The 288,358-nt window shown below is 40.9% G+C and overlaps 2 protein-coding genes and 3 long non-coding RNA genes across 11 annotated transcripts; 4 read left to right on the top strand and 1 right to left on the bottom strand.

Annotated features, from left to right (window-relative positions):
• The first annotated feature begins 8,108 nt into the window (after positions 1–8,108).
• Positions 8,109–37,005, top strand: TSNAX (translin associated factor X). Of its 4 annotated transcripts, none has more exons than XM_013200430.3 (6): positions 8,109–8,262; positions 16,211–16,318; positions 18,927–19,041; positions 20,628–20,758; positions 33,900–34,027; positions 35,188–37,005. In XM_013200430.3, the coding sequence occupies exons 1-6, from the start codon at positions 8,136–8,138 to the stop codon at positions 35,560–35,562; spliced, it is 984 nt and encodes a 327-aa protein (XP_013055884.2). In that variant the 5' UTR covers positions 8,109–8,135; the 3' UTR covers positions 35,563–37,005. The 4 variants fall into 4 exon arrangements, with proteins under 4 accessions (XP_013055884.2, XP_047903212.1, XP_013055892.1 ...); XM_048047255.2 differs by lacking the exon at positions 8,109–8,262 and adding an exon at positions 15,193–15,302; XM_013200438.3 differs by lacking the exon at positions 8,109–8,262 and adding an exon at positions 15,466–15,720.
• A 19,082-nt stretch (positions 37,006–56,087) lies between these two features.
• DISC1 (DISC1 scaffold protein) lies at positions 56,088–259,121 on the top strand. Of its 4 annotated transcripts, none has more exons than XR_007157968.2 (14): positions 56,088–56,242; positions 74,924–75,912; positions 79,431–79,500; positions 117,239–117,386; positions 120,824–120,953; positions 124,841–125,076; positions 140,200–140,254; positions 144,717–144,819; positions 157,213–157,401; positions 212,398–212,458; positions 232,806–233,049; positions 238,004–238,079; positions 239,723–239,767; positions 249,449–249,539. XR_007157968.2 is itself a non-coding variant. In XM_066994050.1 (14 exons), exons 1-14 carry the CDS (start codon positions 56,170–56,172, stop codon positions 256,546–256,548), a joined length of 2,610 nt encoding a protein of 869 aa, XP_066850151.1. In that variant the 5' UTR covers positions 56,088–56,169; the 3' UTR covers positions 256,549–259,121. The 4 variants fall into 4 exon arrangements, 3 of the variants coding, with proteins under 3 accessions (XP_066850151.1, XP_047903191.2, XP_047903200.2); XM_066994050.1 differs by lacking the exon at positions 238,004–238,079 and adding an exon at positions 256,393–259,121 and having other exon boundaries at positions 249,449–249,559; XM_048047234.2 differs by lacking the exon at positions 238,004–238,079 and adding an exon at positions 256,402–259,121 and having other exon boundaries at positions 249,449–249,580.
• On the top strand, positions 58,522–74,908 carry LOC136790405 (uncharacterized). The gene is made up of 6 exons (XR_010830289.1): positions 58,522–64,703; positions 65,428–65,543; positions 67,062–67,113; positions 68,357–68,501; positions 68,831–69,014; positions 69,377–74,908. It is a non-coding gene; the product is annotated as an uncharacterized lncRNA (long non-coding RNA).
• A 12,728-nt stretch (positions 259,122–271,849) lies between the features above and the next one.
• On the top strand, positions 271,850–282,023 carry LOC136790406 (uncharacterized). Its single transcript, XR_010830290.1, has 3 exons — positions 271,850–271,930; positions 273,427–273,533; positions 280,277–282,023. It is a non-coding gene; the product is annotated as an uncharacterized lncRNA (long non-coding RNA).
• On the bottom strand, positions 271,929–282,085 carry LOC106048539 (uncharacterized). Its single transcript, XR_001214219.3, has 3 exons — positions 282,015–282,085; positions 281,830–281,893; positions 271,929–272,045 (listed from the first exon to the last, which is right to left on the bottom strand). It is a non-coding gene; the product is annotated as an uncharacterized lncRNA (long non-coding RNA).
• Between the last annotated feature and the right edge of the window lie 6,273 nt (positions 282,086–288,358).

The following is a 288,358-nucleotide window of genomic DNA, read 5'->3' as shown; positions in this document are numbered from 1 at the left end:
TCATGAAATCAGGTGCTCGAGGTGCTGGCTGAAAAGAGGGGCCTGTGTGAGCAGGAAGCACGGTTCGTACATGAGAAGGTCTGGTGTACAGCGCCTTCAGTTTGCACATCCCAGGAAAAATGAAAAAACAGTAAATAAAACTGTGCTTGTTTTGGCTCGGGTGCCTGGAGATTGTGATGAGCTAGTAGGATTTAGTGTAATTCACTTATTTCTCTTTTATGAGCTGTGAAGTTCAGGCTGATTTTCTCTAACTCATGACTTTCTCATTCTTCAGAGGCCTGAGCCCTGATCCCTTTTTAAGCCTTGACATCCACGCTATTTTTAGTCTCACAGACTATTTTCGGACAGCATCTACAAGACATGGTCTTTTTTCTGGCTAGCTCCACAAGCCAAACTGTGTTAAGCTCTCCTCGTCTCATACCTTGGTTGCTGCAGCATCCTTCCTCTGGCTGTGAGAGGCACGCACGTGCCTCTTCCTTGACATTTTCTCACCGGGCTGCTCTTTCCCCCGACACCCTTATCTCAGGAGGAGAAGCTCTCAGCCCGCGTATGTTGTGATGAACGTATGCAAGCAGGTTGACTTTTAGCACGCCCAGAGCAGGCCGGGTGGTTTTGCTGCCCTGCAGGTTGCTGCAGGAAGGAGCACGGCCCTCGGGGCTCCGTGTGAAGGAGCCGTGGGCTATTGAATTGCTGACGGGGGGGGGCTGTTTGTCACCAGCACCACCTTTCCCTGTCCCGTGTCCCGTGGCTGTCCCGGGGAGGATGCGCACCGCTCCCACGAGGGAGCAGGGAGCCCTGGGGAAAGGCGGCCGCAGGGTGCCAGAAGAGCCTGCCAGCCCTCATTAAACTCCTCCAGCCTGCAGCCTAATTGCTGTGAGCTCCAAGTCGCCTCAGGAAGCAGGTCGTCCGGGGGAGGCTCGGGGCCAAATGACCTGATTCTCACTGGTGTAATCCATGACTGGCTGCGCAGAAGCAATCTGCATGTTCAGGTAGCTCCGAGCCCTTCTTCCCTGACAGCGGCTGCCTGGAGCCTGCAGAGACCCCTTCTTCTCCGGCGCTCCTGTATCTGCTGTGATGCTGTGCGACTTACCTTGGGGCTTATTTTAAGCAACAGTACAGCACCGATCTGTAGTTTTTATAAAGTACATCTTGTATGTATAGAAATACCATAAAGCTGCTCTCAGCAAGCACAGATTGAGTTTCCCCTAATCTTAAGCCATCAAACACAACTAACTGCTTGCCTTTGCTTCCCCAAACCTTCAGAGCCCATCTCCATTCTCTCACTGGCAAAACAGAAGGTGAAGTCTCACCTTTGAGGAGACATTGACACGAATCCCTGTGCCACCTTTGATTTTATCCCTGCAACATCATGCTGTCTGGCACACTGACTTCTCAGGAGATGCTCACAGTGAGCATCCTCTTCCAAAACTTCTTTAGGCTGTCCGCAGCCAAATTGATGTTGGCATTGCCCCTTGGGCTGGCCAGGCAGTGACAACAGTGACAGTGCTATAACAATACGTACCACAGTGGTGATGTATTGCTAAATGGGTGTGATACCAAGCAGTATCACATACAGAATATCACTCAATTTCTCTGCATGCTATTAACAGGATTAGCTCAGATCTTAGAAATTAAAATAGAAATACATGGGCTCTGGCTTCATGCAGCTGGCTATACACGGAGCTTATGAAATAGAGATTCCAAGCCTGGTAGAAATAGTGAAAAAATATATGAGACTTTTTGTGCCTAATGTTTTATTGACATCACACAGAATTTGCCTTGCAGACTAACCTAGGGTGTCAATCTACTATATTTTTTTTAAGATAGTAGTTTATTTCTTCCCCAGAACATGTTCTAATGTGTTGTCTAGTGTTGTACAAAATATAGCAATCGTTTAGATGTTTTATCTTGCTTGTGGTAGAAAATGGTACTGTTGTGACAATGCAGAAGTGGTCATCCCCACCTATTATGCAGACAGCATAAAGACATTTTATAATAGAACAGCAACTCCCAAATAAGAACTGAAAGAAATTTAACAGCGTAAGTCACCTCTATCATCCAAAGCAGGGCTTTTGCCAGTATAAACTAGTTTGGTTACAAAACATCACAGTTCTTACTGCAATTATTATACTAGGAAAACTAGTAGATCCAGACTGCCTACAAAAACATGACTGCAGCAGCCACCGATATCCTGAGGACTTGTTGTGCCAAAGCCAGTGCAGTTGTAACTCCTGATTTCATTGAAAGTTATTCCAAGAATGAGTTTGTCCCACAAGACTGGAATCCCTTTCAAAACGAGAGCGTAAAATGCGCTGCAAGTAAAATCGCACATTCTGGGAAATATGTAAAAAGTAGAACTTTTTTTTTTTCTTGTACAGTTGGGGGAGGGGTTGCAGGATGAAAATGAGTCATTTATGAACTGTAGGAATTCTGCCACTCTACCCAGTACCTAGCCTCCCACGAGCGCGCTACCCTCAGTATTATTTTGCAGCTCCAGGTGGCCTCTTTTTTCCTCCGAGATAATGCAGCCGGGCCTTCCAGCCAATAAAACAGCTAAACAGAACTTTTTTTAGCTTGATAAATATATCTGCTGTGAAGGTATTGCGCAGTGTATGTGGATCCAAATGGGGCTGAGGTGTGGGCTAGGCACTGAGCAGCTCAGGACTTAGACAGTCACATGCTCGGCAGGAGGAACTCGCTCCCTCCGAGCACGTAAGCAGTGGAAACTTACAGCACGTAGGGCACAGCAGCTCTAATCCCTCTCAGCTACACAAGTTCCCAGCCCCGTGCTTTGGTTTCCACAAGTGCTCAGGTGGCCTCGCGAGGGGCGTGCAAGGTGACCTGCCAGTGGACAGGCTGGTGGCATGCTGGGCGCCCAGCCTTGTGCTCAGCCCCACCAGTGCCCTCTTTGTGGGTCTTAGCTATGGGTGGATCTGCTCTGCTGTGGGTCTGCTCTGCTGTGCTGTGGGTTTGCTAAGCCTAGTAGAAAAGTGAAAACGCTGTCTTCATTTCACAAGGAAGAATGGAGCTTCTTCTGGGCACTGAGATGCCAAGGCACAGGGATTGTTACCACGAGTCAAGTTTGGCTCTCACTGTTGGTGAAGGAAGCAGCTGAAAAACGATGATGGCTTTGCTGCAGATTGTAGCTACACCAGAGCTTGGGAAGCAGGCTGGGTAGCAATGCTGCAAGAGAGACACTGGGATGGGAGGGTAGCAGCTACTGTCCCTGCTCCCACCCCTCCTCCGATCGGGGACAGCATCCCCGATGTGCCAAGGTCTTCTTCCAGCTCCCTGCTTCCCCTCAGCCATTTGTGTTTTCCCATGAGTGGCGTGAGCCAGCCCCAGCCCTGACCTTTTATCCTTGGAGTGCCAAAAGTCAGCCAGAGTAGGAAGTGAAGCGCAGAGCCCCCGCTGCGGCAGGACTCGACCTGTGTGCATGGGTTAAGCTCCTTTGCCTGCTTTTCTACAACACTGCAAGGGTTATGCGTTTCGGAATCTGCCCTATGCACACATTAGTCATTTGTCAAAAGCCTGCCAGATACTCATTTTCCTTCTTTATCTGTTGCACCAAACTGCTGTTTAGCTTAACTTGGCATTTGGAAAAGTCTTGTCACCCAAATCACATTAGCAGAAGGTGAAAGTAAGCACAGAGGAAACAAGGACAACTGCATTTATTCCATGTGGGCAGATTACTTGTTCTTTTCCGGTGGAACAACTGTGAATGTTTTTCTTAGTAAAAACAAAAGAAAAGAAAACCCAAAACCCTCTGGCTAACTACCAGCTTCAGCTGTACCAGCTCTGCCCAGCTGTGTGCGTGCAGCTGAATGATGCCCCACGGAGAGGACATGTTCCTATTACTTGGCTCTTTGGGATTAACTGTCCCTTTCATCAAGTTGCCTTGGACTAAAGTTGCTGCTGATCAGGTAATGCAAATCTTCCTGAGAAAGACTCTTAGGCTATTGATTACAAAAGATAGCCATTTCAACAGGCATTACACAACACAATTCAACCCCTAGATGTTGCAGGCAGTTGCTCTAATAGTTAGGAACTGTTTATTGATCACAGCCAGATATGAAAACGTGCATCCTTTACCCTAAGTGATGCTGAATATCTAGTGCAGCGAGATGAAAGTCGTTGTTTATGCCAGTTGGGGATGGAGCTCTGACAGAACGTGGGAGGACGTACATTATCTAACATCCTACCTAGCACGTAACAGCCAAGAACGACAGGCAGGAGGAGAACATGCAGTGCTTCTGCTTGTGAAATGCAGTGCCTGAGAAGCAGAAGGGCATGGACTTGCTCCCACCTCATGTCGGGTGTCTAAATGAAGCATCAGCGTCAGGAGCACGGGCATCCTGGGTGCTCTCTGAGAGAGCGCTGCAGTTCAGACATGAGGAGGGATAAGTTGCTTTCTACAGGCACCCCCCTCCCTCTCTATCGCAGCAGAAGAGCAGCCTCCAGGGACAAGTCCAGCTGCAGAGAGGGAGGCAGAGGGAAGATACAGAGGGGACGAGGGACACCCTGAATGCTGAGCTCAGGATTCCTCTGGGGTAGAGCCGCAGCCAGCAGAAGTCAGCATGCAGAGGAGATCCTGTTGTCTCCAGCCCAGAGGTGCATTCGGGAGGAAGGTTGTGCTGGGACAGTCCCCGTGAGATAAGAACCTCCCGTGATGCCAACCCCGAAGCTATGTTGATTAACACTGGGACGAAAATAGCCCTCGGAGATTTTACGCTAGCGAAAGGTCAGTCAGACTAGGACATCAGGACTAACATCTAAAGGAGTGTGATAAATAGCACCTTTTCTCCCTGCGTGCTGGACTTCTGCTCTAAAAATAGACTTCTGAACTATTTATTGGCACAATTGTGTGTCCCCTCTGCCCAGAAACAGGTTTACCTCTGAGTGCCGTCACCATATATATGGGTATCAGAATGTTTTGAGGAGGCCCAGGCTCAGGCCAGGATTGTACTCTGCTGACAGAGAATTTAAAATACAGCCCTGCCCTACATCCCCTTGCTCTCGGTCTGTCCCTTGTGAATGCTCCCTGTGAAGACCCACCAGGTCTCAAAGCCCACTGAGGGCCCCAGGCCCAGGGCCTCCTCCACACCAACAAAGCTTACATCCAAGCAAGCCGCAGACAAACAAATTCAGCACAACTCCTTGAAGCAAAGGTGTGCTTTTACTTTCCCGGCAGTGGCTGCTCTCAGCGGGGCGGGGGAATGCCCTGCAGCTGCCCACTCCTTCCACTGACCGCAGAAAGCGGCAGCCAAGGAGCAGGGAGAGCGAAGGGGGTGGCTTCAGAGAGGCTTTGGAGATGCTCCAGCTGCTGCAAGGCCAGAACTGTGCTGAAGGAAAACAGCGGGCGGTTCAGTAACCTGGTGTGGCTGTCAGTGCCAAGGTGACAAGGGGCGTTTTGCTGTGGTCATCCTCAAGCCTGAGGGGAGCCAGCTCCATGTTGAAGCGGTGGAGGTGGAAGAGCACACCTCTGCTAGCACAGGGACAAAGCCAGCCCTCAGGAGGTGACCGATGCCTTCGGAGGTCTGAGGTCCTCCGGCTGTGTGGGCACAATTGGCAGCGCTCACAGTCCTGTGACAGGAGCCATGCTCCCCCCTGCCCCTTCTTCCAAGCACAGGCTTTGGGGTTCGTAAATATGGAAGAGTGCTCTGTGATGTGTATTAGCACCTGGCTGCCCACCATGGCCAATGTATTATTTTTAAAGTATCCAGGTGTGGAAAAGACTGTACATTAAACTGATCAAAATACACGTTCCTTTCTCATGGTGGTGACTGGCCCACCACGAATGTGTAGCCACAGCACCTATAACCTGTAGTAGTTGTACTCCTCCCCCTCTTCCTCTCCCTGTGTGTCTGCCTGCATTTTCCTGGCAAAAGCACTAGGTGTGGTTCAGCCAGACCTGCTGCTTGCTGTGTCCCCAAAACCCTTGTGCCACTGCAGCTGGGGGCGAGGCGTGCTGCGGCCCGGTTGTTCCCTCCTGCTTGGCGGAGGACACACCTGGGCTGGAGAAATGAGCCATTTAACTACTGCCGAAGATCAAAATGAAGAGCGGCTTTGGAAAACTGGCAAGTGTTAAGCAATGCCCGGGGCAGCAGGAGAAACAGAGGAGAGTTTTGTGTTTTGCACGGCATTGTGAGAAAAGGGAGCGACCTTCCTCGAGGGCTGGGAGACAGCGGTTCAAAGATTTGCCTCATCGTCTGTGCAACCAGTGAGGCACCTGCTTGTGTAAGATCAAAGTCCAGGAACGCCTCACCTCACTGGGACACCATCTGTGGCCGCTCTGAGGACAGGAGCAGGAGACAGAGGTGGGAGTGGAGCCCTCCAGCCTCTGAGCCCAGTGGCCCTCAGTCACTTCAGGCAACCATGAGGTACAGGTGCCTCAGGAACTAGCTGCGCCTCATACTGAGGATCGGTAACATTTTTGTGCTGCTGTCTTCCTGTGTGCGAAACCTGTTTCTTCATGCCTTGGATAACTAGGAACTTTCCTCACATTTCAGGACTCTGTCTGTTGATGGCCAGTTTGTACTCAGGTGTTTTGTGTCAGACCGTCCTTCAAGTTGAATAGTCTGTCATTTCCCTCCCTGCCTCCCCAAGGTATTTATGAAGAGAAATCATAAGCTCTCTCTTCCTTTGCTTTCCTGAAATTCTTCCAGCTTCTCACAAGTATCTCACTGGAAGTATCTCCAGTGCCTGTTTTTTTTTAAATGGCAGTCTTACTCTGCAAGCTCACAGTCATCATGCTATCATCAGGTTATCTTCTGGATTCGAATTCAGCTCTTCAGTCATTTCAAGTCCTGTTTGTTGCACAAATTCTTGTTCTTAGTTCTCTCACATATGAGTTTTACTACAGCATTTCACTCTATTTGCATAACTTCAGCACTCAGGGATCTCTCCCTGTGATAGCCATAACTTCTTGAGTACTGGCAACACCCTCCAACTTTCTGCTGTTGACAGATTTCATCACACATCAGTCAGGTTTCACAAGACTCCTAGTTGATTTAGTTATTTATTTTTATTTATTTATTTTTATTTTGTTGTATCTAAATCATGAGTAAAAATATTAAAATCCCTAAGACTGCTCTTAGTGGAACCCCCTGATTCCAGCACGGGACCTTTCCAACATTACTTATCTTTTTCCCTTCAGGCAGTTCCTCACCACTTCATGATTTGCCTACTAACCTCCAGCTTCTCCAGTTTGCTTTTTAATTAGGTAAGTAGTGGCACTGAATCAAATGCTTTACTGAATCCCAATAGGTGAGATCTACTATGCTTCCTTTGCCAAAGAGATTGGCTTATCACATCTAAGAAAGATTGCTTAGTTTGGCATCATCTGGTTTTGAAAGACCCATCTTGCATCTTATCCTGTTTCCCAGCTACTCGTAACATGCAATTTGTAATTACTCATTCCTCTGAATTTGTTGTAAAGGTCTCAATATGCAGTTGGCAGGTATCTTGTGAGGACGTGTTCCGTACGTTCATAAATCAGATACAGAATTTTTGTGTGACAGATCTAAATAATATGCTGTGCCTTCTTGTGCTTTCATTAGCTTTTAACATGGTCTATTTTTAATGCTTTATTTATCAGTTAGGTGAGTTCTTGCCCCTGAAGGTGTAAGTGGATTCACTGACCTTATTCAGGACCTTCTGTACAGGCTTTATATGTCCTTTATGTGCGTATTTTATACTTTAGTTCCCAGGTTGTGCACTGTGTGAATGCCTTATGCCCTCAGGCTCTGGGAAGAACAGGTTGTAAAATTTGCAAAGAGTTTCTTGGCTGACTGTCGAGTATAAAAGTAGTGTTTGAAGGAGGGGAGCAAAATGGCCAGGGTAGAAAGAATATTTTTCCTTCAAGTCACGCAGGTTCTTTGAGAGCTGCGGTGCTGCAGTGTCAGGGGAACATAAGAGTTAGTTTTCCTCAGAGGGATGCTCTCCCTGCCAAGCCAGCAGTAGATGTTTGGGTGAAGCTTCAACAGGGAAGCACTTTTATAGTCCCTGTGCTGGATGGGGAATCCCCCACCAGTGACCAAGACAGAATAGTGACCTTCATCTCCTGATTCATTTCCCTTTTCATTCTGCCATCTTTTTCTTTTTTAGGGAACTCTTCTTATTTCTGAACTACAGTGATGTTCTTCACAGAGATCTTCACAATCTTCCAAACATCTCTCCTTTATTCCCCAGCAAGCAACATGCTACATGGCAGTGAACCTGTATCCCTGAGGATTTGCACATTGCAAGGGCAGAATTTATCAGGTGAGAAGAACAATTATTGTGTAATGTTCAGTTTTCCAGCTTAGCAAAGATAAGGTTTTCTTCAGTCCTCACGCTGTCTCCCACTAGTATTTTTAGGATCGTCTCCACAGCCAGCTCCGCGTTACAGGAGGTTCTGCAGTAAGCTTATTTCTAGCTTTCATCCTGCATCAGGCCTCTGCGGTTCATGGGTCTAACATCCAGTGGTCTCTCTACCAGGCAGTTGATAAAAAGTATTTCATCCAGCATGGGGGGAGAGATTCCCTGCGGTTAAGAATCTAACTTAACAGCCCTAGTGGGGCTCAGCCCAAGATAAGAGAAGGGATGCGGATGAGGCCATCCTAGTGATTGTGTTTGCACTTTTGCAAGTGATCCTGGTGTTGGAGGGTGTGTGCCCCAGTCATGTGAGCAAACAGCAAAGGAAACATCTATTTGCAAGGGTGAAGGGGAGGTCAGAGACATGAGCATTGCAGTTATTTGCTAAACGGGGCCTCGCAGTGTTCTCTCCACACTAGGACAGAGGCACAAATCTGGAAAGCTGGGAAAGGACATCTGTGGCCCTGTGGATTTAGAAATAAACTAAAACAATCTCTGCCTGTTAAATGCTGTCTCAAACTTCCTGAAAACAGGCTAAATTTTCACTGCCGTGGCTATTTATGGGACTGTTAAAGCATAATAATTTGTGCTTTGAAGGATGCTTGTACCTAAGATATTGCAGTCATATACCCAGTCTAATCCACCTCTTGCACTGCCAGGTACACAAGGCAGATGTGTGTCATCACCAACCAGTTCTATCCCAGACCAGTCCTTCAAAGGTGTTCACGTTGCTGACTTGCAGTTTTGCTGCTTTAGTCATTACCGTGTTTCCTGGCCTTCCTCAGGGTCACTGTCTTTTCTTTCCTCTTCATGTTGCAACAGGGCTTGTTTAAGGACCTGGCTATCTGGCACTCTCAAAACATGGCCAAGGTCAATCTGTTTTCTCCACTGTACTGTTTGTACAGCTGTGGGTAATCATACAGGCTCTGAAATCTCTGCATTCCTTAAGCTCTCTGGCTGCTTTATGATCACTGTCCCCCGCAGGCATCCCCACGGCAAGCACTTTGGTTTCTGGGGTCTTCCAAGACTTCAACTCGTACAGGTGTATATGTAATGTATTTTTAATGACGGTGGCTCAAAAGTGCTTACAGGGAAGCTTTGCATTGGTGCTGATGACTTCCATATGGGCTTGTGACAGAACCCCTGCTCCTGATGCCTGGTAATATGGGAAGCATAACCAATGCTATTTTATAAAGCAAAAAGCAATTATCTACATATGGGCTGATCACATATCGCCTGCCTTCCTTCCCCCTTTTCAGCACCGTGAAAAGCACATTTGCCCACCAGTGCCGTGAAAGCTCCTGGCGCAGAGTGACCAGGATGGTCTAACCCCCATCATGAAGTATGGAACAGAAACAGCACATGAGATATTGCCCGTAAAATCAAAGTGTCTGCAAGTCCCAAGCAGGACTTGGATGAGAACTGCAGTTGGATGGCAAAGCCTGTGATCCCCCCGTGGTCAGAGGGACCTCTGCTGTTGCCTGCTTTCTTGGGGGACTGAGTGAGTGACCTGTGTGCTTTTATGTGCATTCTGAGTCTAGATCATAAGTATTGCTTCACGTGCTGATTATTAAGAATTCAACCTGATCTGCAGAGGGTCCAGGTGATGAAAAAAAACTAGGTAAAAATAAAGCTACACTGAGTGCTAAAAATTCTAGGTAACAATAAGCTACGCTGATCGCTAAAAATTCCATGTGATACTAAAGCTCTAATTATAGCCATAACTCGGTGGTGTCCTCATTCTACCCAGGATCCCTAAAGAACCTGCCTGTCCCCATAGTGTCGGGTGACAGGGAAGTGTTATTTTTATGGAAACAGAGGAAAGATTCCACACGTTTCAATCTCATACCCTTAGAGCAGTGAACAGAGATATGTATGTCGTGTATACGTATCCTGAAAAGCCCCCTGCTCCAAGATCACTCAGTGTTGTGTATTACCCTTACACAGCTCACAGTGAAGTTAGAAACTATTAACGAAGGCATTTAGCATTAGAAAGATGTTAGGATTCTTGTTTCACTTATTGCAGTTTTCTAAAGAAATGCTGATTCTCCAGGATTTGTTGATATAAATAGATTTTCCTGGAGGACAGGAAAATGAAAACTTCATGCTGTCATTTTGGAGATGAGGCTGTAAATGCACATATCATACCTTTGTTAGTTTCCTGTTTGTGGCCTTTGCACTGTGACAGAACAACAAGGTGTTCAGTCTTGTAATGAACACAATTTCATTATAATTCCAGTTATCCGGTTGGAGCTGACCACATGGCACAGTGGCCAGGGAAAACAGGGAGAAATTTTGGAGACGTGGTCAAGAAACAGGCTGTGACCAGGTCACAGCATTGGCGTGTGTATGGTAGCTTCAGTAAGGAGGTTTTCAGCCTTACCATCCTCAGGATTTTCGGTGTCATCACCCATGACATGAAGTTACATTCTGAGACTAATACTTCTTGACCAAGTCCTCTCCAGCTCATTTTCAATTGAGTGCTACTGTACTTCATCTGTTTGCCTTTAATTTTTTGTCTCGATGCAGCTCTGTATGGAAAGAGAAGGCACTGAGGCCCAACATAAAGATTCTAGTTTCTGCACCTGGACCAACACATCCCTCAGAGTATGAGAAGGCTCATAAGCCCTCTATGGCACAGAGGCTGCAGATAAAGTCTGCTAGTGCGATACCAAGACATTGTTCCTAGAGCATCTGGGTACAAAAAGGCAGAGCTCTGTATTACCATTTGAACGATGAGGTGAAACCTGGCCAGCACTGGTCACCATGACCCTATGGAGCAGAAGAGACTTAGATGAAAGTAGTGGCTAGGTGCAGGAAGAAATAAGGTTGTATGGGAAGATAGATGGAAGACCACCAGCACACTGAGGAACAAAGGTGTGCACACAAGACTTCTTTAGTGCAAACTCCATTAGCATAAAAATTCTCTGGCCCCAGCTGCGAATAAATCATCCAGAAGAAGTCCAATACACATAGCTGGTGCAGATGCAGCTACTTTTTTGCTGCAAGGCAACCAGATTTACTTCAGTGTAAACATATCAAGTATCTCATCATCTAACCTAATAAAAAGCAACAGATGATTCTTCATCTCTGCCTTGGGGAACAGGTCTACTAAGTGGAGTGGTGAATCAGATATGGAGAAAAGAGCCTGACAATGTCCATGAAGGCCCCTGAGACCAGCAGTACCAGCAGAGTGCATGCTCAGGGGGTACTTGTTAATACCCAGTTTTCTCCCAAAATTGCCATAGCCACTACAAATGCACCAGCCACTAATGTGAGTGCTGCAGAAGCCGGAGGGTTTTGCACTGCATGTGTAGGAGGGATGGGTATTTCGTTTGTTTCTTTATCCCGCAGAACAAGGGAAGCTTCTTGTTGGGGTTTGGAGTCTGTCACTGGGAGTGGTTAATATGAGGCGTGCACAGTAACTTATGGGAAGAAGGTTCCCCTAACCTGTCATTTCTTGTGTGGGTGTGTTTTGCCCTGCAGCAACCTTAACTGCTTTTTAACAGAATATTTTGGTGGGAATTGTTAGGAAAGCATTTCTCTAACTACCTGAGCCTCACTGTGCTTTTTAGCCCTACCTATACCGCAGCATAAAATAGAGCATAAAATATTCTGTACATTGGGAATTCTCAAGACCTGATAGTCATCTCAGTGGTACCCAATTTAGACGGAATTATTTCTGATTTACATTGGCGTGAAAGAGGGTTTTCCATATGTAATGTAATATTTTGCCTCTCTCAGATGTAGACACAAACACCATTCTCAGTCTCCTTCATATGGAGGGTTAACTGCAGGTGGACCAGATTAGCTCTTTTGCTAAGAACCATTACCTCAAACCTCCAGCACTGGAGAGAACCAAGAGAATGAAGGAGAATATGCATTTGGCACTGCTTATCTGAGGGGTACTGAGGATATTGAAAAGCATCTGAAGCTCCTCAAGATGGGTAAGGCTCAGATCAGAGACTGTCACATGATGCTGTGGGGACAGACAGGTTCTTTTAGGGTTGCTGGTTAGAATGGGGACTGGCCACAGGGCTATGGCTATAATTAGAGCTCTATTATCACAGAAAAAAATTAGCAAACAGCATAGCTTATTGTTATCGAGAACCTTTAGCAGGCAGGGTAATTTCTTATTACACAGAATTTTTAGTAAATTAGCATAGTTTCCTTATCCAGAATGTTTAGTCACCTAGGCTTTTCAGTCACTGGGGCCCTCTGCAGTTTGGGTCAAATTCTTAATAATCAACACATGATACAATAATCATGATCTAGACTTGGCATACACCTAAAAGCACATCAGTCACTCAGTCCTCAGAGGAAGGCGATGACGGTGGAGGCATCCCCAGCCAGCAGGGGAAGACGGGTTTTGTCAGCCAGCAGCAGTTCTGGTCCAAGTCCCACACTGGACTTTCAGCTGCTTGATTTTTTGGGCAGTATCTGGTGTGCTGTTAGGCTTCCCTGTCCCATAACGTCTGTATCACATCCTGCTGACCTAGCGCCTGGGCTTTCACAAGGCTGGTGGGCAACCTTCCTTGTCACAATGCTGACAGGAGGCTTTCCTGTTCTACAACGCGTGTCTCCACATCCTGGTGACAACACGGGTGGGCAAATGTTCTTGTCACAATTCCAAAAAGGCAGGGAAAGAAGGGGAGTGGTCTATGTGATCACCATGCTAACAGATAACAGCCAGTCACCTCATAAAATCCTGTTGGTTATGCTAGCCATATTACTGAGTGTGAGGAACATGGGGTACCTAGGTCATAGAGACCTATGTATATGCCAAATAGCATGCAGATTCTGCTGTGATGTGATTGGATTTGCTGTTTTTGATGAGGACTGTATCTTCAGACTTTCTTGCTTAGGTGACCTCCACTTTGTGACTCCCAGAGCTGAAGGCAACTGTTTTGTTTTTCTTTTGTTTGCACTCCTACTCCATCAGCATCTTCTCCTAGACTACAACAAACCTGTGCTTTAGCCCACACATTTTTTGTGTCCTGTCACTGTGGTAGAAAAGCCCAGAGTCTCAATGAGTTGTCAATTCCCCTGCCTAACTGAAGCAGCTAGAGATGTGAAGGATCGTATCGCTTCAGTTGTAATTTGCAGGGAGCTCATGCACAGAAAGGGGAACGGGAGAGATGGGGGAGAAAGGTTAGTCTCTGCGCTTCACTTTTACTGCATTAAGGGTGTTGGTGTTGATGTAGATGCAGGATAAAGATAGTCTCACCTCGAATTCCTCCAAAGCAATTCTTTCATGTGGCTGCCTCAGTAGAATGAAATCTTTATGAAATCGCCAGCACACCCACCCAGACATAAGCCAGGCACTAACTGTTCATGTTTAGAAACAAACTTTCCCCATAGGTACATTATTCATAGCCCGTCACTTGCCAGTTTTCCCTTGGAAGACATAAACTAAACATTAGGATGAAAGGCAATGCACAGTCGGGTCTCTCTCTCTGTTTACCAGCTGGATGGTGCAGCAGACCTGTAGGATCTCTCAGCCCTCTCTGTCACACACATCTACACGTCAGCTGCCTCTGCGGTGCATTCCCAAAATCTGCTGCTCCGCTCACAGGCTGCACGGTGCTCTATTAGCACTCGGCAGGGTCCTGCGGCTTCCAAGAGAATTCCCAAATCCAACCGAGTGAGAAGCATTTGCTGTTTTCAAACATTATTCCAGGAAAAGAGGAAATCATCCTCCCGATCCATCCTGCCAAAAGACTGTGGGCATCTCTGTTGCCTAAGAGACATAACAGGTTGTTGTTATAACAACTGCAGAGCAGCTGACCTCCCGCTTCCTTTCGTCAGCCAGCTGCAAACATCCTCGGTCATGTAACAGTCTCAGACCGAACATCTGACCCCAGTTTATGCAATTCCCCTGTGACAGTTTCGTAAGCTTTTTGTCACTTCACTCGATTGTTTGTCAAAAGCGCTCACGGTTGGATCGCCCAATGTGAATGTTTCAGTATGACAGAGAGCGTTATGGCTAAGCCCTCCATCTCCAAGGCAACCCCACAGCCTTGCTCTAAGGGTACACCATGTCACGAGCTAAAAACAAAAGGATATGTGGAGATAATTCCAGCTTGGACTGTCCGTAGTGTTACTGCTTTAGCAGTGACTTAAAGAGACATCCTCCGGCTGGTTATTTAATTGGGGGCGGGGGGGGGGGGCATCACGAGGACAGCATTTCTCTCTAAAGCTATGCAGACCCTCAGCTGGCTGTGTTTGCCCTGGACAGCGTCCAGCTGAGCTGGTATCAGGTTCGGGCTTCCCTAGAGGAGGACAGATTCATTCTCCTTCAGTTTGGGCATCATTTCCAGGTGGCCCCTGCTGACAGTACTGCGGCAGAGCAAGTGCCTCACTGCAGGATATCGGGTGGCAGTGGTGGTAGTGCAGCTCCCTGCCCAGAGCAGCACACCTCAGGGGTAAAGTGAATGAAGAAGTTCCTGGTTTTTATTTTTTTATTTTATTTTTTTCCCATATGAAATCTGTTATTGACCTTGAATGTGGAGCACAGCCATATGCAGCCCTTGTGCGACCTCTCAGCGTAACCCTAAGTGTCTGGGAAAACCTTGTTGGTTTGTCCTGAGGTATTTCACTGCTTTTTTTTTTTCTTTTCTTCTTCTTTTTTTTTTTTTTTCTTCCCTACCCTAACTCCTCACTCCTTTCTATCCTCTTATCATTTACTCCCCCAGCACGTCGCTCCGGGGCAGGCCGCGCCCCGCCGTGAGGGCACGCCGGGCGCTGCTGCCTCAGGAGTTCCCCCCCCCCCGGCACTACAACTCCCATCATGCCCCGGGAGCTTTTCGATCAGGCACTGGCGGGGACGCCTCTCCGCGGGGCCTTCGGGGCGGCGCGGCGGGGTCCTCGCGGGGCGTTAGGGCGGGCGGCCGGGGGACGCGGCCTGCGCGGCGGTGGCGGCGGGGCCGGGATGAGCGGCAAGGAGGGTAACGGGTTACTTTGTGTACTGTCGAGTAGCTTCCTCTTGGTTTCCTTTCAAGGAAACGAGGATAACTCCACGTATTCAAAACGGTGTGGTGGCATGCAGGAGTTGGTCAGATTTTGGCCTCTGCTGGGAGCACAGGTTACAGCTGTCACGGTTACAGCGAGGGAGGGAGGGTTAAAATGTGAAGGAGTGACCAAAGGAGGAAACAGCACAAAGCTCCTGTCAGTAGTAACGGGCAGTCCCCTAGAGGCGGGTTGTTAGTGAGGGGTTGAAAGGGGACACTGAGGCAGGAGCATGTAAGGCCAGTCAAAGAGAACAGCTGTAGCTGGGTGGAAAGAGAAGAAACTTCTAAATGGGCAGAGCGTAAGGACCTAAAATGCTACACCACAGGAGATAAGAGCCTGGATATCTGGATAATGGTAGTCTACTTCATATATTCCTTCAGTACCTTGCTGCTTATTGAGGACCATTAACATAAATTACAGTCAGTTATTGTACAATAAATTACTGCTACCTATAGTGATTTTAATGATTTTTGTTAAGTTCAGTATGTAAAATACCTTTTTTTAAGAAAAAAACAAAGGTGTGTAATCCTGTAGGCCCTTGTTCACTGCAAGAATTTCCACGCAGCTGTTCCCTTACAGAAAGGAAACATAAAAGGCCATGAACACTGTATGAAGAAAGGAGTTGGGATCCTAGTGTGCTCATCCATTGAAATTGGTAGGAGTTTTCCTAGTTTTCACTAGGAATGTGCTGGAACAAGTAGCATGATAATGTGAAGATGACATCGGCTGTCAATAGGGGTTACCTCATTCTATCTGTGAAATATGGATAGAATCATCGATGATCTGAGGTTATTTATGTTCTGCCAAAACTATTTTAATTCTTTTCTTTTTCTTCTGTTAATAGGATCGGGTGGGTTCAGAAAACGAAAGCATGACAATTTCCAACATGGTCAAAGAAAGGAGGAAAAAGAGAATGTTAATCCATCTTCACCTTTGATGACATCTTTTAAATGTAAGTAAGAATTTGGAAAGCCAGTTAATAAAAATGTGTGTTGTGGAGTTTGCTAAGAATTGCCTATTTAGTGTTGGAATAAGCCAACTTTCTTGGTGTGGGGGGTGGAGATTTGAAACTAGTTGGACTCCTGCTTCATTCATTTAGAGCTTGGTCTTTTGGTTTCTGTGCAATTAAGTCTCAAGAGCAGGATCTGGCATGGCTGCACCTGACTCATGACTTGCTCCCTTTTTCATCTTACCTCCTGTTCCCACTGCGCACCCTGCTTGTGCAGAACCTGATGCTAAGTAAACTGCAGAAGTGTTCAGGCAGACAAAAGGTGCCCAGGCACTTTGGCAGAGAAATGTAAGACCTGCACAGGTGTGAAATCTCAGCCATAGTGACAAGAGGATGTGGCTGCCTGTGGGGAGGCCAAGAAGGCTCTTAACTGTTGCCTCTAGCTCTGGTGAACAGGTGGCTAAGCTGTCAAATGTAAATCTGGATGCGTTGTTCTGTGAGTTGTGAGCTGTTTATACATGCACTTTTGAAGAATGTCAGTTTAACAAAATCAGGTAGATCTTTATGTAGACACTTATTTCACTTTGAGTGCCTTTTTAAAACTAGCTTATATTTCAGTTTCTTTAAATAAGCAAGTGTAAACTTCCCTCAAACCAAATTGTTTTCAGAGGATTTAAATCAGATTTAATTTTCTGTAAATTTAGTTTAACTTTCTCATTAAACAAGCCCTGGCAAGGGAAAGGTGGTCTTTAGAAATGAGAAGCCTCAACAGATGAAGGAAGGAGATGTAACACAGGGAACAGATTAAATCTCAGTGCAGAATTTTCCTTGTCTCCCCTATTTTCTTTTATGATGCTAGGGAGTGTGAAGAAGTAAGAGCTGGGTGACTGTTATAGATGGTCCCTTCAACACCATGTAATTTCCTTGCTGTCTCTAAACAGATGTTTCTTATTTTTTTTCCCTGTATAAGTCAGCGTGGTGGATGATAAACTTTGACTGAATTTTTATCTTGAATAACATACATACATTTGCACTCTAAATTGAGTACAGTGCTTTCAACTTTAATTTTTCACCCTCACATGTATCAGTTTTTCTTGAAGTTGCTATTAATTTGAATTCAAAACAACGCTGATTTTCCTCCTCTCCCATGAGATCCTGTCAGTGGTGTTTGGTTTTATTTCACAATAGAGTAAGGGACGCAGTTTATCCTGACTTTTCAAAGATCTGCTTTTTTCTTCTAGTGCTTATAAGCCCTGTAGTGATGGAGTATTTCTTCTTGATGATAATTCAGTGGTGGACTTAACTCAGAATTTGGTGGAGACACACCAATTAGGCATGTGAAAAATTTAAAGATCGGTAGGAACATTTATGGCTTCTCCTAGTGTTCCAGAGGAAGATGGGGGAGAGAAACAAACAACAACAAAAAAAGAGAATCCATTTTTTTGTCAAGGCAATGAGAAGTACAGGTTTTCAGCTTCATCTAAACTTGCTTGTCTGTGAACTGCTACATTTTTCTAAAGGATAGTCACTTATTAGACCCTTAAAAAAAAAAAAAAGTAACCTCAGTGTATTTTCTACTATCTTCTTGCACAGATACTTTAACACCTCAGACAGTTATGCAGGATACGTTTAAATTCTTTTAAGTATCTATTAACAGTTTATTTAGTGGAATAATAGCCTATAAAATGTTAATGTTATATGTGAAACATAATCATTCATAGTTTTCACTAAGAAAAGTAGATATGCATACTCTCTTTCCTCTTTGTCTTCATTCTAGTTAGGCAGAGAGAATTTACAGCAGTAAGTTAGAAATCTTACTTTAGATAATCTTGCTTTGCTACTTCTAGTTCTTAAAGATGTTAAAATACTTGGCTATTGGCCAAGTCTAGTGTTGAAATAAAACATAACCTTTTCTTTTTAGTATTCTGTGCATTTTTTACAGTGTATGTGCTTTTGTGTGCGTGTTCTTGGTTTTTAGAAAATGAGTCTTGTTTACTAATGATTTTTTTTCTGAATTTTCTTCCTATATTTGAGTGAATATCTAAGTCAGTTTTCTCAACAGCACTATTGCAGAGTAGATGTTACTAGTTAAAACAAGCATTTTAACTTATAATGCTTTGGGCTACTTAAAGCATCATCACAGTTGGTGCGTATTTAAACCTGACTTATTAAACAGATGTAGTATTACTGTTGAATTTTGCTATTCAAAACTGAAGTTTGATAGCCATGTATTTGTCAAAAGATACAGGTCCATCCCTCAAAGAGACTTTGAAGAGCCAGAAATCAGAGCTAGGTTCCTGCGTGCTTGTGAGCGTTCTGTTCGGCACATTCCTGCATGATGGGACTTGCTGTGTTTTGTTCAGAAATGATTTTGTGCCTTTGCTGTGTGGTGAGCCGCGCGAGACGTGCAGGCAGCTGTCGCGCAGCAGCTCCAGCAGGCAGGGGGCAATGGTGGTCTCCACAGCACCACCCACGCTGGGAAAAGGCACCCCAGAGAAAAGGCTGGTGGGGCTGAGGCCCGCAGCAGTTACTGGGGCACAGGATCTCTGCTTTTGCCCTACACTGCATGCTGTGCTAACTGTGCTTGTTTTTGTAATCATTGACTCTGCAGCATTTCAGCTGGAGCTTGACACCAGGCATGATAAATACGAACGGCTTGTGAAGCTCAGTCGTGATATAACTATCGAAAGCAAAAGAACGATATTTCTGCTCCACAGGTTTACCAGGTGAGTCACGCTGAGAGCGAAGGTGTTCACAGAAACCTTGAAGCTGCCTTGTAGTGTTCTCTGTATTTGTGATGAATAGCTGCAGCGTTTCCTTGAGAAAGACTTAATTAATTTCCCATAAACATCCTTTAGGGTGGATATGAGGTAACGAACACACACTTCAGCTAGAGAATTAATAGATGCTGCTTCAGGTTTTGTAGTTGGTTTTACTGAAGTATTAAACAGGATCAAAGTAGCAGAGTGTAGCAGCAGATGAGAGCTTTCCAGCTTCCAGCAAGCTGGGAGAAAAGAGCGTGCACCCTCCCTTCAGGTTAGTTGCCTCTGCTGCTACTTCCCTGTTTTGGTTTTTGCAACTCCGGCCTAGGTCATCAATGCAAAGAGGAGGCAGCCTGGGTTGTTTACTTCACTGCATCTGCAACCTAAGAGGCTCGTGTGTGAGGTTTTGAGCTTCTATATATTTTGTGTCCTCGTGAACCTTCAAGCAATTGTTGAAAGCCACTGAGAAAATAGAAAACAGGAAAATGTGAAGCTTTGCATAGCCCGTTGTATAGAATGTTTACTTGTCCTACGTGTAACTGCTATCACAGATCTCCCTGTTCCTTCTCCTGGATTTTTTTTTCTTTCTTACCAGCACACTTCTGCTGTAGTAGCAGCTATTTATAGGTACTGTAGTAGTAACAGTTATAAATAGGGATTAGGAAGTTGCTCCCTTTTTAACTTGGTCTTCTGCGAAGAGTTGTTATGATAATTCTAGTAACTGCTACAGCCTTGATTGTAAATAGCCCCACTGCAGGGGCCAGGTATGCTGGGAACTGGTACAAAAAGAACAACAAAATTCCCCTTTACTCTGAATTTTAGATACCTGTTTAAGATGTTTGTGTTTTGAGGAGAGTGGAAGCTTCCCATGCTGTTATTTTTATTTCCCACTCCTTCGCTTTTAGCCATTAATGTGGCTTTACTTTCAGAAATCTGTTTGCTTTTAAACGTTTCCTTGAAACCAGTCTATATGTAGTCCCCAAATAGACTGCAAAGCTAATAAACCACATAGATTATTTGGGGTTTGGGGAGAGGTGATTTAAAAGGAAATCAGATAAACTAAACTTACATGCCAAGTATATACTGTTTGTAAATCAGATATTTCAGTTGTTTCATAATAACGTAGGTCATAATTACTTTCTAAAACTTCATATGTATGTCAGGTGTGCTCTGTAATATATTACAAAATGGTGATGTTTTTTAGAGAGGTTAATGAACTTCTGCAAATGCTGCTCATTTTCTGGAATACTTTTTTGAAGCTTTTGCAAGTGTTTCTTATTGTTCTCTCTTCAGCAAGTGTTACAGTTATTATCTGGAATAAATATTATACTACCGGATCTAGGTTTGGCTGGTCAATTATTTTCACAGTAATGATCTGCAAAATCTTTCTTCTGGAATCTACAATAGGTGTTAAACTGTTTCTTATTCCACTTCATTTTTTTTCTTGAAGTCATTGAATATGTATTAGTAAATGAAAATCTGTAACTTCTTTTTAACTGTTTGGTCATATTCTGAAAGCTACTCTTTCAGTTTCTGCTTTATGATTGCAGTGCTCCCAATGGGGAAGAAATACTAAATGAATCTGAAGTCAAGTTAGATGCTGTCAGACGAAAGATTAAGCAGGTTGCACAAGAACTGATTGGAGAAGACATGTATCAGTTCCACAGAGCTATATCTCCAGGTAAATCATTTTAAAATAGAAAAACTATTGTATTTTGTACTGAACTCAGATTTTTACCTAACAGTGGTTGCTCTTCATGCAGCAGGTTTGAATTTAGCATGTATCTGTAGTTACAAATCAGGACTCAGATTCATCTTTGCAGTTAGCTCTGGTACTGGGGAGGCTATTGTCCTACAGTCCTGTTAGTATTGTGGTTAAACAAGAATTCGTTCCAACTGGAAAACTTTGGACCTTGACCTAAACTAAAGCTGGGAGCAGTTCTAACAAATGTACTGGCTGCTCCTTGGTGAGGAGTATGTGCAACATGCTCATTTACCTGAGCTGAAAAGGTTATAACTTGGAGGGGGTGGGGTGTGCGTGTGTGTGACTAACCTGCGAAATTACTCCACTGTGAATTGATAAAGTTAATAACTTAAAATCCCTAACTAGCGTTTTTTCTTCTGAAGACTTGGAATGCGCTTCTGTCAAGGTGCTACAAGCATTAAATCATTTTATGCTGTCTTTACTAACATCCTTGAGATATTAAGTATCAGTGCTTTCATCACTTTTGCTGACAAATGACGTTTCTTTGCTACTGAATCTGATTCTCACCTAAAATTCTTTTGCCTTGTTTGTGGCAACATATGAGTAAAATCTGTAACTGCTTTTTGATGTCTTGGTCACACTATAAAGCTGTCTTGCATTTACCTATCTTATTGTAGACATACTGGAATCCTGTATATCTTTTCCTGTTCAGGCAAGGCTTCTTCAGTTGAGGAGAACTGAAGATTTTCCCAGATTTAATTGTTTAAAAATAATTTACTTCTATAATCCAGAGGAAATACATCTATGGAGGGAAGTATTTTACAAGACAAATACTGCACAAGTTAACTTTTACTTATCTATGTGAACTTAAATTTGTGTAAGAGTGAGTCAGCTCTTAAGTGAACAGTTTGGCACTTCTGAAACTGAACGAGTTTGCCGTGCTAGTTTTCTATGACTCTAATTCAATTCCACAGCCACTTGTGGTACAGTGGGTTGTTCGGACTAAATATGAGTAGTTACTCTTAAAAGAGCCACTTACAACCTGTGTGAATCTTGCTGCTACTTATTGCTTAGTACTTTAATGAGGCAATGAAAAAGAAGAGATGATTGAAAGCTCTGACAGTACAAGTGACCTCAAAGGGTTAATAATGCTAGTGCAGGTGCTTGGATTTTCATTTTAAGTTCTGTTTATAAAAGCAGAGAATCCTTTCATTCGGTTTTATGAACACAATTTTTTGAAATCTTTAAGACCTGTAAACTTTGTCTGAAAAACAAGTAAAGATCGCAGCCCCGTGACTCACGTAGTATTCTTGGCTATCTGTATAATGGCAGCATTTGAGGTGTGCTGCCTCACAAATCTGTGTGAGACCTCACAGTACGAGCTATCAGCCTTGCCATGTGGGCAGAATTATTACAGGGTAACCAGTTACCATGCTCAGTTGCTTCACGAGAGTTTTATTTTCTTAGGATGGGGCTTCCCATGGGTAAATTCAGAGATATACCCACCTCTATTTTTACTGAGGGGAAGCTTTCCTGGAATTAGCTGGAATTAATCTCAGTGTAGTAGGGATGCCTAAAGAGCAGACATGGAAACTTTTCCTTTGTTAACTTATACGTATACCCATGTCCTATAATGTAAGGGAACAAACCTTACTTGAGGTTTCTACTTCTAGATTTCTCCTCTGATTGAAAACAAAATTGGTTTTAGTTATTAAAAAATACGTCCTTGCCAACTTGAAAAGTTAGTTTTATATGAAAGGTATGTAAACTTAAGCCAGAAATAACAACTTGGAAAAAAAAAAAAAGAAGAAATTACCAAGAAATTTCTGTTCCAGTTTGCTTTGTTTAGTAAATACTCATTTACAGTTAGCTACACTAATTTTCCTTCATAATTGATTTCTGACTTACATAAAGATATCTGTTAATATCAAAATAGAATGGAATAAGCTCTTCACAAAACAACTGAAAATATTCTATCAGGCACAAATCAGCATTTCTAAAACTTTTCACCAATGTTTTAAATATGAGCTCTTAATATGTCTCTTAAAATGATAAAGATATATCTGACCACTGTAGAATGGGCCAAATTATGATAGATCTCTAGTAGAGGAAGTTAGCAGCCTGCTGCATGTGTATAATGTCTCAGTGCCTCCATGGCTGCAAAGCTTTCATATGTTCAGTACAACCCCAACACTTGCATACGCCTTGCAGAGGAGTGAGATTGTCATTGGAATAAAGAATTTTCTTTTTACAGTCTTAAGACATCTACAGATAATGAATCTGACTGAGTTCTCTAGGTTTAAAAAAAAAAGGGGGGGGGGGAGGAAAAGAGGTGTTGGTATACTAAATAACAAGGTGGAGTAGAAGTAGGCTTTGCTGTCCATCTCTTCTTTTGATTAGGTGTGCAATCAAATGCCTGAACTTCACAATTTTGTGGTCTGATATAAAAATCGTAAATATGCAGCCCTGCATTGCATTTCTCCAGCCACTGTAGGTTGTTATTGATTGGAGTGAGATTGCTTGGAGTTAGAAATGGCAATAGCTGTACTTTCACCTTTCTCCTCTGTTTAGGTAACGTGAGTTAGTGGCCAGTCTGTGGAATCTCCTCAGATGTGTAATACTGCCTGGCTCAGAGGTCTCCCAGTTGTTTCTGCAATTAGGTGGTTCTTGCCTCATTAAGACTATATAAAATCTGACTGAAATATAGTGGCCTTCATTCAATTTCTGTAAGTCATCCACAGTGTCGCCTTAATTTCTAGCTCTCCTACATGATGATCCAGTGTGAGGTATGATATGTTGGCTGGTGTCCATCATGCATGCTTTATAAGGGAACATGTTAAAATATGTGTGTGTGCCACTGAGAAGACAGGGAATGCTTTTAGGCATCGTATAAATGAGCTCATGTGTATGACAGGTATGCAATACAATCTTTTAGCCTGAGCTTTGCTCTCACCTTGTTTGTTGAATCCTCCACTCTTCAGTTAGTCGTATGGAAGGAAGAAAAAAGGGATGTGCAGGCTTAAAGACTTGTAGATCTTGACAGAGCTGATGCTAGGATCAAGGAGGTGACAGAGATGTGAAGATGCTTGCTGTCAGGATTATGAAGCTGAGATAGAAAACCTAGAGACATGATGAATGAAGGGACAGTTAGATAAAGAAAAACAGTGAGAGGGAATGCTTAATCCCCGTGCCCCCTGCTGTTTGTGAAGAACTGTAACTGGGAAGGCAAACAATGATAAGAATTAAGAATGCTGCTTTTGGTTTTGTTTTTAAGTCTAATGTTTTAATTGTTGCTTTGCTTTTTTCACAGTGGAAACAGTTTGCATGCCTTTCTGAATACAAAGCTAGGAAAGGTGCTAGATCTTTTGTCTTCATGCATTTCCTAGAGCTGTAAATCTTGGCTTTCACCTAGTTTTCTATTCTGATTTTGTGTTTTAAAGAAATTCTGGAGAACTAGTTAAAAGTTAAACTGTTTTTTCTTCAAAAAAGAATAAAGAAACGCCTACGTCCCATATCTCAAAAGCAGCATGTCCAATTAACCTCAAACTTCCTAAAAATATTCTCCTTTGTCTTGAAACCAAACATGAAACATCCTCCTGTTCCCCACCCTACATCTCTCAGAAAGAGTAAAAGGGATCAAAACTGGGCTTATAATGAAAACTGCTGTAGCAGCCTTAACTGGGGAGTCATAACTGTCTGCATAATAAAGCTGCCTAATACATATTTTATTCAGTATAATAACTGTTAGCCTATAAATAGAACAGTGCTATGAGTATAATGCTTGGGAATATTGTTTGCCACTTGTAATTGTTGAATGCTTTTTTTGGGGTTACTCCAAGCAGTTGTTCTTTTGACTTGAAGATAAAACAATTCTGGCAGAGCACTAAAGGAGTTCCATGCTTTCCCTCATTAAGAATAGTGCTAATGGCACGCAGGACGTTTCCCCAAAGGACACTTGCATGAGCTCAAACACTGAGTATAGCACTAATTGAACAACAACAAAAACTGATGACTGTTTTCTACACGTTTCTTAACAGTACAGATTGTCCCAGGGGATGATTAAACAAGCAAACAAAGAGATACTGAAATAATGAAGTCTTTTTTTAATGCGGAGCTCTTCATTTGTTCTGGTAGAAATGTTCGGCTTTGTTGATATTTTTAAAGCTTTACTATTTGTAATATAGAATTCCTGCTCCTTTGCCCCACTTTGCAGTGTATACCTTATATATCCTGTGAGGAAGCGTGTACTGTTGCTTTAAAATTCTTGTGAGGTGCTGTGCAAGAGAAGGGCTGAGAATGTTTTTTATGAATTCATGAAGCGAAGGGAGGAAACTTTTCAGGATTATATATATAAACTCTAAAATATTCACGTAAAATATCAGTCGTAGACAGGAAAAAAAAGTATAAGCCTTGAAGACAAGAAAGAGTATGCCCTCTGACATTTTAGGGTTTATGCAACTGTTCTAAGTACGATCGAAATTTGTTCTGTACAAATGCAAAGCTTGCCTAAAGCAGAGGGGAGCCAAGAGTTGGTGTGTGGGGTCGAGTGGGGCATCTTTCTAATGTGGTTTGTTAAACAAAGGCTCTAGCTGAAGCTTTACTCATTTATTTGTCCCATAACAATATAGGACAGTGTGTGTGAGAATAATAAGGCTGTTGAGGTGTTAAACTGTTTTCTGTATGGCAGTTTGACTGAGAAAGCTCTTAGGAGTGATAGTTTAAGCTGCACGTTGCTGTTTATACAATGAGATCATTAGATTCTGCTAGGAGCAAGCATAGGTGTGGTGTTATCTTCACAGCTGGAAGCGATGCATAAAACCTGGTTTGGAATGAGGAACCCGTATTTCTTTTGGGCCTTCCTCACTAAGGCAGCGTAGGGTGGTGATAACGTGTAAGGAGAACGTTGCCGGCCGACCTTGCTGTTTGCTGTGTGTCTGTGCTAGCAGGAATGGTGAATGGGGTGGTTTGCACAGAGCAGCTCATTAGCTCTTTATCATGTCTGCACTTGCTCCGAATAGGATTAGATGATGAGGCTGTAAAATGTCAGCACCTTGTCAAAGCTATTGCTCCGTGACTGCTTCTGCCCATGATGGTGCGGGAAATTCTGTGTAAAAGTTCAGCATTGACGCAGTCTAGCTCATAATTTATCTCGTGCAGGCACTATTGGTGTTCTGAGAGAATGATACAATGTCACTTATTTTTGTCTCCTGTCTTGTCCCATCTAGAGTCACTTCAGGGGTCTAATCATACAGCGACAAATCGTGTTGTTGGATTGGACAAAGTCAGTTTAGTCTGCATGGATGAAAAGGAAATACTTTAGTTGTGCTAGAGGACCATATTTTAATTTCATTATGCAGTACTGCCAGACATGATGCTGTAAGAAATAATATGGAGATGGGCGAGGTCTGTCCAAGTAGGCCAGATTTAGATGTCCTAATCACTTGTTTAAGTACTATTGTTCTTTTGGTATTGTAAAAAGGATTATGGTTAGAGCACAAACTAAACGAACTATCCACATAATGATTTTTGTATTACCTGATCTTTTGTTCTTAACTTTTTTCACTCACAGGATAGAAAGACCATCTTGTACTTGAGCTATGCTAGCTACCTTTTTCTATATATGTATTTCTAAAATAAAACCAAGGTTAAGAACAATTCTGCATATCAGAAACAGTAGAAGACTTTTTTGCTCTTAAACTTTAAAAACTGTGGTAAAATGGGTGACGTACAAAGGAAAAGCTTTTTACTGCATGAAGAAGGGTGTCGTGGATTGGAAACGTCTCACCCAGGAAAAAAAATTAAATACACCTAAAACATGAAAGGAAAGCTATCCATGAAGGAAGCAATCAGCTTTCTGCAAGATGGTGGGAAAACATAATAACACAGGAACAGGATGTAGCTGAAGAATTAAAGTTCATCTCTTTGCTGTTGTGGGTGAGAGGTAAAATGCCAGAAATGGAAACAAAGTTTCCTGATTATACTGAAAAATTAACGGAATTTGCAGTGAAGAAGCCAATATTTATCACATAATTTTGTTAATTCCTCTGTTTGCTTTCTTTCTTTATCCATTTCTTTGATGTTCTTGAGCTGCCAAGTGTGCCAACAAACTGTCAAACTGATTTTCTTCACCCTGCAAGTTGCTTATTTGAAATATCTTCAGATTGTTGCGTTTTACTGCCCTTTGTTTATTTCTGTCTCATGCCTTCTTTCTAGGTTCTTCCAAGGAAAGTAAACACTCAGCAATTGCAGAGCCTCTCACTTTTTATGTTCTGCTGCAGGATTTGTATGTCTGTTCACAAGAACTTAAACCTGGGAAAATGAATGTGGGTTGAGACATGACCGAACACAGCATGCTCTGTGTGAGCACTGGTCCCTGAAGGAGCTGTTGGGTTCAGCATGATCCTTAAATTCAGCAGTGGTCATTGAGGGCAGCATAAGAGCAGCTATATACAATCTCCTAAAGTTGTGTGCTGTGGATTGGGTCGGGTTGTCATTTCCTAGTTCTAACATAAGATCTAACTGTCCTGAAGTTCTGCAGCACTATTACAGGAAATACTGCTGTTGTTTACATGACAGTCTGAAACCAGTGACATTGTCCTTTAATTTAGTTTCATAGTTAGCAAATGGAGGAGTCCTTGCGCTCTGACTCAGGAGTTTTTTTAGACCCTCCAGCTGTTAACATCAGTCATTCACAGACCAGAGCTCTCCAGCCTCTACAGGAACTGAGTGCTGGTGGAGAATTAGAGAAGATTAGAGAAAAATGTATGCTCCTTTTTATGCTTACAATCACCCAGGAGAATGTGTCATAGAGAAGCTCCATGACAGGAAACGGCTAGTAGAGCACATCATGATTAGGTTTTTGTTTTACAGTCACGTGGTGAGAAGTAGGGGTTGGTGGGTCATGATGTGCCTTTTTTGTCATCTCTGCTGATCTGTATTTATGACAATATGTGGCTACCATTAGTAATTCTGATCAGGTTAGGTTAGTCGGGACTTTCACACAGAAAAAGCCTCATCTTGAGGAGGACTTTTCACTGGCTTTGAACTGAGAAAGCTGTGTTGTGTTAGGTGCTCTTTGATCGTCCAGCATACTGGCTGACTCAGAGCTTCCTTTCTTTGGTACCTGAACAGTTGCCCTCAAGGCTGTTACTAGTGTAAAATTTGCCATCTAACTGAATGACTTGAAAACTGGATATCAGTTCTCAGAGGAACCGGAGGTAGTCAAAGATCAGGAAGACTACTTGTCACAGGAATTTATATATATTTAAGAACTCATGTAGAGCATTGGCTCATCTCCAGAATTTTTCACTTTTTCTTTTTTTTGAAAAAAAAAAAAAGAAACCAACCAAAAAAACCCTCGAGAACAAAACATTCTGTTAAAAAGTAACCATGGTATATCCCTTGGTTCTTAAGTAGAATCAAAATAAAAGGTTGTGAACTTTTCATCCACAATGAGTCATCTACAAGAAAACTAGCATTTATCATATGTACACATGTTTCTAATAACAATAACAAAAAAGACTCAAATTGTTCTCTGCAATGTGAGAATAAAATATTCTCTGCAGGGTATTTGTGCCTGTTTGAGAAATGATTTAACTCTCAGAGGCATCCGTGCCTATTTAACAGTGAGCCTGTATTTGTTTATTCAGTTACTGGGAAAAAAGACGAATCTTGGTTTTTCCTTTTCCCTAACTTTGGTGTGTATTCAACTTTAAGCAAAGTACAAACAGCCCTAACACTGAAGCATCTGAAATGCAGCACTTCAATGCATGCGGATAGAAGGGAACAGAGCCTCGGGGTAGTTATGGATGTGTCAAGTAGCAACTGACTAATCAATAAAACATTGGGGTTAGTGAGAGAAATTTGCATCAAGTTAGTTATTGATTTAAAAGTAAACCAGTTTAGACAGATCACTGCCAGATTTAATATACATTCTTATTTTAGTTACGTTCTATCAGTAATTTAAGGTAATACAGAATATATTTCTCTGTCAAACTTTCCCATCTCTGTTTGCACTGATTGCCAAGGTGATTTCAAAACTGAATTGTTACAATGGAGCAGTTTGTTTTTGCCAATATGGTTTTAACTGTGTTTTTCTCTTTCCCAGATCCTTTTAAAATTCAAGGACTCTGCATAGGTCTACCTGTCATAGTGACTCAGGTTTTGAAGTATTACTCAGTGAATAGAAATAGCAGAGTTGTTATTTAAGTTTGTAACCTTTTATGGACATTTGCTCTTGTGCTTTTATTTGTATTTGCTATTTATTCCCATTGTATAAAATCTGTTCCTGAGTGGAATTAAAATTCTTCTAAGCCTTTTTCACAACAGGATGTCTATGTTGTGAGTCTCTCAGAGGATAGCTGGCTTCATACTCTTCTGTATGCTGTTATAAAATTAACCTTTGACTTCACACTCACGATCAACTAAGCAGCTGTTGGATTGTTTCACAGCCGCAGTTTTAGTTTAATTACTTCAGTTTTTACCACTTGTGTGTGGAAAGAGAACTGTGAATCTGGGAATTGTTGCCAAAGCTGCAGACAAATTAAAATGACTGAGGTGTTAATTGTCAGCTTCATCTTAATAGAGTGCTAACTTTAAAGCATAACGATTTAATTCGTATATTAATACTTTAAAATTTATTGCTTGTACTTATTTCAGTTGATATACTTGGTTAATTAATTACTTATTTTACCAGTTCTCCTATTCATTGATCAACAGGCTTGTAGCAGTGGGTTCTTTAAATCTACCATCTTCCCCATGGTCTGCAGAGTTGAGTAATAAAGGCTTCAGCTTAACTTTTTTTTCTCAGTTTGGGATTTCCACAAGAATGTGACTCCTTTTTTCCCTTTTTTTTTCTTTCATTTTTAAGAGAGGGTAACCTAGCATCTTAAATGTGATAAGGTAGAGTTGTGACTGTTTTGATTTTGGAATGAATTTGCAATTGGTAATTTCATGTGACTCTCCTCGTAAATAATGTACCTCACCCATCATATTGTGATGCCAGAAGAAAATAGTTGTAACTAACTATATATTTTCCTACCGTCTTTCTGGTGGCTGCTTTTGGCCTGTGATTCGTGATTAGTGCATGGTTTAGTGGAGGAGCAGGGGAAGGTAACACAGGCTGTCATGTACTTGTTTCCTATCCCTCAACAGAGACTGCAAGTTTGGGTAAAAATAAGTAGAGAAAGAGGAAAGCAAAGGGTTGAAAGGAGAGAAGGAGAATAGCTTAAGAAATACAGAGATGAAGGTCATTCAGGAAGCTAACAGTGTTGACATTGTTGACTTCAAGAACTGAGAGGCATGAAATCCATTTTAACCCACTTTTAACTGTTGAACTGATGTTTAAATGAGAATCACAGGATGGTTGAGGTTGGAAGGGACCTCCAGAGATCATCTAGTCCAACCCCCCTGCTCAAGCAGGGTCACCTAGAGCACGTTACACAGGATGGCATCCTAGCGGGTTTTGAATATCTCCAAAGAAGGAGACTCTACAACCTCTCTGGGCAGCCTGTTCCAGTGTTCTGTCACCCGAACTCAAAAGAAGTTCTTCCTCATGTGGCGATGAAACCTCCTGTGGTTCAATTTATGCCCATTACCACTTGTCCTATCGCTGGCCACCACTGAGAAGAGTTTGGCCCCATCCACTTCACATTGTCCCCTCAGGTATTTTGATTAGTCTTTCCTCATAGGACAGATGCTCCAATCCCTTAATCATCTCGAGGAAGAAACAAGTAAATCAAATGGTAGGAGGAAACTCTCACCTCTTGTTTGATCTGTCATTCAAAGTTAAAATTTCAGTACATACAGGCACATATATCTCAGGTAGAATTAGATTCCCTTACCTGACTCCTCCAGTTAAGGAATTCTTTACCCATTTTTAAAGTAGAGCTATCTTTTCCTACCCCTTACACATTAATTTGACTCTTGCATTGAGTGCTCCAATGACTTAGGTTTTTGAAAGAATCCTGATTTCTTGCTAGTACAATACTGAGTTTCTTAGAGAAACTGCTTAACTAATATTTCCCAGAGTTTGTATATGCAGAGAAGAGTAAATATCTTTGATATCAGATGATTCAGATGGAAAAAAAATTGCACAAATTTTCAGGCACAAAACCTCCTCCGTTATAAATAGGTGCTCAGAGGATACCTCAATGTAACGTCCCTATTCTTACGTAGAAAATACATTTTGAAAATATGGAAGAGATACTGTGTGTCTGTAGCTTATCACTAGTACAAGCTGTTCGTGTAAATGTAGTAAAATAATAAAATATTTAAGTGCTACCTTACATTTGTAATATTAAGAAATGCTAGTGGAAATAATACAACACTTTTAATTGAGATTTTTTGTGTGCATGCTAGAAAAAAATTGCATAAAAGTAGCCTTACAAATTATTCTATTACTGGCAACTCAGTCTGTAAAGAAGCCAACTTTGGAATAAATCCAAAACGAGCACAAGGGGAAGGTATTGTTGGATGGTGTAGTGAAATGGGATGGGGTTTTTCACCTTGGGGATTATTTGCTGAAATTAGCGGATGTCCTTCCGTTAAGCTAAAACATACCATGTTTAAACATCCTTCTACCTGCACATGAAAACACCTTATTTCAAGGTCTGGGGTCATTAGGAAGTTATGTTGTAGCTATGTCTGGAAGAAGGGCTTAAAATACTAATATTTTTTTCAGGGAAGTTGTTACCAGTCTGTTTGTAATGGTAACAATGTCAAATAAAGTTTTGTAAGGCTTGCTTATAAATCCTGGGAGGGAGGTAGAGCTGCTAATTGTGAAAGGTGAAAGCAAATGACAAACCATAATGCGTGCGTAACTTCTGTGTGGTGGCCTTAAACAGGAGTGAGGAGAATAGTGGATCAAGGCAGATTGGATGGGAAGAGAGAAGGCAGAAAATGCAGGTATATGTATGTCTACATAAATATATAAGAAATGAAATGAAATGAAAAGAAGGAGCCAAACACCCTGGGAAAAGACTAAATATGTGTGGAGGAGTTAAAGTGGAATGAGTGAAAGATGGGAGTTAACATTGCTCGAGAACATATATCGAAAAGTTTGATTTGATCTCTTTGAGAACTTGGGTAAATGCAAAGTTGGTTCTTCATAGCTGATAATCATCTCCACGGATGGCAGAGAGATTCTCACAGATGTTGTCATGTTAAGTGCTGCAGTGTCTGGTGGCTTATAGTTTATCCACAGGAAAAGCCAAAATGTCATAATGAATTACTGGTCATGTTATATCAGCAGGGTAAGTCAGGAGAAGAATGGGTGATGAATCTACCTCTCTGCAACTTCTGAAGTTATTAATCTGAGAATAATTGATACTGAATAGTTTTTCTCCAGTATTCTTCTATGAATTGTGCCCGGAGTGCCTTACTTGAATTCAGCTGCATTTATTTGCCCTTACAGCTCCATGTGTACAACAAATGGTTGTAGTAGGATGTTCTCATTTGAGAACATTGAGTGTGGCTCTGGTTGGTTGTTCTGCTTTTCCCACTGCTGCTGTATAGAAGCAAGGGGCGTATACTGAATTGCATCCACTCACCTTGCAAATACATATTTAAAAAGAGAAAATGCAGGTCATTCAACATACCTTTGTGATTGTAATGTGAAAGGCCTACAATCACATTTTCCCTGGAGGTCTCCTCCAGTTTTCCTGGGCATTTCCACTTTCCTCTTTTATTCGAATTGCTGTTCTCTTCTTTTTGATTTAGACTTTTACTTTAATCCCATTGAAGAACAAATTATCTGCTTTTTATTGTTATTCTAATGGAACCAGGATTCTACTTCTGGTACCCTTGCGTACCTCCAAATTTTCTCACTATACATACTGGCAAAGCTACTGTCTAAGCCTAGCCTTCTTGCAGCATGATACAGCAGTGTCACCTCTCTGCTTCTCTCAAAGTGAAACTATCCCCTTAAAATTGTTCAGAATTGTTCTTCTGCTAAGATCTGTCACGTTACAGTCTGTTCCTTTAACTTCCTCTTTTGGCTCTCTCTCTGTCCCTAGGTCAGATACACATGTATTGTTTTTGTCTTCAAAACTTTTTAGCTTCATCCTGCCATGGCTGTTTGCTCCAGGTTCATTTCTGCTTTTTTTTCCACCAACAGTGCCAACATCAATTTTCTGCCCATGAACTTTTCCCGCATGCTTCCCCCAAATCTGCCCTGTGCACAGAAGGAAAAATTGACAGAACCTGTGAAATCACTGTCTGAACATTCAAGCTCTTTTATACATCTCACCTGTGCTATAATGCATACTGAAAATCACCATCTGTCAAGTAGGTAGTGAGAGGCAGTTGTGACAGGTGGCTGCAGGTGGCATATAAAGCTGGTACAAGCTATATTTGTTATCCTATCTTTTATTTCCTTGCCAGTACACCTTTTGTTCCTCCTGCATGCCTTATTTTTAGAGTGTAAGTTCTTTTGGACAGAGCTGTTACTCATCTTGCTGAACATCACAGCCTTGTCTGGTGGTGTTTTTTTTTTTTCTTTTTTTCGGTCTGGAGTTATTTGTAACAACGTATGCTTTGTCCTGAACGTGAATTTCACCTATCATGCACGTTTTAAGGAGCTTATTCACTAATTCCTACAAAACAACTGGGAAATTAATTTTAAAACAAGTATTTACTGGTACTAATAACATGAATTAAAGGAAAATTTTATTTGTGTTTTTTTTTGTAAATCAGCTGCCGTGCCTTTGACTTACTTGCAGTCTCTCTGCACTGTGTCCTGTGTCTGTGACCTTGTGAAACAGTAATTTGCACTCTCCATCATAAAAATGCTGTATTTTACAGGCTTCGCTATGGGGAGCTGCTGTTCAGTATGTTTCTGAGAGTAACATGATGCTTTGTACTGATAGTACAGAAGGATCTGAATGAAAAGTTTGCTTGGAGTAAAAACTTGAAGATGTTTATCTGCTCTGTTTTTGGTCTGATGTTTGTACTTCAAAAGTGTGCTATGTTAAATAATGATTCAGTGTTATTTCTGGAGTGTGTTCTCTTTCTGCTAGTAACCTTTAAATAGTGTTACTTAAAAGATTTCTGAAAAAAATGAAGGATGGATCATTGCTGTAAAGTTTGAATTGTTAGCTTAATTATGCTGTTTTTGCAGGACTTCAAGAGTATGTTGAGGCAGCTTCATTTCAGTATTTTATTAAAACACGATCTTTAATTAGTGTTGAAGAGATCAATAAACAACTAATATTTACAGCGGAAGACAGGGAAGAAACAACAAACACGGTAAAAGTTTTTCTTTTCTCACGTGACAAATATCTTTCAGAAATGGTTAATGTGATGACTAGGCTCAGACACATTTTTGGCATCTGATTAAATAAGGCCAGTGACTGGTACGGTGTTAGATACACGTGAGGGCTTTGACTCACGTATTCAAACCTTATTTAGTTTAGTAGTAAACTAAATCAGTGGGATACAAGTTTATTCATTTCACATCCCCTTTATTTAGGGCAAATTGAACACCTGGTAGGGAGAACCATCCAGGATAGCAAAATACTAGGAAACTAGTACAGAAGAGGGATTTTTAATGGCCAAACACAGGGCTTTTCCTTCTTCATTCTCTTAGTAAGATATTTGCAAATAGGACAGGCTTTTAGCTTATGTTCTCTTGTTCTTACCAGTAGTGGTACAGTTATTTTCACAAACTGTGAAGTTGTTAACTTCCGCGCACACCCTGCAGACCAGATGGCTGAATTTGAGTGGATGTTAAACTGTGGGAGCAAAGGAATAGAAACAGAAATAGAAATCTCCCATCCACCACTATTTTGGAAATAAAAAGTATTGGAAACTTGGAAAGCAAACTTGTCACTTTGTGATGACTTTTCATGAAATATTTATTTAGATACTTTAATGAATTTGGTTGATATGAAATAGATCTGAGAGAACTATACCTATCAGCTTTTCTAGAAAATGTTTTGAAATTCAAGATGCTATTACAAAATGATATGACTTGTTTTTGTAACAGACTCTCTTCTTGATTCTTGATTGCTTTGGTAGCTTTGGACAGACTATTCAATGAAAATTTAAATCTATTAGGCTGAGATCTGATCAAAAAAAAAAGCAAATGCAAATAAACATGGGTACAAAGATGCATTTACTCTGCAAATAAAGGTGGTAGAAGCATGGTGTGTTTATCATGCTTGTCAGAATGGAAATCACATCTCAGATGGAAGGAATGCTTTCATACCTTACAGCATACTGGAGGGAGATTAGTAAATGATACTTCTAAAATCAGACTGTCAAGTGCCACGCAATTTCAGTCCCCAGAATGTTTGTAATTACCATTGCTTTACAGTTGCATTAGATATACTAGTGTATATTTGAACCATTTTATGCTGCTTTTTGCCTACTTGTCTTTACTGGACTTTGTTCTGATCTCTCCTCAGACTTCCAATTCCCAGGATAAGCAACCACACACTTGGAGCCTGAAGGTAACACCCGTAGATTACCTGCTGGGAGTGGCTGATCTAACTGGAGAGCTGATGCGGCTGTGCATCAGCAGTGTTGGAAATGGTGACATTGACACGCCTTTTGAACTGAGCCAGTTCTTACGTCAGATCTATGATGGTTTTACTTTTATTGGCAACACTGGACCTTATGAAGTATCGAAGAAGCTGTATACCTTGAAGCAGAGTCTGGCAAAGGTAGAGAATGCCTGCTACACGTTAAAAGTACGGGGATCTGAAATCCCAAAGCACATGCTGGCTGATGTGTTCTCCTCCAAAGCAGAATTGATTGACCAAGAGGAAGGTCTTTCTTAAAATAAGGAGACTGTCACAGCCCAGAAGGGGAGAGGACTTGCATAGAGAAAGCTTATTAGTTATGGTTTGCGGGGTTTTGACTCCCAAAGCTTTCTAGTTAGAGACATTTTAATTTTATCTATGAGAAGATTGTTTGCAATAGTAATTTGTAACCAAAAATACTTTTTATGATGTGCAAGAGAACAAATGTTTGACTTTGTCCTCTCAGCATGGAATTTCCTGTATTGCTCCATTGTATCTCCTCTCAGAATGACCAAATGTTCCACAGTGGTCTGCACCAGTGGCTATCAGTTGTGTGAGTCACCTCGAACTGGTGTGGTCACTACAATAAGTTTCCAGCAACCACAGCAGTGAAAAAAAAATGGTTAGGTACTGTTTTTTCAGCATTATCCATAGGTTTCTGCTGAGCACTGTTTTCTGAGTATTTGGTTTCTATCCCCAAATAATATCTAAAACAACACACCTATGTATGTGTAAGTTCATCCCTTGACTTGAAGCTGAGGTGGTGTCACAGGTGCCATGTAACGTAAGTTTTCTCTGATTAATGCTTTTAAGCATGAAACTGAAGCTAAGTCAACTTTTCACTAGTTGGTAGTGAAGCTAATTACACCAGGTAAATATTACCTTGCACTCATTATTCTGGGGCTCTGTTTAAATTGGGCTCTCTTTAGGTTACGCAGGTTCTTTAGATGTTTTGATATGAACTAGAAAATCCATTAAAAATTGTGGAATTTATTTATTTACATTTTCTGTAACACCTTCTAATGCAGAATCTGCCATCTTTGTAGACAAAAGCAGAATACCTGCCGAGTATGCTTAACGTGCATAATCTGGTGTTAGGGCAAGCACTTCTTGGTCAAAACAAGTGTGGTGTTGGAAGTCTGTTCTCCGTTGTTTGTGCTGACCTGAGGACCTCCAGTGGGGTTGAACTGGTATAAATGAACAAGGGCTAGCCAAGCTGTAAATATCTGTTAGCAGGAACTATATCATGTGCATGTTCCTATGGAAAGGAAATTGCAAACAGAAATAAGGCAGACATTCTGACTTCCACATTTATCTTTGAGGTGGGTATGTCACTATTGGCAAAAAATCAGGGCTTTCTGCCGGTGTCTGAAGTTATGGAAGTCTGATAATGTACGTTATGCTAAAGGAAAGCAGATAAAACAACATGATCTTTAGACTCCAGGAAATAGGCCTCCCAACTGCAATTGAAAATACTGCATGTTTTTTATTTCCACTTCCATATGCTGTGATACTGCCAATATTTTTCCCATGAGCGTGTCCTGAGTAGCTTGGATCATCTGATATATGGACAGAAATGGGTAAATACATTTCTGTCACATTTTTCCATTGTTTCCATATAAAGCAATATGTGGTGGGTTTAAAAAGGAGAGTGTTTTTCCTATTGTTTATTACTTTTTTTACAATAAATTCTGAAAAGCAGTCACTGCCTGTGTGTTGGTTCTTTTGCCTGTCAGTCCTAGTAGTAAATAAATGTGCGAGTTTCCCATTGATGCGCTTTCTAATCACAAATAACTTTTCTCTTTTTCACTAATTTTATTCAGTGAAGTCTAAAAAGTAGCTAGGTTTGAAACTTTGTGTAATCGTCTTGCATTTTATTTATTTTTTCTTTTTCTCTTTTAAATTCAAGGGATTCAAATGACAGAAGTTTATCACTGGAATAAATCTGCAATGGTACCCACGTTCTTCCCCTTGTTTTTCCTCTCTTTTTTTTTTCCTGATGGACGAGGGGAAAGAAAGGAGAGGGTTACCTATTGATAAGGAATGCTTTTTTTTTTTTAATGCATTAGTATTTCAGTTGATGCAGGTAAGAGAGAGAATAGTGCTGTCTTTTAGTGCAGCTAGATTTGCTTGAAGTAATTGCATATTAGGATGATGTGTGTGAAGTGAAAGCCTATAGTTATTAGAGGTATTGTGTGGTATTAAACAGTCCTAGCAGCTATCAAGTAAAAATTGAACATTTTCATGGCACAGTTTGAAAAGGGATGGGATGAGCGACATACTAGAGCCTCTGTAGCCATGAAATGAGCCACTGCTTTAGTCAAATAACTATTGCTTTTGTACAGTCATTCATTATTTTAAAAAGACAGATATGTGAGAAGTATTTTTTTTCTAGCAGACTTTTAAGTAGGGGTTCCTTCAGAAATTACATTTTGATTCTAACGATTCTGAAATCTAAATTTTCTGTATGCCCAGAACAAATTTTTTAATGGCAGACATGATTTCTAAACTTATTCAGGCTGCCTGTTTGTAATCAAAAGCTGTGAATAATTTCTAATAGGGAGCAAAGTGTATGTGTGGTGTATTAGAACACCAGCACAGATGGGAAATAGGTAATGGCCTGCAAACCTCCTGCTCAAGGAAATATTTTCCCCCCCCAAACAATTACACTGTAGCTATTTGAAAAATGACAGACATTTATCAGCAAAACAAGCTGCTAAACAAGCAATGGCAGTTTTCCCATTTCTTATCCCATTACTCTGTGGAGCTATTGATATGCTTGGTCTAGGGCCAGAACAAGGCTACGTCATAGCAGATGTTTCACGAGGGCAGCTCTGCGTGCTAAAAATCATCTGCTTTTTTAAAGCCTCCTTTCTCAGAAATGATTTTTCTTTGTGGGTTGACTTTTGTCCTGGCTATTAATTTGCAGTGAGGAAAATCAGCCCAACCACATTTAGCTTTCCAGAACTGCCAGTGAAGTTATGTAAGAGAAACTTCCTGTTGACAGGACACGTGTGTCTATGTAGTCCTACTTGCTTGGGTTTTCAGTGAGTTTATCCAAAATCGAAAAAATTAGACTAGACCCTCTGTAATATATAACATGTTAGGTGCCTTATGGATTTCTCTGGACCAGATTCTGGCACTGCCCTCAAAGAGTTTCTAATTTAAGAGCAGACAAAGGAGTAGCCAAGACAAACAAAAGGCAGATGGTAGAGGGAGATGAAGAGAAATGGGGAGGATGGGATTTTTACCAGAAGACTGTGTGGGATAGCAGTTTGGTTTACCACTTCCCATTCTGGAAAGGGAACTTTTCAAAGCTTCGCAAAGTCTCAAGTGTGACAGTAAAGGGTTAGTTGTGAAGGGCGAAGGCAGTACAGCAGCAAAATGGAAGGAAGTGAGGTAGAGACAAAGGGGGGAAGAGTGGCAAGGAGTGGGAGAGCGTGGAGGAAGAGCAGGATGAGCTGTGGGACAGAGGGTACATATGCAAGTAGGGTGGGACTTGGGGAGGACATGGGACAGGAAGAGAGCCCTGCAAGAATTTAGAAACAACGCTTTGAAACTGAGTGACTCGACTATAAAAGAGACTTGGAGTAGGCTGTAGGAACTGAATTTTAAATGACCACAAGGTCCCCAAAGCATCTATCTTCTTGGGTAATAAATAAGGGGAACTTGGTTTTCAGAGCTGCTGAAAGCCAACAGGTCCTGCACTGAGCAGGGGTTGCAGGCTCTCAGCGGTGCTGCCACAAATCAACCACAAGCTCTTCGTTCCCATACCACCCCATTTCCCACACGTTACCTTCACTCCTGTATCAGTAGGCACAATCCTTGATGTGTGAACTGCCAGCGTTTGCAACTGTTGGAATCAAGGTTAGGTATATCCTGTGACATAAAGGAATGTTTACGGTGACCACTGTATCCCCTTTGTATGCTGTTTGCATGTCCATTTTGCTGTCATTGCTTCATTCAACCCCGTCTGTTTCTTTCCTATGTTTACTTATCCTTTCTTAGGCTGTACAGTTATGTTGAGCCATTGCTCACGTCCATCGCATGGTTTGGTCCTTTCCGCATCTAGCTGGCATTGTGAGGTAAACCATCTCAGTGCAGGAAGAGGAGTCTGTTGGTTTCTTAGGTAGGTTGGTCTACTTGTACCTCCAAATTTGAAAACGGCGCTCTGCCTGGGAGGGGAGAGAGGTCTGGTACTCCTGCAGTCTGAAGGCCCGGAGTGCATGTCCTACAGCAGCCATGGCACCGTGTGTCAGGATGGATGGGCGGGCAGATTTCATGGTGATCTTTGCAGGTGAGCAAACCTTAGTTATTTTGAGGTTTGTGATCGTCACAAGCCAAGGCAAATTGTCTACAAACATGAAAGAAGCTTCTTTTCCAGTTCTGAGGAAGGTTGTCTTTGAGGAATATAATTTCCTACCAATTCTACCTCCCTTTACCTGACTCATTATCCCTTGGAAAGGCCTGTTGGCAGGGTGTAGCAGAAGAGGCTTGCCTATGACTTCTTCAGGAGCCAGTCGGTGCCTCCCTGAGCGCAGGCCAGAGGCGCGGTGATGGTTCCTCTCATGGCTCCTCCCTCGGGCCTGCAGCTGGCTCTGGTGTTCCTCCTGCTGCCTCCTGAGCTCCCAGCCCCCCCGCTGGATTTTGCAGGCCAGTGACAAGTGGGTTCATCCACGTTTATCCTACTGTTGTTTTCATTCAGATGTTTACTCCTCCCAAAGAAAGGGGCTGTTGTTGTGTAGGCTCTGCTCCTCCGCTGCCACATCAGGCCAGATGACCTCCTGAGTCCATCATCAGATCCTGCTCCAGAAGGGTCCTACCGCTTCCATTTAGTTCTTTCTCAAGGTCCTCTCCTGTCATGGCTTTAGGAAAAAATAGCTGACAAAACTAACCTGTGCATAAGTGGATCTGGAAATAGCCCAGGTTTTGTTGAAATGAACTTCTGCATGCTTGGGGACAGGAACCAGATAGGTGAAGGATGCCCTTGCATAGACAGCCCTTGGTGTTTCAATGTCATGGGAATGCTGTTAAGCACTGACAGATTTAGAAGTGTTGAGGGGTGTGAGGGGTTCTCTCCTCAAAGCTGGTGGTAGGTAGGTCTTCCTTTGCATACCTCACGCCTAAAGGGGAGTATGACAGACAGGAGATGCCAAAACTGTGAGGACAAATGAGTAAGATGAGGCAGTGTAAGGCCGTACAGCAAATTGGTCAGGAGCCTGGAATTAGGTTCAGCTCTTTCAGCTTCCATTCCATCTCTCACCGCTGCTAATCTGAGCTCTTGCTGCACTCCAGAGCCAGCCAGCACAAGGAGCAGCTCTTTTTTTAGTCCCCTTTTATGGGACTGAAATGCAAAGGTTGCTTACGTGCTGTTCTGTCATGTGCAAAGCACGCACAACGTCCCACAGGCAGACAACTGCGTCACAAGCACTCACGCCGAACTTCCAGCCAGCTTTAATAAACTCCTCTCGTGTGTTATTTTCTTGGTGGAACCTCTTTTCCTAGCAGTTTCCTTGCTTATCAAGCTGCCCCTGCACCTCCAGGCCCAGGCCCGGCACTTTGCCTCCTGCTCCCTGCAGCACAAAGGCGAAGCCATGGCTGGGGCCCGGCTCCGGGCCTTGGGTGCCTGCTGACATCTCGTGGTGCAAAGCATTCCCGCTTCGTTGTTCCAGACCTTTTTTCCAGCATTTTCACCTCAGCATTTACCCACAGTGACTCTTAGTTTATTAGCTATTTGGACAGGTATACTCTTCCTCTGGAAGAAATGTGGCTTTGCAGGAACAAAGAAATGATGAGCGAACAATTTACAATCTCATTTCTTAATTTTATCTACCCGTGCAGCTCATTCTACCGATTAGCAGTTACACCGATGTTCCTAAATCACCTGGGCACATTTGAGGTCCGTATCTGCATATAAAACTTCTGTCATCCATTAAATTATGAGGTAGAGTTTTCCTGAATCCTACTTTAAAACTGTGTTGTATAGGAAAGGGGGAGCTGTGGGCATTTGTGCAGAGAGACACGAGTTTGTGCCTAAATCACTAAATTGAAAGCAATGCTCATGGTAAATAACATAAAAGGTTTAAATCCAGTCTTAGCAGGGCCTGTGCTCTACAGGAACTGGTCAGGAAAAGTAGACCAGCTGCAAGATTTCAGATTATTTTAAATATATACTTAATTTTAGTTTATCTGGTCCTGCCCTGTTACTAGAAGGATGTGTTTGTGAATTATTAGAGAACGTATATTTGTTCTGCCACCTAGTGTCTAGCTCTAGAAATAACTGAAACAGGCTTTTTTTTTTTTTGAGTTACAAATTATTTTTTGTTTTCTCTTTAAGTTCTTATAAACACAATTAGTGGTGCAGTGCAGGATTCATTTTTAGGCTTAGGTAGGTCTCGGATCGTGATAAATTATACTCGGCTCCTTCTGCTATGTGGAAAACATGCTATTCTCTGGTATTCCCTAAATTATTTTGTATCCCCTCATGGGTGCATGGTGTTTTGAAGACAAGTAAATAAAAATCCATGAGAAAGTTTGACTAGACATGTACTTGCAGACTTGTGAATTATACAAATACTTTTATTTGAAGTAGTACATTAAGGAGTACTGGTGCTAATAAGGACTCATAAACTTGAGTCCTAATTCCTTAATATGTATTATAATCATGCTACCCATATAAGAAAACGCAAGTCTCTTTTAGCTGCTGAACTTCTGGTATAAAATCAAACGCTTCTGCATGTGTGAATGCAGCTGTTTACTCGCCTACGGTGACCGTGTTTGCCACAGAAACCCCTCAGGTAGACAGCACAAGTGGCTTCACAACCGTGAGACTCTGTGTCTGTAGCATGGAAGCAGGGGCTGTGCTGCACCCTGTGGATGAGCGGGGCTGGGGCTGGTTGTTCCAGCCCTGGGACACTGCTCGTTGATGTTACAGGTGAGTGGGACCTCCTCACTGTCCTGGCATGGCCCAGCAGCTCTCTCTTGCCCTGTTCTCTTCCACAAGGAGAGACCCGGCACACACCATAGCGGGGGGCATCATGAGACGACACAGCAAGCTTTGAAACAGGATAACACAACCCAAGTCATTATTTGCACTGGGCAAGACTGGTGCGCCTGGGCACGTGGCTGCAGACAGCTATTGCTGTCCAGGCACTCTCTGCAATGCAAAATTGTCCCTGTTTTATGTTATATTGTCACAGTCATATCTGAGCATCTTTGGCTAAGCTTAGCTGGGGGCCAGATACCCCATTCATGTAAACTGCTTTCTGGATTACAGCCACAGGAGGAAGGAGATGCTAGTTTGTTTTAGAGCAGTTCCTTTGCCTTTGGAAGATCACAGGTTTCAGAGGGATTTCCGTCTTTTTCCACCGCAGCTTAACAAAGGCTGAGATCTTGTACGAGCCTCTGAATTTATAGGATGAAACTCACACCATGTGTAAAGGAAGGAGAGAGCTGGAGTCCTCTGAGTCTTTTGGATAAAGTCAAGTGAAATTCCAGCTGGTGTCCTCTGTAAAAACATTTTGAAATCCCTGGCTCTGGTGGGAAACTCAGCGGCTACATCCCGTAGCTCTGCCTCAGGTCAAAGCTCTCCCCAAAGTCATCAGGATCTGTGCTCTGAACCTGATGCTGCCACTGGGCACGAGGAAAACCCCGCGACAGGCAGCTATGAGGGGTGTCCGCACCTCGGCAGCCTGTCCCTGGCTCATGGGAGGCCCTGCCTCATTGCTGATGCTGGCCTCCTCTGCTTTTGGGAATTGTGTTTTGCTGTAAAGTGTGACCACCAGGGTTTGCTGATGCAGCACCTGAAAACAGAACAGCCGGGGCACGGGGACGTTTTTGTGTTTTGGGTTTATTTCCTGGGCACTTCCCCCTGCTAGGTGCACTCACACTGAGCCTGTCCGCAGAGGTGTGGGACAGGAGGTGAGCGGTGAGGTGAGTGAGTTTGTTAATGACAGGGGACCCACCGCAGTAAAGACAACAGACGACTGAAAAAATGGAGAAGTGGATTATGAGACTGCAGGCAGGAGAGGAACCAGGCTGAGCGTAGGTAGATGTGATGTGGTACTCGTGGGGAAAAATAGCCTCGGTGTCCCCGCTTCACCACCAACATGCTGGGATTGCTTTCATGGAAATATCAACTCAGTGCTTGTCAGCAAGCAAAAAAGACAGCCAAATGTTAGGAATTAAAAGGAAAACACAGTGATAGCAAACGGGATCATGCCCAGGGACACCTCAACACAAAGCGATTTAGGCACAGCTCTATGGCACGAGTGGAACCATCCCAGCAACTCCCAGGCTTTACCCAAGATTTTCTCTCCCCACAAAACTTGGACTGCTTGAGTCAACGCGGATTTTGATGTCAATGTCCTTAAATTGTTTGTCTCTGTTTGCAACAGGCTTGTATTGATTTAGGTTAATTTGGTTACCAAAAAAGGGTTGCGCTGATTGCTCTAAATGGATTAAATTGTGATTTCTGTTAAACTGATGGCAGGCTGGTGTGTAGACAGGGCCTGGAGCTTTGTAAGCTAATGACTTGGCAGTAATACAACAAGGCTTTTTTAGACAGCTGAGACCAAGCTGTTGTTTTAAATCTAAGACCGTAAGTGTTACTATTCCGGTAAATTGTCCCCAAACAGGAAAGTTTTCCACCAAGTTGGGCTCCTGGCAAATCTCTTTACTGACTCTTACTTTTCTGACAAGAATTTGACAAGTACTCTTAATATAAATGGATTTTGGATTGAATCCAAATGTAAAACATGGGAAATTTCCATTCTTTGTCAGGGTTCTCTAATTTTTGTTCACCTTCCCAGCCTGCTAATATTTTCACATTTCTGGAAATGGAAAAAAAAGAGTTTGTTTTCATTTTTTATAACAATTCAGATGGTTTGAAAAAAAATGTAACTGATGTCACTTCCTGCCAACACCAGAGAACCTTTTTCCCAGATGAGACCTGTGAGGAGAACAGGTTCAGGAGCAGCCACTGTTTTCTTCATTCAAGAAGGAACAAGGGTGAGGTTAGTCCTTGGTCATTAAATCTTTCATGCCCCGTACCATCTCAATGGGAAGAAAACCCCATCTCTGCATAAAATGTCTCCTATCTGCCTCTGAACCAGCTGCCTGAGCTTCTGCCAAGTAAATCTGCCTTCACAGGTCTTTTCTGTACCAAAGTGCAAATCCCATTTGGCATTAGTGATTCATCTGCTTTCTTTGTTGATGTTTCTGACTCCAGGTTGGGGCTGAAATGTGAACAGCACAGGACTCCAGTCCATTGATAACTGCACGTTGGCTATCCTTGATTTGCAGGGAAGCCTACTGAGATATAGAATAAGCCTTTGCTCAGAAAATCCCAGCGCAGCATGTCAGCTGTGACCTTTTTCTGTTTTAGGCAGAGAATATTATGAAACCTCAAGAAGAAAGCCAGTGGCAAGAATGAGGGGAGACTCCATGCCTCAGAGGAAAGTTGAGGGCTGCCTTTAGGATACCAATTGCAGGCCAGGAATCTGCATTAGGAGTAAGCCTATTTATCCTCCTGGTTTGCCATCAGGTGGTATCTGAGCTCCTTCCAGACCACTTCAAAGTTGTTCTAGGCTCACACCATAAAACCCTGTCCATGAGGGATGCCGTACCCTAGAGCAGAGAATCATGAGATCACAGAACAGTTTGGGCTGGAAGGGACCTTAAGGATCACCTGGTTCCGCTCTGTGCCATGGGCAGGGACACCTCCAGCCAGACCAGGCTGCCCAAAGCCCCATCCAACCTGGCCTTGAGCACCTCCAGGGATGGGGCATCCACACCTTCTCTGGGCAGCCTGTGCCAGGGCCTCACCACCCTCACATGTGCCTCCCCTGCGCAATGAATCATAAACTCCCAGATCAGAATAGCCAGTTTTGCCATAAGGGGATACAAAGCTCACAATGAGCAAAAGAATATCCCACAAAATCCTCCTTTATACTTCTCTGAGCCTCTTCCACGGAACAATTAGTGGATGCTCTTGTTTTGAACTCCGTGACTCACTCCTGTAATTCAGCTGTGGTTTGTGATCACCCAATCGCTTAACGCAGCGCAGGGAAATAGGCAATTGTGAGAATTTCCTCTGATTCTGTGGCATGTTACACTGCAGCACCATGCGCTCGCAGGGTGGGTGTTCGCATCTCACATGTACCGGCTCACCCTTCAGGCAGTGCTTCTTCATGGCATTAGTGATCAGGAAGGTCTGTCAGAGAGAAAAAGCATTTCACTGTGTTTACAGGACTTTGCAATCAGGCTTGCACGTACACTACTTTTGTCAATGGTCTGTAGCAGTTACGCTGTGGCTTGGCTCTGGTAGACTCTTATTTCCACCCGTATATCTTCTTTGTGTGCACATCTGTGTGCGTGTGCATACTTGCAAAAGCCCCATTAAAGGTAATAGGCTCTATTAAAGTGATTATACCTGCTAATGTCTCCCACACTCCTTTCTGTTAACCATATTCAGCTTTGCCAGTTAACAGCATATTTACTGTTACGAAGTAGTAAGTGATTTTTAATCGCTTCCCATAACATACACACTTGTGTAACTTTCCAAGTACATGGTAGATACGAAGGACTCTTCAGCAATTAAAGTAAAAGTGTTTCCAGAGATTCCCAGCACCCACAGAGTGTGTTTGGAGGCTTCCCTGTGCTTACCTTGCCTTGGTCACGCTGTGATAATTTTGGCAGCAGAGCAAGGAAAACGCCCTCAATAATTTGCCAACTTTTTCATATCTTAAAGAGAACGAAACCATAAAACCGTGGTGTACCACTGGTACCGCACGTCAGAAACCTTGCCCTGTGTCCATCAAAAGATGCTGTAATGGTGGAGAGGTTATTTCACTGGCTCCCAGGGGCTAAGCTGATGCTGTGAACAGGAGCAGCAGAAGGGGCCATTGCAGGAGTTGCCTGGACGGGGTGAGCTGCTGCCTCCTTCACAGAGAGCTCCCTCCAGCCCCAGGATGGATGAGTCAGGGGCTCCTGTGGCCACAGGCAGCCGCTGCTCCTCTGGGAGAGTTTTGTGGTGAGGGCTTCTCCATGTGATGCCCAGGTTTCTTACTTGTCTGCTTTTGACTTCCCCTTGCTTGACCTTCTCTCTCAGACACTTTCTCTCGCAGTCTCTTTGCTCTTTCCCTTCTGCAGTTGCTTTTGCTCTTACCACTCTTCTTCATTTCGTTCCATTTCTCCCCTTTTTTCTCTTTTGACTTCCCTGTTTCTCTCGCTTTTCCCTCTTGCTGCCCAACCACTCACCACATTTTCCCTTGCAGATCATTTTCCAAGGGCTGAACCACAGCAGCTCTGTTTGCATGGACATTTGCATGGCCCAGAGTCATCTCCTACAGCATGGGGTGCTTGGCTGAGGAACATGATCTTCCCTGGCTCCATCTGTGGTCCTTGGGGATGGACAGGAGCCTCCAGAAGGTGCCTCAGCCCCTAAGGGTGTTGAAGGAACTCGCGAAGTCTCTGCTCTCCTGACACGGTCTGACAGTAACACAGACAAATTAGGAGTTTGCACCTGTAGAGGAGCGGCAGACTTGCTGTCAGCGCCTTGTAGTGACTTTCCCCCACCCCAAAGTCTCGTCTCTGTGCTACAGATGTGGCATTTGGCCCTACGTTCAGGACCAAATTCAGATGAGAATTTTCAGCCCTGTTCTGTTTTCGCTCTAAAAATAGGCCTAATGTAAGGAATAGGGAAATAAAAGTGAAAAGGGAAGCACAACTTTGGTTCTTACTCAGCCGCTTTAAAAGCAGGCTTCTGCACAGCTTCAGTGGCTTGCTCTTCACCAGAAGGTCTCCCAGGGGCTGGCTTCCACATTTTAAATGGAGCCATGTTTAGCCTTTTCCTTAGCAAATCACTCAGGCACTGAACTCCAAATACAGCCTTATCTCCATCCAAACATTCATTCCCAGAGAGACTTTTTCTGTTCACTGTGATCAGACCAAGAAAATACATGAGACACTGTAACAACCCTCCCAGAGTGTCTGTGCAGGCACACTGCTGTATCCCGAGGTTGCAGACAAGCTGTTCTGTGGTAAAGGTCTCTTCTGTAGGTAGGAATCTGGTCCCACCACCTGCCCGTGAGATGTTGCCAGTGGCTTTCCAAGGATTTCACCCTGAGTCTGGGTCACAGCTTTTGTTACCAGCTGGCCCAGCAACACAAAAATCTGTCAAAGTCACATCCCCCTTCCTTCCCTGTGCATCTCTGCCCTCCCATCCCATTTAAATACGAGAGGGACCACCTGGGGGCACAGAATGAGGTCCCTTGTCAGCAGGGCAGGCGCGGCTCGGTGGGACCCTTATCCCTTCTCTGCAGGTCACTGGTGGGGGGAAGTCTGGGTCCACATCCCCATGTTCCTTGGCGCGGATAGATAGCTCTTGGGAGTAATTTTGGTTAATTTTATTACTGACCGCAGGAAATGATGTGACACAGCCTCACGTGTGACCAAGGGGGCTGTTCCGGCATGGATGCACAGCTCTCCCTCTCTGCCCCCCGATTGCCATCCCGTGTGCAGCTGCCCTGGTGGCTTTGGTAATCAATTTTTTTATTAGCCTGTTAAGCAAAATGCTGGCACTGAGCCATTGGCAAGTTGTAAAGCTGGCCAAATAATTGGAATAATAATTCACTCCCATGGAAAGCGGTCCATTTAAAGGTGTTGTTTATTTCCTGAATGGAAATGAATCCCTTCTAAGGGTTTGGTTTAGATTAGTTCACTGCATGGTTTACTTGAGCCCTATTATTTTACCAGTGATACATAAATTAGGTTCATAAATACAGTGATAGAGCTGGACCTTGGCTATGCTAGGAGATAGTGCTGTGCATTAATGTATATTATAAATGCAGAGTTTGAAAACCTAACAAGCCCCGCTGGCAGACTTCCATGTATTATCTCACAATAATTGCTTCCAGCCAGTGGACATTTTTTTGTACTGCAGAAGACAGGTTATTTATATTATATATTTAGCCTAAAACTGTAATAACATCCTCTGGCAAAGGTATTATCTGATGGCGTCTGAAATGGAACCAGCTTTCCTATTTCCAGGCATTAACAAATGACAATCTTTGTGTCATCTCACGGCATTTCCTGAATTTGTGAACAAAATGCAGAGGATTTTTTAATTCATATAGTTTATTTCTTAAAAAGTAAAGATCTGTTTTCAACAAGCAGGCTTCCCAGAATTGTTACATGTGGTTTGTACCACCGACCAGAGAAATATTTCCTTTACGATTCTAATCAGGCAGAAACAACAGCATTGCTAGCAGCACTGGCTCTTGGTTTAGCCCAGCCAGAAAAATACCTGTGACCAACAAGGCACATGGAGGTCACAGAAGAGAATGTGTTTTTTCCTGTTGCCTCAGAAATGTCTGGATGCCTGCTACACCGCCCACAGCACATTCTCAGGCAAGTGCTGGAGTAGTGAGGATGTGAAGTCAGCAGTCAGGGAGACTTAACGATATTGTTTTAGGGATTTTAGGCAGAGACGAGTCTTGGTGATGGGACGGGCTCATTTCTCGACGTAGCTCTTCCATCTGCCGGTGAGGACAAGGAATAAGAAAGTGGGAGGATGGTGTGTGGGCTTCATGAAGATATCTAAGGTGCTTTCTAGGCCTTTGGTAACTTAGGAAGAGACGTCATGAATATTAAGAAATTGGTTGGCCTGGGTTGCCTGCTCCAGGTGGGTCAGCTCAACCTCTGCCCTGGGCAAAGTCATTAAAAATCATTGAACTACTGGTAAGGAACCCAGCCAGCAGTGAACCGAACTTGCCGATGTAGCCACTGCTCGCTGGCATTAATGAAAACAAGCATCTTCAGAGCTGAGGTTCAGTACTCATCTTTGGTGAGAGCACAAGTTTGGTGGGCATGGACCATTATTAACATAAGAGCTTTCTGTCAGGTATTTGAAGAAGTATCACACCACCGTCTGACTTTGTTGTTTTATAAAGAAAAGGTAGCACTACATAAAATCAATATATTCAGTGATATATTCAATCAATATATTTAGTGAGGCCTAGTGAATTGAAAAAATGCAGATATCCAAGGAGAGCTATTAAAGAATGAGAGTTACTGAAGTCTGCACGGTACAGTGTTAGACTTACTGCTATTCAACGTTTTTATCAATATCTGAGAGTAAACGCAACATTTCTGCTGAGAAACTGGATAGTGAAAACACTTGCCAGGTAGCAAATAATGATGAGAACAAGAATCACACAGAGTGGCCAGGCCTGCTCCGTAGGGAGCCCATCCAGGCAAGTGATGTCCCAGTGCAGCTCTAAGATCCCTCGATAAATTAGATACCTGAAGAGAAGGAATAGAGGCTGTACTTACAGGAAGTGAGTTTTGGAGAGTAAGCAGTGACTCTGAAACACTTTAGAAAGGTCAGAACAGAGAAGCGACTCAGTAGGAACTCCCAGTGTGGTGGAAGACAAGGTGTTGACCATCTTTGGAAACACAATTGGTGAGAAGTGGGTAGGGATCAAAAGCCCTACATGAAACCATTGCTGGAATACGTATCCCGCTGGAGTGTTCCCATTTAAAAAGAGCACTGAAGAGTTTTCTGACAGCACATCAAAGACTCACAGAAGTAATTCAAGAACTAGTAAAAAAGGCCTTTCAGCAGCAGCTGTAGAGTTCACTTTATTTAGGTGGAGGAAGAAGATATTAGTCTTCATCACCAGGAGTATAAACATGGCTATTGAGGTAAAATTCCAGCGTGGGATTTGATTGCCTAAAAGTGGTCACTTACAGCATGTTAGATGCCAGAACTGTGCCTCCCTTCTCCTCTGGGCAGAGGGAAAGATTAAATAAATGCCAATCTTGCGCCCAGGAGTCTGCTGGATATGCCACAAGCTCACAGTTAGGCACTGCCTGCGCTCCCTGTACAAAGCCCTTCAATCTTCCTCTGTCAGTGAGTTCCCTGAAAGGCAGAGCAGCAAACAAAGCCCAAACAAACAAATTGCAGTTATTGCTAACACAGTCACATTCAGTCAGAGGATAACCTGCAGGCTCTAGTGTAAGGATGGTCCCAGTACAGTCATACAGGGATCAAGTGCTTCAGGTTGGATTTCAAGCCATGCTGCCTCATCCAGCTAGAGACGAAATACGCTGGGCTTTATCACCACTCTGTAGTCCCAAACTTGTACTCCTTGCATTTCTGGCATTCAGATCCTTGTCTGGCAGGGAAGATGTGTCTTGTGTTGCTTTACATGTCTGCACTTTTAATATCATGTATTTTTGCTAAAATCGTTCAAATGCTCCTACACACATGAGGCATATTGGCACGCGAATGGGAAAAACAAAGGCATCAGGAGCTTGATGGCAAAGCTGAAATGTTTATATGCTCTTCATGGCTGGGTACGTGGGTACCTTGAGGGTACAATCCAGGATGCTCACCCTCCAGTGCCTGCTGTCCCTTCAGGCACAGCAGCTGCATTGACCAGCTGTGTGCAAGTGACAGGATCATTGCTCTGTGATACCAGAAGCTCAACTATGGGAAGTACTGATCTCCTCAGAAATCCCACCAGCATGCCCAGGCCGATTACAGGAGAGTATGTATGCAGCTACCCAGCTGTGAGCACATTTTGGATGCTCCCAGACAGTTTTAGCCAGCCACTATGCCCTGATGCTAGTACATGCTCCCACGAGAGGAACCTATGCCAGATCCCCCTCTGATCCCTTCCCCTCACCTCCTGCCCAGCTTCTGGCTCCTTCCACCTCTGCTGAGACCTTGCTGTCCTGTGCAGCTTTCAGAAACCTTTCTGCGACTGAGTGATAGTGCTGAGGCAGATACGGTGCCCAGTAAGGAGCTATTTAAAGGGGAATGTATCATCTATAAGGTCTATTAAAATGAATGCTACAGTCAAATAATAGTAAGTTCAAATCCAATTATACATTGCTATAAAACAAACCAAAACAACCAAAAAAAACCAACCAACCAAACAAAAAAAAAACAACCACATAATAATGACAGTTCAACAGAAAATAATTGTATATCCAGATATAAAAAGGTGAATACAGAAATGGTTATTTATTGGCTATACTGTACTATGGACAGAAGGTCCCTGAAATCCGTTTTTGAAGCCTAGAGGACAGCAATATGAATCCTCATTTTGCTGGCTACTGATCAGGTGCTTTTAGGGAAACTAAATCTTTTCTTGTAATAATTTAAGTTTATAGGAAGGCATTTGGTCAAAATAAACAGTCGAAGGCTTAGCTCTTTTGATTTGTATATCCACCAGATTAGGGCTTAAAAATTTTTGAATTATCTATAATACATGGCTCTTAATCCCATAAATATTTTGAACTGACTGGTAATTTGCTATCAGCCTTAGTCTTGTTTTGAAGTCTACCCTGACACCAGAAAAAATCCCATACAGTTGAGTCACTGTCTTTGGAAAAGACTCAGAAAATGATGCCAGTAAAGACAACCAGCTGCTGCTCCCTTACAGCTGTAGATGAACAATGAAAAAGAAGATTTTGGAAATTGAAATGTAATCACCTGTAACAAAAATAACATTAAAATCCTACCAGTTTCTTTTGGATTTTCATGGATTAGTTTTAAAATATTACGATTTTTTTTTTTTTAACAATATCCTGACTTTGCTGAAGTCTCCAGGAGTTCTGTGCTTTAATAACTGGGACTTTCATCTTTCGCATTAAGCACCCTGATTCTGTTTATTTATTTATTTGTTGTGAAAATGATCTTTATGCAAATCTCATCACAAAGCATGTTCCAGAGTTACTGCAAGTACCTGCAGAGTTAGCTAATGCATAATCAAATAGAAAACGTCTCATTTTGGATAGGGCATGGTAATATATCTGAGCTCAACACTGATTAAAGCTGTGCAAAAAATTATGCTTCAGATCAGTGGATGAGCTAAAAATACATATGATTTGAAGTTTATTTCAGATAAACCCAAAATGCACTTATTTTTACTGTTTTTTTGGGGGGCAGAAGAAACATGTTTGGTAGTGAACTTCAGCACTGAAAGTGAAATCAGTTCTTCTGGTTTTGGACATGAAAATGAAGCATGGCAGAAAGAGTTAGCTTTCCATGCAAAGGATGTTGCTGAGGGAAGAGGAATGGTGGTGTGCTGAGTCACGAGGGTGCATGGATGGAAAGGAAGCAGCTCGGAGGTTGTGGCTCTGGCAGGACCATGCCATGGAAAGGTACCCATCGGGTTCTGGCTTATGCAGAGGGCAGCAAACGTGCCATCTGTGAACCTAGCTTAAAAAAATCAAGATGTCTTGATCCTGAAAAATCAAAATAAATAGCTCTAAGATTTCTGATTTCTGGGCTTTTCTCATTTTTATGCTGGGCAAACATTTTTTTTTTTCCTTGGTTTGACTTGAATTTGCAAATAGAGCTGGCTTTTCTGCAGCAGCATGTTTTGGTGAATACGTTATTTACCACTGAAATAGAAAAAGGTCTCTGGTACAGCAGTGATTGGGTGGAGAATAAAAAAACAAACAAACAAACAAAAAAACCACAAAGATGAATGCAAGAAGAAGAAAAGGAGATTTTGCAGCTGAGCTATGAGACGAAACAGGGGTCATAAAGGACAGAGCTACAGGAAATCTGTTCATGATGGCAGCAGGTGCAGAGGGGAGTTCTCATACACTGATGTCGATTTGATGCGAAGGTACCATACAAAGAAGCAGCCATGTGTAGACGATGAGAACCAGAGGCTGAGACAAGGAATAGGAAACAGAGAGGGCAATTCTGAACTGGCACGAGAGCTCAGGAAGTGGTCTGGGAAGGAAAGAGGCGGCAGCACTGCACTCACTACACAGGAGTGATTGTTAAAATTTGTCAGGATTTCTAGTGCAGCATCTAATGCTGTAGTTTCATGGGCACTTTCAACTGGAGAAAGGCTTTTGGTGGAAAAAAAAAAAAAGGAGGTTTAAATCCACATCTGTTCCCAGTTTACTGTAGAGCTAAACAAATGCTCTTGCCAGCACAAAGCAGACAGTAGCAGGGGGGAAGGGAAGGAAGGCACAACTGGAGAAGGGCTAGTGGGGGGAACAGGCAGGACCATGTCTTTTGGCAGCTGTGCCTGTATATACCAGCTTAATGAAAACTTGAGATTAAGAAATAGCGAAACACTCCAACTCCCTCCACTCTAATCTAAAATAGAAGGCAGCCGTACCATACCCACTGATAAGTATGCTCTTCTGTGCAATTTCTTGCAGCACCCATCTTACTAAACACCTAAGTAGCATCTGTAAGCTCATCAGGGCTAAACTGTAGGTGGGAAGCTTCTTTTGTAAGCTCCGGATGTCTCATCCAGTCATTTGGATCAGACCTTCCCTAAAGGGTGCAATTCAAAGAGCACTAAAAACCAAAATGCTGTTCTCAGCTACTAGTATATGCTTCATAAGTGTCTACATCCTTTGCTTTTTTCTCTGGTTATGTATAAAGTGTTCTGTGGAACCTACCTGCCATCTCTCTCCAAGCCCTTTCTGACGGCCGGACATTTGAACAAGGGTGTTTGTTGGAAAGCTGCTCATTTTAAAAAATAATAGATTGCCATGTTCTCTCTATTAGACAAATACTGGTGATTATCTACCCAGCTAATGAATTACAGTCTGCTTGGTATTCTAATATGGTGAATTTTGTTTATTTAGTTATTTGTATTGATATAGGTACACACAAGTTATGGCAAAGCCACTTCAGGTGAAGTGTTGAAGTTTGGGTTAAACTTTAACTCTTGGAGAAGATTCAGAGTAGCAGCAAAAAAAAATCATTAGAAAGGGCTTCTTTCTGAGAACAGGTCATGCCATGATTTTTATGAATATTAACTTGCAGAACAGCTACTTTTTGGTAGCTTTGGACAGATTAGCTCCTCTGGAACATTTGTTGTTCTACATAGGAGCTGCTGAAGCAAGTCTGCTGACGATACTGATTTATCTGTGGTAGTGTGAACAAGGGCTGACTACAAAGAACCGCAGAAGGAACTTAACGAGGCTGAATGACTGGGGAATCAAACAACAGATGAAATTCACCGTGTATAAACTGAATTGGTACCTACTGGTAAGAACAATCTTAGCTTCTCATATTAGATGAAAAGCTATTAGATGATCACTATCACTGAGCAGGAAACTGGGGATTAGTTAAATATCAGAAAGTATCAGCTAAGTGTATGCCAAGAGTCAGAAAAACAAAACAAAACAAAACAAATGTTACAAACTTTTGGTAAAGGAACACAGAATACAACAGGAAACATGAAGATGCCACCACTGTAGAAATCCATGGCTAACCTGCACCCTTATGCACCCCCTCACCCCCAAAAAAGCAGTAATAGAAAAGGTTTAGAGGTGGGCAACAGCGACACTCCAAGATATGGAGCAGTTTCTGTACAAGGTAGGTCTGAGCAGCTTTGCACCAGGCAGTTTGGAAAAAGGATCACACGATGTGATAACACATATGAAAAGCATCAGAGGCACGGACACTTTGGGAAAAATCTGTTTCTTCAAGCGTAAAAACCTGGCAGCTGTCAAAGGAAGCTAGCCATAGCCAGGCTCAAAACAAACATCAAGAGCTGGTGCCACGTGCAGTGGGAGGAGAGCCGGGGAAGCCCTCACCGAAGGATGCTGTGGACACCAAACTGAAATGGGTTCAAAGGAGGTTGGACAAGCAACAGGGAGATGGTGAGACCCACTGCAAGTTACCGACTCAACAAAACGAACTGAGCAGAGGAAACCCCTAAGCTGGCATCGCTCAGAGGGTGGGAGAGTCCAAAGAGGAAGTGTTTTGTGTGCTTGCCTTGTTCCTTCCCTTGAGGAGCTGCCTTGGGCTCGAGTTGGAGGCAAGACTGTGCTGGCTGAGCCCTTTGTCTGCACCAGTACAGCTGTTCTCTTACAACAAATTTATCTCTGAGTGTTGGGAGCTGGGACTGATATAAGCTGACATCATCTGAATCAGCAGCAGCACGGCAAACTTGAAGAAAGAAGGATGTGTGGCTATTTTTGGCACGTGAGGCGCAGCTGCTCGTTATTTTCTCTCACAAGTCAGGAAGGGCACAGACTGGAATATGAGGTCAAATGTCCCTTAGCAAGTCCTGTGTTTCTTAATAAACGGACTGAAACCCAAGAACGCCAGTAGGCTGTCAGCTGTTAACTAAACCCAGGCGTTTTTCGTAGCAACTTTTCTGAATGCTGTGAAAACTTCTCAGTACACAAAGTGGTATTTTTAACTTATAATAGCATTTAATGTTTTTGAAAAGGCAAGAGCGTCTTGAAGACGAGGATGGAAGGGCACCTTGAAAAATGTTGATTCCATTAAAGGGTTGAGAGGTTGTGATGATATGTGACTGAAGCAGGCGTTATTTTAGCAGACTTGGTGCCAAGCCAGTCAGTGGATAGTCCTAAGTCTATATAAAGCTCATAATTATGGCTATCAAAAGAAATAGAACTGTAAGTATAGAAATACTAGTGAGAGCAAAAGATGATGCACGTGTCAACTAGGGAAGAGAAGATACTTCATAAATGATGGAGGACTGTGTTAACTAGGGCAGATAAGATAAATGACGGAGGACTGAACTATCTACAACACAAAACTGGGGAAGGGATTTTAGCAGAAATTAGGCTCGTGGGCGCTCACACCCTGCCCGAGTGGCCGAGGCCGCTCTCCCAGCGCTTTACTCAGCCCGGTCCGCCGCCTCCCTCCGTCCCCCTGCGGCCATGCCTGCAGCGACCCGCCGCGCTCGGCAGGCCCCCGGGCCCTCCCCGGCGGCCGCTGGAGGCCGGGCCGGAGGAGGGGCGGCGGGGGGCCGGGGCTCCCCGGCAGGGGAGTGGCCGTGGCCGCCGCTTTCCGCCCGGCTCGGAGCGAGGCGGGGGGGGGGCCCCGCCGGGGTCGGCATGTGGCGGCCGCAGCCCCGGCCCAGCGGCACCGACAGGCGGCGCCGCGGTGGGAGTGAGGCGGTGAGCCCAGGTGAGCGGGTGGCGAAGCCCCGGGGGGCCGGCCTGCAGCCGGCAGCTTCCCCCGCGGGGATCCGGGCCCCGGGGGGGTTTGGGGTGGGTTTTAGGGGTTCCGCGTCGGCCCCGAGCAGTGCCGGCCGGGTCGGGGTCGGGGGGGGGCTGCGTGGGGCAGGGAAGGGGTCAGGGCTGCGGCATGCGGAGCGTTCCGCTCCCGCTTCTCAGCGCCAAGCCGGTTTTGTCGATTTTTATTTATTTATTTTAAAGTTTTGATTTTTGGTCCGTTAGGCCCCAGCGATTTTAGCGTTTGTTTCGCAGGGAGGGTGAGCGCAGCGAGTGTTGCCTAGGAAGCTTTGTTATAGCGCTGAAGTAACCTTCAGTTTTTAAACTCTGAAAACTGCATAATTTCGCCTCTGCCGGCGTGGAAGAAGTTATATTGCTGTAAAGATACATATGTGTAGGTATGTGTTTGTATATATGTATTTTTAACTAACTGACTGCAAAGAGGGAAGTAACTGTACTCTCAGAAGTCAACAGTCGCGTCTGTCCTAACTCACTCTAAAGGACAAAAAAGAAACTGCCATCTTCAGAGAAGCCAACTTCATGTGTCTGCGCTTGTGTGAGTAACCGAGTGTTAAAACAGTGTGATTTCTAGCATAGGTGAGCCGCTCTTCGCCTCCTCCCGCGGAGCAGCAGCCGTCAGGAAGCTGTCAGGCTGAGCGGGGGCTGCCCACGTTACCCACGCCGGTGCTGGTGAAGGGCTGCAGCCGTGGGGAAATTCTGGAAAAATATAGCTCACCTTTCCCAGGAGAGCTCAGGAAGAAAGGCGGATCACTCTTGGGGTGTGTCAGCTGCCTTTCTGGTTTTTCGGATGTGCGGTTCTCCAAGGGCTGGTAGCCGAGCGAAACTTTCTGCAAACACGTTGGTCGTCCGTGCCAACGTTTCAGTAGAAAGCAGCTCATTCATGGTTTGGTAATCCACGCTAATCTTTGTGTACAAGTGGTTGAGTGACTTTTTGGTATGCTTCCGAATAGCGAGTTAAGAGCTCTGCAGTGAAGTGCCTGTGTTATAAAGGCTTCTCCAAAATATACTACAGACCATATACCAGCAAGCACTGCCGACAATTAAAAGCAAATTAGAGTTTTCAAAGAAATGAACAAAGTACCTTGGGATGCATTCTCTGTTTTTGTCCTTTTGCGTTTGTTCATTTACTTGCTAATTTGCAATTGGCCTTACAGTAACTCAAAAATGGGAGAAGTTCTACTGTATTAAAACTTTCATGTTGTCTAAGTGGTAAGTCCCTTAATTACGTTGTGTTGGTGTTCCCCCCTCTCATTGCTGAAGTTAAAGTTGTAGTTTCTTCTAGGAAGAGATTAACAGTGCTTTAAGGCTGAAGTTTTAGTACATTTTTTTTTTTCCATTGATAGGGTTTTTAGGCATTTAAGAAGGGATGTTTAAATTAAATATGTGGTTTAAAAAGAAAAATAGTAGAGTTTAGAGGTTTGTGGTCCCCTAAAATGCAGGGTGAGGGAATGTGAACCCCCTGATATTTTGTACATTTGAGATTAAGACTATGTCCGTTTATGCCTTTTTTTTTTCTTACTTCCCAGTGCTTATACTATGAAAGTTATAAATTTTCTCTACAGTTCTTTGAGACTGGGCAGTGAAAATAACCTGTTCTTGTACACTATACTACTGACTTATCCAGCAGCATGAAAGTGTGGTCACAGGCAAGTACTATATTGCCACTGGCTTCCTCCCTCTTTAAATTCAGATAAATCAGCCTTTGTTCTCTTGAAGTAAAATGAAGTCAAAAGTTTGGGCCTAAGTTTGGGCTAAGCTGCTGCTTCTGGAATTGTAGTGGGGTCGTGTAAGAAAAGAGGATTTATTAGCACCAGTATAAATTAATTGTAAAGAACGGAAAGACAGAAAGCACTGCAAACAATGTTTTGTACTCACTAAAGCAAAGAACCCTAAAGGTTAATTCCGACTTTGTTCGCAAATTAGGCACACTTGGTTAGGTTTTTTTTGCTCGCCATAACTTGGGCCTCCTACAGCTACTGAACTACCTGACCTTTCAAATGAGATCTACTGGAGTGTGCAGCACCTCCTGAGCGCTCATCAGGAGTTATGATTTTTTTCATTTCAGCATTTGGCTTCGTCGAGAAAACGTTCTTCCTAATTGAGCGGCAGGCAGTCTGCAGCCTTTCCTGGTTTTGGACATAATACATATTAACAACTCGTGTGAAAACAGCTTTTCACACCACCTTTGGAGTATCAGGCTTAAAGGTAAACAGAGAGGAACCTGTGGAGTTGCCATAGTGATCTCCAAGTTCATCCTTAGCATGTTGTGTCTTTTTCCAGAGAGCAGCCCTTTCATGCTGTGTCACTTAGATTAGGATTGAGCCCAGGGTATGTTGTAATACTATTCAATATTCTTGAAGGAAAACTGCTGCAAAACCCTTATGTATGAGGGATGAATGTGGCCTTTGTAAATCAGCAGTCACACGAGGAAAAACTTGGCTCTCTGGCACTGAACAAAGGCTACTGCGCCTATGTTAAGTACTGTAGTATTCTTATTTGGAGCTGTTTACTTAATTCTGGGTAATGTTAACTATTTAACACTCCATTAAAGTTATTTTTTTCTTCTTTTAGCATATAGGCTAAAAGATCCCATTAACTGCTCACCTGAAATATGATTTTGGGGAGAGACATTTATTTTCTCAGCCTCCGAGCTATTGATGCTGTGGAAGCAGAGATCAGCTATTGACATACTTTGTTAAACGCGAGTTTGCTGTATGAAAATTGAATTAGCTATTGATGTGGAGTTATTTCCCTGTTTATTGATGCTGCGAATGTAAAGTGGCTTAATGACTAATCTGAAGTCTGTAGACAGAGCCGTGAGATCATGTGCGTGCCTGAAGTATGGTTTCTTTGTTCTTTGTGATTCCTTTGGGGCACACCAAATTTGGATTCCGTCTCCCCTTTGTGTGACGTGCTGCACCTGCATACAGTACAGTACTGCAGTCTTTATTTCAGACCCTCCTTCATTTAACAGCCCTGCATCCTTCCAACATGCACGTCTCTTATTATCTCTATATGGTAAATTACTAACAGGGACCCTGTTGCCTGATGAGTATGATTGGTGGTACTTTCTATTCTTTCCCACTCCCTCTTCCCTTTCCGTCCTTTCTTGCTGTCTTACAAATGTTTGTTTGTTGCGCGACCCTGATGTCAGAGGAGATTATCTAGTTACCCTGCTCTTTTTGCCTTCTCTCAATATGTTTATTTGTAACAACACCTAGGCACACCAAGTGTGAAAACATTTAGATTTCACATCGAAAAGTCAATATTTACTGCATAAACAGTTGTGTTCTCAGAATTAGGGCTGGAAAATGCATTTTCTTAATAGTGCTTAGCTAGCTCCATTTCAAAGGTATATGCGTCACCTGCACTTCTAGATCAGATCAAATACCACGCAAGTCAGAACTGCAAGTGGAACAGTAATTTGCTAAGGAAGGTATGTGTGTATATGCTCAGATGATAAAATCTTCATGTGAAAGAACTGCATGGGAGAAGTGGATGCTTGAAACTAAGAGCAGAATTAATGTATTGTATGTAAAATTCTCTTCCACCTTCCCCTGTTCTCTGGAATGGCAGCAGAACTGGCTGCTGCTTAGAGGGGTTTAGCAGGCACTGGCTGAAAGGCTTCTTTTGCTGGGGTGAGAGGTCAGCAGAGCAGGAAAACATTACAGAGGAAAATCTCTTAGAGCAACTTGGAGGCAACCTGCAGAGTGGAAAAGTCAAGAGGTTGGTGGTGAGTATTGTAAAACTGAGTACGAATGAAAGGCTTAGTATCTATGGACAAGACAGGAAATGGGAGTTGGTGTAATTAGATCTTATGAACTGTTTTGCAAGCTGGCATAAGAAGGGGCATGTGGCATTGGTGTCGCTTTTCAACGCCTTGCTAAATTCTTTATAATATTAATGGGAAAGTAGAGTCAAATAGTAGTGATGTTTTCAATGTGCCTGTACATAATGAAGTTTGACAGGGGCTTCGTGACTTTGCTGATTGATGGGGTGAGCAGAGCAGTCCCTGGCTTAGCTCACCTAGATGGCCCCACTTTTGAATTTATTGGCAATTATGCTTTTGGGTCTGATAAGTGTGTTTTGAACACTGAAGGAAACCATTCTTAGGGTCCTTTCATTTTGTTTTTGGAAAGCTGTAAGGTTTTCAGAGAGCTTGGGAAGGGGAGCGACTTTTTATTATTATTTTTCCCTCCTAGTAAGCTTCTTCCTTGCTGCTTTAGTGGGATACTGAATTTATTTTGTTACCCATCTTAAATATGTTGGTAAGTATCCTTTCCACTGGTGTATCAGCTTAACTTTATGGATTATCACTGCTGCAGATACACAGACACCTGGAATGGTGCTGGTGGAGACCACTTGCAAAGCCAAATGGTTATAGCTGTAGGGTTATTTTTTCTTAGATTGTAGCTGTCTACTTTTTATGGTCTGGTTGTTCCCCTTCCTACACACAAATATATTACCTCACTAAAACTTCCCAAGGCTCCAAGGAATGATTATCAGTGAATCTCTTTGTGGTAAGTCCAAGCATCTCAGCCCTGTAAAGTACCTGACTTTTCATTGGGAGGGCTCAGATGATCTTATCAGGAGTGGCTTGTTTTCTCATAGGTGTTGCGAAGCATAGCTTTGGGGACAAGAGCTTTCCCTTCTCATAGGGTTTTGGCTGCGGACAGTTACTGAGGCAGTGGTGAGATTGAATTTCATGCACTGGATGGAGGTCCAGGTGCTTCCTCTTGCAGAAAGCCTGTGGAGACCCAGGTGATGTGGGAGAGGGGGCTGCTGTTCCTCAGCGTGGTTTTGCGTGTCAAACTGGTTAATAATCAACGGGTATTGCGTTTCCTTTCCCTGGGAAATCTGAACGTGGCTGTGGCAAGGCAGCTGCTGTACTGTTCACGTGTTTGTGGTCTGTCTTGTACAGCCGTGGCCATGAGAAGGGCTGCTCCAGTTAATGGGCAGTGTAAAAGGCTGTTTGTTGGCTTCCTGGGCAAATGAGGACAGGAGGGGAAATAGCGTGCTTGTTGGGTGGCCTCAGGTTGCTCTGAGGTAAGGAAAGCCCAGCTCCTGCTTTTCACGTTGTATGCAGTGAGCGCTGATTAGTTGGGTATTTGTTCTTTTAGCAGATAGGGAATTTTCCTGATTGCGCTACCAGCTCTTGTCAATGGCAGAATTTTCCATGAGATCCTATGCTCCAAGGCCAAGTTAAGAAACATTTCATATTAGCTGAGGGGTGTTCTCTGCGTGTCTTTAGTACAGTTACAATGCTGAGTTTTTCAGAAGTGTGTTTGTTATTGCTTTCTCCTGTATGTGGTAGGACTGTGGGTTCATAAGCAGTGTTACCGTTCTGGAAAGGATGATCTTCATCACCCTTTGTGAAAGGAGCTGGCATGCCCTGTTTTTGTCAATGCCTTTTGTTTATCCTATAGAGGATGGCTGAAATCTTTGCTTAGTTGTATAGGCTGTGTATATTGATGCCACTTGCTTTCTGAACTAATTTAATATTTTAAAATAACTTACCTTTATTCTAATTAGTGATAATGGTGGGTAGCAACATTTTTGCTGTGTTTCTGGTGAGCTTGGGGTGGCATTGATGCTCTTGATGAGGGCTCGAACCTTTGAACTTTTGGGTCTGCACACACTTGTTTATGGTACTGCTTTCTGTGCTGCCAGGTCTTAGTGAAGCTCTGTGCGCTTTGTCTGGGTGTCAAGTTGGAAGTCTGGCTGTAGCAAATTCAGAGTGGCTGTGGTTTTAAAAAAAACAGTATGAGTGTTCAGTGCAAGCCACGTGAGGAGTATGTGGGATTGCTGTCTGTCGTCCAGGCCTCTGCTTTGGAACAGTTGTGGACTCTGAAAATGGCCTTTAATGACTTGAAAACCATGATATAAAGTACCAGAAAAACTTTAAAAAAAAAAAAAAGGATTTAAATGCAGAGAGCAAGTAGGGAATAATAATAATGATAATAGGGAAAAAAAAGAGCAAACAGGCCAGGTAAAGACACTACAGATGACGGCTTAAGGCTGTTCTAAGGAATTTTGTGTAGCAGCCTGTGTATATGTTGTAAACACCAACACTGAGCAGTAGTGTAAGAAGAAAGAGACCAGTCCTGGAAAACCGAGAAGTAAAGGGAGGAAACCAAGGAGTAAATAAAACCAATAAATGGAGACATAGAAATATTTGGGTGTTTGTGCACTTGGTTTTATCGGTCATATACATCCATGTCATTGGCTATGGCTGCCTGGTACAGGTGCGAGGCACAGTATTCAGGTTTGCCTTCTTCCATGCCCATGTTGTAGTTAGACTTTGTGGACTCTGTAGGGTAGAGGCAGTGGTCCCTGGGTGGTTGTTCTCCTCCTTTTGCCAAGTACTTTGTGTGAGAGGCTGGTTTTGTGGCAGCTGCTCAAAGGGGGCTACTTTTTTTTTTTTTGTGTGTGTGTAATGCCCTTGGAACCATGGCAGTGATTACTTTTTTCAAAGGCAAGTGTCTTCAGACAGTTGCAGTCTAGCAGATGGCCCCCTCTTATCCGCCCCTTGGAAAGCAGACTAAGAAAAGGTATCAAAATAATTTTTAATATAGCAAACTGAATGATGCCTTGAGAGATGTGCTTTCAGATGTTTGTACAGCCAATAAAAAAGTCTTGGTAATAAACATTTTGTGAAATAACTGCAGTAGATCAAAGTGACATTTAAGTGATGCTCATGAGCATCATTTAATCACCAGCTAACTACTAAAGGTCTGCGGCTGTGGAACAATAGGAGTTTTTATGTTATGCCTTATTGTGTCTGTCTTGCTTAAGGCACTGGCTATCATTGAAGCTTGTGATTTCTCTGTGTGTGTTGAATGCTTAAAAGCTGGTTAAGAACCTATTTATTTCAAGTATTGAACTTTTAATTTTGTTTGTAGAAAGCCAGCTGCTTCCGCCTTCCAGGATGTGATGAAGCTGTTGTTTACTAACTTCCTTGTGACTCCCTTGTGAAGTAAGATCAGATGAATTGCTTTCTTTCAGAGCTGCGTGTATCGTCACTGATGATACACTTGAAATGATGTTGTCTGTATAGATAACACGATGGAATACTGCAAATCCCAAGACTTGTTCTTAAAGCTGGGGTATATCATGGGATCGTTTGGGTTGGAAGGGACTCGGCGGGTCTCTGGTCTAACTCCCTGTTCAAAGCAGGGCTGACTGAGGCCAGAGCAGATTGCTCCGAGCTTCCTCCTGGGCCCTGGAAGCCTCCAAGGGCTGAACAGCCTCTCTTGGCAGCCTGCTGCACAGCTTGACTGCACTTGGGGTGAAGTTTTCCTGCTGGTATGTAGCATCTTAGGAATATTGTTGCTAGTAGATGTGAATCAGGTGTCATTTATAACCTAGTTTTAGAGTGGCACACTTGGCATTCTTTCATTTACTTTCATTCCTATAGCATAAAATAGCTGCTGTATTTGCTGAAACTTGCTGCAAATATATCTTTAAACCCAAAGAGGGCATTGTAACCTTAAAGATGTCCTTAGTTTGGTCTTCATGATTTTCTGATACAGAAGCCCTTGCTTATGACTCAGACTTAGAGGTAATTTAAGTTTAAGATGTTTCATATGTTTTTGCTCAGTAATGCACTATGACACTTTTATTGTACAGGAATGACAATCCATGTATCTTCTCAGTATTGCTCTCAGTCTTACTGGCACCTCTTTGTTTTTGTAAGGCTGTTCATGCAGGATGTTCCTATTCACTGGGGGTTGAAGGGAGAGGATGACTTTTAGGTCGCGGAGCTCTTGCAAGTAACTTCAGAATCCTTTGAGTTGTCCTTTCCATAGTCAGTAGAGGACTTAAGGCTTCTGGCTTAAAAGTAGCCCTGTTTCACTAAGGGAGCCAGTCAGTGAACCTCTTTTTCCACTAAACTATCTTTCTGGGCTTACTTCACTCAGATACTTTATAAATATGTTTTCATGTGTCAGATTCGTGGATTAGTATAGACTTGTTAAGTTTGGAGTAAAAGATGTAGACAGGCTCAAATTGTACTATAGATAAGTTAAGGAGTCACTTAAATATGATGTTTTTTTTTTTTTTTTTTTTTTTTTACTAATTTGTGGTGAAAATTTAACTTAAACCTGAAGTTTCCAGTGAAAATTCACTGTGCAGACTTGGCATAAAATAACATTATTGTCAGGATCTGCCTCAGGGAGACCCAAGACTTCAAGGTTTGGTAGTTTTGAGAATATTCACGTTCTGTCTGAACATTGCTTTTTTCAGATCTGCAATCCTTTCGATAAAGACAGGAGTTCCAAAAGAGCAAAGCCTAAGGTGGTGTGTTTTTATAGTGGAAACATTCCCCCTCCCCAGGTCTTTCAGGAGTCCTGTGTAAGTGATCAGCCCCATCTGGGGCATGCTCTGTGACTCGGGTAAGTCAGCTAACTTCTCACGTGGTCTCTTTTAACCACAAAGTAATGCTTCAGACTATGCTGTGCCTTAGGACCGAGGTGATTAAATGTCTCTTGCCATGCTTTAACTTTCCCCGAAAGGAAGCTATGGCAGTTCTGTCAGCTACTTGTTAATAACAACAACGCTGTGTACAAAAGGGCTGTGTAACAGAAGTACCCTGCCCAAGGCTGAGAGCAGCAGGGGCAGAAATCCCCACTGTCACAATGCTAGTGCTGCCCCAAGGCCTGGCCCTCGCATCTGAAGGGGACAGGCCTCTGCGGGTTACCTTGCAGAGGACCCCGCCAAGTCCTAGAATTCGGGTTTTCTAAAGCCTGTAATAAATTTTCTTGGATTTATTGGAAATAGAGTTACGTGCACGATCTGTGTTAATTCTGGAAGACTACTTGAATGGCACTCAAAGTTGTTTTTTTCTTCCTGCCAAGCGTTTTGATACCCAATAAGATCTTTTCAGGTGTGCGTGTTTAGCACCATATGGTGCAATCAGCACTTCTTATCCCTTCTAAAATGCTAAGCTGAATTAAGAATAGATTGAACAGAAAAATTTCATTAGCTTATACAAGACAATTTTCCTTTTATATAAAAGATATCTTTCAAGGGTCAGCCTGACTTTTTTTTTTTGTTGTTTGTATTTACTTCTCATTCTTTAACTTGAAGTATTTTACTTGAGACTTTGTTTCATTACAGTATCATACAGATCCTTTGGTGCCCAAGAAACATCTGCAAGCTATCTCATGAAAGGGCACAATTTCTTTGAAGATAAATACCGTTCTTTAGCTTACTTGGATAATAAGAGCAGACAGGTAGGGTTCAATGAAAGGTAGCAGATCCTTGTAGTTAAGTAGGAATACTTAAGGAAGGAATTGCAAATAATGTGTGACAGAAAAGATTAAAAAAAAAAAGAAAGCTTCTGGCAAAAATCTACGGTTTTGTTGAATGTCGATGGTGTATGTTAATAAATGCAACCTGTATTATTGGCTAATATATGTTATCTCAGGGAGACTGTCAGAGTAAATTGTGGCAAGCAATTGTCTTGATTTCTTAGATGTGAATAGCAGCGATTTACTGTCTCAGGAAAGAAGCTCTTACAATAGTGTCTTCATTGAGAAGATCTCAAAAGGGATGAATGGAGCCAGTGTGCCTTTAACGTGGGATTTAGTTTATATACTCACACAGAATACGTGTGCTGTGAAAGAGGTAACAGGAGCCCTTAGGACTGGCTGAAGTCCTTGTGGCCAAAAGGTGTGCACCTGGGGGAAAGCAATGAAATCAGTGGACACAGCTGAAGTGGGGTTGGGCTCCTTTTAAATGGACTTGGAGAAGCCTAGAAACTTCTCAGCCATGCTGGTGGGGAGTGGGAAGTAAGAAGGCTCTTCATCTGGAAAGGAATGGGGTGGTATGGAGGAGCTGGAAGCTCATGCAGGGAGGATTTTTGGAGGTAAGTTGAGATGTGCTTGTCTGCTGTTGTGAGGGGCGTGCTCCTAGGGAGCTTGTGCATATTGGGATCGGGACAGAAGGCGGAAACTGGAAAAGACCAAAGAGGTGGTATTGAGGAGTGATGTAGGGGAAGAGTGCTTCTCTGTGGCTCTGAACGTTGCTTGGGAGCTTTGTGGAGGGTTATCGCCCTGGGCTGTATGGTGTGCAAGTGTGACCTGTGCAGTTAGGTCGGAGATACAGGTTTGGGATGGTTTCTGCTTCAACAGTCTTTTGCACTTAGTATAAGATAAATGAGAAGTTGGTTTGTGAGGACTAGTTATGGACCAAGAAGAGAAACGCAGGGGAATTTGGTGGAAAGGGAAGCTGGGTTTGATGGGAGCAGCAGAAAGGATGTACTACGTTGGTGTCGGTAGAGTAGGGTGGAGGCAAAATGAGTGAAAGAGTCTCTAGTAGAGCTGTCAGTATTGATTGTGTCTTCCCTCAACATGGGGTCTGCCACAACCGTGTCCACCAATCCTTGTTCGCTGCTAGAGGTCATGACTTCTGAATTTGCGTAAAGACAGGATTTTGGTTCTGCTGAGAATCTTTAGTCTGTGGCCATGGTGCCTAACATCTACATTTGGACTCAGTTGTGGCTTTGTGGCGTGGCTTTTGGGTACCACCAAGGAGAGGTTGCTCTCTGCTTGGCTGGGAAATGCAGGCTTAGTGCTAGAAAATGCACGTTGGAGCATGTTTGGCTAAATGAAAGAGGGTCTTGATAACAGACAGCCGTGGTGGTGTCTGAACTTGTCACTATACAGAGCTTTGACTGCTTTTCATGGTTTTGATGTGGCTTTTTTGGTGGTGTATTGCTTTTCTTATCTTCTTTTTCTCTGTGTTAACAGTTCACTTCCTTAAACGTGATCTGCTGTTGATATCGCAGGAGCAGCAACATAGGTCAGTTCTACGTTGTCAGAGGCATCCTTTTTTCTGTAATTCAATGCAGTTGCTTTATGTAGAGAAACAATACTCTTTCCTGATTTTTTTTTTTTGAGATACCTGACTTAAGGCAGAGTGACTTCTGTCTTGTCTTATTCCGAAGGAGCTGTGATTTCTCAGCTGTGTGCTACATGCCTGTGGTTAGTATTCTGTTCCAGTTTCAGCAATATTAGCTACAGTACTTCCATGGCACGTTTGTAAACTGATCTCAGAATTGCACCTGACCAATCTAGTTTTCTCCTCATACTAGAAGAAAAGGATAAAGCCACTATCTTCACCCCTGTGTTCTCAGGCTGAATAAAGCAACCTTCCAGCTTCCATTTTGTCTGCCTGCAGCCTCAGGTAAGGGCTGTAAAGGTCAAGCATATCCTTGTAGAAGCCCTCAAAAGGGATATCGCGTGCATCCTTGCCTACTGGCGTAGGTCTCTTGGGGAACCCATGCTCGTCCTGCTGGAGCACAGAGGCTGACCCCTTGCTGGCTTCTAACATCCGAAAACCAATGATGCTGAATAACCTGCTGGCCTTTAGCAAGGTCTTGCATTAACTGAAGTCATCTGTGTGGCTGTGGAGGATAGGAGAGCAGTGTTGCAGTCTGTACCTGGTGGTACACCCAGCAGAGTGGCGATTTGTCAGCTAGCGAAAGCACAATCGTTCTGCAAAGAGGAGGGAATGCTTGAGTACAGAAATCCTGTGGGAGCATATAGTCACAGGGGTTTGCTTAAAGCCCCGAGATTTTATTTTGGAAAGAACAGGGAGAGGGAACAGTGCTGTTTGTTTGTGTGCCTCCTGCTGCAGGTGGGCTCCATGTCCCCTGTGTTGCTGTTACTGCGGTCTGTGTACGTGACTCTTGCAGTATCTTGTAGTTAAGCTGCATCCTGAGCTGCTGTGCTTTCTGTCCAGCGTTGTTGCTCAGCTTTCCTGATGTCTGAAACTTCATTCTGTCTTCATTGTTGTTTAGACAGCACTGACATCACGCTGTGACAGCCTGGTTGGGGCTGTGAGGTAAACTTCCTACAGCGGACAAAGGAGGAGCATTTGTCATGGGACTTTGATATTAAATTGTAAAGTTAAAAGCATACTGACTCCTCACCCTTGGCAATATAGGAACTGCCATGTTGTTTTATTTTCATTATATGTGATCACTACTGAGCTGTTAAGAGAAAATTACTTTCTATTTCAGTAAACTCAATTCTGCTTTCAGACTGACTGTGCATCAGATGCTTAATTTGGAACCCGCTCTCTCAGTGAAATTAAAAATTCAAATCTCCAAGCTGGAGCACTGAAACTGTGCTTGAATTAGAAATTGACTGCTGTCAATGTGCTCTCACACTTCACTCTTCCCCCCGGTGAGTTTTATATTAGAGTCTTGCTGTAGATGATCTGACTGAGCAGAAGTGGTGGGAATCTGCACTGTCACTCAGTAGACAGAGTGATGAAAGAGAAGTGTGGTGTGTTAACTAGACCATTCTTGAAAAGGACTGCTAATTTCATAATTTCATACTAGTTTCATAATTACATACATGTACGGTGAAATGCTTTTATGGGATATGACTGCAAATCCAGTAAGTATTGCTGACAAATTAATTTAGGACCTAACCGAACTTCAGTTTCTTCATGTAAGCTTCACGCAAAATCCTCTCCCCCTATTTTTTGTGTCGTATTTGAATGTTTCCAGATCTTGACTGAAGGAACAAGAACGTTCTCTCCCTTTGAGACATTTGCATGGGCTGCCTCTACAGAACTTTGCACTGAAATTGTGAACAAAAGGTTTTTTTCCCCTACCCAGGAAGAAGAAGAACAACAAACCTTTAAAACAACTGCTGAGATAAGCATTGCTTCTCTGTTGCACTTCTCTTCAGGTTTGCAACTGTTGTGTCCTTCTGCCCTTTTGAAAAGTGGAGACATTAATTAATCATTTAACTATAAGTAAAAAGAGTAAAAACCAGGCTTTAAATCAGTTGGGGCTGGCCATTTGTGGGGAAGTTTGGTGCCTTCTGTTTACTGATGGTGGTGAAGTACCAGTGCTGGTACCAGCTCCTGTTCCCAGACCCTCCTGTGGCTTTGCCTGTGGTGCGTGGTTGTCCACCAGGGGTCTGCTGCAAGTATCCTGGGGCTGTACTGGGCCGAGATGTGTGAGGACTGTCTGTAGTGAGACCATGCTGAAATTTATGACAAAGGTCTCAGGCTTCCCTGGCTTTCCTTGTTTTTTCCTCCTTCTCAGGACTTCTGTAGAAGCAGCTGACCGCATAAAAGCAGAAATCTCGCTTATGAGAAGAGCAGAAATGTAATTTTTCAACACTATTGTGCTATCTAAATGGTCCTGCTTCACTGAGACAGCCAGGAGTCACCTGCCTGCTCTAGAGTGAATTTGTCCACTTGTTCTACTGACCAACAAAATGAGCTTCCTTGGAAGGCTGCAGTGGTAAAGTTAGATGGTGTAATTTACATTCGACTTGGAGGAATGCAATTTTCTATAATAGCCAAGCCTTGGATCTCAGGTTGCCAGCCATAGGGTGTTGATTAGTTATCAAATAGGCCTTCACAGTGCAACTGCGTGCTTTCACAGGCTGGGTAGTTATTACCTTTTTAAATTTAAAAAGGTCAGAAATGCATATTTCTGTGCTTTTTAGCATACGGGTGCATGGGCCTTGATTCAGCGAGGCGCTTGCTTGAGGGGAAAAAAAGCCTGCTTGTACTGTAGTCAATGCACTGCTGAATAGTGATGGATGCAGGCGTGCTTGCATGTTGAACGTGGCAATATAGAACACAATTAAGATATGTAATTAATGAAAGGGGTGTTTCTGTTATCCCCTGCTGACTAAACAGGTGATTGTTACTGTCTTTGGAAGTGTTTTGAAATTTATTAGTTTACTTGTTAATATATCTTAATTTTTTGTCTTAGAGTTGACAACGCAAAACCAGGTTTGAAACTCTTTTAAGGGGGAAAAATAATTGATGGGCATGTTGGAAGTAGTGATCAGCTAGCTAATGTGATCCTTACTCTAGAGAGGGGTGTCGCAATTTCATCAAATGGCTTAAAATGAGTTGTTGCATTAAGGAGGTAAGTGGCTCAAATATAACAACTGGATGATGTGTATTATGGGAGTGTGTCAATAAAAATACAATTATTTAAACACTGGCAAAGGCAGGACACTGACATCTAAAATGCATGAATCTTTGAAGTGTTTTTAATGAAGAATAACAACTAACAAGCATTTAATGACTTCAGAGTATATTTTGTACGTGACATCTTGGAAATTTAGCAGCTGAATAACTAAACTCAGCATGTGAGCTTAGAAATTATAGGAGCCCTTGGTGAGGAAATCATTCGTAAATGGGAACAAATATAATATAGCTCAGCCATTGCTCGTCTTTGATAGATATGCTTCATAAAATGGTAGATAAATCAAAGTATAGCTAACATTCAATAATTAAGGTGAAAAAGCTGGATGAGACCTTCCTGTTTTAATAGTTACAAAAATCTGTGTTCAAAGGTAACTATTAGAAAGCGTAAGTGCATAAAGAAGCTAAAGGTTTATTTTAAAAGAGGTTGTGTTGAGATCAGTGCCACCTTATTTTGAATATTTTGTGGTGTCTTTTGAAATTCAGCAAACAAGTCAAAAGGTAACTAGTTAGAAACCACAATATTTTACATATTTTTCTGACCAAGGAACTGAACAATCATGGCTATTGTCATGTCAGATTAATTAATCCTTGAGAAAGGTTAAGCTTGTGTGTGTCTTTATAAATAATACATACTTTCATTTCACTTACTTTGTTTGCATACAGTTTAATGCAAGTTTTTAGGGCTTCCTCAACAGAAGCAGCACTGCAGAAACTGCTTGGAGTGGTGCTTTGATATTTGGCTTTGAATATGACCCAATATTTTTTCCTCAGACACTGCAGCTGACCCACACAAATGTTCTAAAGGTGAATTTGCTATTCTAATAAAAATCAACAGTGTGTGATGTAGGTGTGTGCAGATAGTTGAGCTCTTTTTAAAACTGAATATATAACTTCTCATTTATTTTCAGGGAGACCTTAATGAGCTTGCAAGTATTCTGCATTATGGGTTTTAAAGCATGGGCAGGGAGGTAATTACTGCAGAGTTTGTATTGATCTGTAAAATCCTGGTGGACTTTATAAGCTCTTCACTTTCTTATGACTATCCATCTACAGACGGTATTAGAGCAGTTGGTCGAAAAACTGAGCGGTGACTTTTGTGGTTGAAAATGAAGATTCATTATCTAAAATAAATCAGGTAACTGTTCTGCTGTTCCTCAACTTCAGGTTGAGTACAAGTGAATGTGCTCTTCACGTCAGTGATAAATGCTCTTTGGCTTCACCTCTCCCTGTTTCATTTTACTAGTGCAACTGAGACTTGAACGGCGTTGCTGCTCATGAGTTGTTTTCAGGTGTTAGACCCTGTTAATTCTGTGTTCTGACTCTGAGCTCTTACTCATTAGGAAACACTGGCTGTGGTGAAAGGTCTGTTACAATCAAGTGGGTTCTTTCTGGGCTTTCATATCTTGGAATCAAAGCTATTTGAACATTATCTGACACTTGAATGAAAATATGATCCTAGAAGTTGCAATGTGTGATGTGTATTTTTAAAAGTTGATTTGTAATATTGCAATTGAAAGGCCTTTCTTCCATTTGTGGCTTTTTTGTCTAGGTGCATCTCATACAAACTGTAACACTACAAGGTAATATGTATATATTTTTAAATTACCTCCAGGTGCTTTTTCCAGTGCTCCAAGGTGCAATTTCAATAGTCTTGTAGGTACTTGCCATGGTCTTAGCCGTTTTTTGAGGGTCTTGAAACAAAACTGAGGGAATTATGAGAAAGATTAGACCTTTTTAACAAGTTAGCCGAATTGGTTCAATGTAGTTTCTTTGTCTGGACATTAGATACAGAAAGCAATGATTAGAAGTCTATGCAGAAGAACACACAACTAAATTTGAGATGCATGACGACAAACCAACCAAAATGATTCTAAACTTAAAAAAAAGGGGCAGAATAGAAGGGTAAACAGGGCAGAACCGCTATACCCTGAGCACTGGTAATGTCCTGCCTGGGTTTCGTGGTGGGTGAGGGCACTGTGGTGCTCTCTGGCTGTGGAGGCCAGACTCTGGCTGCGGCTGCCTCCTCCCTCCCTTTCCTTTGGGGAAGGCCGGTCCTAGGGTTGTCCGAAAAGCCCTGTGTAGACCCTAAACCTGTTTGCGTGTGGCATCCTCGGTGGCTTGGGCTGTCTCAGCAGACCTCTGCATGGCTGTAAGGCTTCAACACCTGACCTGGAAGCGCTGTGACCTAAGGAAAAGGGCTGCGCCCCAGGAATGGGAAACTTGGGGCTTTAGCCCCTTTACTAACTAAGGATCAGTAGCCCTCTCCTTGTAGCATCCCTAGAACTGCTCGTGGTTTGGACTGCCATCCTGGACTGTGTAATTTGGTCAGTGGTGTAGCCAGGTGATGGACCTGGGCTGGTGGACTCGCCAGAAGGCAGATCTGGAGCCCATAAAGGAGCTGGATGGCAAACCTCTGTCCGGAGGGTTACCTGTGCCTGTGGGGAGCAGTGCGGAAATGTGGGGTTCTCGGGTGGGCTAATTCAGGATAATGGAATTGTACCAATTTAACTCAAAGGGAATTGCATCTAGTTCACGTGATGCAAATATTTAACAATTTAAACCTTACTTACATTAGTTTAAATGTGGTGTTTAAAGAGCTGTAATTATCTGTTTGCCTTAGAAATTCATAGTAATTTACTGAGATCAATTTTAAACTGATTTTAATTAAACTGAAGAACCTTTTCTACTTTTTTTTACAGACAAAGCCTGTGACTAGCCTTTGTAAACTATGATAAAATATATCCAGTCTTAGAATGACTTTTTTCTGCATGACAGATTTCTTCTGCTGAAGGCAAATCTTGACTATTATTTTGTATATAAAATAAAATAATTAAGTTCTAAAGAACATTTTGTTCAATTTTTATTCCCTTCAAGAGTGGTTTCTGTTTGTTACAATTTCTATTAAACTACTCCCAGTAGAGCATTTCACTGTCTTTTTATAGTAGACAGGCTGATGGACTCCATGACCTTTTTTATTTCTGATTTCTGTGATTTTTTTTTTTCCCCCTCGCAAAAGAGAGCGAGAGACAGCTGGGGTATCCTAATTTATGGTGATAGGAAGCAAGATACTGAAACTTAGCTGCAGTGCCATAGTGAGATGCCAGTATTGTAATATCTGCAAAATGTTCAGATTGCTTTCGTTGAAGCTCACTTGGAGAAGATGCTGTGAATATTGGAAAAATTCACCTGAGAAGTTTCAGGTTTAAATGTTTGTATGGCATGTCGTTCTAATGAGGTGTGTATGAAGCTTCTGTTAGGAGTTAGTTGCCAAGGTGTTTAGAGTATGTGCAAGTCTGTCAATGAAAAATTGACAAAGGGTTGTGATTGGAGGTGAACATTTAATATATTGTATAGGGGAAAAAAAATCCTAGAAGTTGCCTTTCGGAAGGCCTCTGTGTCAGTGCTCAGAATAATCCTAGTACCTGGGATTCTGGCAATTGATTCTGTTTCAGTGAATAGAAGGCAGCTAATCAAGGGCATAATTCGGCTAGTCACTAGGTCCCTTTGAAGTGTGATTCTGGCAAATAAGCCAGTTCAATATGTTTTTGTGATACAAAATGGATGATGGTGCAGAGCTTGTATTCCCATTGATTGTGTGCAGGATAGAAGAATGGAATACTTTTTGACTAGCAGTAAATCCATAAGAAACTGTAAGTAGTCACCCTGTAATCTTTGTTTAACCTGTTCACTTAGCTGACTTTTTTTCAAATGACCTATTTTTTTGTATAGAAACATACAGAAAACAAAGACAAGATGCTACATTTTAATCTTCTGCTTTTAGTGTTGTTTGTTATCTTGGTTCTTTCTGTTCTACTCTGAAAGCAGCCAATCTTATCTTTTCATCTGTGTATGTAATGTATATGTGGGGAGATTGAGCTGTTGTTTAGGGGACCTCTTTAATTGACATTAATATTGCAATAATGCTACCAACCATATGCTTGTACTAGTCTTCTAGGACTGATGGTCCTGCACTCAAAACTTATATTCTTATTATTTGGACAACAGGTAGTATGGCAAATCTAAATGAAGATTTATAAAATATCTCACTAGAGTAACAGACTTGCAGCCGCAGACTGTTAAAGAGCTGCATCTATTGTAGAAGCTGGATCTGAAATGTTTGATTGTGTTAATAAAACACAAATACGAACAAGAAACTGGACGAGAACAGCAACAGATTGTGAATCTTTCTCAAGTTTTTGATGTAGGTTCGGTGCTATCCTAGATGTGCTTGTATGCCTGAAAATTGTTCTGCATCAAAGAGACTAAAGAAGTTCTGTGCTGCAACTAATGAAGTCTCTGTGATTTGAGAATGAAGCATTGCAGAGCGTTGCTACAAGCAGGGGAGACTGTGATCCGTCATACATGGGCTTGTGTCCTGATGGGAACGGTTATGTCAGTGAAGTTCACTTAAAAGCTGGTGCAGACTCTTTAGAATGCGAATGAATGCACAGAGTTCTCTGATAACACCTTTTCTCCTCTATCTGCAATATGGTCTGTGTCTTCGTTTAGTCAAAATGGAAACTGATAACTGATGAGCTGTCTGAAATTCCTGAAATAATTATTTTCAGATGCTACAATATGTTAATTCTGGAAAACTGCAGAAATGCCTTAATTACTTTTTTTCTTATCCCCCTCGCCCCAGATGGTTCGGAGCACTCAATGCCTTCAGGCTCTCTTCGTAAAAAGAAACTGGCAAAAAGACCTGGATACATGAGGCCAGAAGCTCAGCGACAGATCGAGTTTCAGTCCCTGGATGCCTGCAAGCCATTCAGCCCAGAAGAGTTCAAACATGGCAGGCAGCATTGTGAAGACTTTGAGAACTGCTGTCTCTACAGACAATACGAAAAGAACTTTGAATTCTTACGCTGCCGTTCAACTGCAAGTAGTGCTGTAGTTCCTGCTGATGGGGTAACAGTGTTGGGCAGTACTGGAAATATGCTGGGAAGCTGCAAAAATCTTTCCTGTTACAAGAATCCACAATCAGAAAACACAATGATATCAATTTACCCTGCTGAAGCAACGAGCAAAGATGTTCCTACTGTATGCTGTGCATGGGAGATGGGCCACAGCACTAAAGTGAGTGAGCCCCAAAAGATGTATGCCTTGGATCAGACAGAAGTGAATAATAACTGTGAATATCAAAACAGAGAAGTTGTTTCTCATTCTGTTGGTTCACACAATAGCTTTAGTTCAAGATTCAGCTTCATACAGCTCTCCCTGAACTCAGCCTCTGGAGTAAGTGATGCTGAAGGCAAGGCAACCATCAAGGAAGCTGAGCATGTTCTGCATGCCAGCATTGCAGGAAATCTACAGGAACTAGAAGAGACAGCAAGAACTCATGAGCACTCAGGAGCTTTGCATTGCTTCTCTAGGCCCAGTGACGATTTGAAGCATGAAAACGAGACCACAGCAAATGATAAACTACAGGATTGTGAGACCGTCTCTCTCTCAGATACAGATGCAACGTTTTCATATTCTACGGATTCCTCAGATGCAGCATCTGCTGGTTCTTCTGTCACCTCAGGCTACGAAAGTAGTTTCACTGTTAGTGACCATAACTGGGATACTTTGATGAAAAAGTATGAACCAGTGCTACTAGACTGCCAGCTTGGCAACCGGAGTACATTAAAGGTTTGTAATCTCATTTCATCTTTGATTCCTCCCCCTGGTTCCCAAAACAGCTATGTTGGTGGTGTCAAAGTATTAATCTGATGTAGGAGTTGGAATATTAACAGCTTTTGCAGCATTTTTTTCACAGAAGTGTATAGTACTTGTCTGCATGATACAAGGGAAAGAACCTGTTTTCTTCTTGGTTCTTTTAAAAGCAAAACAAACCCAACAGTGGTGTTGCAGTACTTTGTTCCTGTGACCTACTGAAACTGTGATCCTCACTTGTATTTCTAATATGCCACACGTTAATTTCTGAATTCAGCAACGGCTGCTTTCACAGGTGGCTATTTTGTGTGCAGTCTGTAGTCAAGCAAAACTTGAGGGTGGTAAGAGCTTTTTCCTTGAAGCATCATGATTTAACAACACTGGACTTTGGCTAAACTTACACATTTCCAATTAAAGATTTCTAGGGGAGAGGCACCTGTGTAAGGGTAGCCTGTAATCTAATAGACCAGTGCTCTCCCTGCATGATGATAAATGGGGGGTCCATTCCCTGCTCTAATTCAGTCTGGGAATAATGCCTTTTTTTTTTCCTTCTACCTTAGAGGAGTTTTGGGCTGTCAAGTAAGAAGCTGTCCTCCCCCTCTCCCATGTGTATATACCTGTATATACTCACATATATACCTATTATATATACAAGCAGCCTCATTCGTTATATTCTTTGTGTGAGAGGAAACCTTAGAAAGGATCAGTTATTCTCTATCGTACAATAGGATTTTTTCTGGTCTTGGGTATTTTTGGGATGTCAGGGGGAATCAGAGGGAAGCGATTCTGAGCCTAACAGATGACAAGGCAAATTTTGGCTCTGTTGTACATGTAGGGAGCTGAAATCCATCATGTCCACGCTAATAAATTTAAAGCTTTTCAAGATCCACTAAGCAGGTGATGCGGTTTTTAAGTCTCTCGCTAGTGTCCTGAGTGCTCTGGAGCAATGTCTGGGCTGTCTGTACCTTGTAGGTACAAAGGCGCACCTCAGAGAGTTCTCCTCGCAAATATCCTATGCTAACCCTAGAGTGGGAAGCCTTTCAGAAACCTAGGTTTTGTGACTCCTGAGCACAAATACACCTGCTGAGATGTGCTGTGTTGTCTTTAGGCCTGGGGAGACAATCTGCACTGGGTCAGCCTCTGGGGCGGCTCTGCACAGCCCTTCTATCTGGGCAAGGCAGTGGGTTGAGAAACATTATTTGTGCTTTTCTACCCATGTTATCTGACCTGGGCTTATAATGCCCTCTGATACTTATTTTTCATAAGGGATGCAAGTAGGACTCAAACTAGTTTCCTCCTATGTATGTTTACAGGCTTCACACGCATTGCCATGGAGCAGTTTCTTTGGCATCTTGCCTGTAATGGTACAAAAGAAACATTGCTATCTTTAATTTCTGCATTCATTAATTCATTGCATGGAGAACTGGGAATTTGTGCCTTCAGACATCTTTGACCTTGGTCCTGTGTGTTTAATTTGTAGCACCTTCCAATTGTAATAGTAAAGAGCAAGTCTCAAATTTTTCAGAAGGAAAGAGACAATTTTAGTCAAGAAAAGGAGGCAGTACCAAAGTTGTTAAAATTAAAATTATGCTTTTTTTGCACTTAAAAAAAAAAAAAAGTGGTCATCGCGTGGTACAGGTAGGTATAGGACATGCTGCTCTGAAGCAGCTCTTTGATTAGCTGGGGCTCCAAGCGTCTTCCTAGCCTGCAAACAGAAAGCACTCAATTGTCACAGTGTCAGTCAGATCAGTCAGTTAGCCCTGGGCATGCCTGCGCTGTGGTACCCAAGCAGGTTTTAAATGACCTGCCATTGTGAGTGCATGAAGGAATAAACAGTGCAAAAAGCAGCAGTGCTGTACTCTCGGTCTAGATGGTTGTTATATATCATATATATGAAAAAAGTGTCACTTGAACCATTTCTACTGCGGGCTTCTTTAGAACTCTATCAAAAGCGTGGCATAAAATACAGAAAATAATTTATGGTGAGGATCCAGAGCACCTCCCTTCAATATGTTATATGTTCCTCACCCGTCTCAGAGGAAAAAAAAATTGGCGTTTCTGTATGTGAAAAACAATAATAAATTAAAAGAACAAAACCAAACAAAACAACACCAAAAACCTTGATGGAAAGGGAATGCGTGCAATGACTTGTTTTTTTCTTTGTTTTTCCTCCAGGGGATCCTGTAGCCTATTATTAATCAAGCTTTTTTTTCTTTTTTCCTGGCTTTACCTTTTATGTCTATTTTCTGACCAATCCGCTTTCACTTACAAATTTGAAGAGATACCATTAATTTAAATGTCTTGCCTAATTTGCATGTTGATTGTGTAGTCATGATAACTAAATGTTTCTGGTAAGTTATTGACTGGCTGTACTTATTTTTCTGTGTGCAATTTACAGTTTAACTGGAGAGATTTAAATATGAAAGTGTTCCAGGGAGGAGTGAAGTCTTTTGTAGATGCAGAATGTCTCGAGTACGGATCTTCTTGCAGTGGAAAATGCTTTCCCAAACACTTTTTCAGGCTTTGGGCTATCAGTATATCTGCTGATTCTTTTTCCAGGCTTACCTTTCTCAGTGCTGCTAATGGCTTGTTGGTACAGGTCACGTGTAAACTTAAGAAAACACTTTGCAGTTTTATAACTGTAGCTGTGTTTGGCAGTGGCTGGCATGGCAATGAGGAAAGGACTGCATAACTTCAACTAAATTCTTGTAAGAGTAAAATAAAAGCTTTTAATGTCCTTTGAATGCACACCTGGCCTTCTGAAATATTTTAGTAAAAGATGAAGCTTCAGTACAAAGAAGCATTAGCTTTTGAAATAAAACTGTATCCTAACAGGAGCTTCTTTTTGGGTGTGTAAGGGCATTTTGTATGTGTTTTTTTCCTCTCCCATCTATCATTTGTAATATGAACATTTCAGAAAATGGAAACGTCAACACTTTCTAGATGAGCCTAAATTATATTTTAATGAAACTTCATTGGCAGCATGTGAACACAGTTTTCTGTGCCATATCGTGAGTACACTTGACCCAAAATATTCATACTGTATTTCTCTTTTTACATGCTGAAGAAAATGTGGTTTGCATATGGAAATCTGAATTTGTTCTGCACAAAACTTGGATAGGCAAAAAATTGTTAAATGGACTGAAGAACAGAATATTGAGTAGAATGTGATCAAAAATAGATATTATGCTGACAGAATCCTATAATAATCCTTACTTAGGATATGTTTCACCCTTGCAGTTATTCAACGATTGTACAAGCTCTTTTGCTTTTCAAGAAATACTGTTTGTTGTTCTTTGTAGGTGCTTGGACTAAAGCCATGCTTAGATCATGTGGTTCTGAATAGATCTGTCCAGTTAGCAAACGTTGGGTTTAACTCTCAAAATTGGGTGTTTCTAATGATGTAGTAGTAATACTGTAAATTTATATTATGTAAAGGTTAATAGTGTTTTTTAAATGCGACTTCTTTATAAGTATTTCTTTTCTGTATGTAGATAAAATCCTTGATCTTACGGCTTCAGAGGCTTCAGGAAAAAGCAATAGAGGAAGATGATTATGACAGAGGTGAGAGTTGCTCCCCCCTACCTCCCACTGAATCATGCTGCTTCCTCTTATTCCTCCCTCCCCCAACACCCCATCACCTCCCAATTAATTTTATTTTATATTTGCTACACTGCTGTGGTTAGGTATGGAAGATGAGTTCAATGAACTCTATTGTTCATTCTGTGGTATGGCAGGAAACAAATTAAAGAAAGAAGTAGGTCAGCAGCAGGTAGCAACAGTTTTTATTTTCTTGAGCCACATCACCATGTGGGAAGGTTGAAATGCGAATATCCACCATCTGGATCAGCTGTTTTGAAGCAGCATGACTTTAAAAAATACAGAAATGAATGAAAGCTTCGAAAGGAGAAAGGACAGGCACTGGCTGCTGACAGAGTGTGATTTGTTGCTTGCCACATTTAGTCATGACACTACAGCGGAGCTCAAACACAGAAATGAGGTCAGTAGCTACGATAAAAGTGAATGATACTGTCCTGTGGGATTAACTTGATGCCCACTGAGTTGAATCAAAACCAGATAGGGAATATGACTGGTGATACAGCAGCTGGCAAATATCTGTATTTGAATAGTGCTTTCTCATTCAAATGGATTGGCACCTCTCATAAGCTGTGTGTGTGCACGCATTAATAATTAGAGCATCTATTAACATACATCTCAGGTTTTTTCTTGATTATCTGAACACAAACTACTGTTACAGAAAACATATTTTAACAGTCTTGAAGTTCTAGGTGAAGTTCTTCCTGATAGATTTATCTTCATTTGGGAAGTACTGCAAGTGTTCCAGTAAACTGCAAGGGCGCTTCAGATGATAAAGCTTGAAAAAGATAACCCCCCCTCCCCTTTTTCTTCCCCTCACTTTTTGGGGGTTGGGGAGTAGTCAAATTTGTGGCTTGCCTGTCAGAATTAGCATTAAGCTGTGCAGTCATATCATGGTTCTGTTCCCTCTTTCATTTCCCAAACCCCAAGAAGACAGAGATGTATTTTAGCAGTGTCATGGGAGAAGGTGTGTAGCCCTTGCAGAAGGGTGGTTCTGTTGGCCTCTCAAAGCTTGGTCTACATAGAAGAAAAATCAGCCACTGTTCCAAGTCAAAGAGGAGAACCTTTAAATATGTTATAAGCTGAGCACGTTGTATCTATTCATGGGTTTCATCTCTGTCAAATTGAATAGACATTATTGATATGTTTTACAGTGTGACACTTGTTACTCTTTTTTTTTAAAAGTGCCTGTTGATTGAGTTCCCAGTTGGAGACAGCTGTGTGTGAAGTGCATGTGGTTCCCACAGATTTTAGCTGGAATTCTCTGGGTGCTCATGCACTGACCAAAAACAAAACAAAAAAATTAGTATATCAGGTGTGACACCTGCATCTGATGCCATGTGGTATTGACCACATTGGAAAATGATGACTTGTTTAACCTTGCTCAGAAAGGTCTTGCGTAGTTTTCCCGGCTGTTAGTCTGGTAAATTTCAAACAGGATCACCTTTCTGTTTACACTCACCTTGTCCATTACTCTTTCCAGTTTCTACCTTAGTTCTCAGACGGGTAGCATGGAGGGCATGTTGCAGTCTTCCATCAGCTCCCCTCAGGAAAATCGTCTGGCTGCAAACTGATCTCACGAGGTGCTGCGGACACAGTTTATATAGAACACAGCTGGATCAGGACAACGGTAGTGAGGAGCACCTGTGGGTGGGATTGCTCTTTTCTGTGCTAAGTCTGGCTCATATGGGCAGAAAGAATTTGTTGTGTTACAGGACTAAATACTGAGGCACATGAAAGACTTTGTGTTGGGCTCCTGCATCCCTTTGAAAACTGGAACTCCATCTTAATGCAGATGTTCTCAGGAAATACTGCATTCCTTTCTCGTGCGTGACCATGCATCCTTAATTTTTTCTCTTCCTAGTTTAAGTCCTTGACCTACTTTCTGTCTTACTGGTCTTTGTTCCTCTTCTGATACGACCGTCAGCCGTTTTGTGTGTGAGACTACTTTTTGTTGTTATCCTGGACTGTCTCTGAGTTTTTCTTTTGTGAAACATACGTAGGTTATCTCCAGTGAAAGACGTGTATGGAGAGGGTATGGGTGCTGCCAGAAGAATTAGAGCTACAAATTTCTTTCCACCTGTTGCAGCGGCGTGCTTTCCACCTTTGCTTTTAGAACTAAGCAGTCACTGTACTTGGAGGAGTTACCAAGTCTTGTGTGGTGTAAAGTGAAGTTTAAAAGCTTATTAAAGAGCTTACAGATTGGCCTGGTACCAATTTCTGTTTGGCTGAAATCTGTAATTAGCCTTCTTTAAAGGGATCTTTTTGCCAAATATTGCTAGCAGGGAATGGAATTGCTAAATGCACACAGCTATGATGTGCTCTGTAAACGGAAATATCAGAGGGTGGGAGAAGCCAGCACGGTGCGTGCAGAGGTCTTAGGATGTTCTTACTACTCAGAAAAAGAAAACTATTGTCCCTGTAACTTGGGGGATTTCTCTGGACATAGTGAGTCCTCTAGTAAGAAAAGAGCTGTTTTGAATAGGAGACTGGCAAACTGCTGCATTTGGGAATGCTTCAAAGGAAGGGGGAGAGCTCTAGTGTGGTGCAGATAGCTAGCTGTGAAATGCTGTGTACATGGAAGTGAGGAGAGGAGAGCAGGTGAAGGTGGGCCACACCAGTGGCTACACCTCCAAATCAGAATCTAAAATGTCAATAAATACAGTATCACTTGCAACTGTGCTGTTGCTTCAGTGGTAGTGGCTCATGTCTATCTTTACCTGTAGACAAGACTTCAGTACATTTTTTTGACTTTGACTCTTTTAAAAGCCATCCAGTCTTGCAGGAGGTTTGTTTTTTCTACAGCAGTTCAATGGGAAGGAGATATGTTATATTTCAAGGAGTTTTTAGTACTCAGAACTGGTTTCTGCTGTCTGCTCCTGCAAATTTAGCAACTTGAAGAAAGTCAAGCCATCTAAATGACATTGATGCTTCCGTGTTCTTCACTGCTTTCTGAAAGTTGTCATAGTTCCTAGTAAACTTTGAAACTGAAGTGTAGGTAAAATGGTGCCCTTAAAGAAAGGAGAAAGTGCTGTATTGTATCTTCACTTCTGGTACTAGACCCAGAAATGGCACAGAATAAGGCTAAGCTACCCCCTCCCCAAAGCCACGAACAAATACTTTGCTGCAAACAGGTCAGGAGAAAGGATACATTTGATTTTCCCCTTTGCAGAAACACAAAGCAGGTGCTTGCTGTTTGGGACTGTCAGAGAACATCTGTGTTTTCAGGTGCATGTTAATGAATAGCACTTATTTCCTGAACAGATGATGAATTTCTCCTTTTTTTTTTTTATTTTTATTTAAGGGATATTTTGAGCTACAACTCTCAGTTGTTTGGGAGAGTTATGAATCCTTGTTTAAATGCTGTAAGCCTCAGCTTATTTCTTCTAAGTTATCTGTTCCGCCCCCAGTCAATTTGCTCCATCTTCCTCCTCCTTTTGAGCTTGGGAGGAGCCCAGCAGAAATCACTTCTGCCATTACTTGTTTGTGTTCCTTCCTTCCTGAAGGCTTGCCATTGCATGGTAGGGGCTTGGTGTAGAGGAACTTCAACTGGTCATTCAAATAACCCCAGTTTAATCCTATACTTCCTGGGAGTGCTGTTTGTATGTGGGGGGTATTTGCACTCTGCATCAGGGCAGAGGTTGTTCTGCTGTCCCCTGCTCATGCTCATCTGCTAGAGGTCACCAGGTGAGCTCAGTGCTGCGAGACCTGCTGGATGCCACCAAACCCCTCTCTCATCCTTCTGTGGTGACTCTGTGCTGCCTCAAACGCAGGTATTTCTAGGCTGGGAAGTGTTTGTGTCAAATGCATATTCAGAGAGATGAATCTTCTTCTCTGTCCTCATTTAATTTTAAATAGGAAACGTTAGGGTACTTGGTGTTTTATTGCTTGCTCTGCATCTGTGGGTGATGAAATATCTGGAAGTAGCTTATTTGTTTCTGTATTTACTTGTGGTCTCCTCTTGATGGCCACATTACTGTATATTTTCAGAGCAGGTATAATACCATGGGAATATGATAACAGCATTTTGCCTTGCGTAGCATATAGTAAAAATTGGTCTGTTCTCCAAGGATCACTTGGAATGTTGTCATGGCTCATTATTCATGATGGAGCTTGACAGCTCCAAGGTTAAACATACTGCTGAATATAGGAGGCAAAAAAAACCAGCATATTTTTGTGTCTGTGGGAGTTGTGCTTGCAGTAGAAGCAAATGTATTTTGCTCAGTACGAATCTATTGCCCAAACATTTTAGAATCCTTTTCCTGTTCTTTCCTATTGTTCTTGAACTTCCCAAGTTTGCCTGGTGCAGGTGACAAATGGATTGGCAATAAAGTGTTGGGACTGAGTCTGGCTGCTGAACTGCACTACTGGCTCACATGCCCTGTTGTTTCTTCAGAAATGAGTTTTTACAGAACTACTGGGGTGGTTCTTTAAATGTATGCAGGGATGTGAGCATACAGACTCTTAGCTTGTAGGGAATGGTAACTTCCCTGCACAATCACATTTGGAGTTAGGATGCCACTTAGATCAGAGCAACTCCTCATCAGTGCAACATGGCAGATAGGTTCTGTCATAACAAGCATAAATGGTTTTATAGTCTATCCCATCTCAGCAATGAAAATTCATGCTATAGATACATTTACCATCAAGTGAGCCTTCAGTTATTTTGATTTAGGTCTTGGATCTTGATGAAGATGAGTTGGTGAGTGTTTGTGGGCTTGTGCATTACCCAGTGCAGAAACAGTCTTTGTGTTTCATTTTCTTTTTAAATAAAATAAAAGGTGGTGGACACTGGAGGGGTAGAGCTGCTGTGTTGCAGAGACCTGTTGGGAATGTTGGAGGCCATGGAGTTGAAAATTTGGGGTGGATGGGACAAATAGGGCTTTCTGTTATGCTATACTGTCAAAGTCTTTTTCTGCCACAAGTTTGTAGAAGCTTTCTGGAATCTGTGGGTTACATTGTCTTGGGTTACTTTTTTTTTAAAAAAAACTTACCAGAGTAAAGGTTTTAAGGGGATAGGAAGACAGGCTCATGCAAATTATCAAAACCTAATCTTCTTTGCATGGGTCTTGTTTATCCTGTCTTTCTCTGACTAATTCACATAACCTCCAAAAAAAGGTTTTGGGTGGTTATGGAAAGCGAGTGCTTATGTACAGTATAAATTAAACTTAATTTCCCATGCAACAAAACAGAGCAAAAGCATCACAACTCTTCCATCTTATCTGGCTTACTCTCATCAAGACACCAGTCTGAAATTAAAAAGGGAAACTTTTTTTTTCATCCATATCCGTTTATTACTTGGTGCCAGCTGAGTGTGGACTAGGACGCTGCAGTTCAAATGCTTGGTCTTGGTTTCTGCCTGCTAGCAGGAGGAACAGTTTCTTTTTATGCAGTCAAGCTTATCAAATTGTTATTGATTTTTTAATCAGAGAGTTGGAACAGGGATTGAGCTGGTCACAATTTAAAGGTCTGAAACTCCTTTGACTCTAATACTTACCTTATCTTTTATACTACCTTGGGTTTTTATACTTAACAGTGCTCATTACCATAATTTTTTACCCATTACATGTATAGGGTAGGCATGATCAGCAACTTCTAGAAATGCTTTTGATATTGACCCTCATTTTTGGCCCTGTTGTTCAGTTTGTCATGTCAGGGTGTGTCTTTTGAGGCAGAACAGGATCTTGCTGTTGGTCTGTTTACGTACGCACATTAAAAATGCCATCATACTTTCTGTATCTTTAATTCCTTAGCTAATATTGAAGAGGAAGTCGTTTTGGTAATGCGTGTCTTTGCTTTGACTCTGCAGCCTAAATATTTTTTTAGGAAGCAGTAGTATCTTATGGGATTCTACTACGTTCTCTTATTTTAATCTTGGCCAGCAGGAAGAGGTTCAGCTACATTTTGTGTTCCTGGAAGCTGCTTGAGAAAAAGAAAATTGCTGAAGTTTTGGCATACCATGTGCTTGGAAGCTTTCTCTACTCCCAGCCATCTGCTGTCTAAAACTGACACCACAGGCTACCCCTCCTATGATAGCAGGACTCTTTCTCAGTCCATGATGCAGCCAAGCTGTTCCCAGACAGCCTGGCTAGTCTTTTACAAACAAACAAGCAACAAAAAAATCAGAACAAAATAGTCAATTTTGCATAATTGACTCGTGTACTTGCTGAATTGCAGTTTGAGGCATGGAGTTCTGATGGGTGTAACTCACGAGGAGCGTTGATATGCTTTCTGGACAGTACCCACTGACTGAGTGACATGGCTCTCTTGCTACCCAGCCCATCTGCTTACTTTTCACTTGCAAAAACATGCAGCCCTTTTTTATATTCAGGACAGACTTATCTTTCCCTTGCTCTTTAGAAATATTAACTTCAAATAAGAAAATTGTCTTCCATTTGCAATGTGACCCCTGGAGGCAATATGACTATTAATTCAACCAACAACTAGAAATTGATTTTGCTGCCCTTGTCTTTCCCTTTTTAAAGGAGTGGAGGGACACCTGCTCTTTTTAATTACTGCCTGCTTAATAGATGACTGGACACGGACAGAAACTCCTAGATGGTATGGCAGCATAACTTCTGTGCAACTGGCGATTAAAAAGATGCTGAATGGCTGTAACTACTGTTTGAAAGCAAACACAAAGGACTTGCGATGCCAGTTCTCTGTGGGGAACTGACAACACTCGTTGCTGATCACTGGGCGGTGTCTGGGTGAATTTTTAAAGATGCTTTTACTGGAAATCTCTATGGACCTTCCATCACTTGCCAAACTCATCTGCAAAGTGGGATTGCCTTGAGTCAATTAACTTCTCCTTTCTCCTGAGGTTTCCCTACTGTCTTATGTGCCTAGACCCAACTGCCCATACTTGGGTATATTCATAGTTCTGTAGGTGTGTCAGCCCTCTCTGATGCTTCCTTGTGCTGCTTTTGCTGTGTGTGAGCTGTGCACATTTCTTTCTTTAGTCTGTGGAAGGTTAGGGATGGTTAAAGCAGAAAAAAAAAAAAGTACCGTTTTATGGACATCTTTAGTTTTTTTAGGATAGTGAAGTGAATCAAAATAGGATAGTGAATCAAAAAGGTGAAGGTGGAAATTTGTAGCACTCTTACATAATAACAGGCTTTGGACAAAGAGTTAAGAGACTGCAGGAGATGCTGGCAGTGAGAGTGTACAAACTGATCCCATGTAACATGAGTTGTAAGCTTCTGCTACCATCCTACCAGTCTAATGATAGTCTATTTCTGATTGGTTTTGATTTTTGTGTGAAAGGTGGGAAGTAACGGGAACATCTTCATGCTCACTGAGATTTTTATGGAATGAAAAGTAAATGAATTAAATGAGTTGGATTGGTTTGATATATGGCAAATTGAACACAAAGCAAAGCGAGGTGCTGTGGATCAGCATAACTCAGACATAATCTAGGACGAAATAGAAATAAAGATGTATATCCTTTCCAGTTAGGTCATTGCAGAATGTCCTGTCCCCCCGAGTTATTGGTGGGTGTTAATTCATGCACCCTCTGGCATTCCCAAGTCCCTCTGTCTCCCTGCTATTGGCAGCTTGCTGGAGAAATAATGTTTTGGAGAAAAGGCTTTAAATTCTAAATTGCTAAAAGCCATCCAGGGTTCATTCAATTTTGTAAGAAATTGTGTTGGTGGTAGTAAAGAACAAAACCAGCCTGGGTTTGAGTGTGCTATGGCACCACATGAAGCATCTGTTGTGTTTCACTAATGTGCCAGGGATGGTGGTGTAGAATAGAGCACATGGGATAAGTCTCAATAAAAAGGCCTGCTTATAAATAGGTGGCTCACTGTAGGTTTTTTTGTTTTATTTTTTTTCGTGGCATGCTGTACCTGAAATATTTCTGTGCTGTCCTGTTGTTCAACCCTAAAATGCTAGCCTTGTAACAGGAACAGCTGATCTAACATCTAGAAATACAATATCTAAATTGAAGACAGGTTTTTTTCAGCTTCTGTCTCTGCCTGAACAAGCTTTTGAAAGGTGTGTTGCAAGGAAGCACGAACTGAAGTGTACTGAGAAGCTGCTGTATGGAGGCATGCGAAGTGAGAACTCACAGGAGACAGAGGCTTGAATTTGACATACATAACAATATAATTTTAATACTTACTATGCAGCCTTGAATAAATGTTTTTTAATAACATTTTTGCCTAGATCTAGGATTGAAGTTGTGCAAACAGCGATGTGGGAAGTTTTTCTTCACGTTCTTCCTCCTGTGTTGTAAGGCAGTCAGGAAAGATGGGTCTGTGAGTGCAAGCACAGGTGTTGACAGAGTTAAATATGCCACTTTCTCAGAATGGCATTTTGTGGGGACATTGTGACTTTCCAGACAGTGTTTGTTACTAGGGAAATATCTTCAGGTGTCTGACCATAACCTGACAGACCAATGGACATGCCAACTTTAGGAAGAGCTTGTGTGCCTGGATGTTTGTTTTATTGTTCCAACTTTACTGGGGGGGGGGGTTGGAATTAAATGGTCTTCAAGGTCCCTTCCAACCCAAACCATTCTATGATTCTGTTCTATGATTGTGATTTATGTGGAAAAACAGTTCTAGCTTTGCATTACAAAATAGTAGAGACTATACTTTTGGAAATTCACGGTGAAAATGCAGAAGTTGCTTCTCTTTATAAAAAAAAAAAAAAAAGTCCACCTGGAACCTGTTACTTTGCAGTAAGTCATAAAAGCTAGTCAGGTTAGAAATGTACCAGGAGACAAAACAAAAGACTTACTGTGCCACATTCAAATCCTGATGTAGGTGTACAGTTCCGGTTGTCTCATCTCAGAAGGGGTGTAATCAGCTGTAAAAGGTCCAGAAGAGGACAGCAAAGATGTTCAGATAAGGAACAGCTTTGTATGGAATGATTGAGCAGGCTGGGGACTGCACAAGGGCAATTAAACACAGATACAGACTGCACGCATGTTTTTCTGGTCCAAGACCTAAGGGGGGCATGAGGTGCTCCAGGTTCCAGCCAAACCGAAGGAAATGGTTCTATGTGTCAGCTGTCCAGTGCGTGAAGATCTCTTCATTAAAGCACATTGTGGATGTGGAGTGACTGCAGGAGACTGGACTAAGCAAGAAAACAAAACAACAAAAAAGCCCCACCCCATAACATGCTCAGGAGATTGCTTGAACTGGAAAAATTCAGAAGCTTGGAAAATACTTAGGGGAACAAGGGGAACTCTCAAAAACTATCACACAAGTGCTTCCCCCCCCCCCCCCCCCCCCCCCATTTTCTTCTGACTGTCAGGGAAATTTTTTTTTTCCATGCTGTTTTGTTTTCCAGCTATTGAGGGTCTTGGATGTATTTTTTTAGATAAAGTAATTCTTCAGAATTAATACTACTTAAATTAGGAAAAAAAAATTAACATCTGTAGATGAAGAGTACATTTAGGCTGCTGTTTAAATTCTGAAGGAAGATACGGGTGAAAGAGATGGTAACACTCACTGGTGTGACTTTCATCTTTTCTTTTGATTGTAAAGGTGAAGGTCAACCCTGCAGTCTCACCAGCAGTCTGGCACTTGCAGACCTGTACATGTTTTGATATGAATTGGGGCACTGGAAAAAAGACATATGAGTAGGGGTGTGACTATCAGTCTAATTCTTAAATTTAATTTTGCTGTCTGTTTTTGGAATAATTATTTTTTCTTTTAATTCTTTTTATAAAGATTTTATACTTTAAAAGAAAAGTGGTTTAAAAACAAAGAACTTGTAAGTGAATTTTTCTCATGTTGTCACATACATATAAAAAGCTTTCATGTAATTTTTATAAAGTAAATTTTAAAGTGGTTCACTGTTTTTGTATTTCACAAATGAAATTTTCCTCTCTTCTTGCGTCGTTCTTCAGTATTTATGGTTTGAGATTTCAAAACCAAAAAAGTAAGGCAACCTCTAAATGCATATAGGCATACTCTGTTATCCACTGATACATTCCCAAAAGTATGTCACTTGGCAAAACATTTTTTTCCTATAAAAATGAATGTAATTCATAAGTTCCCTGTTATAGTATGAATTTACAGGAACAGCGTAGATGATATGGCAGATGCAAAAGGGGCATTGTCAGCTGGCAGCGGAGCTGGCCTTCTGGAATGGAGCGCTGTTCTGAGATCTCCCCTGCTTCAGCTGCGAGCCTGCATGCTCAGCCACTGCCCTTTTCTGTCCTTCACCCTTAATTAGCTTTATTTTGAATCATATTGCAAAGGTCTTTGAAAATACTACCATTCAGGAAACAACATGAGTGCTTATCCTAGAAGACTTGCTTAAGGTCTTCAGTCTCAGGTGGAGCAGCTGAGCACTTTAGTAAAGGTTATTCTTTCCAAAAAGATGGCATTTCTTTTAGCTGACCTTGCTCATGTTTCCATCTTTCACATTATATATACAGTCCCTGTGAACTTGATTTGTGTGTATTCAAGTCCCTGCATGCATTCCCCTCCCTTGCATCAGTTCTGATGGAGAAAAAATTGCTTTGCTGTCTGCTTACCCCAGTCGCTTCATATGTGAGACTGATGGCAGCTAGTGGAGCAGGACAGTAAATGATTGCTGATGGAACGCTAAGGGAGAAAAATGGCAGAGGCATTTAGGATCTTGCTGTACACCATCAAATGTGTTTGGTTTCTTCAGAATAACCTTACAAACCATTTGTCTGTGACTATGCAGTCTCATCAGCCTATATTTACAGGATATGGTACTGCACTGAGTGGGTTGATCGTGCCTTGGTTGAGCCTGGCACCAAGCAAGCTTCGGGTAGATTTAAGTTTAAATCAGTCAGTTTGAATCTGTGGCTTGTGTACAGTCCTATCCATAGCTGAGCACTGGGTGGAAATGGCAACTTATTTCCGTCTTCAAAGGATGTCTAAATTCTGGGCTGTCCCAAGTAGGCCTTAGGAAGGGAGGGAATGAAGATGGGTTGCGGGAAGTTACCAGCATGGGTGGATTTTTGTGAAAACAAAGAATTCTTCAAGGAGCTTTGTCTGCAATAAATTAGACCTACGAAAACTATAAGCTGTGTGCAAATTCATATTTGTTAGAACTAAAATATATGAGGGTGGCATTCTGTCCCCAAAACAGTATTCAAATATTTTACCAAAAAAAGTTCATTTGTTTTTTTCTCCCTTGTTTAAACCATCACCTGTTCAGTCTCGAGGGTATGGGTGACTGCTAGTGCTGTCAAATGCTGGGGTGGTGGGGGAATGATTTCTGGCTGCTGCTCTGCACTTGGCTTTTTTCAGTCTGAAGCTTGAGTGACAGCGAGAACTTTCTCAGCAGGAGTCAGATGAGATTAAATGCCTGTTTTAATGATGACTATATAGGAATTCAGTGAGAGAGGGTCCCTGCAGTATACCAGAATGCAGTAGAAAGCCAACTAGTGGGGCTTATTACTGAAAAATCCTCTTCTGTCAACTACCGTTCAAGGGGAACAAGTTCTCAATCCATAATCCCAGCAAGAGTCAAATGGGTGAACTGGAAGCAAGGAACACAAGAGCATGTTAGTAATTCTGCTGAAGTCTGGCGTTCACGGGTTTAAGTAGCTCCGGTGACTTAAAGGTGCTACACTTATCCTGACCTTCTCCTAGCGTATACAAGCAGTATATTCTGTATTCGTAGGCCAAATGTCATGCTTTTGTTGTCCAGGGACAGCAAATTCTCTATGAACTGCCCTTTAGAGGGGAAAAAAAAATAATAAAAATCTCAGTTCTTTTTAAAGCACACAGCAGTAATTAAAAACAAAGTGAAATAATACCCATAAGCACAGCACCCAAATCCATATCTTAGTGAAGGCGTGTAAGTTTGAAATATTTAAATTATGATCTTTCCTTGCTGGTAAAAAACTGTTTTGAGCAAGAACGGAAGTCACCTAAATTACCCCAGTCAAAGGCAAGCTCCAGGAGTTGGTTATGCTGCTGCCATCTAACAAAAAGAATGGAAACAGCAAGGAGTTCTGAGCGAAGGGGTTCTAGTGTCATCTGCCTCTCAGGACCTAGGAGGAGAAGACTCAAGATTTGTGAGTGTTTAAAGAAAAAAATAATATATATCTATCTTTACATTTTTTATAGTGCATAAAATGGCAAGATATTCCAGGAAAGGAAGCACTGAAGATGCTGAGAAGAAAGAATGAGGAATATTTGAATTCAAAGAAGAATTAAAGACTTAGAAGTAGTTATGTTTCAGAGAACTGTGCCTACAGAAGCACTGCTACTGGAATACCTTTCTGACAAGTCTGTTCTTGTCTGCGTTTAGATAAGTCTTCTGAGTTCTGTGCAGTTTGATAATTCTTCTTCCACTTGCTTTTTTCCCCATTCTTCTTTAGCTCCTAAGATCCATACTGAGGAATACAAAGGATCCAGGAGGACGCTGTTATTTCATTCATAGGACTCATGCATTTCTTCTTTTAGACATTTTTAAAAACAATTACGCAGTTGCAAATTAGTTTGTTACTGTTTGCAAGAGATATTTCTCTCATGCTTTCAAGATACTTTGCCTGTGCTTGTGGATAGATGTTGTATTGATTGGCCTATTCAGTCTGGATTTTTTGGTGCAGTCTTATGTGCTCAGCAAAACTACTTCATTGCTATTACTTCTCTTGGGAAAAAAAGGAGGAAGAAAGCCCTTTCCTTTTAAATTCAGCAATGAGAAGATAAGGCTGCATGTCTCTGAATGGCTCTCTAATGACTCCCCAGTGTAAACAGGCAAGAGTTACTCAGAAACAGTCTGGGTAGCAAAACAGGGGAGCTGTATTTGTCTCTTCCTTCTCTTGTGGCATACTTGCTGAATGCAAGAGAAAAATTATTCTGTGTCAGAAAAAATGTGCAACTGCGATTTTTTTTTGCACTTGTAGAGGTATCGGGGCAAATGCTGCTTTTGCTCAGATGAGGGAAAAAAGGAATTCTGTTCCCATTCCAGTCAGAGCTCAGTTATGCGATGGCTACTGGAGACACAGGGCATGTAATGGCTGGAGTTGTCTGGGGGGGATGCACAGCACTCCTGGTTCTGCTGGGCAAGCATCCCCTGAGCTGTTGCTGTAAGGAAGCAAACCTGGGCTCTGGCTCTAACAAGCCTGTGCAATGGGGAGGGTGGCAAGAGGTTTCTTTCAGCTCCATGTGTGTTCCTGTAGAGGTTGTATTGTTAGTGGTGTCAGCTGTTGTTCCCTTGCCTCCCTTGAGTGTAAGCAACAGCATCGTGTCTCCTCTCTCTCTGGAGCTAGAGGCTGAGTCTGTCGTGCCTGTTTTAATTTGTCTAGATGCCCTTTTTCATTGCTTTAACTTTATAGGTATAATTGCTTAATAGAAACTTCCTTGTGAAGTGCCTCTAATTGTCCTTCAGAATGAATGCTGTTAAGAAGAACTAATAAAGAACCAAAATGGTCGTCTACAAAATCAATTTCTATTTCAGAAGTTAGGAGAGATGGAGAATTAGTTCCTCTGAGAAGCTTACTTTCTTTGTTCATAGAAGCTTTCCCTGATTTCCCTTTCCAAAGAGGCAGCTTTTCCCTATGTTTATATCAGAAGAGCATTGAGTTCTTAGAGTTCTGCTCCAGAGTTCTGCATACTTCTGGCATTTTGTGCTTCTAGTCAAGTTACTTCTTTCCATAGCAGATGTGTCAGGTCACTGGCTTGTGTACCTGCCCCATTGCTGGAGCAGTGCACCTCAGTGCTGGAGAGTTCTTAACCAAGATGTTTTTTTTCTGCCCCCACCCCCCAGTTCCCTTCACGTAAGGCAGATCCCTGTGGAGTTAATACTTTGTCTAGCAAGACCTGAAGAGTTATTGTTTGTGTGGTTGGTGGTTCAGGTTTGTAGAATTGATGCCTATTAGTTCCAAGGCACATCTTCTTATGCTTTTTGTAAGATCTTAATTTCTTTTGCCCCAACATTACAAAGACGTACTGTATGTTGACCTTAATTTACCAAAGTGTTTTTAAAATTTATCTGCCACGTAACGCAACAGTACACATTGTTTCAACTATTTCCTATACATACCTAAAGGAAGTATTGCTGAACGTTATTTGTGGTGCAGAATATTTTGAAGTACCTTTGGGAAGGTAAAGAAAGTGTTTATACAGCCCTGGTAGGCAACCAGGAAGGCTACTTATGCCAGAGTACACTGCATAACCTTTGGAAAAATCAAGAAAGCAGCGTGAAATACTAGACTTTTATTTAATTCTCATCTGATGGCTTGACAGTTGGAGGTCTTTTTTAAAGTAGTGTGTAGTGCACAGCCTATCATCTCAGCTCCTGTGTGAGTAGGCGGAAGATACTGGGGCCAGCTAAAGGGCACCAAAAATACCTGTTGCCTCCTATGCAAAGGAGTTCAAAGCAACAGCACAAACCTACTTGCAGGAGAGAGGTCCAGAGAGGCTGGCGTTCATATCCTGCTCAGCTAAGATTAACTAGCTGCAGAAATTTCTTTTGAAGGTTAGGATGAAGGTGTAGCAATGCTTATTTCTAGGCAGAGAACATTCTCCTTGGGAGCTCAGGGTAGGTTCAAAAAGTTTAAAGAGTACTTCATCACTGCCAGCTCTTGCAATATTCGTAACTACCCTACCTCCTATCAGTGCGGAGGCCAACTGGGCCTCCAGTACCTGCTTGAAGAATATCCTGTAGATTTGGGATATGTTTAAGAGTAGCAAGATGTGCTCAGTGCCTCGTTGTTGGTTCACGGTCTTTGTGCAGGCGGTGCTCTTGCCATGTGTGTTTCTTGTATTGAGACTTGTATGGCTGCTGCCTTCCTTATCTATCGCTCAGTAACTTTGAAGCATAGGCAGCTGCTTGCTAATGAAATCTGTGTGCGTGACCATAATGAAGAAGGGAGTGTTAATTACCAGGGTAACCCCAGCGGGATGTATGGATCTGTCTGCCAGCACTGCTATCCACGTATGGATCTTCTCCTCTGGGGTCTTGCACGTGTTCGTTCAGAAATACGCTACCTGGGGGTCCCTTCTGGTGAAGGGCTACCAAGCAATTGTTTCTTTACTGCCTTCATTTTGACTGTGGGGAGTTACCAGGGCTCCTGTTCTGCAATTAAGCCCTAGTAGATGCTGTTTTAAAATGAAGATTTCCAGTCTTTCAGGCATGAGGACTGTGCATGATCAGCCTGCATGCACAGGGTGCTGTGCGGAACTTCGGTGACTGGAAGGCAAGAAGCTCACTTTCCTGTGTCTCCCGCACTTATGTTATCTGCTCCCATGGCCTTGTCTTACAATATTAGGATATCTCCTAGCAGTAACTTTCCTTTGTACTTTAGGAGTGTGCTTGGCACATGTCTTTTGTCTCCGACCCTGAGTTCCTGCATCATCTTCTCCTGTGCCCTTGTTATGCATTCATTCAGCAGGCTTCCTTAGCCTGTACTGCTGCTATTTCTGTCTGTCACCTGGTGAGCAGGGCTTGAATTTGCTCCTCACCTGCTACTTGGGGTCCCCTGGGGGTGACGGTGGATATATCAGCCTGCTGCTGCACTCCACTCCTGTGGTTGCAGCAGTCCTCTGGGCTGCAGAGCTGGTGCAAAATAGTCACTCTGTTGTCTCCAAGTAACCTGAGATCAAGGTGGAGGCATGATGACAAGGGACATCTTACTTCTCTCCTTCTCTCAATGAGTTAATTTTCAATAGAGTGGAAAGATACTGACTTTTTTCTTACCAGGTGATGTTCCCCTGCATTCCTTTACTTGCAGAAGCACCCCAGGAGCCTGAGGAACAATAGTGCATGTATGAATGGAGCTGGAGGTCAAGCCACTGAGCCACTGTGCTCTTTAATGTGGGAGGGAGCCTCACAGTGTATCTGCTTGCATCAGTTAAATTCCATTGGTTTGAATCCCTCTGTAAACTAGTGAGAAAGATTTGGGTGATGGCAGTGTATATTTCTGCATGATATTTTTCTGCTGGCTGGGGATATTTTGGGTCACATTCCGCAGGCCGTCCTCAGTACCTAATGAAGTTCGCTGTCCCTGAAGTTTTAAGCCTTTACATGTGATTGCAGGATAGGAATTTTAGCAGGAAAGTATGGTATAAAGGGCCGCGTTAAATTTACTTATTGCTGCCCAGTTTTGTTGGAAATCAAAAAACAGAACTGTACCTCTGGCTTTTTGGAAGAACAGTGGGATTTTGGTATGTGGTTTTTTTGCTTCTTTTTTTTTTTTCCTAAATGCAAACATTTACATTGTACCATATGTTTTGCTTTTTGTTTTTATCCCCAAGTGGTGGAGGATGCATTAAATATCTGCCCTCAAATGCTCTTCTAGCTTTCCTTGTCCTTTATGTTACTTCCTAGCCAAACCTCTCACCTCAGATCACATTCCTTCAGACTTCTCTGCTTTCGTGCTTTCTGCCATGCCTTTTACTGCAGCTGGGAACCTTTGCACCTTCATAATCACAGGCATCACTGTTCCTTTTTTCCTTCTTTCCTTCCTTCTCTATCAGTCCCACATAGCTGCATCCTTCCTACCTGTATTACCTCTAGGAAATTCCCAGGCTACCTCTAGTATGGGGAGCGGAGCAGCTGTACTGAGCTATCGCTGTACCTCTCACTTGACCTGGCTCCTAAAGCTTACACAGATGTCTTTGTTTCTTCCTTTCTAGCCTGCAGCCTGGAGCTAAAACTGCTGGCGTTGTGATTGCTTTCTTAGCCCCAATGTGAGTGCAGGAGTGGTGACAAGCCTGCATGTCAGGGGTTCAGCTGGAATTGCACCTTGCTGTAACATCCTTGGGTGAGCTCCATACCCAGGCCCAGTGAGAGCCTCGTGGCCAGCTGCCATACAAAACAAGATTCCAGTTCTTTCTGCCAGATTTGAGGGAATGTGTACTCTAGTTTCACAGATAGGTCTTGTCTTCAGTGAATTTAAATAAGGAAGCCAAAGTCTTGTTTACGTGTGCAGAAAAATGAAGCCAAGCTAGGAAAGGGCAAGAAGCTGTAGTGCTAGAGGGTACCTTAACATCAAATACCTTAATTCTTGCCATTGAAAAAGGAGTAATTTAAAGTCAGGTTAAGTATATGTACATAGGATGATTTGTTTGGATTTCAAAGATAGATTAGTGAAACTGGGTGAAGTCACCAAGAACATCTGAAATGAAGAAGAGACAATTTTTGCTACTTGCCAAATATTTCATTTCTAAGTTTGGGAGTTTTACGTTAATTCTCCTGCCTAGTAACAGGGGGGGAAGAAGATGAATGCAAATTAGAATGATGACAGTGCAAATTTAGCATCATCTGGGAGAACTTCTGTAGAAGTTATTTGAAAAAAAAAAAAAGACTTTTGATCATCAGTGAAGCTCAGTAACAGGGATATGCTGTAGTTGTACAGAGGGAAATATTCTATAGGAGCTTTCTGAAAGAATAATATTCTGACTCTCACTTTCTTAGAAACTTTATGCAAATACTTTTTTTCATTTTGTTGTATTCTTTTATGTATTTGACATCACCTATTGTGCCATGATTGTGGCTTCTGCTTAGCTCTCTTTAAAAATGTATTTTTGAAAAAGGGTTTGGAAACTTAGCACTATGGAATTTTATTTGAAGGTTTATTTCTTGAGACTCATCATAGCATAATTGCATTAAGTACAGGATATTGCAGCCTTGTAATTCCCGGAGACCGTTGAAGAGTTTGGTAGCATTTCCTGGTGCTTGGAGTGTGTGCAGCGTTCCAGAGACTGGCAGGCTGCCCCTGTAGGCCTTTCTCTCCATCCTTTGAAATGTTGAAACATCCACTTGTCACTGCTGCAGGCAGGATCTTGTGCTAGTTGGACCTGAGTCTGATGTAGTGTGGCAATTCTTGTCACTTCAACACTGCTTTTGATTCTTCTGCTGGTGTAAAATGTCTGTGTTGTGTTGCATGTACATTCATGCTGCTGGACTGTGCTTGGAAAGATGCAAGATAAGGTTTGTGAACTTAACTTCTCTCTCCTTTATTAAAAAACAAACAAAACCACTGCAGTTTTCTTCCCTGATTTAGGCTCTTAAACCACTCCAGTCTGCAAATGGGCTGTGCACCTGAACATCCCACAGACTTCAGAGGATGTGAGATTCTTTATGTTTAGATTATTAAATAGGGATTTTTAAGCCTTTATGTCTTCAGGTAGGAGAAAGTTGGCAAGGATAAATTTTTCTTGACATGGTAATGCACTCATTTGATGAAGTTTCTGGGTGAACATAAATAATGTTCTCCAGAAAGGAGGGGCATTTTCTATTGTGGTAATGCAGTTACAGTAAAGCATCCACATCTCAAGGGAGAGTCTTCAAACACAGTGCTTTGTTAACCTAACCTAGTACTTTGTTAGCCTAAAAGAGGCTTTAAAGTTGTGTTTCCTAACCTTCTTTACTGATCAGCTGGAAAACAGATAATGTGGAGACTAATCTTGTTTTCTTCTGGATGTGCTTTACTGCATCTGCTCGCAACCTAACGTTATGGAGCTGCCGTCAGTCATTGTGCTTGTCGCTAAAGAAACCTACAATTCCTTTATGGCTTTCTAAGGTCTTGATAGTGTTGTTATTGAGTATCTTTGAATAACTAGTTGAATTTGACACGCTTAGGAAACATGCCAGAGGGTAAAACAAACATCGCTCCCATTCTTTCGAATGGCAGCTGAAGTGGCAGTGAAGAGGTCTGTGAAGAATGTGACCTCATCCCTTGGCCTGCCTCCAGCTTCCACTTCACTGTGGAAATGAAAACCTAGGAAAGGAGCTACAAGTTCCTATACTATGCCACATCTTCCCCCCCCCACCCCCCCAAGTGAAGCAAAAATGCTTTGAAAGAGACATATGTGGCTACAGATACCTGTACTGTGCATCTTACAGTACATATCCACTGCCTGATTCGGTTGTTAATGTTGGTGATAACAAAACTTCCACTGGCCTCATTCTGGGGACATTCAGGTGGTTAATGTTTGGCATATGTCGTAGAGACAGAGTTGCATCTCTCTGATTAACTTTTTGTTTCTTTAACAAGAAGTTGTTTCTTGTTGGTTTGATTGCAGAAGAAAGGCACACAGGGTGCACGCAGGTTATATTCAGTTGGGGTTGGGGGAATCTAGTAGGACCTAGGTAACTTTGTAAGCATTGGGCATCCAGATTTGTAATCAGAGCATTGGTTGCACGCTAGGGTGAGAGAGATCCTTGGGGTCTTCTGCTTTTAAAGTCCAGTGTGTAAAATCTTTCTACCACTCTTCCCAGTAACTGCAAAATTTCTTCCAAACTCGTCTTGGTACAGGACCTGAATCCTATGCGCCAGTGTTCCTTTTAAAATCTTTCATTAATAATAGAGACTGAGAGTACACTGAGTTGCAAATGAGCCAGTTTTGGATTGATGCAGTGAGACAAGGTGAGCCTTGGCATTTTCTTTCCCCTTCTTTTCTGCTATTCTGCAACACAAGCCAGGTTTAGTCTCATGATGAGGGTCATACACCCAGCTATGTTAGTCAGGTTGTTCAGCCTTACGACTGCAGCTCCAGTGTTAAATTGATGTAAAGCTAACTTCTGTATTTGTACGTGTTAATTTTGCATGTTATGACTTATGGTGTTCCAAACCATAAGGTGATAATTTTTGGAGAAGCAGATGAGAGAGAGAATGAATTCTTGTGCAGGAACAGGAACCTATAAGAAAAGTGCAGCAGATTTTCATTTTTTTAAAAGTATTAGACTGTGATTGTATTTGATTTTGGATTTTTTAACTAGGCAAGCTGCTTCACTCTGCTTCAGACAAGTGGTCCGTAAAATGAGTATATCATCGCTCATCTTACCACAGCATTCTACATTTTAATGAGACTCTGAAGCCCTTTGAACTCCTATTTTGATTGGAGCTTCACAGTTATAAGGTGTTATAACTGAGGTATACCGGGTTTTTAATTTTCATTCTTTTACAGAAACGTTATCTTAATGTAATTTTGTGTTATATTTGCTGTACTATAGAGCCTGTAGGTCAAGCTGCTCTCATTAGAGTGTATGGGCCACAGGAAAATGACAGGAATGTTAGTGTGTCACATCTTGGAAAAAATGAAAGACTTGAACAGTTTTTTTTTTTTTTTTTAATCATGTAGATTGCAACAAAGTTATTTTCTGTACTAGCAATTATTGGATGGAGTGACCTTTACCAACTTCTGACATTGATGTAGTGGAAGGGACATTTTTCCACTTGACCTTTATTCAATGTGTCGGCTTGTCCTGTAGCACAAAATGAGTTGCAATTGACAGATTTGATGGAACACTAACTTGACAGGAGCTTATTGTTTGGAAGCAGATATGTGTTGAAATGTGAAGCCTCTAGTAAATAACATGAGAAAAGTTATTTTCATGTCCTCTGTCACTGAAGAATGTCTTGCTTAGAAATGACCACTGCCAGAATTGCAATCTGAACACCGATTAACTGAGAGTCTAGCAACACACACTTCAAAATAGTGGTATTTTACAGTCAAATCTATTGTTTCGACTCTTTCTCCTCTTGTCATTGTTCTGTAACCAGTTAGTGATATTTTTAACCTTGTTTCTTGTCTTAAAATCTCTGTCCATAAAAGTAATGAGACATAAAAGTCAGATGAACAGCTTTCAATATACCATGATATATATATATATATTTATATATATATACACCATTTCTCCTGAGAGGACCGTATATGTTGACTAGGTTGGTTATTTATATGTTAAAGAAAAATTTGTCATATAATTCTGGGAAGAGAGAAATACTCTGTGTGGGGAGGAACAGAGAGCTATGAGCATGTGTTAGGGTGAGGGTGGATATTGTGAAGAGAACTGTAAAAAGAAGGCCAAGCTGTCTCTGCCCCACTGCTCCAGCTGTGAAGTACGGGGGACAGCTTCTATTCAGACCTGTTGAAATAAAGCTTTTTGAGTTGAAATTTAAAAGCAAAGAACAAAAGCCAGTTGTTTCAGGTGTCTTCATGTAGTTCGGGTACTTGGTTGAAGGTTTGATGTTTCTTGTAAGCAGAAATAATTCCACTTTGCAAAATAGGGAAGGCGAAGTTGTAGTGGAATCCAGGATCTATTTGGGACTTTTCAAGTGATAAATTATCATGACTTTGGAAAACTACTAAGCAGCAGGACTGATAAAAGAGCAGCAAATACCATCTGTCTTATCTACATGTTTTACCACAGTTCTTCCTAAGCTGTCCAGTTGAGGTAAAGTAAAAAGGAGCTGAATGGCTGTGGGAGGGGAAAGCAGATATCTTCTATTGTATTTGCAGGAGGTATTTGCAAAAAAAAATATTTATAGAGGTTGCTGTTTAGACACATCCATTTAATCCTTGCTTGTTATTTTAAAGACAGGGCTCAAACAATATCAATAGCAGAGGATGCTGCTGGACAGAATCAAGGTGGGATGCTGGATGGCAATGTTTATTTTGCTATGGTAGAACAGCCTCTTCTGTATTTGTGGAAAACGGTTGAGGTGTTGTGGATGTACTAGAATAGTGTGAAGTTCACAACAAAATTCACTATTGTAGAAACACTATTTAATTGTAGCTCATGTGGAAGGTAAATATTAGTTATTGGGAAGCTGTATGCTAATAAACTTATTTCTTGCAGCGCTTCCATTTGTGGTTAACACATGCTACAGAAAAGAGCAGGCTTTAGTGCATTTGTTTTCCATGCTTGCAGGAGATGTTTGTGGAGCTTAGCTGCAGGGCTGAAGCAGAACCCACGCCTTCTGTGCTGCAGCTCTAGGGCCTACAGTACTACACTTGAAATATGTCCCGTCTTTTGTATGTGAGTTCATACGAAAATGGCAAATCCCATGCCCTTTCTGGAGCACATGATTTTCTGAACCCTTCAGGAGAGGATGGCAATAGCTGGCAGGTGCTCTTGCCCTTACCTCTGCAGGCCAAGCCCCATCAAACTCCGCTCCTCTTTGCCCTTCCCTCCTGGCTCTGGTTCTCACCTGGCTCTCAGGCAAGGCATCCGCCCGACTGGCAACTTGAATTTCCAGCCCGGGGAGGCTCTAATGAGCAGGTGGAGAGGCTGCTGCAGGCGATGAAATGCTGCAGGCTCAGGCTGAAAGAAGGCAGCCAGCCTGTGTTCAGAGTTTTCACATTTAGCCGTGCTAAGCAGGGAGAGCACTGAGACTGCCCTGGCATTGCTCTTCTCTGCTGGGGCAGGACATGCGAGGGCTTTTCTGTGGAGCAGAGCCCTCTGCAGCAGGAGGATGGAGGGAGCTGAGCTTCCTCGCAGCTGCTGTGCTTGAGCGGAATCCGCTGCTGCCACATGAGCTCGGCGCAGCCGGGCCTCAGGTCCTGCTTTGGGGTCTTGCTTTTGGGGTCCGTGGGACGTCCTCTTGTTCTTAACCCTGCTGCTGAACGGGGACCTAAGAGCAGGTAAAGGTCTGTGGGGCACTCGAACAGCCTTGTGGTCATCTCTCTCCACACTGATCCGCTCTGAGATCCTGTTGTGCAGCCCTGCAGGTGCTTTGTGCGTGGGGAGGGTAACTCCTGCCAGAAACACCTCCACAAGTTCTGCGCTGGGACTGGGATGGGAGGGACAGCTGCAGAGCCAGGATGAAAAGGTCATAAAAGTGAAAAATGTGTAAAAGGGAGGAAGATGGGGGCAAGGGGACAATGGTTTTTGTTGTTTTAAAAAAAAAAGGACTCCAGACTCCCTTCTTTTCAAATAGGAGAGACTGTGCTTTACCTACTTGTGAAATTACAAGATGAAGAGGTAAGACAGTCCTTTACAGGGAAGAGAGTCCTGTAAAAGAACAAGAAAGGCACTAAGTTTTACAAAAAGGTCAAGTTATGAAAGGGATAATACAGGGTTTCTTGTGCAAGAAGCACTTAATATTGTGTAATTATAGTAATCCTTTTATCTGAAGATCTCACACAGGTGTTAATTAAGCCTAATGATGCCCCCGTGGAGCAATTGTTACAGTCTACATTTTTACAGAGAGAGGACCTAGAAACTGAAAGAAATGGGGTTGCTTGAGATTGTGTAGCAGCACTGGGGAATTGGTGCTCATTAGAGAATACAGCACGACCTCAAGTTGCCTAACAGCCATGGGCAGAACCCTTCCCATGAAACTGTGGTGTATATCCCTACTGGTTTTTCTTCTTCTTCTTCTTTTCCCCCTGAAAATGCAGATACGTGTAGATGCATAAAAGGAAACTCTGGGCAAAGAGTTTCTAGATGGTGTTTCTTGATTATGCATATAAGCCTGTAACTGTTTTTTAATTTTGTTTAAAGGTATACTGGAGATTTTCAGGATCCTGTAATATTTTGGTTAGTATTCAGTGTTTTTGAGAGCCTTATGGGAAGCAGCAAAAAGGAAAACACACCCATGTGGGAGAGGTTTTGTATGGTAATGCTTTCCTTTGTTCACTTCAGCCTTTCCAGTGCAAAGCAGGCTGATAGATTGCTTTGTGAGGTTCCTATGGGGAAATCAAACAACTCGTTAACTTTTTTCTTTCTATCATACTCTTCAAGCTGCTGATAACTTCACAAGAAATACTACAAAAATCTGATGGATGGGTGAGGATAGGAAAACAGAGAATTGCCAGCTCTGCTTTGCACCCTGTCGCCCCCAGCGTACAGACTGGATCATTTTTAAATGACTGTGTTGTGGTGGAAATCCCAGTTTTTCAAAGCTTTGTTCCCGACATGAAGAACACACAGCTACCATTGAAGGAAGTGTGTTACATCTGCTTGTCTTCCATAAGATGTTGCAGTGAGATGTGCCTGTGTTACAGCTCAGTTTGAGAACGTGTTTTAGTAGAGATGTTTACTTTTCACACTGCTTTGAAACCCCCAAAATTACTACATTTTTACAGAATTTAGTGCCTGTATGGGAATGTCAGATAATATTTAATGTCTTAAAATTTGGACAACTTTAATGACTTGGACAAAGTGTGGTTGAGATACAGCCTTCAGGAAAAAGAGGGATTACAGCATTTACATTTAACATTCTATTATTTTTCCCCTTTTACAGTTGTGTGATCAAACTGCAGTTGCGTTTCACTGCCCAAAATGACTTCAGTTATTTTGTGTTCACCCCATGCATGCATTAGTACCAAAAACAATCTTGAGAAAGTGGTGTTGAAGATGGTATTTAGGAAAGGGTCAAGAGCTCAGTATATGCAAGCCAATAAACTGCATGTGAAGATCAGATAGCTAAAAAGCCTTTTTTTCCTCTGTTTTCCTATCACTGTGTCCTACTAAAATGTAACTTTATTCCAACCTTTGATAAAGTTAAGAATGTGGTTGGGGAAAGGAGGAGGTTTAATGGAGGCCTCTTTGTAAATCAGGCAGTGGATTTCTATGTCAGGCAGAAGTTCAGGAGGAACCAAATCACTGTTGGGAAAGAAAGGAGACTGAAGAAATGGATGTTAGCTGAGATGGAGGGTGTGGGAAGAGAAGAGGATGAAGGGGCAGAGAAATAGAGGAGGCAGAAACTAGGATAGGGGTGTCCCAGAGAAGAGGGAATTGGGTTGCGAAACAAAGTTCGAAAGGACAGTAAGTCACCAGTTGTTGTCAGCAACTATTCTGTATTTAAATGATATCCTTTGTCACTAAATTCAGGTTCCTTCAGCTGGTGGAAATCAGTTGAATCTGAAAACATTTAAAAATATGTAAATCGATTCTGATTTATGGCAGACAAAATAGTCTGAGAACAAATGTCAAATGTTGTAAAATCTTTTCTTTTACTGTTTTCTTTTTTTGGATATGACCTTTTCTGGATGATGTAAAACAGTGCAATTCCTGGGTTCTGGGTGCTAGAATGCTGATGGATGTTGGAAATTGGAAATGTAGCTAGACTGAATTATACTAGCGTCTTTAATAGTTTGTAAACAGTTTTTGGTTTTGCATCTGCTGATGCAGAGTGTATCAGAAAGTGTATCGGTTTAATTCTAGGTGAAGTTTTAATCCTTGAAGGGCATCAGGGATAAAGAAGGAACATTGAAACAGGAAATTAGATGCACGTATTTGAGATTGTATAGACTTTTAAAACTGAGACCTGGAATATGATAAAGCATTGACTATTATTGTGGAGAACTCATGAAGGGGAATGCATGGAGTGAGGGAGGAAAAAGAAAGATTTTGTTCAACTAAAAGCAAAATTCTGTCATCCAAGTACTCATCTATAATGAATGCACTTTTTTTCAGCTCAGTTACCACAAAGACTTCCTTTATCTACTCTCTCTTTTTGTTTCTAGAGCAAAGCTTCAAGTTTCCTTGCAGAGTTTCCCTCTGCAGTTTTCAGAGCAATCAGTTTGAGGTTGTGTCCACACATTTATATTCTCATTATAGTTAACTGTATGTAATATCCATTCTATAAGATGGAATATTTGATACCTTTTCATCAGCGTGCCTCACCATAGAAAGAGGATAATGTCTAGTTGTGTTTTGGTGATGCTGACCTGTAGCTGATAACTTCAGCAAAACTGCAAACCATTTTTTTAGATGTTACAATTGCACAATTTAATATCCACCACATCTTAAAATCTGTGCTATTTTCTTTCAAACTTCAATGTAAAGCAACTCAGCGCCTACTCACTGGTGTTCTTAGCCTAGCACTTGTGTTGCTTTGGTGTGCATTTTTACAGCACAGGTAAAACAGGTTTTTAAGAATATGAAAATAAACCTTGTGGAAAACTCCTTTTATTATCTACACTAGTTTTGTACTTCTGTCACAAAACCAAACCAACCAAACAACAACAAAAAAACCACAAACCTTTCAAACATTCAGACTGTATTTCAGGATGGTGTTCTCAGTATGTTCAGGTGAGACAATAATGAAGGATCCTTTTCTTTGTCTGACAGCTGGAACAAAGAACTTTAGATCCACAATGTGTGCCTAAATAGATCTTGGTACAAAAAATCTCAATGTAATCTGGCTGTCTCTAGTCATAAAATCCTTGTTATAAAAGCCAAGGTGTAGTCCATCAGACTTTCTTTATTTTTTGTAGAGTATTTAGAACTCACTTTGTTGAAATGACAAGTGTCACATAATATAATGCAATTCTTTGTAAAGTATTGCATTGCTTCTTTGTTAATTGGCTGGCCTATCTTCTAATTGATCAGTTGTATTTATTCAGAGGCAGTTAAGAAAGACAGGTATTGGCTTGGACATTCCTGGAGTGAGGAAAGGGATATTGTGGAACAAGATTGAATCCTCTGTTCAGATTAAAATATAGCTGACAGTCATTCATGTATGCGAACAGTGCTGCTGGGAAACCGTTACCGAAGTTCCTCCTCTACCAACTCTAATAAAAGAAGGAGTATTCTTATGGCTGTATTGCAAGCCAAGGAGTCTTGTATTCATTTCTGCTAGCATCCTGGTTTTGAGGGCTCTTTTTCAGAGCAAAATTTAATTCAGAGTAGGGATCTATGCCATTGTGCTGTATAGCCTTACCTCCTTACATTTTTTTCCATTTTTTTTTAATGCAGATTCAGCCTGGAATCAGACATACGTGTTTTTCTTTATTTCTGTACAATTTCATATGTAGTGACAGTACTGTCAGCACTGCTTACAAAATAATGTTGATACCAAATAAAGTGCACCAGCAATCAGCTTGTTTTTCCCTTTAATGTATCTTTCAATGTTATCGTATATTATTTTTACTGTAAAGTCATATTGGAAATGCAGACATCTCAGTGGTTCCACTGGAAATTGATGCTTATAAAAGAATATCAAAAGCAAACAGTCAACAGGGCATTGTTTATTTTGTACGGTGAATTGATTAAAACAGAAATGATGTCTCCAAAAAATGCCGATGCATTGAAACCCTTGTTGTGTTTGAAGGAATTTACAAATGCAGCAAATCCAAAGATAATGACTATCTGGGATAGACACTGCGTGGAATTGTACCGTTATTTTAGTGCAATTACAAAGATGAGTAAGGGCTTGTCATATGCAGAAAATTGTCCATTATTTCAGTAACTGTTAGGCATGTCAGGCACTTTTAAAAATGTAATTACTCCAGCATTTAGCAAATTATGGAAGTGGCTAGTTTATGCTGCAATGCAAAATACTTATTAAATTCTCACTATTAAAATAGTTGCTGTTAAAAACAACTATCAAAATATAGCGTTTTCCAGAAGTTTCCTATAACGGGCAGTGGAGATTTAGCTACTGGTATGATGAAAATATTGTGCACTGTTTTCATCCATACTGGCTGTCTTCTGCTTTGTCTTCTCCATTTGTCTTTTGACTATTGTTTGTTTTGTTGATTGTAGGTTTACTGGAGTAGGATTTTTTTTTTCCTGTTGTTGTCTGAGCCTTGTATGATTGGGTTTTGGCCTACATTGGAGGCTTTTTTGTGAAATGATAGTGGCAAATAATAACTACTTCGCTTGCAGGATAGTCATGTTAGAAGAGATGTGAGTTTATCCAGATCGTCATGATGTGCCTTAAACTCAGCCTAGAAATAACAGCTGTAAGGACAGGTCAGCCTACATCGCTGTCAGGTGATAACAAGTGAGAAAATGTCAGAATACTGATTTGGGTGGTTAACCTTTTAAGTTACTTGGCCAGCATTAGAAAAATGTTGCTTTTCCTATGTTTCTATGGGATGCTCACCCCCTTCCTTTCCCAGAGGCAGCTGGAGGAACCTTTCTGGTTTTGGGGCTTTTTGCTGACCTTCCAGCTGACGTTGATAGTAACTTTACCCACGCCCTCACAAAGCCCACCAAGTCCTATGGACTGTGCCCATAAATCACCTCTCTGTTTAACTCGTATTGCTAGGATATGGAGAACATGTTACAGATTTGAAAGGGAATTTGTCGCCGATGCTTCTGCTGGGGATATTATACGAAATAGGGGCACTGGACAAAACTTAGGCTGAGTCTACACTGTGCTTTCACTGGTGCCCTTCTGGAAAGAATTTTCACACACAGCATAGACTTTTCAATGTTCAAGTGTAGACTGGAGGTGGAAAACCCAGTGGAAAGGAAATTTGATGGTATGTTTTGAGGAAGCATTGGTGAAATTTTTAAGAATTGCACTTTTTGTTCAAAGCCTAAACGAACATTCTCAAATCCAATATGAATTAGAGAGGGAAAATCAATTTCTGCCAATGTGTCAAGCTTCTTTTCATAAGAAGTATAACAGCTGAAATGTGTCTGTTCTTGTATTTTTAAAGCTTTCAGACTCCCAACTCTGCTGCAGCACTGACATTCGCTATATTAAATTCTGAAATGTTCTGTATCTTTTAAGGACACAGCAATTTCCTTGGGTTGTAACTAGTGTGGACCGAGGGGGGAAAAACACTGGGAGACAGTCTGCTTGAGAAGCACTTGTAAGAAGTCCTTCAGACACTGTTCTCCATTGCTTTTATTCTAGGGACTACTTAGAATACCAGGTTTCCTTCCCTTTCCCCTCTCCTGCGTTATGCATGCCAGTCTCCTCTTGCTAGGAAAGGTGAGAGTGGAGAAATTGTGGGCAGGTAATGTAGCATGAAGCAGGGGAAGCTAGGAGCACCGAGTGTGACTTCAGGTCCTTACTGTGTGTTTTGGCCACTCTGGCGCCTCGAGTCTGGCTGGGAGTTGAGGGGGGTGACTCTCTTACGCTCTTCAGGTTAATGGGCTTTTAACTTTAAATAGCACCAGAGTCAATGGCAAACATCCATCTAGCGTATCAGTAGGGTGAAGTGGGAATTAGAAGGGTTTGTCACACATAGTATGAGTGCCAAATAACTGAGAAATACACACAGAATAAAGAATAGTGGAATGTAGCACTTTGAACAGATTTTGATCCTCCTGCTTTGGGGTGAACTTTGTCAGGGCTGCTTAAGACTCCAAAGGCTGTTCAGCAGCCAGGAGTTTGGTTTGCTCATCTGCCCCTCAAGGCCGTGCTGATACTTCGGGAGCATGCCCGGTGTGCTGAATTTCACAAAGCTGCCTTTTTGGTTGAAATGGAAAAATTAAGTGATGGGTAATCAGGATATTTTCACCTGCATTATGCTCTATCCTTTTATGAACAGAACATGGAACAGGAACATTTGGCTGTGGTACCCAGGGGTTATGGCCTTGTCTGGAGAGCTTAGCATCTGCTCACTGTCCTTTCCAGGAGCTACTTTTTCCACTGACTACTAGAAGTATTCCAAAGATCCTGGCCCAAAGAGTGTTTTAGTTAAGATTTGGTGTGTGAGCCTCTGAAGGAAATCTCCCAGTTGTCCCGTAGATCCTGTGCTTTGCATTGTAGAGCAGTCGCAGAACGCATCAATGCTTTTCTTTCAGGCGAAACAAAGATGTGTGCTCCAGGGAGTCCAGCTACTGACTGGCCTTCAGTCCATGGGACTACACTGAGCCCAGCCTGAATTAAGGCCCCCAAACTGAGGGTGTTGAGTCCTCAGTGCCAAACTGTTTTGCTTGGCCCCTGTTAGTGGCGTAGGCAGAGCTCTGGGGTGCAGCCACTGCTCCTGTCATCCCAGCAGGCTCTTCCAGTGGCTGTCCCCAGCCCCGGGCCTGTTTGGAGCCTGCCTGGCTTGGGTGTGGGGTTTGCCTCTGCACTAGGGCTGTCTTGCTGGTTTCCTTATGTAGGGGTGAATGAAAGGTAGAAAGGGTCGTGCTTTCCACCAGTGACCAGACAGCACACGGTGAGGGGCAGCAGTTCAACAACTCTCTGCATGTAGTCTAAAGCTCCCTTTTACACATATCGAGTGAGCTAGGACTTGGAAGGAATCTAGTATTTTCTACCATGCATCTGCTTAACACTTTTAAATGGTTAATTTATCCTGAAAGGAAGAGCATATGCAGACTCCAGTTGCTTGTAATGCCTTCATTTCTGATCACAGGATATGTCTTTGCACATTATATCTGGACATTAATTGGTCTGCATGTTCTCCTGCAAGTAATTTTGCAGGGGACCAATACTTGTAATTGGGCTACAGACACCTTGCTTAATAGTCTGTTTATCTAGCTGCATTTTAGTCACATTCAAGATCCCAATTAGACTCCTCACTTCCTAGCCTTTGTAGGATTGCTTTAGCTAATGTAAGTGTCTGTCCAGAAAAATGAATGGTGCAATCTGAAAATAAAAATGCCTCAATTATTGATGTATGGGGAAAGCAGAGATGGAATGTTATCTTACATTCACAGTAAAGGGGAAAAAAAAAACGCCTAATAAGATCATCAGACTTTTTAAAATTATCAGCTGGGGTGTGTGTTTATAGAATTCGTAACTACATTTTGAAATTGTCTGTCATAGGGTATTTTGGAGACCCAAAGCATACATGACCACAGAAAGGAGAAGTTTCTAGTGGATAAATGTTGATCCACTCATGACTTTCCCCTCCCTCAAAGCGGTGGTCGAGGAGTAGTGTCTTGCTCAGGAAGGCTTTCATGTGACGAGCACTGTAGGCTGAGGAAGCAGTACCGAGGTAAGGGGACGCTTTGTGCCTTGCTCCTTAGTCTGCTCCTGTGTGCAGCTGGGCACGGGATGCTGGGCGCATCTTGGGAGTTCTTCTGCTTGTACAAAATAGGTTATAAAATATTTCTGATGCTGTGTATACAAAAATTCTTAAGTCATCTAGGAAGCTTTTAAATTTTTAAGAAAGTGAATGCTGGGAAGGCTGCCTGCCTCTGGAAGTATATCTAGCAGCTATGAAAAAGACTTCAGGACTGTACTGTGTTTTTCACATGTAAACTCTGCACAAATCCTGTTTTAAGTCCCTCAGATTTTTGAGGGAAGTGAGGGAAAGAAGGTGGTTGTTTGCATAACTGTGGGGCAGGATCAAAAGGTCTTCTCTAGTTGAACTAGCTGAAGAGACGCTTTCTTAATGTCCTCCAGCAGCTCGTAGAATAACACGATTGATCATCTTACCACCTATCAGCAAAGAGCAGACATAAATAACTGTAAATATATGCATAAGTAGTAAATGAAGTTCTACCCTTACTGTGATGATCTTCTTAAATGTTTTTTAAATGATGATAAATAGTTCTGATAAAGTGAAACTGCGCTTCATGGGAATAATAATAATACAAAACCACATTAGAATATGTAAAAAGTAGGTAGGTAGCCAGATGTTCTCATATGGTCAATTAAAAATTATGGAAATCGCTTCCTTTGCTCAAAGCTATTACAAAGCATGATCCTTGGAGACCGTGCATTTCTCGGGCTGCTGTCTGTTCGGCTGAGAACAGCAGTTAGTCAGCCTCTTCCAGGCCTGCACCCCGGGCTGGCTTCAAGTAGAGTGGGATGTTTGGAGAGCACCAGGCAGTAACAGTGGGGATGGAGGCAATTTAAAGGTTGACTTTTACACAGAAGTAGGGACTTTGTCTAATGTATCCATAGGACTGCTCCAAGTCAGCAAGCTAGTAACAGAATACAGTGAAATAGAAGGCTGGTAAAGGGAATTATGCTTTATTCCATTTGCTTGCCTGTAAAGCAGTCTGTATTGAATACCTTAAAGTTCCTTCATTTTAGAACAAATGTCTATCATGCTACTTCCTCAAATGAGGGAATTGCTTTTTACACGTAAACTGTGTTAGATGACTTAGTGTCAAGTATGGGAATAGAGGAACAAAGTATTAAGTTTGTGATATGTATGTTTGAGTTCATGTGGTTTCTTTAAATGTCTCAGTTCATCAGTGAGCTCTGGAGTTCCGTGAAGGTCTTTTCTGCGTTTAAATAACATGCTTAAAAATCTAAAATGAGGGTAAAAGAAAGTGGTGTTCTTGAGCCTAATGGTTTATGAATAGCAATGGTTTTCTGTGTCTGCTTCCTGGCTAGAAAATCCTAGAGAGTATGGTGGAAAGGGGTCTCAGGAGCATGCATTTGATTTTGCTGTCCTCAGCTTTAAAAACTATGCCAGAGCTACTCCTGAGAGATGTTTGACCTGAAAACTAACACTGATAGAGATTTCCTGGCTCTCCCAAGCAGCTAGTTTTAGTGCTTTACTGTCTCTGTTTTTCCTGTTCTCCTTTGTTGCAACTCAGGTTTGTTACTGAGGACTCAAGTTCTGAGTAGGGGTGAAAAGCATTTTATTAACTCTTTCTTTGCAGCTTGCTGGCATACTGAAAGTTGCTCCCCTCAGTCTTTATCTTTGCTAGATTATAAAATCCATCTCTTTGAACTCTTTCATGTGTCATCTTTGCTAGAATTCTGATCATTTCCATTACTTCTGCTTCATCTAGTTCTATTCTGAGTTACAGCACGGAAAGCTGGACTGAGATAAACCTTATTTGCATGGCTCCCTGCTCAGCAGCTGGCAATGAGGTGCCTTGGTTTCTCCATGCACTGAAGACATCAGCCAGGTCAAACCAAGGGGGCTCCTTTCTAGGAGAGGAGACCAGAAGCTGAGTGCTGCAGTATTCAGCTCAGTGGTGGTGGAGTTTCTTGGGACGTAATCCCTAATGATGATAGGATAACCAATCTTTTAATCTGAAAGGTGACAAGCAGATACGTCCAGCAACAATACTTATAAAATACCAGTGGAACAAATGATTTAGAAATGTCTCGTAGTAGAAGCTAATTGAATTCTGTGTAGACTGGAATATATAAAGCAGGATGCAGCCAAGAATTAATGAGAGAATGAAGTGTCATGTGGGGTCCCTCATCTGTTTTCCTTCCAAAAATAGCCAGTTTCTAGGGCTGGGAAGGATGAAACGACTGGACACAAAAACATTGTGTTAGCATAATCATGTCAAAGAACAAATTGAAGTATCATAGGATGGGTTTTATCCATTTGCTCCCTTTTCAGTGCAGATTTTCCAGCTGCTTGCCCTGGATACAGAGGAGAACACCAATCTGCCTCCTCCTTCAGCAGCTGGGTTTTGGAGAGCACAGTGCGAATATAAACCTGTGTTGTTAATTCCCCATCTTTCAGTCACAGTAGTAGTACCTCTGAGTCCTGTCACATGCATCTCTCAGAATGATCCTGTCTTTTCCTGCCCTGCCATCCCAAATGCAAGTTAGTTGTTTCTTCTCCCCAGGCCATTTTTTTGTAGTTTATTTCTGCACTTGAGTCTTTATGTCTTCCTTGAAGCCTGCCATTTGGCAATGCCCTGTTATGGATGAATGCCTGGGAAGCTTTACAACAGTAAATGCTGCTGCCATACCTGCTGGGAAGGGAAAGTGTGTTCTGCCATGTGCCCAGACTCTTTGAATAGCTGTAGAGGGTTGCCATAAACCCTGTTCAGGGAACGAAGGAAGCCTAACAGTGAATGATTTGAGTAAAAGTAGGTGTTTCTGCTTGTTTTGATGGTCAGTGACCACTGACCAAATTCAGTTCTTACTTTTTCTGGTTGTAACAGTGATATTTTTGATGTTAGTGTTTGAAATGGCACTTGCAGGGCAAGCAGGCGATCAGGCCCAGTCAGCATGGGTTTACGAAAGGCAGGTCCTGCTTGACGAACCTGATCTCCTTCTATGACCAAGTGACGCGCTTGGTGGATGAGGGAAAGGCTGTGGATGTGGTTTACCTTGACCTCAGTAAGGCTTTTGACACCGTTCCCCACAACATTCTCCTCAAGAAACTGGCTGCTCAGGGCTTGGACCGGCGTACGCTTTGCTGGGTTAGAAACTGGCTGGATGGCCGGGCCCAGAGAGTTGTGGTGAATGGAGTCAAATCTGGTTGGAGGCCGGTCACTAGTGGTGTCCCCCAGGGCTCGGTACTGGGGCCGGCCCTCTTTAATATCTTTATCGATGATCTGGATGAGGGCGTCCAGTGCACCCTCAGTAAGTTTGCAGATGACACCAAGCTAAGTGCGTGTGTCGATCTGCTCGAGGGCAGGAAGGCTCTGCAGGAGGATCTGGATAGGCTGGAGCGATGGGCTGAGGTCAACTGCATGAAGTTCAACAAGGCCAAGTGCCGGGTCCTGCACCTGGGCTGCAACAACCCCAAGCAGAGCTACAGGCTGGGAGATGAGTGGCTGGAAAGCTGCCTGGCCGAGAAGGACCTGGGAGTATTGGTTGATAGTCGGCTGAATATGAGCCAGCAGTGTGCTCAGGTGGCCAAGAAGGCCAACAGCATCCTGGCCTGTATAAGAAGCAGTGTGGCCAGCAGGTCTAGGGAAGTGATTGTGCCCCTGTACTCGGCTCTGGTGAGGCTGCACCTCGAGTACTGTGTTCAGTTTTGGGCCCCTCGCTACAGGAAGGACATGGACGTGCTCGAGCGAGTCCAGAGAAGGGCGACCAAGCTGGTGAGGGGTCTGGAGAACAAGTCTTACGAGGAGCGGCTGAGGGAGCTGGGCTTGTTCAGCCTGGAGAAGAGGAGGCTCAGGGGCGACCTTATTGCTCTCTACAGTTACCTTAAAGGAGGCTGTAAAGAGGTGGGGGTTGGTCGATGATCTTGAGGTCTCTTCCAACCTAGAAATCTGTGAAATCTGTGAAATTCCACATGAGATGCAAATGCTGATGCATTTTTCTGGTCAAAACGTGGGCTTGGGATTCTCATCTGTGTCCTCATCCTGTCGAGTTGCTGATGAATGGGAGTTTCAGAGATGTCCGAAGAAGGAATGGTCCTGCCTGCTCCTTATCATCCAAGATCACCTGGCCTTTATTTCAATATTACACACACAGAACAGCTCCAGATATATATTGCTTCTGACCTGAAACCAATAAATCTGTATAATGCTGCTCTGTGAGAGAGATCCTGGTTTGATTTGTCAATAACTTGGGTGTTTCCTTACTGCTCTTTTTTTAAAACAAAATAAAACAAAAAAAACTGTAAGAGGCTGCTAATACATGCTTATCCAAAACTTTTCTCTCCTGCTAATAATAACCATTGCCTACTGTTGTCTGCTGTCAGTTGCTTGGCTGCCTCATCTGCTATGATGGTGTGCCCTAGGGAAAGAAAGCTAACTCAAGGCATTTCCACAAGGTTCAGGACTATTTCCAGTTAGTTGTTCTAATTTCTGGTTTGCATAATATGGTTGGGGTAGTGCCTAACGAGCTATCTAAACCAGCATTGCTATGTCAGAACACGTGTACGCCTCCTTGCCACCCTTTAGGCCTTGTTTAGATCTTTTTCTATAACTATAGCTTTCTATAGAGAACATGTTTTATGTTCACTTTTCTCCTCCCATAAATCCTATTTGAAAAAGCAAATAGCAAGAGTGGGTGAGCAGAAAGGGAGAAAGCTGATGTACTCCATGCTGTAGTGATGGGGCTTGGAACGCTTTGCCAAAGTGCCAAACTTTGATCCCATCAAGCATGGGTACCGCTGATGCCTTTCTGACTTGGAGAGATTCTTTTGGGTAATCTGTGTATAGTCTTCATCAGGGTTTGTAGGCCTGTTATGCTTTTAGTTCAAGCTACAGCTGGCTGAGTGTTTGGATTAGGCTTCTTTAATCCTGAACTGACCAGAGCAAACCTGAAAGAGACGCATTCAGCAGTGTCCTGCCTGGCTGTCTCTTATTCTCAATTCAGGGGTACAGTGAAGGAAAACAGATGAGGACCTTGGTAGAACTGCTGTTTCTGTCCACTGCAGTATTAATAGGATCCTGAGCACGTGAGATGGCTCTGCTGATAGCCCCAGCGGTGTTTGTGTTTTACAGTCTGCGTGCGAGTTACTGCAGCACTGCGGTTCTGCTGGCAGCTCTGGTCTGTCCTCACTGAAACTTCAGCTAGCCCTCGAGTTGCTGCCCTGAGCTTTGTTGCTGTTCAGCATCAGAATTAACTGTCAGAGGAAATGGCAGACAGAGGAAAGGAGGACTGCTGTGTGTCTGCTCTTAGTGGGCCCTGAGCCCATGTTTGGACTGGCTGTGCCTGCCCACCGCTGCGATGAGGTGCTCACAGGAGAGCTCCAGTCTCAAGGGAGCAATAGGTGCAGTAGGAACCACGGTGATTCATCATCATTTTTGAGGGTGCTCATCTACCATACACTTAAAAACTGCAAGAGATTTAATGATTGATTGTGGCCTTTGCTGCCCTTTGCACCTATGGCTGAGAGTACTGGGAGGGGTTTGCACAGTCTAACACACTGCTATTAAACGGGGGAAAAAACTAACAACTTGGAGCATGTGAGATCTATGGCTATATTGATATCCATACTGATATGAAATGTCTTGAAGTATCGTTATTGCCAGATACGTAACTGTTTTCTTAGAGCGGTTGTGGATAACCGTAGCTGGTCTCAGATTTTCCCAGTGAGTCTGGCCTTAGCTGAGTTGTTCCATCCCAGGCTGCCATCTCTACCCTGTAAAGTCCCGGGAATGGCCCCGTGTTGCCAAAGACTTGACCGACTTTTTCTGAGGACGAAGACTTAACTCATTGTCTATCTTCCTTTGGTGGCTTTTTCCCTGTACAAACTTGTGCATGGTAGGGGAGTGTGCCTGGGTAGGACTTCTTGCAAAGCTTCTGTGTGGGTGAGCTTTATTTTTGATGCACATGGTTTTGATCCTTGGAAAGAGTCAAGCTTCAAGTTCTAGTTCCTGATCAACTTTATATGAAATATTGCAAGGAAGATGGACAATACAGCTATCTTATTTGCTCTCTAAAGTACTTTAAAAAAAGATTAAAAAATCTCATTCATCTTTTCACAGTCCTTAAGCCTGCTATATTTTGGTGGTTTATGTTGTGTGGTTTCCCTGTGGAGATAGGGATGGGAGGAATCTGTTCAGCTGTGGCCCCTGAGAAGTACATTGCAGACCTGGTTTACCTCCAGTGCTGAAGAGGGTTTTCTCCTCTGCAGGACAAGTATACACACATGTACAGAAAGGTTGTGGGGGCAAGGCCTGGACCCTGCAGTAACTTTTGTGCTTGCAATTTCATCTAGAGCCTTCTGGCAGCATTTTTACCCTAATAATAATAATAGCATGAGTTTAACTACTTGGAACAGTCTGCAGGCCTAGGGAGATCTAGCCTCATTAGCACAGTCTGTGTCTTTATTTCCACCTCATCACCACAGAAGCAGAAGGGAGATCAATACTAATGATAGATTATTGTAAAAATGGATCATTTCACTAAAACAGCAAATGTAAACCACCTCTCTTCTTAAAACCCCTTTGAGGATAAAGAAAGAAAATAAGCAGTAAAATGCATGCACAGATGGATGTTATTCTGATAGTAACATGTACTGAAAATGCTCGAAGGGAAGGAATGCTAATCACACAAGATTGCAGACAGCAAGGTCACAAGGAAAGTACTGGATTGTAAAGGTTTTCCATTTGTGGAGTAACTCAAAACTCTCTGATTTGACTAATGTATCATCAAAGGTGTTCTGGCTTGGACCAGCCAGGCTTATTATCTGTTCTGTGTGTGATTTTTTTTGCCTAGTATGTGTGCGCCATAGGAATAGAGGATAAACATACCAGAAATAACTATCTGTATTTGGAACCATATTTCTTTGGTTTCTACACAGAGGAAGAAGACAAAGTAAAGACTAAATTAAATAGAGAAGTGTTTGCTCTAAGTCTGTAGAGCTACAGGAGAGTCAGAGCACTCTATTTAAGATTGTTTTAAAACTGGAGCAGTGAAAAGTGGAAGTTTTCAGAAAATTCAGTTCAGAGCTGTTACTCTGGGAAAAGAGCATGGTTGATAACTTTGAGCCTTACTAGATTAAAACTCTGTGAAAGTGCTGGAAAGCCTGCAATTTTATCCTTGTCATAGAATAAAGTTGCTGAGCATCCTGGTTATCTGATATTGTTCGTTGTAGTCTCAGCAATTCGTCCCAGAGCAAAACAGACTGAAGTATTTTATCAAAAGGTAAAGGACCATTTGTGATGTGGATTTTAGTTCTTGTTGACCAACCTTTATTCTTCTTCAGTTAAAACAGAACCTTTTTTTCTCTGTTCAATAACTTTTTTTTTTTTTTTGTAATTTAATGTCTAGCTGATAAATTTAGACGGAAACTAGAAGAACTGGAGAAAGAAAAAAAATCTTTAAAATTCCAGCTCCCTTCAAGACATCCTTCAATTAGCAATTTTTTGGATAGGTTTGTTACCCAAGTTCAAGCAATGTTGCGCTGGGCTGCAGATCGGTAAGTTTGATGCCTCCTTACAATGCGAAATGACATTTATGTTTTTCTTAAAGTATGGAATACAGTTTGTGAAGAATTTTAATACAGGTTTTTAAGGACCTTCTAGCATATCAATATGGAGCACATTTATGAAAACTTGCCCTCCCCCTTTTTTCCCACAGTTCTTTCAGAATTGCCCTTAAAAAGATTGATTATGATGAAATGGTGAAGCAAATTGAACTTTCCTGATTGATGTTGAGTAAGAATGGGATTGAATCCTGACCCAGCAGCTTAGGTGTATGACAGCAAGGCAGCTTGAGCAAAGGTTCCCCATGGAGTTAATTCTGACGCTCCTTTTCACTCAATGCAAGGACATTTAAATATAAAGTAAAAACAGATTCTTCTTTGAGATGCATAGATCTTTAGGAGCTTCCTTTTATGCATCACTTTTTAGGTGGCAGTAATGTGCTCTACACTGTACAAAGTCACAAAAATAACTTCTCAGTCTTCTCTTGAAGGGAGAACAACTTCAAAGACTGGTGGAATGTGAGATGCCTTGGATGACCCAAGGGAGACAGTTAGTTTAGGAAGAAAAAGTTGCCTCTATTCCTGGGTCTTTCTTCAGCTATGCTACTGGTTACTGTTGTTAAAAGTAAGAGGATTATTCATAGGTGTTGGAAGCTATTCTCAAATACTGTAGCACAAATGAAAGAAGAAAACCCTTTTGTATTCTGGCAGCTTGTATATATGAAGGTCGCAGTGTGCCAGAAAATAAATTGTGGTGTATTTTTTGATATACACGAAAATTAGATAAAATCAGTACAAGTAATAGGGTTTATTGAGAAATTATCTGTTGGATTTTACGCGTATTTTTAGCCTATACTTACAAAATTTAGTAATGAGACATGTTTAAAACTAACTTCATTCCCTATTTTCTCTTGCCTTCTGAGGCTCTAAGAAGCTGTTTTACCATTCCTTAAAGATTAGTGCATTTTATTATTAAAATATGCTCTCTCTATGCATTAGTTTGTAATGTTTTTGGCTTTAGAGCTGGTGATGTTTTCAGTGTCACAGGAATTGATTCACTAAAGCTTCCTTGAAATATGTAGTCTGGTTATTTTTATATAAAATATATGTATTATATTTATATATAAATATATATTACAAATAATGTATACGTTTATGAAAGTTTTCCTGCTCTCCTGATGATTTTATCTGTAACTCTTCTCTTTGCACAGGTGTGAGAGCAGTGCCATTCTTCAGGGTCAGATGAATATCCTCTTACTCCTCACTTTTCTGTCTTGCACACGCTCTTTTCTTTGAGCTTGAGTTTGACTGTTGTTGTTGTGCACCTTTTATTTTTCTTGCTTGATCCATATAGCCTTTCACACCACTTGTCTGTAGTCTGGCTCCTTTGTTAATGGGAGTGAGCATACCCTTTGTCTTCAGTATTCAGGGGGTTGTATTAGTTTAATTTTTTTTGTTCAACAGTATTTTTATATAGTACAGCTGGACCACTTCTTCAATGAAAATTCGTAGACTTTCATTTTGAATCAGAACAAAACAATGATGTCCAAAGTGTCCTTTTTCAACTCAAAAATGAAACAGATGAGTCAGACTAGCCCCAGAAGACCAGAACATTGCAGTTTTACTGTAATCAAGCCAGTCTCATCTTCTTGCAAATGAAGAACTTTTTAAATTAAGTGTGTATGGCAAGTTATTTGTTTAATATATGAGACTGACGTTCACGCCCTGATTTTGTTTTACATGATTAAATTATGAGATGAATTTTTAGGTAAATGCACTCAGCATTGGCATGGGAGATTGTGGGCATATGGTAGGAGCCAAGTCTGGTTATGTATAGGTTAGGAACAGTACCATGTTCGTGTGGTAACACAGGTTCAGTGAGATCAGGGAGATTTTGTTTCTGTTTCCTCAATACCAAGTAGGCAGACGTATATGGGATTTCCAAGGAGTTCTCAGAATAATGTTTATTTGTTGTAGAATATTTCCTAGATTTTGATCAGCTGCTTAGAAATTTCTGTTGCATGCAGTTTGCAGAAAAATGCAGCTTTTTTTTTTTTTTAAAAAAAGAAAAAACTCTGTGTATTTGCTTAAGATGTAATCATTCTGGTGGTGGAGTGTTATGAATCTGAAGGTAACATGTAGCATTCTTACCTCTTTAATCTTTAAAATTGCTTTGGAGAATCTGGGAAAATGTGGTTGGTTGAAGCCCCAGTAATCTATAATGGAAGGCACAGATACACAGATGTCCTAGCACCTCACACATGGGTGCTTGATTTACTGTGTTGTTGCAGAAATGAAGATGCACAATCGTTACATGAATTTTGTTTAAGTAATAATGCCATTTATTTTAAAAATTTTTTTTTTGCCTTTTTTTAGTACATTTTGGCACACAGACAGGGAGTAAAGCACTCAGAGAGGGAGTAAAGCATGTATTCTGATGATCCTGCAGAAGAGACATGAATCTTATGTTCTACATTGTTAAACAGCTGTGCATGGAGATTGTAATTGTGTGATTAATCACGCTTACACCGCCTGTGATGCATGTTTTTTGTGTGGCATTAATGTGTTTGTTTTGTAAGATTACAGTGGGAAATCATGCTTCAAAAATGTCCTTCATTTGAGACAAAATTTTATTTATTTATTTTAAACAAGCTACTAAAATACATCTGTACCCTTTATGTGGAAATGTACGTACTTGTCTCTGGAGATGGACATGGAAGTGGAAGTGCAATTGGCCTTACAAGTGTGCATGCCTTTATGCAGAAACATACATGACAAAATAGGTTTGCGTTGTTTGCAGGTGCATTTTGAGAGGCTGATTATAAACTTGACACTTAATGTAACGCGCTGATTATCTTGGGGTCCAATCATGCAAAGATTTACAGCTGAGAGTTGTACCGACCACTGTGAGGAATCCCACTGACTGCGATTTTGAAAGAGCTCGCTGTGCTGGGGAGAAATAAGATTTGGCATTGTGGAGCAAACGCTCCAGATGATCTCTAGCGTGGGTTCCAAAAGCTGACAGAAGCTGCAAAAAAATGGCTTTGGCAAGTTTCTAAACTTCTGTCTGAAAGAGATTTCTCTCTGTATTGATAGAAATTACATGCCTTAGTTTTGTCTATTTCAAGGCGGTGAATGATAAATTTCTGAAAAATGAAGTGGCTGGGGGAAGCCTGAAGCTATACAAGTTTTCCTTTTTCCTTCTTCTGCGTGTTGTAAAAACAGTGTAAATGTTTGATATAATAAAGGAAGATATGCCAAGGGAAATGTCTTGCTCACTAACTGTGTATATGTTTAAGATGTAATCATTCTGGTGGCGGAGTGTTATGAATCTGAAGGTAACATGCAGCATTCTTACCTCTTTAATCTGGAAGCAGTCAATACCCAGTGAGAACACTAATTCTTAGCTTTTGTCTTTACCTCCTGCAAAGGGTTAGAAACGAAGAAATCCAGCTTTGGCATGAAAGCGAACATAAACTTTTGAGATCCACTTACAAGGAGAGGATACAGGTTTCGGCCACAAAACGAAAGCAGCTCTTTCAAGAAAAGAAATGGCTACAGGTAACAAAACTGCCAAGTTGTCTGTAAGAACCAGTGCTGTGTGGGAAAAAGCTTGTAAGCTGTCGCACAGAATTAAATAAACTTATTGTAATAGTGACTTTGTTCTGTGCAGCGATTAGAGCCTTGGCTGTAGTCCAGTTGATAATCTAAGTGATGATTGGAGATGGCAGCCGCAGGAGCTGTGTTAATCTCATTAAAGAAAAGCAGAGCTGGAAGGCTCAGTGGCTTGTGTGTATGCTTTAACTTTCCTCATTATCTTTTTTTAAGTGTGCTCTTTATGTTCTAATTTGCCATTTTTAATTTTCATTGATCTTCAGAAGTTCTTATTTGAAAAGAAAGAATTTTGACAGGAGCAATCTTTGACCCATTTCTGGTTAGATTTGATTATCAATATGTGATTTACCAGCTTTTGTTCCTGGAAGATGATCGATACCTTTCATTAAGATGTAGCAGCCATCATGGAGCAGTTGGCATTTGCCAGCATAACTTTACACTGACACGTGGTGCCACAACGTGGTAGTGTTGGCAAATGGAATGTTTTAAGATGGCTTCCGTCCAATTTTAAGTCTGCAAGCATTTTAAGCATAGTTTAGCTCTGTTTTTCTCTGTCCTTTCAAAAACCTCAATTTACTGTCTAGTACAAGTCTTTGCTCCATCTCCTTTTAAATCTTAGTGATAACACTCAGCAGTGTGACAGCTTTATTTCTGTGCTCTTTTCTTGAAATCTCATTATTTTTAATACTTTTTTTCCTTTAGTGATCTAATAGTTTAATAATGTGTGTGTATACACACAAATACGTATATATAAGAAGAAAGAAATGGTGAAAAACATCTTAGATGGCCATTGCAAAGTCATACTCAGGAAACTTACTTTTCCATCCTAGTCATCACCTTTGCATTGTTTGGATTTGTTTCATCGACATGTAGGAGCACATATAGTCTAGTTTAATGTTATCAGTGTCCAGAAAACTAGTTTCGGTAATCTCGATACCCAGTCAACTGCGTCGAACTATTCAAATGAAGACTGCTGTACTTAAGACTTTATGCCAAGTAATGCTTTTATGCTTACTGCAGGTGAATTTTTATTTCTGTATAGTGACACTGGGGACAAATTAGCCACAGCCTTTACAGGCACACTATTTTTGATCAAAATGTTTGCGATTTGTAAGTTCTGGAAGAGGCTGACCTGTAATGATTGGTGGCTTCCAGCATCTATTAAGGTTTTAATCTGTCCTAAAGTCTCACATATCTGAAATTATTATTATTTTTTTTTCTTAGCCCTATTTTCCCTTTCTTTCTACCCTCTGTCCTGCTGGTTCTGCATTTATATCCAGGGCTTTGAGACAGCTTGTGATGGTATTCAAATTTGCCTAGTAATGTTTCTATTGCAGTCTCTACTTTGTGGACAACACAAGCCCGTAAGTGAAGTTTGATGTTCACAATTAGTAGCGGTTAGCAGTCATGTTAGAAAGCCCAGTTTTAAACTCAAATGCAAAAAGTAAAACTCTAGCTTATGTTTAGTGAGCTAAATATCATCTGTTGCTCCATGCTGAGGCTTTGTCCTTTTTATCCATTTCTGGAGGCTGCCCTAAGAGCACTTTAAAGGTTCCTTGGCATTTCTGGAAACGAAAGAGAGAAAATTCCAGTTTACTGGCTAAAATTTCCATTCTCTCAAGAGTAAATGTGAACTGTTCCCAAGCAGAATAGCTTTTTCTTTGTGAATGCAGATTGTATGCTTCCGCTATCTAAGTTGTAAAAATATTTCAGTACTAAAAGTGTGTTTGTAAAACCAAATTCTGTTCATCTCCTTTTCTGTTCCCCTGTAGGTTGCTTATTGCAGTGATTGCAATTACGACATTTTCAAAGAATATGAAGGTCTTTGTATTAAGTAGGGCTTATTAAGATTTTGGCAGTATTCCCAATCTAGTAATACAGAGACAGAATTGTCCTTTGTGCACACTAAAAGCCTGATTTGAGACTCAAAGAAACAACACTGATGTTTTTGGCCTGCTGACCTTTCTGTCCTTGACAAATGCCCGTGGGTTGAAACATGGGCCACTCTTTTTTTTTCTAGTAGCGAAATGTAAATAATAAAAAAAAGGTGGAAAATAATTGATGTATGTACTGCACAGCACTAATGTAACTTTTTTTTTTGTGCCGTTTCAACCTTTTCATGTACAAGGGACTGTTTCTTGTTTCAAGTAATACTCATGGAGAGTCAGGGAGCTTTTTATAGTGCAACAAAGCAGAAAGTATGTTTGTTTATAAGGTGAGCATTACTGAACTAAACTTCACTTAAATTACATTGGAAACGTTTGAAGAATGTTAAGGTTTCAAAGTGAAGCACTCAAAAAGACAAAAAAAGAAAAAGTCAAAAATCAGTTACCTGCGCATGGTATGTATGTTTTATGAAAGTCTTGAGTCTTTAATTATAAAAGCATGCTGTTTTTTTCTGGATCTCTCATACGTTGCTGAAGGAGTACTTGTTGAGATATTCAAAATAGCATTTTATCTTCATTAGTTGATATTCAGCCCCAAAATCTTTTTACTGTACACTGCTCAAACCCTCTTTTGGATGCAGATTTATTAACTGGTCAATTGGCTCTTTTTACACTATTAATCAACATGACATCTGAGTGATTCAAAACCACTTAGTTTTTTCTGTGCCACTGTCTTTGGTTGAAGAGAGTTTCCAATTGCTATTTTACAGATAGAGAATCAAGTAGTGAATTATCATTAAAAGCTACGCGGTAATTTTTAATGTCAGTTTTGTAATGCCTAGTTACTTACCTGAAAGAGGTCCTTTTTTCCCTTTTATTTTTTTCTCCTTTTTTTTTTTTTTTTAACTGGACTGAATACGGTCATGTGAAATTATGAGCTTTGATTTCTGTTGAGAGTCTATAGATAGTACTTCAGAGACCCCTCTTTTAGGTTGTGTGGAAAACGGTGAACGCTCAATCTGTGACTGTGTGTGCAGATAATAGGCTAAATGGATTGCAAAGTTTTACAAAGACTGTATGAAATGTAGGAATAGAACCAAATTCTCCAGTATGACATTCAGCAACTTAGATCACGAGTAGTTTGATTTTTATTTTATTTTTTTTAATTCCTTTTCAAATTCTGGGACAAATGAGCCAAAAACGATATATTAAATAATTTTATTAACTCAGCAACCCAAATTCATTCATGAAGTGCTCATTCCTTGGGTGCAAGCCATCTGTTGGGTTTCCAAGGAGAAATTAGAATGTGCTTTTGCAGGAAACATCACTATCATAAAATGTGGTGGTTGAACTTCTGGCAGGATTAGTGGAACTGAGGTGAAGCTTTGGTCATTTAAGTTGGGAGGAGGGATTTTGTGTTTCCAATTAAAAGTAAATAATAATAAAAAGGACTAGATAGTGGTTCACCACTTGGGTCCTGTGCCAGATGTTGAATGGGAAGCCTGGAGGAACCATTGCAGGGATACCCTGCAGCAGGATTTGTAGGTGGTTGTTCACCTTAGCTGTCAGTCTGACACAAGATTCTGTGGTTATGGCTGAACCGAGCTCTTTTTTTTTTAAAAAAAAAAAAAAAAAACCAACAAAGTTTTTAACTTAGGAAATAATGGTGTATTTTAAAGGCAAAAGGTGCCTGTTGCAGTTGATTTTGGCAGAGGAACTTAACATATGGTGTTGAAATGCAGGTGGGGAGTTTCAGACTGTAGAAATGCTAGTTTCTAAACACAACAGATGTAAGAATTTTTGCATGTCAACAAAAGGCTGTCTTCTCATCTAGCATTGTGCTAAATTGGACAACTTTAATTCATGATGCTTCTAAGATATTCTTCTAGGGACCCACCAATGTCCTTAATGTTGTTCATAGTAAACTGAGGTTTCTGTTCCATGCAGAAGGAAATTGAAGACCTCCGAGCAAGACTGGCTGTATTGGAAGCAAAAGATCAACAGCTAAGAAGAGAAATTGAGGAGCAAGATAGGCTTATTCAGTCACAGGACTGTGAACTGACTGCTTTACTTGGCTGTGTTTCTTTGAGAGAACTACAGGAAATAAGCAAGGCTGTGGATGACACGTTAGCATCCTCCTATCAAATTCCATTCAGTTTGGATCTTCCGGGGACGATAAAGAGGTATTTAAATATAAATATGTTTTCAGTGATGTAAAGGGTCTTGTACCTTCCCAGTGTGGTGTTGAGTTGGCTGCCAGTTGTTTTCTTGGTAGTTGTGCCAGCTAATTAGCTGGGTTCAGACACTTGAAAATTTCTAAGAACAGATATTGAAGTTCTAATACTCGTAAACTTCCATAGGAAGGAAGACATTGCAGTGATTTGAAAATCTTGTGCTTCGTATTTTTTTATGGTAGAGAGACCTACAGAAAGTATTTGAATCCATCAATTGTTAATACCTATCATCAATTTAAACTATTTCCATTAACTGTTGGAATTTTTTTCCCTGGTTTGGTAATGCAGTAATTGCAATGTGTTTCTTGCAGTCTGAAAACATGTACTAGGCGCTACCCAGATAAACCTTAGAGATGTTTCTTGCTTCAGTGAACTTCCAATTGTAATAAAGACTGCTGCGATAAGTGTTAGGCTCAGACGGTGGAATTGAGGTAGCAGGGAAAGGAGCTTGAAGACTTCTGGGACACCTACAGTTAAATGCACAGCACATGGTTCTTTTAAATGGAAAAGCTGCTACTCTTGGTAACCTTTTTGAAATAACCTCATCTTTATTTACAAAAGCAGTAGAAGTGCTTCAGGGCCTAAACTTTACTGACAGTCAGTGGGATGTTGGTGATGGAACTTTGAAAGTGTTACTTCTTCTGTGTCACCAGGACAAAACAAAATTCCTGTTTATTCTAACTTTAATTCCTTCCAGATAAGCAATAGCTATGTTGCTTGCAATTTTTTCCTCTCTTCATGTTTATTGGATTTAGTTTAGTTATATTAACATTCATGAGAAATTGCTGCTCATGCGTGCTAATTTATACAGATTTTTTTTTTAAGTCAGCAGAATGTCTTGTAGAGGACATATCCCAAAACCTTTTAAGGTTTGTTTAAAATTTTAAATTAGGTTATGGGAAATAGTTTCTTGACTTGTTTAGTTTGTTTTAATAGTTGCTTATACTTGTGTTCCTGAGATTGAGGAAGAAAAGGTCTCAAGCAGTCTGTCTGAAAACCCATGCTTTGATTTGAGTTTTCTCTTGGTTTCGGATTTGCTTACAAAAGAATATTCAGTTTTTTTTTTTTTTTTTTTTTTTCTCTCACACTGCTGATGCAACATTTGAGTTGCACTTAACTCTTTGAAAAATTCTTTAAAGATGTCTTTAATTAGTACTGGTTCAGGAACAACTTTCTCTGAGCTCTTTGCTCACCAGTGCCGTGAATAACACAATGACTTCAGGGAAAGCAGGCATTCATTACTGGAAGTGAGTTCAGAACTTTAATAAAGATAAATAATTTCCTTTCTTTCTTTTCATTTTTGAATGATGCTTTGAATGGCCCTTTTTCTGTTTTAGTTTTGTGTATTGATCAACTTTTGTGTCACGGGGGCTAATGATCAGTTTCTTCTGCTCTCTTTGCCATAACTGGAGTTCGTTCCCCTGTTGTAGATGGGGATGAATAAATGCTAGATTGGCACGTATGAGTAAGCATGCTTAGTCAGGCATTTTTGACAGCCTTCAGGAACAGTTTAAATCTCCTACTTCAGGCTGTAGTTGTGTGCTCTTGCCAAGCACAAAGGCTTTTTTGGATGTGACCTGACAGCAATGGTGGAGATGCCTACCTGTTGCATAGTCACGTGGAGCGTAGGGCCCTTGGTTCAGAAAGTGGAAATCACTGCCTTTAGGTCCTTCGCAACCTGACTTGATCAGAACCTACAGCCTCAGAGCCAGCTCTTGCCTGCTGAGAACTTCAGTACCCTGGAAGGGAGTCGCTCTGTGACATTTCTTACTCTGGGCCATAATGTATCCATGAATGCAAAATGCAGAAATCTGGCAAATGGCAGCAAAGCAAATTGGCAAGAGGAAGAGTAGAGAGTGTTGATGGTTATAGCACTGAGCTGAGATGGGAAAGACATATGGTGAGTTGTATTTGTTGAGGGAGTTGGCAACTGTCCATTGATGAAGTACTAGTGTATTTTTTTTATTTTTATTCTTCCAAATTAGAAGCAAAAGTGAACTGGTAGGAACATGTCACAACCTGGCTGATGCGGCCTTTCAAAGAAGAAAGGTGCACCACTCACTGTCTGTTCAGCAGGTTCTTTTCCTTGCAGGAGATGGTGGCTCTCTCTGAATTAAAAACATCTTGTAGGAGTTTTCTGTATATGATGTGGCTTCTTGGTCTGCTACATCCCTATAAAATGTTATAGAATAATTTAGGAAGTCGTCTTGTCCAACTCCTGCTCAAAGCAAGACCACAATTTCAAAGTTAGATCAGGTTGCTCAGGGCCCCATCTGTCTAGGTTTAGAATACCTCCAAGGATGGAGATTTTGCTGCCTCACTAGGCATCCTGTGTTTGACCACCCTTGCTGTGAGCTCTTTTTTTGGTCCCGTATCTAGCCAGAATTTCCCTTATTGCAACTTGCATTGGCTTATCCTAAATCAGTATGTTAGGTAAGAGGTTAAAAACTTGACAAAGTCAGTTCAGCATATTAGTTTTAAATTCTGAAGTCCTGGGATATATAATGTGGAAAAAAAAATCTGGAAACGTCCATTTGCTTTTGAGTCATAGCAAAGGAATATCATGAAAGTCTTCTGAAGTTTGGGCTATCTTTGTGAGAAATGAACCTATTATTTATGCACATTTACTAAAGAACAGTGTTTATGTCAAAAGTCGTTCAATACTGATGGGCTGTAAATGACAAGCTCCTGGGTATAGGGTTGCAAAGTATTGTGTATTTATTCCAACTGCATTGTGCTAGTCAGAAAAGTACCATATAAAGTGTACTTTTGCATAATTATTTGTTGGGTACATGAATTGCTTTCAGCACTGGAATAACGCAGGGCTGATGTGAAGCATCTCTTAAAACAGTCTGTGCTGTAATGAATCATATTGAGTGGCTCGCAGCTCACCATAAAAATACAAATTATTTAGCTTTTCTTGGCCTTAATGTTATTAAACAGCAACTTATTAAAGAAAACTTCAGGGAATGTGAGAGAACATCTTAAATGAAGAATAATTACCCAGATAGAAATGTGCAGGAGGAGGAGTGCAAGTCAGTGTGACATTAGGTTGAGTGTTGTTTCAAGCTTTTTTTTTTTCTTGTCAAGCATTATTATTTTCAGGAAGATTAATAATCCTTTGTTTTGTCTTGTTTATCTTTTTTATGTGGTGGACTTTTTTTCTGAAAACAAAAAGCCTTTGTCAGTAACTATAACTTGCTTTGAGTTTGAAGACATGAGAAATGTTACATGCTTTACCCTGGGCTCTTTGGTGAGGGCTACTGGAGGCCTAGGTTAAAACATAGCCAGTTAATGTGCAATCAGATATGCTAGCTTCCATTTTGACAGGGATTCTTATCTGGATTGAGACCATCCAACGTCATCATTTTGCTCAAGACAGGCCTAATTACCCTTGGTAAACTAAAGGGTGTGATCATTATTCTAAAACAAGGAAATTGCAGTATAAAAGCTCAGCTCCCTTGCATGGGGTTGTGTGCTAGAAATGTGTTCAAGAAGCGGGAACAGCTGGTGTTGTGTGTGCCGTGACACGTTTGTGTTTTAACTCAAGATGACGTACTGAAATCAGAGAAAAATAGGTCCAAGTGTTAAGTGTGAAGTACTTTCTCCTGGAGATTGCAAAGGTTACAAAATGAATCCTCTTCATAAACTTTTCTGAAAAGGGGGACAGTTAAAATGTATTTCCGAAACTGTGTACTTTCTAATTATAAAATAAGACAATTTTAATTATTTGATGTACTCTTTTCAGTGCCTCTTCAGTTTCTCTTTTTTTTTTGTTTCTTTTCACATCACAATGAAAAGTGGGGAAGTCTGTTATGCTTCTGTTTGTTATGTTCATATTTAGTTTCATTTAGCATTTTTTTTTCTTTTGGTTTTACCCATATCTCCAGATGTATGTGACTCTACAGCATGTCATCCTTAAAATAAATTGCACAGTTCCATATGGACTATTGTCTGGGCACTGAATGTTGCTTGAAAGAAAGAAATTCAATTAAATATCTTTCAAAATATTTGAATACTCCACCTCTTCTTCCACCCTTCCCATGGAGCAATTTTTAATTAGTAAGAATTTGTTCCACAGTGTATGTGTGGGATCTTCAGCAGATACGGAAATTTTCTACTCTGTGTATTAGTTATTATAGCACTGTCAGGGCTGGTGGCTGAAGGAACTGAACTTGAAGTTTTATGCAACCAGTTCACTCTGCTTTAGTGATGCCTGGAGCTCATCTGACAAAGATTAATTCAAAGTGAAATACAAATGCTCAAGGGATTGAAAACCTTATTAGTTGGAATATACTCAGAGCATTCAGCAACTTCAGTTGAGGCCAAAGCCTGCTAAAGCCAAAAAAGGTGTTATTTTTAGAGAAGTTGATTTTCTTGGGAAAAGTGGAGAAAACAAGACCTACATGTAGTTTCTGTTGTTAAGTTAGGAAAAGTAGAAGCACCGTTCAGAAAGGGCTACTCTCATTAGGAGACTTGGCTTTGTACATGTTTTGTTGTTCTTCAAAGTATATGTCTTCTTGAAATTCCTGGTCAAATTAGTGGTTAGCAAGCTCTATGAAATTACTGTAGAGTCTTGAACGATACAGCCATGTGTGTTCTCACCAGCCTTTCCACAAAAGTCTTAGCTTTAAAGAATTGCACTTAGGAGAAGCAAAACAAATTGCACCCTATCTTTCCAAAAAGGAACCTGTTGTTTGCTAGATAATGTGCATTCTGTCTGAGAAAGTCCTTTTCAAATGTATCATTTGAGATTTTCTTTGGCTATTTCTGAGCAAATGCATACATATTAAAAATATCCTCTGGGAATAAAGGGGTAATGCAAATACAAAGAGCAAAGGGATGAAATGGGTTTGTAGCATCTAAAAGTTTCTACTACAGTGCACAGAATGCTAATGTTTCTGGCTATTTGATGGGTCTGTGTGGAGAATAGCAGAGAAATGATTTGTACTTGAAATGCCTGATACTGTAAGTCCTTACTTATGGGAGTATTTTGGTTTGGGGGGGGATGTTTTGAGCTTTTTTGTTGTCCGTACTTTTTCTTGATTTCACAATCCTGGTCATGCTCGATTACAAACAGAAAGTGATGTTGGTATGTTGGTTAGACAGAGGCAAAATAATCTCAACCTTTTTTTTATTTATTATTTTTTCCTGAATATTTTGAGAGATTACCATGCTATGTTACGAATCAGACCATGAAGACCAGATGGTTAGTAGACCTCTTAGCACACTGCATAATTATGCGCCTTCTTCTGACCTCACTTGGTGCTGGGGAGGCTTTAGCTGATCCAGAGACTGGGTACATATGGAGCTGTTCTCTGGAAGTTGCTGGTGCTTTTGCCTTCTGATGTAACTTAATTTACTTCTGTTTTTTTCCCTTGGTGGGTGATTTTGTGTGCTGCTCTTGGAGGGTGTCAGCAGTCCTGTGGTGCTTCCTCGACAGAAAAGCTTTCTGCTCTTCTGACCAGACTTTACCTCTTCTGGTGTAGATTGTCATGGCCTAACTGTTCCTTGTCTTCCCAGGTACATCTGTATTTCACCAGTGATGTAATAAACACGTGTGTTTGTGGGTATATGTATCTGGTCCTGAAATTCTGCTCTTGTGCTGTGTGAAGGTAAAGCTTCTGGTCTCCTTCCTCTGCCCTGTCTCTTATTTTGTATGGCAACCTTTCTTCTTTTGATCTTCTTGAAATTCTCCCCCCCCCCCCCCCCCCCCCCCCCCCCCATGCCTACATGTGGTATTGCTGTAAAATAATGAAAGTCCAGAGAAAGGATAATGTTAAAACGTATGACTGAGAAAAGAGAGCTGTTCTTTTCCTTTGTTTCCCTCTTACAAACATGCATGCTGAAATGAGCGTCTTGAGCTGTGAGATGCACAGACAAAGCAGATAACTTGTGTAGTGGCCACCAGAGCTAGGGCTTAATCGTCAGGTAAGAGGAGTGAAGAAGAGTGAGCCTTCAGTCGCCTCAGTTGTTCAGTTAATTCAACTTTGTGGGTCTGCAAACCACTGTTTGCATGTGGAATACACCATGCAAAGAAGTGCTGTGCAGCCCCAGAAACTGCTCTTCCTGTTGTTCACTTGTGTCCCAGTCATAAGCTTTGGGCATGGGATTCTTCAAGACTTCTGACAGCTTTAGTTTTCCCCGCAGGCCTGCTCATGTTGACTTAATTTGGATCAGTGATGAATCATTTCCCATGACATGAGGACGATGCACAGGTCAGTCTGAGTATTAGCCTTACTGGCTTGACTTAGGGCTCTTTCAAGCTGCTCTGATTTTATTTTTTTTCTAAAGCTTAACACAGAATTTTGAAACTCTGTGGTAGGAAATTTCTCTGACTACATTGTGAGATGAACCAAAATACAGTTGTGGGGTTCTTAAAATAAAGCAGTGCTGGCACCACTGCTGCTACTATAGCTAGGTATGATGAAGATAGCATGGTGCCCTGTGTTTTTAAATGTAGTTCTTTTGTTTAATGATCCATTAATTCGTTTTCTTCTTTGTGCTAAGCTACAGACAGCTTCACAAAAACTGCAGCAGTTTGCAGTGGAGGAGCAGAGGCAAAAATGCTTCTTGGCATCTGGGGAAGACCCTGGAAATTACCCAGTCTGTTTGCAGGGAGAATGACTGACCACACAGCCAGCTACCTCTGCCGCAAGGGCTTTTTGAGGGAAACTCCAAATTTTATCTCAAATGTCAGACCACAGCCCGAGCTGTGATAATGTGATTGTATCATTTTCAGCCGTGTCCCACAGCTGGGTCCCACAGTTGTGTTTTGAGGGGACTTTTGCCTCAGCTTCCTCAAAGAAGTTCACTGCAAGTTTTTGTGAGAGTCAAGTCACAGGTGAGAGAAGCAGCCTGTTTCTTGTTTTGTGATCTGTCTAGTTAGGAAGCTCAACTTTCTTTTTTTAGACAGATAAGAGCTTTCTTCTCCATTTTGTCTACCTAGGATTAATTTCATTCTCGTTCTCTGCCTAGGATGGAAGGGTAGACCTGTTGCGCAAGTGGCTTTGTTTCTTCTTTCTCACTTGTGGGAGCAACTCTAAAAGAAACCTTATACCAAATAATGGCATGCCAGACAATGTCTGTCTGTGCTTCAGCACATGAAATGAATTTGCTTCCTGCAAAGTTGCAAACAAAAGCAATCAGGTAGGAGCTGCCAGAGTTAGAAGTTGTGGCAAGAACAACTTTACAGAGTTGCCCGTGCCCTGCTGCTGTTTCTGAGCCCAGTCCCTTGTTCCATGGCTCTGTGGTTCATCATGACTCAGATCCACTGGGGCAGGTGGGAAGCCCTGTTGTAGGAAAGAGAAGGGCTTCCACAGAGTCTGCTTCTGCACCACAGGCACTGGCCTTCCTTGGGAAGAACAGAAGGGGTTGGAAACACAGTAAGGAAAGGAGAAAAATAAGTCTTCAAACCATGAGAACAGATCACTGCTGACAACCTGAAATATTTTGGAGCAATCTTGGAGGCAGGTTTTTATTCTTTCAAATCAGGTTTATAGAAGGAAAAAGTCACAGGAGAAAGATGAGTACCATCCGCTTGAGTACCCATGTGTGCAGTGTAATGAGGAATCTGTTTTTCCCTGCTGAGCATCTGGTTTTTCCTGCTTGCCTTAGCAGCATCCAGTGGGATGCAGCAGCCCATAACGTCCGGGCCCCATATGTGCTGATTCCTCTGGGTACGCGTGCATTTTAAAGAGATTTATTTCTCTTTGGGGAAAAATGACCAGCTGTCCCTGTCAGTGTATGATACTGAATTTGTATGTAATAAAGAGAAACAGTTCACGACAATGTCCAGGGATAGACCCTTTCGGTCAGTGAAGTATAGAGGATGTTATTCTTAGGAGAATAATTGCAGCTGCTCTGGGCAGGCTCTAGTTCATGTGCAGTTCCCTCACGCACTACAGAAAGATGTACTAGAAGAACGGAGATTTCTTAACACAACAGAAAATCGGGGGAAAGTGTTCTGGTGTTTTGAACTGCTGCTGCGGAGAGAATTCGATGGTGCCTTTGTTTTCGATCTGATGCTTCTGTTTCAGGTAGCAGCTGGAACAACAACTGTGATAACCACGCTGCGGCAGCAGCTGACAGGAGAGTGGCGGGCGGTGCAGCAGTGTGTGAATGCTTGCTTGAAACAGGCGGACAGTTCAGCTGTCTGAATGGTATTTTATAAGGCCAGAAGATTTCTCAGTACCTAACAATGAAAATTCAGCTTGGAATCTTTGTTAAAGATGCCAGTAGCATCTTCAAGTAACTGTGGACTGGATGTTTCTGTTGGAGAGGTTTTATGTTAAACAAACCAAAAAACACACAAAACCAACCTTACCAATCTTTCTTGCAAAAGATCAAGAAGTATCATCTAACAGACAGAGTTTTCTGCAGGTCTCTCCCGTAATTGGAGCTAATGTTTGGCAGCATGGCAGCAAATAAGGGTGGTCTCAGTTTAGAAATCTTGTGTAAGAGCTTCTGGGCAAGGCGGTGAGTCGTTATTATAGTCCACTTCACATAGATATGACCAAGGCTTAGTCTTTGAGAGTAGGCAAAAGCAACTGCAGTCACCCAGCACCCCATGAGTCAGCGGGAAACCTTACTGGTGAGCTGAGATTGTACAAAGATGTTGGGAAAGTGTACTTCTAGGACTGCTTCTTGATTAACACTGAGTGAAAGAGCACATGTATTGAAGCCATCCTTGACATAAAACAATCAAAAAAAATACTTCTCTGCAAAATCGTAGGTAGAAGAGCAAATTGCTGGAGCAAAACCAGCTCTCTGATGTTTCAGAGCTAGGTGCATAATTTTGGATTGTCATTCATATGCCTTGGAGAACTCTGTAGATTGAAATGTGCAGAAGGTCCAATGCTCCTGTACCTTGAAGTACATCTCTTGATAATTTTTGTCTCAAATCAGATTAATTTTTGAGGTTGGAAACTTTCCAAGGTGACACTTTGCATTTTTCTTCTTATTCAGGTGACTAGTCCTTGTAACTGCCACAAATTTCATCTTTAGTGTGAATTAAACACAACTTTTCTCTCCTTCTATTTCATGTCAAAGTCCACCCCTCAAGAGCACTGACAGATTTAGACAGAGAAATTGGATTTTCTCTATTCAATTCAGCAGAAATTCTGCATTTTTATCAATGTTTAATCAGCTCTGTCTTCTAATAGAAGTTTTCCATGATCTGTATATGTAAAGAAAAATCAGAGTTTATTTGGAAAACTCTGACTTATATTTCAGGGAGGATTCTGTTTCCCAGTCTCGAGATATGCGATGTGTATATCCTGTTGTTCAAGGGCCCATGGATCATTGCACAAAGTTGAAAAGGAAGTTATGTGCTTGACTGAAATACTGCTTTTCTCCTATGGTAATATCCAGATGCGTAGCAAGTCAGGATTATGGACAGATCACACAGAATGAAGATAAACTTGTCATCCAGTGTCTTGATTGAGTAGACTCAAACTTTATGGTGTTTTTTTTTTTTATGGTGTTTTTTTTTTTTTAAAAAAAAAAAAAAAAGATAAATGTGCAAAGTAGTGCTGTTTCACCTTAGTATACTTAAAGCAATCTAGTTCTGAAACTTCTTAATTGGGCAGAAGCACAGGGCTAGCAACACCCCTGTAGGTCTTGTCCCGGTAAAAATCTGCGTGTGGTTTCTGTAATAATGGCTGTTAATTTTTCTCAAGAAAACTTCAGTACGTTTTCTTATTCTTTCTTTCAATTCTAGTTGTACCTGCCTAGTGTAAAGCTGCCTCCTGTTAAGTACAGTTTTGCTCAAAACCTCCCTTTTTTATTTTTTTCTGAATTGTCTTCAAAGCCTTCTGAGATATGCACATCAAGGGAACCATAAAAGTACAAGAAAGTTATTGATTTGATTTTTATATGGTGGATTTATTCCATAAAGGCCCACTGATGTACCTAGACTTAAAATTTCGGTTGGATTTTTGTTGGATTTTTTCCTTGATGTAGGCTGTGGTAGAAGTTTACACCAAATGTTCCTTGAGTAACACTTCTGATTTTACAAAGGTCTGGACAAAGGCTTTTTGGAAGGTCAGTTTCTGTTTGCTGCTAAAATAAAGATTACAAGTGTAGAGCTTGGTTTGTATATTTTGATCTTCTGAGAGAGCACAGCTTTTTGTTACTTCAGAATCTGAGAAGGAATTCTGTTAGGAAACTTCAAGTTAGAAAAGTCACGCTCTCTGCAGGCTGTATTGGGTTATTGATTGATTATCGGGCAGTGGTACTGCTCAAAGGCCAAATTCAAACAATACTGTAAACTGTTTGAATTTGCTGCTAATCAAGAAAATACTCTTTAATAATCGTGTTATCTAGGAGGGAATGCATATTCATATGAATTGAGGTTCAGCCCATCATGCTTTATCATATATATACAGCCTTAATCGGAGTAATTTTAAAACGTTCTGACTTGCATCTGGATTTAAAGAAATTGGAATATGGTTTTTGCTGACTGTAATTTGCTATGGAGCTAGGGAGTGAAATAACAGGACCTAGAATAGTCTGTTAGGTGGTACTAATGTAAGGAAGAATACTTGCTCTAAAGGGCACCCTTTGTCTTTCAGTCCCTGCAGGCTTAGATCAGAGATGCTTGCTCAGTTTCTTATGAAAATAAGAATTTCCAGTATAGAATTTAGTTATTTATTTATACTGGTACCACGTGTAGTATGTTCTTTTGTGCAGTTATAGAGACTGCATTCTAACTACATTTTTTGTCAATGTATGTATATTTTGTCATTAATACAGGAACTGTTTCTGTATATATTTATATATCTTGAATGTAGAGATCAGCATGACTTGCCTTTGCCCATTTTCATTCTTTGAATTTTTTCTTAGGAAGCCAAACATGAATAGACAATAGTCTCATATGTGAAGGGAAGTATACTAGCGAAGTGGAAGGAAAGAAATTCAGAAACATGCCTTCCTTTAGTAGAAAGCCATTCTTCCCAGTATTGTGCTACTCAGCCTTCCTCTGAACAAAGCTGCTTCCATAGTATCTGCAGTTCCTGCATGTAAATCATAGCTTCTTAGAATATTCTTTAAAAGGCTTTTTAAATACTTACTGTTATGTAATGACATTTAATGTCTTCTGTGCTCATGTAGGAAGCCTGTGATAGAGTGACCAGACCACTTGATTCCCAGTCTTCCTTCTCTATCCCCTATTGTACTGAATCTTTGAATCATTGATGCTTTTTTTTTTGCCTGCACACCATTTCCGACTGTGAACATTATCTCAGCAGTTTCCAACTATATTATTAAAATTCGACATACTCAATATCTGTGTTCCTTCAAGGTCACTAAAATGAGATGCTTACAAGGCACTGGCTTGCTTGAAGTAGTTGCGCCTTAAAATTTTTCCCATAGTCTGTTATTACATGCCAAGTCAGCCTCAGATCCTGTATATGTGACATTCCCCTATCCTCCTGCAGTTCTCCAGCTGAAGTCCTTGTTTTGCCAATGTGTTACTTCATTTATCATCCAAAAAGGGTAATTTCTTAGCTCCTGCTTTCCTATTCTGGTCTGATATGTATACAACGAGACCCAGTGATGTAGCAAGTCTGCATTGCTTTTCTTTTCTTCTCTCCTCATTAGGATCCTAATGTGTGTAAATCATTGCAAACAATTTAAATAGCCTATATGACTATGTGCATGAATGAGAAAATTGCATATGATGTATAGATTGATGTCAGTTCTACAAGTGTTAATAACCTTTCTTTTCCTGCATTTAGTCAGTTAAATTTGCGTTAATTGAATTCCTGTCTTATTCTAGTCCTTCTATCAGTCAGGTCAAGAACTTTGCATTCTCTGCGATGGAGTTAGCTTATATTGAATTTGAGAAGTAACTTCCAAATGGTCCTTATAATAGATTGCAGCGACTGTGAGGACAAGCAGTCAGATTCTTGATTAGCTGTTCTGCCAGAGAAGAATAGCAATGAGTGAAAACTGTGGCCTTCTTCCCAGGCAAGAATTCAGTGTTATTCTAAGGAGCTCTTTTTAAAGCCGTTTTCCCTGGGTAGTTGTAAGTAAAGCAACTTCTAAGCAGACGGCATACCCCTCTTAAAATGAAATATAATGCTCCAGGGTGCTGGTAAAAGAAAATACTATTTCTGGTTCAAGTCACATGTAACAGATCATGGCTGTTAAAACCCTTTGTTGGTAGAATGAATTGGTATTGACCGCCTGGTTTCTGTTGTGGGTCAGCTGGAGCATTAGCCTGTCAGTTAATTGGAAAGCTTGTGAGGGGCTTCTCTGTGACAGTGTTTTGTGGCAGAAGAAGAAAGCCTGGGAATAAAGTTGGTTATAAACAGTTTGTAGTTGGTAACCCCGGCTGGTTTGTACCCAGTTTCGATTGTTGCATGTGAATTGTATGATGGACTAATCCCTACAAGGGGTAGGGAATTCCTACAGTAGCATGCTGAAGGCTAACAAATTCAAAACAAGATCCTACTGTGAAATTAATGCTGTAAATAATAAAAATACAGTTGTAAGAGTCTGCATGAATGCTGTAACTGATTACAGTCCGTGGTTAATGCCTATCACTAGCTTGAGTCAGAACTATGATTTATTTGATGCTGTTATTCTTTACTGATACTGCTCAGATTAATATAAATTTATCTCTTAAAATGATGCTTTCATTGAAATGGCAGCGTGTGATTCCATATTTATTTTTCAGTGACTTGATAGATGCTAATAAAAAGAAACAGGAGTGTAAAGAGGATATTTTTTCCCACTCAGCCCTGCACCTGAAAGTCCACAAGGGTTTGTGCATCCTTGTTAGCAACAAGGGCTCTACAGCTAGATGACAGTTTGTAATGCTCTTTTGGATGTATAGTTTAAAAAGAAATTAAAAATTGATCTCACTTGCTGTTAGCTATGTGAGTTGTGCAGAGGAGTGAACCATTGTGTGAACCTGGGGAGGGAGGGGGGCTTTTTGTGAGGAAAATAAACAGATGAGAGGAAATGCACACTGAGGAGGTCTGTTAAATAGAGGTGCCATCTTTATACTGTTGTTCTTCTGGCTATAACTGCACTTTACGTTTTATTATGTCTTGGATCTTTAGAGTTGAATTTTATAAGCCAGTTTCAGAACAATTGGGTCAGCCACCCATTATTCATTCAATTACACACTGCAGCCTTGCTGCTCCCAGTTGACATCTGTACACAAAGCCCGGTTCCTTTTTACGTAACCTGGCCAGCTCAAACGCTGCTTGTGGTTGATGCTGAAAGTCCCTGGGAGCTCCCCAGTCTGAGAAGACAAATGGCGAAAGAGTTCGTTCCCCCTGGCATGCCCAGGGGCAGGCAGGAAGCTGCTAATGGCATAATTTCACGTGTAGCGTTTCGCGTTTTGCCCCTGTATTGCTGGAGAAGAGGTATGAATGCTATGTGGGAAATGTTGTTAAACCACTCGCGTGGGGCTGGCCATCTGTATTTGTGTTTGTTGCTTTGCACAGGCGTTAGCTGACAGTGCCATAAGCTATTTCTGAGGGGCCTGCCTCATCTGGAGCTGGAGGGATCCCGGCGCGCTGTGGTGTTAATGAGGTGCTTGGCCTTGCTGTTCCGCAGGCCGAAAAGGTGTGCGCGCCGTGAAACAGGGCATTAGGGAAAGCAATACAAATAGCTTCCTCATTAACGCAATTAAATGGTGTACAGGACAGCTGGATTCTGCCTCTGAGTCTGTCTCGCTTCCCGTGTGAAGCTGGGCAGGGTATTACAGCCCGGTTCCTGTAGATCTCAGTAACTGAACGCAGCTCCAACCTGATGTACATTGGCATTAGGACTTACGTGAGTGCTGGCTTTTGAAGCGGGACTCAGTAGGTGCTATGCTTGGAAAATAGGAATTAACAAGTTCTAGAAAGAAAAACTGAAGTGCACAGAGGTGGGCAGCAGGGCCTGCGTGCACGTCGAAGTGGGCACTCGGTGTTAACGTGCATTCTGAATGACAGCGCCTTTGTGCTTCTCTCACCTGGAAAATGGATACAGCGCTGCCTTATCTTGCAAGGGTATCATTGAAATAAATCCTGTGATGTTTCTGAAATGTTTGGGTACTTCAGCGATGAACACTAAAGAAAGGCTGAGAAATAGATTAAAGTTTCTTTATTCAGGCAGAATATCACTCTTAGGCTGTGAAAGGAGGAGAATTTTTACAATGCAGCTAAAAGGAAGAATTGAAATGCTGCTGATGGGGAGTGCTGACTGTCATGTACACTGAATTGAGGTGTCATACGGAAAAGAAAATGGTGTCTGATAATGTAACTGAACACTGTATAAAATGTACACCTGCAAAATAGGAGGGAGGGAACTATTACTGTGGCAAGAATAATGTCTGTACTCACTCCTAGCCTTTGATTTGGCTTGAATTTTTGAACTTTGTTAAAATGTAACTTGTGTCTTTAGTGCTTGTAAATAAAATCACAGAGTTATTTTATATTCAATAATATCAAAGTGCTAAACTTAACTGGTTTTGTTTATGGAAGAGAATCTTGGATTTGCTCACATAAGTATAGATTATGCTCAAAATCTCAGAGTAATTTTGAATCAATTTGGTGCAAATATTTTGCAGGTTTTTATTAAACTAAAGAAAATGAGTAGTGATATTTAAAATTACCATGAGAACAAGTGACTGCATTTGATTTTTTCCTGCCAGTGTTGGAAACTGGGTTGTAAGACGAGACTTGACTGCAAACTCTGCTAGAACTGCCTTTTTGTTAGGTATTTGGTTGGTAGCCTAGCGGAGAGCCAGCCCTGGACCCTGCTTCGAACTTCTAAGATACAAAGGTTACACAAGTAATCGTAACTGTGGTTTAGATGGTGAAATGTGTTATAAAATATAACCAGTTAATTAAGAACTGTAAAGCTACTCTATAAACTAGTTTGCAAACAAATGGGATTTAGTGGATAGAAGTTGGATAGAAATTTATGGATTTTGTCTTGATTTTTGTCTTTTTGTGCTGTTATGAGTCATCTTAAAGCCTATGTGCTTCCATATGAAAACGTGTCTTGTGAAACAGACCGTGATGAGCAGAGAAGGTCAACTTTGTTTTATTTTATTTTAATTCCTTCTAGCCTTCAGGAAAAAGAACAATCGTTCAGCACGTCCATTAAAGAAACTACTGCCAAAGTAAGTACACGTCAGTTATCAGTTTTCATTTTTCTTCAAAATATTTAGAGAAGCAGATAATATCTTGCATTTTAATAAATTGGCTGTATTTTGGAAAGTTTGTTTTGTTGTGTTTCTTCTGAACAGATTTTGCATTTAAATGTTTCTAAACATACATTCTATAAAAAGATACTTAATTTGGACAGGCCACAGAGAATATTTTTAAGGAAGCAGATGGAGTAATCTATTGTTTCTTGCCTTATGTTTACCAGGGAGCAGTCTTGTTGCTGGCCTCAATTTAGGAAGAGACTCTTTAGCGCTTCATGAAAAGAAAGTGAACTCTGGTCACAGATGAATGTTTTCACCCTTTTGCTTCTTACTTTCTTACCTGACTGGTTTGGTTGGAGTGAAGGAAGAATATTAATATAGTTCCTCTTTTCGCCTCTCTTTCACTAACAATAAGCTAGCAATCTATTTCTCACCCTTTCATAAGAATGCCAAAATAATTGTTGTGGTGTATTTGTCATACCTTGGTTTTAATCAGAGATGTTATACTCTTCTTTTAGTTCTCTTATTTCTCATGGTCCTCCTTCCAAGAAAGAGACTCCTAAAGTTTCCTTTTTATCATAAAATGCTCATTGTGCCTAAGAGTGCAGCGCCTAAGCTCTGGAGCGCTCTAGGAAGGAGGTTTATTTATTTTAGCTAATTCTTATAGATCTGTATGGAACAGGAAAGGGAAAATATTCATATTATTTAATCATTAATTTATTTATTCTTGGAAATAAGTTATTTTTTTTTCATGTTAGTTTCCTAATAGAAATAGTTCTCCAAAAATTAGTGAAAAATTATCCTTTGTTCTTCAGAATCATTATACCCAATACTTTTAGCATGCACTGTTAAAAAAGCTGTTGACTGCACTGAATACCTATCCCTGCTCCTCTTCTACTTTATTTTGAGTTAATTCTCCTCTATTCTTTGCATATGCACACCTCTTGGGAAATATTAGTATAGACATTGTAATATGACACTCCCCCCTGTATTTTTAATGGCTATGAATAAAGTGTCAAGGAAAAGATTGCAATTGACCTACAGATCATCCACTAAAATGAATGAGAGATTTGGTAGCTCAGGGTGATTTGTTGTTTCAAGCTATATGCAAAGTAAAACATAAATTACAGATTTTGCCTTTTCCCCTGAAAATGTGTGCCTGTACATTTTTAAGTTTTATTTTATAACCATAGTATCTAAAGACTTCTTAAATAAGAGCTGAAACATTGGGTAGCAACTGAGAAGTCTGTGTGGTAGAATTCCACAGCACATTTGTTTCTTTAAATATTCAGTAGGTAAAATATTATTTTAATTTAATTCCATTCTTGTGTGATGGCTTTTATTTATTAGAGAAGGCAAATAGGAAGCAGATAATCAGACTCCTCCAAATCATTTATTATTTGATTTATTCAAATCATCTCATCATACTGTTTTCTTCTCAACCTGAATAGAGCTGGTCTTTAAAACCTTTTTATTGTATGGGGAAAATGCTACTTTTTCAAAGGCCTCTTCCTCCCCCCTGTACCACAAGTATTTATGTGGCCTTTTCTGCCTTACCTATATTATTTTCAGTTGAGGCTGCAAAAGCTAGTATTATTTTGTTAGCGAAGGGAATAATCCCCCTTATCCACATTTTTCCTTCACAAATTAATGTGTGCTTTTGCATGTGGCAAAATTGTGCTGTATGGGAAATCAAGGCAGACTTCTTCAGGCAGTGCAAAGAGAATTTCCATGTCTTTTCTAAACTACGGCTATAAAGAAATGTGAAGGCTACTTAAAATTCTTTTTTTCCTTGAGATCGTTCGAGGAAGAGTTAATTTCAGTGTTTTAGTCTGTGTCCTTCTGCCTGTTTCTGCCACTTCAGATTAACATCATACACTGGCAAGATGGAAAAGGATGACCATGGGTAAATTTGATATTTTGCTTCTTTTCAGCTTGATTTCACATACCTTTGCTGAACAGCATCCTACTGTTTTCATATAGTTTGCCTTCTTGAGTACTGTTTATGTATCTGAAGACCAGATTTGTAGGATTTATTCCTAAATAAGAGACTTTTTTCTTTTTTCTGGAAGTCTACAAAACCAACTAACCAGTAAAACACTGAAGAGGATTTTTAAAATAGATGCTGTAAGATTGGTCTGTAAAGAACTGGAGCTCCTTGTCTGATGGAGTGCAGCAGAGCTGGTCACTGGGAACAAGGCAAGGGCATTGCTGGGGCTCCGAGCATAAGTGCTGGACATGCAGACGGTTAGATGAGGATAGTGTGTTGAAGTGGAGCAAGGGAGGGTGTTGTTTGTGAGAATTTGTCATCTTTGTTAGCTAAGAAATAAGCTTTCCTCAGTGGCTGAATAAGCTACTGTAATGAATAATAGTAGCTGTTATTAGGATAAAATACTTAGAAAAATTTAAAGGAGTTGGAGCTCATAGAGTAGAATTGATGTAATGTAGAAGCAGAGCTATTAGTTTAGAGGATGTTAAATTATTTTGCCTTGCCCAGTCTTTCATTTAGTTTTGTTGAACTATGCCATGTGATAGCTCTGAAGATTAATGTTTTTCATTTATCCACAGAATGCGTGTGACATAGATACATGCAGAGGCTCAGTAATGTGCTTATCTCATGTTCCAGAAGAATCATCTCTGAGTTAGAGGAACCTCCTTTCAGCCTCTGGTCCCTGCCTTTGATCCATTAATAAAGAGTGCCAGCAAGCTTCGTTCTGTGACAGTACTGCTTACAAAGTGGGCAGTGTTCACTAGAAACTGATTAAACCTCCTCCCAGCTAATTTTGCATAATTGCCAAACAGCTGTCTAGTGGTAATAACTCTAAGTTACCACCAGCATGGGCTGTATTCATGCAGTTTTCCTAGAGCTGAAAGATTCCTGATCTAATTGCAATTCACTGAGCCATTCAGTACCCCTAAAGAGAGAACACTGCTTAGAAGGAAGTCATTAAAAACTTTAAGATTTGTGTTGGAGATGTGAGACAGAAATGGCCTTTGGGTTCTTTGGGTATGTTTTTTCACCTCTGACAGGTTTGGGTTATTTTAACATTTAAAGTATATCAGCAGGCAAGTCACTTAGAAGGTGGTACTGAAATAAAGTGAAATATCTGGGAACTGAAAAATTATAATAGGTGAAGAAGTGATGAGATATATGTTTTTAAATTGATAGGCAGACTGAAGTCTTTATGCTTGGAGGATAGTTGTGTTGGTAGTTGACTCAAGAAAAAATCACGACGTATCTATGGTTATAACGTGCTGTCAGCTAGAGGTTATTAACCATTTGATAAGATTTACAGTTAGTGTCATATCTGAATTGTTATAATTATGCAAACAGATAAGTCATATTATCGCTGTAAGGCTCTTAAAAAATAGCGTGATAGCTGTGCTTCTGTTAATATGCATGGTATATACACTTGTTTTTGAGAAAAAAATATCAAGAAGAGCAGGGAAACTTTCCTCTGGAGATTTCATTTCACATCTCATCTCTTCACAACTGGTCTGTCTCTTTCTTGACTATTGCTTTACCCTTGCTTCCAATGAATGCAATGTTTTCTCAAGTGTCAGCTGCAATTCTAAGCAACTACTTGATATCTGCCTTCAGAACAAGAGTATAGGCGTTAGATGGATTTCTGTTTGTTCATTTTGCTTTCCTTTGCAAATGATGCAATATCGAGTAAGAACGAACACTTCTGAATATGTAGTTGTATGATCTGTGTACAATACAAAAAGGTCATTCTGAGGTGGTAGTGTACACCAATAGTATTGAAACAGTTGAACTTCCTGTCTTTTAATCTATTTTTTCCTCCCCTATATCTTCCCGTGTTTCTAATAGCAGTTATGATCCATTGCTGAAGGACTTCCAGGTAAAAAGACGAAAGAGAGAGAGACGGAAAGTCAGAAACCTGAACCTAATTCAGCTGTGTTTCCTGATTGTGAAATGAAATACAATATTGAGCTGTTATTGCTTGTTCAGAGAATGACAGCTGCTTTTTTTTTTTTTTTAGTTGTGTGGCATGGTATCTTTTGTATAAAAATCACTGGGCATTCTGCATTATGAGGTCTTAAAACTCCAAACACTGTCTCATTTACATTCCACTCATTCTAGGCATCACTGCTAATCTGAAAACGTACAGCGTGTCAGTTGGCCTTTCTTCTAAATAAACCTCAGTATCTAGTGGTGAAACATGTCCTTTGTCATCCAGGTAGCTAATGCTAATACTGTTCTCTATTTTTATAACAGAATGTGTGGCAAAGCCTGGAAATCTTGATGCATCTTTGATATTTCTGTAAATACATCACTTTTTATTAAGCTTCTTTACTGTGCTGTAGGATGTTATGTCATGTCCGTAAACCAAGAACATTTGAAGCCCCATTTAAATTGCCTTATATTTTTACATGAATGAATTATATATCATGGCTGTCTTCCTCAATCTAGGTTTGCACAAGTCAGAAACTCTGCAGTACTTTGAGGAGGAAAGTGAGTGATATTGAGACTCAGCTACCTGCTCTACTTGAAGCCAAAATGCTGGCTGTATCAGGTAAGTTTTAGATGATGAGAAGGGCTTACATTGATGAGTAGTGTGTTAGACCTTTACACAGCTGAGCCTTCTTGGGAAAATTCATTGATCTGCACTTAGCTAGATGCCTTGAAGTCATGGCAAGTCTGGCAGAACCAGGCTGTGTCACATCCTCTGTGAGGTGCTTCAGGTGTCTCTCCACGGATGGAAACTACTGGCTAAGAGAATCCTGTGTGGTAGGCAGTAAATGGGCAGAGAACACAATATTTTTCCATAAGTGAAATTGGTAAATAATTATCAATAGCTTTTCCTGGACGTTACAAGTTAAATGTTTGAGCTCTCTAGCTGAGAGTCATAATAAATCCATAATAAAGGTGTAATAATTGCAAATATGGCTGTAAACGACATTTTAAAACAGAGTAAAATAATTGGTTGCTACTGCTATTCAGATCATTAAACAACTAATGTTGGCAGCAAAAAAGCAATTTGGTCCTTGGAGCACTCATGCATGTTATTTACAACCAGTAAAACACTGAAATGTGATTACAGTCTGATTCATAATGGTTTTACATGCCAGTTACTTGGGACTAGTGCACGTTTACTAAGGAAAAAAAAGGAAAAAAGGGCACTTCTTTCTCTAAGTTTGAAGAGGTGACTTTTCTAATTCAGCAAACTGTTTGCAAATGTGTACAGATATGTTTCTCCACCAGACACTCGTCTCGAAGGAAGCTGAAGAGAAGGGAACGTAGACTTGGGTACAAGAAATTTTCCAGTCTTACACTAAAGAAAGAAGAGAGACCAGAGGATTTTTAATATGTGTCAAAGTGACACGTTGTAGCTATCTGATGGTCATTTGCCTTCTCAACTAGATATTAGGATCTTGTAACTGTACACAGAACAGTTTTAAATTGAAACCTTGTGCGGTGTCACATAGTTTGTTTGACAGAAGTGGATAATGTCAGATTTGAGCAAAATCCTAAAGGAAATTAAAGACCAGATCTTGTATTGCTGCTGAGCACGGTCAGATTCTTTGTTCTTCATGACTCTTTTCAGAATGGAAACCCTATTTAATTCTCTGTGTCCACCAGAAGGTAAGCTGAGTAATCACCCTTCTCTGCCCTTAGGCTATTTGAATGTAGGTAATTTTCTTGCTTTCAGAAATGGGGTCAAAGTTTTCCCCAGCCATTGTATGACTTTATGGGGAACAAAATAGCCCCCAAACTGGATATGCAACCACTTCGTGCTGCCAGCAGGAAGCAGTTGGCCAGAAGATACGTACTTCAGTATGACACTCTGGGAGAGTTAATGGAAACTTGAGGACTATTTCCAAAACATTCGTAACAATATTTTATACTTGTTAGCTCTTAAAAGAGATTGCTTGTTTCAGGGATGAATTCAATAGACAATTTAATGCTGATATTTCTATAAATTGTTTTCTCAGTACTATGACTATGATTGCCTTTTCATGCTTTTTAAGAAATGTTGGTACTGATAAGAAGCACTATTTCTTTTTTTTCCTTACTCTGAAAAAGTCTTACTTCAGGGAATTTTAATGACTGTGAACGGTACAATCTTAAATTGTCGCTAAGGCAAAAATCTTTTATTATCTTTCTGGGAATTCTGCCTGAACAGAATTTGTAGGTTTTTTTTTGTAATCTCATATACAGCATCTTTCATGAACATCTTTGAAAACCTCTGACACCCCCTTCCCATCTTGTGAATAGTTATCTGTTAGAAACAAGCACCCACTGTTACCACGTCCTGGCTTTTGGTGCTGCAAATTGAAGCAGATCAAAGTCCATCTGAACTTAAGCAAATGCTTTTTCTACTGTGTGAGTGATTGAACAGTGGAGCAAGGTTGCCCAGAGACATTGTGGGGTCTCTCACAACTGAAAATCTCGTAGTAATGCCTCTTTAACCTATACTTTCACATAGAATAATTCTTTCTTAGCTATAGTATGTGTAAAAGAAAATCCAAAAATTGTTTAGCTCGTGTAGTAGATGATGAAAAGCGCCAGTGATATTGAGAGAACGCCCCACTTCTGTAAATGCTTTCTCACGAAAATAAGCATCCAGAAGTTTTTCTGTCTTCAGGTGGTTTACTTAGAGTAAGGTCGCAGGTGGAAGCCTTCTGAAGAACATCTGGAAATTGGTTTTCAATCCTGGGCTTGCTAATAAAGAATGTGTCTGGACTCATATGCAAAGAGTAGTTTGTCCGAGGCATACTGGACTGTAAAACAACAGAGACACATTAAAAAAAAGCAAAAGATCAAAAAAGTTCCAGATAATCCCTGTCTAAAATTGTGTCTATTGACATCAGTAAGAGGGCTTTGTGACTTAATGTGTGGTTATCAAGACTTAATTATTGATGTCTCTGAATCTGGCTAGCTTCCATAGCTGGCTAGCTTCCATTCCTAGGGTACCCTAGGAAACACAATTGTATAGACATGCCGTACATTGTACCACACTTCCTGGGTTTCTTTCTTGTTGTAAAAATTATGGGTTTTCAAGCCTGGCTTTGTAGGAAGCTGGTGACTTTAAGACTATAAGTGAGCTACTTTTTTTTTTTTTTCTTTTAAGGGGGAAAAAATTTAAAATACAGGCTTTGGAGAATGAAAATGTCTGTAACTGCAAAGCAGGAGAATGATGAAGCAGGGTGTTACATGCCTTAAGTGTGTGTGTGTGTAAAGAGAATTATTGGAATTTTAAAAGAAAAACATGAACTTCTGGCATATAACCAAATATGAATTGATAGTGCAGAGATGCGAGGAAAAAGATGAGATGTGTAACTTTGATGAGGAACAAATTATGCTGAAATAGGCAAGTAGGGGGAAAAGATATTGCATTGTATACCAAAAATGCAAAAATGTGTCTTCTGAAACTCAGGCATAGATGCGAAACAATGCGATTTAATGTCCCTGTGTGAAGAGAAAATACCTAAGCAGTCCCTAGTTGCTACCATCGGAAATGGAAGATAACTGAGGCTTTCTGGGTCAACTAATAGCATCAAAAGCATGGAATTAATAATAATAGTTGGTTGTTTATAACAGATAACTGACTGTAAGTTGGGAAGGAAACATTGAAGATGATTAAACACGTTAATGAAAGGTGATGAAGACAGCTTGGCAGTGGGGGAGGTAGAAAAACATACAAGGCAGCAGGTATTTTTGATCTGATTTTTGTAGTTGGAGGGAACTGGTTGAAAATCAAGGGTGAAAGGTAATTTTGTAACAGCAGACACTGTAGTGTAATAATGGCACTCATTTATGCTAAATGCAGAGTAGTATGCAAGGGATACAGGAATGACAAGTAATGTTCTAAAGACCTGAAAGTTGAGACGAGATTCTGCAAAAAAAATAGAAATATTTTAGTCTGAGCTCATGAATTGATAAAAACAGAAAAGCCAGGATGCAGAGTGAATTGCAGCTAGTAGGGAAACTAGTTGGGAAGAAAAGATGTGATAAATGCGGAAGAGGAAAGAGGAAGAAGGAGATTTAAAAAAAAACAAAAAACCAAAAAAACACTTTTTTTACTTAACAAAGTGAAAACAATGAGCAGTGGATAATATAGAGAAGGCTGAGGTTATTCAGTTCTTGTCATTCATTTATGCCTAACACATGGATACTCATCCCTTAAATAAGGCATAGTTAAAAAATATGTCACCACCTTAAAAATACTGGACAACATTTAAGCAATATATTGCATGTACGTATCCCCTGAACTGACATTCAGCTAACAGAAGGTTAATCAACAGCCCGGGTATACTAAAATGTTAGAAGGTGAGAGAATCTTCAGTTGGGTAATATGCAGTTATTTAAAGGCAGCCTTGGAATAGTAGGAGATACAGAGGCAACTGTTAATAGTGTATATATGAAATGCAGTAAGCGTAAATTTTGCTGGACATACTTAGGAGTTTTCATTTAGTCTTGGAAGCTTTAGGCAAGGATAAATGTTATTTCTGCTTTTTTTTTTTACCATAGCAGTTGGATCAGTCATTCAAATAATTTCCTCAAATAACAATGCTAATGGATACTGAGAACAACTGTTTTCCTCTGAAGAGATGTTACATTGTTTTCATTTAATATAGCATTTTCCGTGAGGAAGCAGTTAGTTTTAGGGGATTTTGGAACAGTGTCAAAGCTAAAAGGCATCTGAATGCAATTGCATGTATCTGGTTTCATGTATCCCTTAAGTTAGATGAACTTAAGAATACAGTTATTAATACATTGTCAGATCTTACACGTGTTATGATGTAATGATTTGGAAAGCTTGATGTATACCTCAGCCTTTAATGGTTACCTGGATAGCTTCAGACAACATTAATGTTCTGTATGAACTGTATTTTCTGTTGCTGTCACGCTGATTTACAGTATTGGTGTATTTGCACCAGAACATATGCAAATATAGCTGATCTTGTTCTGAGAGAATAAATGAAATGTAAGCATAGCAATTCTATTATTCCTGTCAGTCCAATACCTCAATCTTAAGACTGTATAATAAAAGATGCAGTAAAGACATTAGAGATGATGCCACATATGTAAAAGTTCCTCTTCCCTAGTACTTCTTCCTTGGAAGAAATGTAAAAGTAAGTTTGGAGGGCAAAGAAAAAGGGGTTGGATGTGTTCAGATTATTGAAGGTAGTAGAATAAATATAGTAGATTGATTACATCATGTTGAGATTTCATATGAAAAAAAAGCCTGTTCTTGAGTGTCAAGAGCTATTTGTATCAACAGTTAAAATTCAGGTCCTCCATATCAGCAGCTCCTTCACTTCTGGTTGGCATTTGCCTATTGTGATAAATAACTTTGAGTTCATACTCCTGAGATGTTAGTCCAAAATTTTTCTCCAAACATAATTAGCAGAATTGTATTATATTGTTCATGGTTTTAAACCTGTAGCTTTAGCTAAATATAACTAACAAGTACTCTTGATGGCATGAGATTTTATGGTTGACATACATATTTGTGAATACTTATTGGTGAAATCTTTTGGGTTACCATTTAATAGATTTTTTAAAAATTAAAAATAACCAAAAAAATAGCTTGATGTCAGTGCTTAGAAACCTGTGTGTGATAATTATAACAATTGCTTCTTAGAGTAGCTCTTAACATGTTTATAAAATTTCTGTCATCAGGTGTGGGAAGCATATGGCAGAACACGATACTATGTTCTTTCTGTTAGCACGGTGGGTGTATGTAGCACAAAATTTTCTGGGGAAATAAATTGCAGATCAAATAAACCTAAACCAGTAAGAAAATTCAAATAGGATCGTATGTAAGCAAGTATAAATGCAACTGTAGAAATATTAGGAAAATTTATTTTCCTTCTGTGGGTTGATTTGCAAGAAATAAAATCATATGTGAGAAATGGTACATTTCTCTTTTTTCCTTAGTGAGAAAATAATTTGGGAATAGGAGGAGGGATGTAAACTAAAATGTATTTTTAGTCATCATTCGGTCTGATTCCTGTATGTGAATAGAATACATTATGTTTGATAAATATTGCAGTTTCTTCATGTGCTGTATGTGATTTTTTTTCCTCTCTTGAGAATGCCTGAAGCGTAGGACCAGATAGCCACAGAGTGGCTAGTGGGTAGCTAAGCAAATGTGAATGAAAAACCGAATTCATTGTGTAGTTATCTGTGGGATGCACGTCATTAATTTTCTTTATGTCTTTGCAAATGCAAATTAGATCCAAACACAGAAGTTAGTGAGGTGATTTTTTAAGTAATTTAAAAATATATGTATTCTGATCGATACCAGTAGGAGATCTTGTGTCATCATCCTATAATTAGCACTATCTCAATATCAGTAAATACCTGCAAATGGGAGGTGACTGGAAATACCGTTTTCCAGTAAAGTGGTTTCGAGTAGTATAACCAAAAAGTTTTTTTTCCCCCCCTTCTTCCTGCATAGAAGTGTAGCTTAGAAATAACGTGACATAAATACTAAACACAAAATTTAATACTGGTGCTCTTGCCTCTTTGCCTACTCAGATCTTATTTAAGTTCTGCATGACTCAAACAGCAATTGTAAGAAAGGAGAAAAAAAAAAAAAAAAAGAAACCAGCCTTCCAGCTTTGGTGCTAGGCATTTCTGTTGGGAATGAGTATGCTAGAGAGGGGACCAGTCAGACTGGAAGATGTCAGTACAGGCTGAAGGACCTTTTCAGCCATGCATCTGTGTGTTTCGGTAATGTGGATGTCTTGGTTTCATTCCTTTGCTACCTTCTGTCATTTCATACAGATTAGATATGGTCATAAAGTTCTCAACAAGATGCTGATATATTCCCCTGCCATGCTAGATACAGCTTTTAATATCTTCCACTGGAAGGGGATGGTGCTCCCGTTTGTATATTTAACATTTGAGAAATACTGTTGGGTAACAGGTGGGGAATCCAGCTTGTCTTTGAGGCGAGAATACCAATGCCTCTTTATGCTTTCTCATGAAGGCTTAGTTTTTTGGTGAATTGGAGTCTTACAGAGATCTGTGTCTTGTCAGATGACAAAACTGGTTCTCCACTTTCAGCATCTCGCTTCCAGCAGCAGTTTAGATTGATGGCTCAGAGGCACGTTGAGATAAATTCTTCTTCATGCCCATATCACAATGTCCTGTGCCAGCATACAATGCTGTTTATTGGCATGTGTTCCCACAATGATCACTTCATGCTCCACGAACTGAAGTTTACTGCTGTATATTGCTACAAGTGATGTACTTTTTGGTACAAGTGATGTACTTTTCGGTAAGCCTGTGAACCCATTTAAAAAATAATGCCTGTGAGCCCCTAAAACCAACTCCTAAACAGTCATATAGACCTCAGATATCTATGTTATTTGTCTTTTTATCTTATTTCCAATTGTGAATGCTGGGTGTTACTGGCTTTCAGTGAACTTCCAAGATAATCTGTTGTAGCTGAAGCTCTAACACGATATGTGACCAGACAGCAGAAAATCATTGCTTCTGTTACAGCAGCCAGTCAGTCATGTAGCAACTTACTCTGTTTCTCCCCTGTTACCTAACCTGCTCTCCCTGGAGGAGAAGAGAGGGTAGAATAATCTTTCTGGCAGTTCCTTTTCTGGAGATTTGTGCTCAGAGGAGAAACGTTAGATGGGGAGGGCTGTGAAGTGAAGATGCTTTCACACAGTTGCAAAGGCTGTGCTGTGGTCTGGAGGGGATGCTAGAAAACCCCTATGCAGTCTGTAGGACACGTCAGTGCTTTCCCTCTTTCCACAGACTGTCCAGGCAGCCAAGATGACAATCCCCTGAACTTAAGTGCATGAGGTTTTGGTGCCTAAATCTAGGTGGCATGATCCTTCTCTTTTTTTTTTTTTTTTTTTTTTTTTCTTTTCTTGGTTTGGTTGGTAAAAAGGGGATGATTTCATGAAGCCCTCAAAATCACGGAGCTCAGGTCTGGGCCATTTCCCAACCCTGAGCATGTCATTTCTTCTCCTTTGGCAGTGGTAGTGAGGGGAGGCAGAGGTAGGAGAGAGGGGAGATGTAAAAGAACAAGAGATTGAAAGGCGTAGGGTGGCTGGGGGATATAAAGGGCAGGGGAAACCAATTGTGTGGGGAAGCTTGTGTGCACACATTTGTGTCTGTGCCGTTGGGTAGTCCTTGAGTTCAGGAGTCACTTTGAGTTGGGCATACTTCCAAGCACATGGAGGAGAAGAAGGTGATCAGGAGTAGTCATGGGCTCAGCAAGGGGACCAACCTGATAGCCTTCTGTGATGGAATGACTAGCTGGGTGGGTGAGGGGAGAGTAGTGCATGTTGTCTACCTTGATTTCAGTCAGGCTTTTGACACCGTCTCACATAACATCCTCATAGGCAATCCTTCCTCCCCTGCTGAGGCCTCACCTGGAGTACTGTGTCCAGTTCTGGGCTCCCCAGTACAAGGGGGACATGGAGCTCCTGGAGCAAGGGCTACAAAGATGATGAGGAGACTGGAGCATCTCTCATACGAGGAGAGGCTGAGAGAGCTGGGCCTGGTTAGCTTGGAGAAGAGAAGACTGAGAGGGGATCTGATCAATGTATACAAATATCTGAAGGGAGGGGGGGGGGTCAAGAGAATGGGGCCAGATTATTTTATTTTACCTTTCAGGATCATATCAATCATTTCAGTTGCATGCTGCTTCAAAAGAAATGTTGGCATGTGTTATTACTTGAAAACAGTAATTGTGATTCAGATGCTTGGAATTCTTTAAAAATCTTTTAGGGGATGATAGACTGTCCCTCATATGCTATTTGTGTTTTCAAAGGTGCTGTTACTGCTGTACTGTTACTGCTTCCAAAATCTATTATTCCCCTCACGTTTTTAGCTTTTTCTCTTTTCTTTGTGAGAAGCTGAATGATATTTATTTTCTTCAAGTTCTGTTCTGGTGTTGGAATTGGTTTGTATTCTCATTAATCATGGGGTGGAGGATTTTCAGCCTTGAATTCCAGTGCCTTTGATAAATACCATGGTGGTAAATGCCCTAAGGTAAAACATAATTTTTCTCTTCTATGTATTATTAAAGGTAGTGTTAGTCTATGAAGAAAAAGCTTATAGGTAATGATAAATACTGACCAGTCTGTTCTTTCCTGCATTCAGGCTGATGTCCAGTATGTATGCTTTAGTGTTATGCAAAAATCATTCCTTTGCTTGTACTGTAATGAATTTAGTTTCAGTAGGGATGGGACATACCACTCTGCTTTGAGTATAAATAATGGAAACTATGAGTGTACATAATTTCTGGCATAAATATGATAAAAACTTAGAGTAAAAAGGCTCTGGGCCATTAACTTTGTCTTATGTTTTGCAAGGGAAATATTGAACAAAGCTTAAGTAATAACCCATTTGTTGGTTTTTACAAAATGGGATAGATTTCAAATGATATTTTTAGTCAAATTGTTGCTGGCAAATGGTATCAAAATAATGTAATGTTAGTTTGAGGCTCCTAAGTGGGCAACAGTCTGCCTTATACAGTATATTCTGACGATGAGTGGTTACTGTGGACATGAGTTTAAATAGCATGTAATTATGTATGAAGAACAGATACTTGATGTGCAGAGTACCATTTAGCTGCAGTATGTAGCCATTCTAGTACAATTTTCGGGAAGAGAGGAAAATAATCTAAATACACTATTCATTTTTTTATGGTGAATAAATGAAATTATACAGCTACATTGTGCCTGGGAATATATATATATATTTTATTTTATTTATTTATTTATTTATTTATTTTTCCAGTATGGATTGTTTTGCCTGATTTGGCTGGTATTTCTTTGGCATTCAAATCAAGCTGTTGGAGCTTACCTGATGTCACTGGTTGGAGAGAAGGAGATGAAGGAGGCGCATTAGTGGAGAGGGCCCCACAGGGCAAGATTAAGGAGGAAGTTCAAACAGTTTTTTTTTGTTTTTGTTTAGTGTTTTGGTTTTATTTTTGTTTTGCTGACTTTTGGGTAACTTTGAACCTGAAGTGTACATACTCAGCTTCTTATAACAGTGTGCTGTAAGCATGTTACTCAACCTGTTCAGAGCACTGTATACTTCAAATTGGAAAATGAAAATAGGACTTTGAAGCGCTATAGTAGCGGAAATATGAGTTTGGCCAAGCTTAGATGAATGACTACAGATTTTATTGTAATCCCAACTTTACTTCACATGATTCTTGGGAAGAGTTATGTCTGGCTTTATTTATCTGGTATCATCCAACTAGTTCTTCTAGTGGTACGTCTGAATAAAATGCAGTTTTGAGTGGTTGATAAAGCAGCGGTTATTGTGTTTGCTTAAGAAAAATAGTTATTTTATCAAAAAGAGGAATTTTACCATTTTCATGGATACTAGCAGAATAAAATGTTTTAACGTGTGTCTGAAGGATGTTTCTACATCATCCAAAGTGACTTTGTTAAACACAAAACAACAGTTTTTTAATGCTGGCAGCTAGGGATTATATATTAATTTTTAAATCAACCTTCTTATGGCATTTCAAAAAGAGTTATTTTGGTTGCTGTGATTGAGGTCAGAAGCTCAGTGATGACGCCTGTGGTGCATGAGTTCATATTGCTCTTCTGAATTTTCACTGCAGACTTTCAGACATTTGTGCAGTCAGGGAAGCTGCATCAGGCAGTTTTGGCTCCTGGGCATGTATCTGATGCCATTTCCTCCTAGCCTTAGCTTTGATATAAAATTCCCCTCTGGGAATTTGTATCCATTCGCTATGTATAAAACATTCATATATAATATCATACTTTTTTTCCTTCCTGTCTTCTGAAACGTTAAGAGCAAGCACCAGATTCTAATGAAGAATCTCTTGCCTTCATGTTTTATTAAGACTCGTGTGTGCTGATGCTTGGGATGAGTTCAGGTGAAATAGAAGTACACTGTTTAATTATAGGTCTTCTTGCTTTAGAAATGTCTGAATATCTGCCATTTTCCCAGCAGTTTTGTGTAGTGGTCATACTTACCTCCTGCTCTGTTCTGCCCATTTGGTAACGTGAGACATTAAGATAGTAAAATTTGCCCGGCTTTTTCTCCGTAAATATATTGGTAAACATCAGATTCTACTATTTGTAAATAGATAACCAAATAATTTATAGTTATTTAGTTGTATGATTAATTGTAAGATAGATAGAACTGGCAAATGGTTTTAGTTGAGAAGTAGAAATAGGGAAGTTTTGGTCTCTTAAAAAGAAACAAAAACTACTTTAAGGAAAAAAGGTTTGGTAAAACCTTTGTTTCAGTTATTTGGTTGTAGTTATTTGGTGGAAGTGTTTTCATTCCTTCTTCTGCTCTGGAGGAATGGAGCCACTCTCAGCAGCTAGGAGTGATTTGCAGTCTTCTGTCTAGTACAGATACTTCATTCTGTTCTTGCTCCTTTTACATGACCAGAAGGCAACTGTTCCCATTTAAGACTTTGTGACCAATGCTTTTGAGACAATAGGCAAAAAGGATGATGTGGATTTGATTTGGAATTCATCTTGAATTAAAAAATTGTTGTATGTAAGAAATAATATATTATATTCTTGAAAAAAGGAAAAGTCCAAGGAAGCTTTTATATCTGAATAATGCTGGTAGTGCTACAAACTTCATGACTTCAAATTTCATGAGCCTAAAATCATGCACATAGTTTAGAAGCTGATGAGACATCTAATGTGTGTAACTGGCTGTGCTTCACATTAGTATTTGCTTCAAGAGTAAATTTTATAAATGCTAAATCTAGTGGGTGGCATCCATGCCCATGGCAGGGGGGTTGGAACCAGATGATCTTTAAGGTCCCTTCCAACCCAAGCCATTCTGTGGTTTTATGATTCTAAATGCCTTTACTTACTAGATCATAATGCCATGTTTTGCCGAAGTCAGGATAATGCTGGAGTTTAGTTCTTGCACTATATAGATTTTAAGTCTTGTAGGCAAGTCTACATGGAGATTGTTTTTCTCAGGTAGTCTTTTGAGATTTATTTTTTTTAATTAAATCAAGTTGCTGAGTCATTGAAAAAACACAGGTATGGCTGTATAAATGTAGCATTGTAATAGTTACTGCCATTTAAAAATCGTTTAATAGCAGAGCATCTTTCTGTCATTAGTGTATTTATAAGTACAACTTCTCTGTGAAGTAAGGAAACATTCCTCTCCTGGTTCTTATAAAATTAGGTTTCAGAAAGGTTAGGTGGCAAATATTACTAGGCTAAACTGTAAACTGGTTGGGAATTGAACTTTGGTCTGGATCCCTGTCTAAAGGACCTGGACACTTTTTGAAAACTACAGGGCAAAGTGAGCTGACAATACTTGAGGTTTTTTTGCCTGTCTCTGAGATTTCACACTTCATGGGCAGTCAGAAGCAGAGAGTTGTGACTTTTAAATATGTTCTCTCAGAATTTTCCTCCGATGATCTTTTCAGTGGGTGCTTGTTGTTTAAGAAATGTGATGTTCATTTATAAACAACCTTCTGGTGCTTGTGAACAACTGCATAGTGCTTCGTTGTTCAAGGAGGAATACTTTAGTGTCTAGCAGATTGATAGCACCTACCATAGAAGTATTGTGAGTTGAGGTCTTCTCCAAAACCAAAAGATGGTAAGAAAAGTGACAGTACAGTGATCAATGAATTTCAGTATGACACTCTCTGAAGTGCAGACCCTAGGAGTAAATATTCTCCAAAAATGTTAATAGTATCAGTAAACAAAAAAAAAGCTATTTCTATGTGCATGAGGTTAAATCTGCTGCAATTATGACTCTTTGTAGCATGTTAATAAAATGGATACTTGCAAAACAGTCGTCTTTTTTTTTTTTTTCTTTCTTTCCTGATTTGGTTTTTGTTTGCTGTTGGAAAGTATAGTTGCTTCATTTCCCTTGTTTGCTGTGTAACCTACTGATGTTGCAAGTGTCTCCTTCATTGTCTGTTTCCTCCCTATTCCCCCTGCCCCCAAAAAACATGCAGGAAGTAATTTCGGTACTGCGAAGGATCTGACAGAAGAAATAAGATCATTAACATCTGAGAAGGAGGGGCTGGAAGGACTTCTAAACGAGCTGCAGGTTTTGAGTGCCAGAAACATCCGAAAATTAGAGAGAATTAAAGACGATTACAACAGACTGAAACAAGAACTTGAACAAGGAGAGACTGCCTTTGGTAAGTAGTTCACCGGCTATTACTGCTTTTGCTCAGTCACAGGCATCTGGAAGTCTACTGGCTTTGACAAACCATTGTGCATTTCAAAACAAAACCAAAAACAAACAAAAAACATAACCAATTTTCTGAGGGAAGCTTGTCCAGGACCTAGATAAGCAATATGCTGAATGATCTGTCAGCTATTTTTACTAGAGAGGAGGTGCATGATGAGGGGAGGAGGGATATCCTAGCAATATTCTGCTTTTTGAGATCTATCTTAGCCCAGTTCTCAAAACCTTTCTTTTCTAAATCCATCATTGTAACAGCTATGATGATACTGTGCATGAACTCAGGTACAGAAAAAGCATATGTAGTCTTTTATGTGTCAACAGTAGCTGTTGGTTGTGACAATAGCAACCTATTTAGTAAAGCTTTGGTGATGGTTGTGAATGAATGAGGTACAGTGCGTGCGTGGTTCTGAAGGCATGAGTTCTCTTCTTAAATTTGTGCTTGAAGTGGGTTTAAACAGCTTCCCAAATGCAGCTCGCATACAAGCATAAGCAGTGCATTGGGGTGGCACTGTCACGGTGGAACTGGGGGAGTTCTCAATTACTGGGGAAGCTACTGACAAATTAACAGAATAGTAAAGTCAGCCCTCGGCTTGATTTATCCTGTTGTCTTCTGTACCTTCTCCTGAAATTAGATAAAATGGTCTTGCTTCTTGATTAAATGAAAAAGCTGAATAAAGTTTATTTGATTACATACAGTTATTATAGTTACGTCTAAATAGCTAAGGATAAATATGAGAGCTACTATAAAGCTCTCGGGGTTTGAAATGTCATTCCTTTTTCAGGATCTTATGGGTAGGTTGGTTGAGAAGTGGACAGTGCCCCTGTTCTCAAAGTCCGTGATGTCTCTTCACAGGCAAGTGGATAGGCAGAGCTATCTTAGAAGCAAAAAATTTTCAGGCAACTGAATATGTCTAAGGCAGTATTTTTAAAATGCATAGAAGAATAAACATACACACAACTAGATTAGGACTTGCTTTGTTAGAAGTAAAATGGCTAAGAATTAAAAAAAAAATTATTCTTCCAAGTAGTGCGTAATCACCTAAGCCACGTGATGCAAGCTCACAAGAACCACATCAGTCAATAATACTTCCTCATAGCTTGGATTTGCAGTTAAGTTGAAGAGGCTTCTGACCTTCCAATCTGTCCATTTTGTTGCTCTTTTCTTTCTAGGACAATTAAACTTCCTATAATGCATATGCACATCTCATTTGTATTTTTCTTCAGCAGTATTTCAAACAAAACCTGTGCAAGACTATTGCTGAAGTAACAGAATTGTTAGCAGTTCAGAGACTCTGTTTTTAACTTTGCATTTCTGTAGCTGTAATGAGGTGTCTTCTCGGTCTGACCTTTACTGTCCTACAATTTGTGAAAATAAATTGCAAAACACTGGATGTTTATTACTTGGATTTTTTTTTTTTTAATTTATTGTGATTCTGTAGGCATAAGCAGAAATTTATTCCTACATAAAATAAAAACTCTAGCAAGCACATGCTGGTCAGAAATGCATAAATTCCCTTTTTCTCTTCCCTGCCACCCTTCTGTGTAATCTACACTTTCTCCTTTAAGGCATGGAAACTCCTTTAGGTTTGAGAATGGTAGCATGAGATTGACACCACCACATTTAACTGAATAACAGCATTCTGATACACCCTAGAAAACAGTAAACAGATTGAGTCTTAAAGATGACATCAACTTTTATGAAATGAATAAAACTCATGCTGCTGCTAAGAAGAGCAGTTTGGCCCATGCTGTCGATAAAATTGGCAAGAGTGGTTGGTACCATTGCTTGGTGCAGACTGTTCTTACTTAGTCTGACTTCTCCATCTATAGCTACGAGCCAGGCAGAGAAATCCTTTCTCTAACCGTCAGTGCTAGCTGAGGACATTACTGTCCTCTTTTTTTTTTTAATAGCTTTCTCTCCAGAGTTTCTAAGGGAGCCTGTGAGCCCTCGTCAAAATTCCCTTGAGGCAAAATTATCCATGTTAACTTTATACAGCAAAAATGATATGGACTAGCCTGGCTGATCATTCCTGATGCTCAGTAGGGACGTACCTGTGATCCCTCCTTGCATGGGCTTGTGCTATACTTTGACCCAGCTCAGCTGTTTATGAAATAGCTGTCTGTCCATAAACTAAGCATAGGGTACTGAAAGTAGTGCAGGGAAGGTAGTCAGGATCACAGAGTGGTTGAGGTTGGAAGGGACTCTGGAGGTCAGCTGGTCCAACCCCACTGCTCAGTCAGGGCCACCTGCACCCAAGTTACTGGGGACCATATCCTTAATTGTCTTCTTATTTTGAAGGCTTGTGCTAATGTAAATAAGCTAATTGGTTTAAATGTCTTTCAATGCAGAAAGGAGATGCTTCATTTTTCTCCCGGAATGGAAGTTAAATTGACTGGGGCTGCTGTCAGCTCCCATTCTTGCTTTTTTGTTGTTTCCAGGCAATAATCTTCTACATACCCTGAATCATGATCTCTCCCTCTTTTCTTTTATAGTGCCTTAAAACCTTCTGCACAGGTATTCCAATGCATAGCTATTCCTGTGTTTTCTGGCACTTGAACTGTTATCTTTTGTGCCTGTCAACTTAAAAACTTTTTTTTTGATGTTTATTTTACTGAAGACAATACCACTTTGTCTGGGAAACATTGAACAATAACAAAAAAAGAAATGCTGAAATGTGTGTGTATGTTTGTCTTTCTCTTGTGTATAAATTGGTCACCTGTTTTTTACTTCATTAGTAATTGTTGATTTCTCACAGTACTGCAGATATAAGGAAACAGACGTCAAGGGAAGAGACTTAATCACACAATAATCAGAGCTGGAATTTTAAATAGGACACATCATTAGCATGTTAATGAATTTTCTCACTTTGTGCCAGCTGCCCAAGTATAAAAGATATTGCAGATGCAGTGCAAAAATCAGGCTTGGCTTACTGTGCTGAGAGCTGTCAGTGTTCCCTATAAAGGAGATTTGACAAAAATCCTTTCATATTTTTAGAGATGCTCAAAAATGTTTTTCCCATTGGATAATAGAAGTATCAAAAAGTAACATATTGATTAGTATTTTAAGATGAATAGTACTGATTCGTCCTTTATATAGTAACTTTCTTCTGAGGGCATTAAAACATTTCTATAAAAGGGATCAACTATTATTGCCATTTTACAGATAGGAAAGCCAGAGACACAGAGGTTGTGCCATTTTACCTGAAATGGTGGTGAAACCAAGTTTCCCGATTGATGCTCTAGTGAGTTGAATTAATCACATCAAACAAACGTTTAAATTTACATGATGCTTTGTGTGAGGCTTACATTTTTCTAGACTGCAGGAATTCCTGTACCTTAAGACATAATGGTTCTGGGGAAATCACTGAAGGTTTTGCGTTTTGTTGTTGACCAGATCTGCCTTATCAAGTCAAAAGGTTTTGTTATGGCAAGGAAGATAATTGCTTTGCAGTCCAAAACAACCCAAACCCTGTTCCAGACAAGTGAAACTTAATTACTTGCCTGTCTGCCAAACTGCTAGATTGCCCTTAAAAATCCTGGCTTGTGCTGATTGGCATTTGTAACCTAGGGCTGGAAATGAAACCTACCCTCTTGTCTCAATTTCCTCATTACTAGTACCGAAGGGCAGGTTTTCCTACCTTATTTTCTGAATTCCTTTTCTGACTGCACTTAGCCATTTTCTGTCACTATTACACTCTTTGGGAAAGCATCTTCTGGTAAATAATGTATGTATTGCGCAAAAATGTATTTCACGATCTAATTGCTAGGTTATGCTTGCCAAGTTGCCTTAAGTAGAATTTCTATACTGAATTAATTTCTAGAGGAAATATAAAGGCCATCATGCACATCAAAATAGCTTTTCACCCCCCCGCTTTTTTTTACCCATTGTTTAGAAGCGGATATTTCAGTCTTTACTGCTGAGCTCTCACTGAGAGTTTTGTTGTCTTAGAAATTTCTTGTATAAGACCTGAAGCTCTTCTCAGCCTGCTTGTAGGCTGACTGATGTTTTCTGAAAATGAACTTATTAAATAATCAATCGGCTGTAGTTGAAAGGTTTCTAGGAAGCTGGAATTGTCTTTCGCACTCAGTTTTTCTTACTCATGCTCAGTGCCCATACTCTGAACACTTGCACAGAGTATCTCCTAGCTTTTTGTCCTAAAATGGAAGAGAAACCATCCAGGTCCATTTTTTGTATGCTTTTTTTTTTTTTTTAAATAAAAAAAAGCATGTTTGTCCTTACTACCTAAGAATCAAATATGGTATTCAGAATGTACTTTGAAGAATAACAGAAATTCTCCTAGTCACTTTATAGCAATTATTCAAATAGCTGCATATTTGGCCATCATACAGGGTGCAGTTAATTAGTCTGAAACTTAATACCATGTGGACAGCAGAAACCACTAGTCGTGTTGCTTAAAGTAATATTGGCTTTGCTTCCTGAGTTATTTATGAAAAGCAGGTTCTGTGCTTCAGATACAAATGTATGGGATGTGATTTAACAAACTGTTAATGACTATTTACTGCAAAGTATTTTTATTCGTTTTTAAATACACGTTTTTATTCTGACAGATTCAGCATTAAAAGTCTGAGAAGCATGGATGATGTGCTTCCCACTGGGAAACCTTTTTTTTTTCCAAGTTAAATATTTGCTTTCACTAATAATTATTACACAGAGCTTCCTTTTTTTTTTTCTTCCTAAATTATTCTAATTCTTTTTGAAAATGTCTAAAGAGCATTAAGAATGGTACAAACCCATTTTTAATGATTTCAAAAAATATCAATTGTGCATGTCTATGCCATGACAAAAATTATTCCATGTTTTGCTTTACTGATTTTTCAGGTGGTGTTCTTAATTTTTTTCTTTCAGTGTAGTTTTTTCTGCACCAAATAGGCTTTCCATATTGTTTCCACAGTTTATCCTCCATCTGAATGATTATCTGATTCTAAACTGAAAAGATGAACCTTTTGATTGCTTCTGTTTAAATAAATCATTAAAGGAAAAACGCATAGCATGTAACAGATGGGCTTCCTTGAGAAAGAAGCTGTTCCAAGTCTCATTGTGTGTCCACTTCTAATTTGTGCAAGGTCATTGTCTTCCACATGTCATAACTGTAGGAAATGTCTGTTGTCATTCACGTGAGTGGTGGAATGGAATGGCTTGTCAGATTTAGCCAGCGTTCACTCTAGCTTTCACAGAAAGTATAAAACCCCTGGTGGTGCAGGAAGTGGTACTGGCAGTGCAGCTGGTAGCATCCTTTATTCTGAGCTGACACTCATCTGATGCTCCAGAGTAGTAGCCAGCAGCCTTCTGTTAGTCTGTTAGGCAGCATATAAAGGCCAGGTCCACCTAAGAAAAGGAAAAATAAACAAAAAAAAAACCCCACACCAAACATCTAAAAACCAAGACAACAACAGCAAAACACACACACACAAATGGGGGGGGATAAAAAAAGGAAGCCCAACCTTGCAGAGCTCCTTTTGTGTTGTCTTGACCAGATACAGCATGAGTAATTGCATTTTGCTCATTGGTATTCTCTTTGCTGTTTCATTTGAAAAATTGGTATTGCTACATTTGCTTGGACTTGTACTGTTATGCATATTGTGTGCTTGTCTGCATTTCATTGATTGTGAGTGTGATTCTCGTTTTCTTGTGTCATTTTTAAAGCACTTGGAATCTTCCAGGTTAAATATAGCCATATACTACCTTTGGACTTAAATTCTGTAACGATATATTTCAAATTGTTATCAGGTTTTGAGGATCAAATTTAGACTGATGGTTTTCACCCATGTCATTCTTCCACAAAATCTATATAAAATAAGTGATTTTGTTTTTTACTAACATCTCTGTTAAATAGTATTTAAATAGCTGAGGCTTCTTTCTGCGTGTTATGGAGCTATATTTTTGGTAAATATTAACTGTAGAATTTAGTAGCAGATAAAGACCTGAGTTCTGCTATAACCAAAATGTAAAATATTTTTATTTTAGAAATGAATTTTTGTCAGGATTGAGGAGATTGGAAACTAGTCTGTTTTTTTAGCATATTTTTGTCGTATGCATGTGTTTGCCGTATGTCTTGAGTCACTTGTAATTGTGTTGCTCATAATTGTGATGATAAAGTTAATCTTGTCTGATAGTGTTCACTTACATATGTAAAATATGATTTTCAGTATAGAGGTTTGGTTTCTATAAGTGCAGTGGAGGTTTTCAATTTTATTAATCTGTTTTTTATAATTAAATGCAAATATCTGTATTGCAGAAAATACAAAACGTGTATTCATGCAACTTGAACTGACACAGTAGCTTGGTTCAAAGCCCACTGATATCTATAGGGGTCTTTTGATCAGGTCTTTTCTCTGTTGATGCTCAAAGGTTGAGCTTCTCTTCTGTTTCTTTCTTCTGAGATCTGACAGTGTGAACTTTACTGAAAAGTTTTATATACCCATGGTATGCTCTCTATTTGTAGACAGCAGGACGACCTGATTGTACAACAGAAAAACTCCTGAAGTAACCTGGTATTGGTTCTGTGGTCATAGAGGTATTTATGGACCAGGTTTAAGAAACAGAATTTGGTCTGAAGTTTTATGCTGGCTCTCTTCATTGACAATGATGAACTCGTATTTAACTAGGATAAGCAGTAAAGATGACAAGGTTTTCCAAGTTGCAGTGCCACAGAGATACAGAGTGGCTCTGCTGGAGTCATGGAAGTGTAATCTGATGGTGAAAAGCGCTACTGAACCACCTCCTGCTATAGTAGGAGTTAGGCATCCAAACTCAGTAAGTGACTTTCAACCCCATCACAAACAAGCAGAAAGTGCTGATAGCATTCTATCTAGCTGATGCCAGCTGTGTGCTCACTGCATTAAACTTCTGGGGTGTGTGTTATATCAAATTATTCCTGATTTGCCATCTCTGTTCTAGGTTTCTTACTCCACTTTTTAGTTCAGCTCTGCTTCAGCTGACTGAATTGCAGCAAGATAAATTTGAAGCAACACAGATGAGAGAATTTGGAGTCATTTTGGAAGTATATGCCACCAGTACTAACCACACTTCATTAGATTCCAATTCTGTAACTGCATCTTCTGAAGTATTGGGCTCATAGTGAAACTTCACAATTTTTTTTGACGACTGAAGCTCTTTTCAGAAGCAATGAGGTGCTAGGATGCCAGAATACTAGGATTAAAAAAGAAACAAACAAAAAATAGTGTCTTCTGCTTGTTGGACAGATAGAACAGGTTTCCATATGCTATTCTAACTACTTCAGCATGAAAATAGCGCTGGTGATGACCAAATCCCACTCTTTAAGGTTTTTGCTACTTCTTCCAAAGTTTGGGCTGATAGTATTTGCACACTTCTGTACACTGTCTAATACCATTGTGAACCTGTGGTATACAGCTGCCACTTCTAGATGCTTTGTTGAGAGAATTCCACCTTCGGAGTCTGTCTGGAGCTGATCAGCAGCGTTCAGAAAGGTGGAACAGGCCTGAGGATGCTGGTTTGCCCAGAAGAGGGCCAAGACAACTGCCAGCATCTGTAGTTGCAGTTACCAGATAGGAGAGAGTTACCGTTCAAATAATGGTAAATATTACTATCCCTGCCTCACACATGACAAAACTGAGACACCCAGGTGGTTGGTTTTGTGGTTTCTGTTGAGTTGGCTGTTTTCTATAGATATTATAGATACAGTTTTGGCAGTGTTTTTGAGTTACAGTGTACAAATCTAATTCCATGCCAGCATTAATGTATGCAATTTGTGCCTAAATCTAAAGATTTATAACTTCACATCAGTGACTAAATGGAAAGTTGGATAATTTTCTTATACGTTAAATTTTGTCTTCGCTTTGTTATTGACTGGCAATATTCAGATACAGAATCTAGAAGTATGAACTTCTAGCCAACTTGGATTGTCATTCCATTTAAATGGAATTCAAGGTGTCACTCTTATGAAATACTCTTTTTTCTTCATTTTTTTTGCTCCTGCTCATTGTCACATGCAGAGTAGTTAATTTTTTTCTGCCTCATTCTTTCTTATTACTGTGGTTTTATGGTTTTCTTTGACGTGTTTGCAAATACAGTAGTGAAGGTAAAAGCTAAATGAAAGTTTCTGTAATTATGATATTCTGAAATGTTATAATCCTTGTCTGACTTTTCACTTAATACCTACGTAAAAAGAATGAGATGACTGTCTGCTGTATAGCGTTAATTGAATCATACAGGTTTCCAAGGTCCATAGACCCACCCATAGGTACCAGAAATATAACCAAATCTAAAGTGATGCAAAGTATTTACTGAAAGGTAAGGAAGGTATGATTTTGATGGTGAAAACAGAATAAAACACTGAAATTGTAATCCTCTCTAGAACAGCTGGTTTTGTCCCCAAAATTATTTTAATGTTGCCTGTATTATACTAAAGATTGCTATACAATAGAAAACCTCTTTCACATCATACCTTTTACCAAGATAAAAAAGTGGAAATAAAGAGGTTTTAAATGAGAAAAAAAAAAGAGAGACTGTTTTTTCTCAGTATTATTCCACTGAGGAAACGTGTTTACATTTCTTGCCTTTTTTTTTCTTGTGTTCTTCCATTAAATCCTAACTGATCACTCCGAGGTAATGTAAACCCTATTACTCAAAGCAGAGTTCAGTGCCCTGTGTCTCCTGTTCAGGAATTGAAAATTTTCATCCAAGAATTTCCTTCCTCCCTCTTTCCTTGGACATATAAGCTGGAGTAGAAGGCAGAAAAACAAGGAGCTGCTAATGCGTGGGGCCAGGAGATGGAACTCTGCATCCATCAATTTGATTTCTGTTCTCACTGGTGCAGGAATAGAGGCTTTGCTCCTGTTTCAGTTGGTTTCTGCCATGGTTTCCATGTATATGGAGTGGAGGTGGTGGCTGCTGCTTTTACAATTAATTATGTTAAGTCTCTGATCCACGGGCTCAAAGCTTAAGCAAAGGAGGCTGTAGTAGCAGACTGTTAGTAGTATAAGACCAGGGGTTTTGCCACCTATAATTGCACAGAACCTGTGGTTCATGTGCAGCAAGTGCTGGAGTGCTTAGTATTATTTCTGATTACCTCCCAGATTTCAAATGACAGAAATGACAAAAAACACAGAAACCAGTTAATTCTTCAGGTAAGAAACGCATCTAACTGGAATTTCAAGAGTTTACTCTCTTTTTTTTTTCTGTTGTGTTCAAACCCTGCTAATTTTTTTATACAAAAATATTGTAGTAGATAGCTTCATTTAAAGTTTTAATTATATTCTAACTGAAAAGACGATGCAGTCATCATATTTGCAGAAGGTATATTTGGTTTGATGTGCATGTTGAAGGCTTGGGTAAAGATAAACAGACAGTGTTTGCCAGGATGCATAAGATTAAACAGTTCATTACCTGTTGGAATTATCAGCTGGAAGACACATTGTATAATTCGGACTACAACCTTTATACACTTTTGGCTGGATTATGCCTCTTATCTAGTGAGGTGCATTGAAATATAATTAACGAGAGCTGGAAATGACAGACTGAAACTATGTGTATTTTGTGCAGATAACCCTATATCTAGAATGGAAGTACTAGTCACATTTTCTCTGCTATTTTTTTCCCCAGTTTCTGTATTTTAAAACATTGTATGGGAAAAGGTTATCTGTGTTCCATGCCAGAAAAAAAGCAAATAAGCAACAGCCATTTCTCTTGTGGACTGACGTTAAGAACCTTTGAAAAATGTTAAGTCCTGTAGAAAACAGCAGGAATTGCAGATCTCTTGTATTCTTGATGCTGAAAGAATGATTTGAAAGAGAATGTCAAAAATACACAGTGGCAGAAATTCTGATGCATTGATATCAGTAAGAGGTTTGCCTGCAGTTTCACCAGAGCTGAGGGTTTCACCTCTGGTGTTCTGCTGTATTGAACTACAGTATCTGTGATGAGAGCTGCTTGGATGCAGGTTCTGTTGCTTTGCTGGAGGTGCTGTCCACATAAAAAAAAAGAGCAGAACTTGATCAGAAATAAAGTCAGTTGGAAGGCCTTTCCTGTTAAAGAAGAAACAGATTTTATTTTGTAGTTTTTAAGCTAAAAGCTAGTTACTCAATTTTAGTTCAGTGAACTTATAGCCCTTTGCTTCCTGCAATGAGTTATTCATTTAGGACATTGTTTCTCTTTAGTTAGGAAGAAATCATTTTCTTTTCAAGTCAGAGCATTCAGAATGTGGCATTTCCAAACAAAATCACCTGTAGCATTATTCTTGGTTTTGCAGTAGAGGAATGACCTGAATGAAATGTATTGCTTTCGTTTTCATGTTTCCTGTATATAACCTCGTGGTTATATAGATGTTCTCGTTAATTTTCAACTAGCGATCAAAATAAAAATGTGCCTGTTTTCAGCAGAAAAACGTTAAACCCCTGGTATGAAGTTGGTTCTTTCTGTTCAGTACCTGTGAAAAAAGCTGTGTAAGTACCATCATTCATTAGGTCAGGATGTGATCAGCTGCGCTATTTGATAGGAACCCTTTAAATTTAAAGTCATCAACATTGACTGAAATCCAAATTTTATCACTTTGGATGGAATTATAATGGTGTAGGTGAAAATATTTGATACCTTAGCTCTACTTTTGCCATGTGTTTTCTGTTTACATTCTACGTAATGACAATCTTGGGAAAACCTGAAAATAAGCTTTAAGGACTTGGCTTACACCAAGCCCAAAGTCTTTTACCAACCCCAAACCACGTGAATTGTATGTCAGCGTCACAGCCTGAAGATTCTTCCTGTTCATATTGGCGAGCAGGCGAAAAGCTTTTGTTTACAACCTATATGGAATATGGATTGCAGTCAAGTCTAGGTATCTAAATAGTTTTTGCCAATGAAGCTGGTTAACACCAGTTTCAAGTATGAGATGCCTTTACTTTCCCATCTCAGGTAGCCTGAGACTGTATTATTAATGAATTAATGTATTATTAATGAACATTATTAATGTTCAGATAGTGAAAAGCATTCTCTGTTGACTTGAGTAGGCCTTATTTGAATGAACTGTGTGTTTGCAGTGACCACTGAATTAGTTTGGACAGCAGTTGGAAATGATTACGAACATCTGAGATTGTCATTTGCAGTAGTCTTTTTCACTTTTGTTAAAGAAAATAAATCTGCACTGTGAGTAGCTGTTTCCCTAATGTTGACAAAAGATAGAACTAGCGATTTAAAAAATTTTTTGCCTGTTTCATATCTTTCTGAATGTCACATATGGCTCTCTGTAATGGAATGAAGTCAGTAGCTTCAAAAATTGAGTAGAATTTGTAGAGGAGTCACGGGAGATTAAAGGTTAGGGAGATAAGCCTAGTTAGGGTAAGCTCAAGGTACACAATGTGTCTGCTCAGTTTAACAAACAGAAGGCTGAGATCATTTGATGGCAGTCTGGAACTGCCTACTCAGAGACCAAAACTTGATAGTGGGGAGATTTTGATGGTGGTAGACAAAAGTGATCACTTCTGATGGCCAGCAATTTAAAAATGAATCCTTCACCTTTTAACTGAAAGAACAATTAACTTTCGTCAGAGTTCATCAAAGATTGTTGTAAATTCCCAGAAATAGTTCATTTTTTATGCTTACTTCCAGCTGGAATTAATTCAGAGTAATCTCAAAGCCTGTATTTTGTGGGTGGCCAGCATAGGTGAATGCAATAAGCTGCAATAGACTTGCATGCTGGAATGGTTCTATGATCAATGTAATAACTAGAGAAGCTATTCCTGTTCTGATATTTTTCTAGATGAATGATGCCCACTGCAGAATGTTATTAACATTTTCTATTATTGTTATAGTTCAGTGTGTTCTGCAGTAACTCCTGGTTCTCTTCCTTCCCCTTGTTTCTTTTTCATTTTTTATTTACTAGCTCCTGATACTTTTTTTCAGTCTTTGCATGGTTTATTTGCTTGTCCAGCTTATGCTATATGAAATTGTTTTTGTACAATTCAATAATTCATTGAAGTTCTGTTCATCTGAGCTCCTAATCACACAAAACACAATTTCACACCTTTTCCAGGGCAGTGCTCAATTCGCCAAGATCACAGTCTCTGTGTCTCTCTACCTGATTTATTTATTCTTGAAAGAAGCTGCCACGTCCAAGTCTTCTCTGACTTGTTTAATTCCTCAAAGGCGCAGTGTGTAGGTGTTATCTCATTCTTATGCTGCTTGCATTTTGCCTCTCATGGTGACCCCTGCTGAGGGTACTTACACAGCATACGAGTGGATTGGTTAGGGAAGTGGAGACTGCAGGAAAACAGAGAACACTGTAAAAGTGCATAGCATTTTACAAGCTGCCTGCCTGACCTTGAAAACCAGTATTCGCTGGTCTAAGTGGAACATGGAGTCACCGTTCTGCAGGATAAAGTACCAGTGCACCAAGATCTTTTCCTGTGTTAGAATACTTTGTCACATCTCTAAAATGCTGAAACGCAGCTGAGAACCATTAGGGTACATTTATTAGTTAGTTCTGCTTCTATAGCATCGCCTTAAGTAGGATACCAGACATCCTTTCATGCCTTTCAAAGGAATATAAAAAAGTAAGAAACTCTATCATTTAAAACTCTCTTACGTTTTGGGAGTTGTTTTAAAAGTCTGAACCCCCGGAGTCTGTCATCTTCAGCATTCCCGTGCTTACTTTATAACCTCTTGCTAGAGTTAACCTTCCTGTGAAGCATGTATTGTAATATTTCTCCATCTTTGATAAATGTCATGCATCTTTGCATCAGAAAAAAGAATTTAGCCTCTCAAATCTGGGTGTTCACATTTTTTTCTTCTTTTTCTTCTTAATCATTCTTCCTTTCTTATTGGTATGTTCACTTTCATTGTGATCCTTCATCTTTTGTAAGTCCAGTTGACACATATTCTTCCTTCATTTATTTTTTCTTTCCTCTTCTCTGTTCACACCATTTGGATTTTCTGTAATCTGTGCATCTTGTGTGCACGAATTAATTAATTATGCTGTTCTCTCATTTCTGAGAGTTCTTTTTCTGATGCAAATGGTTCCTAAAGTAAGCTGCATGGACAGACTTCTGTTGCTAACTTCATTTTCTATTAATTACTTTTAACTATATTTTCCCCAGTTTAACTCAGCATTCCATATCTGATGCTTAGCATTATTTATTTTTAGAAAAGAAGACAAGCTGGTTGCATGTTGCAATCCACATGTAGTAAATTTGAGTTACAGAAAGATTCTTCATTCTATTTGCATGATTTGTGGACTTTCTAATTAGGTGATTGCACTAAAAATGACCAATACTCGATGATGAGTATTTTTTCAGCCTACGAGTTTACTATAGGAGAATAAGCTAAATCAGCAGATATTTCTGCTGCTTTCTCCTTTGTACACACCTTCTTTTTATCCCAATAAATTTCTTTAGGTTGTATTTTACTATTTGTGTTGTCCCCAGCAGGGACTAACCTGTAGTATTTCGCTCACCCCTTTCAGCAGCAATGTATCTGAAATTGTCACGGCAGTACGAGACCCGTCTCTCTTTCAGTGGTAGGCAAGTCGAGTAGTGTTTTATGCTGCCAGCTCTTTTTCCTGTCCCAGAATAGATGGATGCTGTGGTGAAGTGCCTTCACGTAAAATATTGGTCTCCACTGCTATAAGGTGGTCTGCTCTTGTGAATGGGAACTGGACTAGAGACAACACTCTGCACAGCTCTCAGGTAAACATACATTGTCGTACAGTTTCCTTATCAATAACCTTTTATTTTTTTTTTTAACCTTGCCTATTATCCCTGGTAAGTGTGTTGCTTAAAACATTTGTGGCTGGGTAACCCTGGCATAGCTGTATCATCACACGTCACAAACGTGTTTCCTTCAGCAGTGTTTTCCAAGTTCCCATCTGCTCTTTCAGTTGCACGTTAGGAGAAGGACCATGTTGAGCTGTGATGAAGTACTAAGCTCGTAAGGCAGTGTGTGGTGATTCCGCAGAGGAGTAGTTCTGCTGTGTTAAGCATCAGGGAGCCCAGGCTGACTTGGCTTTGGAATTACTCTTTCTTTCTCTGTCTTTATTTCTTCTGTGGTGTTTTGCTACTGAACAGTAGAACTGGTGATAAACTTGTATACCCAAGATGTTTCTGGAAATTATATTAGCTGTAAAGTTTAAAAAGGCAGAGACGTTTCTGGAAACAGCCTACCTAAGATGATTGTTTAATGAAGAATTCTGCTTGAGTACATAGAGGTTCTTCGGGGAACAGTTTGAGTCAGAGTATTGTCAGCTTTTTATGTTAAAAAGTAAGTAAAAAGTATGATAATGGAAGCGTTGCTGTCCAAGAATAACTGTATAATAAGAAATTGGGAAGTAAAAGTTATCTGACTCTAACAGTCAAAGGCCACTAGTACAGGGCAAAATTCATTTAGCTTTTGTTGCCTGTTTGTATTGTAGATTATTGCTTTCTTCACATGTCACACATTATTTTCATTATTTTGTGAAACTGTGCAAGTGACAGCAAACTCTTTTAACTCTTCCCATTTTTGGCAACCTCCTCCCCCCCCCCCCCCCCCATGACAGTCTGTAGGTTTAAATAAGACATTCTTTAAAATATATCAAAATCTACTATCGTTTATCTTATTAGATTGAAATATGTTCTAGCTGTACCCTTTGCTGTGAGTTATTGCTTCAACAATAATGGGAAAATCTGATTTCCTGTGAGCAGTTATAAGAGCAGAGTAGGTATGTGGGCCGTAAATTGGTTGGAAAACAGGTGAGGTTTGCTAGTAGAGAGAAAGTACCATTAAGTTAAACTGTCGTAGCATGCACTAGAGTCTGTGTCATCAGCTATGGTGGCTTAAGTATCACAAGAAGCCTTATGCCAGTTCTTGTTTTGCCACTTGCCTTGTGCCTGCCTGCCTGTTGGATATTTTAGGTTGATCTCAGCTTCCCAAGGCAGTGGCCTTCGTTATCAGAGGGCACTGGTGAGGCACGGCCCTGCCCTGGCAGGGCGTGATGCAGGCTCAGTTCAGTGTAACTGTAGGAAATCAGACCCATAAAGGAGGAAAAGGAAGCGGCTGTTCCTCCCTTGTCCTGAGAGGGCAGTTGTGATTTGTCTACTGCAAATAATTTATTTTTCATTTTGTTTAATGAAATGGAAAATTGAGAGAGAAAAGTAATGCTTCAGCGGAAGAATTTAATGGACGGTGGGGAGAAGAGGGGGATTCTTACCAAAACCAAGGATAAATATGAGGACGTTATTGCAGGTTGGAAGAAGCTGTTGGTTAAGTAACACATGAAATGTTTCTTTCAGCCAAAATCAAATCTTACGTCTTTTCCTCCTGCAAACTCCAGAACTAGAAGTTCTGGAACTCTTTTTTTTTTCTTTTTTTTTTTTTTTTCTCTTAATGAAGAGGTGGGAGATCAGTGATGCAGTGGTTAGGGTTCTAGCTCAGTGTGCAATATCTGGATTCTTCTTCATCTGAGATCTGGATCCACCTGTCTGGGTCCCCTGACCTGCAGGGCAGGGCGAGGCTGGAGGGGGTGGTGGTCCCTGCTGCTGAATGCTGCGTTCCAGGCAAGAAGTTGAACATGCTGTGGAGGAGGGACTGTGCTATCACCTCTGTGTCCTGCCTACCATAGCTGAGCTTTCTTTTCCTGGGCATTATAACACGCATCCTACTTTATCAGTCAGTGCAAACCGTCTCTGGAGCCATGGGAAGTTGTAATTATGCAATTTATATGATTTACCACTTGCACTCAGCAGTCACTCTGCACTGCTGTTTTCATTACTTCTGAATTGGATCCATCTAAAAGTTTGATGTCCTCACAAATATCACGTAAATATAATTACAGATCACATAACAGTATTGGCCAGGCTCATTTGGGAAAGAATTATTTTCACTAGAAGGTATTTTCAGGGATGATCTAATTTAGAGAAAAGCTTCATGTTCGCTGAATTTCGTTTGGCGTGGGGCATGAAGGGTCACTATTTTGGTACACGAGAGATGCCTTACTGTACGGTTTTACAATGCGAGAGGCAATCTCTGTACTCATTAAAGCTGCACATGTCAAATCTAACATTAAAAAAGGCTTTCTAACATTATGTAGTTTCCACATAATACCCCTTCTGCTGTCTCCGAATGTTCCTTTTGACCTTGGCGAAGGGCTGTAATTAATCTGCAATTAAAGTAATGATAGTCTTCCAGAGGCCAGGAGACTCCTTTGCTGTCCTCGCAGCACGAGAGGGCGATGTTGCCGCGACAGACCCGAGCGCTGCGGTTATTCGTGGGCTGCCGAGGGGCTGGCGGGACAACTTCAGCAGGAGCATCTTTGCACTGCCTTATTCATCAACTCCAGATCACCAGCCTCCATGCCAGAAAAAGGCAGGTCAAAACAAGATAAATCAACGAAATTACACTGTTTCTTGATAGCAAGGCATCCTCCTAAAACCTGATTTAAGATTGTTTTTCTTGGTTTTGAATTACATTTTGTTCTGTCCGGGTTCTTCTAGAATATCCACCTTGCTATAATATTCCAGATGGCTGTCGTCTTAACAATAGATAAGAATTAAGAATGGTAATAGGGGATATTTTATTTAAATCCACTTCTTTATATTTCATTACTTATTCACTTTCTATTATACCCTGGTGCAGTATTCAAAACACTTGAGGATTTAACAGGGGAAAAAATAACCATTTAAAATTAGGATATTATGTCAGCACCTTTCTTGATGGTAAATTTTTAAAGGAATAGTGTAGTATGAAAGAGCTGGAGATGTTTCATATGGAGGAGGATGCCTCTGTATGAATTTTACTCAGGTTCTTAATGGTCTAAGAGTTAATTCCAGAAGAGAAAAAGACTAACTTATGTAATTCAGTGGGTAAATGTCACAAAGAAGTATGCTCACAGACCTCAACGTTTGCTGCTAAAGTGATACGACTGAGCTGAACCTTGTTAATCACACTAATAATAAACTCTCTTAAAATTATCATAGGAACACAGAGGGAGCATTACCACATGTGTATTTCATGCTACTTCTACTGCTGCATAACGGAATAATGATATTCTGCATTTCCTTTAAGTCTGTTCAAAAAGAGTACTAGTAAGGGAGTGATTTTGCCTTTTAGATGCTGAACAGAAAAGTGCACGTTACGGGCTGTGTAATAGGTAGAGCTGGTGAGAAAAGAAGTCGTAAAACTTTTGCTAAGTTTTTTGATTTGTTGAAGCATCACAGAATGTTTTGCTTAGGCTTGTGATTTCTGTCTAACTTTTCCTAAAGCAAAGGATGCAAAACAGATGGCAAATACAGGGATCTGGGAAGCAGAATATCCTCGTACATGTCTGTGCTTGGCTTGATTCAGAACGATCTTGGACACCAATCTCTTCACAGAATGAAGCGATGGAGGAGTAGAGAGGTCACACTGAACCTCTAACCCTTCTTGCCTGTGCACCAGATATTTCCTGGGCTGGATGGGGCCACATTCTCGCTTCTTTGCTTGAAAAAAAGACATTATGAGAGAATTATGTTTCTCGAGACCAGATGAGTCCAGGCATTTTTTGACCTCACTTCAAAATATCAGAATGCTTCTTTGAAACTGATTTGTTATCCCTGGTCAGTGCTGGTGATGCTGCGACATGTAGTGAAGCCAGATTTTAAAATGTCAGTATGGTAATGAGTGATTGGGCTGCATAAAGTGTTTTTTTCATAGTGAATGAATCTCTTCAAATGTCAGCACAGGGAGGAAACAAGCGGGTGCATTGATGGTGCTGTAGATTTGTTTCTGTTTTATGCACGCTGTGTGCATAAAACTAGCCTTCTGTCCATGATGAGTTTTACTGATAGAGATAAGAAGGTGAAAATGCCATTTTCCTTTGTTGCTTGTGGGATTTTAGCTTGTGTGTAAGACAGTTTATTTGGTTTGTAACAACCATGCTTAGTTTGAGGAGGATAAATGAATACTTGAAGTAACTGATAGTGAAAGACTGGCCCTTCTCTGTCTTGGTTTCCATTTTGCTCTGGGATGGATCCGCTCATGGGAAAATTTCTGAGTTGGTGCTAGTCTATATAGAATGAATTGCTGATTGCTATCCATTTTCCTTACAGTACGAGTAGATAATGCAACAGCTCAACATATCTCATGGTATTTTACACCTTGATGGAAATAGCACGAGGACTAGCACTGCATTATAAGCATGGTACTTGAACTTCCTCTTAGAGTTCTCTGAAAGTTAGGATTTAATTGCATTGGAATAGTGAAATGGAAGGGGAGGTGCTTTAACAGTGAGTACTAATGCTCATGTCTTGGTGTGTACTTGGGAGATTTTGACTTCAGTGTGTCAGATTTAACATCTTTGCAGTCCATTAAGAAGACATAAATTGTTAATGATTTTAATAGCCCACAGTGTCTGTCTCTTGACTACTTATCTTAAATACAAACTTGTGATTTAGGATCTGTGTTATAAATGCAATTCCAATTTTCATGAATGTCATTGCTCATCTGTATCTTGATATGCATATGCAATGCATCCTTCCAGTATAACTGCAAACTTATTTTATCTGTAAGACTTAACATATTATTCTTCAGCGTAAGCTAGAACTCAGTGACGGTGTGCTAGGATGAAAAACTATCTGGACCTGTATCAAGAGGGAACTTTAAAATATTAATAATTTGCCAAATACAAAATATATGTTGGAAAAAGCCTTCCTTTTTACTACAGTTGCTCTTTTACCGAAGACACAAGGAGCTGATTGTTGCTGGTAAGCCTAGTGTAACATGTTCTAGCACTGGATATATAGAAGGAGACAACCCGTAACAAAAATATAGATTCGTTTTACTTAGCATGCACTACCTGAGTATTTTTGGAGCTCAATGGAATTGCAGGATGCATATATGTAGCTAAAAGCCTCATCAGGCTGATTGAAACATTTATAAAACACTCCTGATCAATGGAGTGAAGATGACATGAAATATGTTTTAAGGGGAGATATTATTATCTGTTAGAATCAATACAAATGTTGCAGGCGAGTTACTGTTTCAGAATATGATTTGTTGAGTTATGCAGCCATTTTCCTTTCACTGCTATCATTTAGCCATTTGTTTAGCAATAAGAGGGAAATGTGAATTTCATGGTTGGCCTTATTGAGATGATGATTTTTCCTATTTTGTTTCTATTTTTAATGCGTTCACCTTACTATTTCTATTGTAAGGGAGCAAGGAAAACCTGTCATTTTTTCTTGCAGTTGGATTGCATTGCTCTCTGGATTTCTTTCTTGTTTTTCTTCAGAGAAGAACTGGTGTAAGATAGAATATGAACAGTTTTAGTGAATGCAGGTTTCTGGACACCTTTTATGTGCAATTAAAATAACAACTAATAAAAGAATGAAAATAACTGTTAAATGCTACGTTGTCATCACCCAATTATACCTGGAAATACTGTGTAAGAGAATTTCAAAATGATGGGCAGGATCTAGAATGTCAATGTCTTTCGAACCCAGAGCTTTGCAGTCAGAAGTTGCTCTTCCCACTGGTTTGTTGACATGTCATGAATTATTTATCTCTTGCACAAAGGACTTCTCATCAAGTCTTTTATCTGTTGAGTTTTGAGTACAACTCTGTTTTGCTTTGTACAGTTTGTTCAGGCTGTGTATGCTGGGGACATGTCCATGTCTTCCATCAAGAAAGCTAATCGAGGTGGAGAGAAATTAATTTATGCAGGTATCCTTAGAAGGCCCTGACAAGTGTGCTTGTTTGATTTGTATGCACACATGCAGCTAATCTAGTGTGTCGAAAATGCCTACCCTGCTGTGCCCTCGTGAGTCTAGCATGCTCTGGGACTGGACAAGGATAGGTACATGAAGGCAAATTTGTATAATTATGTATAGCTACTGGAAAAGATGCGCCTGCATCCTTGACTGCATATGTGCAGACAGTTTTGTCTGTTCAGGGTGCAACTATGGATGCAGCAATACGATGCAAAGCTGTTTGTTTCCAGAATGTCCTTCTACAAATTTGGCTGTTGTTTCTAACTCACTTTTCCCAAGGGAAATGGGCACTTAAGCAGTGGTTTCTGTAGGTGTAATTATGGACCTGTGATGAACAGCAAGATTTCTACCAGCATTGTAGAAACCAGAGCTTGGCCCTCTGTATGTCAAATAATTTTTAACGTTGTGATGTGAACATGGCTGAAAAGGATTTTTGAAAAGCAGTTTGAGAAAAAAAATCAACCACCAGGTACATTGTGACAGCCAAAAGATTTGACTTTGGATTTGTATGGAGATGATGGGAACTTCTGGTGTTGGGGTGAAACAAGGGAGTTGGATATGAATGGGATGGAAGCTTTAGAAGGTGTTAAGAAAAGAAGGTGGTAGTCGCTTGTGAAAACGCTTAGTAAACAGGTTACTGTATTACAGTCATGGTTACAGCTGAGTTTCATTCATCAGTATGGTGATTCAAAGCAAAGTTCCCATGGATGCTAAGTTCTGTGTTCAGATTTATAGAAGCCGTTCTAGGAGTTATGCTACTACTTTTGCTGTCTGATACAGATGAGATTAAAGCTGTGATCTGTTTACAGAGATCTCTGGATTTCAGAATATAATTAAGGTTCTCCTCTTGAAAGATTTTATGGCAGAAATGTTTGTTGTGAAGGAGTTTATGAAGTACTTATTCCCAGTGACTAATGTGTCTTATAAACTGTCTTAGCACGTAATGTAATATATACATACAAGACACTAAACTGCAAAGTTATATTCAACGAAAAATGATGGTTTGATTTTCATGATAAGTTTGAAGGGCTGTAAAATGTTGTGGAAAATGCTTTTTAGTATTCATGGGTTTTGCCCAGAAGACTCCCTTGAAACATTAAGTTGTTTTTGGCTTTTTGTCATTTTAATCATGAAGTCAGTGTGATAGCTCAGAGCTTGGACAGGCTGAATCGTGTGTGGAGGGTCTCTGGGGTTATCAAGATAATAGTGTTAATAGAGGGTTTGTAGGCCACTGCACAGGGCTCATTGGTTGTACTCTGTCTTCAGATTGTCTTCTGGTTTTTGCAAGAACGTGTATATGCTAACAACAGAACTGATAACTGATAACTGATAACTCTTTCCATGCTGCTGGTCACTGCATCCTTCTACCATGGGATGCTTGAGCTTGGAGCAGTGTTTGATTTCCATGCTTAATTCTAACAGGTCATGAGTTGAAAACAACAAAATAATATTGGCCTTTGCAGGGAGAAAGTTGTCCATGGCGTCAAACACCTTACGCAGCTGCTGCCACTTCTCCTTTGCATTTTCCTCATCCATCCTCCTTCTTGGCCTTTTTTTGTTTGTTTTATGGGGCCCTTTTTTTCCTCTGGTAATCAGCCCATTCAGACAGTGATCTTCCTCTTTGGGTCTTTAACTGACTTCTAAAGAAGGAAACAAGAGATTGCTTTGGGAATCTTACAAGGATAGGCTTTCCAGTGCAATTCCAGTCGCAGATTTGGTTGATAGGATTCATTGCAGCCTTTGCTTGGTGCTGTGATAGCAGTAAGCTAAAAGTTCTTGGCTTCAGTGCAATTGGCATATAGTTAAGGCATCCTAAAATAAAGTATTTTTAAATGCTTGGAAAAGAAATCCAAAAAAAGCCTTGTAAAGATAACAGCAGTCTAAGTAAATATTTAAAATAATGTTGGAAGGGTGGCTTTACATTTCCTTTTTAGTCTAAATTATTTAGAAAATCATCTACTGTATAGCTTTGAGTAGTTGCTATGACAAATATCTAGGTCAGTTGAAGGGCAACATGAAAGGTTTAATTGGGTTCATCAGAACTGAATGCAAGGTTAGAAGTTGTTCATCTTCAGCTGGGGTTTCTATTTTTTTCTGGCAACCATATAACCACTGCAAATGGGATTTCTAGCTAATATTGGAAAATATTATTAAGAAATACTTAACATCACTTGAGATGGCAAGAATTCTGCTATCCTTCTTTATTTAGAGCTTGTTTCCCACCAGTGTTACAAAACTATTTGTCATTGTGGTTGTCTTGCCCCTGGTTTTTATGAGTTCCAAAAAATGTATCTGCCTGAAAGTGCTGCTTGACAACTGAGATGGTGAAGCTGGCAGTGAGCTCTCTCAGGATAAATGCGGCTCTGGAATCACTTGGCTTTTCCTGTGGAGTGAATTATCCAAAGTGCTGAAGTCCTGTTAACTTGGACTGGATTTGAGGCTATTTAATGACATAAATGATTATAAAACTAAGATTTACATCCTACTTCAAATATATTACTTCATGTATATACATGTTTAATCTTGGATCACTAATTGTTTAATTAACAATGAGTAAAAATATAGTTTTCCATCTGTGTTTTGCAATATTTAGAAAGCAAAAGCATAGTTCCCACACAAATTTGAAAATTGACAGTAATAATAAATTACTATGAATAAAAATGTCCAAGTTTTCCATCAGTGCCTGGATTTCATTTGACCAAATAGTGAGGATTATGAAACAGAACTAGAAACATGCAATTTTCTGAATGTCTTTTTAAATTCTTGCTAATGTTGTCCTTGGAAAGAGAAGCTACATTGCAAATGTTTCTGAAGTTAGCAACTGTGTAAATGCACACTGTTAGAGGTATGTGGTAAATGAGGTAGGAGTGTTTATCTCCCTCATTTTACTTCTTTAATGTAAATTACTTTCCTGAATATCCTTTTTGCATACACAGAGCAGTACACAACAGATGCTTCATACGCTTAACTAGGATCATTTAAAAAACAAAGTGTCTCTGAAAAACCTGTCCCTTCCTTGGCCACCAGTATTTCGTTTGGCACTGGTATCACCACTCCAAGGAAGTTCATCCAACAGCAACGCAGGCAGGCACTATCTCAGCCCTAAACGTGACGTTCGGGATAATAAGCATGTAGCTGTTAGTCGTATGTGATTCCAAACTTATAACCATGGGGAGTCTTAAATATATTAATATGCAGACAAAATACTTAATATTATAAGGGAGAATTTGTCAGAGAAAGAGTATCCAGGTGTGGCACGTGGGCTGCCAGCTATAACTTGCTCCCGCTGATCTTATATATAGTCCGTGACTTACGTTTTAATTCAGAACACCTTAAAGGGCAACATATCAATATATAACTATGTATGTCCCTATATGCTCTTTCAGAAATTAGCTTTGGCAGATGCTAAAATGGAAAGAAGACTCGTTGGCTCCTCTGACAGAACCCGCTTCTGCACCAAGTTTTGTATGTGCCAAACTACTGTCAATAAATAGTGAGAGCTCTGGAGGAAGCTCTTGGAAAATAGAGAAGTACACTAATACAGGCTGTTGTAAAAAGTACCTCTGGTGATGAATGGTTAGTGTTTGAGAAGCGATGTCTGAACGTGCACTTAGAGGTGGTATCACAGTGCATACAAATTGCCTCTATACATATTGTTAAACAGGGTCACTCCTCACTTACTGCTAAATTTTAGTCTCAGTATTTACTTTTCTCCTCTTATAAATCATTTCTACCCTCTGTCTCTCTGCTTCCTGCCAGTTCCCATACCTGTCTACTTTTTTGAGCATTCTGATGCATTTTCTGTGTTTCTAAAGTTCTTTTTCTTCCTGAGAGAAGAGTTATTTTTCTGCTGGAATGTACACAAAGTCTCCCAGAACCATTACTAATGTAAGGGTTCATCCCTTGAAAATAACACTGCAGCGTGCTAACACAGACTTCTTTCCTGCCTTGGAATTGGCTATTGTTTGTTGAGCACTGTCAACACACTCAGCACTGTGTAATATAAAGAAAGAGTAGGAAAGGATTTCTGCCCCAAAGGGTTTGCAGTCTGTTAGATGCACAAAACAGATTAGATAATGCTAAATATGGCACCGGTCAGATGCACAGATTAGTCTGAAAATGCCACAGATCTTTTTAATATAACTTCCCCCTTTGATGGATGTAGTCTCTGTTTTAATGAAAGTATAAAAATACTCTTGGCTTCCCTGAAGACTTTACAAAAAGCTACATCTGAATAACTGACAGGTAGGATCTATCATGCCAAGCTTAAGCTTATTGCTAAGCCAAAATATCTGATAAGTTGGTTTGCCTACTGGCAAAGAATTAATTGGATTTCATACTTGGAGTCCTTTCTTTCGCTCCATCATTATTATCATAGAGTTACAGGAGGTAGAGATACAAAAGGCCTATTAAGTCATCCAGGCGATAGACTTTGCAAAGCCTGGCTTCTATTACGCTTCTTTTTTTTCCTTGAGCTTCAGACCTTTCTTAATTTCATTTTGTTATTCCTAATTGTATCTAGTTTTTGCCGTCCTAAATAATTCATTTTCCTTATTGGCATATATATCCTTCAAATATTTACAGGCTGCTAGTGTGTCCCCTGGAAAGTTGTTCCTTAGCCAACCTTTATGTAGTTAACTTTTAATGTCTGTGTGTAATTAATCTCTTCAATCTCCACTTATCATTTTTGTTGCTTCTCTAATAACTCTCTTTAATGTGTTATCTTTCTGGTAATGAGGTGTCCAGAGCTGAATGCAATATTTCATGTGGCTGCACCAGGGCTCTGTGGAGAGGGACTTTCAGCTCTCTGCTCTGGGAATTGATGCATTTGCAAATGCAGACAAAACCCCTTGAGCTTTATTGTGCTGCTTTGTGTGGCAAACAGGAAACCAACTGATTCAGATTACAATGGCTTTGTATCATTTCAGGTGCTAAAGCAGTATTAGATATGTTTCTCCATGCAAGTGTGAATGGAATCAGCTAGATTTTATATCTCCACGAATGAACTGTATTCGCATGAAATGTTTGTTTCTTTTATCCCCTCTTTATAACAGATATTTAAAGCTGAACAGACAAGGGAGGTGAAATGGCACTGAGGTGACTGGCAGTGCCCTGCTGGTGATCTCTCCTTTTTCCATCTGCTGGCACCCTTGGGGGGCACATGGTTGGGAGAGGAGTGTGTTTTGCTTACTCATTATGGTTTATTAGCACCAAATTGGATATGTTGGCAGCGAAGAGGTCCCTGGGGACGTGGCAGCTAGAGGAACCGGTGCTCTGTAGGTGTGCCTGATTTTCTTGTGATTAAAAATAAATAAATCCTCCCTCTTGGAAAAGGTCGGGGGTTGCAGTCAGGAAGAGGCATTGGGAAGGATTATGAAACAACAGACGCATTGGGGGACATTTAAAACTCAAGGTGACAGCAAATGATCTGAAATTGGGTTTGGTATTATTATGAAGCAGTAAAGAACTAAGCTTGCTATGAGATGTTCAGTACTTTTTTCACATCTAGCTGCCTATGAACAAAACTGAACTCTGTCCAGTTAAAATTTTAACAGGAAAGTGCAGCTGCTGATCTAAAGGGGGGTTTGGACTCCAGGCACCTGGGATCCAATTTGTTTCAAACACTGGACTTTTGACAGCACCTTATCTTTCTTGCTTCTCCTGCAGGAGCTGTGAAATCATTTTCTGTTTGTTTGACTGATTCAGTTTAGCGGCTGGTTTATTGAACACTGAGGAACTGAATAAGTTAAATTAGTAAGGAGCTTGTTTTCCCTCTTCCAATCTGCAAATCAAACTGGTGCTTGGGCACACAGACCTGCCAGGGCTGTAACCTGGGAGGGATTTTGGACCCATAGCTGGTTGCGTCCATTGCTTAATTTGAAGCAACGTTTGCTTTTGTATCCAATTTTGGGTAAACCTATCTTCCCTCATATGTACACAACTCATCGAAAGTTACATGTTTAGTGAATTAATACCATTTTGCAGTGTTCTTTTGTGCCTTTTTAAAAGGACTTGCTTTCGTTTGAGCTGAGCTTTGGTACAAATGCCATATTAAAATCACTGTGAATACGGCTTACCATTTCCTAGTAAAAGAAATATTGAAGGTACAACTCTGATAGGTTATAACTGTTTAAATAATGTTTATGTCATATGCTTTTGGAATATACAGTATATATTCCCACATAAAGCATCATTTGGTTGCAAATAAGCATGTTGTACTCAGTGCTATCCAAAGAGAATCACTTCTTTCTTTTAAAGATAAGATAAAAAGTGGAAGTGCAGATTAGGACTGACTAAAAGCCAGGCTTTGTTTTAGTTAAAATCCAAGATTAAAACTATCTTAGAGAACAATGTAGGAGTTTGGCTTGCTCTTCAGTTGTGTATTTGATGCAGTGGAATTTGTATCTTTAGCCTCTGCAATCCTGTGCAAGGCCTGTCTCAGCTAACTGGCAGGAGGAATTGTTCCTGTACCGCTAGCTTTGGTACCTGAGTGTCAGTGGTAAGTGTCTGACCAGTCTCCAGACTAACAAACTGTGGTCCTAGTTGTCGTGGCTTTAGGATTGCATGTTCTGTGATAGTATCTGTGATAGTGTCTGTGATAGTATCCCAGAATCTGGGATAGTTGTTCCTCTGGGTGTAGTACTCTCTCTGAAGTACCTACTTGGAAGCAGATCCTGCTTTTGAACAGGAGGCATGGCAGGAGGTGCCTAGTATTTTATTTTCCTATAATTTGGAGTAAGTCTACCTTCAAAGTTTATCTCCTGATAAATACAACAGGGAATTTAACCTCCCAGCTGTCCCTAGTTCTTGTTTTGTTGCGGGCGATCACAGTCCGCCACAGATGTGTAGGCATGTATCTTTCCCAACCTTCTGACAGGTTGAGGACAACCGAGATGAACAAAGAGCAAAACCACTTGCCTCATTACAGCCTAAGGTTTTAATTTACTTTTCAGCTTTTTAGTCAGCCTGGCATGTACAGAAGTTAAAAGCAACGCATCGAAGCAATGTACACAATCGTTAAGTCTCAAACTGCGAAGTGTGTTCTACTTCCAGGCTTTATTTGGTGCATCTGCTGTGGGACAGGCTGATGTAGGAAAGGGAAAAGGAGTCTGAATTAAACTAAACTGAGAAGAATTAATGCTTTGCAAGCAGACCATCATCATTCTTCCAAGTTTCTGCAGGGTTTTTTTAAAGCACAAATTAATTAGGCTCTCAGCCCCTCTGCGATAAAGATCCTTTTACACAGGGCTGAGGCCAGCCCTGCCTGTCTCCTCAGCGTGTGCCAGCCAAACGCTCTTTCAGCATCTCTCACAGACAGCCTCATGTGGCTTTTCCTACTGGTCTTTAAAGAGTTTTAGAAGATTTGGTCTGAAAGCACTGGTTGCTGCAGTGCTGATAGCTTACTTCTGGACATAGACCACCACGTGTATGGGCTTCCTGTGCGGGTACCTGGGGAGAATTAGTGCCTTGGAAAGAGATCTTGCAGCAGCTGCTTGTAGCGAGGTGGTAAGAAAGGCTAAGGAGAGAGATGTATTCAGAGCCTCGTATCTCTCCAGAGCTTAAGTATTTTGCTCCGAACTTCAGGGAAATGTTTTTTGCCATTTGAGTTCATAGCCTGCAGCCCTCTCCTGCAACAGGTCAAAGGCCTGTTTTCCAAAAACCCAGGCAGGCCTGGTTCTCCAACATTTCATTTCTCTTGTTACCTGGAGGGATAGACTGACAGATTTGACTTCACGGAGAAAAATCCAGACTGCCAGGGAAGGAATGCCTAGGTTTACTTCTCTTTGTCTCTAACCAAGAGAACAGACAGTGATATTTCCTAGTGATCTCTCTTTCCTCTCTAATGATCAGTGGAACATTTTGAATAAACTGATCCCCGAGATAAAGATATTGAGCATCGTGCTGTTGTCAAAACAGGGCTACTGAACTTGGGATGCTTTAATTGATGGTGGAAATCAGAGGTTGGGGAAAACGGAGGAGGCAGGTTGAGTGGTTTAGACCCCTGCCAAAGTACTAGGATGATATATATTATGTGCCCTCAGAGAGCTTGTGGAGTAGGTTACTTTTTAGTAGGGAAGAAAATGTTTGAAATGACTTCTTTGTATTTTGCTGTGAACTATATATATATATTTTGCCTCTTGGTTAAAAAGACCTAACAGCGTATCGTGCCAAGTCATTTCCATAGAAAGCTTTCTGGAGTGTTTCAAGGCTACAGGTTTCTGAAGTCCTTAATTATTTCCAGTTTAACACTCACACGTTTTTAAAACATCAAACAACTAGTAGAAATAAAAAGTAATGACATACAGAATAGATTTGCAAAAAGTTATTTTTTCCCCCAGACTTTTTCTTTAAAATATTTTTCAAGTTTGTTTTTAAAGCGAAACCTTTCCCCATTAATCTCTACTGAAACATCATCAAAACTTACACTACAAAGAACTGGTAAATTACTTTTGAATCTATTCCATTCTTGCCAACTCTAAGTCAGCGCTGTCTATCATTTTTGCTAAGAAAGCATTGTATTTCTTATGCAACTACTCTGACTTCCTATCTACAAATAACTGCAAAAATTATGGAATAAATTTAAATTATAATGTAGAAAAACATCCCCTGCAAGGAGGACGCTCTTAACATAAGACACAGGACTTTGATATCTGGACATACTGCACAAGGCTCTTCTTTACCCCTCTTGGGAAGTTCCAGTATTCTCAATAACACCAGTTAAACTGCACTGAAAAAAAAAAAAAGAAAAAAAAAATACCTTTATTGATGAAGACAGAGGGAAAAGTGGGAGAGAGGAAGGTTTTTCTTAACCACGACCACATCTCCAATCATGAAGACAGTTTTTTTTCTAGTTAGGGATTTCTTACAAAAGCATGTTTTAGTGACTGAGCAAAGAGGTCATGGCTTTCAGAAGGTCCAGTATGATTTGGAAACTTAGATCATATACTCAGAACGATTTTGGCACTTCTGAGCATCTCTGTGGATCTTAGTGGGGATTAAGCTCCTTAGTACCTACATTACTGAAAAGGAGAATAAGGCCTCCTGTGGAAAATCTTAAACTTGGTTTTCATTCCTTTAGTTGCTACATTTCACTCATATGCCTTTGAGTGACTTTTTAAAACACTCTGGAATAACTTCAAGGATTCCTTCCAATATCAGTCTATTCTCTCACTGCTTCCCATTTATTCCTCTGAGCAAGCAGGAGGAATGTAATTTCTTGTAATTAGGAAATTTCTTGTAATTAGGAAACAGGGACTTTGGATTACTTCACTATTCTGAAGTATCAGTTCTTGTCATCCAGAAGTTTTCTAAATCTGAAAAGGTTGCTAGCGTTATATCAGAAATCAACATCTAAAGATTTTTTCCCATCCTACCTTATTACTGTGCCATTTAAATTGTCACATAATGGTTTTGTAATGTTCCTGAAGAGGAGTACAATTCTTCGAAGTAACACAAATAAGTCCTTTTCTGTAGGTCATTCATGTCTCAAATACTTTTGTCTAGTTATGAAGAATGTATAATTCTGAACAAACAAACACCTCTGTAAAAGTTTTCAAGAATCATAAACGATGTAAATGGTATTTTAAAGAATTTTGGTGGACGGTTTGAAGAACAGTGTCTAAGAAGACATGAAAAAAATGAAATAATTAAAAAAGCTCATTGGAAAAATATTGTAACATACTTTTTTTCTTTCATTTATTCATCATGTGATGTTGATGATATTGTCTGGTGTTTGTTCAGGTATATTGCACCTGTGAAGTGTGATCTCTCCCATGTATATTATCTAGTGCTGCCTTTTGGGAGCATTTTATTTATCCTGTGGAGGTCTGGTACATTTTGTACCAGTTTACTAAGTTAAATAACTATTGTGTTTACTCTTTTAGCCTTTTTAGTCCAATAAATCCTCATGGAAAATGTCTTGAAATACCCTTCTATGGAGATGATTCTAGCTATGTAGTATATTTTTAGTTTTGATTGCTTAAATGAGATTTGCAGCAAAGTGGATCTTAGGGTTCTATTGGTTTGCTGATCCCTAATGTTTATCCTCTTGCTGTGAATTTTTCATCATCTGTGAGGCTAACAGTGGTGTGGTGGAAATATTAATGCTGTTAACAGTGAAGGATGGACATCTCAGAAAGTGAACGACCAACTGCAGTCAGTCAGTTTCATAAGAAAGGAAAAAATCAGGACTTGATTTTTTGATAACACTTTCTTAAAAGATAAATGGTTTCTTAAAAGAGTGGCTGTCATTATCATCTCTAGCAGATTGTTTCTAAACAGATCAAGCATTCTGTTAAATATTGAAGTCTAGCATTAAATCTTATCAAAGAGGGATTAATTCTTGATTTTTTTTTCCAAACTATAAGTTGAAGACTTGTGCCACTGATTTTAACTATGTAATATGTGATTTAGGGATGCGTGTTCAAGTCAGTGACTCCTGAACAGAAACGATGTCGGGGAAATGGTTTTTCACAGCCAAAAGGTCTTCTGCTGTTATAGTAGCTGGGCAGTCGAGTGACTTCTAATAAGGTGGTGACTGCTCTGCTATCACTTTGTATTGGATGTATCAATTATCTCCTCATGCTTTATATTTAACGGTCAGTTCAGTCTCTTCGCTGGAATTTTAGTTTGTTTTTAGTGTGTTCTATTTAGCTGTTGTTCTAGGTGGCATATTTCAGATGAAGTTACTTTATTGATTCTCTCTGGGGAAATTAGAGGAGGAGGAAGAAGAGTAGGGGATTAGAATTGAATTGTTAATGCAAAAACATGCTTCATTAAGTTACTAAAAGAACTACTTTTCAGACCTTTTTTTACTGTAGCATGTATGGATATGAATGTATGCACCAAGCAATTTTTTTTGCAGACCCTCCCCACCTTTTTCCACCAAAAAAAAAAAAAGCCATATGTATGTACGCAAATCTTCCCTTTTTGAATATTTTATTTTCATCCTTAATCCTGTCACTATTAAACAACAGTTGTAGGGTGATTTTTTTTTTTTTTTTACCCCCACTCCCTGTTTGCACAGCTTGGCATATATGTGTTTTGAGTCAGTGAACAAGTAGAGGCCACTTATTTCACACAAAAATTGCTGAATGAATCATCCTGCTTTCCTCCCTTTTCCTTTTTTTTCCCTGTCTTCAGCATATTTGTATTGCCTGAAAAACAGCTTTGCTGTGAAATTTTGCAGAAGTTCATTACATAATCTCCAAGCTTGGGTTGCCGTCAGCATTCTGCAGTGAACTTGCCGTGGTTGCTTTTATTCTTCTCCAGTTTGCTGTGATAATGGGTTTTGGTACCTTTTGAGGTATCTTCTTTGTTTATCTGGAACAGCAAGAGGGATTGTAACAAATGAAGCGGTTTTGGGGGGGGTTCAAACTATGCCTTAGATGAAGACCATCATCGTATTTGCCTGTCCCAGTGACAGTGAAGGATAGTAACACACTTTTTTCCCCCCCTTTTCTTGCTTCCCGAATGTTAAGGGAAAATTTCCCTGCTCGTCTCCTGGGAAATGACTGGGAGCAGCTCCAGTGTGAAGACTTTTTATGCATTTGATTACATTGATTAGTTAAGCAGAATTCATGTCCACAGTAGGAATCTGTTGTTCATCACCATCAGTTTCAACTAATTAAAATCCCCTCCATTTTGAAAGACTTTGTCAAGGCACCAATTTTACGATGAACATTTGTTTGAATCACCCACTCTGTATTTACCTTTGATGTTAACTATTGCTGTCTGCAATAACAAATCAGTAATAATCTCAAAATTAATGAAACTTGGAACTTCTTGAGGTTTAAAAGCATCAAACCGCCTGAACTATAACTTTTTTGTAATTTTGAGATATATTTGTAGTTTAATTTTGTGCATAAATGTATTGGAGGTATTTCCTGCTTTTTTAGGTTAATACATAATTCTTGCCTCCATAAATCGAGACGCGATGTTACATTATTTGATCCTATCAGTCCTGCATCCTGGCTGACTGGTTGCTCCCCTCACGTCAGCATCTGTGCACTTGGGAGAAAAAATGAGCACAGATGCTGATGTTGCCCCCTCTTTCAAGCTGTCTGCCTTCTCACCCTTACTCTCGGTTATCTTAGTCTCTTCTGAATTTTTCCATGTTCTATTAAAAATAATGTAGTCTGGCACTTTTACATGTCTTTTTCAATATTTTAGGTAAAATATGTGAGCCAGAGTGGGAATTATTTGGAAGATAAGGCAGGTTGTTTGTTTGTTTGTTTCTAATAAGGATTTTTTTCCCTGTTTAAAAAAAAAATAATAAATAAATAAACACAAGAGACTACAATCTAAAGTATGAATAATAACAAATTAAGCATGAAAGAATTCTGTGCACTAGCACGAAAGCTTTGTGATGAATATAATGTTCACATTGCAGCATGTTCCCCTCGTTCATGGTAATTATTAAATTTCAAAGTATCTGAAAAAGAAGATGGAGCAACTGTGTTTCTAATGAATCTGTAATGAGTTTTAAGGCTGGGTAACCATGCGGAGTTGAGGGATTTGCATAATAATTATGATAACTGGACTAAAAGTGTAGAGCTATAGAGCACTTTTCCAGAAGAAATGAAATTGTCTTAGCATTTAGGGAAAATTCAGTTGTTGTAGTTTGGCCAGTGATACCACAAGAGTAACTAAGGAAAAACAGCTATAAGGAAGATGAAGTGATGGCACTTCACTCAGGCATGTGTAAAAGTGTGCCTGAAAGCGATGGAATTTATGGGCTGTATAATTACAAGGATATAAATTTGAATTTTATACTAATTGGATCTCCTTCGGCCAATATTAGCGTGTAGAAGAAATAAGTAATTGAAAAGTGTGGAGTGTACATAAAAACCTCCCCCGCACCCTTACATCCCAATAAGCCGAGATGATTCTTTTTTAGTATGTTGATCGCCAGTAAAGGAAAAGTATTGTTTTTTTTATTGTTTGATTTCAGTTGCAGAAGGAAGGTCTTTACTTAGCTCTGAGGTGTCACATTCTAATGTTGATGGTTGTTTCTTTCTTGTTGTTGCTCAGTTTACTTTCTTCTTAGGTTCTTATAGTATATAATGAATGGTCCAAAACTATTTATTAATTTTGTGTAGCATAGCAAGAAGGAACTAAAAATGTAAATCTTGCCTGGGACCAGAGGATCCTGAGGATTCTAAAACAGTGAACTGCAAGCTCAGATTTTCTTGTACACCGATTTCAAAAATACAGTGGTACAGTTTTAGGGGCAGACAGTGTTTTACAACAAAATGACTTCATTTATGTGCTGCCTTTCTTGGTTAAGTCCATCTTTTATTCTGGCAGGACCCATTTTTCACATTGTAAAAAATGTAGCATTTTCTTGCAGGTATTACAGGACAGCATTAAAATGAACCCTGCTTCATCTCCAAATGGTATATGATTGGAGAACACTTGTTAGACAATATTATGTTTCCCATTCAAAACACTATGCAGGCCAAATCATATACGGTCACAACTGTGACTGCAAGAATAAAGCTCTTGTTAATCTTCTCTTTGGTTTTCTTTCTCCTCCTGCTCCATCAGGTCGTCATTCCTTACTGTTTTCCCTCATCTCATAGCCAGCTTGGTTTTCTTTGTGGCAGGATCCTTTTCTGCCCAGATTTCCCTCAGCACATGCTACTAATAAACTCTCAAACTTTCTGTGACTTCACTGCATTTCTCCAGGTTCATTCTCTGTTCTGCTACACTGTGCCTACTGATGTTGCACCACTTGCACGTGTCAGCATTTTTCTGATGACTTTGGATGTTAGTTTCTCCGAGAGCATGGTCAGTTCTGGGGAAAAGCTGGCAGCCAGTGAGGGAAAATACGCAAGGTTCAGCTGCACCCCAAAAAGAAAAGCCTCCCTGTAAGGTTTTTTCTGTAAGGCCGTATAGGGCTCTCTCTGTTAATCAGCTGTAGGCGTCCTGCAGAGTGAGCTCCTACTGAAGGAGTGGCTGGGCAAATAGGAGTAGGTCAATCCTTAGGATACCCGTATGTCTCAGAAATGGTTCGTGTGTCTCAGGTTTTTTCTAGTATCGGTGTTGGCTTAAAAAGAAGAAAAAATAGAAAAAGTAAAGAAAAAAAAGTAAGGAAACAATGTAAAGAGATCCAGCTGTGGAATGCTGAATGATGTCCAGCAGAGTAGAGACAGTCTCTGGCATGCTATAAAAGCCTATGTGAAGTACGGCGATTTCTCACTGGGTATAGCAGGTGTTGTTGTCACATTTCATTCACACTCTGCTTTACAGAGGTACGTACATCCCAAGTTAGACCTCGCCTTTTCTTTTTCCTGGGCCCTAGGTGTGAGCACACCATGGCGATCCATTAGTCTTCTGCTGGTGAGTTGAGGACAGCAGCTACTGGCAGAGTGCTCCGAACAGTTTGTACATCTGAGGTCAGCAAAGCCAAGCAGCGCACCTTTACTTAACTGCAGGCTAGCAAAGCAGTTCATCTCAGTGAGAGAAATATACTGTCCTTCAAACTGCCTTGTTGTCATGGTCAGTCTCCTACAAAGACGCAGTTTCCTTTGTCTGACCCCTATCTCCAGACAGAAGACTTGAGGCCAAATGGAGTCAGGGTTACATGTGGAGTCAGGAAGCACAGAGTCTCACTCCATGCTTGTCTGCATCCCATGGCTCTAGGACAATATAGAGGAGGTTGTCATTTCCTTAAAATCTGAAATCCCCAAGGGTGCCATCTGTGGTCTCCATTGGCGTTGTTGCAGACAGGAGCTTGTCCAGCCTTTGTGGCCTTATGTCCCTAATGCCCAAGGCCTTTTCCGCTACTCTGATGCTTATGGGCACGTGGTACTAAAGCAAGCCCGAGGGTCGGAGGTTTCCTGTATTTGCAGGTAGGAAGTGCCTGCAGGGGCTGTACCACCTCACACACAGGTGCATGGTGAGCTGAGCATCTGCTGTTCAGCAGCTGATGCAGTCAAAGCAAGATTCCTGTAGCTTTTCTGAAGTTTCTTTTATGGAAGTTCTTTCCGCTGTTTCGAGTCCAGAGCAGCATGAGTCCACATGAGCTGATTTGAACTCAAGACAAATATTTAAGTCAGACTGATGTACGAGGACAAAAACTGATTGATAAACTTTTTCTTTCCTTGCAGAACAATCTGGCTTCTTTGAAGCATCATTGCTTTTGAATCTTTGCATGATATTATTTGTGTGTGCCTGTACTCCAAAGCCTATTTTTTTAATATGGGTTCTCTAACAGGTTCTATCAAACGCTCTTCACTTAAGTGCAACTTCAAGAATATTTTGAGACACAAATCGATGTTTTGTACAAGTAAACAGTAGTGTTTTTTAATCTGCCTATTTTTTTAGTTTATCTCAACTGAAAACAAGCAAGAGATTAGCAAGCAATGATTTTTGTCCCTAATTCCCATATCAAAGCTGTTTGTGCTAACTAGATAAAAAGTATTCTGAGGCAATATGTGCAAACACTTGTTTATTAGCAAGAAGGATAAAGTGAAGTTATCCTCACTTGACCTGCATTTTTATCTTTGTTTTGTGCCTTTTTCTGGATGCTTCTAAAGTATTTAAATGGAGAAGAAAACTACATTTGATCTGCACTAGCATAATTTTATTTTTTGTTCTGTGTTATGTTATTTATATTAAGCCAAAACTGTGAGGACTAAAGGTAATATTAATAAAATAGTGCTGTTCTTTTGGGAAAAAAAAAAAAAAAAGAACAGGTCAGTGCTACTGAGACTCACGCATAAGTTTTATCAGAGGGCAATGTTACTTAGTAAAGAAAATTGTGACTTCCTACTTCAATTATAAATATAAATCCCTCCGTTTACTTACATAAGCATAGTGTTAAGGGTTTTCACCATAAAAACTATTGCCATAGCTTTGCTATCTCATTTGAGTCAATTCTGTGTATTCTGGTTGAGCCTCAGAACATTTTGTATTTGACTTCCCCTTCCATACAGGTTGTCATTAAGAGGAGTTCAAGCCTCTGACCCCTTGCTCTATCCTTGTTGCATATTCTTGTGCCGGTTACCTACTGTGAACCATCAGTGCTCATCAGAAGTGGAAGCAGTAGTCCTCCAGGCTCTGAGAGTCTTATGCAGGTGGACAAAGGAGCTGTGATTGAAGCAGATTTTTGCTTCTTTTTCCAGTGGAAGTGTTGTGAGCACTATCTATTTGAACTCTTTGATTCAACCTGCAATGCCTCACCCCATCGGTAATTTGTTCCGGCATTCTCTGTGGTGAATCTAATACAATCTCCATGGAAAAGATGAGATAGTCCCTTTCAATCCTGGAATGAAAAGATTTTATTTCTTTAGAAATTCAGAGTTTTGCTTTTTTTCCTCACAACAATTTAAAGAGGATGCTGTCTTTGATTGCCATTGTTTTTCATGGAGTATGCTGATGTTTTGGGGCTATTTTGAAGCAGAGTCTCTGGGAGACTGTTGAACTCAAAATCCATTACTCCATTACTATTGGAGAAGGTTTAATTCCTCAGGAGAAGCAATTAAAGACAGGTCTTGGAGTGGTAGTTTTGCTTCCCAAGAACTGGAAGTGCTGAGATGTGCTGATCTCAGCGGATCACCGAGAAGAAGGATTCAAAGCGGATTATGGTCAGTGAGAGAATTAGTAATGGTATTTATTAAAAATGAACTTTAGGATGAGTGACGGGATAGGTTATTTCTTCTTTCTTCACTTCTCCAAGTGTGCATATACCATCTCTGGAACGTGAGGGCGTTCCCTCAGTTAGGAGGTATTATCACACCTAGATAATGTACAAGTGCTTTAAACTTGTATCTCAGAGTTGGTATGTGGGGTTTTTGAAAGCTTTTGCTAAGTGTTTTTAAGATAAGCCAGTTATGGAGGCTCATGCTTCTGCTTTTTGTTCTTTGTACTACACTGATTCTTGAGGCCATTCTGGTTTTCTTTTTATCTCTTTGTTTCACTGATAAATCAATAAATACTTCAACTTAGCTAAAGCTCACCAGAACAGAAATATTTTTTTTTTCCAGAGGGCTTTTTTGAAGATTTTTTTTATTATTATTATTGGTTTTTTTTCAATTAGTTCTGCTAGAAAAATTGTGGTTATGGTGCTGTGTTTTGGATTTAGGATGATGATAATGCTTGTAGGTGTTGCAGAGCAGTGCTTACACTTAGCCAAGGTCTTCTCAGCTTCTCACATCGCCCTGCCAGTGGGGAGGCTGGGGGTGTACCAGGAGCTGGGTGAGGCTGATCCAGGCCAGCTAACCAACATTGACCAGAGGGATGTCCAACACCATCCGGCTTCATGTGGAACAACAAAACTGGTGTGTGTGTTACCTTTTTTTTTTTTTTTCTCCCTCTTTTTCCCCTGATTCTTTATTGCTGGTGGGCAGGGGCCAGAGTGCATGAACAGCTTTGGGGTGCTCAGCTGCCTGCCAGTTTAAACCACAACAGCATATTAAATAATGCTGATAAAACAGGGTTTTGCTGAAATTGTTTATATTGACTGTTCTTTCAAAGATGCAGAAACCCTAATGTTTGTGCGGAACAGACAGGGAAATTTGTTTTGGGCCAGGGGATTTTCCCATATCTCATTTACTGTGTTCCCCCCCCTTCTCTTAAAAAATAAAAATAAAAACCATACTGTTATGTATCAGATGTTAAACGAACCACTCTGGCACTCCTAGCCATCTCTCTGCAGCAGTTCCTGTGCTGTGATACACTTTCCTGGTGGGTTTGCAGCCCACCTCAGCTGCAAATGTTCTGCATGTGGTTTCTGGGTTTAGGTGAATGCTCACACTGACGCTATAGGAACATGGATAGTTGATGCCATTATTTAACACTGGGACTGCAGAAAGGCGAGATGCCTTTGTTAACAGCCTTTTCAGGAAGGGTGAGTGGAAGTGGAAAAATGAGGAAAAAAGGAGGTCAAAAGCAGAGCCCTGCTGAGAGGATGAGAGGGGTGAGAGTGTGTTTCTGTTGTGTGTACCAGCCTATTAACTTTTTGCTTTGACCTCTCCAAGTTACACTCTCCTTTGAGGCAAGTTTGAGGACCCCCTTGGTAGGCATTGTCAATCATCATCAGTCTGCAGATCTGCCACCCAGGATGCCCTGCCCTACACGAACGGTTGGCCTGCCTCAGGTCGCCTTTGGTGAGGGGTGGTTTATTCCTACGCAGGAGGCTGGAAAGCAATCTCCCGCAACACTGACTACTTCTGGCATCAAGGATGTATTCCCACAGACCCTCCGAATCGTTCTGTCCTTGAGGTTACATGGTGACCCAGCCCACCACCTGTGGTGAAATGCGTCTTGGCAGGCTGAAGTGTATACCTCCTCTTCAACTGAGGATTTGGTTTCACCTCAGTAATGCTTCTGGAGATGAAATGCCAGAAATAGCCTTAATTTTGGCTGCATGTTTAATAGGCTTAGTTTGTGGGTCTGTTGAAGCAGCACGTAGTTTGGAGCAACAAATCGAGCAGTTGGACTGTTGGATTCAGCTCCAGTCTCTGCATCAAATTGTCTCTGGTACTGACACAGTGCCCATTCCTTTGCAGGTCTGCTCATGCAACTGCAGAATGGTGAAACAATTTTTCTCCTTGAAGAACATTCCTCAGTTTTGGGAATCCAGCAGTGAACAGTGCTCTTTTAAAGGCAGGGTACTAAGCAGGTCCTTGGCACAGGAGTTTCCTCGTGGAGGAGGTAACATACAGCCATCATCTGGAGACTGCTGGCAGGGATCTGATGCTGGGCAGAAGTGTGAGCAGCCTGAGAGTTGCTCTACTTTTTGCCAGGAGATAAGTCCCAAATGGGTCTTCTGTTAGCTGTCATAGCCAGGGCAAGCCTGCTGTCTGTGTCCAGAAGACATACACTCACTGTGTAGGACAAAAGTGGGAATCCTCACTTCATTTCAGCTGTTGCAGTGGCACAAAGCACATTTACAAGGGGCTGAGATTTGTCCTTAAATGCAGTCCAGACATACAAGCTGTGCCTTTACCATGAAGCTCCTTGATCTGAAATAGTTGTGGTTCCCATCAGCTAGAATTCCCATCATTGTAGCCAAAGTACATTGCTGCTTCCATGCTTTTTGTAAGAAGCTTTTTCCTAAAATAGATTTTTTCAAACAGTGAAGGTTTCTTTTTTCTCTATTGTCCATCTGGTCCCTTACTTCACATCTGGAATGCCATGATTATCCGATCCGCAGCACCAGAGATAATTTAAGAGTCATAAAAAACCAGCAGAAGTTTGTGGAAAGGCTTTATAGCCTGTTAGGGTGTCTGTATGTTTTTGCTCTATCTAAGGAGCCTTTGCGTTATTGTGCTGTTTCTAAGGATGAAATTGCCCTCAAGGAAAATTGAGGCAAACACTGAAACTACAGTATGTTTCTTGTTCAGTTTAGGTCAAAACAAAACAAAAAGTTCTTCAAATAATTGACAAGGGAGGATAATGAGTTTTATTTTTGTTATAGATGGGATGAGTTCTGTCTATGTTGTGCTTCCCATGCCCTGGTAGAAAGCAGATTGCATTAACACCTTTCAGAACTGATGAAATCTCAAAACATTGCAAATCAAATATAGGAAATCCAATTTCATTTAATGCCTTTGTTGCTAATTTCTTGGCTAAGGAAGCCAAAAGATAAAAGGTTAATCGAAGATGATTCCTACTAGAATACAAGGCGATTTTTCTGGCGGGGTGACAGAAGCAGTTACACGAGGGTTTTTTTCTGTTCTCCTTCGTTTTGTCTGCCTCTGCTCTTCCTTGCACACTGCAAGCTCGGCAGGTCTGCTCTGCCATCTGAATCTGGGTAAGTCATTACATGCCTGGCTGGCTGCAGAAGGCTGGCATGCCCCAGGAGCTCAGGGCAGGGAATCAGAAGGTGGCACTGTTCCCTTTCTGTAGGGCTGGAGTGCTGCTAGGGTGCTCTGGAGCACTGGGGTGGAGAACAGCCCCTGGGGTGTCTGCTGCCCAGCATCCTACTGGTCCTGAACGTTCATGGATGAGAAACTCCTACTTTCCAAGTAGAAGATGGATGGCTATGATGCACCTGAAAGCAGGATGGAAGTTGTTTTGAGAAGAGCTCCTCAAACTGCGGAGAGTAGATTTTAAGAAATTGCTAAGAAGCTCAGGAGGAGGAGGTGGTAACTTCAGGCAGAAAGCAGTGAGGTGTCAGTGTTTTCTGAAATGAGCATGCCTGGCCCCTTGTTGTACATTTGTCCAGGTCAGCTGGCCAATAACTCTTACAGTTTAGTGGGAGAACAAGTGTTAAAACCCTTAAAAAAAAAAAAAAAAAAAAAGAGAGAGAGAGAGAACATCAACATGTTAATGTTTTTCAAAGAGTTGTAGCTGTCCAAATATCACAGCACTTCCCACAAGAATACATCTCTGAGCAAGGATGCAATGGCAGAAATCAAATTTAGGCAGCTGTATTTTTCTTTGCTGACATACTCCACTTTCTGTATTAGTGAAACAGTACTTGCTTCCTGCTGCCGATTGCTGTGTCGTGCCCTTTTTAAATATCTTCTGGGGAAGACCACAGAGAGTGAAGCTATTAAAAAATCTGGGGTTCTCTGGGATCATTTGAAATGAATCATTATTAAGCAATTGTGCTTCACAACTTTTTAGAATGTATTTAATTGCTCCTTCTCAAATGCATTTTCTTAGGGAATGGGTCCCCTTTGGACAGCCCCTTTCTCTTTGGGCAATTTAGTCTTAAAAGTGCTGAAAATTGGAATAATGCACAATTAGGAATAATAGTTACACCACTCGCTCATTAGGGAAGCGATAGCAGACTGACAGTCTCATCTGAAACAAAGAGAGCAAAGAGACCAGCTTTTTTCTCCTCTGTTTGTCCTGACCCTGAGTAGATATATCTTGAAGAAAAGTCTGACACAAATTCCCATATATTTGTGTCTGTGTATGTCACAGAGCAAATTCTAATTGATGTTGCTGTGGGGATGTAGAAATGCAGAATGACAGAAAATCTTTTATTTCCACAGAATAAAATATTTGGCAATTTCTCCACCTCTTTAATGGATATAAAACGTGATGGAAGGTGCATTAGCCATCAGGAACCCGATGGAAAAGAAGAGCAAATTGGAACAAATAGCTGTAATTGAAATAAGGAAAGAAAATACCTCAGGAGTTGATCGTACAAAGTTTGTAGAATTCAAATTCAGCTGAATAGGCCTGAAAAGGCAGAATTTTCATTACAGTAGATCCTATTGAATCTTGTGGTAATATGTTGCTTCTCTGCCTTTGTAAATTCATTTCTCCTTGCAATCTAATCCTTCTAAAGCTAATCTAAGCCTTCCTGAACTACTAAATAAGTAGATACAATAAGCAGTCCATTTATTTGTGTTACTCTACCTGATTTCAGAAGCACTTACACCAAATAGCTTTTACTTTGCTGGTCGCTCTAGCTCATCTGTTTTTACTGTTGAGTTTTCATGTAATAGTAGGCACCTTAAAATGCTTACTTTCTGAAATATGCCTTTTGTCTGTATTCTGATGGTATATTCATTTTCTTTCAATTTGTATGTAGTTGCTGATCTTTCTTGTGTTGCTTGCTGTCCTCTGCATAAAGCGCTTTTTGCCCACCTGAATATTCAAGTCCTTGCTAACAATTTATGATTCACTAAAAACCTCTTTCTGTTTCGTACATCAGTTTGCATTGCAGGTAGGGTGGAATCTGTTATGTATCTATGTGCTGTTTTCTCCTGAAAAGCATGCCCAGTATCTCGTACAGGCAAATTGTTTCATTCTCACAACTTCATCCCCAAGGAGGTTCCAGGTCTTTAGGTGGTAGTGGTCATGGAACAGGGAGCATTTCACAGGGGTACATGACTTAAACATCCAAGTTCATTTTCCAGTATCTTTTGTTTTATACTTTTCTACCTTGTTCTGCATATATGCCAGTCATTTCTTCCAGGGCTTGTCAGAAGCTTTAGTGTGTTCTGTTCATATAGATCTATTAGACAGTTACCAAACGGTTATGTATGTGGTACAAAGAAAAGAATTATAAATATTAACAATGAAATCTTCCTCTGTGTCACAGATATAGCCATCTCAGTGTATAAGGAATGACCATTTTTATGCAGTGGACTATGAAACCTGCCATTCAGTGATTTCTTTTGTGTAATCTGAAATCTCATTATTTGGTTCAATATTATGTAATTTTTGGAGTTACCTAGCCACTGCTTCAAGTACGTTTCTGCAAAGAGTAATGAGAGAGTAATGAGTCTGCAGAGAGTAACAAATGGGTTAGCATTTACAGAAAAACCTGCCTCCTACCCACAGGATTGAATCTCAAGATCACCTTTGGCTTAGCAGAGGTATATAGCCCATGTAATACACTGACTTGATGGCTTGGTAAGACTGACTTTAATTGACTAGAGGGTTTAGACCAATCAACTGATTTGACCAGATAGTAATACCCTTGGGCTTTTTCTTTTTTTTATCTGGGACATCCCTTGGCTTCATCAGAGTTGTAGTCCTGAGGCAGAATTTTGTTATGATATCCCTTCTCCTGCTGTGTTTGTGCTTCTCTTCCAGCAGTTTGATCCAAAGAAAGCTGTATGTGAACTCTGAAGTTCATTAGCTACTTGCATAGTTGTGTGTGCACACGTGTGCGCGTGTGCACGTGCTGTTTGCCCAAAAGGCACATAATCCTACAGTATATCACTGGGAACAGTAATATACATTATATTGTTACTGGGAACTTCCTGCCTTAGTTTGTTGTATGCTTCCTCTTGTCATTATTAAACTGATTTTTTTGGCCTGTTGCATGTGGGTTTGGTTGTGCTAGGTAGTGGTAGTGTTTCTTTCAGTGGTAGAAATGAAATATGCTTTTCTTTGTTAATTGCATTTTCACGTAAGAAATATATTCTGTGCTGAACTCCCAGACCCTCCAAGTTTTCCTCATTCTCACCTGTTCTTTTAATTTGAATGGGGAAGAAAGTGTCTCTGTGGAGTCCTGAGGATTTCCACACCACCTGCAAGTTAATTTTCCCCTGCTTTAGAAGAGGCCGGTATTGCTTATCAGGCATTGGGGTCACCGGCATCAGGCCGTGCTGGTGTGAGCTGAGGCATTCTGGTGTCTCCCGGAGGCAAAACCAGCCTTCTTCTGAGAGGCTCTTAGCCAGGGCAGGAGAGGATTTCCTAGAATTTTAATCATACCCTTTATGTTTTCAACCAAACTAATGTGCTTTAGAGCTGTGCTAATTGACCTGATGTTCTGGTTTTAGATTCGTGGTAGTAACCCTCGGAGCTAATTTACACAATGTGCTTTGAACTGAACTTGGTAATGCAAATATAATGTCCTATTAACAAACTATGAATGGTTCCTACTGGGATTTGTACAATGATTCTGAGCTCATTATTACTGTCATTCAATACTGCGGATGAGTAGAGGAAAAATAATTAAACAAAACAGTACTTTAAATCCCGAAAGGAATATAAAATCAACAAAGTTGAAAACCCAGAAGTCTTAACTTGTGTTTAATATATACACTCTGTGGAAAGGGAGGGGCAGAGGGGTATGTGTTAAACACTCAGCATAGCTGCCCAGCCTAATTGGATGGAAAAATTGATACCCAGTGAATCATTTATTTCCCCCAAATGATTCCATACTTCTCTGAATTTAAGACCGATAATGTTACATGGAAAATGGTGTAAGAAGTATTTTCTTCTAATCCTCCTTTAAATATAAGTCATCCTCTGAAAGTGTTGCTTGGGGATTTAGCTGTGTGATTCCTACTGATATCACGGGAAGTTTCACAGCTAAAATGCACAATCACAGCTTTGAAAAGGCTTCTTGCAGTCTAACCCTGTGGAAGCATTGCTGTGTGAGCATTTCTCATTTCCACAGGTTGGCCAGGTGTAAGCAGCAAAATCTGTGAGAGGCCTTGAAGTTGAGAACACTTGCACGTTCCTCAGCTTTGCATAAAGGTACAGGCTGATACATGTCCACTTGCGTTAAACAATGGGCATTCTGGCCCAGCCTTTGAAAGTCAAGTGGGAAAAAGGAGAGGGAAAAAAAGAAAAAGACAGGCATTCAACTGTTCAACTGACATATCAGTCAGTCAGCCAAGCAAAGAGGCAGCAGCTCAGCTGAGAAAATAGTGTGCAGTATGGTGCCCTGTAGCACTTGTCTCTACTCAGACCTGAAGTAAGTGCCCTGCAAAGCAGGCTGTAATGTGCCCATCAGCTGCCAGACCAGCTCAGACCAGCGGAGTTTTCCCTTGGGCTCAGTTCTTCCAGCAATCACTTTTCAACCCGCTCTTCGTTGTGACTGTTTTCCTACTTGACTCCATCCACTTCTCTTTCTGGCACTACTACAGCCTGGGCAGACTGCCTCTCCTGAACCACCTAAGCAGGAAACCCAAGTCATCCTCTCCCGTGTTTAGGCTGTGGGACTGATGGAAAATTTCACTCCTGAGGTCTCAAAGCTGTAATAAGGTGTGGTCCAGCTGGTGGCCTGTCCATCTAGCCATCTTAGCCATGAAGGAGTGATAAGAAATGGGTGAATGTTGCCTGAAGGGCTGATTAGCTTCTGAGCGTGGCCAGCTCAGAAGCAGGAGTTACTGCTGCTTTCTCACCCTAGTGAGAAGAGAAGGTTGAGGGAAGAGGCATAAAATCCTAATTTTGCATATTTTGGAGCAGCTTCATAGTCCTGCTGTTGCTATGGGTCTGGGGATGTCCTGAAGATTAGGAACCTGACGTTACTGCAGTTTGACTTCTAGTTTATGCCTTCAAAACTTACTCAGAAATTAAAACTCCAGATGACATTTGAAAAATAAGCTGTGCCATGAAGATTAAGTCAACTAATTCATACCTAAAGAACATTTGGTATTAGAACTTATCAAACTAAGCTACTGTAGGAAGAGTCTACACCAGCCATTGGGAATTTATTTCAAAGTCAACAGCATAACCAGCAAAGTGTCCTCAAACTACTGGCTTGAGAGTCCTTATTAGACTGTTAGAAATTTTCCTTCCTGGCAGTAACTTAAGTACTGGAAGTTTGTTATGTGGACCAAACCAGAAGTAAAATTCCCTGTGATAACAAAATGTTTTACAGCTTAGGGGAAAGAGGAATTTGAAAGGCAGAGGGAAAAAAAAAAAAAAAAAGAATGGAAGAGAAAATGGGACACAAACCATGTAGATTCAGGAATCAGAGAGGAAGACAGCTGGGGGTAGTATGGCAGACAAAATGTACAGAAAAGAAAAGTGTAGGGAAAATTAAAGAGGAAAGGCCAGCTCCACCAGAATCAGTTATTTTCATTGGGAAAAAAAAAAAAAAAGCTACTGTATTAAAGCATTGTGCTCCTTTGAAGAATGAATCCACTCATCCTACTTATAACGTAGCAATGTTGAGACTCCATGTGAAGGGCATGGTCTTTAATTCCCTTCCTTTATGGCCATTACTCAAACAGAGGTCTTACGGTTTAATTCAAGTAGAATATTTTTCTATCGATGCTGAAACTGTCCACTTCTATTGAGAAAGACATCCTGGACTTGTCATAGGGCTGCTTTTTTCATCATCTCTCTAAGCTAAGTATGAATTACGTCTCTGTTTTTGCCAAAAAGGTTATCAGGAAACTCAAATATTTCATAGTTTGTCTGGATAAAGGGAAGATGCAAATTTATCTATGGCTCCAGTGACAGAAGAGGGTATGAAGGAACAAAGATTTAAAATACACAGTAACATAGGTGGAAATTATGTGGTAATGTGTAATGTGATAGTTTGTTTTTTCATTGGAATCTTTTGTTACAGTGCATTTGAAAGGGGTACGTGTAACCCACTTGTGAAATGTACCTTATCATCTTTTGGGAAATGTCTTCACAGAGGCCACCTTACTTTAGAGATGTTAAAGTGGTCTTTCTCAATAGCACTAGTGTATTGGAGTTTTGTGCTAGAAAGTAAGAAAGCTAATAATGATTTTATACTCTAAGCATTATTTTTAAGCCAGCTAATTAAATTAATAATTCTGTCTAGAACACAGTTCAGAAAATACCTGCCCTCTCAACAGTGTGCACGTGTATCTGTGACTGCCCTTTGTGGTGCTCGGGGTTAGCATGGGCACTTGGTGCACATCCATTCTTGTAGCTACATCTGTTTTGCTCAACTGCTGGAATTTCCCCAAATCTCTGTAAATCTCTGTTCCAGCTTTAAAGGTTAGTAGGTGAGAAGCTTTTAAGCGGTGACTGCATGTCCGTGGTCAAAAGCATTGTGTTTACTTGGTATGTCAAGTAGATCTAAATATTACTGATGAGCTTCATGAAGCTTGTGAGCAGGTAGTGTTGCGTGAGGAGGTCAAGACAAAGATTATTAGGAATTAAGAAAGACAGTATATTAAGTTCATCTGCTTTAGTCCTCCTGCCTGGAATGAGTGCAGAACAGGCTCTGCTGAGCAGCTCCACATTTTTTCTTCTATGTAAGCCCTGCAGTCGCAATGCAGCAAACGTGCCTGTTATAGCCAACAGTGGCCAAGTGGTTTACAGAGGGTTTCTGAAAACTGCATTGTATCAGACTATGTGGGACACTTTCATTTTCTACATTGCTATTCATTGTCAGCTATTTTTCAAAAAAGAAATTGATGCTTTTCCACAGGTGTTCTGCGGTTTGAAGACCTGTTCTAGCTCCTTGGAGAAAACAGCAGTGCAAAAATGCAAGTTAGTGCTATTTGCAGTTATCATTTGTAAGTGTTGGTACAGGAAGTCTCTGCTTTATTTGATGTCATTTCAAGGTTGTTAAAAATAGCTTGCAATGCCGAATATTCCTTTTTCTCATAGCTACTGCAATATGTATTACTTCTAACCTTCAGTATGTACCTTTAAGCTCTACTTTCCTTTCTTTCAAATCATCTGAAGGACTGATGTCTTAGCAGCCATTTGTTCTACTGAAGTGAAGATAAGTGTCATTTCCCATTCTCAGTGGTAACATTGGCCTTTTTTAACACACTTTTTTCTTGTCAACTTTTCAAAGCACTTATGTCTGTACTCATCTCTCCCTTTCATCTCTTTTAGTAGCCAGATTCTACGGCAGCGTTTGGAAACAAATGTGGGTTTGGTGTGGGTTTGTTTTTTTTTTTGGGGGGGGGGGGGGGGGGCTGTGCCATTTTGTTGTGGGTTTGCTCCATAACAAAGTTTTAAACAACTTCTGCATTAAATAATTGTATTTGTTGCAGTATAATACATGTTTTATCTTCTGGCGGAAGGCTCTCTGTGTGGGTACCTGGATTCTTAATGGATTGCATAGCCTGACTAGCTATATTTGTTGAGCTGGTGGAAAGCTAATCAGTAACATTAAGACTAGCAGGAGATTTTGCAGAGCCCTTTTATTTTGGAAGAGTTTCTGGAGGGTTTAGAATGGTTCAAAGAAATCTTGGACTGTGTTTCCTTTGTGACCTTAAATTAAAAGGCGAAGTGGGTTACTCATTTAATATAATTTTTGGTTGTAATTCAGGGACTAAAATATTAGGTGTAGTACTGAATATGTGAAAGTTCGGCAAAACAACCACTGTGAGAAGAACTTAAAACAGCTACTGTATGTTGTAGAAGCCTTGACATTACTGAACTGCTGTGACATACGTCTGATGGTCTACTCGATCATCCCTAGTAGCAACGAGATATCCTGTTGGGCCAAAAATTGAATCGAGATTTCACTTGTCTTATAGTTTGTTTCCTCAGCCAAAAAAAAAAAAAAGGTTTGGATTGTTCCTTCTTTTCATGATATAGGTATTAGGTGTTCTCAGTTATTGGCAGGGAGCTTAGCCTCTGAATATAGCTTATGTTCTCTGTTGTTTGTCTTGGATAGCTATATAAATGGCTCATTCTGGGTCTTCTTGTTTTATATAACTGTGTTAAAATAAATCTTACTTTCAGGAAAAAACTTGTGGTAATTCAAGTAACAAGTTTGAACTCTTTTAGTGCCTTCATACATGTCGAGTCTGGCTGTCTTGTTAGCTTGTGTAATGGTTTCCAGATGATCTCCTGTGACTGCTGACAATCCACAGAGAACAAACTGGACACATGGCTTTCCTTGATGCTCAGGCTCTGCTTTGTGAGGAGAAATGAGAAAAAAGAGAGAGTTTTTTTTTTTTTTTCTGGGGGGGGGGAGGAGTCTGAACAGATGGTCAGCAGAGGAATGAAACGGGGTAAGAGAAAACACAAAGAAAATACAGGCAGATTGCTCTCCCTCCCCCTGCCCTCTGCTTCATTTTTCCCCCAGTGCTTAGTGAAGAACAGAAGGGAAATCAGAATGGAAAGTAAAGGGAAATTTTCCTTATGGCTTTTGGAAAGATACTTCCTATGCTAAGGTACGTAGATAAATGATCGTATAATTTTCTAGGTAAAAAGTGGCTTGGGTGACTGCAGAGAAGCTAGTAAACAGGTAGGATGGTCCTATCAGTGTGATGGGTTGGAAGAGTAAAACTCAAACCTCGCCTTTTCTATAGGAGAATTGAAGAGCCTCAGTCGCCTGAGCACGTTTGCAGTGGGGATCTCCAGCATACATCCCAAAGTGGTGCCCTGCAGTCATGCTGTAGCTGAAAAATGTGCGTGGTTCCACTTCTCAACTAATTTTAAGTAATGTAAAATCTATCCATAACGAAGAAGGCCTTTCTGGGAAACGTTGGCTTCTTTGTGTCAGAAACGCAAAGCAGAGAGATGCCTGGATGCAGGGCTCAGTTCAGGCTTCCCAGAAGCGAGGACGTTGCCATCCAGTGCCACGTGCACGGAAAGGCAGGAGCGTTTTTCTCCAAGTTTGCAGCCAGTTTAACGCTCCCTTTGGTGCACACCAAATGCAACATTCATAGCTTTTAAGTTGTGTGTGGAAAAGTCTCCACACCTGTGGTTAGGGGCTCTGTTCCCGGCCTGTGATTACCGAGAGGTGGTACGTGCAGGAGGGGACTAAGTTGGGAGGCCTGGAGGCTGGACGGGTGGGTGGTCTTGCATTATCGCTGTGTGACCCTGGGCCTTAATCTCCTTCCCTGCACTTTTTATAGCCTCTTAAAGTATCAAGGTAATTGTCATGTAACTTCAGTGCTCTGGTCACTGCCTATTCAGTATTTCACCTACAGTCCCTTTAATTTAAAGGCTTTGCTTGCTTTGATAGTGAATAATAAAACAATTCTTTAAATTTCAGGTGGTTTTTTTTTTGCAACAGTAGATTATTTACTGAAAGTATTTAGAAGGTAATTTGCCTTTCCCCTGCTGCTCTCTCCCACATGTAGCACAGGAGGAACCTCTCTGTCTGACTCACTAGATTTTACAGAAATCTGAAAGAAGCTTAGCATCCATATGAAGCTATGGTAATTCCCTTCAATTTAGGCAATTTAACCATCACAGAACTGGAAGGGTCACCTGTCTCTTTGGATGAAAAGTACCACATACAAGGCAGAAGGTTTAGGAGGTAAATTCTAGGAATGTCTGGTTTTCAAATGTGCCTTTTTATGAAGCACAGCTTTCGCCCTCCTCTTTTCAGCTCTGCAAACCCTTGATGCCTCACCCAGAAAGATAGAAATACAAGTTGTTACAGGCAGAGTTGCTATCATCTCCTGTCATTTTTAAGATCTAGGTTTTTTTTTATTATTTTTTATTTATTTCTTTGTCAAACTTCAGTTCATGCTGAGTTTTTCTGTGCCTTACATCTGACCTGACATACAACCTGAGGGCAGGATGTGGCCTCCCTGCTCAAGTCAGTAATTTCTACTTACTGTATATGTTTAGCTGTAATTTTTCACATCAAAGTCAAGATATCAACTTAACTCGTTGCAGGCTCAGATTCATTAAGTTGCGTCAAGGCTACAAATTAAACTAGCTATAAATAAGATGAGAGCCTTGTATGCAGAGAGACAAGCAGATGGAGATCCTTCTCTGAAAAACCAAAGAGTGCGTTCATTGCCTGCTTCTGCTATGTGTGAATGAAACACTGCCATCTCTACAAATGAGCTGGTACTTGGCCTTTCTGGGATCTCCCAAAGAGAGAAGGCTGGGTTGTGTTGGGTACTGCAGTGTCCACCCACTCCAGACATGTCTAGAGGTTAGACTGTACTGTTCAGGATGTACCTACGTGTTTTAGAAAACATTAACAGTAGACCTACTGTATCATCAACCCCACGAGAAACATCCTAAGAAATTGTTCGCTTTGTTCTTCTCTTCTTTTCCTGTTTCAGTGCAGCACAAGTGGGAAAAAGCTGTGCTGTCCTGTGTTCTGCCAATTTTGCATTTCATTATTACTTTTCATGTATTTTTATTGCTTCTCAACCTTTGTAAAAATATGAGGGTATGAAATGGAAGCTGGTAGTATATTGTAAGGTTTTTAAGGTCAGCAATCAAAGTATTGTAAAACAGTGATGCTCAAGCTGGATCCTCTAACTGGTTGTTCCTATATATTGGAAGAGTTGCCCTACTATATCAGAGGAGTTGACTGTCTAGTGCTGCAAAGACACTGAAGATGATGATGGAAATTTTCATACGGCGACATGCAACATACTGCATCCATCGTTGTTGTGAAAGCAGTGGAGTGGCATTTGAGAATAGATTGCTAAAAGCCCTCTTTCCTCTTGTGGGATGGGATTATGATAAATCAACGTTACCTTCAACTCCATCAATACTAGGTTATGTCTTTACTTGTGGGGCTTTAGCATCATAGATGCTGAGCCCTGTTTTTTGTCTTCACAACTCACCTTCTTATTTGTGGAACGGCCAAACCATTTAGACTGCTCCTAAATTTTGGCCACCTCATCTCCAGTGGCAGTAATTTCCCTAGGCTAATTTTGTGCTGTTCTGTAATGATGTTTAAAGGATTAGCAGATTTCTTAAAACGCAATCGCTTGAAGAGACAGGTAGTAACTACATATCTCAATATTTATTTTGTTACTGAAAAATAATCGGTGAACCAGAATGAATTTGGTATATTGAGTTAACTCAGAATAACAGCTCTTTTGGAGTATTTTCACGTCTTTATTGAACCACCTATTTTCCTCTCTTTAATTCTGGCCTTTTTTGTTCTTTTTGAGTTCCATGGGAATAACGCACTGGAGAGATGCAGTTGTTCTTTATTCAAAGCTTGTTCTTTGGGTTTTTCCCATGTCTGCAAGTTGCAAAATTCCTTACTGTTCTGTAATCTGAAATCTTGTTACCGTGGCTTGACAAATCATCTTGACATGCAGTTGAGCAGCTGACATATCTTCTCTGAAGTTTGACTGGCTTTTCAAGTTAACCTTTAAATATATCGAAGCTTTTCCACAGTTTTTCAGACCAAAACTTCACACATTAATACGGCACATATTCCACTACAGAAAAGATCAGATGGTTTCAACTGATCATGTTCTGCTTTTGCATTCCTCTTAGCATTAGTAATCGTTTATACACTTCAAAGATAGAATAATGACAGGACATCTGTCAACCTTGTTTGCAACTAATTCTGCCCTCAGTGTTTACCGCAGCTGGATCAATGCATATCCTTGCAGTTAATTTTATTTTTTATATCATTCTAAAGAGCCAAATCTCATCCCGCTTCCTTAAGTTGGGCAAAAATCGCATTGAAGTCAGTGGGAGCTTCACTTTGCCTGACTAATGAAGTACTTGAGAAGGAAAGTAATGCTTGGGGAAGGGAGAGGCTAATTGAATTGGCTTCGGGCTTGTCGTGCAGGCAGGCAATGTGTGGCAGTTCTTTTTCTGCTGGGTCTAGATCTGCTGGCAGCTGTTGTAGCTCTTCCAACCTTTAATGTGTCAAAATGTGTCACTGCTCACTCACAAAAAAAAAAAAGGAAAAAAAAAAGTCCAATGGTCTGTTGGAGTATTAAAGACCTGTAGGGTAGCATTTAAAATGGCTATGATATTGAGTATGATATTGAGGCACTTCAGTTTTAAGAACCTTCTTTTCTGAGGTGCCAAGCACCTGCATCTGGAATTTCCACTGGGTTCAAGGTGTATCAAGTCAGATACTCATTTTTTGAAAATTTTGGAAAATGTTGATGATGGAATGCAAAGCAGATGTCATGGTCTCTGAAAGCTCACTTAGTGAGAGCAAAGATTGGGGATAAAAATAATGATATAGTTTCACATGCAGGCTCAAATACTACTACTTGTAATTAAGAGAAGTAACATTACCCTCGGGGTGCTCCTTTCAGATGAGAAACACACATGATATTTTGAAAGAAGGCTATGTAAGTTAATTATTGTAAGATGTTTATGCAGCTTTAAAAATGGTAGATTTGCACTCTGTGATAACTAAAAGGCTACCACAGGAGCTCACTGCTGCCCCTCAGCTCCATCGCACCAGGACTGATCCTACGACTGGGCTTTGCTGCTGTAGGCAGGAAGGATATAACATAAGAGAGAGAAATGCTGAATCACTTTTCTTCAATTAAGGCTTCACAAGAAAAGTATATTTTTAACCTTAGCAAATACCCTGGTGCCCGATCTTCCATGGGTATTTATATGTTTTTATTCTAATAACTCCCCTTAAGGCCAATATGAGCTAAGCATGTAAATCCCTGGAGAACCAATGAAAAAAAGCAATCTCATTCACTTAAATATAAAAATAAACCATTTGGCATGTTTATGCAGAAAAGAGTCTCATAAATTATTACTACTTTTTTTTTGTCTGTCATCTAGTACTTTCCTAGCTAGATTTAAGGCACGCATGGCTTCCAGTTTGCACTTTGTGTGCTTTGAAGTGATGGTGAATAGATTCATTAAGCTAGAACAAAAAACCTGCTAATTTGTTGCTTGTCTTCTATTTCAAATGGATGATCTAAAAGGCTGAAAGTATTTGTGTATTTGTTGCGGTGCTGCTTGCAATTTGTTACAGCGGAAGTAACCCCCACCGAATTTTTAAGCAGTATTTTCCTTCAAGCAAAATCTCCAGGTCACAGCTCTTTCAATTACATGCACAAGAAGGCAAGGAGACAAAGCTAGTCTGGATAGCTTTCTCTTTTAGCAGCAAAGTTTGCATTTCTTTTAATGTAGTTAAAACATTTGACGGGAGGGAGTGTGGTTTAGTGATGTGAGGTGATTTCCAAATGAGTGTTAGCTTTTTACTGACCTACTTTCGACTGGCAGTGTATTCTTGTCCATTACTTTTTGTCATTGAATAATGCTGATATATTAAGCTGCGTGCTTCAAGGGCATTGTAAAATTGCATGTAGGGGCAGGACTGAACTGTGAAAGTGCGAATTACTCCATCAGATCATACCCAATTAAAAAGTGACAAGCACAGCAGGAGAAATTGAAAGCAAGGTTTATCTTTCATGTAACATAAGAAGTCACTATATCAGTTAGAAACAAAGTGAGTGTGAAACAGATTCTCCACCTCTTCTCATCCCTCTCCAAAAATTATTAATATCTGCTGACTTTATTATCAGAACGAATAAGCCCCTGAATTGTAACAGCTCATGTTCAAGGATATTACGACAATGGCAAGAGAATGGGAAGTACAGCAGCCACATACCTTGAAGCTATCTGTTATCAAAGTGTGTGCTGAACCTCAGGTCAACACATTGCAAATTGACAGATAGGGAGTTTTGAAAAGCTGGTTGTAGTTTATATAAAACTGTAGTGTGTCATTAAAAGAAGACTTGCAGGCTCTCTGCACTTCCACAGGAAACACGGGAATAAAAGAATGGTAATGAAAGCAAGAACTTTTACTGAGCCCTGTACTTGTTAGAAAACTCTGCTACAAGATAAGGAAACTTGTTTAGTTTCCAGTGCCATTGCAAAAATCCTCATATAACCTTTTGCTTAACGTTTGCCAGCACTCTTCTAATGGTGAGATAGATCTGTGAACGTAGAAATGAATGCAGTTGTCTATACACAGTATAATCTTCCATAATCCTGCTGGCTCAAGGTGTTGTGTTGCAAAACCTGTTCTGACAGTGATTCTGGATTAATGATACCAGGGATGACATTGTGATGCTTTAATAGAGAATTAGGGTGTGTGTCTCTGTGCGTGTGTGTGTGTGTGTATGTATACATATATAAATACATATAATCTGATTACCTCTCTTTTTAAAAAAGCAAACAAACAAAAAATGAATTAGCTTCATGAAATGTGTCCCATGTTTGCTGTTGAGGTGCAGACTCCTTCAGTGATGTGTGACTTCTGTCTGACCAGGTGAACACCTTCTGCAGATAGTCAATGTCACATTGACCCTGATGTTTGCTGCAAATGGTATTGCCTGAGTAGGTTTGTGCAACTTTAGAACAACGAACCTGTTTAACACCAAGTTTTCAGACTAGACGTTAGTGTGTGAAATTCTATGTTTTGAGGGGAAAAAATGGAAAAAAATGAGAGGGAAAGTGATAAATACATGCAGCACTTGATTTATGTTAGCTCAACGTGGAAGCGTTGTATTGTAGAGGAGATGGGAGGAAATGGATGGGTAAATTCAGAGGGTAGATGATCCACGCAGCAAACCCATAGAAACAGCCATACTCTGTAGAATCTGTCTTCCCATAAACTGAACATAGCATTGATGTGCAGTGAGTTAAGGGTTTCAAAATGACTAACAAATTAACAGTCCTACTAGACTTCGAGCAGCTGTCAGGTAAAGATGGTGATAATAATAATGTGATGATCCACTAAGAGCCTCCATTTTCCTGGAGGGGATTTGCCTTTTCCCCCATTCATACCCAGGACGGAGTACCAAGGATCTTACATAGCTTTGTTATTTTGTGGTACATTGAGTAAGTAGTTCATTGGAGTTTGTTCTCAGTGAAGAGGTTGTAGGGACTCGTGTGGAGATGATAGCTAGGTCCTAAGTTGTTTGGCTGGTTGGTTTTTAGGTCATAAAAAGCTTGTGTGGTCAAATAAAGCTTCCCATACCACACTGTTTCAGTTCTGTCAGAAGAAATTTGATAAAGGTTTCAGAGGATTTTGCAGGGCTCTTGTTCAGGGATTGATGAATTAGGCTTGTCTACTTCTCCTGAAGGTAAAGACAAAGATCTAGCTGTGTTGTGTGGTTTTTTCGTTTGTTTTGACAAGATACATTCTGTGATATGTGCCTTCATTAGTCTCACCATTTTTCTGGTGCAACTGGGTGGTTAATTTAGTGATGTATTAATCAGTAGATATATTAATTTAGTACACATACAATAGACTTTCAAGAATAAAGGGGGAAGACATATACTGTAATTTAATTGTGGAAAGATTATTGGAATTCCCATTTTCAACTGATGTGTATAAAAATATGTGGGTAAGAGATGAGATGGTTTAAACAATACAAAACTGTTCAGTTATACCAGTAGCTAATTGTTGAATTTTATCTTGCAGTGACCAGTGTAAAAGAAAATGCTGAAAAGTATATGGAGATGCTGGAAGATAAACTACATAGGTAAGGATGATATCATGGAAACCTCTGAAATATTAAAAATGTTTCTTAATGCATCATTGACATACATAAAAGTGTTAGGGAATGTTTTTGAACTTGCGTTAGAATAATACCAGAATTGTTCAAGGTTGGAAATCCCCCAAATGTTCTTGTTATGACCTCTGTTCCTTGCCATGTTCAGCAGCTTTACCAGCAACCTGCCAAAGGATGCAGGTAAAAGAAATAAACATTGTTTTGGGCATTCTCCAGTACACAGGACTGCTCTTGAGCAGAGCTGGTACAGCCAGAGACAAGGGAGTGTGCATGCAATTGATGCACATCACTCCAACTCTGCCTGCAGGTACTGTGATCTGTGGTGTGAACCACTGAACATCCAGAAGTTGTGGAGTAGTGGGGATGCTGCAGCTGCAAAAGGCACTATGCAGAATTGAGCTCTGAGCAGAGCCAAAGAGTCCCTTGCTGTAATTCTGGGCGTCCTTAACAAGTAATGACCCTTTATATAACAGTTTTGAAAGAATGCTATTTTGAGGAATTAGAAAGCAAATAGAAACCAAGACAACAATGGAGATATTTTGGGAACTGAATCCTAATGTAGAATACACTTATATTTATGATTTTGTTGTTTTTTTAAAGCAACGCTAGCATTTATATTTCCTACTCTTGCTGTGTGAAGGGGGTTCTAGACTAGTCCTCAAGGTTTAGGCTGCTCCTTGAAGGGTTGTTAGTAAACGTTGCACTACTGTTGTGATAGAAAAGTGGACTTTGTCTCCCACAAGTATTTATATTAGAAAAAGCTTTCATAGGCTGTGTTTGAAGCTTATGCCGTAATAAAAATGCAACCCCCCCAAATTAATGCCACTCCTATTTCTGTATTTGAGCAGGTGTAATTACTAATCTGCCTTCATTTTGTTGTTGCATTGGTAGAAATGCTTCCAGATTTTAAAATTTGCTCACTCACACTGTTGAATATAAAGGTACTTATTTTGCATAACTTTCATGCTTAAAAGTAAGTCTGAGCTGAGTGAAAAATGATGGAAGTGGACTTCAAAGATCAAGCTGTGTCTGTCTTGCCTACCCCCCATAACTTTGATACTTCATAACTGATTTCAGAACTCTGATTTCAACTTAGCTAGAGAAGTCTCAAATACTTAAGTTTAACACAAGTCTTAAGAGCCTCCTGTGGGTTGTTTAAAAAAAAAAAAAAGGCAAAAAAAAAAACCACCCTGTTCTTTATTAAAATTTAAAACATAAGGTATAGCAACATATATTGATGATATATTGATGCTTCTAGCCTGTGAGGACTCAAATGATATATCAGGCTACTAGAATGACATAAATCCCTCTAACTATTAAATACTTGGAGAAGCTGTACAGAACTTTTTCAATCTGCTTTCACAGAATTCATCAGATAGCTTTGCGGTAGTGGTTTGTTTTTAGTTGTTAACATCTGTTTATATAACATTTGGGTTGTCTGGAAACTGGAATTTGCTTTACAGCATCCATACTTTAACTTGTAATACAATTTTAGGTGTCTTGATAAGTGTTGTTTATGAGCTTTCAGCATCATTTTTACCCTATTCCTAGTATTTGTGGGAGAAAATCCAATGCTGAACCGTTGGTATTCATCCTGCTTCTGTGAAGAGTATTCTTTCAGGGCAAGGATTAAAAGTTAAAATCCTTTCTTGACACTGCTTTGTATTTTGGAGGCTAGTGCATTTCTTTATGGACAGTAGTTCACCATTTCAAACCTTACTTAGCAAATCTAAGTTTTCAAGTGTTGTAAATTTTTTTTTTTTTTTTTTTTTTTTTGCTTTTGTATACAAGGATTGCCTTCCTTAGTACCATACAAGCCTGAGCCAGTTTCAGTCTAGGTTTTCTATCACAAGGCTACAGGCTTCAAAGTTGTGCTGTTGAGAGATGAGTGTCCTGAGTGTCCTCCCCAGCCTTTGCTGGGGACACAAATACATGAACTCCAAGTGCTGTGTGTGTGTCACTGCAGCTGTAAATGCGGTTTTAATATTCACTTCAGAGCTTGCCATCAGCTTCTCTGTCCCTAACTGGCCACCTGGATGCTCCAACCCTCCAGACTGTTGTGGTAGTGCCAAACTTCTGAAATTTCCCTTCCTAATAATGATAATAATAATAATCCAACAGTGTTGGCCAAGCCCCCAGACAGGGAAGATTCAGTCCTGAACCAGTTTTTCAATATGTGAAAATGGTATTATTCCAAAAAATAGTTATTCTTAGCTCTTAATTACATGAGATTTTCTTTATATATTGGTGGGAAGAGAAAATGTATGATGTTTTTACCAGAAAGTAGGATACTACATCTTTAAAATAGCATTATATTTATGCAAATTAAGTGGTTATAGTTACTTTTTTTTAAAGGTTATTTGGTCTCTAAATAATTAATTCCACCTGCTTTATAGTGTGAGTAAGCAAAAGAAGTAAACAAGAGCCCAAGAGGCTTTTTTCCCCCTACTTAGCGAAGTTACTTGAGAAACTGTTTCTCTTTTTTGGTCTTCATGTAGGTGCTCATATTACTCCTTAAAAATCATAAGCTGAAGACCTATTCTCCAAGGAAAGTTTAAAGAACTATGGTTTAAGATTACATTCTTAAGATTGCATTTCACCTCTTCTTCAGAGGTGAAATTTGCATCTGGCTCATGGATGCACTTTTTTGATGCCTTTGAGACCAGTAGAGGATCAAGCATGTGCAACAAGAATTCAAATAAACTTTTTAAGTTTTTCTGCAGATGAAACATCACTTCAAATAGAAGCAACCTAGATTCAAATTAAAGTATAGCTTCAAAATAAGGTAGAACTCTTAGAAATGTGTTTTTTGACTGATATTATAATAGAAGAGAATTAATGAAGAAAATTCAGACCAAAACAGCTTTAATGAGTTAGAATAATATGTTTTAAAAAATATCAATTTTATTTATTTATTTTCTCTCTTTTGTTTATTTTCTTAAGGAAAGTGTAGTTTGGAATAAATTCTCATTTTGGTTTCATTTTCATTTTGTGTTTTCTTTTTTTGGGGATGTGGAGTACCTAGCTTGTCCACTGGAGTACCTTTCTCTCTCTCTCTCTCTGTGAAAAAAAAAACAAGGAACAAGTATAGCACTTTTGACTGCAGTCCAAAAAATGGGTTCGTTCTCAGATAGTTTAATACAATGTTGATGACTGATTAAGAACAATACTCCTTAATTGTCTTGCATTTACAGAAGGAAGAACTTTTTGTCAATGTATTGATAAAAAAGCAAATATATTTAGTATCTAATAATTTCACATAAAAGAAGCTAACTGCCAATTAACTACACTGATTTTTTAATATTGTTTTTCCATTTAAAATACAGCTTGCATTCTGAACAATGGACTGGCGATTGTTCAGGACAGTATCCTTCAAGAAAAAATAAGTAGCAGGTTTAATAATCCTGCAGGCTGTCTCTGTTCCAATCACCAAGATACTTCAAACCTCTCATAGCTTTTTTTACAGTCACTACCTCTTCTTTAAAATAATGGTATTAATCAAATACCATTGCCATTGCTTCCATTTACTAATGGCACTGCAAATTGCTTTACTTTTGCTGTTAAACAAGATATGTACAGAAGTGGTCAGAGGACAACGAGACTGTGTTCAGTGAAGACATTTCTATGGGTATATCAAATGTAAGAAGTCCTATGTGGACAACTTCAGCTCACCACTTGTGCTGAATGTCCTCCTTGATCAATACTTCAGCACTTAATGAAAGTGGCCACATTTTGCAAAATGTGTGGGGTACTAATAAACACCTTTGAGATCAGTGGAAACTGAGAGTAAGTACCAACTCACATTTGTTTAGGTGCTTAGATGTTGGAATCTAAGTCTCGATTTGGCGTTTGCAGTTACTCACCTGGTTTTGAAGTTATCTGCCTTTTAAATGGGTAAGAAACCTCTGATCTGTATTTCTGTCTGAAAAGTCATCATCTGAGCTAGCTTACATATCACAATGAAAGTCATGCGATGTGACTGGTTGTACGTCTGTCATATTTTACATGCACCCTATGTCTCATTAAATCTCTGTCCTAGCTTCAGTCTATTTCACTTCTGTCACAGAGGGGGCTGTGGGAATGCATGTGCATATCAAGATCAATCTCTGTGTGATCTATATTTGATAGCTGGAGAAACCCCCAAAAACGTGTGGAAGAATGTAGAATTAAAAAAATATATATATCTTTCAGACCATTGCCCTTGCAGAAGCTAGTAAATGTTCCATGGCAAATACAGTTACCTTGCAAAGTGCTGTGCAAAAAACAGGAATTCAGTTATATCACCGAAATATGCAGCAAAAGGATTTCTTTCTTTCTTACCTTTGGAGACACTGCTGATGTTTTAGCAGTAGTAGAGGAAAACACCTGTTTTATTTTAAAATATGTATACATATATATATAGGAGGCTTTTATACCAAAGAAAACTAAGTATCGTTAGTATTGCAAATCAGCTTCATGAGGTACAGGATGAGATAACAGTGCTTTATTTTTCATGTGTCCATCTGCTAGATATTTGTAGAAACATATTTGGAATACATTGCCCTTGTGAAACTTATTAGAAACTGATAATCTGTGAAATTTGCTCTCTGGAGCAGATGGAATAAATGTGGCAGAATTGTTGCAAGAGAGTGGCAGCTGAATATTTCTTTTGTATATGTCGTGGATCATTTGACATTTGCCTTAAGAACTTCTTTTAACGTACCAAATATTTCCTGGGTGGCATTGCATGTTAATGTAAAAGTTATGCCTGAACCATAGCCTAAACAATTAATGATAGATACGCTACGTGATGAAGGGGCATCTCACAAGTGAAAAATGTGTTTTCGGGGGGAGGAGGCAGAGTGAAAATTAAACATAGGAGAAACAAAAGACCTTGGGACTAGCATTTATCCCTTCGCTGACACTCAGAATCCAAGAGCCAGACCTGCCATGGAAAATTGAACCCTGAGGCAGCAGAAACCCCAGGAGGAGCTGGTTTCATCGCTAATTAAATAATTAGGCTTTTCAAGATTTCTCAAGACAGTCATGATTTTCTGCAGTCAGGTGAGGTCCCTGTGTCCAAGTGCACACACTCAGAGCCCTGTCTGAAGTCTGGCACCGTGCTTTTGAAGAGTAGGCTGTGGTATCCAAGCCTACAAGCGCAAGCTTGCAAATATTGAGCATTTTGGTGACAAAGCCCCTCTCTGGCAGTCTCCAGCCTCTTATCTTCTGCAGGGGTGAGATTTCATCTTGGGCTGCTAGCGTCCTGCATGTCATCGTGCACAAAGCCTGGCAGCTGCTAGAGGAGAGTTGCTGTGCAAAGGCTGCTAGTAAGGCTTTCCAAAAGCTTCTCCCCCTCCTGTACACAGCAGCACGAGCGTGTTGGGGAGTGCCAGATGGCCTGCGGTAATTTTGTGTAACCCGTGACCCACCTCAGTTGCACTGAGGGCTGTTTCAGCTGGCAGCAGCATTGTAGCAGTGCACGGATATGACTGAAATGCCATCTTTGCCTACCTCCCCCTGAAGATTAGGCGTTTTGTATGTTGCTTCCAAGAGGACACGCAGCCCCAGCGCGTGCAGTATCATCATCTGATCTTATTTTGCTTACCAACAGTTCTGCTGCAGTAGTGTTAAACACAGGCTAGACAAAATGCTGGATACTTCTAGTGACTCATTCAGTCCCTTTCTTCTTCCCAGCTGGTCTAAGTCATACACAGCTGTGAGAACATTAGCTTCGAAATGGGGAGCAAGAGACGCTTTATATGCAGTGATGCATTCCTTTGTATCTCGTGGCCCACATGGTGATGGCTTCTAAATCCCTTATCATAACTGCCTCAGGCTGGAAACAATTTTTTTGTACCAGCCGATGTAACGATGACATTTCTTGAGCTGAGGGAATTTAATGTGATTGTACTCTTCTGCAGGCCTCAAAGATTATCCTACGACTTCCATTGATCACAAAACCATGGCTTTTTAGTTGCTGTTTCTAATTCCCAGATAGGAATCATGAAATTATTTTGGGGGAATAATATTTTTCAGGAATAACTGGTGACAATTACACAAAGGTGTTTTATTGAGCTATTTTCTGTGTTATTCTGCAAGAATGTGGAAATGAAGCTAGTAAGAAATGCCTGCTAGTGAGATGTAATATTGCAATGACGGTGCTTTGCCATTATTGATTTTTAAATGATACAGCACCTTGTAACTTTGTGAATGTATGTAAAACCTTTTTTCTTCAATTGATTGTCTTTTGCTATTTGTCCTGGTTTGTTTTCTAATCAGCAGTGTTTGTTTTCATTTTAATGACTTTTTTCAACTCCTGGGTGCTCAGGACATGAGGTGTAGTGGAGTCGTACCCTGCTGTAAGGTGCGCTCCTTTGCACACCTTGCAGCTCCTTGTTCACCGAAGTGTGAAGGGGATTGTGTGTGTTTAGCAAGACTTGCATTCCTGTAAAGGAAATTTGTGGTTTTCTCATGCAGGCAATGTTTTTAATGCGTTTGAATGTCAACTACATTGAGCTGCATCCTTCAGACAAGGCCTCCAATGTCCTGAGGGTCCCAAACCATAACCGAATAACTCAGTATTAATTGCTAAGACATCACAATCCAGTTTACTTGAAAATGAATGGCCTTACAACAGTCATTTTTGTTGCCTATTATTCATCTCATTAGTTTACATACCATGTGTCTTGGGTCTCCTCTATAACACGCTAAGTCTCCAAAATGATTTTGGGAGCGGAGCTGGGTATGAATGCTCTCAATAGCACACTGAGGGGATAGGCTGATGGTCTGAGAGCTCAGAGAACATCAAAACGGCCAAGCGTCCTTGTGGATGGATGGTTATCTGTCATCTGGTTACAACTTCTCTACTGGTCTTGTCTGTGTGGGATATACATATATATAATATAATATGTTATTTATATTGTATTTATAATATGTATATATATTTATAGAATATAGAATGTATGAGGTTAGTTTCCCAAAATGTTGTTTGCCCATAACTTTAAGGAGTTGCTTATCCTTATCTACCTGAAAAAGTGCTTGTGCATGTCAGTGCAATCACTTGTGTTGCCTCCCTTTGTAACAAAGGACTGTAGGACTAGGCCCTGTGTGGCTATCTTAAGTGTAGAAAATTGGGAACGTGGTTAGATGTTGGTGCCACTGGAAGTGAACACAGTAAATAAGTTATCAGATTGGCAAAATTGGAAGGAAATTGCACACTTCTGTGACATCTGAAGGGATTCTGCCTCAAATCTGTTTTGCTGTTCTTTAGAATAAAACCATCTTGTTTTAACATATTGTGGTGTTTTGTCATACTGAGAGGTTCACAAAAAGCTCTCAGCCACCACCACCAGCAAAACACTTGTCTGGGTTCAGAAACATTTAAAGAACATTGCAGTGTCACCAAACACACGTTGGGACAATTGAACACTTTTCTTTGGAGAATCAATTCTCCATGTTCTGAACAATACAATACTCTTTGTTTCAGTCACCTTATTTTTCAGTTTACATGAGAGCCGCTGTCATGAAAACAGGGTTATTGTTTCTTAAAGGCTTATGTTTTCCTGATATTCTTTTCCAGCCTGAAAACAGCAACTTATGTCATTGTGCTTACTTGCTGTGGAAAGGTCATAATATCATGAATTGAAGGATTATCACTTCAGCTGTGTAACTGGTAACAAGAACTTAGGAACTCATGAACAAAAATAGCATTTTGAATAGATTTCTGTAGGGGAGGAAGAAATTAGCAAAGATAGTGTACATACGCAGAGTTGCTCCCACTCAATATTTGGAAACAATATTCAAGCTGCTTTATTACCCCACTGGTCTTTTGTATTGGTAGTATTCTGGTGAGGGGAAGTTTGCTCACCCAAAATATTCATGAATAAAATGAGCTGTGAATATTGAAAAGCAAACAGCTAAGTGTGTTAGCTAATAAATGACAGGTAATTTTTGCTTGCTGTACTAGCCCAGCCTTATTTAGGAGATATGTCCTCTTTTTTTGAGTAGCTGTGAAAATTTAGTTTACACAATGGTGAATCCAATTAACCAAAAATAAAAACTTATATATCCTATCTAACTCATTTTTATCCCCTCCTCTACTTTAAACATTTGTGGGCTTTTTTGTTTGCTGTTCTTGAAGTTAGTATTCTTGGAGAGAGGGCTTTCCAATTCTTCCCCTGGTCTCTATTTATATTTTTCTCTCCCCTTTCCCTTTACTTGTCTCATTTCCACTTCTAAAATTTTATTCTTACCTTCTTTATTTTGTTTCCAACTTCATTCCTTAGAACTATTATTGTTGTGTATCTCCTCTCTGTATGCCACTGAGGGCAAAAAAGTACCAGAAAATAGAAATATAAAAATGCACTTAATTCATAGAAAACCCATTCTCACCCTTAAAACAGAGCAGATTATTTTTCAGGATATCTTAGACTGCATGACCACAGCACAGATTCTCATTAAATGTTCTTTCTGTCTTCACAATCATTTGCAGTATATTTGAAAATGTCTGCAATGTCCTGCCAGCACATAGTATCTTGGAAATGCTTAGTAAATTTAAATTTAAATAACCTCATGAGAAATTTGATGGCATTGCTTCATGGAAATGGATTAGCCTAGATTAACTGGGGCTGGAGGAAAGTTGAGAATCTTTGCTGTTCTTTTTGTTTCTGGGCATGGAAACCATGGCTAAAACCCACAGAGGGTGGTAACTGAAATAATCTTTCTGGAAGTGCAGCAGATACGAACTTGTAATCATGTCTCTCCAGCGTAATGTGCACTTCATCTTCATGGTGATCTGGTCCCATGGTGGAGATCCTTGGTAGACAAACTCATGTCTTCTGCCAGGATGCAGCTCTTGGTTGCCAACCTCTCAGTTGTGTTTTTCAGCACCAGCAGAACCAATATTTGCACCCATCTGTAGATGAATACAAGTTGCCTGGGCAGTAAAAATGAGGGAGGGCAAAGGATGTAATCTGCTTCTTCCACCAAGTGAGAAGATAAAGAAGACCATTGCTCCTGTCTGTGGCCTTCACAAGATAGGTGATAATTGCACTCATGGAACCCACTATGTTTTTTGTGGCAGCAAGGGTCTTCTTCTGGCTCTGCAGAGGTAAAGAGAGTGCTTGCTGCTAGTGGAGAAGGACTTTGTTTCAATTCCCAAATAAGCATATGCTGGCTGAGGTGTGGAAAGAGCTCTTTGCAGAAGAGGAGGGGTGCGATGAGAAGGCCCAGGTCCAGCATTTGTCTGGGGGAAAGACGACGTACACATTGTATTTTTCCACTTTAAGTCCTAATGGGGAATTAATATTGCACCAATGTTTATTTGATATATATCGTGCCCAGAACTTTTTTAAATTAATGTTTGGCTTCTACATAAAACAGTAAATTGAAGAACAGCACAAGAATGGCAGACTTTCCAATTTTCATTGCCTTTTCTTCTTTCCTTTTATTTATTTAGTTTAGTTTTGTTTTATTTTGCTAATTCAGGAATGCTGGGTTGCAAATATTTATTTCTTTTTATCTTTTTAATTGGGAGATGGGGAAACTGATACATGATGGTACTGGTTTATGATAAGTAGGGGAGAGCTCTCTTCCTTTTAAATCCAATCTCAGCATTGAAAATAGACCTTTTTAGGAAAAAAAGAAACTCAGATTTGAGGCCAGTTTCCAATGTCTCTTAAAGGTTTTGAAGATAAAGCACACAGTCACATGCCCTTTAGTAACTCTCTGTCTGTATCAATTCAGATTTCATCCAGGCTAGTTTTTTTTGTTTTGTTTTGTTTAAGTAACTGAATTAACTTCCATAGTTAAGTGTGCAGCATTGGCAAAGACAAGGTGACAGAGGATGTTGCAGCCTATTCATGAGAAAGCTTCCCTCTGCTCCCACCCCCACCCCGCTCCTTCCCTCCAGGCTCTTTGTCTTCCATTCATTTTATCCTTAGCATAGCAGAAATCATCAGAGGGCAATGCTGGGTCTCCCCTTAGAAAAACACAAAGTATTGCTCTTGCTTAAAAAGAAAACATGCTGAAAGTTCACAGCCTCTCTAGATGGTTAGTAATTGTGTATTTTGTTAGGATCTTTTCTTCTTCAGTATGCCTTTTTTTATGCTGCTTTGTTCTGGTGTTGGTCAGTCATGTCTACAAAGCTACAGTTCAACAATCTGCTGAAACTCATTAATATTATGATAGTCCTCTAGGCTGCAAACTCGTGCATCATCAGGAATAAGTAATTCTGCATCACTTTGCTGCATTGGTGTGCTAAGACTTCTCAATTTTGGAGCAAAAGTAATGTTTTCCTCTTTTATTTGTTTGTTAATCAGCGATTCTAATGAATGTGGGAGGATCCCGTTCTGTGAATGCTGAATGTCTGACATGACTAACATCAGCCACACTGGCTTCCTCATGCCTAAGAGTAGGCTGTGTTGGCATTTTGACCTGGAAGCCTGTACAATTTTCCTTGTAGATGTCTGTCCTAACGTGTATTTGCATTAATGAAGGGAAGGTTGAAGCAATGAGCTTTGTTGATTTGCTTTTAATAGTTTACCATTTCCCATGCAAAGAGGCTTTGGCTACAAGACAGAAAGCCACCTGCTTCAAAAAGAGAGTATGTTCAGTGACTGATCTCATCCTCTGATTTCGGGAGGATGTCTGAAGATAAGGTCTGAGACCATGAGCTGGACTCTGCATACTCTGGGAAGAATAGGGCGTATTTGCTGTGTGCTGTAGCTGCTTTGGAAGCTCTGTCAAGCTAAAGGACTGTGTTTTTCATCTTCCTACCCAGATAACGGAGAATGTGTGCAACAGGAGATGCTAGCATTATCTGCAGACGTTTAGCAAGAGCATAGTGTCAGGTGAGAGGCACTCCAGAAACTAGGGATTGAGTTTGATAAATCAATGGAAAGCATCCAGTTAAGCAGGATACTGTTTTCAGTAATCTTGTGAGACTTTTCTCAGTCTGTCAATTTTTACTGAGATAAAGGTGAGTGTATCGTGGCCTCAAACTCTTTGAAGTACTTCTCTTTGCCCACCACCATCACCTGTCCTTTGCCCAGCTCTACCCACCCAGCTGTTATCTTCTCTTTGACCTCATTTCATGCAATCCTTTCTCAGTTGTGGCTATATGATTATGTGATGAGGGAGGGAGAGATGTGCAAAGCTGTTTGTCGCCTCTGTGTCTGTGACATTCAGCTTATGCTCTCTTACCAAGTCCCCTGGTGGTTGCATATAGGTGAATGTACGTGGTGAGAAAGACCTGATCCCTTCTGAACTTGGTGAGAAAACTGGTCAGAGGTAGACGTGTATTTTCCTACTGCTATTGTTTTTGAGTGCATCCCTGCGGGCAAGACTCAAGACCAGTTTGTGCATTTCTCAAAAGCTTCGTCATCTCTCTCAAGCAGGATTGCCATCAACAGTAGTAATGAGTGTAGAGAGATCAAGGAAGATGAGGATGGACATCTGTCATTGTCTGCCCGCTGTCCAGGGGTACAGCTAAATGATCCTATCCCATGTTTGGACAAGACTTAGCACAAAGTCCTGACTGTCACTTTAGATACAAGTGTTGTGGTAATTAAACCAGTAGAAAATAAGTAAAGTGTCACCTCCTGCATAGCCTGAGTGTGAAGATGTAGGGTAGCTCTGTCTTGCATGCAGCTGGAACAGCCTTTCCCACTAGCATTTGGAAGCAGTCATTCCTTCACGTGCTTACTGCCGGGAGTAAGCTCACAGTCTGGGAGGACGTGCAGGCCGCAGCCAGCTAGCCGCGTGCTGCCAGCAGCACCGCACGGCACCCAGGGTGCCTCGTAGCTGACAGGGTCCAGCCAGGGAGGATCTGTAGGCCCTGCTCTTTCTGCCGTGCTCTTTTTTAGCCAGAACGGGATTTGACTCTTTTTGACCTTACTCAACCCTTCAGCTACAGCAGCTCGTACCGTGCCCTCAGGCCTTCCAGGGGAGCTCCGGAAGCACGCGACTCTTGACATCAGTATTTGGCCAACTCTCATTTTTCCAGGTGTGTCTTCCTGGTTACAAAGGTTGAATTTCAAGGTACATTCCTACATGGTGAGAATGTTATCTCTCCTGATTGTATCTCTTCTAAAAGGGCATTTCTTTGCCCTCTTTTTTTTTTTTTTCACATGCCTAATTCCTGCTCAGTCAGCAGTACACAAGATGATTCATGTTCCCAAATTCACTTGACACTGAAATTCTAAATCTGTTGCCCTTTCAGAGAGGGAATATATTATAAACTGTGGCTTTTTATATTCGAGAACAGAGGTGAATAAAAAGTAAACATAGGAGAATTGTAAATTCATTTTATGTGCTTCCTACCACTTGCGGTCAGAGGCTGTAACAAACAAGAAGAGATCAGGCTCATTCTTCTAATTGGTTTGCGATAAGGATGCATTCTTCTGGGGGTATAAATAGACATCGCTGTTATTGCAACAGCATGGATTTATGACAGCTGAGAATGTGGCCTCAATTCAAATGTTGTGCTTTCTTCCCATTGTATGCCTTTGGAAACAAATGTATTTTCTTGAATTAGAACCGGTTGTGGTTTTGAAAGCCACTGAATTTCAGTGGAAGTCACCAGAATTTGAATATTGTGAGGTTCAAGCTCGTGATAGTATTTAGGCTTGTGCAGCAGCTCAGTGGTTTGAACAGACCTTAGATGAATGCTGGATCCTGAGATCCATGCTTTTCAAAACTGGGGCTAATTCATGGCCCTCCTTTGATTCTCATTTGGGATCAGATATTAAATGGAGCAGAAAAAAAATCTCATTCTAGCAATTCCCATCCAGTCAAAAAAAAAATACAACTTTTTAATGACATTGTGGGGCTTTGCTGTTATTGCAGAGGCTAAAGGCAAGCAAGATGCAGACTGAGTTATCAGTGTTAGTACCAAACTTGAAGGTGCTTTATCAGATTATGAATGAGGTGAATGATAAACTATGGTTGAGAAGATAGCTTTATGGCCTGCTTAATAAGAAGAATTCCCTGATCGCTCTCTCCTCATCTATCAAAGTTAAGTTTTTCACTGTTAGAATAGACTATTTATAATTGATGCTTCAGTGGAGGTGGGGTAGAGGTCCATTACTGTATACCTTTTTTTTAAAGAGAAATAAATAGTCCTAAAAGCATGCAGTAAATTTTTACATTATGGATTAGGTAATATAGTAAAAATAAACTGTACAGTAAATGTAGGGACTAAATTGAGTAGTAAATTCTTCCTACAAGGTGCCTTCCTCCTTCCCTTGTAAATTAGTTGATTTCCTGCATTTGACATGTCAGTTTCCATTCCAGCATCCACCTTGCATTAAGAACCAAAGTGAAAAGCATCAGCTGCAGCAGTCTATCATTTTGTGTTTCCATTGGAGATAATTTAAGTATAACACAGTGACATTGAATATTGATAGAAAAATGACAGGCCGTGATTAAAGTTTTGTGCTGGGTAAAATAAATGGCTGGAGGATTGAAGAGAAAACAGCAAAAATGTTGTTCAGCGTTGTATGGTATCTTGTTTTTTAATAACCCTAATCAAGTTTCCTTTATTAGTTTTAAGCACTAGAAAAATGGTTCTTCCTCGTTATTTTGAACAGTCCTTTCAGGAAAGGAAGAGCAGTCATAGAACATGTATACATTTCACATAAAATATTAGCATAGGACAGATTTAACACCTTATATCATTTTTTTCTTCTGTGGACAAGGGAAAGAGGTCATGATTATTAGCAGATTATTTTTAGATTTTGGTTTAGATTCTGATCCTTCAGCACCTACTTCAGTACCTACTTTTGTTATCACTGTGAAATACATAATAGACATGGTACGTTGATTTTGACTTCAGTATCATTACCATTGTGTTAAGAGGAAGGTATTTATGTAGTTAAAAAGGCTTATTTTCTTTATATGTGTACCTCTTCACATAAGTACATACATACATCTTCACACCCTCACATATTATAAAGTACTGCATCTCCAGGTATACTCTGCCCTACTACGTCCCTGAGTAGAGGAGAGAAGAATGCCACAATGAGTTCTCACCATGATGAGGGCTGGGCTGGGGGCTCTACTCACCTCTTTCTTCAGATCTGTTCCTGTGCACATTTCTGGCATCCTGTGGAAAGCAGAACCACCGCTATCATCCATTCGTCAAGCTGCAGGAAAGCAGCGTCCATGTCTCTGTGCTGTGCCATGATGTCCTGTCTGGGTGGGCTGGATGTCTTCTGGATAGGACTGTTGTGCAGAGAAAGTGTCTGTGGCTCATAAGGTTTAGATGTTAGAAAAGTCAGCCCAGAACATATTTTTTGAGTGTTGGAAATGTAAGAATCTAGAAGTTAGATTGGGATTCTGACGACTGATTTCTTGAGCTATGTGGTTCTGGTTCAGAGCATGCCCCAGTAGGTCATTACACCATGTATCTACAGAGGGGTACTTAATTGTTATTTTCTTCAAACTACTTTCAGTAAAATACTACGCTGGATACTCTGCTAGATACTATTGTATGTTTTATAAGGGAGAAGGCAAGGTTAAAGAAGCAAATCACTTGTGCCAGAGAAGCATACTGCAAGCTTCTGACTTTGCCAAAGAGCTCTAGTTAGTCTCTAAGGTAGGAGTTAAAGTAGGTTATTATCTGACAAGGGAGAATGGAGACCCCTAACCTCTTGGGAGTGAGTCTTGTTTTTACACGGAGAAGTGCAATAATAATGCTGAACAGCAAATAAATGTTGTCACTGAGCTTTGAAATAAGGGAGTAGGAAAAATGTCTTGCGCACTGGGGGAGAAACACATGATCAAAACAATACAAAGTGAATTCATGAGATTTTCAGCTCCTGAGGAGATTGCAGAGAAGAGACACAATGCAAGGAATTGAATTGTGAAATTGAGATTCTATAACTGGTGTGTATAGAGGGGTTTTATAGGATTAGAGGAAGTTGCAGGAAGAAAAAAACAGAAGTTTTTTGATTTCAGATGTTTATAAAAGCTGACTTTCTAGTGTGCAGGCAAGGGGAAAAAAAGTTTTGCTGTTCAGATGAGAGTCCAGGTTTTCTTCCTGTCTTTTCCTGACCCTTTTCTCTTCTCACTTTTATGTTTGCCAGCTGCAAGTTGCGATCTGATGAGCCCTAGCTGTACCTTCTCCCTTATCAGACTGCTGTTGAACACCAGCCAGACAGGGAAAACAGGGTTATGTGTCTCCCTTTCCCTAGAGCCTCACATGACCCACTGATAAGAACATTGCAGTTCTTGATTTGTTCAACAGATTGGTTTGTAGGCATCTTAAAATACAAGAGCTAACATGGAAGATGAAGAAAAGATCAGGCTGCTAACCTTGTTTTATAAAGAGAAAAGCAAAATATATTCCTGAAGTTGTAAATATTTGTCAAATGTAAGTTGAGCTATTCATGCATGACTGAATTAATACGATAAACCAAGTCAGAGGGTTGGGTTTCTGCAAAGAGTAAAGCATTACAGCTTTCTTCCTCTAGTCCCCCGTCAATTAAATATTATTGCTCCATACTTTCTTTCCTTCGCTTGCCTCTTTTGTTCATTGCATGGCTGTTGCCTTAAGAAAAAGCAGCAAAGACATAACTATATGGAGAGTAAGAAGAGCTAGTTCTTTCCCTGTGGTGCAAAATATAAATAGAATTGAGTGACCGAAATACAGAGCAACTTTCCGTAGATCAACAAAGGAGGGGGATATAGAGAAAAGTCTTCTGATTCGCATTGCCATTTTCTGTAAGCCTCACAACTTTCCAGTCATTTTAACTGTCCTAGTGAAAATCCCTTTTGTTTCTGCCAGAGTATTTTTGTTGCACTTCATTTGCTGTCTTGTCGGAGAAAGGTACCTTTAGTGTCAGTGAATACAGTGTGTGACCAAACGTGCCCAGTACTAGAAAAAGGTACGTATGTGTGTTCCTGAATCTGTACCTTAGTGTGGCTTGCCTGTTAGAAGGAAGTTGTCTGGAGTGTTTCTTCTTAGTTAATCTCCCCTGGTAAATTAGCTTTTGTTTATGCAGTTTCCAAATAGATGTCTCACTATGCAGCCTTTTAGCTTCAGTCTCACTCTCAGTGGCTTCTTAGAGGGATTTCCCTTTGCTGTCCTTAAAATAAGCAATATCTTGTATCAACACACAGTGTTGACCTTGGGGTGTTACAAACCACTTTTAACAATTCGCTCACCAAGGGGCATTCCTAAAAGCAAGAGATGGTGAGATTTACAAGTAGCGACATCTCCAAGTGTTGATTCCAATTTGCTTTCCAGTAGGTTTTGGGGGACATTTATCATTGTGTTGGGGTTTTTTAATTATTATTTATTTATTATCATATTTAATATAAAGTCTTTTGGCTATTTTTACATGGGCATGTTTTCATTTAGGCTATAATGTTCCGGAACTGTATGTGCCTTTTGTATGTCTGCAGAGCCTTCAATAGGAAAGTCGTGTTCTCAGTGTTCCAGTTAGCACTATAAATAGTTTTAGAATAATGTTGTGCTGAGAGCCACATAAAGAGCCCCCACTGGTGTCTCTGGGAATCTTGTGCAAAGAGTGAGGAGCAATGTTCTTTGGACTCGAAGGAGGAAAGAGAGGGTCCTTGTTGGATATGACTCTCAACATGATTTTCACCCAGCGTTACATGTAGATTGAAGATACCCTCTGTATTCCTGCACCCCCTTGTCTGTGGTGTCATTCCCTAGAAAACTCCTTGTGGCTGCCACTTCCTACTTAAGACTTTGTAAAGGCATCTGTAACTATAATTTCAACTGCCACGTTATGAAGAGAACTTGCAGATAAGCCTCTCTGTTCCACATTCATTTCCTCCTGTCTATAAACAGCTCTGTTTCTCTGACAGCTCTTTTATCATCATCAACTTGACCTAATCCAGAATTCTGTGTCCTGATTCTTCCATTTGTGTTCCTGTGGATGTCTCAGCCATTCTTCAAGTCAACGTAGGTCTGCTCATTTGGATTCATTTTGCATAGTATGCTGGAGATAAGACCTGTCCAAGCCATCCATCCAGCTAAAAAATTATTTGTACTGAGTCTTGCATCTCAGTTATTCCAACACTTGTTTCTCTGGCATCTACTTGATAAAAGCAGTCGTGCCCTACCCTCAACCAGTCCAAATGCTGTTGCTACTGCAATGACTGCTCTCCCTCCCTCCCTCCTTCCCTCCCTCCTCTTTTTAAATTCTGTCTTTCTGATCATTTCACTTTGTTTGGTTTTCTCCATTGGTTCCCTCTGTTCTGTTACATTAAACATAACTGCTAGTCTTCAATGTCAAGGCTGTTTGTTCACAATCTTTTCCCACCTATTCAGTCTTTTTTTTTTTTTTTTGTATCAAAAGACTGACTTCCATCTAAAGATGTTAAAATAGACTAGAATCCCAGTGTGGTATCCCATTATGTTTTTACAACAACATCTTTTGTCTTTCCTGTGTGATTCCTGTATGGAGGGATGGAGATCTTAGATAACCATAGACCTGTTTCATTGGCCTCCTGCAAATCCTTAGGATTCTCATTCACGATGATATCTCGGTGTGCTTGATGGTGATTAGACTAATTACTTGCTGATGTATCTAATTAAACTGTTGTACTGTAACTAATTTGCTGTGTTCAGTCCACTGTTCTCTCAATGTTTCTTTGAACATCCCTGTCTGTATCTAGCTCTTTGCAATCTTGCTGGTATTTGTACAAAAGCTAACACCTGGGACTTGTGAGCCCTCTGGCACTTGGAAGTTCAGAATCATTGGGTGATAAAGGTATGCTTTGTTGTTGCTGGGTCTATATAAATGGATGATGGATAGTGATGTGTTGCGGATTCCAGCAAATTGTTCCTCCCACCTCTGTTGAACTTCCCACACGATACTTTCTTGGTATTATACAAACAGGCATATAACATCTAGAGATTAATACATCATAAAGGATTTATAAATACAGGAATAATATAAAATCTCACCCAATATTGTTGCATCATTTTGAAAAGTCGTGTACCTGATAAACCCACTGTGTTCAATATAGGCACCCACATACTTTTCACTTCAAAGAGACTGCAAATGCACTTTTACAGTGTATTAAACACAAACCAAACTCTGAAATTCACTTGAGCTTACTTTTATACCTGTCATAACATGTAAAGATTTTGCATGTTGGGGACAACATAATTTTTAATGCTTATTTTGTCCGTGCTTCTCTGTCAGCTATTTGCAGCCTTCAAATAATTTTCACTTTAAAAGCGTTTGAAAAATGCTTCTAAACACTGAATTTCAAAATATAGACTAAAAGATTCAGAGTCCTTGGACTTAAGTAGTCCTAGATTATCCCAGTATATTTGCATTTACTGGTTGCAGTTGAAAAGTTCAGTGTAACATCATTTAACATACTTACTTGGTACCTTAGGTCAAGATATATCAGTTTTATTGATACAATGATAAAACAAAGATGTCTTTAAAATAAGAGCAAGCTATTAGAGGTACATTCAGTAATTGCTGATTAGTAAAGTGGGAGTAAGACATAATCAAAAGCATGTCGACCAAATTGCTGAGTCATGGATGAATAATTGCAGCCCAGGCACTATTACCCTCTGCTTTTATATATGCTGTTCATCTTCTCCACTGTGAATACTACATATATCACTACCTCTGTCCCAGTTTTGTCAATAGAGCTCTTCATTAAAATGAATAGCCAAAACAAGCTATCCACTGGAAATTATCACTCAGGTCTCTAGTGTGTTTTGAGTCTTTTATAATATGTCATATATAGCTGCAAGCAAGCTTTTGCAAAAAGCAAGCAAATGGGCATATGTATATCTGCAGGGAGATGTTTTGACTGTGTAACCATGATGGTGTGACTGACAAATACAGAAACAGTGGGGGTTATTTTATGTTTGGTAAGTAAAATGCTACCTCGATGGAGCATAGAGTTGTAATTCAGTGAAGATTTTTTCCCCTTTCTAATTAGTGACACTCTGAACTCCTTGTTGGGGACTGATTTAAGGACTTCATGCTGCATCCTACCCTCAGTAACCACTGATGCTGATGCTAAGCTCAGATCAAGTACCACAGCTTCTGGAGCCTGGTTTTGCTCTCAGTTTCAAAATACCACTTTGTGAATTTTACATCTTGGTGTCTTGTGTTTGTAGAGTTTAAAAATATACCTTTGTTGGATTAATGAATTCATTGTGAGCAGTGCATCTCCTTTATCCTTTATTCAGAATAAAAGATAAGCTAGCATTTAACTTGGTCAGAAAAGTTAAAATCAGATAATTATTTTCCTTATTTTAATCACTTATAATTGCCTACTATTATATAGCAAGTGATATGATTTGAAAAGCACTGAGAAGTATTGTGGTTATTAGATAATAGTATTCAAATCTGTCTAGAAGTGTGTATTGCCATGGGAATTAGCACTTCTGAGTCCTATTCCAGGCTCTGCCAAAGATCAGCTATATTTTAGCAGGCAACCTAATCCTTTGGTTCCTTGGAGACAAGATGTATTAAATGGAGATGTGACCACATCTCTTAAGAGCAGTGTGATGTTAGTATTCAGTGTCTTGTTCTGAAAAACTGGCTATACATAAAATTGCCATTTACTTCAGATGAAAATATCTACTTGGACATATCTCAGGACTCGTGTTTGTAACACACGTGGACATCTCAGAGAGATGATCAATAGATTGAAAGTATGAAGAAGTTTGGTATTTTGAAATGCCTAATAAATTGTTTTTCTTTAGTGGGGTAACAAAATTATAAATAAATAAAATAAAAGCATTTTAGGGAGAGATAAGGACAACATTCAAAGGTAGAAGACTGAAGGACAGGAGAGTATTACCAGCTTAATCTAATTTGATTCACCAGAGTCAAAGCATGGACATTTCAGCGTAACAAGAAAATGAACAGTCATTGTATCTATTTTACAAAAACTAGAGCTGATTTAATGCAGTAAATAGTGTGATTGCTAATACATGATGTTCTATAAGAAATTCAGGAAAGCCCCATGACTGCTGTCAGGCTGACAGGTCTATATACCTGACAGAACAAAGAAAGTGCTGGTTCTGATCACAAGATTCCTGGACTTGTATCAGATCAGGAGAAGGTCACATGTAGCCAGTGTATGCCACACTGTTGGAAACGACATCTTAACACAAAGTTTTTTAAAGTGACTTCTGCATCGGGCCATCATATTGCTGCTTTTCAGTTTGAAATAGCTTGTGTTATCTCTGTGGAAGTATTTGAGTTGCTGTTGTTTTTCCATTGTTTTTATTTTTCTATCATCTGATCGCAAGTAGTCACCCCACTTGAAATAGCAACTATTCTCCCTGAACTGCATTATTTTCTTTTGGCTTTTATTTCAGCTGTGGGAGCCAGCTGCTCCAAAGAGTGTGGGAAGCTGACTTGGAGGCCTGTCAGCTGTTGATCCGAGGCTTTCAACTGAAAGAAACCAGTTGCTGTGGTTTTGAGGAAGAGGACAACCAAATGGATGCGCTGGAGATGGCTGCTGATGGCCCTTCTGATTCTGAGAAAAGAAAAGAAGGTCACTTTCCGAAGGGCACAGAGTGGGGCAGTGTTCCGTACCCCAAGCACAGTGAGCTGAAACAGGTATCTGAAATACTCTACAGCTGGATTTGAAGTGATACTGCTGGTTTTTATTTTGAGAGGAGGAGTTAAATCTGGGTGATGGGTCAGCAGGGCAGGTTAAGAATGAACTTAACATCTGGCCTCCAATACGGGACATGAATAAAATAGCTTATTAGCTTCTCAGAAACCCTTCAACCCTTTTTCCTTTAACCATCAGTCTTCTTAAAATTTAGAAATTAATGAGGCAGTGAATACAGACTGTACATCTGGATTTAAAGGAAAAACAGTTCTCTTAAGATTCTTTAAGTATTTAACACAGATTACCAGCTATTCCTCATCTCACTGACGAGTTTCACTCTGACTTAGGTCTAATGACTAGTTAGCCTTGGATCTGTGTTAGCTGTAGTGGGGAGGGGGTAATTTTTCCTCCCCTCGTGAAAAGGTCAAAGGCTTCCTAGCTCAGATGCAGGTAGGCTTCCAGTATATAGCAAATATTAAAAGAATGAAAAAGAATTATGAGATTTGAAGGGTCTGAGAAATTTCTTTTAAGTTTTTGTGTTCTGCTCCGGAATGCCATCCTTGCTTAAATATTTACAACTACCTAAAAATCATTTAACTGCACTGTCAAGGCAAAAAAAAAAAAAAAAAAAGCAATTGAAAAGCTTTGTGACCCAATAGCTGGACTGTGACAAAAAGACCCTCCAACAGGAGTTGTTTTTTCAGTTGATTGACAAAAATTAAAAGTGTGCTTAATCCCACATGGTGCTAGGAGCCATTGAACTGTGCATTACATTGAAAGCTGATACCATATTTTGCATTTATACAGGCTGAGACTTAGCAGAAAGCCAGGTGTTACCTTACTGTAAAATCTCTTCGTGTTAGAAAAATTCTGTTTTTAAATTGGGCTTCAACAGTACTTGCAGCCTAGGAAAGACACTTTACAGACTGAATCCACATAGAGAGGGTTTTTGCTGTAAATGGTCAACTGTGGATTTGATTTATTTTTTTCCTCTGTGATTTTTTTTTCTCTCATCATATCTCTGATGAGTTGGTTGAAGTAATATGAGCTGTTCTGTTGGTCATGGAAAGCCATGATTCCCTTTTAAAAGAGCAGCCTGGAAGCTCTGGAAGGTTTGGGGCTTTGTGACTGTTTCTGTAGCACTCTTGAGATTCGTGCAGTAGATATCAGCCATTTCATCTCTGCAAGTCTCTATCATTTCCCTGGAAAGTGGCATTGTTATCCCCTAGAATGACATACAGGCAACTGAAGTGAGGTGACTTTGGGTTCTGGATAGAGCTGCAGGAATCAGAAAGCCAGGTTCCCCACATGTTTAGTGGAAGGGGACAGTATATTTACACCATTTTTTGATAATTTCTTCTCTGTCTCTTATCAACTACAGAGGGAACTTAGGGACACTATCCACCTAACTTCAGCTCTTCATCTAGCTGCTTAAACTTTGTAGGATAAATGCCTTTGCTTGCAATCTGGCCTGTCCAGCCATCCTGATTAAACACTGTTTTGAGAATGTGCCATAATTTATATAGAAGCTGATGTGTAAATACAAACAAGAAAGTACCTATCGGTGAAGGACCTATGGAGGTATTCTCACATCTGTTCTCACAGTGCTCGTACGACTGGGAAACTTGAAGGGAAAAAAAGCAGCAGTTATGTTATCATAAAAACATTCATTCATTTTCCAGCTTTTAGAAGGGGTTGAGCAACACAGCAGTATTTTATCACAGTTACTTGAATAGCCTCCCTCTGCTTCAGGGCTACCTATAATTAAGACCATTGAGTATAGGTTACGCATCAGTGACAACTGCAACCCGTTACAACCATAAAAACCAAACAAAACCCATAGACTTTTTTCTGGTTCTGGAATTTGGGCTGGTCAATAGTTTTTATATTTTAAGGATCAGAGATTTTTTTCCTTATGGGATATAGAAGTTTACACAATCAAGTGCATCTTATAGTTTAGGTAGTAAAGCTGGTAGGATCTCAGTAGGAGTGACAGGCAGTATCTAACCTTTTAGAGAAGAGCTAGCTGTAGCATACTGTTCCCTGCCGTCTCCCAGCAGTTCATAACAAGGCAGAATATAAAAGCAAACAAATGAACCTGACACATTTCTTAAAAATCGTGCTAACCTCCTTTTTAATGCTTTGAAGTGGAGAAGATATTACAAGGGAGAAAATGTCTTGATTTGTAAATGGACTTAGTTGAAAGTTATGTTTTCAGATTGGATGTTAGGAAAATGTTCTTCACTGAAAGGGTGGTCGGGCACTGGGACAGGCTCCCCAGGGCAGTGGTCACAGCACCGAGCCTGCTGGAGTTCAAGAAGTGTCTGGACAACGCTCCCAGGCACATGGTCTGATTTTTGGGTGGTCCTGTGTGAGGCCAGGATTTGGACTCGGTGATCCTTGTGGGTCCCTTCCAGCTTGGGATATTCTATGATTCTGTGGCTTTATGAAAGGCAATCCACTGTTGCAGCATTTAAATGTTCTGTTATATGGTATTGTAATGTTTTCATTTTAAAAATGTTTTATATTCGTGGCTGTGGTGGTTTTACCTTGCTGGGCAGCTGAACTTCACCACAACCACTCTCTCACTCCCCCTCCTCAGAAGAGGGGGAGAAGAAAGTATGCTGGAAAAAAAAAAGCTCATGGGTTGAGATAAGGATAATTTAATTAAAAGGAAAAGGAAGAGGGGAAAAAAAACAAGCAAAGGCCACACAGAAACACAGGGAGAGAAAAAATAAAATTCTCTACTTCCCATCAGTGAGCTGTGTTCAGCCATGTCCCGGGAAGCAGGGCCTCAATACATGTAGTGGTTGTCTGGGAGGACAGACGTCTTCATAATGAGAGCCCCTCCTCTCCATTCCCTTTCCCAGTTTTTATTGCTGAGTGTGACACCGTACGGTATGGAACATCCCTTTGGTCAGTTTGGGTCAGCTGCCCTGGTGACGTCCCCTCCCCACCTCTTGCCCACCTCCTGCCCGCTGGCTTTGGGATGGTTTGGAGGGAGTCCTGCTGCTGTGCCAGCACTGCTCAGCAAGAGAGATAACACTGGTGTGTTACCAGGGCTGTTCTAGCTACAGGTGCAGAGCACAGCACCGTATGGGCTGCCGCAGGGAAAGTTAACTCCATCCCAGCCAGACCCAGTACAGCAGCAAAACAAAAAAAATGTAGTAATGTGGATTTTAATGTCTACCTTGGCCATGTCTGTCACTTTCATAAAGAAAGTCTTACTGTTGTCCATTAGTAGTTTTTATAACTGTTTTTCAGGAGATACCATTTATTAGTGGAGGTACCTAATGGAAAAACATGTATTTGTCAAATATACTTGGCTAGATATTATTTAACAAGCCTGTGCCCTCTCTGTGAGAGGAGTAGTTTGATGTCCTTGCCATGTTTCTAGAACGACCCTTCTCTTCAGCTGTGTCACCTCTGCTCTCCATTAGGGAATTTCTAAAGAGACAGCTGTTGGTCACTGAAGCAAGAAAAGAGTGGCATGCTTTGTATTGAGAGATTACTGAATTGCTAGGTTCAAAACAGTACCGCAAGGGGTAATCTTAGCGTATGTGTATATATGCCTTTGAAGGTGCGTTGCCTTCCCAGGTAATTAATTCTCCTGATGGTGGAATGCTATAAATAAAGTGCCCCAATTATTTATCATGTTCTATCTGGCTAAATATTACTGAGCAGTGGATTTGTTTTTATTGATGTATATTATAAATGCAGTTTTCTTGCATATAATTATCCTTCTGTGTAGGTTTCATTAGAAAACAAAGAAACAAACACAAGAATTAAAAAAAAAAAAAAAGAACAGAAGAATAGAAATAACCCCTCACTTAGATCCTCAGATACTGCTTTGCAGGAGGGACATTTTTCATTTTTAATTAAATATTCTCACTAGATCACAAGATATGACTGTTCTGATATAAAATATGCAAGGTATAAATTCTGTGAAAGTTCAGATATTTTACTGTCATGTGTGAGTACAGGTTTATTAACTGTCAACAGTTACTTTATAGTCTTCATAACTGTTTTCTAAGACAGTAGAGAAATTTTTCTCAGGTTGTTTATGCAGTAGACTATGGCATACCCCAAATAATCCTGTAAGTCAGACTTCCTTTATAAAACTGACTGTTAACCAGGGAAAACAATCACATGTTTTGGCAGCTCAGCTGACTGAAACATCATTACTAATTTTTTGGTCAAAATTAAATAAAGTGAGGCCACTAAAATTAATACCAAAACAATCTTGAGTTACTTAAAATTAAGGTGCACCCTTCTCAACTACGGATAATTTATTAGAGTATAGTATTTTAAAAAGTGCTGAAGCAAAGTTGTAGACAGTACTTCTAGTCTCAATCTTGTCAAAGTCAGTTATTTTCTAATGAAGTTAAAATAGATTCTTGATTTTTCATGTAAGCGTGTATTCTTCAGGTAGTAGCTGTTCTGCCGAAAATGAGGTGCCCTGCCAGTGCAGTTCTAGTTTGTCTTTCGCTAACTAGCTGAGATTGATTTTTCTCCCAAGTCTCTGAGGAATTCAAGATGGGTTCTAGTTTTCATCCCGGAAATGATCCATACTTTTAAACTGCAAATTATATTGCCAGGGCTGCATGTGAGTGAGATGAAAGTTGCTGTGGTCATTAATATGTAGTTAGATGCGTATATATGAATATAAGTGATTTCTAAAATATGCAGTAGCGTTTCATTTCTCTTCAGACATTAATGCCTGCTTGTTCCACTACTTACGAAATCTTGCTTTATTTTTGTTTGTCAATAATGTATGTATAAGCTATACCTTTTAATAATGCTAGCAGCATCAATGATAACTAATAAACATAGAGATGTGTGTGTGCTGGGACCTCCCCACCGAGTATCTTGATGAACATGAGTATGTGTGTACCTGCAGGCTTGAGTTCCTGACCTATCCTTTTTTCTTCTTCTGCTATCTGGCATGCTGTGCAGTGTTCCCTCTTAATCACTATGAAGGAAAGAAACACCTACTAGATTTCAAGAAAATTGAGGTGATTAAAGTTACAAGGTAAAAACCAAAATTCAGTAGTGTTACCTTTCTTGTAAGTCAGCGTTTTTGGTAGTTATCCCATCAGAATTCTTTGTAGGTCATTTCTCATTTTTTCACTGTTACTGAAGCAAGAAAAGAGGTAAGAGTTAAGGGCTGGTTTTCTTTCCTCACTTCTGCATACTTCAGTTTTGCCATCTGGGAAGATGTTTAGAACTCTTTTTGAAAGCATTAGTGTTGGGAAGGTTCTATCATTGCAAAGCATTCATTTGATTCACTGTTTTCAAGATGATAATAAATGTTTTAAGTGATATTAAGTGAGCAGCTATGAAAAAAAGTAATGTTCAGTGTGCTGTCTGTCATTAAAAAGAAGTCATCACAGCATATGACACAACATTTTTTAGAATTTAGCAATAGCAAGGAACAAGAAAGCCTCGGTTAGCAGGCTGCAACTCATTACTGTGCACTGAGATAGCCTGTGATACAGGAGGCAAATGTGCAATGCGTAAAGGACAAAGCCTTTAGAATGCTAAATAAACTGTGCTTTCATTTGAGTTTTAATTAAATATTGTATTTGTAGAGCTTCAAATGTAATTTGGAAACTTAAAATTTAATCATCTTTTTGAATGTCAGCATTAAGCATCAGTGGAAGTCAGTGTTTGAATGTTTTCCATATTAATCCAAGCTGGAAAGGGTTGCTGTAAAAACAGGAAGCTGGCTTGTATACAATGATCAGATCGTTGTTGTACAGTCACACACGTGGTTGTGCAGTAAGATGCCCCTTAGCTGCAAGTGATACTGTCATATCTATTGGTAAACATGCTAACTCTTTAGATGGAGATAATAGTATCTCAGTAAGTTTAATGCTTACAAGTATGTTGCAGTGAAAATATAATAAGAGAAAATGAGTATGGTAGGTAAAATAAATCTAAACAACCTCTCTTCATATAGACTACTGAAATATCCAGAAATCATAATGGTCTTATGGAAGAGTAATGATTTTATACTTTATTATACATATATATACATACCTGTGATACTAAGTATTGTCCTATCAAAGTACTATCCCTATCTCTGTTTATTTAGATATTATCAATATTGTTATTTGAGATAAGTATTAATGATTTTCCAGGAACGTTAACATGAAATTTTTCGACTGCTCCTCAATCAGTGAAAAATTGCCAAATTTCTTACAGACTTTACAGACAAAGTAAGTTTTGAAAGAGGAACTATAGTTACCACATGTTACTAATAAAAACCATCAGTGGGGGCAGAATCTCCTGCCCAAAGTCATTTACAGGGTTTGTGCCAGAAAATTTCTGTAGACTTTTGAATGGTGTTTAGATCAGTAAGAGCTTGGTAGAGAAGTTTGTCTCAATCTATATTTAGTCATTCAGTTTTAGAGGCAGTGTTCCTTGTGGGTTTTAACAGGGAAGCCAAGAGTCAGGCTTTAATAAAATGTATTCAAATTTAGCTTTAAATATTGGGTGGCTGCCACGGCCCCATTAGAAAAGCAATTGAAATGTTTCATACATCTGTAGTAAAATGATGTAATTGTTCAGCTTATATAACTTTTTATGTGCTATACTGTTTTTGTAAGTTCCATTGAAATCTTAATGTTTATACATGTATGTACCATATACTTAATAACTTATCTGTAACAGGTTGTGGAAGACATTTCATTTGGAGCAGAGGGTCATTTATCTGAGGTAAGTGTTTTCTAGGCAGTATAAAGTGGTGACATTGTACAGGCCTTTCTGGGGCTGAATTAGAATTAATGATACCTGTTCTTACAGTGTTACCTTTTGGTAAAAATTTGAGAGCAAAATCGCTATGTAGTATGCAAGCATTTAGAAAAACAACAGAGGCACCATCAGAGTTGGCCCATTCGTTTTTTCCATTGAAGATAATGGCAAAATTGCTGCATATTTCAGAGAGTTTATAGTTAAATTTCACTTTGCCAGTACTTTTAATTCAAATGAACAACAGAAAGGATATGTTGGGGAAATGTAGAACCAGTTATAGTTAGCCAACCCCACTGTAGCACCATAATAATGCTTAAGAATGGAAAAAAATCATGATGTTTTACATGGCTCCTCGTGTATCACTAAAAAATGCCTTTATAAATCCTCTTGAATTTATTTGAAAAGTATAGTAGCATAGAGCAGAACACATGTCAATAGGATTTTTGCGTGAATAAAAATAATGGATGTTTGTCATTTTACTCTATTTTCATAAATAAAAAGATGTCAGATGCTAGTCTATATATTTGAGCAAAGTCCAGGATAATTGAGTAACATAAGATGCCCTGTGAAAGTGATGAGAAAAATCTGCTTGTTACTGTCTACGTACAAACTAAGAGTTTAGGTAATATATGTGTAAGGAGATTGATAGTGGTTAAAGGAGCTGTACAGATTCAGTGTGATCGGTATGCCTTGGGTTGCAGCCTACATATTAAGGAAATTTAGTATCCATGCATTTTATCTAACCAGCAAATTAATTGCATGGGTAAGTAACCCCCAGTTGACCTCCCATATTAGTATACATGCCACCTGACAAGTACAAGGGACAAGCAGTTAGCCAAGCAAATGAAAAAAAAAACAACACAACAACACACACACAAAACCAGAAGAAAGTTGCAATTTGGGATAACTATTCATATGAGATATTTCTTTGGATCCCCACCAATGAATCCAAAGGCTGTGGAGCAGCTGGAACGCTCCAGGAAAGATAATCTATTGCAAGACCAAGCTCAGATTGTTGACCTTGTATACAAGGAGACTGACATGAGAACATGCCTAGGATGGACTGCTTATCTTTGTGTGAATTCAGCATAAATGAAAATGGGAACCCTTGAGAGTTGATGTGAGCCGTGCAAAAAACAGTCACCACAAAATGCAAAAAACCTCTCTCAACTGTGAATTTTGCTTTGAATTAAAGCAAAGCTGCAGGTGCTTACGTCCATGGATGACGTGAAGTAGGAGTGGGTAGTCCCACAGGATAAAGGTACCAAAAAGCTCTACTGCCAAAAAGGCAGCATAAAGGAAGGTTGGTAGTGATAGATGCCAAGGTGGTAAAATATTTGGTTGAGACTAAAAATTGCATATGGTCTGGACCAAAGCAGATGAAAGCTCTGCTGTGTGCTTGTGTGCAGCAGTGACCTGCACTGAACACCCAGACCCTCAGTAAATAAGTTGTCCTTTGCTTAACAGGAGATGTGCCCAGGACATGAGAGTGTCGTGCATGCTGGGCTTATGTATGTGCAGAGCAGCCAGGCATACAGGGGTACTGCTAGGGAAGTCTTCAGCAAGAGCTTAATATCTTAGAGCCCTCGCAGGCAGAGGAACTTTACCCTTTTGAAGTTTTGAGGGGAAAAATACATAAAGAGAATCAAGAGCAATGATATAAATAAAGGAAATTGAAATGAGTTAGAAAGCCAGGCTCTACCACGCTGCCACAGCTGGATTGAGGTAGACTTGTAGACAGCTTTATAAAGGATCTATGAAACTGTCAGCACCCTCTGCCCTGTCAAGGCTTTGCCTAAATGTTCCTTTAACACTCTGGTCCCTTAATCCTTGTCAGTCTCCCCGTTGCCTGCAGGAGAGCTCCCTGTTAGTCATTCCACATTGTTGCATCTTAGTGACTCAGGAGCAGAGATGGGAGCGAACAATACTACGAACCACCTATAAATGATACCCAGCTATGCTGACTCCTAGCACAGCGGGATGTGGACACTAGAAAACAATATGGTGCTTTTGTTTCTCTTCCAGCTCCTGGCCCACTGTGAATTTTTATTTGTAAGTCAGTAAATAGCCTTATCCTCCCACAGCAGGAACTGGAATTGTCCCAGTTTAATTAAATGAGTCGATGCAGTAGTCTGTACTGATTTTAGGAAGCCTGCACTCAGGGAAAATCTTGAATCTACTAGGGATGAGAATGGGAAGACTGCTGTCACACAGACTGCAGCAGGGTGCTGGAAGGCAATGGAGAGCTCTATTGCTGCAGAGATGATTTTCCAAGGACACTCCTCCATGGCTGTAATGGAAGATACACGAGGGAAAGGATTGCCGACATCAGGCTGTAATTTTGATGAGTCATTTAACACTCCCATGTGTTGTTGTATCCCTGCAGAGGAGGGAAAAGGATTGGTGCAAGCAAAGGGAATGTGGGAAAAGCATGTGATGGTGGGGGAGGTAGCTCACAGTTGCAAAACAGCTGTCTGGAAAGTTTCATGCCTGAGTTGTTGCATATGAGAAACAGGAGCATGTTGTAGTGCTGAAGTCTCCTAAATGTGCATAAACAGGCTGATGGAACAAGCTAGCAGTCTGTAAGTGGAAGGTGATAAGAGCAGAAGTAACTGGGAAACATCCTTGATCCTAGTTCTGTGGAAAGTCAGAGAGCCACCTCCATGAAAGAAAAGCAGGGAAACAACAGGTAGGAGGAAGCAGCAGATGATCTTTGGTACCCTCCAGAAGACATCATATTGTTAATAAAGCGTCATGGTCTTTTGTTGTGGAAAAGAGCAAACAGTTACAGACTGTGTATCCATCCATGTCAGAGACCCTTCAGCGTCCCATAAGACTTTTGAAAGGAAAACTAAAAAATATGCTAATGATGGGCCTGTGAAAGAGCAGTGCACACTACAAGAGTGAACCAGGAAGACCACAGTACACACTAAGTTTCGGTAAGCAAAAGATGCATACTGTCAGGAGACTTCAGTGGTAAGCTGTCTGTAAGGGATAGCTGAAAGAAAGCATCAGTATGTCTTCTAATAAGAAAGTTAAATGAGAAGATAAAATGAGGGCAGAGTGCAGAACTTTTTCTTTTCTTTATTTTCTTAGCTTGAGGTCTTTCTAAAAATAATAAACTGTGCCCATATATGTAATGCCGTTAGTATTCACTACAAGGTAGCAAGAGAAGAACATGGTGAAGGGTCTGAAGGTATGTGAGATGCACTGAAGTCAGGCTAGACTGATGAAATTCCTTCTAAAGCACATAGGAGCCAAGTAAAACAATCTCCAAACCATTAACAAGCTCCTATGAGAACTCCTAAAGGAAGGTTGAAGTCCCAAGAGATCAGTAAAAGGCAGAGTTGGTATTTGCCTTTAAAAAGGAGATAGGCCAGGAGTCTATGTGCCAGCCAACATAATTTCAATTAGGATTAGAATTCCAAATGTTCTTGATAGATTGAAAGACTAGCCTGAAATCAATAAGATGTGATATGTTAAAAGACAGGTGCAAATTGCACTTGGGGCAGAAAAAAAGTCGCGTTTATGTATACAGATGGTAAACAGCAGCTAAGATGACAATACTGTGGAATAAGAATCTCGGGTTATAGTGGACTGCAAACAGAGTGGGATTCATTACCTTGATCCTGTTGCAAAGAAGGGCAAAAGTCATTTGCATCTTCATTAATGGGAATGGCAGTTGTAAGAAATAATTATTGTGCTTAGCTGAGAATGTCAAAGCCTCCACGGGAATATGGCACTGGTCTGGGTATCTCTCTGTGTAGATGATAGGGACATGCTGAAGAAAAGAAAGAAAGGAATACAAATAAAATGTTTAGAAATCTTGGTCTGGTTGAAAGTCAAAATCTTCCATCACAGAAAAAATAATAGTAAAGAGGATAATGATCAGTTATTGTGTGCTGCGTAAGGGTAAAATGAAATGAAAACATCTTAGTTTGTAGCAAGGGAAGTTTGGATTAGGAAAACCTGCTCACTGTAAGGATGGTTGAGCCCTGGAGCAGGCTCTGTCCTGACAGCTGGAACCACAAAATCCCTATCAGCTGCTAAGAGCTGTGTAGACAGGCATCAGTTGAGGGCAGTAACAGTGTGCTTGATCTCACTACAAACCATGGAGGGGGCTTTTGTGGCCCTTTGTTGCTTCCTGATTGCTCTTGCCATGATTCTAGGATGGTGGTGGTCAGGAGTAAGAAGCATTATTTTCAGAATACAAGATCAGGCCTGCTGTCAGTGACTGCTTTGCCCTTCTCACCTACAGCACCACACAGGACAGTGCACGCAGGACAGCAGTGCTGGGATGCAGGGCAGAGGCAAAGGCTTCCTTCACTTCAGACACTTTGTGGCTATGCAGCTCACTGACTGAGGGCATGTGCATGTAGCCGGCATGCGACTGAAGCATCTGCTCAAGGAGGGCAAGCATATGGACATTTCCATTTTGTTTCTAGAAATGATTTAAGAGATGCCCTAGCCTGACTTTTTGGAGTTTCACGTGGTCACAATTTCCAGTAACTTCTGCTAGGGGTGAGGGCAAGCATGCAGCACTTCTGCAAACAATAAGTCACTGTTCTAAGCCTTGTGCCGTAACAAAAAGTATCTGTCTGCAAGGGCAGCTTTTGTAGTTGTTATTTATATTGCTTTGAATGATTTTAACTCTTAGAGAGAGGATTTAGTAGAGGTGAAAAAAATCTGGCTGTGATGTTTTGCATGAGGTCTTTTAAGGCATCTGTTTGCCCTATTTCATTAGGGTTATGATACTGCTAGTTTGAAGCAAGGCAACTAACTCCTACAAAGTTTCTGTGCATTAAGAACAAATTTTAAGGATTTATCTGGGAATCCTGCTTCTCAGCACAACAACCAGACTAATAGAGGCTCTAATCCCTAACAGAGTTAGATCAATCTAGCTACTAGAATACTGATTCTTCCGTCTAAAATTGCTGAATTGGATCCAAGAGAGCACAGAAGGAGTTTGCACTGGAAAAGCTGACCAAACGTTTTACTCGAGTAAAGCTGTCGAGGAGATGTTGCTCATAGGTGACTAAAGTGGCTTGTAAAAGGGTAAAATGAAATGCAGAAGACTAAAGTGGAAGCCATTTCCTCTGCTCCTAATTCAGTGCACTGATGCTGTGCAGCATCTGGGACAGAATAAGAATTTATACTTTGCATGAGAAGGTAGAAGAATTTCTTCAGTTACCACCATAACAAATAACAAGTCAGACCCGCATTTGTACCATTTTGACCTGTTTAAGGATTTAGAAAAAAAAAATAATCCCAACCAGCTATATCCCCATTCACAGAAAAATCCATAAAGCAAAATTGCATCTCAGCTCTTTCCTGACTGCTTCAGTCTCTCCTAAAAGTGCTGTTAGTGCAGAAAAAAACGAAGAAGTCTTAAGACTTAGCACAGCTTGTAGCATTGACGTAACCTACAAGCTCGGATGAGTTGTATTTTATTAGTACACTGAGCTGGAGGCAGAGTCCACTTTCCTCTCAGAGAAGTTGATCACTGTAAAGTGCCACTTTCCAACCAGGAGCTGTTCTGAATAGTTTGTGTGTCACTGACAGTGTTTTCCTGCCTACATAGACAAATGTCAAATAAAAATGTTACCAGTGACATTAGCAGGCATGGAAGGCTCTGAGAGGGACCTTTCCTATCTAGTTCTCTGGGTTATCATACTTTTTACATACGAGGGTCTAGGGGCAGGAGCTGTGGAATTGATTGAATATTTAGAATTCTTCCTGTATGTTTTTGAGAGCAGTATATGTTTTTACCATCTTATTTATAGCTCTTGATATTAAACTAGGTTGCCTAAACCGAAGTTATAAATGTCTGCACCACCAGATCCTTCCAATCCAAAATAAGAATGGCCGTTATATACATGTTCTGTATATAATCCATATATGATTATATACTGTATATATGATGACTCTCCTGCATTTTTCCCGTGATGTTTGTGAGTACATCCTTGAGAGACAATGTTTGTCTAAACTATGGAGGAACTTCTCATTTCAGCCGAAAAGGCAGTTCTGTGTCATACAGATGCAAAAATAGTTTATCCATACACTATTATTGCTAGATTAAAGCTGCAGAATGCACATTAAGTTTTTAAGATTAACAAAAGGTAACATCCACCTTATGGAGATATTTTAGTTACACCACAGAGCAGCTATAACCATGCAGTTATGATTAAATGGGTACAAGTGTTCAAAGACCTAAATAAGTTTGATTGGATTTTTACTTATTTATATTTCCCTGCTTCTCCGTATTGTTGGAACAGTTCTTTGTTGAGCACACAATTTTTCCTAGTACTCACTTTTCATTTATCTTAGTTTCCAAAGTAAACATGATTTCTGTTACATTTTAGGTAATTTGTTGTGTATTCAAAATGCAATAAATCAGGAAGATTTACGGTATTTGTTACATGTGAGCTAGAATGGATATTTTACTTCAAGTGAGAATCTAAGTATTCAGTTGACAGAGGAAGTAATGTGAATGGCTGTGAGAATTACAGAATCTTATTTCTGAGCATGTTTAGCTCACCAATAAACTCCTTGTCAGAAACTGCAGCAGGGTGGAAGCTACTAGCCAAAGCTTAGAAACCCAAAATACGGGCGAGTACTGATGCAAAGCACTGTGCTTGCTACAGAATGAGTGTTCAGCTGAAGCCCTAGAGGCTTGAGGGCTGGCTCATGGGTTCCCTCTTTCCTTTTGTCATTCCTGGGACCTTTGCTTACTTGACTGTAAAGTTTTATTTTAAAAGGAAAAGAAAATGTCCAATATGAGATTGGATTAGTTAGCTGCACACTGGTAAGTATAGTCATCCAGCTGCATTGCCAATGTGAATTTCAGGCTGTAATTATATTTCATCTCAAGTTTTCAGGACCTGACCACCTTAGAACTAGGCCATACTTGCAGCTTGGAGCCTTTTTTGCCAACCATGTCTCTAAGTACTGTCTCTTCTTGCCAGCATCTCTTAGCCCATCTGAAGTGCAGAGAAGGGGTACGTCTAGGAGGCCCTGTGGGAATTTGCCCTAGGATTTGTCCTGTATGCTCACTGGTAGTGATTAGGGAAATAATTTCCACTATGGATGTTCACAGCAGGTCTAAACAAACGCAGACAGTGCACTTATCATTTGGATTAGCTGCTCAGTGAACGCCTTGTGTTTGCATCTACTAGACAGGAAACAGGGCCATTTTCAAGTGGAAGAAATAGATCTTTTACAGCCACTGGTGGCACTGCTAATTTGTTGACCAGTTCTCTGGATACACTGTCCTACTGTCAACAGTATCCCCTTGATAAAAGCAGTAAGTGGATCAGACAAAAGTATACAATATATTGATGTTGCAAGAGCTAGAGCCTGCTTTTTATGTGTTTCTATAAGATATCATTTCTTCAGGAGCTGTACAGGACTAACTCATTTTGCCTAAGTACACAATCTGTAGAAAGAGTCTGATTTGAAAACTTTGTTTATGGCTTTTGTCTGTCAGAGCAGTCCTGAAGAGCTTGTGTATTAATAAAAGCTGTTCTTCATAAATTAACTGTTCGATGATGTTCGATGAAGCACTGCATGTTTTTTGTCTTGTTTTTCGTGCATTTGAGATGATGATTATGTGAAGATCTGATTTTCCATGGGTAATGAGCTGCTACAGAAAAATGTTCAGAAGTTGAGCTTTCTCCAGAATGGCCATCACTTTAGATGTTCTTTCAGAGTAGGCAAGTTTTACTTACAGTTTACTGACTCTCTCCTTCCTAGCATGAGACCTAAGTTCTTTTAGACAACTGTCATCTGTTCTTGCATGTGTGTCATAGAGTGATTCTCGAAAAGCTTTCTGTTGATATAAACTGCCTGGGTTATCCCACTCCCTAAAAGCATATGGAATCCTGCTGTTTTATTGAATAATGATTTAACAGCTGGATGGAAGACTTGTTCCTCATCTTCTGTCCTCAGTCTAGAGACAAGGACATTCCTAGTTGATGTAGGGAGAATGTGTATGTTCTCCTACCTTGTTCTTATTTTAAAAACAATGGGTCAATTTTACATCTGTTTACTCTGGTGAATTCTGTTGTAGATTCTGATACTTGATAACAACTCTGAATTTGGCTGCTCAGGTCTCATGTACAGGGCCAGGGACTCAGCTGGCTGCTTCTCATGTTGTACTTCTCTGCTTCTAAGCTGTGGGCGTTCGCAACATAACCTGTCTCCCTTTCGCTTGTCCAGCCTTTGAGCTGCAGCTCATTGCATACCCATGCAATCTGCTGAATAGCTGTGTCTGGCAGAAGACATAGGAAGGCAAAAGGTCGAAGCTCTGTGCTGTAACAGAGGATGTACCAGCAAGCAGACCTCTTCTGACATTTGACTCTGCGTACGTACTGTGTGACGCAAACAGTAAGGGTAGCGCAAAATTGAGGTCTGGTAAATGTGTTTACCAAAAATCAGATTTTCCCAATGGGCAGCATTCCAACAATTTTTGGCACAATTTCGTTGACTGAAGACTTGATTTCTCTCAAACAACCACTGATGCATGATATCACGGCTCAGTGTAAAGGACTCCAATACTTTTTCAAAGGAGCAAAAATTTTCTGATATTTGTATATGGACACATATGTAGCTAGCTATAGATGAGTACATACTCTAGGTCTAGAGAAAATCCAGTTGTCTGTATTCCAGCTGATGAATGATCTGTTTTTTTCAATGTAGCTCCAGCCAAACTTCATCTTCACACCATAATCTTTTCTTTACAGATGTCCCGTCTTTCACTGTAGACAGCACTATGATGCCTTGGAGGGCAAAAGGCTAATCTCAGTGCTGCACAAATTGGTTGATTTTTTTCCTCACTCAGTAATGCTGCTTATTTGAGTCATTTCTCAAAGAGGAAGTCAATACAAAATATAAAAGATACAAATTATCCTTCTGCAGTATATCTGAAAGCAAACAAATCTATAGGAACAGCCTTTGTAATGGGTTTAGAATACTCGATTTAAAATAGATAAAGCCTTGGCCTATATAAAGGTCTAGGTAGACAACCATTATTTTTGAAAATTTATACTTATTTCACCATAACACAGTAACAAAGTGTAGTTCCATGTTGTATTCTGTAAGACTTCGATGTGTTTTCTCTGATCAGTTGAACAAAGTCCCTGAGTATTCTAGCCAGATATTTCTTCAAAAGGCAAGTACATTTTTGTATTTATGTGAGATGCCAAAAATGATGCTTCTTGAAATGTTGAAATGGCCTAAATGTGTAAATCATATTTACAAAAACAACTTGAAATTTAGGATCCTAAATGGTGTAGTCAGCGTGAATTTTCCCTCCCTTGCTGTGGTGAGACAACAGGGAAGAGGGAGAGCAGTTCAGTCTTCACACCCCTTTAATCCTGTGCTGAAAGTGAGATCATGACTTTTTTTCTGCTGGGAAATAGACTGTGACCACAAGCACATTCCATTCCATATAAATCACCAAATTATTATATAGTAACAACTTTTTATCTCTTTAACTGGAATTTGGTTTCAGGCAATATCTTAGCACTGCAAAACATCATATCCCCTCACTAATATTTTATTTTGCCCTTAATTTGATGGAAATATCATGTAGAAATGTATAATCATCAGCAAACATGCTTTATTTTCTTTTTCAACTTCCTTTAGGAGTTCTTCATATTTTCCGCAGAGTTGGATGAAAAATGTGAAGCAATAAGTGAGAAATTGGTGCATCTGGAAGATCAGCTGCAAACTTCAGCATGCAGAGTTGATGAAGGAGTTATTCATATCCTTTTTGATGTATCTGTAGATATATATCTATGTAAGTATGTATGTGAAATATTTGCCTTTCAGATTCACATAGAGTACTAGTTCTTAACATAGATTAAATATATTAAGACAAGAAGAATTGATTGTCTTGCTGAAGTGGGAGTATTTGTTGTAGCAAGTTTTCCTACAGTGCATTTGCACTGTGGTCTGATCCAGCCTTAATTGATTTCAACAGACGTTAGTTCTTTGTAAAGTAAAATAAGGCATTAAAACGCTTTTATTCTACTGTTACAGTCCTTTTGTTGGTAATGCACACAAAAGTGAATAACTAGTGCACCAAAACCTGCATGGAATTAAGCATCGACACACATGCATTTCCCAGCATGATTTAGTTAAATTAAATGCTACATCATTGACTCAGACTGTGTATACTGTCACATGTAATTTGGCTTTCTTTACCTTTTGAAAAAAAAATGACCAGCAGAGGCATCATATGGTATCCTATGCAATCTAATCTGCCTCTAACACTCCAGTGCAAGTGACCAGATGAGATGTCTTATAAAGCACTCTTATCTCTTTCTGTGCTTCATCTGTCATTCAGTATCTGATTGAAGATTGCTTAACCTTTACAGAGGCATTTGTTGGGCCTTCATCTGTGGAAATTTTTCAAAATTTAAGAGCACAGAGTATTTTTTCATTTATGACTTCCATAAAAAAAAAAAACACACAAAAGAGATTTTGTTCTTCTAAGATAGGGAAAAGAGAATAAGAACCAATGAGACTAAAGAAGATGAAAGTACTTAGTTCATTAGTTTTTAATGGAAAAGAGGTGGTAGACAAGCGAATAAGGAAGAAAGATGAATGCATTCATCTTTGGAGAGACTAGCAGACACCTGAAGGTGAGCTGAGGTGATAATGGAGCTAAGAAGGATTCAGTTTCTCCCAAACTGAAGTGCACAGTCCTCCAGGAAAGAGTGTAGAGAGGTCCAGCGCAAAACTAGAAAAGAGAATCAATAGAATACGTGGAACTACTACCTTGTTTTAGGTAATTGGGCATCTATTGCCAGCTATTGCAAAATTTATTTTCTAGAAACCTGACTTCTTTAAAGTTATTGGCATGAAAAGCTCTAAGGAAAAAAAAATAAATATATATATATATATATATATATATTGGGGAAGAGTTGCACAGAGAGGAGAAATCCAGTCACTAATTTGTCACGACTTCAAATCTTTCTTTTCTAAGCATTTCAGCGTACAAAAAAAAAAAAAAAGATTATTTTCTTGTATTTGCCACAGGACAATTGTTTCCAATATTCTGTAGATCATATTTGCAGCATACGTGCTTAGTTGCAGTTTTTTTCCCTCATCTCCATTCTTTTCAGAAATATGTGCATGTATGTGTCTTGCGTATGTGCAGAGTCCTTCCTCTCTTAGGTATGTTCGCTCTCAAATGAACTTTACACATTAACTCTAGTAGAAAAACACTGAGGCTTGGATTTATGGGTTCTGTACCCATCTTTGCAGTAGACTTAAGTTCATATTCAGACCTGTGTTCACTAAGACAGGTCCAGTCATAGTTACTATTTGCTATGCAAGGTCCAATAAACTGAAAAAATGATTTTTTGGTTCCTAAAGAAAATAAATACACTGCAAGTATGTCTGATAGTACTTAGTTGTATTTTCCATGGACCATGTATATTTCTTTGTAGCTGCTGAAACTGGATGAGTAAGCTGAAAAGATAAAAATCTAATCACTGGAAGTTGAGGAGAGTTGTAGATTAATCTCATTCTTAGCCACAGTTGTCTGATACAGATCTGATTTCCCCTATCGGTGAAATTCAGTTCACATTATCTAAATGCAGAAATGCACACCCTGTGATATCCCGGTCCTCCTAGCAAGACCATCAGTTACAAAATAAGAAACCATGTTTAAAACATAGGGACATAGAGAGAAGCAGTTCAGCAATTCAGCTACCACTCATTAACATTCAGTTGCTATTTCAGAGGTAGTCCGGATCAATGTGCATAAAATGTTACCATCTGGTATATGTAATCACTGTGCTATGTTTCAAAAAAGGAATGAGAATAACTACTACAGTGCTACAGACCTGTAGATATTTTTGTTTGTTTGTTTTCAATTAAAAACTGCCCAGTGCCTATAAAGTAAACTTTTGCTTATAGGTAACTAGCCTATATTGCAGGAAACAGCACTGAGACTGGTGCCAGTAATTAGCCTCAGTAGAAGAATCAATTACTAATAGATGGATATATTGTTTGCACTGTAGTTTATTTGGTTTTAAATGAAATTACTTTTTATCCTAAATGTTGGGCGATTATGCAGTCATCATTAAAAATCTGTAGCACTCTGTGAGTAGCATCTTTAAAGATCTGAAATTCTAATGAAAGCAGGATATGTTTTCAAACTCTTGTTTTTTAGCTATTTTTGCCCTTCTCCTCATCCCCCTAAAAACTGTCTTACATATAAATCCTACAAACTGTGTTAGGTCAAAAATCTGACTGGGGGCTGCACAGATGTAGATTAGTACTGTTGTCTTATTATTAGAACACTTCTAAAGACCCCACTGAGAAAAATAAATTCCTGATGCTCTCGAGCCATTTGCCAATGTTTAGTGTGTGTCATAGCTTTGATTAATAATTGAGTTTGTATTAGAAGAAAAATCCCAGATGTCATTGTTTTTCATTCTACATTTTGATGGCATAGAACACTTAAATCAACTGTGCTAGTTGTAATTGTCAGCACAACCTGAACAAAGGAGAAATCCAGTGATATTTCTTGGTCCTGAGTATTTACACAGACCCACTTGGGATTCTCATTTAATATTGAAGCTTTCCACAGTAAATATTAAACTGTACTTTTGTATAAAAAGCATCAAACAATGGGGGAGTGTGGAGAAGAGCTCATCTGGAGCACTATGACATATTTGCTAAATTCAGTGTGGTATAACCAAATAGACCCACAAATCGTTCAATTAAAGTTAATCATTGGAAAGTGTATGAAAACAGTCCACATCATTAATTGGAAAAACCAAAGGAGGAGAGGTGACTCATTCTGGTGTCTGCAGAGCTGATGAGAGGTGTTACTTTCCTGACAGTAAAGGCCTGGAATTCCTAGTAAAATTAAATGGAGCCTATATTGCAATTTCACAGTCATTTTTGTTCTTAATTAGCAATTGCGTTTTGATAGACAATTTGAATGCATGTAAGAGTTCCTCCTGGTAAAAATGCTTTTGTTGGAAGAAAACCTGGCTATACTATTATCTTAAAAGCACACAATCTCCCCCCTTGCCATAAAATGGACATTTTAAAGTTATTTTGAAAACAGAATTTTGTGCCTAAACATTTATTAGGCATTGCAGGTCACATTACTAATCCTTCACCTTTATGATATGGCAGGCTTTCATGTACCTCTTGCTTTACACCAGTGTAGATTTTCCACAGAATCAGGAGAGCAGAGTTCAGGCCCTGACTGTACCTCACCTGTAAGAAATTTTGGGATCCCACAAGAGTGAGAATTGGCAATGGTGCCCTCTTTGATTTTAATTTTGGGTGACAGGATGGTGGGTCCTTCCCAGTGTGTGTCACATGGAGAGATTGTGGTTCTACCTTTCTTGTTCGCGCCATGATGGAGGTAGGTCAGTGCTTTTCCACCCATGTGCATCTTTGCCTTCAGTCTGGAACAAAGGTCTTTCCAATTAAACATTAAACATCTTAACTTTTTGCTGGTCTTTTGGCACATGGTGTGTACGATCACAGAGTCATTTGGGTTGGAAGGGACCTGTGGAGGTAATCTGGTCCAATCCGCTTGCTCAAGCAGGAACGCCTAGAGCTGGTTGTCCAGGACCATGTCAAGTAAGATTCTGAGTATCTCCAAGAATGGAGACTCCACAACTTTTATGCAGAACTTATGTGAGTATTTGACCGCCCTCACAGTAAAGAAGTGTTTTCTTGTGTTCAGATAGAATTTCCTATTTTTAAATTTGTGCCTGTTGCTTCTTACCATTGAGAAGAGAAGTCTGGCTCCCTCTTCTTTATTACTGCCTTTCAGGTATTTATACACATTAGTAAGTTCCCCCTGAGCCTTCTCTTCTCCAGGTTGAACAGTCCCAGCTCTCTCAGCCTCTCCTCATATGAAAGATGCTCCAGTCTGTTAAATCATTCCTGTGCCAGACATGCTCCAGATTCTGACAGATCTTCCTCAAGACTTTTTAAAGAAAGACAGAGGAAGTCAAACAGGTGAAAAGCTTCAACCAAGATTATGTTTGAATTGCAGCATTGTTGCAGAAAATGGATTGGGTTTGTGTGACACTGTTTCCAATTACTTTAACTTCTTGTTAGACATCAGAGAGATTTTGCCATTTTTTTTACTGGAAGATAGCAGGACCAGAAAACATTATTTGTTGAAACTTGTGTTGGCTCTGGCCTTTGATACTGGCTAGATGTTGCATGTGGACCCATGCACAGCTAAGTTTTTTCTGTGTTTTTAAAATGGGTGAAGCTGGTTATTCAGATATAACCTCTGTATACAGATAGAGATTCCATTCTCAGGTTTATGTCATGTATTTTGCCTAGCCATAAAGGCTTGTTTGATAGTTGCAGGTCTACACCTGACTGTGGTATTATTCATGAGTTTTCTGAAACTTGCTATAGGTAAGACTACGCAGTCATCTTTCTTGTTGCTCTGTCTTTCTGTTGGTTAAGAGTTTCTTTCCTTGTCTCCTTCCTTTTCCTTCATGCTTGAAGATTTCTGATCCACTGGCAGTGAAATGTTTCAATTTTGCCTTTTCTTTATACCTGAAAAGAATTTTGTAATTGCTTGGGATATTACAAATAACAGCATGTAGTCAGAGACTGCACATCAGAAGTAATTAAATTTCAGAGGCTTCATGGTGTTCATAAACTGAAGAATTTCTCTTTTCACAGTCAGGTTTTCAACAGAGTCTCCTGATTAAATTGCAGAGTGGTGGACAGTCTAGGACTACTTATAAGAGAATAATAATGTTTCTTACCTCAGAGAAGCTGTAAGGCATAATTAATTTGTCCTTGTACAGTGCTTTGAGATCCTAGGATAGGAGAAGTTGAGCGTGTGCTGCTGTTACTGATTATGGGTAGTCAGAATCCCTTTACATTAGAGCTGTCCAGAAATTAAAAGTATGCATGAATACTCCTGGTGAAGGAATTAAAAGTGAAACATCATAGTAAATGTTACATAAACGCATAAAGATGAAATTCTGAGGAAGTTATAGCAGAATCAAAAGCAGCCAAAAGGCTTCTCAAAGGCATAAGTATGACTGCCTGGAATAGCAGTGTTTTGTGTGGCTTTCCTCTGGTTCGCTGTAGTCACAATTTTTCAAAAGTAGAAGCTCACTTTTTGCAGTTGCATAACCGGAGGGTGTCTTTTTTTTTTTCCTTGACATTGCATTGACATCGGGGTCGGGTAAAACAACATTTCATAATGGATGGGCTGTGTAAAGGATAAAGCCTGTCCTTGTGCATTATTCTCCCTGTGCATTGTGGTTTTGAAAGCGAGTTGTTTCAGTGTCAACCTGTTTCATTTCCCATGAAGAAGCACATTTCTGGTTCTCTCAGAAATCCTGTTGACTTACTGCTAGAGATGAACTTATTTCTCTTTTCCTTGACCCATTTACATTCGCCTTTTGGGGTCCTCGCCCTGTAGCAGTATCTGTACAGGAAGAAATGCTGTTCTCAGAGTGGTTGAAGACGGGCCTTAAGTTTTGTTCACATAGACTTGGTTCTTGGTTTATATCTCCAGCAGGCACTGACACGGCTCCTGCTTGATTTGCTCTCCACATTGTGTAAGCTAGAGAAGAGGGGATAAAGTTGGTTGTCTTACTGAGCTATGTCCAGCACTTGGACTCAGAGGTGGATAGTCTCACTGACATAAGTTTATCAGCAGCAAGAGTGATCTATCGATAGTACAAGCTGTGTTTATTCCCAGGAGAGACTAGCCACCAGAACAGAAAGCTGTACTGCCCTAGGAAGACCAGCCACTTGAAATCTTGTGCATGGCTCAGCAGTTGCCACTGCCTCCTGTCTCCATGTATCTCTGGTCCTACCTGCTGGTGTCTGTTCACTGCTGCACCCATTCGCGGTCTGGTTACCATCCCCAATTCCTTCCCTCTGTCATTTTGGAACTGGGGAAAGAGGGAAGGGGAAGGTCAGCACCTCTTAAGAGGCAGAGACAGTAGCCGTCATAAGTGCCTGGCAGGAAACCTGAAGCAGACAATGGAAAATAAGTATGGCATAAACACTTTCTCTGCTTTATAGTAGAGAGGATTAATTTTGCTACCTTGCCTAGACTCCCCTACTCCCCGCCTTGTCCTGGCACATATTGCCTCGCTCACTAACTCCACACAAGCTCTGGTCACTTCCCTTTTGTCTCAGACCGCTCCTGTTGCCGTCACGTCGGGTCTGAGCCACCCTATGTCTGGTGCTCAAAAATTCACCATCCAGCACAAAACCAGGGGCTAGGTCTGCTGCATCTATGGTACAATTTCTTCATCTCCTTCCTTCCCATGAGAGCAGCATCCAAGCAGTAGCCCCCATCCCCTCTTTTCTTTCTTTCTTTCTTTTTTTTAAGTGCTAAATAATGCTACTTGAGAACTTTTCCTGGATTTTTTTTTTTTTTTTGAAAGCAAGTGAAATAAATGTATTAATATTTAATCCAAACAATTTGGAAGAATTTGAAGCTACAATTAGATAGCCATGGCCATCTGGTGTGAGCAACGGAACAACAATTTATTTAATAACTTGGAAAGAGAAAAGGGGCTGCCAATCACCTATCGATTTATTCCTTAATAAAGCTTGCACAGTCTCTGCAGAGGGAGATCCAGGTGGTGAAGGAGACGCTCCAGACCGTGCTGGTGCAACTTCAGCCAGCCAGGGAGGCAGGAGAAGAAAAGGCTGGAGACTTCCTCTGTGACAGCTGGTGTCCAGGAAAACAAGACTTGGAGGAATAATGAGCAGAAAGAACTGGTAGGATGACATTAATTCACAAAGGGTGGCTTTTAGTAACTGAATACTGTTTTACCAAGCCTCAGGGATCTCTTCTCTGCCTGCATAACTAATAACTAAATCAATTATGGAGAAACAGAGCCTGGAGGTCTATCATCAGAAGTATTCTACGCAGCCTCACATGTTTTGGCACAGATTGGGAAACAGCTTTCGGAGCAGAGCATCCCCTGTAAATGTGTAGATTACAAATTGATACATTTCAAGTGAGTCTGCAGAGTTGCCTTTAATGTCAGTGAAATATTCTCCTTGAAGACTCGTAAACAGTATCTGTCTTCCTTACTCATGGATTTTTTTCCCTGATTTAAAAATGTAGTGTTAAAGCTGGAACATCTAGTATTTCTTGTAAAATAGCTGTAAGAATATAAGAACTTTTTTTTTTTTCCTTTGGATTTAACAGCTCTCTTACACTGAATGTATTTGCACATTCCTGCCAATAATTAAATCAATAGGATGAAATTCAAGCTAACCAAATTCTTTTAACTGAAATTTGGAGGTTGTTTACTCTGTGGTATTGAGTACAGTAGAGGTAACTAACAGCAGCCCCTACAGCAGTAGTTTAACTATTTTCATGTAGGTATTAATATAAACTTGTGTTAGTATTACAGGGGTTGTAAAGCACACAAAAAATACTATGTTGCTGATTTGTGCTCCTTGTATTTAAGTATTGTATGAACAGTAAATCATTTAGGTCTTCTTGTAAAGTTTATTATTACTGTTATATTATTTTGAGCTTCCTTATAAACTTAAGAAGGAATGCAGATTTTTTTTTGCAATAGACACGTATGTGTATATACATACTTAAACATGTATTTTTAATAGGAAAGAAAAGCAATGTTCCATTGAAGCTAACTAGTACAAATGACCTATATTTAGATCATTGTTCAAAACAGTTACTACGTTTAGGAATTCATTATGTACTCTTGGATACCAGGATGTATCTGATACCACAAAGTTCTGCTTCTGCCATTTGTTGCAGAAGGAGAATTTAGAAACAAAATGTCTCTGGTTCATTTATTTTAAGCCAGTAGATCAAGCAAGTGTCTTGCAACTTATTACTGTACTTTTTAATACTATTTGTATGACATTTTTAGAATTATTTTGCTTCTGTTACTTCAACTACTTGTTTTATAGCCACTTTATGAATTTTTTTTGCAAATTTGGAAGGTCTTTGGACTACTAGCCCACTAAGATTGTGTTCATTTTCTACCGTGTGTTTTAATACAAGTTGAAACTTCTACCTCAACGTTTAATACATAGGGAGGAAAAAAAGTGCCAGGCAGCTGAGCCATACAACAGGGTTATAATTGCATCCAGGTGTATACGGTTGTCAAACCAGGGCAGCAGAGCTCAGGTGCTTTCTGTAGTCATTAGATCCTCGGGATGGAATTACAACGCTGTAATTCAGAACACGGTTGACTTTTATCATTGTATTATTATGTATGGATCAGCATCTGTGTTGTGGTAAAGACTCTTGGATCTTTGCTTTCCATGGACTCCAGCTCTCTGTTCCCTTCCCCAGTCTTGGATGGAGGTCTCTTGCTGCCCTGCTAGGTCTCTTTCTCCAGCTTTGCTGGACTGTCCCTCTTTGATAGCTCCCTCCCCTGCTAGATTTGGCACTTTCTGAAACCGACAAGTGCAGGTGGCAGCCTGCAGTTTGCTGACATTCAGCCCACAAAAAGACCGGCCCACTTGGGAAACCCTGGCTGGGCACACGTCCCGTGGCTGCCTGGGGACAGCAGTCAGCCAGAAAGCACTGACGGGAACCCACAGGAGTTCAGGTCAACAAAAAAAGAACACACACCGACAAGAGAGAGCTCCCTTACAGCAGTATCCTAAAGACCACTAGAAGCTGCTTGCGCACTACCACCGCAAATATCCAGCAATGAACGTTTACAGGACTACAAGCCTGCTGCAAGGACAGCCCGGAGATAAACAACACACTAAGTAAGGCCTGATGGCTCTCCTCTCCCACACGCTGAGGGGTGTGTGGAGCTTTGTCCTTTGACTGCAAGTGCCTTAGAGCCAAGACCACAGGTGAAGTGTGAAGCCTTCCTCCATGCAGCAGCAACAACAGGGACGGTTACCCTCATAGGGAGGGGACAAAAGCATTCTCATTCTCCCTAGCATCATTTCTTGACAGCGTTCCCATTCACTTAACAAACCTGTGTGGCTTTTGTGTTTTGCAGCTTCAGAGTGCTGCTGCATTTTAATAAAAACTCAGCTTATGCAACCACTCTGATGAGACCCTGAACTCTTAAGGAGGAGGGAAACTGAATTAATCATTCATATCATATTTGTATGTATTAACATTTATTTTATACATAATATGGACTACTACTTTAATTTATTATTCCATTAACTTCACTGTTTGTTGTGGGAAGTTAGAGCCAGTAATCATTCTTTCTCGATATACTGAATAATAAGCATACTAAAAAAATAGAAGGTATACTATGCAATGTATCGGCTGCCTTTTATCTGTGGATACAAAACTTCCAAATAAAGAGAAATATGTTTTTAACTAACCAAATGTCTGTTTGGATTCTGCGCAGTGCACAAGGTTTTACAAATTTCATTCTTGGGAGAGGGGGGCAGGGTGGAGAGGGAGGAGAAGAAAGGAGAAAACATGTGCATGACTATTACTAAGCTGTTGACAGCAGCGATTCCTCTGCTTGGGAAATTCTGTGATGCCTTCTGGAAACAGTCTAAAAACACATTCAAAACTAGATTATCACAGCAAAAGGAAGCTATTTTCAGCGTGAAAAGGAGGGAAATATCATCCAATGAGCTATACAGACAGGTAAAACTTGTGTTTGAGTCCTGGCTTGGCTCAGCCTGCCTGCCTCTCTCACCCAAGGGAGGACAGCTCTTCCCTCACTTGTGGAGGAGGACTGAGGGAAGGGAAGTGACATATGTCTGTGCATTGGCTACAACACTATCTGAAGTCAATGTCACGCTCACACACCTTCATTGGCATGGTGGAACAATGAGAGGTAGGAGAGCAGCTGTAGTGCCCCAAGGATCAGTTTGGCACACACGTACTAGGGTGCTGTCACCTCCGGGTAGCCACTGGTCTCCCATCACCTGCAAACGTGCATCAGCAGAAATAAGCCCCTTTTCTGCCTGGCACACGCATTCTCTCTATCTAAGATTCCAGCCCTCAAGAGGCTTGAGGAGTGCATGAACAGCCATAGAGGCTCTGTGCACAGAAATCCCTGCCACAGCATCAAGCTGCAAGAAGAGAGCAGCTCACCTCAGGCACACCACTGCATTTGCTCTGGAGGAGGAGGAGTGAGCTGTATTTAACACCACCCCCCCCCCCCCCCCCCCCCCATTGCACAAACGTACCCAGGGGCAGAAGGAAGGATGTGAGTGGGACAGCACCCCAAAGGGGTGTTTAGCTCTACCCTAATATTTTTCTCACTCAATTAGCTAATCCGTTCTTTCTAAAGCTTGACATCTCAGTCTTTTGCTTTTCCTATCATTACTTGTTAAATCAAGATAAGCACATCTTTTCTAGAGAGCTGGAGAAGACAGTTAAATAATAGCGCCCAGATAGGCAGTAGTGCTGGAGGGAGCTCCAGGGTGAGATTAGAATAATCCTCGTGTATCCTCTTAGTTTACTATCCTATTAAAAATGAGACTGGGACCAAGAGATTTTTTAGTCTCAGAGATTAACGTATGCTACAAAGAAGCTCTAAAATATTATGCACATGTGGATATTTATCTGCACTGCTAAGGAGGATAATACAAGTTTCTGGAGAGAGATTAAAAAAATGAAAGAAAAGAAAAAAAAGGCCTGTGAATGCAAGAGGTTCTTTCTGAACCTGAAAAACAGCCAAGCCAGCAGCCACAGTAAAGCATTTCTCTCAAATTTCTAACAAAGTTTTGAATATGAGGCTTGGGAAAAGAGCTTCTGGGGTTGGGTGAGTAAAGAAATGTCTTTCTTCTTAGCATGCATGGCATTCAGTCCCTCTCTCCTTGGTTTCTGGTCTGGAAGAATAGTATCTTAGGGAAGGGTGTGTTGGGGCATTGTCAAAGACACAGGTAAAATCAATACATCACTAGGCTATTTGTTCTTATAATAGCCTACAAAGTTGAACAAATAGTTTACAATAATAAGCAGCAACACAAGAATACTAAGTGGAAAAAGAGAGTTAATAGGAAAATAATCAGGGTCGCAGCTAGGAGACACATGATAGATCTCACTGTAGAAATGGAAAATTAAAAGACCTTTCCACAATGACAACCCAATTTACAAGGGGAAGAAAACAATGTCAGATTTATTACTTTTCCAACAATGAGGCTGTGAAATGATAAAGGACACCCCTCTGGGTTGTCTTGCCAAGGCGCAAAATTTTGAGTGTATCAGCTCACTCCCAAAACCTAGAGCTTTGTGCCTGCTTCCCAGTGTGAGCATTCCCAGTGCAGCGACCTGGAGCCAGGCACAGCTCTGCACAAATGGACCCAGGTACTTCTTTACTCTCCTGCCCTGTGGGATTTTTTCAGCAACATGAATTCCTGGAGCAGCAGCTAAATGGATGCCCAGACTATTTCCCCGCTTAGGTGCACAACTCTGAAGAGCCAGAACACGGCGCAGCCATTTCTGCTGTCCACACAAAGTAAAAGCAGATGCGGTTTCACAAAAGGAGGTGCAAGGTGGTTGGAGGTTTGGAAAACTTCCTTACATAAAAAGACCAAAAAGCTCACTATGAATAACAGCTGGCTAAAGATCAAGAGGTGACCCACTCATATTCTTTACATGGGGAAGGCTTTCCAATTGCTACTAGGCTATTGCATCTAGCAGAATCCTCCACAACGAAAAACCAAGACATTTCTATCAGGGAGAGTAAATGACCATTGGAGCAAGAAACTGTGTCGCTGGAAGTTAGAGCAAACCTGGGATTTTATTTCTTTCTTTTTTTCAGAAAGTGTCAAAACAAGTCCTTCTGCATCCTAGATACAGCACAGAAACCACCACAACTCAGGTCCTTCCAGCCTGCATTATATGTATGCCACTGAGGAAGGGCCACATTTGCCTTAAACATAGGCATTTTCCTTCATGGCTTTAAAACAAAATCAGAAAAACAACAAATCACAGAAAGCAGAGATGCTTTGATAAGCTGTTGTTTACCTGCAGAGGCGGAGCTGGAGGACGTGGCAGCTGGGTGGCTGCAAGTTAGAAAGCCCTATTTACCTACTCCCTGATTTTGACCTCAACTCAAAAGGGCAAACGAATACAAGGGAAACTGAAAGTTAAGAAAGTTAAGAAAGGGCTTATCATAAGTCTCAATGATCCCAGCAGACCACCCGAGGGCACCTCATGAGGGGCAGGCCAACAGCACTACCTTGTCCTTGCCTCCCACCCCAGCCCTCCTCAACATGGCTGCCCAACAGGCCCCGCGTCACCCTGCCAGCACACTGAGGAAAGCCGCTCCTCTCTCCAGTGGGCGAGGTGGACCCAGCCGGCAGCTGGGGCTAGTTACAGCACAGGGGGATCGGGCTGCAGCCTGTCTAACACAAAGGGTTTCCTTGGGGCTGCGAGGTGTGTCTGTGCCTGCGAGAAGTCAGGGAGTGCGGGGTCACTCCCTGAGGGTGGCACTTGGCCTGGACTCACTGCTCAGGGTTACAGACGCCCCGTCCGCACCTAGTCCACAGCCTGGGCCGCTGTTTCAGAGGGTGAGAAGGGACTGCCCACCACGAACAGAATTCTCCATGGCTGAAAAGCAGCTATTCATGGAAACGAAGCAAAATAACAAAAAGTAGGGGGGGAAAAAAAGCATGTGGTAACTGTTGGTAGGCTGGGTAGAGGGTGAAAATGCCGCTCTTATTCCTCCCACCTCTCTTCTCTCTAGAACTTGTCCTTGCACTACATATTTTCAAAAGATGGATATGTAGACAACATCCAACACCATCATCATTCACACATTGTGTAAAGTCCAGCATTCGCCAGGGGAGACCCTGACCCAGAGCTCTGCTCAAGCTGAGGGCCAGTGGACTCTGGTATCTGGCTTTTTTGCACCCTGCTTTTGCAAAGGAGCCCTCTCAAGCCTGGGAAAGGCACTTGGTGATACATTCACAAAATCAGCCTCCATGGACTCCCCAGCTTCCTCAAGGGAGCGATTCAGAGAGACAGCCCTGTACTGTTTGCAGCACCACACTACATCCCCTGCAAAGGAAGAAAGCCCAAAGAAACCCAACCAGCACTGCACCCATCAGCCACTGCCTATCTTGGCTCAGGGTGCTGGCGTGTGATCAATCCTCTGCCGCTTATTTTCATTAAATGAGAAGGAAAAGGTGAAAAGAGCACCCTGTCTCTCACAGCCATACGTGATTTGTCATTGCTAATTTTCTGTAATGAGCTGTAGCAAATGAAGCCAGTCTCTCTCCATTAATCCTGACGGGAAACATTTCTTCCTTGTCTTCCCATCAAGTGCCCCAAATTCTTTGAGTGAATATGTGCAGCAGCTGTACCGAACCCCCAGCTCTGCTTGAAATCTCTCCCAGCACTGAGTGGCAGGCAGTGACACACAGCAGCTCTCCTAGCACAGCAATACTCCCTGGCTATGACATGGGAACAGTAAGGCATCACCAGCTCCCTCCCTTTCAATCTACTGTGTGCTTTTTTTATTATCCTGAATTGGAAATGTAATATTGATTGGGTCTGCTTAAATGTCAGTGCTTAATAATTCTATTAAAATAAAAAAGAACTTTGGTAGTGGAAAGAAAAAATTGAAGCAGCAATGTTATCTCCTGAAAGACAAATAAATCACCGGGCCTGGTTAATGTCTCCCCTTCTGTAGCCTTAGTTTTCAATCTTTAGAAAGTTCTTCCCAGATGAAATATTGAGGTCAGGGGGATGATCACTCAGGGATTTCTTTACTCACTTTCCCTATAAATTGGTAACAGAGCCTGCTTATCTCTAGCAAAGGATGTTGGTAAGGATCAGGTTTTGCCTCTACAACTATTAATGGTTACTGGGCTATTTATTGTGGGAGGTGTTTTTAAGCTCTAGGAGTTAGATCAGTAGGAGAAAATAATCATGACTCCTGCAAATGGGCAGTCCTCTGCAGCAGCCAGGGCAAAGTCGGCTGGTGTCTCATGTCCAGGAGCTCCTAGGGTGCTTCTTCCCCCCATCAATCTACACAGGTAACAGACAGACACAGGCTCAGACAGACACATATGCTCCACATTCATCCCTTGAACATGCAGCTTATGCATGTCCTAAATGGTGCGCAGATTCAGAAGAAAGGAGCAAGCTTCATCCCAGAACTCGAGGATTTTTCCCCAATGCCAGTCTCCTTGCACTTCCAGCTCCCCTCTTTGCTGTCCGCACAGCATCCTCCCCCAGCCACAGGCTGACTCCCCGGCTCCGAGGCAGAGCCTGGGCGGCCTCCCCACCTCCGCTGGGGTTGGAGCCTGCTGAGGGGCTGATGCTCAGAGGAGGCAGGCGAGCCCCACAGGGAGCGAGCATCCCTGCAGGTCAGCTCCAGCCACATCTTGTACACATCTGCCTCATGCAGAAGAGGCCAGCTGGGCACGGAGCGGAGCCATTTGCCTCCAACTGCACGCCCAAAACATCTGCAAGTCTTCTCCCTATCACTGCAGCAACACGGACAAAGCACAACCTGATTGGCAAGAAAGTTTAGTTCCAGCTGCTGGAGCAGGAGGCAGAAAGCACGTTTTGAGCGGGCACGGGCTTGCCCCGGTCACTCCCCAAGAGGAGGAAAAGCTGTGGGACCCACGGCACGGACCTGAGCCACTGAACTTGCTGTCCCTCACCAGCTTAAGCCTGAGACACTGCAGTAATATGCTCACGTCCCTCCTCTCCTGTCTTTGCAAGAACAAGGCTAACTCCTCTGCCTCGACATACAACAAAGACAAATTCAAGAGTCAAAGAAGGGGAGAAGTCCCCGTCCTTCAGGGTTTCTAAGCACCTCAGTGATTTTGAGAATGTGAGCCCAAATCCCAGTAAATTTTACCAATGCCTTTATATAGGAACATTTCATGTTGGCAAGGCCATCCACACGGAATTCTCTAGTCCGTCTTGCTTCACCACTGCTAGAGTGAAATCCAAGTGCCTCTCTGTCCTTGCCCAACTCACCTCTCCCCAGCGGGCAATCAGGTGCCCTGGTCAGTCTGTGGGAACCCCTCTGCAACAATGCACCGTGCACCTGGCAAGGGGTGTGCATCAGGTGCTTTTTTCTGGTCTACACCTCTCCTGAGCGGAGACATCACTTGATTTTGAAAATGCTTGCAGTAGAAAATGCTTGAAGTAGGGCTTGAAGTAGAATTTTTTTTTGAAAATGCTTGATGTAGAAGAAAAAGCATCATGGTCACCAGCAGGCAGGCAGGGATTTGTGTAACTCTGGGCTGATGCAGATAGATCAGGCTCGTAAGACATCCTCCATGAAGCACTTGTAATGGGAAAGGGTGCATGCTCTGTGACTGCACAAACTGCACTCCTTCTTCAGAGCCTCCCCCTGCAGATACACAGCCACTCTAGCTGGGGACATGGTATAAGAATTTATACCAACGAGAGTTGAAAGGAAAGCTTCTCTTACACCACGGTACACAATTTCCAACCTCATCCTCTCCCAGGTTAAACATTGAGTCTTGAACCAACCAAAACTCACCTGCCCTCCCAAGCCTGGTAGGCAGCCTGTTAGCTTTCAAACATAAATAACTAAATAAAAGGCAAAAAAAGCCCAAAAAGCAAATTGCACAGCTTTGTTGAGAGTCTCAGATCTGCCAAGTATTCCCTGCCACTTTTAATCACAAGTCAAAGTAATCCTTTAAGAGGTTTTGCTGGAGGGAACATTTCAGTGTTCAGCGTCACGCAGAGCTCTCTGAGGAGAGTCACACAGTGATACTGGGAGAAAAACTGAGGCAAGAGGCATGCTACTGATACGGCTCCCAAATTCTGCTCTTAAGATGCTAGGGAAACCTGAGATGAGACAGATATTCACATAGGATGCTTGTAATGGCACTCGGTATGAGCATTTCATTTCTGAGCTGCATCTCTACAAGCAGCACTGACCTGAACATAAGAGTTAAGCACAAGGAAAAATTTCCTGCCCTTTGGGGAGTAACAGCTGAGCTGCTTAAGGAAAGCTTGGCCTAAGGTGACAAGGAGATAAGGAACTCTGACGTCTGCAACCACAGATGCCCACCACATCCCTACAGCATCTGAACTATGCTAAGGCTCCTCGTGCATCTCTCTTCTGAAACTGGTATAAGACTGCCCCTCTTAGTTCTTTTTTCTCACTCATAAAACCCCAAAATGATGACATTTGTCAGTGGAGCTTTGCAACAAAGGCTAGGCATTGCAGAAGTAAACTACAAGCCTGGCTCTTCCAGCCCAGAGACAGATGTGAAGCTTTCAGAGCGTGATAGCAACTCGCTCTTCTTGCAGTAAAGAGAGAACAGCTTTTCAGACTCAGGCCAGACACTGCTGGGTTTCTACAAATTACTCGTGAGCCTGACGCTTTTCGTCTGGTGAGGCAGGAGACATGGGGCAGGTCCCTTCAAAGGGCACAAGTTAAGGCAGCTTATTTCATGGGTCCCTCTCTGTAAGAGCCAGCAAGACCCCAGAGGCCAACATACATTTAAAAGCGACAGCAGCACTGCCATCATTGCATTCATTAAGGGAAATACTAACTTACTTAGGTTTCTGCTTCAACTCTCATCCAAAAATGTTGCAAACATTTTTCCTCCAGCTAAAATAAAGTCTTTTTTTGTAAAAAGTGTGGGAGTCATTGTAGGGTAATGACACTGCAGGGCTGTTTTAAAAAGACAAATGAAATATTTAGTCCTCATTTTTAGATATACTGAGAGGATGAAACGTTACCCAGCGATGCTGAAGGTTATTTGGGAAGAACAAGGTTTCCAGAACAGGCTCTGTCTTTAGTCACCTCTCTCATTAGGTATAGATGCAGACATATATTCTCAGCAGCCTTATCAGGACAGAAGTGGCCACATATTCACACGTAATACCTGCCACAATGGTCCAGAGCATGAGTCACTGCTATCGCTGTGTGAACAGCGTAACAGCGTGACGTTACAGAAGGATGTGTATGTCCTGGTCCTTGCATTGCGTAGATTAATAAAATTAGGAGAAAAAAAAAAAAAAGCCTTCTTGGTTAAAGGAGTTGGTGAGGTAAGGAGTTCAAACATCATCTAATTGCTTGCCTGGAGATAGCAGCAATATTCACGACAGCGGATTTTGTATGGAACAAATGTTCTACTTTATGTCAAAACAGGGACAGTAAGTTCTTTTTCCCTGACGGGATTTGTAGACTCTTACAAATCTGGTATAAATAGGAAAAAGGTCTCCTTCACCCAGATTCAGGGAACAGGATGTAAAAGGCAGTGCCCACATGCAGAGCTAATCCAAAGAAGCAGGGGTCCCCCCACCATTTGCCTGGTCTGCAGGGAGCTCCTGCCAGAAGGTTTCCCTCCACCTCCTGCTTGTTTCCCACACTGCACCCCACACTGGGGACACCCTTCTCAACCCCTGCATGTCCTCCAGACTGGTAGATAAAGTGAATAACATACGCTTGCCAAGCAGAAGCCCGCTCAAATGCAGCAAATAAACCCTCCATAGGTCTACATTTTGCTATTTAACACGCAACTGGGCAGAGCCCAGGAGCCCATTTGCAGTGCTGGGCGGTGCTGAGGAGCTGCTGTGCACGTTGGGAGAGATGAGGATGCTCAGCAGGAGCAAGGGAAAGACCCCATCTGCCCCAGAAATCACCCCTCTGTCACATCTCAGACATCGCCTTGCTCTTCCCCTGCACATCACATGAAGGCACAGTGGTGTAATAGGGCTCCTTAATATCTTCCCTCGATTGACCTCCCTCAGCGTACCCTTTGGGCCAGCAAGAACTGATCTGCTCAGAAAACACCCGCAGTCAGGACAAGAGACAAGATGGAGCCACCTCACGAGAGTCTCTTCAGGCAGTTCATTACTCCTCAGCCGGGCTGTGTGGAGAGCAGCCAGAGCACAGACACAGTAGCTCTCGTGTCCTTGCCTGTTCCTGAGACTCAGCATCCATTCCCGCAGCACGTAGCGTCCAAGCTGCCTGCTGGGAGAGCTATCCCTGCTGCCAACCCGTCCCAAACTGCATCGTGTGCCCTAAGGGCATGCTTGCGTGATGAGCACACGGGACAAGTCATCCTATCAAGCCAGAACACACTTTAGTGCATAAGATGTGTTTTGTATGAGAGCTCCAACACATCTGTATCTGTCAGATGATGCCTAACCAGTTTCAAAGTAGCTCTGCAGGAGTCACGGAGCCTGTCTTGACCCAGTAAACATATCGCAGGTGGCAGTGCCAAGCAGTCTGTGGACAAGAAAAGGCAGCTCCATCAAACCCCACTGAACCAGGGAACAGGACGTGCAGCCCTGGGAGTGCTGGCAAATCAGCGTTTCTCATGCCATTTTGAACCAGAGATCGGTCTACTCTGCAAGCTCTACTGAGTCTTAAATACCAAATGCTCTGCATGAACACAATATTCCTCCTCACCTTCCCCCCCACTCCCCACCCTCAGGGCCATATTTCTCTCCTATTTCCAGTTTGCCGACTTCTTAATGAAGTCTCAGTACTTCTCTTAACAATCTGGTCAGTGGAGGACAGATAACATTGAGGAACAGTCACAGTCTTCCACCTGGTTGAAATGCAATCTGTGACTAAAACTGAGGGAATGGGCTAGTTTCAGGATCACTAAGATTTGACAGGGCAGCTAATTTTTTTTTAACATCTTAGGGCAAACCAAGACCCATGGACTGGTATCCATTGCAATACCCATCCATCCACATACTCTGAATTAGGAAGTGTTGCTGTTAGAGACCATTAAGCACTAGATGGGTCCAGCAGTGGTTCTGCTAATCCAAGCAGGGCAAGGGGGGGGGGTCTGCCTGCATCCCTGTGCTGGGTGTCTGGTATGTGTGCTGCAGTGCAAGTACAACTGTCTCTGCCCTCCTCCCATACCTCTAACTAAAGACATTGCATCCCACCACCTCTTAAATTAACAGCAATTTGCTCCACCTATGGGTTGGGCCAGATCCTTGATTGGGGTTGTCTTCTGCCTTTTGACTTCATGAAGGACCTTTGGGAAACTTGGGAAAGGTACCGAGGGCCCATCCACATTTCCAGAGGAACACATGAAGCTAGCAGAGAAAAAAATACTTTATTATCCACTATGAAGATACTTCCATCCCGTAGCAGATGGCAACACTACATGCTGAAGCATTTTTAGGTTAGTGCTCTCTATGTGCCAGGAAGCAGATTCACATCAGGTTAGCAGTTTCCAAGAACACTGAAGTTCAGAAGTTCACTCGCTGCTGTTCTAACTCTTCCCAAATGGCATTTGGGAGACCTGCTGCCTCTCCCTGAGTGTATTGCTATCTCCCTGCCCTGGCAGCTGGAAGGTACACTTTTACACATTTTCTCCCACCCAGCCTGGATTCCTACAAACATTTTTCAGAAAGTCTCTGGAAGGTGGGTTTCTCCACAGCAAAACTCATCTGTCTTGCCTGGTTTTGTACATCTTTAAGGAAAGCACATGGAATAGATCCAGAACCCAACAGGTCACAGAACCCACAGGAACACTGCCTTCCCAGGTTGGCTTCAATCCATGTTAGTAAGGCAAGCTCTGCAACACAAAACATAGTCCAGCCAGATATCGAGCTGATATTATCAACTGTCGTAATCTCACTGCTACTCCCAAGGTAGGCATAAAGTGTTCAGTGCTACAGGTGTGAGATGTTCATACCACAAGCTCTTCCAACACCCCCAGTTTCAGGAAATATGGAGGATGCTCAACAGCTTAACGGAGGAGGTCAGTTAATTTTATCCATGCCCTGATTCCTTGACAGCAATAATTTATCTTTCAGTCTTATTTAATAACATCTGAGATATTCCAGTGTGGCCACAGCCTCCTCTGAGTACAGGCTGCAGGTGAGTGTTTGAGTACCTGCATCCCTTGCTAATCTCTGCAGCATTTAAAGTCTTGGATGAGCATACAAAATCACGTTGCTCCTGTCACAGGAGAGGCATTAGCAAACAATGCCAGATAAAACATTTTAAAAGGCTGCTGTCAGGGATATCTGAGCAATTGCCAAAGCGAAGAGGGGAAGCTAGGATTCAGACAGTGAAACACCAGTGAGCTGCCTGAACAGAGCCACTCTTTGTGGGGACTAAGAACCTGAAGCTCCAGTTAAGCCAGAGAATGAGAAATATTGAAGTTAAATGAATGAAGCTGGGGTGAGTTTATTCTCAAGAGGTGAGCAAAGCAAGCCATGATCTGCAATTTTAAGATTGCTGGGCTGTTGGTTATGTAAATGCAAGCAAGGAAGTGAAAACACAAGTAATTTCCTGGATTGTATTCAAATATATGTTTGATTATTCTGTTCCTTAAGGCAAATTTAAGAGGTGGTAGGGTTTTCCTGCCTCCCAAATATACATTTGAGGCTATGCTCCCAATAAAAAAAAAATATAGTTGCACTATCAGCCAGCACCTTAACCCTGGTAGGATCTTTCCACTTAGTAAGCCAGCCCCAAGACATGTACTAGCACATCACAAAGCAGTGTCTGATAATTGTGTTTCTCCAGCCCAACATGACCACGTCCCATGGGTTACAAGTTCATGGATTAGTATAATCCATACAAATATAATTACAGATCTTTATGACTCTTAGCAAGCTCTGCATATTGGCCATGTGCTGAAGTACAAGTTCTTTCCTAATCCTCTTTTATGGTTCCCCTCCCCCTCGAAGAGTATCACCAAGCCGTCCTTTATCCCGACTGAATTTTGATGCTTTTGATCTGTTGGGATTGAAGACTACATGCAGCCTCCTGCAGATTATTTTGCTTATCTCTCCCTCCACACCCCCTTTGGTCTGCATGGCCACAGGAAGACATTTAGGGCAGATGTCAGGCTAAGAGATCCGTAACATCAGCCAGACTTTAACTGCAGGCCTGTCCCACACCTAGCACAGGCACCATGCTCCTCTCAGGCTGAGCACCACCTGTGGATGCCCCAGAAAGACCAGGATGCTGGGATCTCTGCTGTTACACCAGCAGCTGTAGCTGGCAGGCTACACAGGGCAGGACTATGTCTTAGCCCTGCCCTCCCACCTCAAATGTCTCATGCAAGGACTAGCTCAAGGTACTGCAAACATGAGAGCCTGGGCACAGGAGAAGCAGCAGCATCCTGCCTCTGGGGTCACAGAGGAAAGGGGCTGCTTTTCAGAAGGAAAGGGTCTCCACTGAGGGCATGATCATCTGAAACACCTTCCAGTGGTCAGTCCAAGGCCCTGGCAGTCTTGTACCACACCAACCTCTTGTCCTATATGCATCTAGTTGAAGTAGCTTAAACTTCTCTGGGGTTTTCAGGTGCCCCAGCTATCCCAGGATCTTCCTACAGAACCTGCACCTCGCCCCTCGAACAAGCACATGGGACACTACTGTCCTTGTATGTTCTCCACTAAATCTGCTTCCAGGCCCCCTGCTTGAACTCCGGCCTGAAATCCAGGTATTCCCAGCGCTGCAGCAGAAGATAAGCCGTCAGCGTGCTCTGTCATGCCACTGCAGGAGGGAGGGTACTGTTTAAATTGGCAGCACTCCCCAGTTCTCATACCTTGTTACTCTGGGAAAGGAACAGAGAAAGGTGAGCTCCAAGGGCAATTCAGCATCTCCATTGACCACCGGCTCTGTGGGGAGCTTATGGAGGCCAGGCAGGTAACAAGCAGCCGAGCACTGCTTCACCCCAGAGGCTGCTTCAGGAACAGGCAATTAAAGAGCTTCAATCTGGGGAAGTTTCCAGCCTGTCACCCATATCACTCTCCGAGGCATGCAGGTGTAAATGCTGGCGGAGGGCACCCTGGCTGACAGCCCCCAGTCTCAGCACACCCAGGTGGCAAGAGCAGCTCCTCTTGCACAGCCAGCACTCTTCTTCCCTGCTCTGCAGGGACCCTTTGAGGGGCACAGGCAGAGCTAGCTTTCTCTGACCTATTATGTTAATGGCCCCTGTGATGGAGGCAGAGAAGAACTGTGCCAGTTAATAGCAGTTATAATGAGGGAGAGAAGCAATCCTTTTTCCAGTTGAGGTCGATAACAAGGCTCCCATGGGTACCTATGGGAAGTGGATTAGGACAGTTACAGGAAATTAAGATGTGCGCAGAGGAGTGTCGAAGGAACCCTGGAGAGAAGTTTTGAAATTCTTGTAGCCTGATGAGAAATGATTCACTTATCTTCCCAAATGGATTTCAGGAGAGCAGGCAGAGTTGCACATACGGAAGCAGCGCCATGCATTCCCTGGGAATAGGTAAGCCACAAACATTATTTGCTCAGCTCTAAAGCTTCTCTGTACTTGATAGATGTAATTGCAGATGGTGTTCTCACCTCCAGTTAGTAAACACCTCATTTGCAATTAACTTCACCTGAAATAAAGGTAAGGAGAGAATAGTGACCAACCTTATTCCCTACCACCTTATGCGATACAAGTGCTTCTTTAGCACAGACTCAGGTGGGGACAGCAGAGCTGCCCTGGCAGATGAACCAGAGCCGTAACCCTGTTGCACAGACAACATTAGCCCTAAAACCTCATCTCAGACCAGGGCTCTTGAGGCGCGCTGGACAGGACCAAGTATCTTCTGAACAACCAGTGTTTCCTGGAGGTGGAGAGGTCTGGATTTCAACCAGCAGTTACATACTGTCCTAGCAGGGGGGTGCTTGACCCTTCCCATTGCCTCCCAGCCAAGCGAGGGCTTCACTTCTCACAGGAGAAACCACATCTCCAATGGGCCTCAACCACCATTAAAGCAAATTCAGCTCCAGTCCAGTTCCTCCACCACTTCCAGCCCTGTCAGCAACAGAGGCAGCTTCCCCAGCCCAGGGCACCTCCTCTCCAGCTCATGTGCTCAGGGCCGGCCCACGCTCCCTTTGTGCACAGATGGCCAGCTGTGGTGCCAGTTAGCGCAGGCCCCAGTTTTACTTCCTGATGCGAACACATGCATTTGGGACAGAAATCAAGTGGTCTGGCTTACTTCACTGAGCAGCCGGGTCCAAAACAGCTGATGCTGCATTACCAGTGAGGGCCACATCTGAGTGGCTCATTAGTTACCAGTCCTCTGAGCTGCTCAGCACAAACCAAACAGAAAGCACTGCTGGTCTCTGAGGAACTGGGCCTTTTCCAGTTCAAGACTCATCCCCATTCGCTGTCTTCCAACACCTGAAACATTTGCTTTGTTGTTTAGAAAAAGCAAGTTTCAAGTGCCAGTTTTCCAGGTAACCAGGTCGGGACAACCATATCACTCCAGTTAAGTCAGAAAGGATCTTTTCTTTTCCATGATAATGAGCCTAACACTTCTGCCAACAGGAGAGCAAAGCAGGTAGCATATAGATAGACCCAGGAGCACCAGATAGCGCACTTAAACTGTGCTGCTACCACCTCTGAAATTGTGTGAATAACAGAAAAACGCAAGCCCAAACTCACCTGTAGAGCAGCATTTGAGGAAAATACATACATAAAAGAGCAGGACATCCTTTGCCCTACATGGCAGCTCCTTACCCTCCACAGCCCTGCCTGCCAAACATCACAGAATGTAACAGCATGGCCAGGGGCTGAAGCCCAAGGGAAAGCTCTGCTCATCTTTTTTTTTTTGGTAGTGGGACAGCACAGCCAAAATACAAGAGTTTCCCCCGCCTCCTTCTCAAAACAGCACTAAAAGCCTGTGATTAGTTTTTCACAGCTACATCTCACTGAGAAGAAATCCTGTCTCTCAAGTGGATGAGTTACATCTCTCCCATGTTTGCTTTCAGGGAGCCAGAGGAGCCGTGCTGGTGTTCCCACAAGAGTAGTACTTGGGCTTCCCACCAGTTCGTGGAAGCTGCAGGTGCTATGGCATGTGAAGATTGTGGATCTTCAGGTCAGGACCTTACATACATATTCTGAGTCTCACTCCTCAGTCTACCTTGTGTATGCTCAAGTTTGTTCAGTTTAGCAACAGCCTGGATCAGGGCTCAGTAGGGGAACAACAGAGGGATGGAAAAAGATGACTGTGGGACAGACAAAGGCTGGGCAGTCCCATGAAGTGCCATCCCTCAGAAGGGCTGTAAAAAAAGAACAAAGCCAAATAGAGTGCAAGTTCCCATTTTTGACCACCCAATATCACACTGAAAACACCTCAATTTTTAAAGTGCTTTTTTTTCCCCCCATAGAAGATGCTCAGTGAATTAGTGGTAGCAAAATCCTGCAAGTGCCTGCAACCTTTTAATCTGATTTTGAGTCCCCTCACATTGAAGTTCTTTCCCTGGTGCCATGTGCAAGTGCAACAATACCTGGAAATTCAATTGCTGCCTTTTGTACCATCTCAAAAGTCATCTCCGATATACTCTCTTATTGTGGTTACAGTGAAAAGGGATCTTGCAAAGCTTTTAGAAATGCTGACTTCAAAGCCCATCTAAGATTAGCAAAGCACTCATTTGCTATATGGTTTCAAGGACTGCAGCAAGCTTCTCCCTTATTAGCTGCTATATTCATCTCTCAGATATTAAGAGCAAGACAGACTACTCACAAACATTGCTGTGGATATGGGGAGGCAGAAATGGTGCAGAGGATACCTAGTTCTTCACCATACAACAGTGACAAGGTTTCAAATGAGGGCTCCCATCCATCCCAACCGTACAGAGCAAATTCAGCTATTGAGGGAAAAAATATTCATCAGTAGCATGCAGGTCAGAAGCAACGTGGCCCCCTCCTCCTCCTCCCTCCTCTGGCTCAGTCACAGCAAGAGCATCTGCAACAAATTAATTTCCCCTGGTGCATTGCAGCCCCCTTGGCTGCACACAGGCTGTGCATTCAGCATCTGCTGCCTTTCCTCACAAGTTCACGGGATGCTTTCAGCCAGTTGTCACAGTTCCTACAACTGCGGACTTTCAAAGGCTTTCTACAACTGCATACAAGATGGAGAGTCAAGACAAAAATCAATGTTCCTTTCCATACACTGCCCAAATGAAAGATTGAACATAGCTCTTCTTGCAAGAAAAGCTAGGTACAAAACTTCGGAGGACCCACATACCTCTAAAGGACATAGCACTATACCTTCCTAAGGAGCTTGGCTGGTCAAGTCCCACTGTGAAGCATTGTTTGATTGAACATACTTTTCTCTACTGTTTCAGAAACAAGGTAGGATGTAAACAACTTCAATGCCCTAGATGTTATGACAGCCATAGAGCAGCAGCTGTGTGTAGTGAAGGAGAAACAGTTTTGAAACAGCACACCAGAAACGCTGTTGTGTGAATTTTATTATCAGAAGAACAGCTTAAGGCATGAGTTTCAGAGAAGGTATCAAACCTTGAAAATCCTTTCACACGCAAGGTGCACAGCTCAGATGAACCTGATGTAAACAATGACAGGGAGAGAGATTAGATCTACAAGCACAGAACTAAAAGAGATTGACATGAGTTACAGAAAGTTAACCAGAGCTGTTTTTTCATCCCTTTAATTCCTAACTTTCAAAGCTTTCTGCAGCAGACAGGCCCTTCCTTCCTTGTTAGCACCTCCTGTTTGGTTTCCTTTGTCGCCAGCTCAGAGGAACACCCAAGGACAGCCCACAAACACGTCTCAGCTAGGCTTTAACTCATCCAGCACCACTTGCCAGTAGGATGAGATTTCGTTCTCCAGGGGATGGGTCACTGGGACCCTCGCTGTGCCATCCTCACTGGGAGGCAGCTAGAGAGGCCTGAAGACAGCAAAGTAGCTGGGGAATAACAGAGGAAGAGAAACAAAAGCTAAACCCAAAGGGTTCATTTGCCAGAAGGCTTTGGCCCTTTGGAGACCAGGGACGTGAACCCACACCCATGGACAGGAAGGTCTGCCTCTAGCACCTGGCTGCACACCAAGGCATTAGTCACAGCAGCCAGCCTCTATAACCTGCCTGCTAGGACCCTTTGTTGTGGTCCTGTCCCCCCTGCATGCCACCCCCAGGGTGGTAGGGTGGCCTCTAGCACTTACCCTCCCCTCTGCTTCTGGCCACAGGTTCAGTTCTCATCACTACACTCGCTGCTCTGGAGCATCAAAGTTAGCTCTAGGCAGTGGTTACAGGACCCCTTATGTTTTTTCCATTTACTTTAGCCTGAAATAAGAATGAAGCAGCCTGTACAGGAAAGCCCAAACATTAAGGAAAAGGTATGGGATCTCTATCATGGATTTTCCTCAAAAAAAAAACCACACCCCCTGAAAATCATTTTGCTCCTTTAGCACGTGCAGATTCTCAGCTTCCACAGTTAAAAACCCAAATGCTATCCATATGTTTCCTCCGTGCTCTTGTGCTTCCTGGCCATTTCTCCAGCAGTCTTGCGTAACCTAGGACTTCCCTCTCACCCAGCATTTCACAGTTAATGTAAGACTCTGCTAGATGAGGAAGAGAGTGGTTTCCTCCTCCTTTGCCAGGACCAACAGGCCAAGAGGTCTGGCCCTGTGCACCTGTTCATGATCTTATGATGCACAGGGGTACATGGTAAGTACTTAAGAGTAAACAGCAATAACAAAAAAACAATAGCAGAAAGACACAACACCAGCAGTATTGCCATTTACAAGGTACATGCATGTGACAGCTTACACAGAAAGAGAGGCAGATAGCATTTTGAATTTCACGGATAATACAGATGTAAATTGGCCTAGCTTTAATGGCTTTCATATGTCATCTAATGCTTCAGCTTAGATCAGCAAAGGCTTTGGCTTCTTTTTAATGTCATTTTGTTCCATATTCAGCTTCGCTATGCACTAGGAACTGCTGTCTGCAGGAGAGACACTAGGGCTAAGCTCGAAGAGGGGAAAAAGATGTTCAGCAACAAAACACATTTCCTTGGAGCAATACCGTGAGCAACGGGACTTTCTATTTCTTTCTAGGATCCCCAGTAGCTAAGCACTGATGCACAGGATTTGTTTGCTGGTTGATAACATGCCAATGCCTGCTTGAACCAACTTGTACACATTAACACCTACAAAAACAATTCCTGCCCAGCTGGAGCAATCCAACATGGGCCAGAGTGCACCCTGCCCAGCAGTAGGTTGTCTGTACAGTGGCACAGGAGCATCAAGTGGCAAAACAGCACGTTCAGAAGCTACAGAGGAGGCTAGGACAGAGGCAATGATATGCTCCAAGTGCTAAGTCATCCCTCCTCCTCCCTGTTACTCACTGCCCTTCCGGAGAGCTTTCTGCTTTGCTAGCACTTGTTGTTCTCCTCCCCAGGGAGGAGAGCCAAGTTCCTCTCATCTTTGAGTGCTGATTTTTTTTTTTCCTTCTCCTCTGAGAAGAGCACCTATGTACAACCTCCTATAAATCTCTTTGATGAATTTGGACAAGGGAATTGGCATTAACTAAGAACTATCAGCCAAAACAAAGCTCAGCTCAGACTGAGGCTAAGCCAGCTTTCAAGCCTGGTTAACCACAATTATGAATGACAAAGCCTTCCCTTCCTGTGCTGTGCACCTTCTACCTCCCTTGGGTCCTGGGAATGGGGGGGAAGAAGGAGGAGTAGATGAGAGACCATCCTTGAGGAGCTCTAGACTTGAGCAGGAGCCAGAAAGTACTGGAAACAGATGTTTCTAGGAAAAAAAATACTTCCCCTTAGAAGTTTCCCAACCAACCAAAAACACTGCTCACCTGAGTAGTACCTAAACTGATGGAATAACAGTGCTAGAGCTGGGCAGGAAATACCGCTCCTATCCTATGAAAAGAAACCTCTCTTTTCTCCCACTTCCTCAGTTCTTCCTCGTGAGGAAATCATGCTTTTGTTAGTCTTCTTAAGGAAAGCAAAGCAAAACAGAAAAAAACAGCAATTAAGAAATCACCTGTGCTTCTCACCACAGCCAGCAGACAAGCAGTTTTGTGCCTCCCTGCAATACAGGAGAATCAGATTCAAATTTCTGATCTTCCCAAATCAGGGTGACTTCAGTCTTGGTCTTTCTACATTCTTTGTAATCACAAAGGTCTCCAGGGTGTTGATACTCCTCCAAACTGAAATTCTGTTTTGGATTCAAAATGGTGACTGCTATAGCAGTACTGCTATTTCCACAGAAAGCCAGGATAGATACATTTCTCTATTTTCTTTCTTGCGTACAGGAGCCTAAGCTACTTACTACAACTCCTCTGTCCCTCAGTGCTCTCCCCTAGATCTGAACCTTCACAAGTAGCTGATTAAACAGCTTTCAAATGACATTTCCCTTATTCTTCTCTATGTTACTCTGCTTCCACAAGCATAGGACCCATACCACCAATAAATGAAGAACTGCTGACAAATATCATCATTTTATACCCATCTGATCAGTGTCCCTTGACAAAGCTGAGGTTGGAAAAAAATATTCTCAACTTTTCTGTGGAGATTTATGTTTGTTTTACTTGAAAAAACAAAGTTGTCATCGCCGACTGATTGTGATTTCAAGCCAAGGAAGAGAAGTTTGAAAATACAATTGTATTTTGACTCCTTGATGCAATTGAAGACACTCTGCTACCGAGAGCCCCAAGTCAGCTAGGGTAACTCATGAGCTGTGCCTTTCTGTCCGTTCACAGAAAGTATTTTTGAGAGTTTTGGACAACCAGAAATACCCCACAGGAAAGCAGCCTGCCTGGAGCCTGACACGTGCTATTGAGCTGGGTGTGGACAGTCTCAGAGCATCTCTCGAGAGTACTCAGAGACCCCCCTCCCCCCCCAGGAGGGAGTATGGAAACTGCAAAAAACAAACCAAAAAGCCTTCTGTGGTGCTGATGAGACTAGTCCAGATCACTTGTAAACCGCCTCCTAGGTAACAAGATGCGAGAGATCACTAGACTTATGCAAAATACGTTGCGTCTCATGAGGAAATAACTTATCAACAAGTAAGAAAGTGCCCCGGCTTGTTATTCCTACTGTATTTCAGTGCAAATGTATTCATCTTGCTTATGAAACCTGAGAGGGAGTTACGTACACCACGCAGATTCAGAGTTTCTTCCAGAAACTTCTGACTTCATAAGCCGAAATAAGCCAACTCTGCAGGCAGGATGAAACCAGTTCAGCAGCTTTGCACAGGGAAACACTTGTGTTGATAGGTAGAAGCTTTTGAAACGGCAAAGGCAGACAGTCGCAATCATAACCTAGGTGTTTTGGAAAGACTTCTGAAATTGCTGACCTTGAAGAAAAGTGCTGGAAATTATTTGTCATATTGCTTTGTAGTTCTGTGCAGGAAACCTGGTATGGCAAAACTTTACTTCCCTATACACTTTCCTCTCCTCCTTTACTCACACAAAGGGAGTGCCTGGTATATCCTGCACTGAGGACTTCTCCAGGTGGTCCCAGACAGTGCTAGAACAACAGTGCCACCTTTGCCCTAGCCCTCAACACTATTTTTCAAGGAACAGGGTCAACAGTGCATACCTCAAAGCATATAAGGCTCCAGTACAGACAGGTTAACACCTTTGCCAGCAGAAGAAATACCTGATCATTACTGATTGCTACATCCCAAGAGCAAATTGAAGTTCTTGGTTTAAGAAAGAAAGAAAATCTATTGTGTCTTTTAACCAGCCTGTGAAGCATAAAGGCCTTTTAGGCGAGTTGTCATACAGGTAATTATAAGAGGCAATAGATTTGACCTACAGATCAGAAACAATAGATTCATTTGTCCTGGTCTAGACTGAGTTAGATAAGTGGCAACATATCACAGCCAGAACTCAGGCTACAGGCTATTCTTTCTCCCACAAGAAGGAGATACACCTACAAATGCACACCTGGAAACATTCTTTTATACAAATTAAATAGATCCAACTAAGATGGCATCAGAAATGAAACCAGATATTAGTCTTTCCATATGCTTGTCAATGAATGTATAAGTCAGTTTCTCTCTGATATCTAGCATCATACTTAAAAAAAAAAAAGTCATGATATGAATTCTTGGTGAGTATGTCTAGCCACAGATTTCCCCCCCTCCCCCTCCTTTAACTTGGAATACTTAAGTGACTGTAAAGTACTTAAAGGTAGTTCCAGGTAAAGCTAGAATAGTTCTTGATAGAAGTTGCAAGATTCCAATTTTCATATGTTCAGCTGAGAAAAACTTTTTCATATGAGCAAGTTGATAGTTATTTTTCCTGTCAACATGAAAAAAATTGGAAAAACATTGTATTTTTATTTTCTGTTCACAGGGCTATTTACTAGAGCTCATTAAAATGAGAGTGCCCATGTTAGCATGACTGAGCCTTAACGTCTTTCCTTCTACCAGTCCACGGTACATGGAAAGTCTTTGTATCTATTTCAAGATTGAAAAAATAAACCTATGGGTTTAAATGAAAAAAAAAAAGTGTTTTGGCTCACTAATTTATAGTGAAGCTTACCCCTCCAGTTAGTCTTCATTTCCTCATTTGCATGGCTGTGGCAGTCTGACACCAGGAAGTTTGGATTGCCCAGACATAAGCCCCTTGAAACACAGACTTCCTTACCAAACACTCACTGTTACCCACCATCATTGCTGGGAGCGAGGAGAGCCAGCACCCCTCCCTGCCCACCCCGACATACCATGCCTGTATCACAAGCCTCCTTTGCATCTCTCTATAGCATGCCAACCAGTAACAATACTCTTTTGGTGGTTCTCATTTCTAAGTCTTGTCTATTTTTTCCACTCACCTCCCTCTCTCACTAGGCTAATCCTTTTGTGCAAGGCTCAAAGGACATGGTCCCGTTCAAGGCTGCAGCAGATGGTGAAAACGCATTATGGGAACGACAGCAAAGACAGCGGGATGCACATGAGATCAACATGAAGGAGCGATGAATAGCAGCAACACCGAGCTATGGCATCATTTATCATTGTAGAAGGCAAGACATAAGGTTATCTCAAGGAATTAATTGTTTAAAATCCCACTAGCTCACTCTAACCATCAACCTGCAGCTTCTGATACCGAGCAATTCCATTTCCTGCCCTTCAGCTTGGCTGGTTTGGCATTAGAGGGTGGGGGAGAGGTAATTTGTTGCCCACGTAGCTCTTTATAGAGTGAAATGAGCAGTCTTACAGAGCACTAAGAGCCAAGGAACTAACTACTCTTAAACCTGGGAAAAATGTCAGGAAAAAAAAAAAGTGTCCACACAAAGCCAGGAAGTAAAGATCAGGGCAGAGCGGGAGTCAGGTGTTACTCTGTCCCTCAAGCACTGCTAATTCCTCTGGGCCATGCATACCCCTATTTGCAGAAAGGCTGAACAAAAGCAGCTTTCCTTTGAACTCTAATCAGCTCCTTTACCAGATACTCCTAAATCTAACTTTGTCCCCTGATTGCTGCAATTCTGCCACATTAAAGTGATTCTCTGAAGTAACTCTGATTCATTCACAATACTGCTATTTAGCAGCCAGAGCGTGAGAGCGATGCGGTTATGTTTTGATTTCAATTCAATTACCAGCAGAGTGGAATCCACAGCACAGGATTGAGATGTGCTCAGCACAGCTACAGCAGCGGCCACACACCAGCAGCCCTGTGCCTCCCCTTCCCCAAATTAAAGTCTCTCTGGAAATGCCCCTCTGCCACACTACCTTTCTGCTGCTGGGCCAACACGTGGGGGTACACATGGCTTACACAGTCTCTTCTCCAAATGCAAGGGGGGCATTTTCATCTTCAGAGAAATGAATTGACACACACAGATCAAAGACAAAGCTGGTTTCTGGAAGCAGAGCCAGCCTGAGAGACCATAGGAGCAGGGTTCAAGGAAAGGCAAATACCATGTCCCCAGGGGACATGGACTCTTCACATGGAACAGAAGTAAGAGCTAAAATTAAAAACAGTTCAAAAGGAGCACTTCTCTTTTCAGAGGAAAACGGAGAAGTCACCTCAGGCCAGACCAAGAACAGCTCTTCCCACAGACCTATTTCAGCACAACTGGGACCAGTCCTTCCAAGCAAAGGGGATGGGGGGCTGGACCTTAGGAGAATAAAGGAAAGCCCGGCCAGGAAAGATGATTCTCACATTTAACTGTACCACAAACTTCAAACATCAGAACAGCAGGGCCTCAACATCCAAAAATACAGTTAGTTCTTCAGAAAGCAACATTTTTCAAAGGGCCCTGTCAATCAGGCCGTTAAAGGGGTGTTTGGACATAATGAAAAAGAACACAAAGGCTTACCACAGTCAGCTCTCACCATCTCCTGTTCTGCTGATTGCAGCCAGGCTGCTGCAAGAGGGCTTTACAGGTAGAAATCAACTTACTCACCAGTAACTTCTAGCTGAGATCCACAAAGCTCCATCCACAAAACTGCTTCTGTCCTTCTCAGCACCTATAGCAGATATAGCTTCATAACACCATCAGCCACATAAAGGTGGTAAGGACCCACCTCACTGTTCAGCAGGACTGATCTTACTCTGGGCAGTGTGGCCAAAGGCCCCTTGCCAAAGTACCTTATCATTAGCCACAGCTGGCAAGCAACCAGTCACCACAGATGGAGGCTCCAGTATTTACAGGTCCTGAGATTAATTACAACTTTGGCTACCACATACTGGGAAATTAAATTACCTCCTTCAGGTGGTATGAATGAGCAGAAATGGTCCCCATGCACAGGGAATTAAAACAAAAGAAACCCTTCTAGAAAGAGGAAAACAGCAGATCAGGACACCAGAATATTAGTTCCATTTTCTACTCCACCAAAAAGCTTGGTGCTTGTCTTAATCTCCCCCCCTTTTTTTTCAGTGCTTCTGAGAAACTTCAGAGTAGTATCTAGCTCTCTATGTCCTAGATAGTACTCCCTGCTTTTTACCTGGAGTTGAAAGAGCCCACTTTTTGGGAAGGTCTATATTTTACCTGGAGGGATGAACTGCTTTTAAGTAGAGCCTGCTAATATGACTAAGCTGTAGCGCTGAGGTCTTCAGCAGAGCTCCTCTGGGAAGTGGCTGCATTTCTTTACAGCCTCATTGAAATTTGTGTCAGCTCTAATGGCTGCCCCAGAGATGCTTCTGCAGCACCATGGGCTCCAGAGAGCAATCTCCTCACTCCTCCCCTCTGCCTGGGGAAGGCCTTTTTGCTGTAACGCTGAAAACTGCAGCTCTTCCTAGGTTGATACCTCAGGTTTTGTCACCCTCAGTTCAAAAGTAGCACTGTTGAAATAAAAGTATGCTTCCCTATCACCTCTTGGAGACACAAATGAGACCAAAGCATCCTTTATTTTCTGGGGTCCTTGGGAGCTCTTTGGAGCTCTGTGTCCTGCTCTCAGGGGCCATCCACAGCCAGCTTCCTGCTGCTTTACAGCTGGTGATTTACAGGGGCAGTTGAAATCTCTAAAAGTAAACACAATTATTTTATTTTACATTGAGGTTTTCGTGTGTCTCACACTCTATTTAACAGAATGCAGAAATTTTTTAATGGGTTAAAGGTTGTTTTCTCAGAGCAGGGCCTTGTAAAACAGTTGATTGTTTAAAGTAAACTCAACTATGGAACCACAGAAATTCCCCTTGCTAAATTTTTGGAGCTCTGAATAGCCATCTGGTGGAGCCACATGGCTTTGAGGGAGGTCAAAGGATCAGATTTAGACTGGAGACCTAACTTGGGATGACTAAAGTTAGGTGAGAGGAATCCCAACCAAGATGCTGCAACAGCTGTTGAGGGTATTATTGGAACAGTCACCAAATGAAATATAACACCAGTTTTTTAATGGGGTACACTGCTGTTTTTAGAAATTAAGCTTCCAGCCCTGTTGTTGTTTTGGAATTCATTTCACTGATGGAGATGTGGGAAATTCTTTGGTTCATCACCTCAAAGGAAAAGAGATGCCTAAATCCGAGTGACTTCAGTAGGAGTTACGATTATTGAAGTTTGGGACTTTGCACCCCATTTAATTTCCCTCTCCAGTGACCAGTTAGTCTGCACACATAACTAAATGTGAGTTTTACATCTTTACCTAAGGGACAACGTGGTAGATTCCATGACTTTTTTCAAGTAGAATTCAGTGAAATTTGTGGAAAAATCCTCTCCTGAGCTGTGGATTTGATGGTGGATGGAAGAAGACATTGCTCCCTGCATTGGCATCCCCTGGATGAGCAGAGCAGCCTGGGCAGAGGGAGGCAGCAGTATCAAGGTGTTCGTCCCTCTGTGTACCCTGCAGCTAACCCACCCACGGCCTCTCCACTAGATCCCATTCTTTGGCTGGCACTGCCAAACAGTGTCAACTTTGTAGGTTTTTTTTCTATCACGTCCTTTTCCATCCAGTCACACCACTATTGCTGGATAGCAGCCACAAGCAAATAAACAAATTGTGTTATCTGTGAGCTCCAAAATTAGCTACTGTTAGCAGTCATCTTACACTTCTTATTACTGCATTGATATCTAACTGTTTTATATATTATGGTTTGTTCCTCCTTATATATGTAGCAAAATGGGAAAATAGTAGATAATTGACCAAATAGTTTTCAGCAAACTATTTCTGTGTTCAGTGAAAACAGGCTGTGCAGAGCCCCAAAACACAAGACCAGTTGCTACTTCTGTTGTATTTGCATTTGGAATGTACTTAAACTATGTCTATGTTTGCTTACTATGAACATTATGATGTTCACACACAAGACATGGTAGAGAGAACTGTCATTTCCTAGGCAGAATTTCTTGTAAGAATTAATATGACTGTTTACTTCTACACTTGACACACAATGGTGTAGAGTGAATTTTTTTTTTTAATTATTATCTAGAAATTTCAAAAAAGGGGAAAAAAAGATCATTTAAACTATCCTTGAAAGATTCTTAACTTAACTTTTCCAAGGCAGTTATTTCAGATGAATTTTCTTATTTTAGGTGGCAAGAGAAAAAAAAAAAAAAGATTAAGCCTGTCACATTTGTGACAGTAGGTTAAGAGATATCCTGAGCTGATAATTTAACTTGCAAAATCAGACAACATTTAGCTGCCAGGTTAAAAAAAAAAAAAAAAAAAAAAAAACTCAAAAATTGTAATTCCCTGAACTGTACCATTATTCATTACTGGCATGAAACCAGTGAATAAATTAATACAGTATGAAGCAGTGGTTAGACAGTAACTTATCTTAGTAGACTGTCAAGTGTTCATCAGACATTTGGACGAACCAGCCGTCTATCAGGCACAGTGTTTTGTGATTGCTGGAGGTAGCTCTGCACAGACAGCTGGAGTCTTCCCCTTAAAACACCTTCGCTTCACGTATTTCCCTCATTACACCATACTGGGCACGGCATGGTAGAGGCCCTTGTTTCCTGGCTCTTCCTTAACAGCAGACGACGTGGGCACAGGATGGCAAAGGCTTGGAGTCAGCTTCAAACACCGAGGGTAAAACAACAGCCGCAGAAAAAGACACTGTGCTGTAAACCAGGACACACTGCACTCAGAAAGGAGCCCAGCTGGAGCTCAAATAAGACATGACTGCAGATTTGAAAAGACCTTTGGAAAACAGCTTGATCTTGACTGAAAGCACATACCAGACTGAAGAAGTTTCTCTAAGCAAAAGGTTGCATCTGGCTGTGAGTGAAGTGATTAAACAACAGCTTTAAGGTTCAGCGACAGAAGTCTCAGCAGCATCTGAAGGCATTTGAGGAGCCTTATGCTCCTTGTTTTACAGAGTGCCGAGGAGAGAAGAAATCTTTAGAAAAGAAATGGGAATACACCGTGAGTAAGAGCAGAACAGGGCTCATCCTGACCCTTCAGGACAAATGCTTCTGCTCTCCTATTTTAAGCTCTTCGGAGCAGTTGAACAGCTAAGTAGTCGTGCTGAAGGCTGCAGCACTGCACACAGAAACAAAATGGGCTGGAGACTCAGCTGACCCTCCTCAAGTTCAGGACCTGCTGTCTGTGGGTTCATTTTGTTAATTTTTGAGGATTCTGCAGTTAGGTGGAAGCTTTCTGACCTTCATCTGTGGGAGTGAGGAGTGGTGGTAAGGGCAGGAAGAAGGACAGTGGAAGGGGGAGGAAAGAAATGATTTATTTCCCTCTGAAATGACGAATTGGCTGACTTTGGCAAAACTAAAGACTTACACATGCACTCACATATGCTTGTCACTGGCATGAGACAAAATACAGGAAAATTATCTCAAAAGTTGTTTAACTTCTGTAAGTAGCTAAATTAAGGGAATTGGGCTAGAGATTGATTTTACAGTGGATACTAGACAGGCACGATATAATACTGTCTATTTTTGGATGCTTAAAAATTGTTACAGCCTTTCTAAGCCACAAACCCTTCCAGAAGCAGAACAACACCTGGGGGCTGAGGGCCTGGCCAAGCCTTTCTGAGCCTTGGGCTGATGGGCTAAACCACCTCCCCTGGGAACGACATAGGAGCCTGTAGGGCCCAACATTGGCAGGCATAATTTAAGACACGCCTTATGTTGTTCTGGGGGATCGGAGTTAGAAAAACTGGTTCCCCGATTTCCATCCTGAAAGGCCAGTGACAGAGCCATGAGTCACAGCGGCAACACGAAGCTTTGCTGGAGTCAGCTCCTCGGGACAGAGGCCTGTCCTCTCAGCGAGGAGGGGCATCGTGGGCTTGGCAGGAGGAAAAGGAGGTTTCCGTCTGTCCTCTGCAAGCCAGGCAGGCAGGGCATCGCTCGGCCTTCAGCACAGGCTGCCGAGGAGTCAGCTGGCAGCCCAGGATTCAGCTGCTAAGGCACAACCTGAAATACAGAAACACGCATGAAATACAGTAGGCCCTGCCTTGAACAGTCCTCGGGGCTCCCTGCACAGAGCCGTCCCTTTGGCTGACACTTGGGCAGAGCTGATGATGGCAGTGGCATGGAGGGACAGACCTGGGCTGTGTGCCGTGGTCGTGACAAACCTTGCCTGGGGTGAAGTATCTGTGAGGCTTTCTCTTCCCGGGGGCTGTGACAGTAGGAAAGCATCAAACACTGTCCATTGCTGTAAGCCCCTCATTTCTATTTTTAAGGGTGCCCCATTTTCAGATGTGTTTGCAGCACAGGCTCCCCAGCCCAGGCCCTTTGGTGCCGCTCACTGTCTGGGTGGCACATGGCAAGGGGCTTTCCACCCAGTGCTGTGGCTGCAGGTGCTGCAGCGATGCAGGTGGTAGGTAACACCAGCACAACGAGCATCTGCCCAGTCACATCACCTTGTTTTGCACCCAGAAGATGTTGAATCAAACCCTTGGCTTACTCAAACCCTGCTTGGGATATCCCTGTTCTTAGTTACTTCATCGTTTGGCATGGCACCGAGCAGCAACAAGCACAAACAGGCAAACCATGACAAGAGGTTGCCTCTTACCAGCTACAGGCAGCTCCCACAGTCTTTCCAGAGCATGTATTTGTTCTGGGGGGGAAATGAAGCATCTCGGTCAGGGCACTCTTTTAATAGGTAGGACTAGTGCGGGAAAGCCTTGTAATGTGTGGCTAGTGACATGTTAGGCAGAAATGACAGTAGGATGATGGAAATATATGGAAATTTGACATCCGGCCTCTCCGTGCCCCTCCCCGCCCCCTGTTATGCATGACTTTGAATCTGCTTTCGAGAGCCCCCGCAGCGCAGAGGCTGCCCATCCATCTGGCAAGGTTACAAACACGTTTCAGCGCTGTCTGCCACATGCCTGATGTAACCTCCCTTCTCCAGCCCCTGCTCTCCTCCTCCGAAGCTTTGTGCGGTGCTGAGGAATGAAGCCCAGCAAAGCAAAACCAATGAACCGCAAAGAATCGCAGGGCCCAAACCATTCCATCCTGCGAGGGAAGAAAGGGGAGGGAAGGCACAAAAGGAAGAAAGGGGAGAGGAGGTGGAAGAAAGAGAGAAAATAACACAAAGAAGATCTCACAGCAGAGGGGTGGAGAAGAAGGGATAGGGAGAAAGGCAGCAGGGATGGGGCTGCGCCCTTGCTGCAGGGTTTAACACCAGGTTGTGGCTTGCTTTGCAGCTATGTTACATCTGTCAAAATCTCCAGTTCTGACTGTCGAGGTATTTACATGATGCTCACTCATGACAGCAGCCAGCCTGTCAGTAGCTTCCCCTCTTTTCTCCAGGGCTGTTAAGGAGAGAGAAAGCCTTTGTTTGTTTGTCAATTGTCTTTTTTATTTTTTTCCCCACTGGGAGATTTTCCTTAGCCAGGTCACAGAGTGGGCCCCTGCTGTAGGAAGGAGGCACAACGGCATTGCAGGTGTTGGTGATTGTTATGGCAGGTGTGAGGAGACACTGAGTTCCCGTGTTAATCAAGAATAGCCTTTTCTTATGTAGCTAAGAGCTAATACGTTAATTTACTTATTCAGTAATTTATTTGTGTTTCTTTCTGGTACTGAGGCAAACTAATCAGTACACATTAATCAGAAGTTCTATGGCGTATGACTTTAGGACATTTTGTTAGAAAATAGCTAAAAAAAAAATGGGAGCAGTCAAATCTCTCTCAGATATGACTCCATAGAATTGCTCTTCATATATCAAGAGCCTGTGCACAGCATACGAATACATAAGTCAGAAGCACTTAGGATTAAAACAAACTTTTGGTTTTGTTTCTCTAAGAAAGAAATGCATATTGTCCCCATAGTTTAGGCCTTTCTAGCTTGATTCCTCTGAATGAAAGGATAAACAGGGGAAGCTTTCCTGAACAATCTGCAGGGGAAAAATTTACCCTAAACCTCCCCTGCCAATTTATTGAGGGGCAGCTGGTCACTGGGACTCTGAGTAAAGCTGATCTCCAGAAGGACAGCTTCTGCTCCTGGGAGCAACCTGCAGGCACTGTTCAAATGCAAGTGCCAGTCCAGGCAGCCATACTTCTGCAGCAGGGGCACCAAATGTATTAGCAACTAACGC

Source organism: Anser cygnoides, chromosome 3 (assembly GCF_040182565.1).
Source record: "Anser cygnoides isolate HZ-2024a breed goose chromosome 3, Taihu_goose_T2T_genome, whole genome shotgun sequence".
Lineage (NCBI taxonomy): Eukaryota > Metazoa > Chordata > Aves > Anseriformes > Anatidae > Anser > Anser cygnoides.
Note: the sequence above shows the minus strand (reverse complement) of the source record. Positions and strands in the feature narration are given on the sequence as shown.

What these genes read in the sequence shown, in the direction of transcription:
- TSNAX (XM_013200430.3), top strand. Translation starts at nt 8,136, where the DNA reads ATGTTCTTCACAGAGATCTTCACAATCTTCCAAACATCTCTCCTTTAT. An exon ending in GCAAGGGCAGAATTTATCAG is followed by an intron (nt 8,263 to 16,210) that starts GTGAGAAGAACA and finishes TTCTGTTAATAG; the next exon opens with GATCGGGTGGGTTCAGAAAA. An exon ending in TTTGATGACATCTTTTAAAT is followed by an intron (nt 16,319 to 18,926) that starts GTAAGTAAGAAT and finishes TTGACTCTGCAG; the next exon opens with CATTTCAGCTGGAGCTTGAC.
- DISC1 (XM_048047234.2), top strand. Translation starts at nt 56,170, where the DNA reads ATGTGGCGGCCGCAGCCCCGGCCCAGCGGCACCGACAGGCGGCGCCGC. An exon ending in GGAAGATGATTATGACAGAG is followed by an intron (nt 79,501 to 117,238) that starts GTGAGAGTTGCT and finishes TTTAATGTCTAG; the next exon opens with CTGATAAATTTAGACGGAAA. An exon ending in CAAAATGCTGGCTGTATCAG is followed by an intron (nt 144,820 to 157,212) that starts GTAAGTTTTAGA and finishes AAAAACATGCAG; the next exon opens with GAAGTAATTTCGGTACTGCG.